The sequence below is a fragment of the Phacochoerus africanus genome, chromosome 5 (genome assembly GCF_016906955.1).
Source record: "Phacochoerus africanus isolate WHEZ1 chromosome 5, ROS_Pafr_v1, whole genome shotgun sequence".
Classification (NCBI taxonomy): Eukaryota; Metazoa; Chordata; class Mammalia; order Artiodactyla; family Suidae; genus Phacochoerus; species Phacochoerus africanus.
In genome coordinates, this window is record NC_062548.1 from 56,438,814 (window position 1) to 56,727,171 (window position 288,358).

At 45.5% G+C, this 288,358-nt stretch overlaps 1 protein-coding gene across 50 annotated transcripts; it reads right to left on the reverse strand.

The window, feature by feature from the left end:
* Nucleotides 1-41,704: 41,704 nt before the first annotated feature.
* Nucleotides 41,705-207,922, reverse strand: MAP4K4 (mitogen-activated protein kinase kinase kinase kinase 4). 50 transcript variants are annotated; one of them, XM_047781359.1, is made up of 33 exons: nt 207,693-207,922; nt 207,268-207,333; nt 130,695-130,751; nt 105,458-105,583; nt 103,927-104,037; nt 99,952-100,042; nt 99,403-99,533; nt 97,927-97,981; nt 96,475-96,553; nt 92,424-92,599; nt 88,904-88,976; nt 87,313-87,523; nt 78,795-78,956; nt 77,394-77,480; nt 76,417-76,533; nt 75,387-75,548; nt 72,855-73,088; nt 71,837-71,943; nt 70,057-70,205; nt 69,113-69,210; nt 68,564-68,572; nt 66,988-67,163; nt 66,072-66,192; nt 64,953-65,144; nt 62,851-62,968; nt 62,373-62,543; nt 57,717-57,860; nt 52,918-53,052; nt 50,744-50,844; nt 49,215-49,364; nt 48,495-48,654; nt 47,594-47,733; nt 41,705-45,354 (listed from the first exon to the last, which is right to left on the reverse strand). In XM_047781359.1, the coding sequence occupies exons 1-33, from the start codon at nt 207,747-207,749 to the stop codon at nt 45,271-45,273; spliced, it is 4,050 nt and encodes a 1,349-aa protein (XP_047637315.1). In that variant the 5' UTR covers nt 207,750-207,922; the 3' UTR covers nt 41,705-45,270. The 50 variants fall into 50 exon arrangements, with proteins under 50 accessions (XP_047637315.1, XP_047637314.1, XP_047637311.1 ...); XM_047781358.1 differs by having other exon boundaries at nt 49,191-49,364; nt 70,057-70,208; XM_047781355.1 differs by having other exon boundaries at nt 76,417-76,626.
* Between the last annotated feature and the right edge of the window lie 80,436 nt (nt 207,923-288,358).

The following is a 288,358-nucleotide window of genomic DNA, read 5'->3' on the forward strand; positions in this document are numbered from 1 at the left end:
CACAGGAGGTGCAGCAACATGGATGGACATGGAGGACATTATGCTAAGTGAAGTAAGGTAGACAGAGAAAGAAATGTTGTATGACATGCTCGCATATGGAATCTTAAAAAAACAAACTAGTAAATATAACAAAAAAGAAACAGACAAAGACATAGAAAACAAACTAGTGATTACCAGTGGAGAGAGGGAAAGAGGAGGGGCACAATACAGGTAGGAGATTAAGAGATACAAACTACTATATATACAATAAATAAGCCACAAGGATCTATTATGCAGTACAGGGAATACAGCCAATATTTTTCATTTTTTGGTTTTGGTTTTTGTTTGTTTGTTTTTTTTTTTTCCTTTTCTAGGTCTGAACCTGTGGCATATGGAGGTTCCCAAGCTAGGGGACTAATTGGAGCTGTAGCCATCAGCCTACACCACAGCCACAGCAATGCAGGATCCAAACTGCATCTGTAACCTACACCATGGTTCCTAGTCAGATTCGTTAACCACTGAGCCATGACGGGAACTCCTTTTTTTTCAATATTTTTTAATAACTCTAAGTGTAGTGTAACCTTTAAAAACTGTGAATCACTGTCATATACTGAAACTTATATAATATTATAAATCAACTGTATCTCAATAAAAAAATTTTAAAAAGCCCTGTTTCTCCAGATATACAGATGGCCAACAGGCACATGAAAAAATGCTCAACATCACTAATTATTACAGAATTGCAAATCAAAGTATAATGAGGTACAACCTCATCCTGGTCAGAATGGCCATCACTAACCAGTCAACAAACAACAAATGCTGGAGAGGTTGTAGGTGCATGGGATTAATTAATTCTGGGATTTCTATCCTATTCCACTGATCTATATTTCTGTCTTTGTGCCAGTACCATACGATTTTGTAGTATAGTCTGAAGTCCAGGAGCCTGATTCCTCCAGCTCCATTTTTCTTTTTCAGGATGTCTTTGGCTATTCTGGGTCTTTTGTGCTTCCAAACAAACTTTAAAATATTTTGTTCAAGTTCTGTGAAGAATGTCCTTGGTAATTCGATAGGGACTGTATTGAATCTATATATTGCCTTAGATAGTATAGTCATTTTGATAATATTAACTCTTCCAATCCACAATCATGGTATATCTTTCCATCTATTTGTGTCATCTTTGATTTATTTCATCAGTGTCTTATAGTTTTCAGAGTACAGGTCTTTTGTCTCTTTACTTAGGTTTACTCCTAGGTATTTTATTGTTTTGGATGCGATGGTAAATGGGATTGCTCCCCTAATTTCTCTTTCTGATCTTTCATTGTTAGTGTACAGAAATGCTGTCAATTTCTGTGTATTAATTTTGCATCCTGCAACTCTGCCAAATTCATGGATGAGCTCTAACAGTTTTTTGGTAGAGTCTTTAGGATTCTCTAGGTATAGTATCATGTCATCTGCAAATAGTGATAGTTTTATTTCTTCCTTTCAGATTTGGATACCTTTTATTTTTTTTACTACTCTGATTGCTGTGGCTAGGACATCCAAAACTATGTTGAACAGTAGTAGCGAGAGGGGACATCCTTATCTTGTTCCTGATCTCAGTGGGAATTATTTCAGCTTTTCACCATTGAGAATGATGTTCGCTGTGGGTTTGTCATATATGGTCTTTATGATGTTGAGGTAGGTTCCCGTTATGCCCACTTTCTGAAGGGCTTTTATCAGAAATGGGTGTTGGATTTTGTCAAAGGCTTTTTATGCATCTATTGAGAGGATCATATGGCTTTTAGTCTTCCGTTTGTTAATGTGGTGTATCACACTGATGGATTTGTGGGTATTGAAGAATCCTTGCTTTCCTGGGATAAATCCCACTTGATCATGATGTACAATTCTTTTGATGTATTGTTGGATGTGGTTTGCTAGTATTTTGTTGAGGATTTTTGCATCAATGTTCATCAGTGAAATTGGCCTGTAGTTTTCTTTTTTTGTGGAATCTTTGGTTTTGGTATCAGGGTGATGGTGGCCTCATAAAAAGAGTTTGGGAATATCCCTTCCTCTGCAATTTTTTGAAATAGTTTCAGAAGGATAGGTGTTAGCTCTTCTCTAAATGTTTGATAGAATTCGCCTGTGAATCCATCTGGTCCTGGACTTTTGTGTGTTGGAAGTTTTTTTTTTTTTTTTTTTTTTGGTCTTTTGTTGTTGTTGTTGTTGCTATTTCTTGGGCCGCTCCCGCGGCATATGGAGGTTCCCAGGCTAGGGGTTGAATCGGAGCTGTAGCCACCGGCCTACGCCAGAACCACAGCAATGCGGGATCTGAGCCGCGTCTGCAACCTACACCACAGCTCACGGCAACGCCGGATCGTTAACCCACTGAGCAAGGGCAGGGACCGAACCCGCAACCTCATGGTTCCTAGTCGGATTCGTTAACCACTGCGCCACGACGGGAACTCTGGAAGTTTTTAATCACAGTTTCAATTTCAGTTCTTGTGATTGGTCCATTCATCTTTTCTATTTCATTTTGGTGTAGTCTTGGAAGATTGTACTTTTCTAAGAATTTGTCCATTTCTTCTAGGTTTTCCATTTTATTGGCATATAGTTGCATATTGTAGTCTCTTATGATCCTTTGTATTTCTGTGATGTCTGTTGTTACTTCTCCTTTTTCATTTCTAATTTTATTGATTTGAGTCCTCTATCTTTTTTTCACTAATCTGTGACAAAGAAGGCAAGAATATACAATAGAGAAAGGGCAGCTTGTTCAATAAGTGGTGCTGAGAAAACTGGACAGCCACATGTAAAAGAATGAAATTAGAACACTCCCTAACACCATACACAAAAAGAAACTCAAAATGGATTAAAGACCTAGATATAAAACCAGACACGATAAAACTCTTAGAGGAAAACATAGGCCAAACACTCTCTGACATAAACAACAGCAACATCTTCTCAGATCCACCTCTTAGAGTATTGACAATAAAAACAAAAATAATCAAGTGGGACCTAATCAAACTTAAAAGTTTCTGCACACCAAAGAAACTCTAAACAAATCGAAGAGACAACCCACAGAATGGGAGAAAACCTTTTCAAATAAATCTACTGACAAGGGATTAATCTCCAAAATTTATAAACACCTTCTGCAGCTCCATACCAAAAAAAAAAACAAACAACCCCATCAAAAAATGGGCAGAAGATCTAAACAGACAGTTCTCCAAAGAAGACATACAGACGGCCAAAAAACACATGAAAAGATGTTCAACATCACTCATTATTAGAGAAATTCAAATCAAAACCACGATGAGGTATCACCTTACACCAACCAGAATGGCCATCATCAAAAAGTCTACAAACAGTACATGCTGGAGAGGATGTGGAGAAAAAGGAACCCTAGTACACTGTTGGTGGGATTGTAAATTGGTGCAACCACTGTGGAAAGCAGTATGGAGATTCCTCAGAAAACTAAACATAGAACTACCATTTGATCCAGCAATCCCACTCCTGGGCATCTATCCAGAGAAAACCTTGACTTGAAAAGACACATGTATTCCAATGTTCATTGCAGAACTATTTGCAATAGCCAAGACATGGAAACAACCTTAATGTCCATTGACATAGGAGTGGCTAAAGAAGATGTGGTACATATATACACAATGGAATATTACTTAGCTATTAAAAGGAACGAAATAATGGCATTTTTAGCAACATGGATGGACCTAGAAATCATCATGCTAAGTGAAGTCAGTCAGACAATGAGACACCAACTTCAAATGCTTTCACTGACATGTGGAATCTGAAAAAAGGATACAATGAACTTCTTTGCAGAACAGATGCTGACTCAAAGACATTGAAAAACTTATGGTCTCCGGAGGAGAAGGTTTGGGGGGTAGGGAGATGTTCTTGGGTTTTGGGATAGAAATCCTGTGAAATTAGACTGTGATGATCATTATACAACTACAGATGTGATAAATTCATTTGAGTAATTAAAAAAAATGCTGGAGAGGGTGTGGAGAAAAGGGTACCCTCCTTCACCATTGGTGGAAATGGAAATTGGTACAACTACTATGGAAAACAGTATGGAGGTACCTCAGAAAACTAAATATAGAACTACCATATGACCCAGCTATCCTACTTCTGGGCATGTATCCAGACAAAACTTTCATTGAAAAAGATACATGCACCCCTATGTTCATTGAAGCACTAGTCACAATAGCCAAGATGTGGAAATGACCTAAATGTTCATCAGCAGATGATTGTGTCAAGAAGATGTGGTATTTATACACAATGGAATACCACCCAGCTTTAAAAAAGAACAAAATAACGCCATTTTCAGCAGCATGGATGGAACTGGAGACCCTCATACTAAGTGAAATCAGAAAGAGAAAGACAAATACTATATGATATCACCTATCTAGAATCTAATATTTGGCACAAATGAACATATCTACAGAAAAGAAACAAACTCGTAGACTTGAGGACAGACTTGTGGTTACCAAGGGGGAAGTGGAGGGAGTGGGATGGATTAGAAGTTTGGGGTTGGTAAGCTTAAACTATTGCATTTGGAGTGGATAAGCAATGAGATCCTACTGTATAGCACAGGGAACTATATCTAGTCACTTGTGATGGAACATGATGGAGGATAATGTGAGAAAAAGAATGTGTATATGTGTGTGTGTGTGTGTGTGTGTGTGTGTGTGTGTGAGAGTGACTGGGCCACTTTGAAGTATAGCAGAAATTGACAGAACATGGCAAATCAATTATAATTTAAAAATTAAATTTAAAAAAAGTTCTGTGAACTAGCCATCTCTAAGGTCCCCATTGTCTCTGAAATGCTAAGGTTCTAATTAACAAATCAAACAATCAATGCTAGGATTATCCAAAGTTGGGTAACGGTGTAACAAGTTGTGAGATTAAATACAGAAGTAAGCCTAAAAAATAAACAAGCAGGAATTCTCTTGTGGCTCAGTGGGTTAAGGATCCACCATTACTGCTGCTGTGGCTCTGGTTACTGCTGTGGCACAGGTTCAATTTCTGGCCTGGGAATTTCCACATGCCAGAGCATAGCATATATATATGAAAAAAATATATATAGGAGAACTTAATAAGAATACTATTATACTACATCCTGGGGACAAGATGGCACATACCCACTTTTCCCTGCTCTTTCCACCCCAGCACAACTAAATTCTCTGGAGACAAATGAACAAACAATCCTAAAAGGGTTCTGCAACATGGAAAGATGGTAGAATGAATAGGGGCCTTGGGACTTTGGGATCACCATCATTGTGAGGTCCCTGAGTTTTCTTTATCTTCCACATACCTTCTGATGGGCAATGGAGGCCTAAAACCCAGATCTGATAAGGCCTAGACAAAATAAAACTAAAATTAGAAAATCCTGTGCTCTCTGCCAAAGAAGCTGGAAAGGGGCAGCCCAGCAGGGGTGTAGTGGGAACACCCATGTGTGGTGGCAGTGGAGTCCGGGAAGGGGACCATCCCCTCCACATGTGACAGGAAGAGGGCCCCTCCACCTGCATCAGTGGCACCAGCAGGCCCAGTGTCTCCCAAACTTCCACCTAGGGGCTGGTAGCATCTTAGACTCCACGGCTCTTGTTCTCCACCCAGTGGTAGAAGGTGGCCCAAGAGAGGTTTCCCTCTCCAGCAGTACTGGCAGAGGTAGAGTGCAAAGCCCACCAATACCAGGTGGACAGAGCAAAGGCCAAGGGCATGTTGTACTCTGTCTTGCAGGTCCAGCATCCCCCTCCCCCACCTAGCAACACCAGGAGGCCCGGGGAAGTGCCTCCCACTCCCTCAGGCAGCACCAGAGGGACATATCAGGAGTTCCAGTAGAGCCAGAGAAATGAAACAAGCCAGAAAAGTACTTACAGATTCAGTAAGTAGTCATCATGGGAAATACAGCCCATAAAATGGACCAGAACCTAAACATGAAACCAAAACATGGTGATTGCCTGTTAAAACAAAAATTTAAGTTGAAGCTAGACTCTGATAACATAATAGGCAGATGTCCAGGATTTAACTGAAAATCACTCATCATACAAAAAACCAGGTAAGCCATAACCTGAAGGGAAAAAGAAAATCAGGATTGAAGCCAATGCTGGGATAGATGAGAGGCTGGATCCATCTGACGAAGATGGAAATCTGCTATCATAAGATTGCTTCAGTAGGTAATAAGTAATTACACATTCATCATAACAAATGAAGAAATATAAAATCTCAGCAAAGAGTTATGAAAATAAGATGGAAATTACGTACATGAAAAATGGGATAAACTGAAATTTAAAACTCTCTGGATTGACTCAATAGTAGAATGGGGTGACAAAAGATAGAATCAGTGAACTTGAGGACAGAGCAAGAGAATTCATTCAGTCTGAACAACTGAAGGAACATAGACTGAAAACAAAAATGAACAAAGCCACAAGGATCTGTGGGATGATAACAAAAGACCTAACATTTGCATGATCAGAATCCCAGAAGGGGAGGAGCAAGAATGTGAGGTTTAAAAAATATTCAAAGAGGGCCTGTTGTACATCACGGGAAATCTACTCAATGTTCAGATAACCTATATGAGAATGGATATGAATATATGTATTATGTGTATACATGAATCACTTTGTACAGCAGAAATTAAGGCAACTTTATAAATCAACTATGCTTCAATTAAAAAAATTTTTAAACGAATGAAAAGAAAAGCAGTTTCCAGAGTTCCCATGGTGACTCAGTGGTTAACGAACATGACTAGTATCAATGAGGAAACAGGTTCGATCCCTGGCCTCGTTCAGTGGGTTAAGGATCCAGCGTTGCCATGAGCTGCAGTGTAGTTCACAGACGCAGCTCTGATCCCAAGTTGCTGTGGCTATGTTGTAGGCCAACAGTTATGGCTCCAATTGGACCCCTAGCCTGGGAACCTCCATGTGCTGCAGGTATAGCCCTAAAAAGACAAAAGACCAAAAAAAAAAAAAAAAAAGGAAGAACAGAAATAGCAGTTTCCACTGTGGCACAATAGGATTGATGGCATCTCTGGAGCTCTGGGACACAGGTTTAATACCCAGCCTGGCACAGTGGTGTTGCCACAACTGTGGCATAGGTTGCAATTGCAGCTCAGATCTGATCCATATGCCATGGGGTAGCCGAAAAAGGAAATTAAGAAGAAAAGAAACAACCCAAAGAAATAATGGCTGAAAAAAGGCCCAGATTTGGTGAAAGACAAATTTCTTAGAGATTTAGGAAGCTGAGGGAATACAAAGTAGGATAAACCTATAGAAATCCATGCCAAGACACATTATAATTACACTTCTGAAAAGTGAAAACAAAGAGCAGTTTTAATGCAACCACAGAAATATAGCACATTACTCTGAGGGAAACAATGATTTGAATGACAGCGGATTTCTGATTGGAAACCTTGGAGGCGAGAAGAAAGGGCATGTTTTGCAAGTGAGTGCTGAAAGTCAACCAAGACCTGTATCTAGCAAAACTATTCTTCAGGAATGAAGGGGAAATAAAGATAACCTCTAACTAAAGAAAAGTAAGATAATTTATTGCTAGCAGAATTACTCTCAAAGAATGACTAAAGGAAGGTATAATGTTGTGGTTTTAATGGAATTTCCCACTGACTAATGACATTTAGCATCTATTTCTGTACTTTTTGAACACTGGTATATCTTCTTTGGAGAAATGTCTATTCATGTCCATTTTGAAATTTTTTTTATCTTTTTGTTGTTGAAATGTAAGAGTTCTTTAGCCTAGATCTTTATTAGTTATATAGCTTACAATGTTGTCTCCCTTTGTGCAGGTTATCTTTTCACATTCTTGATGCACAAAAGCTTTTCATTTTGATGCAGCCTAAATTAACTATTTTTTTTCTTTTGTTGCTTATGCTTTTGTTGTTATATCTCAGAATTTGTTGCCAAATCTAAGGTCATGAAGATTTAACTTCATATTTTCTTATAAGAATTTTATAGTTTTAGCTCTTAAAATTTAAGTCTTCGATCCATTTTGAGTTACTATTTTATATATAGCATGGTATATATTTCATTCTTTTGTAAATGCAAATCCATGTGTCTCAGGACCATTTGTTGAAGGGATTCTTCTTTCCCCACTGAATGGCCTTGGTATCCTTGTCAAAAACATCAAATGATCATAGATCTGTGGGTTTATTTCTAGACTCTCAACTCTATTCCATTTGTCTATATCCTTATGCCATTACCACCGTTACTGTTTTGATCAGTGTAGCTTTGTAATAAGTTTTAAAATCAGGAAGTGTGACTCCTCCAAATTTGTTCATTTTTTCAATATTGTTCTGGCTATTATTGCTTTCCATAGAATCTTAGGGTCAGCTTTTCCATGTCTGGGGAAGAAAAAAGAGGCTGTTAGGATTTTGGAAGGAACTGCATTGAATTCTTAGGTCCCTTTGGGTAGTATTGCCATCTTAACAATATTAAGTCTTCCAAGCCATGACTACAGAATATATTTTCTATTTAAGTCTCCATGAATGTCTTTCAGCAATGGCTTGTCATTTTCAGTGTACAAGTCTTACCCTTCCTTTGGTAAATTTATTCCTAAGTATTTTGTTCTTTTCGATATTATTGTAAATTAATGTCTTATTTGTATCATTTTTTCCTAATATAGAAAAATATGATTGATTTTTGCTTGTTAATCTTATATCCTGCTACTTTGGCAATAATTTTTTTGTGGATTCTTTAGGATTTTCTACACATTATCTATACATCATCTAAAAGCAGGGATAATTTTACTTCTTTCTGTGTAATTTTGATGTCTTAAATATTTCTTTTTCTTATTGGACTGCTCTGGTTATAACTTCCCAGGAAATGCTGAATAGAAATGCCATGAGCAGGCATTTTTGTCTTGTTCCTGTTTTTTAGGGGAGAAACTTTCAATCTTTCACCATTGAGTATGAAGTTAGCTGTGGTTTTTCATAAATGTCCTTTATCATGCCAACTTCCCTTTATTCCTAGTTTGTTGAGTGTTATTAATCATGAAAGTGTATTGAAATTTGTCAAATTCTTTCTTTGTACTAACTGAGATGATCCTGTGGTTTTTCTCCCCTTTTTCTATTAATGTGGTGTATTAAAATGATTAATTTTCATGTGTTGAATCACCTTTGCATTCCTGGAATAAATCCCTCTTAGTTATGGTCTATAATCCTCTTAATATGTTGAGTATTCATTTTGCTAGCAGTTTGTTGAGGATTTTTACCTCTATATTTATAAAGAATATTGATGCCTATAGATTTTTTGTGATGTGTTTATATGGCTTTTGTATCAGAGTAAGGATGGCCTCCCAGAATGCATTTAGAAGTGTTCCTTAGTCTTCTATTTTGGAATTTGATAACGACTGGTGTTAATTCTTAGCTGATCTACAGAATTCACAAAAGAAGACTTCTGGTCCTGGGCTTTCCTTTGTTGGGAGATTTGGGCTACTGATTCTATTTCTTTACTTTTTATGTCTGTTCAGATTTTCTCTTTTTTCTTGAATCAATTTTGGCAGTTTGTGTGTCGCTAGGGATTTGTTCATTTTGTCTAGATTATCTAATTTTTGAAATATAATTGCTCATATTATAGTTGCTCATATTATTGCTTTTATAGTCCTTTTATAAGGTCTAGATTAACACCTCTACTTTCATTTCTGATTTTAGTAATTTGAATCTTTTTTCTTGGTCTATCTAGTTAAAAGATTATAAACTTGATCAATATTTTCAAAAGACAACTTTTGGTTTCATTGATTGTCTTTATTGTTTTTCTATTCTCTATTTGTTCATCTTCACTCTGATCTTTTTTATTTCCTTCCTTCTGCTAATGTTGGGTTTAGCTTGCTCTTCTTTTTCTATTTACTTAAGGTATAAAGTTAGGAAGTTTGTGATCTTCTTTTTTATGTACATGTTTATAGCTATGAATTTCTCTCTGAGCACTGCCTTCACTGCATCCTATAAATTTAGGCATATTGTCTTTTTTTTCCTTTTCATTTGTCTCTATTTTCTAATTTCCCTTGTAATTTCTTTGACCTACTTTTTTAATGTGTGGTTTAATTTCAACACGTGTGAATTTTCCACTTATCTTATTCATTTATAATTTCATTCCATTGTTGTTGGGAGAGATATTTTGTGTGATTTCAATATTTATAAATTTACTGAGATTCATTTTGTGGCCTATCATGTGGTCTATCCTGGAGAATGTCCATATACCCTTGAGAAGGATGTATGTTCTGTTGTTGTTGGGTGGAGAGTCCTGTATATGTTCATTAGGTTAGTAGTACTGTTCAAGTCCTATGTTTCCTTATTAATCCTCTATCTAGGTGTTCTATTCATTATTGAAAGCAGAGTTTTGACATCTCCAGCTGTTGCAGAAATATGTATTTCTCCCTTCAATTCTGTCAGTTTTTGTTTCACAAATTTGGGGGCTCTCTTTTTAGCTTCATTTATGTTTATGATGGTTAAATTTTTTGATGGACTCCTTTATCAATATATAATGGCCTCCCTTGTCCCATAACAATTTTTGAGTCTATATCTGGTGTTATAATAGCCACCTTAGCTCTCTTTTGGTTACTGTTTACATGGAGTATCTTTTTCCATCCTTTCACTTTCAACCTATATGTGCCTTTAGATATAAAGTGAGTCTCTTATAGATACCATATAGTTGAATCATGGTTCTTCATCCATTCTACAAATCTCTGCCTCTATCCACTTACATTTGAAGTAATTACTGGTATGGAAGGATTTACTTCTGCCATTTTTTCTATATGTCATATCATTTTGTTCAATTCTCCACTTACTGCTTTCTTTTGGGATTAATTTTTTTCTAGTGTACAATTTTTTTTTCTGTTCTTTTTTTGTGTATTTTTTTTTCTTATTAGTTACCCTGGGGAATACAATTGACATCTTGCCTTTAAAACAATCAAATCTGAATTAACCCAACTTAGTTTCAATAGCATATAAAAATGCATCTCCATCTACCCCTTTATGTTGTTATTCTTACAAATGGCATCTTTATACACCATGTCCCCATTAATAGGGATTTCTAATTATTGGGTTTTTTTGCATTTTTACAAAATAACAAAGCCGTTAAAACCAAAAATTCGCTAATACTGGTTTTTCTATGTAGCTACCATTGCTGTCCTTTTTTCTTTATAGGGCTTCTAGTTACTGCCTCATACCCTTTTATTTCAGTCTGAAGGACTCTCTTTAGCATTTCTTTCAGGGAAGATCAACTAATGACACGCTATCTCAGTTTTTGTCTATCTTGCAAGGTCTTAACTTGTCCCACACTTTTGAAAGATAGTTTTGCCATATATAGAACATTTCTTAATTTTTTTCTTTCATCATTTTATTTTTATTTTTTATTTTTTTATCTTTTCTCTTTTTAGGGCCACACCTGTGACGTACAGAGGTTCCCAGGTTATGGGTCAAATCAGAGCTACAGCTGCTGGCTGACACCACAGCCACAGAAACTTGGGATCCGAACCATGTCTGTGACCTACACCACAGCTCAGGGCAACACCAGATCCTTAACCCACTGAGTAAGGCCAGGGATTGAACCCACATCCTCATGAATACTAGTCGGGTTTGTTAACCACTGAGCCATGACAAGAACTCCTCTATCATCATTTTAAATATGTCACCCTACTGACTTCTGGCCTCCCTGGTTTCTGAAGAGAAATTTACTGTTAATCTTATTGAAGATGCTTTGTAGATGACAAGTGCTTCAGTCTTCTTACTTTCAAAATTCTTTCTTTGTATCTTAAGAGGGTTTGATTATAATGTGACTGGGTATGTATCTCTGTGAGTTTGTCCTATTTGGAATTTATTGAGATTCTCAGATGTGTAGATTCAGGTCTTTTTATCAAATTTGGGAAGTAATTGTCCATTATTTCTTAGAACATCATTTTTGCCCTTTTCTCTCTCCTCTCCTTCTGAGACTACTATTTTACATTTGTTAATACACTTGGTGGGTCTCCACAAGTCATTTTTTATCTTTCAGCTCCTCAGACTTGATAATCCCAACTGACCTACATTCAAGTCCTCTAAATCTTTCTTCTAATTATTCAGAGATAGGTGAAATAAGACAAACCCTGGCACCAGTCCTTCAGGGAACTACCAATGGTCAAAACACACAATGACAAATCTTGAGAATGGGTGCTCCCTCTGGCACTAGGAACCTGCATTAGGAGTGTAGGCTGCCAATTTCACGGCCACCACTGATCAGATAGTGGGGGAAGGTAGACAGGAAATTTAAATTTAAAGAACAGTGGTGCTCACTTACTACAATAAAGCAACTTCTTTCTTGAGCTTCTTCCTGATTGTAAGGTTTTGACTAGATCCCAGAGTACTGCAAATCTTGACTTTTTAGCTTATTATGTCTATGGAAGGTCAGAGCCCTGAAGGTCTCTACTCCACCATCATTTTCAGTGATAATGCCTTTCTGTGTTCTTTCTTACCATTGCACTTGAATCTATAAGTTAAAATTAAAATATTAATTAAAAAATTTTTAAATAAATCAAAATACCATCATACAGGGAAATTATAAAATACTGCTTAGAAAATGGAATCAAGTTAACGAGTAAGGACATAGAGAAATTTAACAATATAATCAAGAAAGTTAATTAATAGGTGCATATGCAATGTTACATACCTCAACTTTTTCCCATTTGTCCATATAACACTGACAAAATTAAGTTCTTAGGCACACAAAAAGAAAATTTTAAGAAATTTAAAAATTAGGAAATTGATAGGCCATAGATTCTAATAAAAATTTAATAAAATTAGAAACCAATAATAAAAGCATACATATTTCATTATTTACTCAGAAATCATGAAACCCAGAGCTAAACAAACTTTGGATTAATAAAAATGATCCAGGAGTTCCCATCATGGTGCAGCAGAAATGAATCCGACTAGGAACCATGACGTTTCGGGTTCAATCCCTGGCCTCACTCAGTGGGTTAAGGATCCAGCATTGCTGTGAGCTGTGGTGTAGGTCACAGACACGGCTCAGATCCAATTAGACCCATAGCTTAGGAACCTCCATATGCCACAAGTGTGGCCCTAAAAAGACAAAAAGACAAAAAAAAATTCATATGGAAAGTGAAAAAAATCAACAATTCATATTAAAACTCAGGCTTACTCAGAAAAAAAATTCAAGTCTGAAAAATGTTCAATACTGGGAGTTCCCATTGTAGCACAGTGGAAATGAATCCAACTAGTATCCATGAGGATGCCAGTTCAATCCCTGTACTCGCTCAGTGGGTTGGGGATCCAGCATTGCCATGAGCTGTGGTGTAGGTCATAGACGTGGCTTGGATCTGGGGTTGCTATGGCTGTGGTGCAGGCCAGTGGCTATAACTCCGATACCACCCCTAGCCTGGGAACTTCCATATGCTGCAGATGGGGCCCTAAAAAGCAAAAAAGCAAAAAAAAAAAAAAAAACACAAACAAACAAACAACAAAACAACAAAAAAAAAGTTCATTACTGAAGATGAAAAACTAAAAAATAAATAAATAAGAAATAGTATTAGTTTCCTCGGACCACCACACCAAAATACTACAAATTGTGTGACTTAAAATAGCAGAAATTTATCATTTCACAGTTCTGAAGGCCAGACATCTAAAACCAAGGTGTTAGCCAAGCCATCCTTCCTCCAAGGCCTCTTGAGAAAGACTGTTCTTTACCTGTCTTTCAGCTGTTGGTAGATGCAGATGTTCTGTGCCTGTGGCAGCATAGGTGTGCCAGCCTCTGCCTTCATTTTCCACGGTGTTTTCCTTTGTCTCTGCACCTTCACACGCCCATCTTTGTATAAAGACACCAGTCATACTGGATTAGGGCCCAGCGTCACCTTAACTAATGACATCTACAATGGCCCTATTTCCACATGAGGTCACCTAAGTATAGGTGGTCAGGACTTCAACATACCCTTTTGTGGGGACACAATTCCACCCATAGCCGTTCTCATTAAAAAAAAAAAAAATCAGCAACGAAACCAAAAAATCAAACCACAAAGCATTGAAAGAGGAAGTTATTAAAAGATAAGGCTAAAATCTATGTAATAGAAACCAGCACAGCATAAAGGATATATAAATCCAAGAGCGTTTCATTGGAAAGACCAATAAGATAGAAGATCTGTGAGAATGATAAAGACACACACACACACACACACACACACACACAAAACCACAGCAAAAGTATGCACGAGTAGAATGAGGAAATCAGATAATCACAGGACAGGTAAGATTGTTGTAAAAGAGTGCTACGTACAACCCTAAGGCACAAACATGGAAACAGATGGTTTCCTTGCAAAATGTAAAAATTACCAAAATTATACAAAGGAGTGGAATTTTTGTTGTTGTTGTTGTTTTTTAGGGCCCCACCTGCGGTATATGGAGGTTCCCAGGCTAGGGATCCAATCAGAGCTGTAGCTGCCAGCCTACACCACAGCCACAGAAATGCCAGATCCTCACCCCACTGAGCAAGGCCAGGGATAGAAGGAGCATCCTCATGAATACTAGTTAGATTCATTTCCTCTGAGCCACAACAGGAACGCCAGAAGTGGAAATCTGGAATAAAACAGCTACTGTCGGTGAACCTGAAAAGGCAATTAAAAATGAAAAGAGTACCTGGGACCAGATGGTTTTACAATGGAGTTCTAGTTCTCAGTTAATTCTCATGTTATTTAATCTATTTCCAACTACAGAAATGTGGCAATATCCTCAATTTATTTTACAAAGCTAGCATCACTTTAACACAAAACTTTACAACAATAACAGTGATAAAAAGACTAGATCAATGGCCCTTATGAATATACTTGGAAACATTTTAATTAATATTCAAAATATCATCCAAATTACAGGTAAAAGAGGGCACTAGAACAAGTGCTTATCACCTGGGAAAAAAAGAAAGATGAATCCTTATCTTACGCTATATATAAAAATAAACTCCTGATGAATTAAAACTTAAATACAAAAAAGTAAAGTAGGAGTTCCCATCGTGGCTCAGTGGTTAACGAATCTGACTAAGAACCATGAGGTTGTAGGTTTGATCCCTGGCCTTGCTCGGTGGGTTAAGGATCTGGCATTGCCGTGAGCTGTAGTGTAGGTTGCAGACGCAGCTGTGGCCTTGGTATAGGCCGCAGCTACAGCTCCAATTAGACCCCTAGCCTGGGAACCTCCATATGCCACAGGAGTGGCCCTAGAATTGGCAAAAAGACAAAAAAATAAAAAAATAAAGTAATAAAAATCCTTGAAGAATATTCAAAAATTTTTACTTACATGCAAGGGGTTTAGAAAACTCCTTAAGGGAGTCCCGTTGTGGTACAGCAGAAAAGAACCCGACTAGTATCCTTGAAGACGTGGGTTTAATCCCTGGCCTTGCTTGGTGGGTTAAGGATCCAGTGTTTCTGTGAGCTGTGGTGTAGGTCGCAGATGTGGCTTGGATCCCACTTGCTATGGCTGTGCTGTAGGCTGGCATTTGTATCTCCAATTGGATCCCAGCCCAGGAACTTCCATATGCTGCGAGTGTGGCCCTAAAAATCAAAAAAAAGAAACAAAAGAAAAGGAAAAAAGAAAATGCCTTAAGCAAGAACACCTTCCTTCTGAGTTGGCAGCTTGAACCTGACGGAGTCTGACACAGACTAACTACCTGAACCCTAGCCTGGGCACCCACTCATCTGCTTGCTCTATGACCAAGGTCCAGGATGAGTCAGGTAGGTTCTGCCTCTGCAAGATGGTATTGGATTAAGTCTTCCATTTCCTGCTTTGGGGCAGCTGGAGAGGCAGACCTCCTGACAGCCCCCTCAGATGGATTTCTGTCAACTGAACAGTGAGGAAGGGGCTTCCACTGGCCTATCACCCCAGCCCTCTCCTAAGCACTGGTTTGGGGGTTGGCCTCATAATTGAAAGAACATACTTATTTCTCAAATGTGCAGATGACACAAAGCAATAGTCAACTTAGCAGATGACAGGCTTAGAAGCAGGAAAGAGTTTTAAAAGTTAGGATTATGGGAATTAACTAACAAGATAGAATTTATTAACTCCTGCATTTAAGACTGAACAGGCAAAAAGAAAAACTCTTGATATTCAGTCCATATAGAGAGTTACAAAATGTTGATGCCACTAACTGGATGGTCTTTCTGGTAAATATTCATCTAACACAAATTTGAAACAAGAAATAAGGAATATGCCTTAAAGGGATATTACTCAGCCATAAAGAAGAACAAAACAATGCCATTTGCAGTAACATGGATGGAACTAGAGACTTTCATACTAAGTGAAGTTACTCAGAAAAAGACAAATACCATATGATATCACTTATAGGTAAAATCTAAAATATGACAAAAATGAACTTATCTACAAAACAGAAACAGAGACATAGAGAACAGACTCATGGCTGCCAAGGGGAAGGGGCAGGGGAGGGATGGATTGGGAGTTTGGAGTTAGCAGATGCAAACCATTATACATATGATGGATAAAGAGCAAGATCCTACTGCATAGCACAGGGAACCATATTCAATATCCCATAATAAACCACAATGGAAAAGAATATGCAAAAGGATATAGACATACACATAACTGAATCATTTTGCTGTACAGCAGAAATTAAGACAACACTGTAAATCAACTATACTCCAATTAAAAAAGGAACATGCATGAGAATAATTTATTATTTGTATAATCATTCAATAATTTTACTACGAAAAAGGTCTGCATGCATTTAGGTGTTGGAAGGGCAATTATTTATTTCTCTACTTGTTTATGTAGAGGATGGTTAGGTGGCTGGAGGGAAAAACCTTGGGGATTTGGGCCAACTAGGCCTCAGGCAGCTCTCAGTGTGGGCACAGGTGGCATTGCTTGCAGTACAATGTACAGACGGAAGGCAAATGCCCTGGGCCCTTCATTGACCAGAGCATGTGTAGGATGCAGTGAGCAGACCTAGGGCAGCCCAGAATAGCAGGCCAGGGCCCACCCTGGGTGGGCCATGGGCTCCCCAAGGAGACATGCTGCTGCCTTCTCCAGATGGACCACCTACCGGGGCCTGCTGGTCCCCAGCATCAGCTCTTTCCCACCGTAATGCTCCCCTGCCAACCTATGGCCACATGAGCTGGTGTTCTCCCAGAGCATTCAGGCTGACACTCTGCTCCCTAAGCGTGTCATTTAGGATGCCAGACAAGCTGACAAGACTGCAGCTGGGCCACCTGATGTTAGTACACAGGGAAAAGCTCAGAGAGTGAAATTTCATCTGGAGAAAGTGATCCTGGGCCTCTTACCCTCCTCTCAGTGCGTTAAAAATAAATACCCTTCTTTAGAGAAGAAACACAGGAGAAACCTTAACCTCCAGGTAGTAAATGTTTTCCAGGAAGGAAAGCTGGGAGCACCACCTGCTCACTGGCTTTAAAACAGTAGAGCTTTGCTCACTTGCTGGAACTGACAAATCCAGTGGCCAACAGCAGCAAACATTTCAGAAAGAGCTTTTCTCAGATAAGATGCTCTAGAAAATGAGAGACAGGAGTTCCTGTTGTGGCTCAGTGGGTTAAGAACCTGACATAGTGTCTGTGAGGATGAGGGTTCGATTCCTGCCCTTGCTCAATGGGTGAAGGATCCAGTGTTGCCACAAGCAGCAGCATAGGTCACAGATGCAGCTCAGGCCTGCTGTTGCTGTGGCTGTGGTGTAGGCTGCCAACTCTGGCTCTGATTTGACCCCTCACCTGGAACTTCCCTACACGGCATGTGTGGTCCTAAAAAGCAAAACAAACAAACCAACCAAACGATCAGGGATGGAGGAGACAGAAATCCCAGGCTGAACTGGCTGGAACATGAGGATGGGTGTAGGGGCCCCCGCCCGGGTCCCATGATGGCTGATCCTGGGGTCCCCAGCTGTCCCCCTTGAGTGCTGGCTTCACCCAGAGACACAGCAGCAGGTACAGCCTCCCCACTTGCTGCAATGACTTCAAAGGAACAGAACGTGCTGGTCTCTTCTTGCAGCGCTTGCTCAAAAGTGAGGACACTTTTCTCAGAAATGTCCAGAAAGCCTTCCCACAGTCTTGTGGTCAAGGTGAGCCCCACGCCCATTCCTGAAAACCCATCCACAGGCAAGGGGACCCCCAGCCAATAGGCAGATAGCGTGGGGTCACACACTCGAACCAAGCTGGTTCAGTTTGGAAGGAGAAAGGTCAGGTGACCAGAAATGTCCACTACATCACAGACTCTTTCAAGGTTCTTCCTTCCACCTTATAATTCAGTGTATGATGACTGTGGACAATGTGAAAACCACAGAAAAGCACACACCAAAAAAATTCCGCAACAGAGAAAACATCTTTGTACATGTGTATGGTTGTACAAATGCGTAGACTTCTTTCTATAAATATACAGCTAAGAGCTTGCCCTATTCAATCCATCACACAGGGAGCCCCAAAATCTTAGGGCTATTTTGGGCTCTAACAAAGGCAAAAGTATAAATCTACAAATTTACAAAACAGTGTCATTTATTTAAATTTCTCTTGGACTTACTTAGTTTCTTGAATTCAGAGTAATACATTTAACTTTTTTGTTTCAGTATCTCTGACTTAAGATGGCAAATATGAACAAAAATCAAAAATCAAATACTTGTTAATCCAAATTCATGAATGCTCAGAGCTGCATTAAAACTGTTGTTCAAGGAATTCTCAAAGAAGGGCAGACACCAGAAGTAAGAGAGGCTACAACTCGATTGTCACCACACCAAAAACCTTTAAAAATGAAAAGACAGAGAACTATAACTCAGATGAGGGAGAAAGGAAAAATCCCAGAAAATCAGCTAAGTGATGAGGAGATTGTCAGCCTCTAGGAAAAAGACTTTAGATTGTTTATGCTGAAGATGATGCAAGACATTGGAAATAAACTGGAGGCAAAGATGGATAACTTATAGGAAACACTGACCAAAGAGATACAAGATATAAAACTTAAACAAGAAGAGATGCAAAATACAATAACTGAAATAAAAAAATTCACTAGAAGCAGCTAACAGCAGAATACAGGAGGCAGAAGAACAAATAAGCAAGGTGGAGGACAGATTAGTAGAAATTATGGATGCAAACAGAAAAGAGAAAAAAGATTGAAAACAAATGAAGAGAGTCTCAGAACTCTGGGACAACTTGATACGCACCAACATCCATATTATAGGGGTGCCAGAAGGAGAAGAGAGAGAGAAGGGGACAGGAAAAATATTCCAAGAGATGAGAGCCAAAAACTTCCCTAACATGGGAAAGGAATCACTCACTCAAATCCAGGAAGCACGAGTACCATAGAAAATAAACCCAAGGAGGAAAACCCTGAGACACATATTAATCAAACTGACCAAAATTAAAGACAAAGAGAAAATCTTGAAAGCAGCTAGGGAAAAGAAACAAATAACATACAAGGGAACCCCAATAAGGTTATTGGCAGATTTTTCAGTTGAAACTCTGCAGGCCAGAAGGGAGTGGCATGATATACTTAACGTGATGAAAGGAAAAAACCTCCAACCAAGATTACTTTACCCAGCAAGGCTCTCATTCAGATTTGAAGGAGAAATAAAAACCTTCACAGATAAGCAAAAACTGAGAGAATTCAGCAACACTAAACCAGCCTTATGACAAATACTAAAGGAACTTCTATAGGCAGAAAAGAACAAGAGAAGAAGGAAAGAAAAAAGAGCCACAGGAACAAATCCAAAGCAATTAATAAAATGGCAGTAAGAACATAATGTCAATAATTACCTTAAATGTTAATGGACTAAACGCCCCAACCAAAAGACATAGACTGGCCGAATGGATACAAGAACAAGACCCATATATATGCTGTATGCAAGAGACCCACTTCACTTCTAAGGACACATACAAATTGAAAGTGAGAGGAGGGAAGAAAATATTTCATGCAAACAGGGATCAAAAGAAAGCTGGAGTAGCAATACTCATATTAGACAAAACAGACTTTAAAATGAAGAATATTTTAAGGGACAAAGAAGGTCATTACATAATGATTAAAGGATCAATCCAAGAAGATATAACAATTTTAAATATCTATGCACCCAACAGAGGGTCACCACAATATATAAGGCAACTGCTAACAACCTTAAAAAGACAAATCGACAATAACACAATCACAGTGGGGGACTTTAACACCCCACTTACATCAATGGACAGATCAACCAGACAGAAAATCAATAAGGAAACACAGGCCCTGAATGATGCATTAAACCAGATGGACTTAATATATATTTATAGAATATTCTATCCAAAAGCAACAGAATACACATTCTTCTCAAGTGCACATGGAACATTCTCTAAGACTGATCACATCCTGGGCAACAAATCAAGCCTCAGTAACTTTCAGAAAATTGAAATCATATCAAGCATCTTTTCCGACCACAACGCTATATGACTGGAAATCAACAACAAGAAAATAACTGCAAAAAACACAAACATGTGGAGACTCAAAAACATGCTACTAAGCAACCAATGGATCACCAAAGAAATCAAAGAGGAAATTAAAAAATACCTAGAAGCAAATGACAACAAAGATAGGACACTCCAAAACCTATGAGATGCAGCAAAAGCTGTTCTAAGAGGAAAGTTTATAGCAATACAAGCCCACCTCAGGAAACAAGAAAAAGCTCAAATAAACAAGATAACTTTACATCTAAAGCAGCTTGAGAGAAAAGAACAGACAAGACCTAAAGTTAGTAGAAGGAGAGAAATCCTAAAGATCAGAGCAGAAATCAATGAAATAGAAACAAAGAAAACCATAGAAAAGATCAATGAAACGAAAAGCTGGTTCTTTGAAAAGATCAACAAAATTGATAAACCCTTAGCCAGACTTATCAAGCAAAAAAGAGAGAGGACTCAAATCAATAAAATTAGAAATGAAAACAGAGAAGAAACAACGGACATCACAGAAATACAAAGGATCATAAGAGACTACCATATGCAACTATACGCCAACAAAATGGAAAACCTAGAAGAAATGGACAAATTCTTAGAAAAGTACAATCTTCCAAGACAACCAAGATGAGATAGAAAAGACGAATGGACCAATCACAAGAACTGAAATCGAAACTGTGACTAAAAAACTTCCAACACACAAAAGTCCAGGACCAGATGGATTCACAGGTGAATTCTATCAAACATTTAGAGAAAAGCTAACACCTATCCTTCTGAAACTATTTCAAAAATTGCAGAGGAAGGGATACTCCCAAACTCTTTTTATGAGGCCACCATCACCCTGATACCAAAACCAGACAAAGATTCCACAAAAAAAGAAAACTACAGGCCAATTTCACTGATGAACATCAATGCAAAAATCCTCAACAAAATACTAGCAAACCACATCCAACAATACATCAAAAGAATTGTACATCATGATCAAGTGGGATTTATCCCAGGAAAGCAAGGATTCTTCAATACCCACAAATCCATCAGTGTGATACACCACATTAACAAACGGAAGACTAAAAACCATATGATCCTCTCAATAGATGCATAAAAAGCCTTTGACAAAATCCAACACCCATTTCTGATAAAAATCCTTCAGAAAGTGGGCATAGTGGGAACCTATCTCAACATAAAAAAAATGAAAAAAAAAAAAAAAGGAATTCTCTTCTGGCACAGAGGTTAAGGATCTGGTGTTGTCACTGCAGTGGCTTGGGTCACTGCTGTTCCTGGGTTTGATCCCTGGTCTAGAAAATTCCACATGCCTTCGGCATGGCCAAAACAAAAAATGTTGTTCAATAGTTTTATATAATTCAATTCTTTTACTTTCATAATACTCCACCATAATGTATTTAACTAGTATCATATTACACAATGTTGAGGTTTTTCCCCTGATATCCCATGATTTAATGTCGTATGGAAAGTCATTTAAGTATAACTCCATATGAACCCTAGAGAGGGAGCTAATAAAATCTCTAGAAATATGGAGTTCCCTCTGTGGGGCCATGAGATTGGCAGCATCTCTGGAGTGCTGGGAAGCAGGGTTGATCCCCACCCCAACATAGTGGATTAAGGATCTGGTGTTGCTGCAACTGCAGTGTAGGTCAAAACTGGGACTAAGATCTGATCTCTTGCCTGGGAACTCAATATGATGCAGGGTGACCAAAAAAAGAAATCTAGGAATAAACCTACCTAAGGAGGCAGAAGACCTGTACTCTGAAAACTATGCAATGCTGATGAAAGTAACTGAAGGCAACACAAACAGATGGAAAGATACACCATACTCTTGGGTTGGAAAAATGACTATACTACCAAGGCAATCTACAGATTCCATGTAATCCCTGCCAAATTACCAATGACATTTTTTCACAGAATGAGAACAAAAAAATTAAATTTTTTATTGGAAACACAAAGACACCAAATAGCCAAAACCACTGTGAGAAAGAACAGAGCTGGAGGAGTCAGGCTTCCTGACCTCAGACTATACAACAAAGCTAAAGTCATCAAAACAGTGTGGTATTAGCACAGATACAGACACACAGATCAATGAAACAGGATAGAAAGCCCAGCAATAAACTCTTGCAGTTATGATCAACTAATCTGTTGATGTCTGTGACTCAAAGCCTCTGCTCTGAAAGCTCTTCTTCTCTCCTTGTTTTCCTTCCCCCATTTTCCAGGATTGTGCATTGTCACTTCAGAAGCTCACTTGCCTAAGAAGAGCACAGTATGTGTCCTGTGTGTGGTAACAAGTTCAAGAGAAGCCTAGAGAAACAGCATGACCTCCTGCCCAGGATGAATTTGCATTTTGAAATAATCAAGTCTAAACAATTCTCTGAAAGGTAGTCCACATTCCCCCATGAAAACAGAAATGTAAAACTACCACCACTTCCCTGGATTTTTTTTTTCTGTCAAACACTTTACCTGTGCACAAGAACATAGCGTGTAATACTTTCTTACAATGGAAACCCACATAAAAGTTGAAATCTGAGGAACTTGTCACAATGTGTGATTAGGGGATGATGAGTCTATATATGATCTTATGTTTGAGTCTATACATAATCATAAATATGACATTATCCTCTACCAATAAAATGCCATTGTTTGTTCAAGTGGCCTCAATTGTTCCTAAAGTGTGTTTAACTAGGCTTACCGAAGGATGTAGTAACGGGATTAAATAAAATCAAAACAATGAGAACATGGAAAGAGGAAGGAAGTATGTTAATCACAGAGCCTGATATCCTCACGAAGACTAAATATCAAGTTTGACTCAGAGCTTCCTTGAGCAAAAAGGGGAACAAGAATTACACAGCTCTGCTCATCAGAAAGAAAAGAGCACCAGGTCCCACCCATCACTCAGTCATGTTCAAAGATGCTTGTTTTGTGGAGCATTTTGGACAGTATCACAGAGGATTTTTTTTTTCCAGCAGCATTGTGTAACAAATGGAGAAGTGCTTTCCTATGTGTGCTTCTGGTAACACCACCACCACCACCCCCGGAAAGTTCCAGAATCAGATACTGTGGGGAAAGGGCTGTTTAGACCAAGTTAAACAGGTTGGTTCCTGCAAGGCTTTCCTTTTCAGACCCTTCTGTGTTATTCCCAGAACATTTGTCCCTGAAGACCTGCTAACATGTGGCAGGGCTGGTGTCCCAAGGAACAGTTTGGGAAACACACTTTAGAAACTCTTCCTTAAGATGTTTTTTCTCAGCCTGGATTTCTATCAGAGTGGTGAAGCTGCCAGGTGGAGATCCAATTCTCTAAGGAGAACTCAGGGTCTGCTTTTCTATGTGGCTGAAGGCAGAGGGACAGGCAGAGAGAAGAACCAAGGGACTAGGTGACCTGGTGAGCTTCTCTGAAAGTTCTGAAGCCTAACCAAGGTTCTTGCCCTAAAGAGAACTGAGTGAACACAACAGTTTTCCTCGAAGCAGGTTTAGACTCGCTTTACTACCTGGGCAAGTGCTTGGTTATTAAGATTTCACACACTAGAGCTTGCAAACACCAGGATGTCTAAGCTGCATTTCCAGAACATGCAGAACAATCACCAAGTCTACGAGTGGGGAAGGTGACGTGGTTTTCTTCATAAAGGACAGGAGAATTTTTGTTCTCATAATCAGGTTGTTCAAGCTTCCCATAATACCCTCACATCTACATACAACACTGTTTCTAAATATATGTTCCATTTGGATGTGAAGATACTACATCCAAGTCATGTTGGCAAACACTAGGTTAAGCTAGTTAAAGAAAGGGTAAGTTAGAAGGTTCCATTTTAAGAGGGTAGACTGAAAACCTCTGTGCTGGAGTTCTCATCATGGCTCAGCAGGTTATAAACCTGACTAGTATCCATGAGGATGCGGATTTGACCCCTGGCCTAGCTCAGTGGGTTAAGGATCAGACATTGCCGTGAGCTATGGTGTAGGTTCCAGATGCAACTCGGATCCCAAGTGGCTGTGGTGTAGGCCGGCAGCTGCAGCTCCCATTCGACCCCTAACCCAGGAATTTTCATAAGCTACAAGTGCAGCCCTAAAAAGAAAAAAAAAGGGAAACCGGTGTTTCTCCACTTGTTACCATTAAAGAAGCACAATAATAATGAAATAAATAGGAGAAGGTGGCTTCAGTAGGTGAAAGATTTTAACATACTTCTGGGAGAAAAAAAGTAGGTGAAGGTGTTATAGTGAAGGTATTATGAGGAAGCCAGAGGCAAGGCTGTCGGCACTGGGGGCAGAAGGGGGGCAGGGAAGAGATCATTCTGGAAAAACTCAGGTGGCTTTAGACCCAGAGAGGATGAGGTTCCCAGAGTCTGGCAGTCCTGTGTTTACCACCTGGCAAAGAAGCAAGAGAGATTTTCTTTAGGGAAATAGACCTGCTTGGGTGGGAATGGGTAATGGTTAGGAAATCTGAAATTTCGGAGATCCCATGTACCCAGTGCCCCTCATCAGCTTTCCCATTCAGACCTAATGAGGAAACAAACCTACTTACACAATTGCAGAGGAAACTTACATTAGTCACCTAAAAGCAATCTAGTCCTAGGAAAGCTGAGAATCATCAGACATGCATGGACACCAGGAATGTGAAAAAGTAAACAAGCAAAAAAATGAACTTGGCAAATCACAAAGTTAAAAGATTCTAATTTATCTCACCATGAAGAAGCTATGATATCCATAAAATAAGAACAGGGTGCTATGAAAAGGGAACAACATCCATAAAGAGCTCAAGAAAACAATATAATGCTTTTTATATCTTGCTGAAGAAACTTTTAATTGCCTCCTACTTAAAGTTCTTCCATATTATGCTTTAGATGCGTTATTGTTTTACTTTTCACGTGTAGAATAACAATCATATAGAACTGGCTTTGTGTACTGTGTGAGGTGTGGGTGAATATTTTTTCACATGTGAATACAAAAGTGATCCAGTTCTACTTACTGAAAACTCTTTCCCAACTACTCTGCACTCATAAATCTAAGTGTCCACATATGTGTGAGGTGATTTCTGAACTTTTACTTTATTGGTCTATTTGCAGATTCTTGTATGAATGCGACACTGTGTAGTAAGTCTTGATTTCGGGAGTGGAAATACTCCAGCTTTTCTCTCTTCTTCATCATCTTGGATATGTCCACCACTTGCATTTCAATATACATTTTAGAGTCAGTTTGTTATTCCCACAAAAAAAAAAAAAGAAGGAAAAAAAAACTGTTGGGATTTTGAGTGACACTGTATTAAATCCATATAGATTAATTTGGATGAATTGACATCTTTTCCATTCTTTGATCAATAAACAAAGCATATTACTTCATATGTGTCATTTCCTAAAATTCTTTAAAAAGTTTTCTGTGTAGAGGACTTGAATGTTTTTCATTGGAATTACTCTTAGGATTTTAATTTTTTAAGCGGTTGTAGATAGTAAAGTTTTCTCTTAGTTTGGAATTTCTGCTGAATATGATTTATCTTTAAAATCTTTTTATTTTTGAAATAAGTATAGCACGATCAGAACTTTCACAAAAAGTTGCAACAGTAGTACAGATAAGTTCAAAGTACACTTCATGTTAGTTTTTCCTGGTGGTAATGCCATACCTAATTATAATATCAAAACTGGGAGATCCACAGAATCTGTTTAGATTTCAGTTTTCCACAGTCTTACTTACGTGTGTTTTTAGTTCTACGAATTTTATCACATGTTCAGATTCATGTGATCATCACCATAATCAAGATACAACAACTGTGCCATCACCACAGAGATGCGCCCTCATGGTCACGTGAACCCACCTCCCATGTCCCTAAACACTGGCAGCCACTGCTCTGCTATTTCTTTCTTCTTTCCACTCAGTGTAATGCCCTGAGATCCATACAACTTGCCATCCATCAATAATTTCTCCCTTTCCATTGCTGAGTAGCATTCAACGTTATGGATTAATCAGAGTTCAACCATCCATGCAATGAAGGACACTTGTTTCCTGTAATTTTCCTATCGCTTCCTGTTTTTGTCTATTATAAATAAAGCTGCTGTGTTCTCATGTGGGCGCAGCAGCTTAAGAACCCAGCACTGTCACTGCAATGGCTTTGATCAATGCCATGGTGTGGGTTTGATGCCTGACTCACAGACTCCCACATGCCATGGGCATGACCCCAAATAAATGAAGGAATAAATAAAGCAACCATGGACATTTGTGTTCAGGTTTCTTTGTGGACCTAAGTTTTTATTTCCCTGGAATAAGTAAGTGCAAGTACTGGGTCCTATGGTGAATGTATCCTTGTTTTTTAAGAAATGGCCAAATTCTTCTCCAGAGTCGCAGACTTTTTACATTGCTACTAGTCATCTACGAGAGATCCAGTTTCTTCACATTCTCACCAGCATTTGGTGTTGTCATTGTTTTGTATTTTAGTTCTAACAGGTTTATAGTGATCTCTCATTTTTGTTTTGTTTCTTGGTGGCTATTGATGTTGAAAATAATTTCAGGTACTTATTGGCCCTCAACCCTCTTTGATGAAATTCGTCATTTCTTTTACCCAAATTCTAATTGGACAGTATATATTTTCACTCTTGAGAGTTCTTTATGAATTCTAGATATGAGTTCTTTGTCAAAGATAAGGTTTGCAAACATTATCCCTTATCCTGAAGCTTTTATTTTCATCCTCTTAAGAGAGTCTTTTGCAGAGCAAAAGTTGTTAATATTGATGAAATTTACTCGTTTTTTTAAAATTACACTTTTGGTGTTACATCTAAGAACACTTCATTTAGCTCTAAGGCCCAAAGATTGTCTCCTATGTTTTCTTTCAAGTGTTTTATTTATTTTTTAATATTTTACATGGAGGTGCATGGCACGTATTGAGTTAGGTTTTGTATACGCAGTGTGGTTGAGAATCATGATTCTCTCCCTTGCAGTTCCCATTGTGGCTTAGCGGAAATGAATCTGATTAGGAACCATGAGGTTGTGGGTTCAAACCCTGACCTCGCTCACTGGGTTATGGATTCACCATTCCTGTGAGCTGTGGTGTAGGTCACAGATGTAGCTCGGATCCTGCATTGTTGTGCCTGTGCTGTAGGCCGGCAGCTGTAGCTCTGATTTGACCCCTAGCCTGGGAACCTCCATATGCCATAGATGCGGCCCTAAAAAACAATAAATAAATAAATAAATAAATATACACACACACACATATATACAAGATTCTCCTGCTTTCCCTCATCTGTCACTCCAGCAGCTTGGGCCAATGCTGTAGCATGGGATTGATCCTTGGCCCAGACACTTCCACATGCCACAGGCACAGCCAAAAAAAAAAAAAAAAAACCATATATATATAGAGATAGATAGATATAGATATAAAACAAAATTTACCATCTTAATCATTTTTACATGCATAGTTCAGTAGTGTTAAGTACATTCATATTGTTGTGTAGTCATTCTCCAGGACTCTTTTCATCTTGCAAAACAAACTCTGTAGCTATTACATAATAACTCCCTATTACCACCTACCCCCTGCCCCTGTGCCCAGCTCCTGGAAACCACCATTCTACTTTCTGCCTCTCTGAACCTGACTCAGCGAGATACCTCACGTAAGTAAAATCATGTCGTATGTGTCTTTTTGTGACTGGCTTATTTCACTTAGTTTAATGTCCTTAAAAAAGGGTCATCCATGTTGTAAAGCACCAGAACTTCCTTCATGTTTTAAGGCTGAATAATAGTCCACTGGGTGCATAGACTATACCTGCTTATTAATGCATCCATCAATGGACAGGGATGCTTCCACTTTTTGGCTGTTGTGAATTACGTTGCTATGAACATGGGTATACAAGTATCTCGTCAAGACCTTGCTTTCCTTTTTTGGGGATGTACACTCATGAATGGAATTGCTGTATCATATGATAATTCAAGTCTGAATTTTGGAGAGGAACTGTCATACTGTTTTCCATAGCAACTGCATCACTTTCCAGTTCTACCAACAGTGTACGAGGGTTCTAGTTTCTCTACATCATTGCCAACTCTTGTTATTTTGGGAGATTTTTTTTTTTCCAAAAAATTACAGTCATCCTAATAGGTGTGAAGTGGCATCTCCTTGTGGCTTTACCTTCATTTCCCTAATCAATAGTGATATCGACCATCTTTTCACGTGCTTATTGGCCATGTGTTTAGGTTCTTTGGAGAAATAGCTATTCAAGTTTTTTTACCACTTTCTCATGGAGGTTTTAAAAAAAAATTGTTGAGTTACGGTTCTTTATATCTTCCAGATATTAACCCCTTATCAGAAGATTTGCAAATATTTCCTCAATTTCTATAGGTTCTTTTCACATTCATGGAGGGCTTTTTGTTTTTATTTTTTCTTTTTGGCTGCATCTATGGCCTACGGGATTGAATTTGAGCTGCAGCTGCGACCTACGCTACCAACACCAGCTCCTTAACCTGTTGCACCACAGTAGGAATCCCACATGCATGGAGTTTTTAACAGGAGTTTCTGTAATTACTATATTTTTATAATATGATAAAATATATTATTAAAACTTTAATTGATTCTATTTCACTGATTCTAGTTCTTTGCAGAAATATTCAATCTCTTCATCTATTTTATTAAACATGATAATTAAATGATCCAATGTACCTCCAAAGTAACACTGCATCACCTATAGGTTCTTTCTGTAATGCATTTTTTCCCCCTGGTTTGGTTAACGTTTTGCTGTCTCTTGGAATGCATGATAACTTTTTTATTTCATGTTGGACATCTGTGTATAAAAATTATAAATAAAATTTGAGGTTGGCTCATATTCTCCTCTCCCACAGAGAATGTTCTGCTTTCTTGCAGGCAGTTAGAGTAGGAACATATCACCTTATCCTGTCTGGGACTGAGGGATTGAAAGTCAGGATTCAGCCTTTTGGGAAGGCTGGTCTTTTTCTGGTTTGCTCTCAAGCCAAATGTAGCCTTCCCATGGCATCAACAGGAAGACTGCAGTGTTTACCAGGGCTTCTCCTACTTAGTGGGTCATTAACTGAAATTTTTGTCTCCCCAGATTCATAAGACAGTCAAACGCTCTGCTTATTTTCCTTCTTCTTAGGCTCATGCTGTTTAGGAGCCAGCAAATATCTGAAGGGAAGGTGGGACGAAATGGTGATTTCATCTCAATGTGGCTTCTCTCTCTGGGATTTTAGACTCTCAAGTCTTGGCTGCTTCGGTAGCTCTGACTTCTACATTTCATCTCTCCAGTTACTCCGAGATTGACAAAAGGTCAACTCAATATCCCAGCCTCTTAGCTGCTATTTCCTGTTCTTGGATCCATACCAATTTCAAATTAGCAAATTCCTCAGGGGTAGAAGCACAGAAGAACATCAAGCTCACTTGTATGCATCACAGTCCCTAAAGTCCTGTCTGCATTAATAGCTCTCCAAAGGCTTTTAAAAAAGATTTGACTTGAATTTTTTTTATGGCATTTCTAGTTGGCCTCAGTGGTCTGGAATATGGAATCATTATCATTACCTGATATCTTTACCTGCACTTAAAATAACAACATATGATTGCTAAAATGAAAGAAAAAAAATCAGTATTCAGGCTGAAAACCAAAGTCAAGAAAAATTAGTACGCAAGCAGAAAAATACAATGCCAAAAACTCTGATAAGAGGAAAAAAAAAAAAAGGAGACAAAATCAATCCACTAGATAGAACATCCAACTAATAGGGTTCCTGTGATGTCAGAAGCAGTGGAAGTAGGGGAAAAGAGATTTTAAAATGTCTCTGGGTCAAAAAAATTTACCAGATTTCAGATTGAAATGGACCACTAAAGGGGTAATTGGAAAAAAAATCCAATAAATGAAAAAAGACTCATGAGTATTCAGAATACCAAAGATAAAGGAAAAAATGCTACATGCTTCCAGAAGGGGGAAGTTTCAGGTACCAATGAATGAGAATCATACTGAATACAAGTCTTCACATCAGCAACAATTGAATGATATAAGACAATGGGAACAACAGCTTCACAAATCTGAGGGAAATTTATGGTAACATAAAACTGTATTCCCAGGCAAACTATCAACTATGAGAGATGGAACGAACATAGTCATTTTCAGAAAGACAAAGACTTCAAAGTTTTCCTCCCCTGTAACCTTTCTGAGGAAGTTACTCAAGGATGTGCTTCAAGAAAATAAGGAAGGAAAACAAGAAAGAGAAGGAAATGAAATCCAGAAAACAGTATAACCCAGGTAGGAGGAGGGGCAGTGGTCAGAAAAGAGAAGTCCCAGAATGAGAACTGGCCAGCTGTCCTAGACAGCAACTGGCCAAGGCTGGACCAGAAAGCTGGGACAGTCCACAAGGACCATTTCTGAGCAAAGCAGATGGCATTTGGTAGGTGGTGTCATGAACAATAAGGCGAAGACCTCTTTCTTTAAAGGTGCTTCAGGGTTCTAGGGAAATAAGTGTATTTAGGAAAACCATGGTTAAAATATGAAACATGGTTTGCATGATGTACAAAGTATAGAAAAAGATAATCAATTTGATCCAGACACCAGAATTATCTTGTGGTGTCGAGAAGGAAATGGTAAAAGAAAAAATTATAAAGCAAAATTGGAGAGGCAGAAGATAGCAAAGAAGGGGCATGGTAAGGTGTGGGGCTAAGTGCCCTGATCCTACCCCAGGAGGAAGTAACATCCTAAATCTGGTACAACCAGAAGAGTGCTGTTTATATGCTGCTTTTTTTCTTTTGATTGTGCTGGTGGGTAATGGGTATATAATTTTGTCAAAACTCATCAAAATGTACATTATAAATGATTACATCTCATTGTATACAAATTATACCTTAATAAAGTAGATCTTTTAGAATTAAATATTAATTTCAACTTAAAATACAGCCAGTAGAAGAATAAAAATACATAATTCTGAAAAGCTAGGGAGAAGGGTAAGAAATGAGGCACAAATTAAGGCAAAAGCTTATTTTGCTTATCGAGGAGTTAATAAAGAGGCATTTCAACAAATCCTAAAGTCTCTCATTGATGCAGTGTGAGGTTTGTGCAGAAGTAGACTTAATGGAGCCAAACAGAAAATCCACCAATAGCCCCAATTACATATACAAACTGAGTGTATGATAAAGATGTCATCTCGAACCAGGGGAGATAAGCTTGGGTTTTTAATGTGTTATCAAATGTCAAGATAACCATATGGAAAAAGATAAAAAGCAGATTTGTTTCCCACACTGCACATCAGAATAAAACCAGACAAATAAAAAATAATTTTTAAAAAGAAACCATACCAATAGCAGAAGCAAATACGAGCAAATTATTCTATAACCAAGATCAGAGAAGCTTTTCCTGACTCAAAATCCAAGACCCAGGAGCCAAGTAGAAGAGGCTCCTACTGGCCAAAGCAGGACCATTTCAGCATCAACAATTCTGACTTTTAAATAAAAGTATCAGAGTTCCCATGTTGCTCAGAGGATAAAGATCCAGCATTGTCACTGCAGTGGCACAGGTTCAGTTCCTGGCCCAGGAAAATCCACGTGCTGCAGGCTTAGGGAAAAAAAAAAAAATAGCAGACTGGAGTTCCCGCTGTGCTGCAGTGCATTAAGAATCTAACTGCTGTGGCTCAGGTCTCTATAGAGGTGCAGGTTTGATCCCTAGCCCAGCACAGTGGGTTAAAGGATCCAGAGTTGCCACAGCTATGGCATAGGTTGCAGGTTCGGCTCTGATTCAATCCCTGACCCAGGAACTTCCAATGTGGCCATTAAAAAAAAAAAAAAAAATGGAGTTCCCATTGTGGCTCAGCAGGTTAAGAATCTGACTAGTATCCATGAGGATGAGGGTTCCATCCCTGGCCTTGCTCAGTGGGTTAAGGATCCGGGGTTGCTGTGAGGCATGGTGTAGGTCACAGATGCAGCTCAGATCTGGTGTTCCCGTGGCTGTGGTGTAGGCCGTCAGCTGCAGCTCTGATTCGTAGCTTGGGAACTCCCCTATGCTTCGGGTGCAGCCTTAAAAAGCACAATGAAACAAAACAAACCACCTACAATGTGTTAAATAGATCCTGATTCACACACACTGTTAAAAGCCAGAGACAATGAGGAAAATCTGAACATGAATGATATTTGAAGAAATGAAGGAATTTTTAAGAGCATTTTAGGTGTGACAACAGTTTATAGTCAATTTGGAAGTAGATGCTGAAACAGTGAAGGATCAAGTAACACCAAGTCTGAGGACTGCTCCAAAATGATCCACGAGGAAAGTGGGGTAAAAGGCAGATGAAAGAGATGGCCATACAGTGACAACAGGTGAGGGAGCGTAAGGGCTTCTGCCTTTCTACTACTTTCGTATATATTTACACTTTCCCATGATAATGTCTTAAAAAGTGTTATAAGGTTAGCTTATTATTTACGGATACACTGCAGAGTAGATGTGAATTTAGTCGACATCATTGTGCACAAGAAGTGATGCGTTATCTTTAAAAAAAAAAAAAAATCAGATACCCTTGCCTAAGCCTCCGTGGTTACAATGTTGAGAAATTCAAACCAACCGGGTCTGGTGGATGGCTACTCTCCTGGAGGAGAGGACCAGACTCACCAGAGCTCACGTGTTCTCTGAGAACAGGGGCCAGGTCTCCAGTCTTCAGGTCACAGACACTCACTGCTCGGGGCTGTGGCGTCTCATCTGGCCCCCCGGGGACGTTTGGCTTTGTCCCTGTGACCTCCGGGTTTTGCCCTCATTTCCCGAGACACTTCACCTCCTCAGGGAGGTGCAGCTGGAGGAACCTGCACTCGTAGACCCCTTTCAAACCCTTCCCCAGCTTCGGGAAGCTCCCCTCTCCCCTTGGTTGGCTCCTGCTCAAGCTGCCCTAACAAGAGACCACAGACCGAGTCATGTGGCCTCCACAGATTGATTTTCTCCTTGTTCTTGAGGCTGAAGTCCAAGATCTGGGGGTCCTTGGGTTGGGCTGCTTCTGAGACCTTCCCCTAATAGCAGGTAGACAGTCACCTTCTCGCTGTCCTCTCTCTGTGTGTGCACTAGCGATGTCTCCTCCTCTTTTATAAGGACACCTGTCCTATGGGATCACGGCTCCAAGCGCATGGCCTCATTTAACCATAATTACCTCTAAAAACTCCAAATACAGTCACATAGGGGCTTAGAGATCCAATATATGAATCTGGGGGAACACAATCCAGTCCACAACAGACCTGCTTTGCTCCTCCCCAGCAGGCCTGGACTCAAAGAGTTTTCCACAGTGAACTTATCTCCCAAGTCCCGGGCAACTCCTTCTGGCCTCAAGTGCAGACCAATCACTGACCCTGAGGGACGTGGGAGGCAGAGACCCAGCTGCCTTGGGGTGAGAAGAGCCCGTCTAGGGTTCTCCCTGATTTGAGGGCAAAACATTCATGATATCAATAAATGTACTATGCAAATTAAGCCACAGGCATGACAGCTCTGATTCCATCTCATTAAGAAACTTTTTTTTTTTTTTTAAGGGCCACATCAGCAGCACATGGAGGTTCCCAGGCTAGGGGTTGAATCAGAGCTGCGGTTGCCAGCTTACACCACAGCCACAGCAATGCAGGATCTGAGCTGCATCTGCAACCTACATCACAGCCAGCAACGCTGGATCCTTAACCCCCTGAGCAAGGCCAGGGATCGAACATGCTTCTCATGGATCCTAGTCAGATTTGTTTCTGCTGAGCCATGACAGGACCTCCCAGGAACTTTCTAATGAGGCTTAAGAAGTGTGGGCAAGTGACAGCCTCTCTCCCCTCTGGGAGTTATGTGTGCTTCCATCTGACCCTGGAACGTGGCTCAAATGACTGTGCTAACCTTACTTCCCAAGGTCCTTGATGTCCCTGTTTGTACTAACGACTTCTGCAGGAGAGTGCTCCTCGAAACCATTCCAGACCAGCAGCCTCAGTACCACCCAGCCACTGGAGAGGAACGCAAACACTCTGGCCCTTCCTCAGAGCTCTGGAACCAGAAATTCTGGAATTGGGCTTGACAACAAATCCTAACAAGCCTTCTAGGTGATATGGCACAGGCTCAGGGTTTGGAATCACCTATTAGGTGACACAGGTGTCCACAGCTGGAAGGGCCATGCAGCCTCGTGGGTCCTACTTCTGTCCTGAGCCCCAGCCCCACTCTCCTTGGAGGGCCTTGGGGCCAGCAGGTCTTTTCAACTTTTTATAATGAACTTCCTTTTGGAATTGAAGCTACAATTAGATTCTCTTCCTTCGTGTCATCTCAGCAGCACAGGGGCTCATACAAAGTATGGAACTTCATCAATACTGACAGAAAGGATAAACTACTTCTAGCATAAAACTGTAAACACTGTGATGTGTAGATGCTTCATGTTCAGTTTCACGTAGGTTTTTTCATTTTGTTTTTTAGCTTTTTATAGGGCTGCACCCATGGCATATGGAGGTTCCCGGGCTAGGGGTCAAATCAGAGCTACAGCTGCCAGCCTACATCACAGCCACAGCAACACAAGATCCTAGCCACATCTGCAACCTACACCACAGCTCATGGCAACACTGGATCCTTAACCCACTAAGCAAGGCCAGGGATCAAACCTGCGTCCTCACGGATAGTAGTCAGATTCATCTCCACTGTGCCACAATGGGAACTCCAGTTTCATGTAGTTTAAACATATGGTCTTAGAGAGCTGAACTTAACTATCTGAACTTGGGGGACCACTGTCTAAGACAAGAGTTTGGTTCTCTGTAAGAAGCCCTTACTTCCAGCAGATCCCAGGAGTGCCCTCTTAGGCTGCATCCAACTCACAAGAGTGGCTTCAGGATCATCAGTGTGGCGGAAATGCCTGCGTCTGGTTCTGCAGAATTCTCCAGTATAAATTTTTAATTTTAAGCTTTTTTTTTTTTTTTTTTTGCTTTTTAGGGACACATCCGCAGCATATGGAAGTTTCCAGGCTAGGGGTCAAGTCAGAGCTACAGCTGCCAGCCTACACAGCCACAGCCATAGCAATATAGGATCTGAGCCATGTCTGCAACCTACACCACAGCTCACAGCAATACGGGATCCTTAACCCACTGAGCAAGGCCAGGGATCAAACCTGCATCCTCATGACTACTACTCGGATTTGTTTCTGCTGCGCCACAAAGGGAACTTGTGAAAGTGTAAATTGAAAACAAGAGGGTTGTAGTGTAAGATGAGGAAGAGCACGACCCAGACGCTTAGGAGACTGAGACCTGCCCTGCACTTGGGCGACGGCACAGGTGAGCCAGGAGGGGGGGAACGCACACCTCTCATGGGCGCCCGGCTCACACGTGAACATGCCAAACATGTTTCAGGTCGCAGAGCTACCGTGCATTTGTCCGTTTCTGCAGGGATGGGCCCCAGGCTTGTGTGGACAGCACAGCAGCAGGAGTCAGCGTTTGGACACACGGAGGAGTGGGTTTTCTCCACAACTATGACCTCTGACACCCCACCCCCAGGGTCTTGGCTCTCACCACCTGACTCAGAGGTTCTGGCCAAACACGCTCCCGACCTGGGTCAGAGGCTCCTGCCTAAACACCGACCACCAGCTGCACAGATCCACGCGACTTCCAGTGGGGGATGTAAAAAATGGGGGTTGACACCCTTCCTCCTGGCCTGGAGGAAAGGAAGAGCTGGCCCAGGGGGAGGCAGCACCAGAGAGGGCACCACGGCCTCCCCAAGGGAAGAGAGAGATCTCACGCATCTCAGCTGCCAAACTGGCCCCTGGTATGTGCCCTTTACGGGGTCTGCCTACCTTGGACTCTCTCGCATTTTTAATGAAAGTTGAGATGAAAACAATCAACTTCCTAAAATCCAGGTTTCTTGATGAAATGATGAACATGCTAAACAGACCAGGACTGTGACCTCCTGTGCCTCCCCACGACAGGTAACATTCCAGTGGAACTTTGTCTTAAAAAATAGTGTTTTGAAAAACTATTTTATACACTCAGCCATAAAAAAGAACAAAATGATGCCATCTGCAGCAGCATGGATGGAACTAGACACTCTCATACTAAGTGAAATAAGTCAAAAAGAGAAAGACAAATACCGTATGACTTTTTTTTTTTTGCTGTTCCAATCACTTCAAAAAAATTTTTTATATAATGATTTTTATTTTTTTCCATTATAGCTGCTTTACAGTAAGTGTTCTGTTGATTTTCTACTGTACAGCATGGTAACCCAGTTACATATACATATATATTATTTTTTCTCACATTTCATGCTCTATCATAAGTGTCTAGACATAGTTCCCAGTGCTACACAACAGGATCTCATTGCTTATCCATTCCAAAGGCAATCGTTTGCATCTATTAATCCCAAGCTCCCAGTCCATCATATGAGTTTCCATATGATATCCCTTATATCTGGAATCTAATATATGGGCCAAATGAACCTTTTCACAGAAAAGAAACTCATGGACTTGGAGAACAGACTTGGGGTTGCCAAGGAGGAGGGGGAGGGAGTGGGACGGACTAAGTACCTGAGGTTAATAGATGCCAACTATTGCCTTTGGAGTGGATAAGAAATGAGATCCTGCTGTATAACACTGGGAACTCTATCTAGTCATTTGTGATGGAGGATAATGTGAGAAAAGGAATATCTATATATATGTGCGACTGGGTCACTTTGTTGTACAGTAGAAAATTGACAGAACACTGTCAACCAGTTATAGCGGAAAAAATAAAAATAATTATTAAAAAAAACTATTTTAACACACCAACCCCAAGAATGTGCACTAGGTGGAGAAAAACCATAGTCAGACCAGGTCCTGACCTCCCCTCTTGCATTCACCCTGCCTAGGACGACCCCAACAGAGGCCATGTCACTTAAGAGCTTCCATAGCTCCCGCAGAAGATTCTAGAGTGTGTTAGGGTGATAAGGCAGATAAAGCCTCTAGCAATGCACTGTCCAAAACGGTAGCCACCAACTCTAAGGGGTGACAGGGAACTTAAAAAGTGGCTCTGAACAGAGACGGGCTGTTTGAAGTACACAATTTTCAGCCTTAGTGTGAAAAATATATGTCAACTATCCTCCTGTTTAAAGAGTTGATCACACATTGAAATTATATTCTGGAATATACTGAGTTAAGTAAAAAACATATTCAATGGCGCTTACTTAAGTGTATATCTTACAATAGAGATCGACAAAATGATGGTTCGTGTTGCCAGCTTAACTTATTTCCATGCACATCTCTATTTTTTTAATGGCCGCACCCGCAGCATATGGAGGTTCCCAGGCTAGGGGTCGAACTGGAGCTGCTGCTGCCGGCCTACACCACAGCCACAGCAGTACATCTGTGACCTACACCACAGCTCAGGGCAACGCTGGGTCCTTAACCCACTGAGTGAGGCCAGGGATCGAACCAGTATCCTCATGGATACTAGTCGGATTTGTTAACTGCTGAGCCCCGACGGGAACTCCCTTTATGCACATATTAAAAGCTTCTGCTGCTATGTCCTGAGTCATTAAAAAGTATTCTGAGATTGTTGACTTCATACACCTTTGGGGTTCTTTTCTTCTCAGGTTAACTGTTTAAAAACTGCAATCATTCACCTGTCGACATAAGAATTATCACCATACTAGAAAACTAAAAAGGAAAAATAAATGTGAAAGTGACATTAATAGACATTTTCCACAAAGCCCAAGAGCAACGCACTCTCAGTTCTCACTGATGGATCTTTGAAGGATATTATTATAAGTTTGAACTGAACATCCCCAATACCTCTTTGCTTCATACAGCAGCATCCCACTGTTTAAATAAAGCTGGAAGCCAGGCAAGTTGCCTGTTTCCCTCTCCAGACAGTCTGACGGTCCATTTCCGTACTGAGGGTGGAGTCTGTCTGTGGGTTCAACCCTTTTCCTAGATTCACCACCTGGTACCTCAGCAAGCTGCCCCTCCTGCATCTGGGCATCTCTCCAGATAAAGCTGACAAGTGGTACCCTGCCTTCTCCTCCACAAGCTGAGGGGACGTGGAAAAGCCCTTAGTGCGTGCATGGCGGGGGCCGATACACACAAGTCCTTACCGCCGTCGCTGTTGTTAATCACACCAAACTAGGGTGAAGTGACTCCTCGAACAAGCTTCAGAGGTTTATAATTATCTCTCCCAGTTATTTCCATTCCCTGTTCTTTAAGCCAGTCTTCTCGGGAACAGGTCTGGAGCCCTTCCCAGTCGGTCTGCCACCTGTGCTGAGGCTGCGGTTGGTCCAGATTCCTCGATGGCCGTGTCCAACCAAACGGGGTCCGAGCAGACGGGACATCCTTCCCCTCACTTCACAGCTCTTTCCAATGAGTCCCAACTCACACCAGCTCTCCTGGCAGCTGCTATTTTAGCTAAAAAGTGTCCATCTTTGCACACACACTGCTACTGAAGGCTCTGCTGTACCATCCAGAGCAGACAGAGCCGATCCCAGAGCTGCCCTGTACACTGCGGGTTGCGTTCCCCCAGGAGCACCGCTCAGTACACACAGGGGTTGCCCAGCCTGTCAGTCACCCAAGTGCCATCAAGTACTCAGAGGCTGACAGGCGCCCACACTTACTCAATGATGCACCAGGTAGAGGGGGTCAAGGGACAACCACAAGGCCTTCCAAGGAAACGTCCTCGATGCCAGAAGAGACACAAGGCCCCAACAGGACAAGGCCCTTTGCAAAAGGGACAGGTGAACCCGTCTGCCCAGGACAAGAGAGCAGAGGCCCTGAGCCCACCTGGCAGAGGGTCGGCCTGAGAACCTGACTCAGGGCTGGAAAGCTGTCCCTCCGCAAACAGGCCAGTGCTAGGGCTGCAGAGGGCCACGCTTCTGGAAGGCTCCCCAGTCCCACATGCGACCACTGTACCTGAACTGTGAGGTGCCTGACTTGAGCATCAAGAGCTCTGGGGGAAGGAGACTGCCGGATTTCTAAGAGCTCAAACTGCAGCAATCTGTGTTCAGGGCTGGGGCTGCATGGGTGGGGCTAACTGCACCTTTCACTAGAGCCCAGGACCCAGAGGCCATCAGCGAGCAGGTGAGTGACAAAGATTAAGAACCAGGAATGCCAATACAAAGACACAAAAGACAAAGACAGGGATAAACAATAGGATAAACTTTCAGGAGATGCTGCTAAATCAAAGGGCCGGTGACAAAGCACACACAGAGCAGGACTCCACTGACGTGAACCATCCCCATCCAGGAGGCAAAGTCTACACTGTGAGAAAGTAGATGGGGAGCTGCAAAAAGTTTAGGGAGATGGGAGGTGAGGGAGCTAGGGCAAGAGCTAGTGACAAAGGGCTGTGGGCTGCGGGCTGCCTTCTCAAGTGATTACTATGTTTAAGGAAGAACAGTGGGTATGTATGTACAACTCTGGGTAGACTAAAGGCCACTCTGCTTCAGTGGTGAATTTTGCAGTATGGAGTCTCTCAATAAAGCTGTTAAAAGAATCAAGGGAGTAGTAACATCATTTATTGCAGAAAAGCTGTTTAGCACTGGTTTCTAAGGTTTGTGGTTATGTCTGACCTGCAAATACACTGAAGGAGGGAGGGGAGTCTATGTGCTTAAGCTCTATCCACGGGGGGCGGGGGGGGGCATGCTGCCAGGAGCTTACAACTGAGACCAAAAAAAAAGTTATTTTATAGCATTTTGTGCTGGACTGTCACATTTGAACTTTCCAGTAACCAAGCAAACTAGGAGATGATTTGGGCCTGGCGGGCTCCACACTATTTTCGCCTTTTTAGGGCAGCACCTGCAGTATATGGAAGTTCCCAGGCCAGGGGTCGAATCAGAGCTACAGCTGCCAGCCTGCACCACAGCCACAGCAATGAGGGATCCGAGCCACATCTGAGACCTACACCACAGCTCACAGCAACACCAGATCCTTAACCCACTGAGCAAAGCCAGGAATGGGAACCTGCATCCTCATGGGTTCGTTACCACTGAGCCACGACAGAAGCTCCGGCCCCGCGAGGTCCTGACAAGAAGCCAAGTTGTAGTCGCGGGATGGGCAAGTCCTTGGGTCTGGAATGTGACTAGGTGGCCCCATGCCCAGCACAGGTGAGGTTCCCAGCCCCTTGGGTGCCCAGCTACCCCAGTGACTTCCTCACAGGCCCCAGGCAGCACAGGGGGCTGCTTTCATCATTGGATTAACATTAGGGTTTTTATTTCATGCTACAGAAGGAAACACCCAGGCAGCCATCTGGGAGACAGAGCAGTGAGACAGAGCAGTAATAGTTAAACCTAGAACCACCAACCTCAGCCCACGGGCGAGCTCTGCGTTCAGGAAGGAAGAAAGAGTGAGCGGGTAACACGGTGTCACCAGCAGGCAATCAGAGAGAATCAGACTATTAGCACAGGGACGTCGGGCGAGGTGAAGATGCAAGAGTTCCAGGAAGATTCTCAAACAGACACGATGCCATCGGCTGAGAGTGAAGGCAAAATGGACCGGCTCTGAGGGTCTCCCACATAGTACTTCTCCTGCAAGATGTCACAAGTCCTGTTCCCAACTTAATCCCTCAACCATCTTACTTTATAAAACGTGGCACCTATTTCTCCTCAAGTGAAAGTCAAACAAGGGCACCGCTCTGTTTGGTCGTAGAGCAGCCACGTCGCTGTACCCTGGCATGTGACGCGGGAATATCGGGCTGGCGCCAGTGCCAGGGGCTGACTCGCTCTGGTGGCTTCCTGGGAGTGAGATCTCGACCCATGGAGGGTGGGTGGGAGCAGGGGCTACGAGGGATGGGCCTCCAGAAGTTTATTCCTTGTCACTCACCAGCTGCAACAAGTGGGCAAGTAGGAGGGCAAGTAGGAAAAGGACACAAGTACTGTTTGGCGTCTAGGGATTGACATGTTTACTCTCGCCTCAGAGAGAGAACACGTTTCTAGCACGAAGCACAAAGGAGGGCACTGACTATTGCAGTACCTGAGAAGGATGCCCCGTTCAATGAGGACTGTTCCTGCCAGATGAGGGGGGTTGCACCCATGGACTGGCCACCATGACCCTGCACTGAGGGAATCCCAATGCTGAGCAGTATTTACCCATTTGAGGAAAAGCTCCTTTCATCACCCTGTTAGCTATGGAGCAGAGATGGAGCGTTTTACTTCTTAATCCCTTTCAGGATTGTGAAAATAAAACCACGCTTGTCCCTTAAGGATGAGCTCCCTTCTGTTTCTGGCTTCAGGAATGTGGTGCTCAAGAGGTCACCCTCAGTTTCATTCTAAGACCCTTGAACAAACGTTCACACCTCTGATGCCCTGAGCCTGGGTGTTACCCCCTGGGCAACCCATCAGGGATGGCAGGATGTGGGGGCCCTGCCCTGGGAAGAGGGGGTCCTTACAGGAAGGAAACATTCCAAAGGAACAGAATATATTTGAAATCAGGCCGCATAAAATAGGTGTTATCTTTACTTTATTTGAGGACAAAAAAAGGGAGAAGAGGGACAACAGTAATTTTCATAATACAGAGAAAACAAGTTAGCACTGAAAACAGAGAAGGCTGTGTGGACTTGCCACTGGTCTGCTTTGCAGCTCTGATTAGTAAATTTAATGCAGCTTGTCATTTGCATTATTGTTTAGCAAATTTATAATTGGCAAAATTAGGGATTATGAATCACTGTAAATGGACTAGTAAGACAAAAACCTAAATAACCCATAAAAAACCATTTAAAAATAAACCATAAATACGTGATGCACATTAGTGTAACAAAACTGCCCTTTGTAAACATTTTCTTCAACGTAACGTGCATGAGAAAACGTAAAAACAGTGAACTCAATACAGAGTCCAATTTAAATACAGAAAAGTATCATTTATTAAAGCTTTGACTAAACCTAGAGCCATACTGGTATTTTGAAGAGCACTGCTGTCATAGTTCTTAATGTTCTGTATTTAATGTTATCATTGTAATACTATTTTCTCTCTCCCCTTTTTTTTTCCTGCTTTTTAGGGCTGCACCCATGGCATATGGAGGTTCCCTGGCTAGGGGTCCAATCTGACCTATAGCCGCTGGCCTACACCACAGCCACAGCAACTTGGGATCCTTAACTCACTGAGTGAGGCCAGGGATCGAACCCGCCACCTCATGGCTCCTAGTCAGATTAATTTCCGCTGCACCATGATGGGAACTCCCCTATTTTCAACTGTAACTCTGCCATCTTGGCACTTCTGTGACATCACTACCCTGCTAAAGGAAAACGACATTCCCTTTCTCCAGAAGGATGAAACTGCGACAGCTCACCCTCTTCTGTGGAGAAACCCACCAGGCACCTGCTTCATGCTGTAGCAACACAGTCTGGTTCACAAGGCGGCGAGGCCACGAAGGGAAGGAGAGCCAGAAACCACCCCACAGGGACCAGAGGCCGCTGGCCCCAGTCAGCTAAGCCCAGGCACGGACTCTGTCACGTCCACCTCCAACCCCAGAGGGCTGGGCGCTCTGACCTGAGCCGGGACCGACCCCTCACCTCGAAGGGGCGTCTGGTTTCTGACAAGTTCTTGGTACTCAGCGATTCCAAGGAAACACCACTGGCGCCATCTGTGTGGGTCACAGCCCTGGCCTTACAGACACTGAGTGCATGTCAAGTCTGGATTATCAGGACCATGGGGCCTCATCCTTTTTTTTTTTTTTTCACCTCTTCTGTGTCAGTATCAGCAGCTTAGTATTTTTTCAAAGACACCTACCCAACTTTTACCTTTCACCAAAGCCACGCGTGGGGCGACAACTGATACGCCCCTTTCTCCTCCTGGCTCACGTGATCACTATGGTGCATTTCATCTTAGGTCAAGAGCTGGCAGCAACGTGACAATGACAGCAGTCCTCTGGTGACGGAATCTGCCCTTCTCGAGCCCCTCCCAAGTGGGAGGAGCTCCCCAATTTCCTCTACGTTAAGTACGAACCAATGGGAAAGAACGAGCTCTTTCTGCTCTGGACATCGCACTAAGCCAAAGTCACACGCACAGAAAACCCATCTACCCAGCTCGTCCTTTCAAAACAGCCTGTCCTGGTGGGGGCCTGAGGCCAGCTGCTATTTCTGCATCTCTGAGTTTCTGTTCTTTTCACTAGGTTTCTGTAATTCAAAGGAGAGCCTCTGGCAAATATGCTGACCCAGAAGAAAGAGAATGACGAGTCATAGCAGATGCCAAATGGGACACGAATGCCAGGCCGGGCCTCGGCAAACAGGTGCCAGTGATCACTGTATGGTGGAAGGAAAACCTCCATTTTCAGGTTATAAGAGAAAATTCACCACAGATGAGGATTATTCCCATGAAACTCCGAGCTTTAGTTTTGTGAACGCAGCATTCTCATCAGAATTCAAGGAGAGGAAGGGTGGGCAGATGGTAGAGCCACGAGGCCAGGCACTGCCCCTTTACCAAGAGATTAACATCCTCCGAGGAAGTGAGTGACCAGAAGCCAGTGAAACCAATTATTACCCAAGACATTTATTACAAATGTCATGAACATATTCATAAAGAAAAACTTGTTTAAAAAACAGGGAGAGAATGAGAGAGCAAGGGAGAGAACAGGAAGAGCCAGGGCTTCAATATCACACCTTGCAAAACACAGGAAGATGCTTTCTTATGAACGAGCAGTATTAACTACATTCTTAAAATTGTTTTAGTGCATTGCATTTTTAGAAAAGGGACATACCCCTGCCCCAAGGAAAGGTTCTGGCAACACTGTTAACAGTTCATGGGGGTGTCCCCACACGACCACCTGTCTGCAACACCGAGGTGACAACAGTGAGGCCTCTTGTGCCGTGGGCGATGGCCACCCGTCAACCACTACGGCTGAATCTGGTGGAAACGGAGCCATCTGCCTCAGCTCAGAAAGCAGACGCACCAGACAGCATGACAAGCCTTTTGGCTGTTCCCCTTCTTCAAGGACAATTTCTCTTGTGCCTAACTGAGACCTGTGACAAAATAACAGTCAGACTTCAATCAGATAGTTTTGGTATTAAGATTAAATTAAGCATTAATGTTTTCCCTCCAAAAACATATACTAAACCACCTCTTAAATGCATTAAAAACAATGAGGTAGGCAAAAAAAATAAAACACGTGGTTGAAAACAATTTTTCCCCTCCGCAAGTGCAGACGGTGGTGAAACTGCTGTTGCACTTCTAGGTTTAAACAAAAATTAAACCTTTGACTGAGGCAATGCTAATACTGTTACACAACAAGGTTCTGGCCAGGATTCAAATAAATGCACACCCTCTCTTTTTCTTTTTTTTCTTTTTTTTTTTTAAAGAATCACCTGAACATGATTTAGGCAAAACCTGGTACACTGGGGGGAAAAAAAAAAGAAAAGAAAAAAGACTGAGTTCTTGGCCCAGAGGAAGAGAAAAAAAAAAAAAAAGATTCCCAAGAAACCAAATGGGTCCCTAACCCACCCCGCCTCCCAAGCCCCACCCACAAAAAAGTTATCCTAGTGTGTCTTTCACATTTTATAAATATTAACTTCTTAAACCTGCACCTTCTTCTTTGTCCACATATCGTCACATTACAAAAAAAAAGAAATGTCAATTAAATACATTGTTAATGTTACTATATTAAATCTGCTCTCCGCTTCGGCGAACTGCTCGTCAGAGCGCCCTGTACACCCGCGGCCCTCACTTCCACCCCGCCCGCGCGTCCCGTCTCCACCGGCAGACACCACGGGCAGAGTCACTGGGACACGGGATCCTGGAGCGGGAGGGAGGCGTCCGCTCTGCCCGATGCTCGATCCCAAACATTGATAGCACCTGACGGGAGAGTCACAACAGCACCAGCTGCGTGGCAGCCTCGATTTATTTCGGACAGGAAGGGAGGAGAATGGGGGGGCTGGTCAGAGCGGGCGAGAGGGGGCGACCCCGCCCGCGGTGTCCGAGCGCGTCCTGGGCGCCGGGCGCTCCGGGCTCCAGTTGCCAGGAATTCCAAGTTCTCCATCTTGAGGACCCGGGGGGCCGGCCTCGCCACTGCCGCCACGCCTACCAGCTCAGGAGAGAGGTCCTGCCCAGCGTCATGAAGTACACCTGGCTGCTGCCCCCAGAGCGGACCGAGGCAAAGAACACCTGCGGGAGGAGAGGAGAGGGCGGTGGGGTCAGCGGGGCTGCGCACCGGACCCGGCTGCTGCCCGCTCAACGTCTGTGCGGAGAACGTTCATCTCCACCAGGAAGGCTGAGGAATGGGGTGGCCCTGCACCCCGAGAACACACACAAAAAAGGTGATGTTCCCCAAACTGGATCGAGTGTTTTCACCTCCAGTGCTCACACCTTCTTAAATAAGACACATGCGTCTGGCAAACTCTACCAGCAATGGGGAGGCTCCTCAGCAAACCACATTTTTCTCTTTTAAAAAATTACGCTGAGATGTCTTAGTTCTTCCATGGGACTCTACAGTCAAAGTAAAAGAATGTAGTTTTCTGCCTTTTCTTAATAAACTTTGATGGATATGACATCATGAATGATGAACCCAAAAAGCTGCAAAACCCTGGGTAAGGTCTAAGATTGTGTGGATTTTCAAGGTAAAGAGACGTGGGAGATACTGGGGTGGGGGGAGGCCACCTACACTGGTAAACGAGCGAAAGGGCTGCACGAAGAAGAGGGGTGGCAGTGACAGGCTTCTTTTGTGTGGCGTATGAAGTTGGGCAGAGGCCCAGATGCAAGGAGAAGTGATGGCCCTTCTCTGTCAGGTTGAATTCAATCTGAGAAGTCACCCTGAGGTCTGGCTGCTAGGACGTTTAATGCATTTTAACGTGATAGAAGAGGTGGAAATATTTCTAAGGCTGCAGTCAGCTGCCTCAGGTGGTCAGACATATTTTTATCCAGGTGGCAGGGAAGAGAGAAACCTGGGTTTAGAAAAGACCATCTCCACCTTCCCTAAGCAGGCCCAGGTGGGACAACACCCTTGGCCAGCTGTCTGCTCCATTCTGAGGCTGGGAGATTTGGGGAGGGAGGGAGTAGGTCCTGGAGAAGACAAAGAGGTGGCCAGTTGTTGTGTTTAGGGTTTTTTTGTTTGTTTGCTTTTTTAAAGTGAAGTATAGTTCATTCAGTGTAGTGTTAAAGTTTTCTGCAAAGTAATTCAGTTTTATATATTTACAGCTATTCTTTTTTGGATCCTTTCCCATTATGGGTTATTACAGAATGGTGAGTAGAATTCCCTGTGCTATACACAGGGTATATAGGTCCTTGTTGATTATCTATTTTATATAGAATAGTGTGTATCTGTTAACCCCATACTCCTAATTTATCCCCTCCCCCATCCCTGCCCCTCCTTTGGCAAGTATAAGTTTGTTTTCTATGTCTGCCTATTTCTGTTTTTACACAAGTTCATGTATATCATTTGTTTAGATTCCACGTACAAGTGTTATCATATGATTTTTGTCTTTCTCTGTCTGATTACTTCATTTAGTATGATAATCTCCAGGTCCATCCATGTTGTTGCAAATGGCATTATTTCAGCCTTTCATATGGCTGGGTAACATTCCATTGTGTATATGTACCACATCATCTTTATCATTCATCTGTTGACAGACACTTAGGTTGTTTCCATGTCATGGCTATTATAAAAAATGCTACTATGAACACTGGGGTGCATCTATCTTTTTAAATTAGTTTTCTATGGATAAATGCCCAGGAATAGGATTGCAAGATCCTATGTAACTCTATTTTTGGTTTTTTAAGCATCCTCCATACCGTTCTCTGTAAGGATATGGCCAGTTTTGAAACACAAGGTTTTAACTTGGGGCTTTGTTGCCCTGGGGTCTCACCTGCAGAAAGTGCTCTCAATTCTGCACAGAACAATCTATCCTATTGGGCATTTGTGCCATGTAAACTGTGAAGTCATTTCACTACTCAAAAGGCAGACTAACAAGTGGTGTGGTTTTGGTATGTATCAGGGGAGAGGAAACTTCTACTCTATCACCCACATTTCCATGGGGATTCCTTCTAATCACAAAAGAAACCCATCCATATAAACTGGTAGCTTTAACCTTCTCAATCCCTAAACCAAACATAGCCGAGACAGGCTACCTGACAGGTGAGGAGGGGGGTTTGAATGGACCCCCAAAAACTAAACTCAAAAATCCAACATGAGATGATTTCTGCAGAGATAAACATCTCCATCCACTCACAGCGAAAACAAAATAAAATATACCCCAACCTCCATAAACAGGTCTAAAAAGTCACTACTAGAGTTCTATGCCAATTATTGTAGAATCCATCCAAACCCCAAAGAAAGTCTCACTAAGCTCCACAGAGAATAAACCACTGCTAGAATGTGGTAGCGAGTGAAAGGAAAGGGGGTCATTACCTTGTCATTGCGTTCGCATAAGAATTTCAGTCTCTGAGCCCTTTTGTGCATAAACACACCGTCCAAGTGGCCAGTTTCCACAGACCGGATCTCTATGGCCTTCTCTCCCCAGCCCATCGTCTGATTGGATCGAATATATGCTTCAAAGGAAAAAACACATAATGTTAAAGATCAGGAAATCACCGTGAAAAAAAGCTACTTGCCTCTCACACACACCCCCAGCCACAGACAGACAGACACACACACCCAGTGACACCTCGAAATGGCTAGCAATTGGGGATTTTTGTTTCTGAGGAACTCTGCCTGGGCGCCCTTGCGCTTCACCCTGGGAGGCATGTTCCGAATCGACGGCTGAGTCTGCTGACTCCCCAGCGGTGTTCCATGCTTTTCTAGCACATAGACCCCCCTGCCTACAGATTAGCTCACATCTGCATCACATCGGTTAGAGAGACAGGGGAAAAGGCAAATGGACAGAGCCAGTGACCTGAACACAATAAAACCAGAGTGGTCTGGGGATATAAACTGAGGACCCTGAGAGCCCCAGGTGCTGCCTTTGCTCATGAACATATGTGCGAGGTCAGAGGCCACATGTGGACAAGGCTCGGCCACCAGCCGGTGAAAGCGATCCCTGACTTACCCATTTCCCTCACCTTCCATACATCGGTCAACAGCTCCACCTGTCCTACTCTCCCTGGCTCTCTTAAGGATTAAATGGAGGACTGTGAATGACAGGAGTGTTTAAAAATAACTACTTGGGTTTTTGTCCTGACATGAGACTGTTACATGTCTACAGTCTCCCACCACCTGCTGCCAACCCCCTCTGTTCAAGGGCCCAAAGGTCTGAACAACTGGTCAAACCAGTGCCTGGGGGGGTGGCTCTACCTGTCGGGGGGACACGCACCTACAGAGGTTGGCATCTCTCCCCACTGCAGGACCACATCCTTGGTGATCCGCCCGTAGGTATTCACGTAAACCCCTTCGTCTTCGTAGCACACCAGAAGCTCCATTCCGTCCGTATTAGGGAGGATAATGATTGCGTGGGGTTTGATGCTACATTGGATCTAGAGAAGGGGAACAAAACACAGGCACGCACATTTGTGGCTATTTCTGCCCCTGCAGAAGTGCTCAGGAAGACTGACCTGGGGAAGGTACTCATTCAGATTCCTGGTGATACATATAGCAACCGGAAGACATTGAAAAACCCATCTGATGTACATATGTCTGAACGTCTACCTTTTATAGGTCATACATTCTACTGGTTCACATTTTCTGAGGCCCCTGGAACATATTTGGATGGGGGGGCTCCACTTAGGAAATCATGTTCCTCTACCCACTCCCAACCCACGGATGTTCTGACCTGCCAGCAGCTGCCCCAACCCACCCCATGTTAGTGAAAGCCAGGACTAAGAATTCTGAGGAGGGCTTCAGAGCCAGAGAGTGGGTTCCCACTTGTCTCGGAGCAGAGAGCTATTGAACAGGGCACAGCATTTAAATACTCACCCCCACACCAAAGGGGCAGCAAGGAATCCCTGCTTGTGTTAGTTCACTACGCAGAGTAAAGGAAAAAGTCAAAACAAAATGAAGCCAGTCAACCAACCATAGAGTGTGGGTTCTTTCTTACGTGTGTGGGTAGATAAATGTCATAGACTGATCCTGAATCCACATCAACAGCATGGAATCCAGCACAGGACCCATAGATTACTTTCAACCTCTGGCCTTCCTCAACAGTGAGATCCACCAGTAATGGCTTATGCACCAATTCTCCAAATGACTGCAAGGAAGGAACCGCAAGAAAAGCAGTGAGGCGACGCAGAACTTCTTCCTTTTTTTTTTTTTTTTTAAATAATCTTCTTTATACTTTTTCCCCCCTTTTCCAGCTGCACATGCTGCATTCAGAAGTTCTGGCCAGGAATCGAATCCAAACCACATGTGCAACCTATGCCACCAGTGTGCTGGGCCAGGGATCTAACCTGCACCTCCACAGAGATGAGCTGGATCATCCCCCGCTCTGTGCCCCAGAGGGGACTCCCCAGAACTGATTTCTAATAGTTCAAACTAGAGACGCTAGACCCAGACACTCAGTTACTCAAATTACTGAACTACTTGGCAAAAACCATAAGCAAAAATACTCTTTAAGTCTTTATTTTGCTTTTGTCTGTTAATCAGCAACTGGAAGATGCTTGCTCTGCACCAAAACAGCCCCGGGGGCAATTCTTAAGGTTTTGTGTCCAATATCAAAATATTAATACTACTACTAAGTGATTGATAATATCTAATGTCATAGTAGTATCATTTTTAATTAAGAATTTTATAAATTTGTATCTAGTGCAAACTCTAGAATTACAAAAAAAGAAATATAAAAACACCTGCATAAAATAACTGCTAATATTTTTCTACAGTATTTTTCTTTAAACGAAGATGGTATATTATACATATTTTATTTATTTACTTTTTGGTCTTTTATCTTTTTAGGGCCATACCCGCAGCATATGGAGGTTCCCAGGCTGGGGTCTAATTGGAGCCGCAGCTGCCAGCCTATGCCAGAGCCACAGCAATGTGGGATCCGAGCTGCATCTGCAATCTACACCACAGCTCACGGCAACTCTGGATCCCCAACCCACTGAGCAAGGTCAGGGATTGAACCCGCAACCTCATGGTTCCTAGTTGGATTCGTTTCCACTGCGCCACAACAGGAACTCCATATTTTAATACTTTTCTACTTAATGTCCAATATACATTCCTTGTGTCCTTAAGAATTTCTGTACTAAAGTTTTTAACTAGCACTCTATTGAACTGATATACCTTAAGGCTGCCTATTGTTGGATACCTATCAAAAACATAAAGTCTACAGCATTATACACATCTATGACTTTAGGCAGAAGGTCACGGTCTGTTTTTTAAGTGTAGGTGGGGTATTCTGCCTTTCCATCCAGTTTTCTGCCCAACACATAACTCTCCCCCTCTCATGCTCTGAAGACTTAGGAAGCAGACAGCGAGGCAGATTCCATGAGAAACAGCCTCTTGCACGATCAACTTATATACTATATTGGCACATAGCCTTTAACTGATCAGTTTTATCCATTCAGTTTATTCCTGGCTCTTGGTCACAGCGTGAGTGATGTTACTTTTAAGTACTCTTGATGTTGTTACCTTAAAGGCCATAAATTTGTGGTATGGCTTGGGTGCCCACGCATAGACTTCTACTGAACTCTTCAAAGCAATTACCAGAAACTTGATTCTTTCATATTTTACTGAAAGAACAAGAAGAAAATAGGTCAGTATCAACGCGGAGCTCTAAATTCTTTTATCCGTTTTCTGCATCAGTCTATAAATATGGCTTCTATGGATCCATGCAAACCAACAAGAGAAAAATGCTGAGAGAGATCAAGTCCCAGAGTCCCATTTTCCAATCCTTTCGTGTACAAGTCGGGCTGCTCCCAGCTTGCCCGATGTTGCATCAGACAACCCCAACGCTCTGATTACTACCAGCAAGCACGGTAAGTATTAAATAACCGGGGGGCAGCATCAGGTTTCCAGCCCACAGTCTCAAGGGCTCAGGATCACTTCCAAGGGATAATGACGTGATTGACCAGCCGAGAGGCTCTAAAATCCCAGCGAGGGGTTGGATCTTCCACGTGGCTTCTCCTGAGTCCTGCATGGACCCAGAGGGCTATGACGGAGGGACCCAGAGGGACCCAGAGGGCTATGACAAAATATATATCAACTGAGTCTGAAACCTATGTCTGCCTCTAAGGTCAAGTATCACTTCAAACCACTTCCTGAGCTAGAGAGAGAAGAGTAATCGCTAGGATGCTACCTGAAATTCTGTACCCAAAGTAAAGAAAATCTCTCTTTGGCTTTATGTATAGCATACATAAAGGCCTCCTTTACAGCTCATTCAGTTCTCTGAGAGCTGGCAACCCTGCATAAAGCAGCCCTTGGAGGGGCCCTGGCCTCACCTGACGCACAACTCCCTGATGTCTGCATACGCTCTCCACATCACAGCACTATCCCCCACTCTTCCTCTGACCATGAGACATGGCTGGCTGATTAGATAACTTTCCTTGTTAAATTTCATACATCATCACTATTCAAAGAAATCACATCAATATTAAGATGTAAAGGATTATGAGGCTGTCCAAACCAGGGCTTATGGAGAGAATTTTCTGCAATGACGGAAAGATTTTCTATCCACCCTATGAGTATGACAGCCACTAAGTTACATGGGGCCACTGGACACCTGGAAGGTACTAGTGCCACGAGGAACAAAACTTTAGTTTATTTCTTGTTATTTAAATATAAGTTTAAATAGCCCCTTGTTCTTTTTTTTTTTTTTAAAGTCACACCTATGTCATATGGAAGTTCCCAGGCTAGGGGTCGAATGAGAGTTGCAGCTGTTGGCCTACACCACACCCATAGCAATGCCATATGCAAGCCACATCTGCTACCTACACCACAGCTCATGGCAACGCTGGATCCTTAACCCACCAAGCGAGGCCAGGGATTGAACCTGCATCCTCCTGGATACTAGTCAGGTTTGTTAACTGCTGAGCTGCAATGGGAGCTCCCACGTTACGCAGTCTTAAGTATACAAAGAAATCATGTGCCCATCTTCTCAACTTCCTATTTCCAATTCAATTAGAATACATCATCTTGCCCATAAAACAGAAATTTGGCTAAGCCCCATTGTTTCCTCTTTATTTCCAACTTTAGTGTCAGTATTTTGATTTTTTTTCCCCCTCAACGTATAAAAAAAGTTCCTTTTGGTTTTGTTCTTGTGAGATCTCATTTCATGAGAACCATGGCATGAAGGTCAACAAGGAAAGAACAAAACAGCTGCCCTCAAACACTGATAGGCCAGCAAGATTCATTTATTAGTGATAAGCATAACAGTTAATTCAAAAGACCAGCCTCAGCTCTTTGGGCAAACCCCCAAAGGTCCTAACACGCATGCCCAGACCCACAGGCCTCTAAGTGGGAACAAGCCTGCAGCGCAAAGGAGGAGCCCAGATCGGTGGGCCTTCCTCCGGCAGAGCTTCCTTACAGAGAATACTCTGAACCACATCCTTCACAGAAGAAAGCAGACTGAGAGGAAGGTGATAACCATCCAACAAGGGAAAACTGTGTGCTGAGCATGACGGTGGCTGGAGGATGGGGCAGTAGGAGCAGCTGAGTGATAAACAACAGTGCCCTGCAGGCCTTAGGGTTAGAAGGTGCCTCAGAAACAAGTTCATTACTCGAAGTTTCAAAACCGCATGGATTTTAAATGGAAGATCAGTGAAGCCCTGGAGAAACAATACCATTGTGACCGCCTCTGAACTTACCAACTTTGTAGTGAACGCATCCTTCCAGATCCCCCACAGTGGTCCAGCCCTGCTTCTTCTCAACTTCTGGATCATTGTGCAGTATTTTATTTCTTAACCATGACAGATAGTAGACACGTAACTTATCCTTTTTGCCTAGCAAAACAAATAGAAGTACTTTACGCACATATTCAAAACCAAAAGAAATGTCAATAAATATCCCCCCCAGGGAAACATTTTGTATCTGTTTTACTACAAACACAATCCAAGCTATTTAGATGGACTTCTGAAACACTACAGCACTGTCACCAGGTGTAGGCCTGAGTGAGGAGGAAAGATTTTAAAAGAATAAATATATAATAAACATAGGAACTCACGTAGATGGACAGAATCAGTAAATCACAAAGTAATACAGATACCAGCACGATACAGCCAACAGAGCTTATGAAATGCTTTCACATGTATTATGTCATCTCGTTCTCTAAATCCTCTAGAGTTACTATTATTTCCCATCTGACAGCACAAAAGGGTTATTACACCCAATGTGGGGACCTGACTCCAGCAAAAGGTTAAGCCATAAAGTGGAGACGAGCACAACGTACAGAGCTAACAGAAGACTCACGCCCAGAACAAAGAACTCCTGTAAATCAATCAAGAGAGACATAAGTTGACAGAAAAACAAAGCAGCAACTAGAAGAGGCAAAATAAGTTATTTCACAGATTCATAAAAAGGCACCTGATCTCATAGCCAATAGTGAATGCATAATAAGCCCACCCTGAGATACAATTTCATATCCATTAGAGTGTCTAGAATTAACAGAGTGATAACACTGAAGTATAGGAAGGTACAAAGTAACTAGACCCTGGTGTTGCAAACTGTAGGAGCACCTTGAAAAGCTTGACATTACCTACATAAAGGCAGGATGCACGTACACCCTACTTAGGATCCCGAAATTTCCCTCCTGACACAGATGTGTATCTACTGAGCGGCAACAACAAAGTGATGTTGAGCAGAAGAAACTCACATCAACAAGTTAAAGAAAGAAAATCACGTGATTATGTCAACAGATGCAGAAAAAAGCATCTGGCAAAAACCCAACACCCATGATAAAAATTCTCAGCAAATAGGAGTGGAAATGCCTTGATTTGATAAAGAACATCTACAAGAGAATTTATAGTTAACATCATACTTAATGGTGACAAACTAGATTCCTCCCCCTAATATCTTTATCATCCTATTAAACATCATATTGAATGTCCTAGCTGCAAAAGGATAAGGAAATAAAAGGAAAACAGATTGCAAGATAGGAAATAAAACTATCTATTTGCTGAAGACACCACTGTCCAGGTAGAAAATGCCAAAAAGAGGAGTTCCCCTGATGGTTCAGCAGTAATGAAACCAACTAGTACCCATGAGAAGGCGGGTTCAATCCCTGGCCTCACTCAGTGGGTTAAGGATCGATCCAGTATTGCCATGAGCTGGGGTGTAGGTTGCAGATATGGCTAGGATTCTGTGTTGCTGAGGCTGTGGTGGAGGCCGGCAGCTACAGCTCTGACAACTAGAGCATATGCTGCAATTGCATCCCTAAAAAAACAAACCAAAAAAAGCCAAAAAAAATTGGCCAAGAACCTTCTGGAACTAATAAGTGTATGTTATACCAAGGCTGAAAGATGCAATGTTACTATATAAAAGTCAATCACTTTCCTACACACTTGCCACAAGCAATTGGGAATTTGAAATTAAAAATGGGAGCACTGTATTGCAGCAGCACTAGAAAAAAAATGAAAAAGAAATGTTGTAAATCTAACAAAACAGCCCTATACAAAAATCTCTATGAAGAAAACCACATCAAAGGAGATCTAAATCAAGGGAAAGATATTCAATGGTTGTAGATAAGTTTCAATACCACTAAGAAATCAGTTCTGAAGTTCCTGTCGTGGCACAGTGGAAACGAATCCGACTAGGAACCATGAGGTTGCAGATTTGATCCCTGGCCTTGCTCAGTGGGTTAGGATCTGGCGTTGCCGTTGGCTGTGGTGTAGGTCGCAGATGTGGCTCAGATCCCAAGTTGCTGTGGCTCTGGCGTAGGCCGGTGGCTACAGCTCTGATTACACCCCTAGCCGGGGAACCTCCGTATGCCGTGGGAGCGGCCCTAGAAAAAGGTGGGGGGAAAAAAAAAAGTCAGTTCTCCCCAACTTGATGTATAGATTCAATTCAATCTCCACCAAAATCCAGCAAGTTACGTTGCACGCATCAATACACTGATACTGAAATTCATATGGAAAGGCCAGAAGAGACAACATGATTATTAAAAAAGAACAGACTTTCCAATTTCAAGGAAGACTCTCCAACTTCAAGATTTGCTGTAAAGCTACAGTAACCAAGATAGTGTGATACTAGGCAAAAGAACCAACAGATAAATCAATGTAACAAGAGAGAACCTAGAAATAGGTCCCTTTGACCAAACAAAAAACAAAACAAAAAAACTGCACACACAACCAAAAGTCATTCAATGGAGAAAGGAAAATCTTTTCCAAAACATTGCTAGAACTGGACATCCACATGCAAAAGAAAATGAATTTATAGAGACTTTGAAACTCTCACAAAAATCAACTGGAAATGCACCATAGACCTAAAAGTGAAATACAAAGTTATGAAGTTTCTAACAAAGGAGAAAACCTAGATACAGTCTCCTCTGATTTGGCAATGACTTTTTAACACCAAAAGCATGACCCATGAGAGAAAAAACTGATAATGCAGACCTCATTAAAATTAAAAACATCTGTTCTACAAAAGTCACTGTTAAGAGAATGAACAGACAAGCCATAGACTGGGAGAAAATATTTGCAAAAAACACCTACCTGATTAAAGACTTGTAACCTAAACAAAGAACTCTTAAAAACTCAGCAACAGGAAAACAAATAACCCACTTATAAAACAGGCAAGAGACCTTAACAGATACCTCACTAAAGACCCAAGATGGCAAACAAGCATTTGAGAAGATGCCCAATGTCCCGTCATTCAAACAAGAGGCTACTACACTGGCCCCAAATGCCACAACATGAAGGCTGACAAGGAGTGGCAGCAATCTTCACTCACTGCTTGCAGGAATGCAAAATGATCTCTGAAAGACAGGGTAGCCACTTCTTACAAAGCTAAATGCAGTCTTCTGCATTCCAACAATCACACTCTTAAGTATTTAACCAAAGCTGAAAACCTACATCGACATAAAAAACTGCATGCAAATGTCTGCAGCAGCTTTATTCATAATTGCTAAAACCTGGAAGGAACCAAGAGGTCTTTAAATAAGCCAAAGTGAAAAACTGGTACATTCAGCAACAAAAAGAAAGCTGATCCCCATGGAATATCATTCAGCGACAAAAAGAAACAAGCTGATCCCTATGAACCATTGTCAGATCATAAAATGTGAAGATGAACCATGTTTAGTTGTAGATGTGTATGTCTTCCAATTTTAAAACCAACTTTCCATCAACACTCACGTTTTAAATGGTTCTTTTCTCATTTAAGTATGAGAAGGACAGTGAAATGTTTGCATTTCAACAAACATCTTTACTTAAACCAAAAGTCTATTTGAAAACTAAAATAATGGCAAGAAAAACTGTTATACGTAAATAAATACAAGAAAAACTGTTACACGTAAATAAATACAAGTCTGAGGTAGCAGACAATTCAATCAAAAGCACTACTGATTATGACAAGTTAAGTCTTACGATTTTGCATCCTCTTTGACCCCAGCAATAATAGGAATTACTAGGAAATTACAATCCATGCAACATGGATATGTATGCCCAATAGTTTAATGCGCTATAAAAATACTTGTGAAAAATGTGTACATGGGGGGAGGAGAGGAATAAATGGAGAGACAAGAGCAAACAAGTAAGCACATCTTAGCACATCTATGCAGAGAACGTTCTGCAACCATGCAGGATGGCTATAGTGAAAGGATGTTCAGTGACATGCAAAGAGCAGCCCATAAGGTGTGGACCAATGCAATGGACGGGAGGCACCTTAACTTCAGGACAGTGGTCACCGAGGGTGAGCAGGTATGTGAGGAACGCCAGCCAACTGTACGCACAGCCGTGGATTCTCACATCGTTACAACTATCTGTCAATATATGGGTGTCGTAGTCTCTGTGTGTGTGAAACGTTGCGTAACCTTTTTGTTTTGCTTTTTTGTTTTGTTTTGATCTTCATTTTATTTTTTATTTTTTTGTTACTCAAATGAATTTATCACATCTGTAGTTGTATAATGATCATAACAATCTGATTTCACAGGATTTCCATCCCCCAGCCCCCAAACTGTCTCCTCTGGAGACCATAAGTTTTTCAATGTCTGAGAGTCAGCGGTTTTTCCCTCAAGCATGTATTCTGAGTGTGCGTATGCTTAGAGGACTGGAAGTTTAAAAAGCAAAGTTAAAGAAACACTGTTTTGATTTGACATTGAAAAAAAATCCACGACACGATACTGTCACCATCACTGGCAGAGAACAGTTTCTTCTACATGAAAGACCCCCGTGGGAGGAAGCGGAGGCAAACTTCCAGGCTGGCTGGGACAGGTCGAGGCAGCCAGGGGGGCGGGGCGGGGTGGCAGGTGGAGGAAGCGCCGGGCTCTCATGCACCCTAGACGGCAGCGTGGAGCCCCGAGAAGACATTTTCCCTAGCAGGTGGCTGTAAAATTGTGCCACGGTTCTATGTCATTTAGCTATTACTTCAGAAAATGAGTTCACGCCAGCTCCGCGCTGGTCGTCCTACACTTTTAAACCATTTTGTAAGCTTGCTTTCCTGAACACACGCTTACCAGATATTGTCACCAAGACATTCAAGCCTTCCAGGACGTCCATTTGTTGAAATCGTCTTCGGTTAATCAGAGGATACACCTTCCCTTGGCCACTTCTGTCCAGCAGCATCAGGCCACTCTCTGTACCCACCAGCAAGTTCACTCCTATTTCAAGGACATAGAAAGCCCACAGCGTTACACAGTGCTTGGCCAATGGCCTGGTTGTATGGAACGGAGAGCATCACCTACCTGGATAAGGGGGGTTTCCCCAAGTCCCCCATAAAGACATGCTTCCATCAGTCAGAGCTTAGAGTAACCAAAAGGCAACAAATCACAAGAGCGATGGAGAAACATTCACTTACGCAAAAGAATTTAAGGGGGAAACAAGCCCGCCCCATCCCCTGAACTCCTTCACCACCTCTCCAGTTTCCAGTTCTTCCTCAGCTGTCCCAGAACATCCAAGCCTGTGGCCTCCTGCGTTCCAGATTCTCCATCTCCTCCGTCACATCAGACACCTGAACCTTCATCTGCTGCCACAGTCTCCACCTGCTCCCTTCACCTATCTTTTCCCTGGCAGACTTCTGGAATAAGCCACACATGGCCCCTTAATCCTTCAGTCTGTGACTGATCTGGGTCTATCACTTAGTGTAAGGTTTCCTTAAAGGCTGTTCTCCAATACTGAGAAACAAACAGCAGCATCTGGTCCTGAGTGCCTTGGTCTCTTGGGCCCTCCCAGCCAGCTCTGTGCACCGCACCCCACCCCCACCCCCACCGCCCATCTCCCACTTCCATACACCTTCTCTGCTTCTTAAACACCATTTGCTAGAGCAGGACCTCAGAACCAGTAACCCCCAATTCCACAACCACCTCCCCACTCTCGATCCACTCTCAGCTCTCACTGAAACCAGCTTCTTGAACTCTGCTGTTTCTATCAACAGCACCCACACAACTGCTCTATCAAAGGAGCCAAGCTGCCGCCCAACCACAGAAGACACCCCTCCGACCTCTCCTCTGTGTACCCCACTCCAGGCTCTAGCCACCTCACCGCTACAGGTGGAGACCTGAAGTGAGGCTTGTTTCTCAGGACTGCAGAGCTAACAGCCCCCGCACCCACAACGCTCTGTGGCCATGCTGCGCCTTCAGACTGCATGCTCGATGTGAGGTGGTAAAAACCCAGACAGCCTTCAAAGCTCTCTGCCTACAAGCCGGCTCGCTTCACTTACACTTCAATTACACTTGCTTCCTTGGTCAAGAACCCCGGGCCTAAACTGACTGTCACATGCAGCCCAGGGCACCTCACACGCTTACGGGTTGGGCACAAGCATGTTTGCATGATTCCCTAAACTGGGTAATAAACTCACCGAGACGAGGGATAAAGTGTCTGGTGCTTTTACAAAGCAATCACTCACTCGATATTTTTGGGCGGATGGAAGGACAAGGAAGAAGAGCCTATATTTCTTGAACCATCGGATCCATGTTGATTCAACCATACTCTTTTCCAGAATCAAGTGAACAACTAAAAAGGCAACAAGCCAACACCCTCCCGCCCACCCTAGCTGGGTGCCTGGTCGATGCTGGGAGGGAAAGCCCAACACGTGGGGGGTAGGACCGACCCAAGCAAACTTCCTGAGGACACTGGAGACACCTTGGGTCCTGGGGGAAGTGGGGCATGTACACACGTACACACGTCACTGCTACCTCAGCGCCTGAGAGCGCATCAGGCACTCAAGGATGCCAGTTACAAGTACAGCCCAGAGTGCTATAGACGCCCATCTAACTAACGGCACCTGCCCTGGAGTCCTCAAGTATGTGGAACATACAAGGAAATGCAGACAAATTCCAGCGACAGACAGCCACTGTTTCTGACGATAACGTGACCAGATAAAGGTCCACTAATAATGCACCAGGTTTCCACTGCAGGACTCATCTTACAGAGCTTATTACAGAGTAATTAGTAATTTTTACTAATTACTGCCCTGTGCACGCAGCCCTGGGTTCTCCCCCAACAAACACAGGTGCTTTCCTCCAGCATCATTTCAATGAGACAGTTTTAGAGGCAAACATACTACATCACGCATGTAGCTTCAGAAAATACCAGGGAGGCCTCTGGAATTTGGGCCAAAAGGAAAAAACCTGAGTGTGTCTTACCATCTACAGTGCTCTTTAAAAGTGTACAAATTTTCAAGTATGCCCGTTTGTTCAGCATAGGGAAAAAGGTTTATAAATGCACACGGCTTCCTTCATTGCTTGTAATTAAGATTTTGGAACTGTCCAGACCAGCCTGTCCAAAAATACTTTCTACTGTGATGCCCAATGTGAGGCAATGCCCACAGGTGGCTACCAAGCATAAGAAATATGGCCAGTGCAGCTGAGTTATCTGAATTTTCTGTTTTAATTCATTTAAACGTAAGCAGCCACATGAAGTTGGTGGCTGTGACAACAGCCAGTGCTGCTATGGAAGACACTGACGTTTTTTTACTAATCAGGGAGCATCATGCCTTTGAATTAGAGCTCATGGTCTTACACTTTTTCAGGCTTACAACAAACCATTATGTTTTCACAAAAAAGAAGTTCTTCTTTAACAGAAATGTCATGCACATCAGATAATGATTTCATTCCAAGAAAAAAACTGTCCAGTTTGAAAATAGGTTTATCATCAATATTTTAAAAAATTAATGCTTAAGCAATGCTCCATTCATTTTCATACATTTTTACCTTGAAGTTGGCTATTTCGCCATAACTAAGTCCCTTGAAGTTGGCTAGTTTGCCATAACATTATTTTAGTGTTTTTCCCCTTCACAGCCTTAGGTCAGGTAATTCTAAATAGCTTAAAAGTTATTTGCAGCAGCACTGACAAAACACTGATTGATTGATCTGCAGCCAAAGAGTCCATTCCAAAGGTTCCAATTCATATAATATTTCACTATGTTCCTGGTCAATCTTCAAAATCGAGAAGCTAAAAAACCTATGTCAACTACCTAAATGGGTAATAACTACCCAAAATATGAGCCTTGCGAAATTTTCCTATTATTTGTGGTTTCCCAAATAAGCATCATTCAAACATCAGTCAAGATTTTAGAGTAAAAAAGATTAAAGATTCAAAAGAGCTGAAAAGATTTTTTCCATATACATAAAACTTGTAGATATTTTGGCACTTATGCCCAATTTTCTAATTCTCCAGTATATAGCTCCAAGAACTGCATAATTTTGTAAAACACTGAGTATGAGCAGTCAAATCTAGACAGTCACTGGAAAACAGCAACCTTGGAAATTAAAATCCTATGAAAAAATAAGTTGCACACTGCCATAATTTTCTATAAATATACTTTTTTAACCTGAAAACTGTTAGATTTTTTGTTTACATTTTTCTTTTATTTGTATACACTTATGCATATATATGAAACACAGAATTGTAAATCAACTATACTTCAATAAAATAAATTTTTTAAAAAAGAAACACAGAAATTATTATTTTCTTCATTTCAGATCTCTCTCCCAAGACAGACCACAGAAAAGTGAAAAATCCCTCTTTACCTCTTGGTCTCTACAGATTTCATTTTCTAAGTCCAAGCTTTCAGATGACAAATACTGCTTTTTTTTCCCCCTCTTAGTCACCGTAACTTCAGCATATGGAAGTTCCCAGGCAAGGGGTCAAATAGGAGCTGCACAACTATCAGATTAAATCTTATGTTTCTAAGACCAAGGGGACCAAGGGGACAGACCAAGGCCCAGGGGGTGGGTGAGGGCAGGGTGGTCAAGCAGGTAAGGGCCCTTCTTCAAGGACGGGGCAAGGGCCATCTCGAGGTTTAGCAGGTGAGCAAGAGGCCCCGTATAAGCCTCCATCACTGTGGGCCAGGTGAGTGACTCCTGATGGGGTCGCGGGGGTGCAGAGCCACCATGGAGGCTCCGGGGGAACCTGCCAGGAGCGGGTGCCACATCCCCCAGGCTTTACACTGGCAGCCTCAAAGAGTAAGAAACTTCCCTGAGCAGAAGCAGGGTCCCCCTCATTAGAAATAGCCGGTATCAGGATTCAGGGAGGAGACAACAGGTGTGGGGCTGGAAGGCGAGGTCAGGGTAAGAGCGGGTCCCCCTGTAGGGGAGGGGACATATCAGTCAGACATGGGTGACAGCCAGGAGGGGGCAGGGATGTGTGTGTGGCAAACTCCACCAACCCCCTAGTGGCATCTACACAAGCCAGCAGATGTTCCGCAGGTGAGTCAGTTCCCAGCCCTGCCTTCCCTTCCCACAGGTTCTCCGCCAGAGGCAGTCTCCTCCTAAGAGCCTCACTAGATGTCAGGCCTCAATCACAAAAGGCAAGGAGAAATGGTAAAGTGAAACATCTTAAGAAAAGTCATTTCAATTTTTTCATCCTCCCTATGGAACACGGACCAAATCAAACATCTTTCTCATCTTCTTCCTTTTCTCCTTTATATGAAGAAATGGAGATGAGTCATTCTTTCTAATAACCGAGGGCTGAAACAAGGGCAAGCCCGCCCGCACCTGCAGGACTCCATGGCGTGGGTGGGGGTGGGGGGAGACGGGACCATCAGCTTTCTGCTGTTGCACCTGCCAACACCACTTCTCAAACCCCCAAACTATCCAAAGCTGTCCTTCTCCCAAAGACCAGGCCACCCCTCAGAACCAAAAGCAAAGGGTCAGAGTGGCAGCCACACCTACCCCAGAGGGCGGCACACAGAATCTCGGAATTAAACCTCTTCTTGTATTTGCGAATCTCCGGGGTGTCACTCTGTGGCCGAGTGTTGGTGGGATTCACATTGACCACTGAGCCCTTCCGGGTGGGATCTTGCCTTATGGCCTCCGGCCGCATTCCATCACAGGAAAATCCCACTGAAACACAGGACACCTGGTGTTATTTTCTCTCCCCAGGAGCACGGGCTGGGCCTGCTCCCCGCCCCACAGTGGCCCAGAAGACATCCTAGTCACAACCAACTCTTTGCCAAGGAACAGAAATTTGTGGGAAACGTCCATGGAGAGGAAAACTGACTATACAACTCAATGCAAACAAGGCAATGCGAGGGGGGCGGGGTCTGGACAGAGGCCTGTGCCTGAGAAGCACACAGCACCGTGCCCGAGCGGCTTTGGCCAAGGGTGCAGGCCCGCTCGTGGGCTGCTTTCTTGTCACCACTTTACTTACCCACAGAAGTCACTGTTGTCCCACTAGACGGAGAAATCTGTAGTAATCTGGGGTCTATAAAAGGTGTAAAGGAGGAGGAAGATTTGTGTTTCTGGAGGGTGCTACTAGCGGACTGAGTCTGCAAGGAAATTTCAGTCGTATTAACACCATGGCAGTAAAAGGACAAACATAAAACACTTCAATCCACTTCTTCAGCACCCTGCTTCCCAATACAAAGTCCTGCCCATCTAATTCCTCCCCCAATGCTCGGGAGGTGCCTCTGCCTATGCACAAGCAGCCCCCCGCCCCCCAAATAGGCCCTTTAACCAGAGCCACGGAGAGGACAAGACCTCTTTCCTAAAACATCGCTCCTCTGAGATGGAACGTGCCAGCTACCAACAAAATCTACGCTTCACACTCCACAGGCTTTTAATAAATCACTTTAATGAAAACTCTTAAAGGAGGTTTGAAACATCTTGCTCTCAATTCATCAATTTCTGAATTTACTCTCCTGCCCAGAAAAAAAGTTCAATTAATCTATGTTGGAATCCTGGCAAATCTTAATTTTACACTGTTTATTTCGAAGGGAGCCTCTTGCCAGAAAGCTACAGAAGCTTTGGCCATCATTATTTTAGGTGCATCCACATTAAATCCTTATCAAATAGGAGCTCATTAGTGAAAAAAGCTGCAAATGAAGAAGGTGGAAAATCCTTTTGCTCTTGTAGGAACAGGAGCATTTGGGTTAATAATGTAACTTAAGACAAAAAGAGAAAAAAAGCGAAACAAATTGTTAAGTGGAAATGTAATGACAATTAAAAACAAAACAAACAGAAAAAAAAAAAAACTTGCCAGTTTAGTGAGTTAATAAGGGTTATTGTAAAAACCGTACGTTAGCACAAAACAGAGCCAAGTTTCAGTAGAAAGAGGAATGTAAGTGCAGGCGGGTTATAGGTCTGACCAAGTGCTTTTATCCTGTCCCGTTTCACTCCCAGGGCAGCTAAAGTCACGGGTCCTACAGCCCACCCCTCCCACCAGCACAGGTGCCAGGTGGCAGGCACCCCGCCTGGGGCCCCCATCTGTGGCCCATCCAGTCCATGGCAGCCGATCTGATGCTGAGTCTGAGATGACTGACCCTGCCCCTCAAGACGGGAGGACTATTCTGATTCTTTCCAACAAGGGAACCAGAACAGGAGCAGGTGGGCAGGCCAGCAGTTCAACGCTTTTAAGGCTGGCTCAAGCTACGTGTCACCGGCAACCTCCTTTTAGACAAATGCATTTAAGCCAAACCTCCCATGAAATCCATCATCTGTTTCATTAAGGACAGGGTGCTCACAGTGGCCTCTCACTATACTTGGGGCATAACCCTGTTCCAAAGAGCAAGAATCACCCAACCAGCACCCAGACTGAACACAAATATGCCTCTGGAGAACACACCGGACTTCCCGTTCAGAATTTGACAATGAAAGCTCAGACCTCTGACCTTCCTGCGCAACATCCTCATTTTCGAGTTCCCCCCCACAAAGCATGTGGCCTCTTAAACTCTGAGTGACTGTGGATTTCAAGGAGAGAAATCCTTTTAACAGGACTTCCAAAAAATAAATGAGAGTAACCAACCAACAACATCCCCCCACCCCCACCCCAAACAAAACCCAAAAGGTCCAGCCCTCCTTGAAGGAGGTTCCTGTACAGAGCAACGCGTCTGTCCAGAGAAGCCCACATCTGCTTAACCCAATTTTTCTGAATTTTATTTACTGGATAAAAAGAATGAAAAAGGCAAGAGTCCACAAACGACTACCAGAATTTTCATGCCAAATACATAATGGATCAAAAACACAGCAATCGATTTATTTAGACTTTTTGAAAAATAAACTGAATAAGGAAAGCCATGCAACTACACTTATCTAGAGAAAAGTAAACAGGGAACTGGCAAGTCTGTAGGGAAACTGATCTAGGTTAAGGGGTTTGTATGCAGATCTGAACCATGTTACTGGGGGTGGGGAGGAGGGGAGATGACAGAAGGAGACGGGTGGGGGGGTGGGGGCGTGGGAGGGGCGCTGCCAACTAGCTCCTGGGCAGTGCTGATCTAACCCTGGGAGAGCAGCCAGCTGTGGTGCGAGACATACCTCATTAGTAGTGAGCTTGTCCTGGGGTGTCTGTGGGGACATGGTGGGTGTCGGCTGGCTGGAGGATGGGGAGGAGGAGGTGGAGGAAGTGGAGGAGGAATGGCTTTGCTGTAAGAGATCTGGCAAGAGGTGAATGCGACCGGCAAAGCCATTGCTCTCATGATGGCTGGCGCGCTTTTGGTCAACTGCACTCTGCAGAGAAAACAGGCACACTGGTCTCGCTCGAGCGCTGCTGACATTGCCTTCAGCCCTATGATACCTGAATGCTCACGGTGAACCTCTCAAACTCTGTTCTGCCATTGGGAAAGACTGGAGGAATTTAGCCTGAGGGGCTCACACTTCCTCCCCAAAGGCCTGAGCTGAGCAGGGAGAACTCATGGCACCTCCTGTGGGGTCACAGTGGGTGTTTAATATGGTTGATTTGCCACGGTGGCTGCTGTTACCAAAACCCCTGGCTCTTTCTTTTCCCCTTTTCTTTCTAAATCATCCTGTCTAAAGCTCTAGAAAGTATCCTATCACTTCTTTGAATCGTGGTCTTTTCTGGACCAGGCCCTTCCGGCTCTCTGGCCTGCCCTGCAGAGCCCCAGACACACTCAGGGAAAGTAAGAAGTACTAGACAGGAGCCCTGCTCTACTTAACCGAGAAGCCATCACCTTCCTGGCATCTGAGCTAGGAGATGGACAGACAGGCATCAAACTGCTGGCCCAAGTGGAGCACATCCGCGGGGCACCCAAGGGAGGAGACTAAGGGAAGAGGTCCCCCCTTTCGGCTCCAGGAGGCCCATCCGCTCCCTGGTGGCCCCCGCCTGCCTCACTCACAGAGCTGAGCTCTGTGCAGACTGGGGTGGCCTCCTGAGGCAGCTCCGTGTTCAGACACAGCCTGGGGCTCAGCGTGGGGCTAGGGTGGGGCCACGGGACATGCAGAGGAGCAGGGCGGGTGGGCTCTGCCAGCGCCCTGGGGCATGCAGCTCACGCCTGCCTCCCTCGCCCCACTCCTGCCCTGGGTCTTGTTAACGTGAAAACAGGTGATGATGTAGAAACAGCATGAGTGAGTGAATGAGCCAGTGGGTTAATGACCACAGGAGAAGTTCGGCCTCTGACAGGGAGAGGACGCAGGTACCTGGCGCACGATCAGCGTGCCCTCCTTGGACGGGGTCACGGCCGGTTCACTTTCCACATCGTCGTGGACGATCATGGTCTTCACGGACTCCGTTTCCCCGTTGCTCAAATTCAGAGATGACCTGTTGGGACAAAAATCCAGACATGAAGGCCACAACCTGCCAGCCAAAGAGGCGCTACTCAGATTTTTCACCTTCTCAAGTCTTAAGATGAGAAGGTACAAAGGTACAGAGTTTTCCTCAAGGAAGAAGAACTGAAATTTCCCTTTTATCATAACTTTGGAAGGATGGAACACACAGGTACTGGTGAGAGGCAGTGACACACACACACACAGACACACACACAAGTACTGGTGAGAGGCACTGACACACACACAGGTACTGGTTGAGAGGCACTGACACATGCACACAAACACACACAGACGTACTAGTGAGAGGCACCGAACACATTCACACATATACAAACACACGGGTACTGGTGAGAGGCACTGAACACACACACACGGGTATTAGTGAGAGGCACTGACACGGGCACATCAGTACTAGTGAGAGATACTGACACACACGCAAACACAGAGGTACTGATGAGAGGCAGTGACACACACACGCAAGGCAGTGACACACATACGCGTCCATCCACAAACACATGAGAACTGGCGAGGCACTGACACACGTGTACACACACACAGGTACTGGTAAGAGGCACTGATACACACACATACACACGCAAACATGCAAAAACTGGCGAGAGGCACCGCCATGCACATGCACACACACACAGGAGTGGGGAACAGACAGGCCATCTGTTGCCAACTCCATGACAAAGTTTAGCATCATAGGACAGGTTTAGAAAAAAACGGGTCCCCACTGCAAAGAAGGCTCAGGGAGACTCATCCTCCCTAACACAGTGGGACTGACGCGGCTCTGGTGTCCTCGGGTCCAGAGGTGGGCTCCTCGGCCCCCTCCTGCTCCACATCATCGTCCTCCTCGTCCGTCGTTCCCGACTCCTCGCTGGAGGAGGAGTAGTCCGTCACCTTGTGTGGTGGCCGCACATCCTCCACTGCCCGGAGCTCTTTGGCCAGTGCTGTCAGGTCCTGGAGCGGGGACAGAGGACCAGATCAGGGGAGGGCAACAGCACAAGGACTTAACAACTGTACTGCCAGGCTGCCAGAGCGCCTCCTAGGGGCATTTTTGGCATCGGAGGAAGGATAGCACTGCAAGCTTTGGAGAGGAAAGACTGAAAAATCAAAAAGATAAAAAAAAAAAGAATTTTTTTAAGAAGTCAAAGATGGTGTACATCATGCAAACCTCACAGCCACAAAAAACAATAGCCTTGTATGAGAAGCTGAGAACATTTTTTTCCCAAGTACACGATAAAAGTCTAGATCATCGAATGTGTGCAGAAACATCTTGTTTGTTATCAAGATAACCTGCCCCCATAACAAAGCCTTCCTGCAGGGAGATTTTCCAAAAAGCAAGGTTCTACTTCAAGAGGGGTGACTTAAAATATTTATCTGGGGAGTTCCCACTGTGGCTCAGCAGATTAAGAACGTGACACTGTCCGTGTGGATACGGGTTTGATCCCTGGCCTCGCTCAGTGGGTTGAGGTCCCAGTGTCGCTGCGGCCGTGGCGCAGGCCAGAGCTGCAGCTCCAATTCAACCTGGAACCCGAGAATGTCCACATGCCACAGGTGCAGCCATAAAAAGAAAAACAAAGTATTCACCTGATGAGGTTTCTGTTTTAAACTCCAACTTTTATTTTTAAATTTTTCAAAAGAGTGAGCTCAACACACGGCTCACGCCTTGACTCACCAAGTGTCACGACTCGCCACATTCGTGAACAAAGCTTCCGACGTGAGACCTGAGAAAGGTCCCGGTGCATGCGGCTGGGGCTGCAGCCACTGGCAGTGGATGCCCACATTGAGGGAGTGGGAGGGGAGTCCAGAGTAAAAATGATTTTATTCAGAAGGGCTTCAGTCTCTGTACTCTTTTAAGGAGCTGGTTAAAGACTCTGTCAATTATCCTAATATAACTTTCAAGCTTGATTATTATCTTCATTTACACTTTCATATACAAGTCCCAAGGATATTTCTTTCCAATAAAAATGTTTATTTAAAAAGTAATGACTCTGTGGCCATTCTTCCTTCTCCTTCTGGCAGCTCCACAGGGTTTCTTCTTTTCTTTGAGCCTGCACCTCTGAGCTAAGTGAGCAAGTACTGGCCTTGAGTCGTGCCAACCATTTCATGACTATAACTGTGTCCTTTGCAAGTTACTTTAAAAAGTTGTATTGAATAATAATAAAGCATGCATGCATGCATGCAAAAAAAAAAGAATGCATGCAGCAAATTTGGGGTGTTAAAAAAGATGAAGCAAAAGTTTAGTGTTTCTATTAATTCTAAAAAGAACACAAAGGCAAGGTGAGAAAGGAAGAGGAATGCCAACTAAAGGGCAGCCAGCATGCTGCTCTGACACGGAACTGCAGAGGCGAGCTTACCACTTCGCCCTGGAGTCAGCGGTGGTCCAGGGAGCCAGAGAAGCCAGCGAGGATGAGGACACGGCGCAGGAAGCATGGAGGAAGGGCGGGGGGAGCAGAGAAATCAATGCAGGCGGGAAACAAAACTCCAGCAGGCCCAGAACCCCGAGGTGCGCAGTGACAGGTCAGCTACGCGACAAGGACTAAGGACAAGTTCAAGAAACAGGCGCCACTGCCGCGCTCACCAAAGGACAGAATAAAGCTCCATGAGCCGAAGCAGGTGATGCATTTACTCTAAAAGTGGGTACTTTAGAAGCCCAACTCATAGGAACCCACGTAACGGTGGATGCTAAGCAAAGAGAAAGATGGATTTTCTTTCGTTTGTGCTTTCAGATCATTAAAGGGTGGTCGGGTGGGGACGGGAGAGTTTAAGGTTTCCAGTTTATGCCCTTATCAGCCCTCTGATCTGCAGGGCCCTCAGAGGCCCTCGGGCCTTGCAGCTACACGGCTTTAACAGCAAGGCCTCACTCAAGGTGGAAATAAGCAAAACTGACTTTGTGCAATTCTTACAGCAGGCTTGAGAGGTCTCAAAACTTCTTTTTTATCTTCAGGCTTTTTCGCTGCATTTTCCAGGCGCTGAGATGGAGAGCCTTCAGACTTGGATGATGCTGTCAAGTTTGGAGACAAGAATGGCAGACACGTAAACCTCTGACCATGGCCCCGAAGCCGCCCAGCCCACTTGGCCCGCCCTCTCCCCACCCATCAGCCCCTCACAGCAAGGTCTCCACTCTCGGGCCTGAACCCTGGGGCTTCTGACTCCTTACACAGAACCCGCCACCATCCCACAGCACGGTACTGCTCACGGTACCTTGCTGGGCCATGTCAGTGACAGAGGAGATGAAACTGTCTCTAATCTACTATGACGAGTAGGTTAAAACAATGACTATTAAGGACAATCCTGATGGAGTTTATACTGAAAAAGAGTGGGTTCAAAGCTCAGCGTGGACACTGAACCAATCACCTTGGACGAGTGGCCCAATCTCAATGAAGTGCAGTTACTGAATCTGTAAAAGGGACACAATGTACACTTCTCTCTCCTGGGGTTATTATAAGGATTAAATGCGAGAACGCATGAGACGTGCTCGGGTGCTCTCCAAGCTTAACTCTCTATTATGAAAATTATGGTGACGTGCAGGGTCATTAGCAAGCCCACACTGGGTTTGTTATATATGCAGCTATGCAAAACCACAGGGCTTCTCCTCGATTGAAAAGGATTTCCAAAGTACGGTCAACCCTTGAACAACACAAGTGTGACTTCACAAGGTCCACGTTTGCACAGGTATTTTTTTAACTGTAAGTAACTAGCCCTACAGGGTCCACAGGTGGTGGGACCCACGGGTGCAGAGGAAAGAGGCTGACAACACAGGAGGATTTCCAGCTGCCGGGGGAGGGGCCCTAACCCACACTGCTCAAGGGGCCAGGTGGCAGGGAGGGGGAGCAAGAAAGGCCCCTACATCTCACTCTGAAGCGCTCCCCGGAGCCGCTCTGAGACCCAGGGTGGGACCCAGGCTGGGATCCTGAGTTGCTGGACCCCGAGGAGCTGCCACTGCCAGGCCTGGGCACCAGCTTCTCCACTCTCTCCCACAGCAGCCGGGGCTCGATACTGCTGTCAGGGAAGAAGAGGAGAGAACAGCTAAGGCACCGCCCAAGGTGAAGGGTCAAGTGAGGCAGACTTGTGCACGATGTCCTCACATGGAGGAAGGGTGGGAACACCGGCCACCAGCAGCGTGTGTCACCGAACCCACCAGAACTTACAGCCACATTGTCTACCCATCTTATCTCAGGTATCTAAACAAGCCAAAAGAGCTGAAAGACATCCCACCCTGAGAGGAAATGCTACTGTTCGATCTAAAGTGTCACTATTTCTGTCACAGCTACAAACTCAGTTTCTTTTTTTTTTTTTGTCTTTGCACCTGAGGCATATGGAGGTTCCCAGGCTAGGGGTCAAATCGGAGCTGCAGCAGCCGGCCTATGCCACAGCCACAGCAATGTAGGATCTGAGCCGTGTCTGCGACCTACACCACAACTCACGGCAACGCCAGATCCTTAACCCACTGAGCAAGGCCAAGGATCGAACCCGCATCCTCATGGATGCTAGTCGGGTTTGTTAACCACTGAGCCATGACAGGAACTCCCAAACTCAGTTTCTTATTATAAAAAATCCCACTTGGGTAATTGCACAACCCTGATCATCCCCAACACCTGTCACCGCTGCTCTCGAGAACTGACACCATGCGACATCCTGCTTCCTTCCCCACAAGCTGGGCTGGAAATGTGACAGAGCCATGGACACACCACAGCTGTCCTCCGTGGTGGAGGACATGAGTTCTCCAGGTAAGAATTAGGCAAGAACTGACTCAGGTGCATGAGAACACATGGCCTACCCTGGAGAACTCAAGGTCCACCCTAGAGAACCATGGCCCACCCAGCAGAACCCAAAATCCAGCCTGGAGAAGCCACGGCCCAGCCTGGCCACATACAGACTCGGAAGGCTCTCTCTTGGCAGCTGCTGGCCACCACCCGTTCCACTACCTCAGTTACATGAGAGACCCTGTAAAGAAGGCTACCTTCAGAGGCTCAGTGGCAATCAGGGAACACAACATTCAACTGGACCAATTCTTCCTCTGAAACAGATTGGTCAGTGACTGGTCAGTGGAGCTTAACTGAGATGGTGGCCTTCTATGGCTGAGCTGGCTAATTCAGTCACCACAAGGTGACTGTGGTTCCTGAACACCTGGAATGTGGCTGGTGCAGCTCAGGCAGTTAATTTTATTTAATTTGAATTCAGTGAACCTCAAATCAAAGTGGCCTCGTGTGGCTAAGAGCTACTGAAGAATAGAACAGCTCTATGTGGTTAATTCACGAGTTAATGCAGAATGTAAGTCAACCACTGGCTTTTCTTTCATGGCCTGCGTGTGACATCTGTACCACTCCCAAGGCCACCAACACCCTTTGGAGAACCAGCGCTGGATTACAGTTCCCCCTGGACTCCTGTGTGCCTCCCACCTACCCGCCTGACAGGGAGTTTTCACTTTAGAACTGCCACCATCACAATCGGATCTACTCTTCTCTTTTCACCACGGATCAGTCTGTGTTATGCATATCAATGGATTTGATGGTATTTTCTTTTAGAAACTGATTGTGTCTTTGCCCCAGAACCTCCATGTCTCTGAGCACTTTTCTGCAAGCAGACAGTGTAAGACCATAGGAGTCGGTGCAGCGAACTCCTCTTACCTGGTGGAGTTCCTCTGACCTGCTTGGCTATTCTGCTGCCCACCGCCCTGCAGTGGGGAGTCCCGACGGGACAGGACAGGGGACCGGGACGTTGTTCTCACTGGAACCTTGGGGTACAAAATATAGCAGTTACATTGCTGCAAACTCTAGGGGGAGGAGAACAAAGCCTTTCCCACCAAAACATACCCCCCAAGAGGGCCTAAGTACCTTAGCCTTACCCTCACCTGGCCAGCCCCATCCCTCTCTGCCCTCCACTGACACGCCAGAGAGAGAAAATGTAGTCAAAGGCATCGGGACAACCTTTCTGTGCTTCTGTAACATTTAATGAGGGTGGCACTGAAGCTTGGTAGCGGGGGACATACAAGGCATTTTGCTGAGATAATGTGAAAACCAGGAAAATAAGCTCAAAGAAACCAAACAATGGGCTACAAATGGATCAGCAGGAAACAAAGACTGTAGGAAGCAAGAAAATATTCAGAGGAAGCAAATTCCAAGTGGAGGAAAAAATAAATCAAAATGTGCCTTTGTGTTTCATTTCAGCCTTAGTTACCAAACCAAAAATAAAAACAAAATTTAAAAAACCCAAATAAAACCCCAAATCGCTCAATTTAAAAAAAAAAAAAAATCACTTTCTTTGAAACACTTATGTTGATTTTTCTCCCTTACAGGACCCTTCCTGAAAATTTTGGTATCAGTTAACGTGCAAAGTAATTTGTAGCCTCTGTATAAACTTAACAAGGGAGCTGCTAAAACATACTCTATCTGTTCTAGAAGCATACTCTTCAATTATTTTGTTACCAGTTCTTAAGCAGTGAGTTAGCAGCAGTGAAAAGCTAATTGGCCAACGGCTGCACGGGACTGTCTCACTAGGGCATTTTCTCCCACCACTGCAAAAAGTTCATTAGAAAGTTATTGCCCCATAATCCTGGTGATGCCACCACACCCTTAATTGAAATAAATATATATTTTTTTAAATAAGAAAAAAGCAAAAGCACACGCCTGCCCTTCCGCTCCTTACCCTTGGAGGCACCTCGTCACTGTCTGATCTAGACCAAGCCTTTTGGGTGGGGTCAGGTACCTCCGACTTAGGGTCAGAGCTCTGACTCGGCACCTCACTGCGGGAAGGTGGACATGGGTCCTGAGAGCGAAGATGATGGTGTGCAAATTTGGGAGGAGAAGGGTCACTGAAGGAATGGGATCGCGAGACAGGGGAAACACTGTTCTTGAGAGATGCCAGGTGGGACCACTGTACCTTACGAGAAAACAAAACACAAGACATTCAATGCGTTCTGCAGAAACCACGTTTCTGGTCAACACCAAATCCAAAGCAGGCACCGGGCAACGCACACGGGGCGGCACAGTACTAGTCAGCCAAGCGGTGAAACAGTTATGCTGTAAGTGGAGAGGGGGTCTGGGGAACGCAATGCGCGGAGGAGGACAAATGGACATTCGTAAGGAAAACTCTGTGTCCAAACACACGGCACAGAGAGCAGTCAAGGTGAAAAGCGCGTGTCTGAGGCCGTGTGCGGAGCAGCCTGGGCAGGCAGAGGGGAGGAGACCGCAGGCCGGACATTGCCACGCAGGCAGACCTCTCTCCCCAGCCTCACAGGGTCCGGTGGGGCAAGACTTCAGCCCAAGTAACGAGAGAGCAACACATTTACGGTGCAAAGACCAAGCCCTCATGTCTGGACAGATAAGAGTGTAACTTAAAAACAGCCAACTTTTCAAATGCACCAATCATTTTCCTTCTTTCTTCTTCCAAGTCTTAAAACACTCCAATTCTAGATAACAACCCCATATGTCTTTATACTAATTAGGAGGAAAAAAAAAAAAAAACACCAAAAAAAACCCCTCTGATTTCTTTAGAAATAGTTATCACCACGATTCCCTAAAAACTGATGGCTGAGAGGGTATTCTATCCACGTGAAAAATGAAGAAATAGGGCAATTCCTTGTCAGCTGAGTTTATCTGGTCGCTTCTAAATTGGAAACACAATCTCTGAAATAATCTGCATTTTCGCTAAATTATATCTCGTTTTAAAATATTTGTTCAATATTGCATCTTACATAATTACAGCTACATATCTATTACATCATCGCACTTAAGGAAAACTGGAAATACCAAATCAGGATTGCCTCAACCTGGCCAAATGTAATATTCAAAATTAGGTCCAGGTCTACAACTGCTAGGGGAGTGTCCCAGAATTCCAGTTATTGGATAATCTCAGACTTCTAAGATGTTTAAGATTTTTCGGGGGGGGGGAGCATATAACAAGTGATTATCTGTAACTGTAATAAAAAAGGGGTCTTAAAACGAAGTCCTACATGAAAAAGTTTTCCCCAAAGAATGTTTTCCTAAGTGCAGGTTTCAGGCAAAAGCAACCTGAGATGGAAAAAGGAAACTGTTTCCAGGCCCTACATTAATTAATCATTAGTATAAAGGGCAGTCCACAGAATTCAGGAACTTCTCTTTTCAAACTGTTAGAGGCAAGTTCAGGTTTCATGAAACTCATCCTGCCAGGCCCTCCCCTCCCATCCCCCCTCTCCTGCGAGTGTCCCTCTTGACTCCTCAGTCTCTGGAGCCGCCAATGCTTGGGGGGCAGCAATTCCATGAATCAAGACAGTGCTGGGCTCATGTCAATACCTGCCTCCCAACACCTGCCCACCAAGTGCAGCACTGGTTCTTCTTTTATTGCAACACTGCTTTGCACAAGGATATTCTGTTGTCAAGTGTATTCAGATCCTCATCTGGGTTGGTTTTCCAGAGCCCCAGTGCCTACTTCTCCCAAGAAATAGCAACTTCCATCCCCCAGCACATGCCAACATCAGTGATGGATAAACTTGGGCTCAAGAACTTGTCCCCAGTACTCTAGACCACACAGCTGCAGGGAGCAAAATGCCTGGAGGTCAGTTATCTTCGGGGAGCATGGGAACCAGTGAAGGGTCTCTGCCATCTGCTTGCTTCCAGGCGAGGCTGAGCGCCTAGCCAATGTAATGCCTTTACCCTGACCTCTTTCAGGGGAAGCCACACCCCACCACTGGATCGGCACCTCTGCCTGGGTCTGGACCTCTTGAGAATGTGATAAAAAGCTCTTTTCCCAGAACAATAGGTATGTCTGAACAGACTAAAAAATTCTATGTGGAATTGCAGGGCTGTCCACTGGGGATCCCAGGTTACGAAAAGATACAGACTCTCACTCTATGTATTTAAGACACTAACTTTGAGAAAACTGAACTGAAAAGTCTTTGTTATTTGAGTAAAGAGGCACCTGTTTATGAGCATCTGAGTTAGTGAAGGCAAGAAAGTTAGACTAAAAAAAATTACTGAACCCAGATATTCTTAGTAAGTACAAGGACAATCTTTAAAAAGAAAATCCCGTTTTTTCCTATCAACCGAGGCAGCCATGCCCTAAATCTTTAGTCTAAACTCACTTCGGCTCCTCTCTTCTCTTTCTAAACCTGAGGACAAACCAAAGTGAGCATGTCAAGCAGGCTGGCGGCTCAGAGCCTCTGCGGGCGTCTCCTCAACCCCCAGCAAACGGCTGTTCTACCTGTGGCTCGGCGGGCCTCTGCAAGGCGGGGTGCACAGCCTCGGAGTTGCCGTTGGAAAAAGACTCTGATCTGGAAGGCACTGGTGGCTCCAATACTCTGCCTGTCTGCTTAGACTGGGCTTCGGGGGAGCTGTGGTTAGTTTTCCTAAATCTATCTTCCACCTGCATCAGAGAATTAGAGACATGACTCAGGGTTAGTAGGGGAAAAGCACAGCTGCCGAGAGAGCCTCAAAGTGGAAGGACTCTAAAGAGATACACTTCTGTCCTCAACACCAAGATAAGAGAGGAGGCAAGGAGCCCTGGACGAGGATCTGATTCAGAACAAAGAAACCCTCAGGAAGACAAAAAGTAAGAGAAGCAGCCTTGAAAATCTCCCTTTGGCAAGAACTCTAGGATCTCAGGTGATGATAAACTAGAGGAAAAAATTACTTTGTTGCAGACCACTAAACCAACTGATTAAAAGAGTGTCCTGGAGAATCTGAAACACATTCGTTACACCAAAAATAAAGGAACTGCAGAGGCAGCAGGGCACCAGCTCCTAGAATGGGCCCTGGGAGGGCGAGCACAGCTGGAGGGCGCCACCTACAGGCCAGGCTCTGCACATTCTGCACACCTCCCAGCCCCACCTTCCCAGGGCCCCTGCAGGGTGGGTTGCCTGCATTGCCACATCCAGACCCACGGGCTCTGGGTCGCCCAAATGCCCCGATTCAGTAACAAGCCCTGATCATCGAAAAGTCAGTAAACAGGGCCACAGGCAGGCTTCATCCTCACGGCAAACAGATGGCCAAGCCACCTTTCCCCTTGTCGACTGTTCAGAGAGCCATCCCATTGTACTTCTAGCCCCTTTCTGTTTAGTTCAGTGCTTGCACCACTTGAGATTTGTGAAGGAGGCATTCTGGGCCCCATGGAGAAACACCAACCAGAGCAGGAAGAGATGTGGCCCAGGCTCTGGCCTCTGGGAGCCCCCTCTCCCGGCCCCCAGGTCGACCTCGCCGCAGACAGTGCTGTCCCATCCCCAGGGGAGCCATACCTCCCGGGCCCGCTCGGCAGGCTCGTAGTGGGCCTTGGGCTCAGCAGCATGGAGGCTGGGCTTGCTCCTGTCCTGCGGGGGCTGCGGGGGCTGCGGGGGCGGCCGCCGGTGGTCATGCTGTAGAGACAGGAGATAGGCTTGTTCTTGCTGCAGCTGCCTCTGGAGCCGTTCCGCCTGCCGGTGCTCCTCCACCTCCCGCCAGCGGCACTCCTTGGGGGGAGAGGGGACACTCAGTGCAGGGCACGGGGCCCGCTCGCTGCCTCCAGCTCGGACTCCCAAGAGGGCGCTTTTTGACTCTTGCTTTGTGACAAGCAAAACAGCTGGGATTTGTAATGGCAAAGTACCTGCAGAAAAATCTGACAGCTTGTTGCTAACCATAACACCACTGGATAAGAGTAAGAGAGAACTCAATGAAATGCTGGTTTCAAAAGACACTTGGGGAGTTCCCGTTGTGGCACAATGGAAACAAATCCGACTAGGAACCATGAGGTTGTGGGTTTGATGCCTGGCCTCACTCAGTGGGTTGAGGATCTGGCACTGCTGTGAGCTGTGGTGTAGGTCGCAGACGCGGCTCGGATCTGGCGTGGCGTAGGCTGGCAGTTACAGCTCTGATCGGACCCCTAGCCTGGGAACCTCCATATGCCACAGGTGCGGCCATAGGGAAAAAAAAAAAAAAAAGACACTCAGAGTGTTCCAGGTCAGAATCTACGGCACATGCTCTGACCCTTCAGCCTTAGCCCTTGAGCCTGGTCACTGAATGCCAGGCTCTGCTCAAAACCTTGTCAAAACCTTGTCTCTCTACCAAAGGAGAATGATTGACTTAGTGATGGGAAATGCAGAGATGAGTAACTGCCTGAGCAGTCGCAGCCCAGAGGACCAGAGCCTGCAGCCCTGCAGCGCCACCCCCACAGCCCAGCGGCCAGCACCCTGCCCAGCCCAGGGAACCCCACACAGCCCAGGACCCACACAGGCGTTACCAGTAGCATGGCCTGCTCCTGGAGCAGCTGCTGCTGAAGGAGTTCCAAGTGCCGCTGCTCCTCTTCCAGCTGCCGCCTGATATACTCCTGTCACACAGAAACCACCCAGCCATCAATCCACCAGCAGAATGCACCAGAGCACCTGCCACCCCAGGTAACTCACTCAGGGACCAATGGCTACAAAAGCCTAGTGCAAAGGATTTTCCCAAGAACTCCAAACTATGATCTAGAGTCTAATAAATGATGATATGCAATCCTGTGGGAACCACACAGGTGTTGTAAAGTTCTGGGAGTTCCTGTTGTGGCTTAGCGGAAATGAATCTGACTAGCATCCACAAGGACACAGGTTTGATTCCTGGCCTTGCTTAGTGGGTTAAGGATTTGACATTGCCGTGAGCTGTGGTGTAGGTCTCAGACATGGCTTGGATCTGGTGTTGCTGTGGCTGTGGTGTAGGCCGGTGGCTGTAGCTCTGATTTGACCCCTAGCCCGGGAACTTCCATATGCCGTGGGTGTGGCCCTAAAAGGACAAGTAAAGTTCTTCTGTTAGAACACAGATGTTATATATACAAGTGCAGGGGTTTAAAGGACTTTGCTGTTCCTCTTAGGGATGCTAAGTACAGAGCACTCCAAAGCTCAGCTAGGAAACCAGAGTGTTCTTGTTAATAGCTGTCTGCTGACTAACCACTATTTATACCAAGCACAAAGGGCCAATTTTTAAAACCCCAAACTAAAACCTGCTTAATATTAAATAAAACGAATATGAATTGTGTTTTCTGAGAACAAACAAAAGATACCTAGAACAATTACATTCTGCAAGCTCTGGTCTGGGAAATTCTCACAAATGAACCAGCCCAAAGCCCTTGGTGACTGAGAGGGCTGGGCCTCCAAAGGCGGGGCTGGGAGGGACACGGACATGACATGTTTTCAACAAGAAGAGAATGACACATCTCTCTAACACAGAAAACACATAAGAACATCCAAAATACGTGATGAGGAAAAATCCTCTTTAGTCACTGGATACTTCAAATATTTCTCATGGGAAATGTCTTTACATTTGGTTTCAAATTTCATTGGGAAAAAAAAAAAAAAAGGTTCACTATCATCCAGATATTTGAGGTTTGAAGCACTTAAGCCAAACCTGAGAAGATCCTTCAAGCATCAGACTAGTGGAGACCACTCAGCTGGTTTCGAGAGGTTTCTAAAGTGTCATGATTCATATGTATCTGTTTGTAGAGACAAGAGAGTCCACTTACTGACTTGAATGTTTCCAGCTGCGCTTCTGCACGTTCAAAGCTCTGAAGTCCTGATCCCGGGTGGGCTTTCTGCCCCCAACCCCCCAAGTCTGCAAAGTGACAGAGGTCAGGAGTTGTGGCGGGAACATTCTTTGAGGACAAACTAACCTGTTCCCTTTCAACTCTCCTCTTCTCCTCCTCTGCCCGTCTCCTCTCCTCCTCTTCCTTTCGCCTTCTCTCCAGTTCCTCCAGACGCCGCTTCTCCTCCTGCTCGCGTCGCCGCTGCTCACGTTCTTGCTGCCTTCTGGCTTCACGCTCTCTCCTTTGTTGCTATGCGGGGACAGACACAATCAGCAGACTCCCTAGCCTCGGCTTGCAGGGAGACGCTGACGGGGGGACCTCTCGGCCCCACCTCCACCGGTCCACATGGACCAGCTTCCTCCTAAGCACCAGTCAGAGCTTGGTTCCATTCTGCTCTCAGTCATGCCCCATTCTTCACTGAACCACAGCAACGAAGGACAGGGAACCCTCTATCCTCAAATCCCACTAACAAGGTACCTAGGGCCCTTAAGTCAGAAGAAAAAGACGAGAAATGGATACAGGACAATAGATACAGGGCAAAGAAAAATGAGGCAACAAAAGAAACACATGAGGGCAAGAGGAACTGACACCAACACGAATAAGAGACGCAGTGATCTCACCGTGACTGAGGAAACCACCCCGAGCACGTGCGTGCACGCTAAGGACACAGTGGTCTTCCTTCCACCCCTTCACCCACTGGAGTTCCCCTAACAAACCTAGGAAGCAGGTCCTTCCCGCCTACTTCGAAGAGGAGAAAACAGGCTTGGAAAAATGAAGCGACTGCCTGGTGTCGCCGCCCTCTAAGCCCCCAGGTCTGAGGCCACTCTGCCTGTCACTGCATAGCATACGCCATCCTGCATCTCATTACCAAACTCGCCCAGATCCCAGCCCTTCCACCAGCCCCAGAGTAGAGTGTCATAGAAGTGACACTGGGCCCAAGTCTGGGTGCTGAATATAAAATCAACCAACCCCTCCTCCTGTGAATGTGCAGCATGGGCCCTCAGATCCCAGCTGGGGAAGGGCTCACTCAGTACAGCAACCACTGGCCCCTTGCTGTGACCAAGCACCTGCAATGGGACCAGCACGAGGAAGGAGCGGAGTTTTGAATTTTATTTCACTGAAGTTAAACAGTCTACAGCACAGCTCTAGAGAAAGCACAGCCATCCAATTTCTCAAGACACAGGAAGCCAGCATCACAAACTTTAATGTGACACTGAGATTAACTACTAATAAATGAGAAAGTTTGGGGCAAAGCCACTGGAAATATTAGACCAAAATATTCACAATAGGTATACAAAATAGTTATTTATTATAGTTAAAGTACTCCTCCTGAGCCCCACCCCCACCCCAACCCTACCCAGCATTCATTCTGAAGGCAGATGCTTAAAAATGACTTCCTGAGCAACGGGGAGCCGTGTCTCACACAAGGAACACGGGGTCAGCAGCAGGCCCCTGAGGTGATGGCTACATCACCATCATTCTCTAGAGTCAGCTTCTGGCCCCGTCTCCTCTCTTATTCCATACACTTCAAGTTTGGGGGTGCTCCCCCCACTGTCCACTCTTAGATTTCAATGCAAAACGCTCCCCTGTGGGTGAGGTGGGGTTGTAAGAAGAACAGAGAACCAGAACCATCCTGGTGTTAAGAAGCTACAAGTTTAATGGCTAGGACATCTTCGGTCAGGTCTAACACCTACAACTGCCTCCTATAAAGTTGCCTGTTGCTTGCTAGCGTAATGCCTTCACACTTTTTTATAAGACTTATGCACTGACACTATGCTCTTCTGCCGCCACATGGTCTGCAATCAGGTGGAGGGCTTCTGCCTTCTAAAAGCCAGCAAACCACTTCCCCTGCCTCAGGGCTCCAGGAACAACCTCACACAGAAACTGAGAGCCACCTCCCAGCTGTGTTCCTGCGGCCTCTCCTCTTCCAGGCAGACTGAGCTAAAATCTCTTATTCTGGGAAACACAAGTTTCTGTGCTTTAAATAGCAATTACTTAATTTCTTCAGATATTCTTGGTTGGCCAGGTTTTCCAAAGGAAAGCATCTTTTTAGCTTCTTTTGAGTAAAACTACATCAAAAAGATGATGAAACAAAAAGCCCTCTGATAAACCTGGAACTGAAATGCAAAGCGGCAGCTCTCATTCAATCTGGTTTTAAAACTTAAACCATTTGACCTGTTCCGAGCCAACATGGAAACTTCGACGAGGGGGGTTTTGCGGCTCTGCCTTGTCCATGGAGAGCCTTTGAGAAATGATCATGGGCAAAGCTGGTGACAAGCAGGACACAGTGCAAGTAATGAGAGAAATCGCCAGAACCCACTGGAAAGCCAGGTATGAAGGGCCCACAACCACACCCAAGGATGACACGTTGACACGCAACAATCCCCGAAAGTCAGTGAGGAAAGCAGAGGAAAGAAAGACGGCAAAGTGTGTGTGTGTATGTGTCCCTGCCTAAAACTGCCCCCTAGATTTTGAGAATTCAAGTTTCAAGTCAATCAGATGCAAGTGAACAGGTTAGAAGAGGCAAAGGATCTCACACACTGAACTTTACAACTTTCAGGGAATCTAGTCGCCAGGATGAGCCACAGTCTTGTAGCAGTGAAGTGTCAGAGGACCATTTCTCGCCAGAAGGTCTGGGCTTTCCTCCCCTGCCCTCCTCCTGGGGGATGTGCCCGACCTGCGAGATGGTCTGTCAATGTGGGCGGTCTCTACAAGGGAGCATGGGGAAACAGAAAATATCCAGAACTTTTACTAACACAATATTATAAATAAACTATAATTTAAAAAAAAAAATGTTTAAGGTAAAAAGGAGTTCCCACTGTGGCTCAGCAGGTTAAGAACTCAGCATTGTGTCTGTGAGGATGCGGGTTTGATCCCTGGTCTTGCTCAGTGGGTTATGGATCTGGTGTTGCTGTGAGCTGTGGTGTAGGTCACAGACACAGCTCGGACACGGCACTGCTGTGGCTGTGGTGCAGGCTGGTAGCTGTAGCTCTGATTCGTCCCCTAGCCTGGGAACTTCCACATGCCACAAGTGCAGAAAGCAGCCAGGGGAAAAAATAAGTAAAGACATAAATAAAAGACTGAACAAGGAGTCTTCAAGAAAGAGCCAGGTGAGGAGAGAAACTCCAATGAGAGTGCTGGAGGCCGCCAGACTGCAGAGGGAGCACGGCTGGGCACCCACACACTCTGGGAGCCCAGATGCAGTCAAGAGTCCGGCTCACACCAGCCTCAAGGTTCAAACTTCTGCCTCCAGAGAAGACGAGGGAAGATGCAGAGGAAGGGGGGTGAACCAGCATCAGGGCTGGCTTTCCATATGTGGCTGCCCATGGGGCCAAGTCACCTTTCAGCTGCTTGACTTGAATCACTGCCGCCCCAGTCCACACAGGCAGGGCTGTCCCTGGTCCAGCCCACACCTGGGAGACTTCTCATCTCACCTGCTTCCCAGCCCTGCGCTGTGGTCACCCGGGGACCAGGGAACAAGAGGCCCCTGTGCACATCCTCTGGTCTCAGAGGAGATACCCATTCTTCTACCCGGCAGGAAGCTCTAGCTGATGCAACGTGCAGAATCCACCCTGGTTATTTCCAACTGCACGGGGGGCGGGGGGTGATGCAGGGCTCCCAGCCCAGGGGGAAATCTTCACTTCAGCTAACTAAATGCTACTAAGAATCTTAAGTTTAACTTACAGTTTAAGTTAAAGTTGCCCTTCCAGGTAACTTTTTCCATTTCACTTGTGTTTAAAATTTTTAAATTTTTTTAAAATTTCTAAATTATAATTGATTTACAATGCTGTGCCTTTTCAAAAAAAAAATACGTATTTCAATTTTAATCAATCCTTCATCCACATTATGCTCTAATACATGAAGTGGTACACTGGACCAAGAGCAAAAATGTAAATTCCAAACCACTATAGTCAGAACAGGCCCTTAATTGGGGGGTGTGTGTGCAGGGGAGAAATTAAAACTTAAAGAAAGCCCTTAGTAAATACCTTAATAGATTATTCATGTGAAAAGCTGGCCTCTTTTAAGAGAACTTCAAAAGAAAATGGCCAAAAATAAAACGTATATACCACTAGCCATCAATGAAGTAACATCAGTCCACAGTGGATTAACCTATGCCTGGGAATTCAAGCAACAAACCCGAGAAAATTCTAATGAACATGCCTGCTCAGGTTTACCCCATTAAGATTGATAAACGTGATATAATCCTTTGAAGCTTTTTCAAATTGATGTCATTCTTACTTTTTTGAAACAGTCTTTCTTTAAAAACAAAATCAAACTGAAAAACTGCACGATGCCATAAAGTGATTTCCAAATCTCTCAAATATAAAGAGACTTCCTTATTACTTTAAATTTTCCAAGCATGCCTGAATAAATATGTACTTTCCCAACTCTACTGCAATGATCTTTAAGTTCCCTTTCTAGGCTGGTATTTAAAAGCAGGGCTTTCATCTCACAGTCCTAACAACTTTCCTAAAGAGGCCGTGCTGATGACAGTGGGGTCCACTTAACTGACTGGCTTTAGAAAGTAAACATCTTCAATAAACCGGTCTATTCTTCAGGTTCACCCATTTCCAACAACAGCGGGGCCACATGGCTGCTTGCACATACCACCACCCCTGGAGTTTTTTGAGAGCAAGGTCTCAAGGAAGCTTTAATAGATGAACTATTTGCTTTTCCCCAAAGACAACTCCTCTCCATTGTGAGGCAACAAATAACATTTGCTGAATTAACGTAAGTCTTACGAAATTTAACTAGGAGGAAAATTTAAAAAAAAAACCCAAACTAGACTGGGGTGTGCAGAACTGAGGGCTTCTGGGAGAGGAGACCCCTGTCCTCTGACAGAGCATGGCTGCAGTTCAGTATGTAAGAGGCACCCTGGGCTCACACGTGTGATCTGCCCCACGGGGCCTCCATGTGGGCAGGGGGTAAAGACACACACGCAGATGCTGCTTGGGTGAAGGGGTCACCATGCCTTCCTTCCAGGGTCGCACAGCCCAGAGACACACAATAAACATGAGCCACAGTTGGCTCGTCTTTTCCAAGCAACCTCCATGCCTTCCTAGTGTTAGAATTGAACCTCAGGACAAATCCCACTTCACAGAAACAAAGTATTTTCTCTTGTTCTACACTCTGCTTTTGATTTCTTCCAGTTCCACCCACATCTCTAAAACTGAGGTCACTTTGGCATCTGCAGAAATGAGAGAAATGAATGTAACCACGTCCTCTTGGTGGAAGAAGAGCAGAGGCGGGAGCTGCCGGGCACATACCCACTGGGCCCCCACAGCCCAGTGACCACGGCAACTCCAGGGCTGAAGACCTGGACGGATCATAAAGTTAAGGGGCTACTCCTTCAAATACCTGCAGAAAATCTGACAGCGGGAAGTCTTGAACATTTATCAGCAGCTGCAGGACAGAAAGGAGAAGAAAGCAGCTGACAGATGACTTGGCCCCATGGGCAGATGCTCAGCCGCGTCCCCTGTTCAGCATCTACAGAGCACACTGCCACCCTCACAAACGGGTGAGTTCAGGTACACAGGGACCTGGATTTTCCCCTTTTCTGTCTTTTGTTTTTAAGAAAAGTCCTAGCTTCAAAGGACCAGTTTGATTTTGTCTCCATCTATGAAGAAAAAAAAAATGCAGTTATTAAAAAAAAAAAAAAAAGTGCTGCTGTTATCATGGTACCTTTGGTTTCCTAAGAACAAATTTCCCCTATGAAATAAGTTTTTTTATTTTTATTTTTTTTAAACAAAGTAGCACACCAGACCAATGCATCTTGCTTTTACCGATAATCTGACAGTCCCTGTGAGGTCAAAATGAAGAAGTATAGATGAGGAGACAGGAAACTTAAATATGCAACAGGTTCAGAACCACATCTGAAGGACAGCCACTAACGCTGCCCAGCTTGGATGACGGATGGGGTTTTCTCCAGGGCATCTCCTGCAGCCTTTCTACTAAACCTAGACGAGGTGGTCACTTCCGTGGGGATCACAGGAGGAGTACGTGGAAGGTACCAGGGCAAGAGTCAGTGGAAAGAGCCCAAACCACTGGACTCAATGACCAGATGATGAAATAATTTTCATTTTTGCTCCAAAAATTAAAAAATAAAATAAAAAAGGAGAGAAAACTGGGAGAAAAGGCTGGCCAGGGTGAATAATTTTTATGGGGGGGTGGGGGGGGGGAACCAATGCCTGGAGGCAGAGCTCTCCGTGAGCCAAAGCTGTGATGATGCATCGAAGTTGGGAAGGTAACAGGGTAACTGATACTAAAACCTCTTGATGGAGAGAGATCGTTTGTGCTCGGGGCTCTTAATCTGGGTAACACATTTTGAGTGCACTGAGAAAACGCTGAGCGGCGGAGAGGAGGGAAACCACCCGTGTGAACCTGCAGCATGTGCTCAGCCTCCTCACCCACCTCATCCTCCCAGCACCGTCCAAAAGACACAAGCAAAATGGAAAACCAACGGAAACATGATTTCCGGCAAATGGAGACAGACTTGAAAAGATTTGCAAGGACATCCAACATCTCCAGTTCGAGCAAGAGCCGAGAAAGAGAGAGCAGAGAAATGAGGGAGAAAGCACGGGAGCAAATTTCACGGAGCGCCAGAAAGGGCAAGAGGACACAGCAACCACGCAGGTCTCTTACAGACCAGGGGCTGGAGCGGGACACCCCAGCTGCACACAGGGCTCTGAAACAGCAATGGGGGGGGGGGGGCACAGACTCAGCCCAAGCCCCAGGAGACAGAGTTTGCAGCACTTTCAGAGAAAGTAACATCTGTCCTGTTTCCCTACAGCCTTGACCTGGGACCATTTTTTTGCAGCTGTGATAGAGAGCTTTCATCTCCTTTCCATTTTAATCATCATCTGTCTTCTGAGTGAGGTGGACAGTCTTTATCTACTTGATCAGTAACAAAAGGAATCATTATTCCCCAAACCTTGAATGCCAAGAAAGAGCCACAATCATCTATGGCTGAAATACTCCCCGGGATACCTTCTGGGACCTAGCGTGCAGACAATGCTTAATTCCCAGGCTGACGCAGAGGCACTGGGCCACCAAGAACCCAAATCAGTGGGTTCTGCTCTGCTAACACCACCGTTACAGGACCCAGCTCCATCTTTCCTGATTAAGAGGTAAAAGGTGACAGGGAGTCTGAACTTCACTGAGATGCTGAAATTCAAGGGCTCACTGAAGCAGGTCAAGTGCCACGGTCACACACAGCTAGCAACACTGATTCCCTAGCCTCTATTTAGCTACAGAGCAAATGCCTTTAAAACCTCAGTGTCTTTTCTTGAGGCATAGTTGACCTAACCCCATAACCCTCATTCCCTACTTGGTACAGAGCCTGCATAACAGAAACTTAGCTCACTGTCATTTGGCCTGAAAGCAGTTTCCAGGGCCTGTGTTACAACAAGCTCAAGGGGACCAGCCCTCGGTCCTCCGGGTCACAAACCACCAAACTACCCTGTGCCATGGACTCAAGGAAAATTCAACCCAGGGTTAGAATGGACAGTGGCGAGTTCTACATAGAGAAGCACGAGAAACAGCTGGAGGCTCAAACTCAAGTGCATTCAGGTACTAAGTCCAGACGGACAAACCTCAGAACCACTTAGGGTCTCTGCTCTTTTCAAAGTCTTAAAATGTTACAAAAGAGTTTGAAAATAAACCGCAAGTGCCTCCTAAGAGGAAGGTTGTGCCCTGTGTTTTCTTCCACAAGTGCTGTCCAAAAAAACTTCAGTCTCCTTAGTTAGACAAACACTGGTTTTCTAAACTACGGGCAAACAGTGAAGTTTTCAGAATTCAGACTATAAACACACAAAAGGAAACCAAGATTCTTGCCACAAAATGTACCCTAAGTAACCTGGGGAAAAAAACATGTGTTTGTTGTTTAAACTCCACTGCACAGTGTATCAACACCTAGCTTTACTGTTGTTTGGGGTCCTTTTTCTGGCCTGAAAGATAAAGGTGAAACAATAAAATGTATGAAATTAAGTGGAAACGCTATTATGCACGAGAAATTTGGAGCTATGAAATACACAGGAAAAGGGAATAAAGAAAAGAAAAATCAAAAGACTCTTTTGAGCCTGATGTGAAATATAGGGAAATGCATCTATGAATTAAAAATAAAAAAGCTCTGGGTAACCACACTGCCACTGTCAATTATACTGATGAGTTCAAGGGCAGGGAGTACAAAATGCATCCCCCACACAAGTCGGGGGTCCCACTCCAACAGCCAGAGTACAGCACGTGTATTACGCCCAAAAGAATTCTTTCCCCATCCCTTCCTCTTCAATGCACCTCAAGTTGAGGCATTTGCTTTTTAAAAGACTGAAAGTTAAGGCATTTGTAGAAAAATATTTTTCCTGTGAAAAAGTCTGAAGTGCCAAAAAATTATGGGTCCACAAACATGGACCCCAACGCCAAGAGTGGAAGAGAAATGAGGTCAAACCCGAGCTGGCCTCCAGCGGGGGGCCCTTCGGCCCTGGGAACATGGGGTGGGGTGTAACTGAGGCAGGCCCGCCCAGCACCCACGAGCCAGGACGCCCTGACCTGCAGCAGGGGGACCCCCACCAGGGCGCCTGGAGAACTGCCTGCCGCGCTCCACTCCTACCTCCTCCAGCCGCCGCCTCTGCTCCTTCTGCTGCTCGATCCGCTTCTGTCTCTCTGCCAGCAGCTGCCGCTTGTACTCCTCCTGCTCCCGGAGCTGCTGCTCCTGGAGGAGCTGCTGCCGCCTCAGAGCCTCCGACCGCTCCTTGTTCTCCTGCTGCAGCCTCAGGAAGTCCCGCCGCAGTGTCGACTCCCCGGGGACATTGACGATGGAGCTGCAGGGGAAGAGGGCGCTCAGGGGGGGCTCCAGGTCCACAGTGGGCTCCGGGAGCCCCGTCCACCCGGGAGCCCCGTCCACCCTCACCTCACGGCCACCCCAGGAACAGCCAGGCCTAACTTTAAAAGCGTCCACTCTCCACCTGGTTCCTAAACAGCTGAAAACTCAGTCCTGCACGTCTGATAGGACATCTCTACTCAGGAGTCTCCTGTCAACTCAACCTGGGCAGTGAGAGGCGGAAACCACCTCCTCCTCCAGGCACCAGCCCTCTGGGACCACCTTCCCCCAGGTCTGCCAGGTGGAAATACTGGAACCACCTTTAGGACTTTCTGTTCCCTTGTCCCCTCCATCGGGCCCACCAGGTCTGGTCCCGAAGCCCCACCCCCTCCCTTCATTCCCAGGGCCAGCAGCTGAGCCCAAGCAGGTCCCCAGGGAGCCATCACGAGACCAATCAAAGGGCATCACTCCCAGCTGGTCTCCCGCTAAGAGTCAGTGCTCCACTTTCAAAACTCCCAGAGCAACACAGACATATATCCCCCTAATCAGCTCTTCATTACATCACACTCCTAACCCCAAAGAGTGACACTGCTCATGAAGTCGCTTCAGAGTGTCTACAAATTTTAGTCTCAAATAGATTCTCATCTTCTCCTATATAAAAAGACATGGAGTTTTATTCCAGTAAATTCTCTCCTCTCTTGACATGCTCTCTTGAAGTACCCATTCTCAGAACACGGTCCCCACACATCTTTTGGCCTGATGCTCCTTCTGTCGCACTGGTCAGCTCCGTGTGGCTTTGACATGAAGGCAGCCAGCAAGACCATTCCTGGAACCCATCAGTCCTCCCTTCCCTGAGCCACTAGGAGGGTCCTGCTACCAAACCTTCGCCCTCTGCCCAAGTGAGCCAGAGATGACCAAATCAGAGACTCAAAGATAGATTGGGCCTGGAGCGGGCCAGAAGGCACCAGACAGAGGAGGCCACCTGCCAGCACCCTCACTGGGAGGAAGAGCAAAGCAGCCCACCAACGAGTTCTGGGGAGACTGCAGCATTCTCACTGGGGCCCTGCTGGCCCATAAGCAGGGCTGTTTCCCGCGCTACATGGCATTTCCCATCCACGCCTCCTGGAGTAATAAGGGCCGTGGGGAGCCCCCCGGCCACAGGACCAGACAGGACCTGCACTTCCAAACGACTGGGGGGCAGGAAGCAATGCCATCTCAGTAAAGAGCCACTGTGTCAGAGCCCCCCCTCCCTGGGGTGCATTTACAGGAGGCTTTGAAAGCACAGAGGGACGGAAGGTGTTAAGGTGCTGCCAAAGCCATTTATACGCCTTCACACCACAGCAGTCTCTCCACCGAAGCAATGGGCAGGGGGCAGCAGTACCTCGGCTCTCCCTCCTGCTCAGGCACTTCCTCCTCCTCTTCCTCACTCCCGCTGTACTCATACTCAGTTTCATCTACAAAGAAAAGGACAGGATAAGCGGGACAGCTCACAGACCATGACACTGTGTGTGCTGGGCAGCGTTTCCAAGGGCAGGACCACTGAAAATAAAACCTATGTTCTTTGAGGAAATACTAACATGTGTGAAGCATGTGGTTGGAGGAGGCACAGGACACCCACCCACCGAGAGCCGGTCCTCCCCAGGGCCAGCCCCACTTCCCAGGAAGGGCGCCCCCCCATCAAATTCAAGACCATCCCTCCGGGTGCAGGGCCCCTGGCACACAAGAAAAGTATCCAAAAGCATCAGCAAATTCAGAAAGTCCGCTCTGATACCAAAATTTAGAAGAGACTTACCTGCCCAAACTAAGGCAATAAAAGAATCTATTCCGTTATTTTTAGCACATGGGCATCGCCTTAGAGTACAGCAGAGGCAAAAGTTTACTAGACTGAGAAAAAGTGAAGCCTTAAGTAGGTTTTCAGAACAAAAAAAACAAAATCCCATGTTCCCACAAATTATAAAGCTGGATGGACCTAGAGATTATAACACTAAGTGAAGTCAGAAAGACAAAGAACATATGATATTACTTATATGTAGAGTCTAAAATATGATACAAATGAACTAATTTATAAAACAGAAACAGGCTTTATAGACACAGAAAACAGCCTTGCGGTTGCCAAAGGGGAAGTGGAGGGGAGGGATAAACCAGAACTTTGGAATTAGCAGATACAAACTACCATCTATCAAACAGATAAATAACAAAGTCCTACTGCATAGCACAGGGAACGATACTCAATATCCTGTAGTAACCTATAACGGAAAAGAATCTGGGAGTTCCTGTCATGGCGCAGTGGTTAACGAATCCGACTACGAACCATGAGGCTGCAGGTTTGATTCCTGGCCTTGCTCAGTGGGTTAACGATCCGGCGTTGCCGTGAGCTGTGGTGTAGGTTGCAGATGCGGCTCGGATCCCGAGTTGCTGTGGCTCTGGCGTAGGCCAGTGGCTACATCTCCGATTAGACCCCTAGCCTGGGAACCTCCATATGCCGCGGGAGCGGCCCTAGAAAAGTCAAAAAGACAAAAAAAAAAAAGAAAAGAAAAGAAAAGAATCTGAAAAAGAACATACATATCTATATAACTGAATCCCTTTGCTATATGCCAGAAAGTAACACAACATTGTAAATCAACTGCACTTCAATAACAAATAGATGAATAAATGACAACAAAGGCAGAATGATGAAAATAACTGACGAAACGCAACCACACAAGGAAACAAAGGCTGCTCTGAGACCAGATGAAGCAAAAGCTTCAGCACGAAAAACTTTCATTCCACAAGTTTTCTAACACGTTCCCGAAAGACAACTGTCCACCTTATTGGGCCCTGCAGGTCACGTAAGCACCTGATCTTCAGGGAGCACTTTCACTCTAATGTCTTGGTTGTTTTCTAGCAATCAAATCTAGAAAAGTTGGAGGGATTTATAAATTTATAAGCAAAACATTCGTTTCTAACTTTTGTCAGAGATACGTTAAGTTAAAAATCAGTACATGATAAGAAAAACGAGTCAGAGAGCTAAAATACAGCTTGGTCTGTATTATATAGAATTGTCGATGCCTATTATCTATATTTACAAATCCAGTCTACATACATGACCTTACTTCTTTTCTATGCTAGACAACCTAAACTATATCTTAAAGACCTTAAGACTAGCCTAGCTTCCAAGGGAAATGCCAACTTAAATAATCTTGGGAGTCCTTTAAATAGGTAGTGTTCCATTTAAAATTCTGCACTGTGAACTCTTAATTACTGGAGAGAGGCTGAGAGTATCCAGAAGGTGAACAAAGCAGAAAAGCCACTGTGACATGAAGATAAGAATTCAAGGTGGAGGGCACCCTGTCTGTGTCGGCAAATGTGGGTGACAAGGGACATAGGAGGTGCTCCAGGATAAAAACAGAGGCTCATGCCGGCTGGGGCCAGTGCTCCAGGACTGCTAGCTGATATTAAGCAAGTCATGGGGGGAGTCCCCATCGTGGTTCATTGGAAACAAATCTGACTAGTGTCCATGAGGATGCGGGTTTGACTCCTGGCCTCGCTCAGTGGATTAAGGTTCTGATGCTGCCATGAGCTGTGGTGTAGGTCAAGGACGAGGCTCAGATCTGGCATTGCTGTGGCTATGGTGCAGGCCAACAGCAGTAGCTCTGATTCGACCCCTAGCCTGGGAACCTCCATATGCTCCAGGTACAGCTGTTAAAAAAAAAACAAAGAAAGAAAGAAAGCAAACCACAGGGGAGTGATCCCATATGCAAATCTCCTTTTCCCAAAAAAGCTTTATTTTCAAAATTTAGTCCACTTCGTTACAACTGCATACATAGTTTAATACATAAGGCTTATTACTTTTTTTTTTTTTTTGGTCTTTTTGCCTTTTCTAGGGTCACTCCCGTGGCATATGGAGGTCCCCAGGCTAGGGGTCTAATTGGAGCTGTAGCCACAGGCCTATACCAGAGCCACAGCAATAGCAACGCCAGATCTGAGCCGCGTGTGCGACCTACACCACAGCTCACAGCAATGCCGGATTCTTAACCCACTGAGCGAGGCCAGGATTTGAACCCGTAACCTCATGGTTCCTAGTCGGATTCGTTAACCACTGAGCCAGGACGGGAACTCCTATAAAGCTTATTTTTATGAAAAAGTTACTATGACCATGAATGATGGTTAACTCTGAATACCAAACCTGTACCAGTGGGAAATGAATACGTGCAAAGCTCAGTACAGGCCTCCAAAGACACCTCTGACCAACTTCTTCACTGACCTAAACTTACTTTTTTTAAGTTTCTTCTTTGGCCTTAAAATTTGAGTGTTCAAAAACATCCATTAACAGGATGCCAGTTACACAGTGCTATCCTGCAAGTTGCTGTAAGAATCCCCAGAACAGGAAGATCAGTATGAGCCCCGGGCCCCAGAGAAGAAGGTTTGGGGGAAACGGTGGTGAAGCTGGCCTGCACCTTGCTGGGCAGGAGGAAGAGCTAAACCCAACAGGCGGACACAGAACACATCAGGACAGAAAACCCAGACACTGGGGACAGAGGGGAAGCTTAAGTCATCAGAGAAATGTGTGCTCCTTTGTGCGGTAATGCGAGAAAAGTGGTCAGGCTGCACATGAGGCCCAAGTAACCAATGACAGTGACGTTCACAGCCCTGCGTGACGTGGACAGAACTCAAGGGTCACAATGACGTAAAAAGCAGGACAGCGAAGGTTCGGCCCTGAGGAGGAACAAGACAGCACCCGCCGTGCTGACCAGCAGCAATGCCCAGCTCACAAAGCTCTGGTCACCCCTATCAGCGCCCCTCAGCCCGTCCGCAGGTGCTAAGCAGAGACAGGCCAGGGGGGCACAAACTCATAGGTGAGAAAGGTTTGCAAAAACCTAAAAGAATACTTTTTAAGATGAAAATACAAACAAGCTTAATACCTTTCTCTCCTCTCTTCTTTCTGGTCCGGTCGATGTGGTCCTTAAGCTGGATTCTAACTTGCCTTTCGTTCGGCTGATCCCTTATAAAAGGATGTTTCAAAAGCTGCTCTGTGGAAGGCCGCTGCATGTAATTCTTCACTAGGCACCCTTCTATAAAACTAAAAAACTTCTTTGACCTAAAAAGGAAGTTAAAAAAAAGATCATCAAATTTCTACCGCAAAGAGCAAAGCTCCAAAACATCGGTAACTTAACAAGCATGGCAACAGAGGGCTTCAGAATTCACTGTGAGCAACTTTCTGTAAGACTGTAGGAACAAAATGGGAATACAGTAGGTATCACTGGGACGGGAACATCCCTTAAACTGAGCTCAGGGCCTTAAACACGCTCAGGGCCCCAATGTGGCTCGGAGTCACGGCTGCCTATTAATCACATCGAAACTGGGCAGAGGAGGCGGGGAGGAGAGGGAGGTGTTTGCTAACAAGAAAGTGACAGAGGAGAGAGGACTGGGCCCTAGAACACAAGACCAGACACAGGTCAGGAAAGTGACCAAATGCAGGGCTCTTAGACCTCTTAGTATATTTCCATCGGTTTCAAACTCGTTGATGTAGCTGTGCTCTAAGCCTAACGGGCGGAGGCAGAAATGACAGTGCTGAGGGGGGCAGTGACTCTGCTGCCAGTGTTCACCCCATCAGCCGCTTCTGTGTTCCCTGCTACTGCATTTCTGGCTCACAGGAACCCCCTCCCTAGCCTTGGCCGAGACACTCTCACCCACCCTGTCTTCTGAGACTCAGCTCAGACACCCCCTTGGTGGAGAGCCCTTCCCGGCACCACACCACCCCCCAGGGTCCAAGTCAGGAGCCCTTCGGGGGGCGAGGGGGTCTTTGTTTAACACGCTGCACACTTCTCATGGATGTTTGTCTCTTCTGCTGGCTCGCAATGGTACAGGTCAGGACCGGTTCATACTTTTCAGTGTCGGCGATGCCCAGCCCTGGGCATGTAGACTATGATGGGCACATAAGAGGATTTTGTTGAATGGATGAGTTATCCAGTCTTTAAAAACATAATGGAGACAATCAGTTCAGTCCTTTTAGTTCGGTCCTTCCCAATTATTTCACTGCTTTTAAGAATCACTTCTAATGTCTATTTCTATTCAAAATCACTACTTTTGTTCAACAGAAACTGAACTTCCAACAATTTGCGTTTGTTTACACTAGGCTCTTTAAGAGATACATATAGGAGAAAGTGCAGGAAATGTACATGTACACAAGAGCAGGTGTTTAACCTACAGAGGAAGAAAAAAGCAGAACTACCGCCACAGTGGAGCACCTGCCTAATCTGGGACAGAGAAGCCCTCATTCCAGAGTGACAGAACCATACAAACAAGGAAGCAGAGTACTAGGGATTAACCAGGTGTTTCCTGAGGCTACTGCAAAAGGTGGAAAAGAATTTAAAAAATAGGTCAGAGTCAGCTCAGAGAAGGGCCCTCGGCCACTGAAGAGGCTGTGACTTGATCTGCGGTTAAGGAGGAACATGGGTGAATACACCCTCTGGGGTGGCCGCTCTAACACAGCTTCCCAAAGCCTACTGCCCACAAGGATCATTTAGGGAGTTTATTTAAAATACAAATGCCAGCAACTTTGAGGCTGGAGCCCTAAATTTAAAAATTCCAAGGGGAGGAGTTTTCTGGTGTTGTCACTGTAGTGGCTTGTATCTGCTCCCTGACCTGGGAACTTCCACACGCTTCAGGCACATCCCCCCCCCCCCCAAAAAAAAAAAAAATCCTAACATTCCAATCCTAACATACACTGCTGTGTATGCTTATAGATTAGCATTTGAGCAATCAATGATCTACGCTGTATTCTTTAAAATCAACCACCACATTCTGCTGGAAAGAGCTCACTGATCATCTATTAAAAGACACTTCTCCAAAAACAGGTATTAGGAATACCCATCGTGGACACCGTCAAGGAAGAGGCTTTTTGTGTGCCGTGCTCTGACCCTTTAGGACACCCAGGTAGAATGAGACAGTGGTGTCTGCCAATGAGGACACACTAGCCACGCTAACGCAGGGAGTCAGGGGAAGAACACAGGAGAATCTACTGTCACCTACGTCCATCTCTTCACGCACTGCACCACAGGTAGTGCTTAATCCAAATGCAAGTGATGGACAGAATGACCAGAGTGGGGCCAATTGGAAAGACTTACAAACTGTGAAATGCCCCCAAAGATGGAGTTTAAGCTCCCTGTAATAAAATCTGACAAAGAAGAAAAAGGGGAATGAGTGCTGTTTAGTTGAGCACATACCCTGCAGCCCATTCCCTGGTGACATGCACCATCCACAGTGGTTTCTCAGGATGACTGCAGTTATCATGGCTTTTGCTTTTGAAGTTGGAGACCCATTTAATGTGGACCCTCAAGGCCTGGGCAGAGTGGGGAGCCTCCAGAAACTGGTCAGGCAAAAGGGGCAGGGGCAGGCCCACAACTGGCCCAGGCACACCAAGGCCAGCACCAGGAGAGTGGCCTGGGAAGGCAGAACCCCCAGGAGATCCGCAGGCCTAGCCTTGAGAAGGTACCTAAGCCAGGCGGCAAGTGCTCAGGCCAGAACCCAACTGGGGCTCCCCGAGCCTAGGGGTTGGCTTTGCTGGGGCCCCTGAGCTGCTGCTGGAACTCAAGGTGCCTCTGCAGGCTGGACCCCAGCAGCTCTCGGAGGTGCCTGTGGAGGTGCTCATTCTCTCCATGTGTCCAGACGGGAGTTGATTTGGTCCCACATGGAGCTGATGGCAGCGAATTCTGCTTCCTTGAAGCTGCTGTCCTCACCTTCTGCATCTGCCCCAATGCTGTGCCCAGGTACCTGCTGGGGTCTGACAATGCAGGCTCGGGTGCCACTAGGGCCATGTGAGAACAGAACTCAGTGATGCTCACACTGGCAGTTATCATGTTTTGATACAGAAGACCAAGTGGGGCTAAAATCACTGCAACCGTGTGGCCTTAAAGACCCTCCCCAAGGACTAGCCGGTGGAAGCAGACCTCAGCCACCTGGGGCTCAAGGTAGACAAAGACAGGATGAAGGACAGAGGAGACCTGCCAGCAGACAAAGGTGGAGAGAGGATGGCAAGGAGGCTGGGAAAGGACAGCAAGCGGAGAGGAAACAGTGAGCCCGTCCACCCACGGGCGGGACGGAGACTCCAGGTCATCAGAGAAGAAAGAGCGGACAAAACGGCGTGACACTGCGTCCAAGAGAGGAGGAGGAGAAGCTGCAAGGAGTCACCTACATCAGAATTAAGAGCCCGAGGAATCAGCACCTAAGAGGAGACACCAACGAGAAGACTCCCAGGAATAGTTTTGGAAAGAAAAACCTGGGGCAAGCACAATGGACGGCCAAGCCTCGGAGACGGGGAGCAAAGGCAGGAGGAAACACACAAGAGGCAGGAACCCACAGGAAGGGACTCCGAAAAGCTCAGGACGGAACAAGCAGGCAGAGTCCTCATGCAGAAGACAAAGCACTGCCCTCTCCCTTCCGGCACATCCCCTCTGGCGCTTTCGTCCCAGAAGGTGGTCACCAATGCCCCCCTCTGCCCCCATCAATTCTGCTCAGTAGCCCAGAGGGGACCACTCCCTCCACACGCACTGCTGGGCCTGCTGGGACGTCAACATTCAGCCCTAAGGACAGTTCATGCTTCCGTGACGTTTAAAATGCCATTTCAACTGAAGACTTCAAGTACGTCGGCTTTCCTTTTTTATGTTAAGACACGTAGAACTACGTTACATTGAAAGGTGTGTTTCAGTATTAAAGTGGAACCTTCTTCTTTAACCATGTTTGGGTGTTTCATAAGGTCACTTGTCGCTGCTTTATAATTCAACGGCTATTAACCAAAGGAAAAAAAAATTACAAAATAAACCAATACAATTTTTAACTGGTGTCTTACGGCGCTGACTCCTGTGTTCTTTGGGAGTCAGAACGGCCAGACTTTTGCCTTAAGGTAAAACTAAAAGGGAACAACTCTTTTTAAGGGAGAGAACAACCACCACCACGGCAAAGCACACAGCTCACCATTTTTTGGACTTCAGCCGGGGAGGAGGGTTTCTGGGGATGAGGAACAGGGCTCTCATCGGGTGCATGTCGCAGAGAGCTGGGGAGAGGAGATGCAGAGGTCAGTGTCACTCACGTCACCAGGGCTCCCTCACGGCATTGCGTGCTTTGCCCAGTGTGTCACCCCTACCCCTTACGTCAGGCAGTCCAGACCCCGAGTCCCCACTGAGACACAGTAGAGGGTGGGGAGGACAAGAGTAAGAAGAAATACAACTTCAAGAGGCCCCGGGGCAGTCTGCCTAAACCGAAGGTGAATACTGATCCAAGGTCCTAAAGGGGCTGACCGTCTCTAAAATGACAATGAACATCACTTTATGCTCACAGGGTGACTGTGAGGATTAATGTGGATGCTGCCTGGAAGGGCCCTTGCATAATGCCTGGGACACAGTGAGCACTAAGCCCTCCAGAAATGCTCGTTGTTATTGCTAGTGTCACCACGAAAGAGCAAAATGGGAGGGGGGGAGGGGGCACGGGACGCTACAATTGTTCACATCTGTGCAATTACATTTGCACTCCGATCACAATGAAGCACCTGAGGTGCACGTGTGCACACAAATATGTCATGACAGGCATTTCTGTGTGTTGATTCACCTTCATGAGGACCTGACAAGACAGCTGGGAAATGGGGGCCAAAGGAAAAGGAAGTACCATTCCCACTGTGAAGGAAAACTGCATCAAAGGGCCAGGCAGCACTTTCTCAGGGGACACAAGGTGACCAAGACAGACAGCCACTGTTGGAGTGCAAACTGATCCTCAGCTGTGGGATACACCTTTTTTTCATTCATTCAACAAACACTTCTCAGCAGCAACTATCCATTGGACAGTTATACATTCTCTGTGTACACCTTTTTTTAAAGGGGGGTAGGGGAACCAGCAGAAAAGGCCATATTTCCCTTTGTTCTCTGCAATTCTGCCCCATCACTGAATAAAACTCAATTTCATGAAGCTGTCATTGATTTAATCCAAAGCAGAAGCAAAACTTCATAGGTAATCCCCCCCCCCCAAAAAAGAAAATCATTCTACAGATAAAAAGTTATCCCTCTATTTACAAAGTCAAAACATAAGTAATAATGAAATTGCCTGTGTTAGGACCTGTTTCAATAAATATTAAGTTTCAACTGTAAAAAGAAAACTTACTGCCTATTATCTGATGTCAGAATAATTGCAGGTCACACATCTGATTACAACTTAAATAAAACATAATGTAACCGACGAACCTCAGGGAAATCTTCAAAGGGAATAATGCAGGTCAAAAATTCCCTCTACGTCAGAAACTCCACTGGACTTATGATTCCTTCATTTGACCACCCTACCAGGAGCATCTTTATCCATGAAGCCAGCCTTTTAGAAGACTTGAGACTAGGTTTAAGCTACACATAACCACTGGGCTAAAAAGGAACACAGGCTACTTACGGGGAGCGCCTTCTGCCATCTCAATGGCCGTGATGCCGCAAGACCACAAGTCACTCTGCAGAACAAAGCAGGACGTTAGGCCACCATCTCAGCTGTGAGGGCACCAACTCACCCCTGCTGATCATACACACCAATAACATAAATGCCTCCTTTGAGGCATAAACCAAAGGGCAGTTCGCCAGGAAATTAAAAGCACAAACACATCTGGAAGAATACCTTCCAAATGAATGAACCAATGATGCGATAAAGGTAAAGCTGATTGTTAACAGGAACCACTGGTATCTGTGATGGAATTGAGAGGGCCCCCATAACAGCTTCTCTCTCCCTGCCCACTGCAGGCTCCACAGTTCAATGCTGCTTCATTTCTTCACAAGTATTCAATGATTTAGACTTCTAGCCCAGATCGATGTTTGTTCTTATGGTTTCTGATAAGATCTCAAACTTAACTAAGAGGTTAAAGGTTTAAAAGCTAGACAGTACTTTTTATGGAAGGTCCACAGCTGAATTAATAAAAGCCACCCTCACGCACTAAATGGACTTGCATGGCTCCCTCCACACAATCTTTCTGTATTAACTTTAAAACCTGAATTTTAACTTTATTTCCTACTCAATGTAAATTCCATGAGGGCAGGCATTTTTGTCTCTTTTATTCACCTTTGTTTCCCCAGAATTATGACTACCATGTGCTAGGCACTCAATATACACTGGATGAGAGACGAAGTTATATCAGCCAATTTGCTAAAATCCAAACAAGATTTTCTACAATCTAGCTGACAGTTACCCTCATTAGCCTTCTTTGGTTTAGAAGCTATCCTAACAAACAAATTACCTAAAGTTGCTCATTTTAAGAATTTTCCTAAATACACTGGCAAGTGTTAAGATATGAACTTAATTATGAATATCACTAATAAGTACATCAACCACTCTCATTTAATTAAGGCAAGAGAATTTTTTTAAAAGTAGTTTCCATAAACACATTCAACCTGAGTCTGACCAAGAGGGAGTTTACATCAGGACCAAAAGGTGCATTACTGATACCAGTCCCTAGAGGTCACTCTAACAGTTTAAATAGACGGGACCAAGGCAAAGCTGCAATGCTCTTCAACAACAAAGTTCATACAGATGAAGCCATTGCTTTATACTAACAATATCTTTAAAACAATATCTGATTATAATCTACTCTTCAAGATAAAAAGAAGAGCAAACAGGGCAGAAGCATTTAATTTGCTCTGGACAAAAATTTCTACAAACAGCAGAGTGACCCCCACAGCCTGCCCTGCCATCAAAGGAGCATCTCACTTAGTGACAAAACGGAGGTGATGTAGAATGGACCAAAACAAGCTCAAAATACTGTCCCAGCAGATGTGCCCCGGCAGTTCTCACTGATACAGCACAGGGGGCGGGGACCAAAAAGGACACATGCCAAGGCAGAGACCCTCCCCGCCCCCACCCGGAACGGCAGGGCCAGCACCTTACCCTGTAGTCGTAGGTGGCATCAGGGTTCTCGTCACAGGCAATGACCTCGGGGGCCATCCAGTAGGGGGTGCCTATGAACGTGTTCCTCCTCCCCACCGTCCTGTCCAACTGTGCGCTCACGCCAAAGTCCACTGTGGCAGTGAAGGATGGGAAGAGGTGCGCAGTGAACATAAGGAGGAAGCAGGTGGAGAAATGTCAGAACAGGGGCCTTGAGAGTAAACCTGTGTAGACACTCGAGCTTTCCCCCACACGGTGAGGAGCCTCCTCTCCAGAGTAGAGCCAGCAAGTCGCTCCACCAGCCTGGAAGCTTCCGGGAAGCCTGGAAACTGCCACCCCTGCCCCCGGGCTTCCCAACAGCGATCCCCCAGGAGGGACTTCTGGGTGAGCCAGGAGCATGGGGAAGGGGTCTGGCAGCCGGGCCACTCAGGGAACCCAGCTCCCACCTCTTGCTGAAGACAGAAGCACCTTGTGGGGAGCGCCAGCGTTCTCCGCTAACGCTCACCACGCAGAGGCTGCTGGCCGGGACTACGTGGTGAGCCCATCACCTACCAAGTTTCACCTCTGCGTTCTCTGTCAGCAATACATTCTGGCCCTTGATGTCCCGGTGAATCACGTGATGGATGTGGAGATGTGCCAGTCCCTGAGCAAGAAAGACAGATCTGGATTTGGTTCTTTGTCACTCTGAGTATAAATAACTGAATGCACACACAGGCCAAAAGTCTCTGCGAACCGTCCTGAGAAAGTACAATTCAATGTCAGTGCATTTCCAGGAACAATCACCAGTGACGCCGCCAAGCATAGAGAGGCACCCCCATCCCAGTGAGGCGGGGCCTGGGTGGGGGAGGGGTGACCACTTTCCTGCTGCTCCCTGAAGACTGGCTTTTAGATGACGATTTGCAACGTCGCTGCTGTAATTTGGGCTATTTGTGTACAGGGTGGTTCCTTTCCCACTCTGCATGCCTGTCCTGCAGTGGGTGATCAGGAGGCCTATATGAACTACATGTGCTCCGGGAGAAAGCCAAAGGGAAGGTGGGCTTTAAAGTCTAGCCCTTGAACCCTGCCTGGTTTTCCCACCAAAGAGCAAAAAAAACCTGCTAACTACTGATCCACCCCACGTGTAAAACAATTCTGCCATCAAAAGAGCTTTATGTTTAAATAAAGTATCTTTCTTTCCCAAGGATGTAAATCCTACTGGGCATGGAGCACTTTCTGATGCCCCTGTATCTGGAAGGAAGCCCAGAGCATGCCTCTGATGAGAGGTGGTGGGAGTTCACCTCCAAATATGGCCAGAAGACAAAAAGCCGTCATTCTCACAACTCATGTACTGGCTCTGTCTTTAGCTCGAGAAGCCAAATCTATAGTCTGCCTCCTTCAGATACAAGCAGCCTATTAACTCCAAAATGCCACAGTGCAAAAAGGGTTGACCAGAAATAAGAGTTTGATTTTTCCAGTTTAATTTTTTGTGGGGTTTTATTGTTATTATTACTTTGAAGGATATGAATTAAATACAATGGCTGCCCTAGAACACTAATTTCCCTAACACGGAGGGTCTCTAAAATCATTTACTATCTGCTTTGAAATAGAACAGAGCCTACGTGATGGCTCAGTGTCCTTTCCCATCTCCCGGGCTGGGTGGTGTCATACCACAAAGCACCGAAAGCACATGGCAGCTCCGTGCTAGAGTGGGGAAGAAAGTTCCCCCATCCAGCATAATGCGGGGGGGGGGGGGGGGGGGGGGGGGGGCGGACACTGCAGCTTCCCTCATTCCTACTGTATTCCTTCAGTTCACTTTTTATTCTCTTTCACAAACCCCCTTCTTACACTTTTCTAGAATTATCTCAGCAGCAAACATTAAGCAGCCACATCTTCTCAAGTGTGGCCTGCATGTACTCTACTTCCTTTCAAGGAATTTCTGTCCTGAGGCTACCAAGCCGGGGAGTGGATGCTGCCTGTGTCTGACGGCTCTCCCTCCACGTGACCCTGAGCTGTGATCATTGTGAAGGAGGACATGTGCTTCCTGCAAGAAGGACCCAGGAGGATGGGAGTGTGCTCCTCCTTGACAATACGTAAGCCACCACTGCTCCTCCTCAGCAGAGATGAAAATGCAACACACAGTAAGCACCTGCCCAAGAGCAAAGGGATCCATGTTCAAAACCAGGAAACGTTCTCCTATGGCTCCATCATAAGAGGTCATAGAACAAAGAAGCCATCAAAGGCTGTCCTTCAGTGCCAGCTGGGCAAGGCCGCTCGTGCCCTTACTCAGTGTGCACGAGGCTGGTTTCTAGGAAAACTCAAAGCCTCCATGTGCATGCTGAGTGTGGACATGGGCTGGAAGGAACACGTGGTTTTGCTGGTGAGCCTTGGGGTCTAGAGGCCTTGGCGGGCCAGCCCACGAGAGCTACTCTATTGGCATCTGAAGCCTATATGCCAGTGACGATCGACCTTCTAAGAGCTTAACTGAGCAGCACCTGAATCTAATATCCACAAGGGTCAAGGACGTTTTGCCACTAGAGAAGCTCCCTCCCCCGGCAGGTCCCTGGGATGCAGGTGGATTGGCTTCCTTTACCAGGAGAGCTCACCCTCTCACCGCACTGCTCTCTTTACCAAACTGTCTCTGCTAACAGCCAACAAACACACATTAGTGTTTGATACCAACTCTCTTAGACGCTCTTGGTTGAATTTAGTTCATTTGGACTTTTGTCGTAGGAAAAATTTCCATTCTGGACAAAGGGTAGGTGAAGGAAACTCTGGTCTCAGCACCCAATGGGGTGGAAGACATTTGCTGCATCTGGAAGGACGGCCACTGAACTGCTATGTTCATGACCCTCCAAGGCCTCGAACAACCTGGGCTTCTTGCAAATGCTGAGATCACAGTGGTAAAACAGCGAAATATATACCCACATGCTTCGTTAAATGAGTCATGTACACGAAAACTCATTAATTCTCCTAATGACGGCACTTCCCTCCTAGGACTGGGATCTCCATTTTTACAGATGAAGGAAGCCAGGCCTGGAAACTGAGTAATGTGGCCAGGGTCCTATAGAAGGTTTGGAGCAGAGGCAGGACTCAACCCAGAGTCTGACTCCCTCAAGGGTCCACACTCTCAGCCACCGCTCTCTCCTGCCCACCCGGCTAAGAGTTTTCATTATCAGGACAATAGACACATCTGCCCAGTCACTGACCGCCCTAATGGGGGAGTAGGATGGGGTACTCAGCTCCCCACCTGCAGGCTCCCAGAATCATAAAAGAAACCTGATGTTTTTATACTGAAATCTGAACGTGACTGTAAAGAGACAGGTCTTCCACGTCACCCTCTCAATTAGTTTTCTTAAGGCAACTGTCCATCTCCAAGGGCTCCATAAAATACCTAAAAAGAAATTCAAACTATCTCTATGAATTCTAGAGGGCAGGTTTTTCTTTTCATTTTCTGCCCCTTTTAGAGCCACACCTGCAGAATGTTAAAGTTCCCAGGCTAGGGGTTGAATCGGAGCTGCAGCTGAGGCCTACACCACAGCCACAGCCACATCGGGTCAGAGCTGCATCTGCAACCTACACCACAGCTCACGGATCCTTAATCCACTGAGCGAGGCCAGGGATGGAACCTGTGTCCTCATGGACACTATGTCAGGTTCTTAACCCACTGAGCCACAATAGGAACTCAAATGCATTTTTTTTTTAAACCTGCAGTCTTCCAGAAAACTTAAAACATAAAAGGCAGAGTAAATTTATCTACAAAAATAAAGTAACATTTTACATTTGTAGAGTAACACAAGAATTAAGATTTCAGTTCACTTGCATAGCCTTTTACTTTTTAAAATTGTCAGATAAATAGAAATCCACTCGAATAACAGAAGTATGTGATGTAGGGGTAGAGAGAAAATCAGTGATGGACGACCAAAAGGCAAGAGGCCCACTGACGACTCATGTGTACTTTTCAAATACGGACTTTTCAAACACTGCCAGTACTGTCAGGATAGCTCTACTACTGAAAGGGGTCATCTAGAAGCTCCTAAACAGTAGTTTAAGTTCAGAAACTTGCTCTAAAGTCACAAACCAGCTTCCCAATTGGCTGTAAATAACATTAAACATTAGAACTTTTTCTCATAAATACTGCAACAGACTTTAACAGCTGACACCCAAGTCCAAAAGACAATTTTGAAAGCCAGCATTGAGCATCATTACAGTGATTTATAAGTTTAGACAGGGGAGTCCCATAAGCACCAGAGTTAGTTTCTCCTCCCCTCCACTCTTTCTTTTTAATAACTTGAATTCGGAGAAATAGCAAAAAATAAACAAAAAAAAACCACAACCACTACCTATTTAAGTCTCATTTCTTTTAACTATTTGCCAGAATCCAAACTACGATGGAACTTCGGCTCTCAAAGTCAGCTAGGGATGCAGACCCTTGGCTGTCCTGAAAAGAATCATCTGCAAAGCAGCATCTAAAGAGCAGCAACCCAGGGGGCAAGGGAACACGGAGAAGGAAAAACATGCACAGACGCCCTGGCCACGCCCCCTGCTTACCCTCAGGATCTCCCGGGAGATGTAGGCAATCCAGTCCTCCTTGAGCGTGTTGCCCTTGGTGTTCTTCACGAGGTCTGTGATGGACCCGGCCCCGCAGAACTCCATAACAAGCTGGAGGGAGAGCAGACACACTGTGGCCACCACGCCCTGGACTGTGGTCTGCAACTCGCAGATCCCAGCCCGCCAGGGGCCCCTGGCCCCGCCCTCAGTACTTAGCGGTCCCTCGCCGGAGCTCTGGGGAGGCACCCAGTTCATCTTGCCCCTCGACAGATTCTGCAGGGACGGGAACCCAGGAGCCCGGGGTCCCTCGTGTCCCACAGCGCAGCCCTGCAGAGGGGTCCTCCTCCCCCGAGCTCAAGCAGGGGCAGACGGTTTGTTCCTCATCTACGCCCATGATCAGAAATCTGATCCAGATACTTCCTATCCAGCTTTCTCAGTCCCCGGTGTCCAGAATGTTCTATTATCCACACACTGTAATCCCCGAACTATTCTACATTAACTGGGTTTAGTACCAAAGAGAAATGCTGTTTTTAAGCAGCATGTATTTTTTTAAGACCTTATCTAAATGTCTGAACAATACGAATACAAGTTGTATCAAGGGACTTAGAAAATGAACTATTCTAAAATTTTAATTATGTTTGGATATAGGCAATGGATGTAAAGGTAACTGTTTCTCTTTTACTTTCTGAATTTTGCAAATTTTCTCTAATAGCTTTTTTTTTTAATGGTAACACCCAGGGCATATGGATGTTCCCAGGCCAGGAACTGAATCCAAGCTGCAGCAATTATATCGCAGCTGTAGCAATGCTAGATCCTTTAACCCACCACACCAGGCCAGGGATCGAACCCGAGCCTCCTCAGCCGCCTGAGCCACTGCAGTCGGATTCTTAACCCACTGTGTCACAGCAGGAATTCCTCTAATAGCTTTTGTAGAAATTAGAAGGAGCATTAATCTACCTGCTCTTTAAGTCCAGTACCTCTGCCATAACTAATGGGATAACGACAGATCTGACACTATCTCAGTGTCACCATCTTGAATATAAACATGTCCAATAGGAGATAAGGTTTTGACTGTGTCAATTTTATAAATTTCCTGGAAATTCACTGTTCTGAAGTAACTATTATCATTAATGTTATTAATAAATTACTGAGTTTAGTATTATTATTTTCTTGCAATTTGTCTCCTATTCCCATGTAGTAAAGATGCATTTAGTTGAGATTCCATACTGATTAATTTCCATAAAGTTTTTATTATATGGCTTTTATTTTCAAGCTCTTAATTTACTTGCTACTTCGTTACTTTTTTAACGTGCCATTTGATTCGTGAAACACAAAGTTGCCTCTTTTCCATGCAATGTGAAATCAACTTCAAAATAAATATTCAGGACACCTTCTACCCTAAGGCCAAGGAAGATACCATATTTTATCCCTTTTTCTTTGCTCCTCCCCGCCCCCTGAAGGTCCTTAATACCCTTTTAATACAATCGAAGAGGAAATCCACTCCACGGGATGTGAGGAAACATCTGCCTACCCAGAGCTGGTCATCGTGTCCAGGGGGGCTCTTTTTAATAAAAGCACCGTAATATGTTGCAATATTTCTATGATGAGAATATTTCTTCAGCATATTTATCTCCAGTTTGATTTCTTCCTCTTCATCCTTCAGAAAAAACACAAATAAAACATGTGGTTTTTTTAATGACATGCATGATTTTATTTTCTCTGCAGGCAATCAGAGGTTCCCAGATATTAACAATGAGCTTGAATGAAAAAAGAAAATGTCTTTTTTTAAAGCAGAACTTTCAGTTGGACGTAACCGCCTTAGAAACCACATACACATCAATCATCTCACACCAGTGATTCTCACGGCAGTGGCTTCCAGCTTGGCCTGGAGACCTGAGTACTAGAATATAACAGCACAGTGGTGACTGGCAGGGCTGTCATGTGACTCCACAAAGACGGAGCAGAGTCACATGGCCAAGTTCTAGCAATAGTCTGTGTCATAATCCTCAATCAAACACCACATGCATGAACATCACACCAAATGCGTTTCGTTTCAATCTGTGGTTGATACATGGCCACTTTTACGGTGGTAATGAAAAATGAGAGGCTGGATGACTAGGGTAACTATCTTAATTCTAAACAAAGCCCGAGAATCACACACCTCTACTTGGGACCCTTCTTCAAAGGGACCTGATGCTATAAAGCATAAAAGGACAACTTACACTCATGTCAGGCACAAGGCATCGAGCCCCAAGCAGAACTAGGAACAGGAAGCCCACCCACCCACAGCTTTAGCCTGAGCTCACACGTGCACGCCCGGCTGGGAGGGACCACAACTTGCCACAAGGGCCTGTGGAACTGCTCACCCCGACAGTCTCTGGGCTCCTGGGCAGGACACCCCAGTGGGGCTTGAGGAGAGACTGCTCTGCCGGCTCCTAACAGAAATGATCGCGTGGTGTGACCACAGCCTCGCTCCTGCTGCAAAGACAGGCCGTGCCACTCCCTCACTCCCGGAACCTGGGCTCCAGATTAGAAAATGAGCTAAAGGTCTGATTTTTTTTTTCCGCTTTACCCCAAACCAGTAAACCTATAAGGATCTGAGATACAAAGATTACACAAAAAGATCAATACTGAATGAGAATAGGGAAAAAAATCAAAACATGACAGAGTTTAATTTTGTTTCTCTTAAGAGCAGCCCCTCCCTTCCCCGCAGCTTAGCCTTGATGGCTCTGTCCCTAACCCCCCTCCCTCCCTCGACCCTGCCTGGCCACAGTATCCCGAGATGTTCTGCCCTAGGTTGCCCTTCTTGACAGAAAGCAAATGCTCCCTACAGTTCTCCCACGAGAAGCTTCCTGAGCAATAATTAAGGGTCTCGACATATTTTTTTCTCCTAGTGACATAAACCAGTATCTTTCAAGATCTAACTATTCATCACTCTATTTAAGAACAAGCAGAAGTTCCTTGGTGGTGCAGCAGGTTAAGGATCCAGCATAATCACTTTAGCAGCTCAGGCTGCTGCTGTAGCACGGGTTCGATCCCTGGCCTAGGAACTTCCACATGCTGCGGGCAAAGTGCCCCCCCTCAAAAAAACATCAGAAAGAACAACCAAGAGCTTCCACTCCACAGGCACCTGATGTTTTCAGAGCCCACGAGTTAAATCCTCACACACACATTGAAAATTCTTATACGTTTGCATTCACACCTGCTGGTGTGAAAAGCACTTAACACGCACACTGGTGATACCACTGGCAGATCATCGCGGCTGGGTGCATCTCCCCGAATCCGAGATGCTGCTGGACAGACACCCAGTCACTTCACTAATGAAACTGTTACTATCGACCACGGACACACACTGCAACATCTTCGAACCTGGGCTGCGTGTTAGCATCAATGAACTAAGACGTAAGAACAGCTTTAATACAATCATGTTCAGCAAGCTTTTCTAATATGACTGAAACATCCAAATTATTTTCCACAACTATAGGAATCAGATCAACAGGACTTGCCAGAGTTTTCTGGGGTCTTAAGCAGTCAGACCCTGGAAGCAGACAGAAGTGAACTACAGATACTGAGGGAAAGAACAGCATCCTATCCAATCGCTATTTTAGGAGAAGCATTATATGTGCACTTGGAAACATCCCTTCTCTTGCTTCTCTGATTTTAAAATAGACAGCTACTGCACAGTGTAGAAAATAAAAAGGCGCCTGGGACCACTCACTGTCTAATTACAAGGGCCCACCTTGGAGGAAATGTCTCAAAAATGCCAACAGCTTTGAGCCAACTGCACCTGGAATCCTAGTCATGCCTGATACTTACGGTACCATGTTTTACATCTTGTGTCTAATGTAGTGATGAAACAACTTCTAAGTTCAAATCTCCCTTTGGTCACTGGTTAAAAACAAGTTTGATGGCTCATTCCAGCATTTAATTACACACATCACCGCCATGAACAGAGGCCTCACTTCTCCCAAGGCAGAGCAGAAAACAGACTCCAGGCAGGCTAACTGATTTTATAAACAATGACAGATTCCACATTTGAAAAGAAAGCAGAATTGGCAGAGCTCCATGAGAAAGGGAGATCTCCAAGGGTCCTGGCAGAAGCCAAAGGCCTCTACCCTTCACTCTCTTCATGAGGGGGACAGGGTCATGCACAGATGCAAACAAAATTAAGGGTCACTCAGAGAGGAGAGGGGACATCTGGGAGGAAGGCAGGACCCCCACGTGGTGATTTCACACAGCTGACGCCAACTAGCATCCCGGCTTCTCCCCAGTGGGCTCGAACTCCCACAGAAAAGGTCTTTGTAGGCTGGGCCAGGACTGGGGAGTGTTCCCGGGAGGCTAGAGAATGGGTGGGAGCACAGCTGAATCAGGGTAACCTTCAGAAGCGCCTGTGGTTTACGTGTCATGTGACCAGACCTACCCACTCCACACTCTGAGCACAGAGCCATGCCTGGGATTAGTGGGTTGTTTTTAATGATTCCTTAAAATGTCGTTTCAACTCTCTTGTTAGCTAAGTTCTCTCTCCTCCCACTGATGGGAGTAACTCTGTGAAGACAAACTTCAGACACAATGACCCGAAGGATCCAAGAGGGTCGGGGAGGGTTCCAAGCTAATCACCCTCCTTCAAAAACTAAGCCTGCTCCCATCACCAGCTGAATACAATAAGGAAGGGCAGTTCACAGTTCACTCAGGTTTTGCTGGAAGGAGAGAAAACTAATGCATGAGACAGGAGAGATGTGCAAGTCTCTCTGGCAGAGTACACCACCAAAATGTGTAAACGTGTATATGCTTAGAATGAAATTAGCCGTTTAAAAAAAAAAAAAAAAAGTCTGTGGGTCTGTTTCAGTAACTATTATGGAGCCCTTCTCTATGAGACTTTGAACTGACAGAAAAAGGGGAACAGATCACCTTTGGGACTTGGCAAATCCCAGGGACATCTCAGAGTATTTTTCAGTACCACACTGAGCTAAATTAACCAAATTAATTTCTCTGACTCAAGGAGATGCATGCAAAGTTATACAAATTAAATTCACTGACCATTCAGCCAGACAGCAGTGAACACAACTCTGCAGGGAAGCTTCTAGAGCAAAATGGAGGCTGCAGGATAGGGTCAGAGGAAGGAATGGCATGTTCTTTAAAATCAGTCAGCATCCATCTCATGAGGTCAATCACTTCCAAAATAAAAACTCCAACAGAAAAATAACAAAACTGACACAATTACAATGGAAACCAGGCACTCACGACATCTTACTCAAGAAAAAATACTGCTCTGAACACATTTCAGACAAGAAGACAACATGTTGTCTAGTTTTGCTACTGAATTGATGGCCTTCTTCTGGGTCCCCAAGTCTAAGGGTTTTGGCCCTGAGCCCTTTGTTGACAGGCACCAGCATGCAAAACTTGACCTGACTCAGCAAAGTCCTCAAAGACCCTCCAGCTCCCCTCCAAAGTCTCCTGCAAAATCTGTTACATTTCAGTGTCATTGGCTGTATCTCCCAACAGTGTGGTAAGTAAGAGAATTAAAATTCACAGCAGCACCATCCACCTGGTGGACACCGAGGAATGGGTGAAGTGGGGGACCTCAGACTGTGATAAATGGTACAGATGGTGAGAGAAATTCACTCCATTTTCCTCCATATCACTCACCCACCAAAAACCCTGGGAGACTGGTGCTTCCAAGGAGGCCAGGACATACCTCTGGGATGGCTCCTACCCAAATCATACCCACACATGAACACGGCAAAGACGCACCTCTGGGATGGCTCCTACCTGAATCACACCTGCACGTGAACATGGTGAAGACACACCTCTGGGATGACTCCTACCTAAATCACACCTGCACGTGAACGTAGTGAGCACTCCAACAATAAAGTCAAAAAGACACACCACTATTTTCTCCAGGGTCTAAATGAAACTATTAGAACTTTCCAAAGTTCCAAACCCTAATTTATAGACAAAATACCAGGCATACAAGTGGCTTCGATAGGCTAACTTGAATAATTCACATTAGTACTTGATTTTAGAACCCATCCATTTTCCTCCTCCTTTGGAGAACTGGACACACACACATGAACACACATACACACACACACTAGAAGCACCTGTTACTGAGGATCTTTAAGTATACCCCCTAAAGCAGGACATGGAACTGAGACCCCAGCTGAGATAGGAAGCACATCTCCCAGGGGAAGCCCAGAGGGACCAAAATCAAATCCTCCACCAAAACACTGGACTGTAACTAAAGGAAACCAGAATATGCCACCCCAAAACATGCTTCTTTGACCTAAGGATTATTTTATGCTCAAGGCACTTGAAAAATTCCAGGTGCCAAAAGGGTGCTCTCACCGGCTCTTCTTTTTCTGAAAGCAAGAGACAAAACACCCATGTGAAAGATGTCCTTCCTATACCAACTGGAGAAAACGTTATCGCCAGAGCCAGGGGGCTGAGGCTGAGTGAATGCTGTACAAGCAAACCCCTTATCTTCCGCTAGCTGCCCCCTATGCCAAGTTCCTGGTCCACAACTGCCTCTTTGTTCAGTCTGATACAAACACACACTCCTCTTGGAGCCTTCATTTTCCCTGTGTGAAGGCTCCCATGTGTGTATCAGATAGACAAGTCAACAAACTTCTGTTTTCCTCTTGTTAATCTGTCTTTTATTACACGGTTGAAGAACCTGGATGGTAGAACATAAGCTTTTTTTTTTTCCTCCCCTATATAACCAAACTTGCAATCATATTATCAGACCAGAAAGAGTCAATAGTCCAAGATGCTCAGAAGATAAACAAAATATGTTCTTGATGCTAACATTTTGCCATTCACGAGTGTGCAAACATACTTAGGTGACTCCATGCGTGTTTTAATGAATATACAGAAAGAAAATGGAAAGATTTTCTTTGCATTATATTTTCCTCTTTGATTTTCAACAATCAACACATACTATTTTCCTAATTAGGAAAAAGGAAGAGAGTTTAGAATAGAGGAATTAACTCCCCTAAGAATTCAAAATGAGTTTCTTTCTGGCCACTGGCATGTCCCAGCTCCCTCTGCCTCCCCAATGGAGGGTCCCACGTCCCCTTGTGACACTAGAATCAGCTGGCACCAGTGGCCAGCAGCATGGGGAGGAAGCCCTAAAGGGAGTTTGACCAGTCTACTAGTTAACTTGCCTTCGATTGGGTCAGTGTCAGTCTGACCCCTATGGTCATTTCACCTGTTTGCTATGACAGCATCCATCCAGGCCCATACTTCCTGAGATCCGAAATTTCCAAGCCTAAGTTTTTCCTGGAGCAAAGAAGAGGTAACAAGAGGTAACTGAGCCCTGGATCACCCATGGTTCTGGCTTCACCTTCCAGAAATGCCAGAGGGGCCCGTGGGTAAATAGTCTTGCCCCAGTCCATCTGTGCCCTTCCTGAAGCCAGTGACAAACTCTAAAGAGCTCTCAATGGGGCCAGCAGGACGAAAATGCTGGGCACATGGAATAGTCCTCTTTTAACACCCAAAACTCAGGCCCAAGTAAGGGGTGGCAGGAAGGGGCTCAGCTCCAAAGGAGATAAAAGTGTGGGAAGCACCACAGGTGTGTATTCCCAAGCAGACCCATCGTACGCACACAATGCCGAGGAGCTCCTGCTAACACACCTGACCTGGCGAGGCAGAAAAGGATGAAGGATGTCTGCTTCAGGCCAAGAAGAGCATTAAGGGCCAGATTTACTCCCACCTCAATACCTAACACTAGACAAAACCCAGGAAAGAATTTTAGGACCCTGGACAGCAGGGACTGCAGGACAGTGACCTGAGAGACAGGAACACGAGCAAAGCCCTGCAATTGCCCAGCCTGCTGCCCTGGGGGATTCCAGGCCGCAGCCAAGGGGGCCTGGAGGAGGCTGAGCTGAGGACACAGAGCGGAGAGGCCACTGGAGCAGGCAGGCAGAGGCTGGGTCAGAGAGGAGAGCTGCAGAGAGGGTGGGAGCTCCAGAGATCCGAGTAGGACACCCAACACAGCCTTGTGAAGTGGGGGACACCCCAAAGGACTGGGGACCAGTACCCAGTGCTCACAAGGACGGGGAATGATGCCTGCTGCCACTGACCAGACTGGAAAACCTCACCATTCACAGGAATTTGGTAACCACATTCAGGAGGCTCCCGCCTCAAAGGTGGATAAAACCAGCCCTAGACTACATGCTGATCTGACCCCAAGTAACGGATCTTAAAAGGGTCAGGCTGATTCCAAGCAACTAATGCATCCCAGGGCAAAGCTCAAGAATATTGTAAGGATATAAAATATCCAATACCCAACAAGGGAAAAATCACATCTGGCATCCAATCAAAAATTACCAGGCGTGCAAAGCAGCAGGAACAAACACCCATGGGGGTGGGGATGGAGGGAGTCAATCTAAACGAACCCAGATGATGGAATTAGCGGACAAAACAACAAAACACCTACTACCTACACCCCTGTAGCTAGGAACCACTATGCCTTTGGGGCATCTGCCCATGAAGGAATCTAAGACTCAATTTGTTCTATACAGTCTATTAAATTAGAATACAATGCATCTAGAAAGCAACCACTTGGATTGACAGATGCTTTGATTCCTCTACCAGGGTGGAAGGGTCAAGATCCCCATACCCCCTTCACATCATGGAGACTATGTGTTTCCACCTTCCCACCACCAAAAGAACATCAACGTAATTTTTAAAGATTTAAGTCACACAGGAGTTCCCATTGTGGCGCAGTGGTTAACGAATCCGACTAGGAACCATAAGTCTGAGGGTTCGATCCCTGCCCTTGCTCAGTGGGTTAAGGATCCGGCATTGCCATGAGCTGCGGTGTGGGTTGCAGATGCGGCTCGGAATCCGCATTGCTGCGATCTGGTGTAGGCTGGTGCCCACAGCTCCGATTCGACCCCTAGCCTGGGAACCTCCATATGCCATGGGAGCAGCTCAAAAAAACACAAAAAGACAAAAAAAAAATTTAAATCACACATAGGAAAACAACTGAACAAAATCAATGTGTAACACCACCCTGCTTTTGATAAAATCTTTCAAAAAATTTTTTGTTCGATCTCGATTGCTATCAGCCAAGCTTCTTATGTAGTTTATGCTTGAATCAAAAGTGTAGAAACTGCCAAAATTAACCATGTAAGCACTCTAGAGACCATGCTTGCTGTCAGGGCAGGGACGGGATGGGGACAAGGGTGGAGGGTGTCTAACAGCCACTATTTACAAAGCTCGGTGATTTTCCAATCCTGACCTCGAGGATGATAACAGCCGTGCAAAGATTCTGGGCATGTTTCAAGCTCCAGCCTTGATCTTTCCCTCGCTCCTATCCCTCCCCCACCCCCCACCCCCAGGAGCTACCCTAATTCCTGCTCATATCATCTGGCATGTTTCATTAGACACCACACTAGGCATGTGAAAAAGGAAAAAGGAGCAATAAAACTAGGATCACCGAGAGAGAAGTCATAAAATCTCCTTTTGGTGTGCTACCATTCACCTGTTATGGTATTAAGCCAAAATCAGCACTAAGTGCCCCCAACCTGGCTCCTGGTGCTTCCTGGATGATAGAAACTTGCAAGCATGTGCCAATTACTGCAATAAGGAAACGAGACTGCTTTTAAATGTGTTTTGTTACTTTCAAGTAATTCCATTCATTGTGGGTTATCTATGTATCTGCTCTGAAATGACAGGTTCCGTGCAAATGCAACAAAGAGACCTCTGACATATAGTCACAGCCCGGCAAAGTGTCTGGAGGACCTTCAAGAAAACCACACATGAAGAGCCACTCCCTCCCTCCCACCTCTCAGTATTCCAAGATGCCCCCACAAAAGTGACTCTGGGAGACAAGGACCAAGTTCCACACACCTTCAGGGAAAAGAGAGAACACAACCAAGATATGTCAATGCCTGACACACTCCTCCCTCCCTTCTAAGAGATGTCAGGTGACACAATTCAGGCAAGAGCAACATCTGGCAGGACCTGCCCTTCACACCCCACCCCCTCCCATGCTGGGGAAGGTGGGGCTGGCTGGGAAGCAGAGCCCGCAGCAGCCCTTCTCGGGGCTCCCTAAGTGGGCAGGTCTCATGGTGCAGGGAGGAAAGTCACAGGGCAGCATCCAGAGTAACGATTCCAGTATGAACCTCAGCTCCATATTTCCTAACTCCGGCTGGGAAAATATTTTACATTTGCTCCCTCCCGATTTTCCCTGCTCTGAAGAAACATACCATGTGAAAACAATCACAGATGCTTCTGAGCCTCAAATGAAAACCCACTGTTCCTGACCAGCCTACGGGGCTCGGCCTCCACAAGGCCACCTCCCGCTTGAGATCAGACAGGTTAACTGCCCTCCTGTCACTTGATGAAACCCAACAGGAAGTTTTGCTGTGAACCAAACCCTCTATTCAGGTACAGACCACTGGATGCTTCTCCAGAAAAGTCTTGGTGGATGCTTTACACTCTGGCAGAAATGCATCAACATGTGCCTCCTAGCCCCCGCTGCTGGAGACAACCCCCCACCCCAGCCTCCCTCCAGCTCTTCTCCACAGCCACACTGGCTGCAAGTCTCAGGCTCCAGAACCTAAAAAAGACGATGGAAACATCCAGTAGCAGAAAAATCCCACAGTCTGGAGACAGTCTGCTGTCTTTCACAGCACACGCCCCTACAGAAATTCGCTGAAAATCTACCTCCTCTGTGGGAACATAAACTCCAGGAAAATAGATAAACTCCTGTGCATCTCCATGGCTGACAGGGCCTGTCATACTAAATGTGTGCCACTGTATATAGCTGGATGCTGATAAGATAAGTGATCTTTAAATTAAGAAAAATTTTAAAAAAGTAAACCAGGAGTTCCCGTCGTGGCTCAGTGGTTAACGACTAGGAAGCATGAGGTTGCGGGTTCAAACCCTGGCCTCGCTCAGTGGGTTAAGGATCCAGAGTTGTTGTGAGCTGTGGTGTAGGCTACAGACACAGCTCGGATCCCGCGTGGCTGTGGCTGTGGCGTAGCTGGCGGCTACAGCTCTGATTCGACCCATAGCCTGGGAACCTCCATATGCCACTGGAGCGGCCCAAGAAATGGCAAAAAAGATTAAAAAAAAAAAAAGAGTAAATCTCTGCCTGTCAGTTTCCTCATATGCAAGATGAAGAAATGATGATCCATCCTTGACCAGGGAGTCACAACCTGGGGAGGGAAGTGGAGGGAATTAAAAAAAAAAATTAGGTAAAGGAGTTCCCATTGTGGCACAGTAGCTTAAGAATGTGACTGCAGCAGCTCTAGTCACTGGGGAGGAGTGGGTTCAACCCCCGGCCTGGCGCCGTGGGTTAAAGGAACTGTGGCACAGGTGGCAGTTACAGCTTGGATTCGATCCCTGGCCCGGGAACTTCCACACACTATGGGTATGGCCAAAAAAAAGGTAACATACAGAGACCCTCATGGTGCCTGGCACAAAGCAGGTACTCAAATGTGATATTTGGAAAATTAACTATAATTCTCTTTTACTCTATAAACTGAGCATGTAACACAATTCTGAGCACAAAGCCTTCCTGCAACAGCCTGGGCGGGATGAGCCCAGGTAACAGGTACCTCGGCATCCCCTGCCCTCTGGCAGGAAATAGATACACAGGAACCCACAGCGCACACCTGCGAGGTTTACGGCCTCACTGCTGTGACAGCGGAGAGGCCAGACAAGGGTACGGCCACCCCCAAGGCAAGCAGCCAGCCTCCCAAAGGGTCATCTTCTTCCTGCTGCACGGATCCCCTAGCTGTGAAGACTGGTTAGTACTACACAGGCCGTCACCTCTGCTCACGCAGGGACATGGAGAGACAATGCAGGTGCTCCTCTTGGAAAAAATGTGAAAAGATACCGGAAGTGCTGGCAGACAGACACAACCAATTATCTTCAATATGTGATTCAATCAGAAGGCAATTCGCTGCTGAGACCGGTGTTAATCAGCTGTATTCTGAAGCTTTAAGGATGGCACGGCTGATAGGGACAGACTGCCATGGCTACACATCCAGTATTTTCACTCCAAAGAATAGTCTGACCACAACACACATGACTGTTGATATGGAGGACTATTCGTATCTTGCCAGAAGGAAGTTCCCGTTGTGGCTCAGCAGGTTACAAAACTGACTAGTATCCATGAGGACAAGGGTTCAATCTCTGGCCTCACTCAGTGGGTTAAGGATCCGGCGTTGCCATGAGCTGTAGTGGAGGTCACATTTTCGGCTCAGAACTCATGCTGCTGTGGCTGTGGCGCAGGCTGGCAGCTGTAGCTTCAATTGGAGCCCTATCCTGGAACTTCCACATGTTGCAGGGTACGGCCCTAAAGAGCAAAAAAGGAAAGAAAAAGAAAATAATTTTTCTCCTGAATGTTATTTCAAAAGATATACAGGTTATTGTTTAAAGTGTGAATTTTGGAGTTCCCGTCGTGGCGCAGCAGAAACGAATCTGACGAGGAACCATGAGGTTGTGAGTTCAATCCCTGGCCTCGTTCAGTGGGTTAAGGATCCAACATTGCTGTGAGCTATGGTAGAGGTTGCAGACATGGCTTGGATCTGGCGTGGCTGTGGCTGTGGCTGTGGTGTAGGCTGGAGGCTACAGCTCCAATTAGACTCCTAGCCTGGGAACCTACATATACCTCAGGTGTGCTCCTAAAAACACAAAAGACAAAAAATAAAAAAATAAAATAAAATGTGAATTTTATTGCATACAGGTATAAAAAGTGTTTTCCAGAAAACAAATCTTTAATTTTAAAAGTGGAAGGCAATAACACAGAGGTCATCTGATTTAAACAGGTAAACAAAATAGTTTTCACAAATTTTGAGGCGCTAAGTCCAATATACTAACTTAACCTCACTTGTTTTGCCTCAGCAAGTCCCCCCAGTCACCCTGACCAGCAGGACAGCAGCAAAGGAAGCAAAGGAAAGGTATAGAATCTTCTTTTTAATTCACTGGAAAGATAAATGATCAGCAAGCTGTCTGCTAATCATTACTTTCTAAGAACTTCAGGGCAGGGTACAACACACACGGGGCACAAAACTGCAGGAAGTCATGTCAGTCTAAAAATAGCTCATACCTCGAGATCATGCTCCTTGATCCACTTTCCCTCCTTGTATACTCACATAGACACAGACATACACCCACACACTGCAGAGAGTAAGCTGCAGGCTGCAGTCTCAGACAGGGACCTGGAAGGGCAGCCTGAGCCATCGAAGATGCAACCGTCAACCAGGGCCACTTCCTACAGAGCACAGCCCTCCTTCCCGGGCCCCAGCACCCAAGATGCCCAGCGTCTGTGGAGCGGGGCACATGGGGAGAGTATGGGTGGCCCTGGGCACAGGCGACCCTGCGCTACCCTCAGGTAATGGGGCAGGAGGGAAGGAAAAGACAAGTAATCCAGGGCCAGCATCACCCACACACGTGCCAAGTCACTCCTTGATGGCGTCTCCAGCAAAATGCAAACCCGTTGGGTCCATGTTCAAATCAATGTCTCCAGTGAAGACCCTGAAAGGTCACTTGTCAACCCAAACACGGGAACACGAAGAAGGACACCATGGGGTGTACCTGCCACCTCCCACCTGCAGCACAGACCACCAGGCTTACCATCTGCTGGTACCCAAAACACCAGGGCTGAGAGGTGCTGTCACATTTCCTGATGGCCTTTTAACCAGAAGCACATCCCCGCATGAGTTCACTCATGGAACACGGGTGTTCACTCGGCGGGCAAGGGGCCCACTTGTGGACAGAGAGCAGGCAGGACTCAGAGAGGGAGCCTGGTGACAGCAAAGGGTGCAGCTGCCCCCAGGCGGAGGGAGGGAGCTGTGCAGGTGTAGAGAGAGCACTGGGCCTGAACAGTCCGCGTCACAGACCAGGGCCCTACACAGCACCCAGCGAGAGCACTCACAGGACACCAGGCCACTTCCACATCCTCAGAGCCCACACTAAGTCACAACACAATGGGACAACTCTGCAGGAGAGGTCAGAAAAGGGCCTCTTTTCCTGCCGGGCTCACTGCAAGTCGGCAGGCTCACATGTGTGGCCATCCGCTAGCTAGCTCATCGGCACAGCACTAAGCCTGCAGCTACAGCTGGCCTGTCTGCAGGATCCATTAGATTGATTGGTTTATCTAACCAAGCACAGAAACAGGCTGGGGGAAAGACGGAGATTAAATTTTAAGGGTCTCTAAGGCTTACAATATTGAAAAGGAAAACCTTAAAATCAAAGGGAAGAAAAAGAAATGCCTTCAGAGTTAAGAGTCCATAATAAATAAAGGGCTAACTTGGAGCTCTCTACTCAGATCTAAGATCCCCTTAGTGGTTTATTTTACTTAAAACAGTGACATCCTTAATTGAGGTTTAGCGAGGGGGGTGGATCACAAAATCTTAAAGATAAAATAAGTAACCAATTATGAAGACTTATGTGTTTTTAAATGGCATTCTGAATTTTTTCAAATATTATAAAAACAAATGTCAATCCAGGGAAAAGACTTCCTCACAATTACATAATTTTAAATATATGTATATAAAATAGTATGTGTAAATTTATGACATATGACATAAATACAACTAAATGGATACATAGCCATTAAATAGCTATATAAAGAAAGAAACCTGTGGTGGAATCTTCTCTAAAGATTATCTCTAAAACTGTACAGGAGCTGCAGAGAAACACATCTCAGACACGGCAAACCTTTTGAGATCAGAGTCAAACTAAACTCACTGAGTGCCCAGAGTCTTCACTGATGTTTCTGCTGTTTTACCAAAATGACCTTAGGATGAAGAAAATTAGCACACATCCAACAGCACTGGGCTAAGCAATTAACAGGTAAACGGTGAGACAATGACCCTTGAAATTCACCGAAATCTTCAAGTCTGCACAGAAAACCATCTTGGGCTCCTGAATAAGCTGTCTCTTCTCTATCAAGTAAGCACCCTTGGCATGATTCCATTATACACCAAATCACTTCCACAGAGTTGCAGGAGATAAGCACATTCTCGGAGCAGATGTGTCTGCTGTGGGTGCTGCCAAGCACACACGGACACCCCACAGCTGTGCCCATCGATCAGACGTGATGTCACAGGCAGCCTGGAGACAGCCTGGCAGCCAGCACCTCCCTCCAGCACGAAGCAGCAGCTGCTGGAGATGGCAGAGTCACAAACCCTGGGACCGAATCACCCGACTGTGCAGGAGGGTGGACTTAAGCACCAACAGAAACACACAGAACCCCAAAGAGGGTAAAACTGTATGTGCATTTCCAACCACGCACACTGCGCCCCAAGCCTCCACCCTCCAGAAGGGAGGAGGGAGGACCTGCTCCCAGGGCGCAGGGTGAGCAGGAAGCTGGCTGGCCCCCAGGACAGGATGGCAGTCAACAGCGGTGCGACAGTGAGATTCCCCATGGGTGGGCGCTTCATGAAAAGTCTTTGCTGCAGACCCCTAACAGCAGGGAAACTGGACGCCAAGGAGCCTGCGAGTTCTCCAAGTTCCTCATTTCTAATCTGGGGAGTTACACAACTGACCTTTTCAAACAACTCCTGCAGTTAGGCAATAAAATTAAATCAGGAAAGAAATATTTAATAGAGCCCAAAACATTAAGAATTAAGAATTGAAGGTCTGTTTTCCCTGGAGCATCACCTCAGCGCCTCTCATCCCTCAAAGGAGAAGTGCCTACATCGCAGCCAAGGGCAGTTACATGCCGGGTCCTGGGAGGCCTCCTAGGGAGCCGCTAAACCTGAGGATGCTCTTGAAGACCCACTCTTTGCAACATGTTTGCCAGGAATGGAAGCAAGAAGGGAAACACCAAGATTAAAAAAAAAATTTTGCATTTATAACCCCAAAATTAAAAAAAAAAAAAAGCTGGTGGAGAGAGAGGATGAAATTGTTAAAGAATAATGTCCATATTTTTTAAAATAGCAATTTAGGATGTAGGTTATACAAAAATTCCTGGGGTTTGTTGTTGTTGTTGTTAATTCGACTATTTGTTTTTACTAGAAAAATGCCCTCAATTCATGAAGTGAATCTGCCTGGAGCACGCTTGTCCACAATTACGAAGAGCCCTCCTCGCCAGAGATCAAGAATAGCTCCTTCTAGAGCATAATTAATCTTTCTATTCCACCCTAGATCTGAGAACGGTCAGCAGTAAAAAGACTAAGTGTTTAGTAACTGTTTAAACGAATGAATTAGTGCAACTCCGTGAACAGCATTTAAAGAAACAAAAACAAAAGCCTGGAAACCGTGGTAGGCATTCACCATTTCCAGTCCCAACAAACTCGAACTGCATCTGCCCAAAACCATTAGGACTATTTCTCATTTCCATTGAGAATAAACGATAGTTTTCTTTTCTCGTTTCTTTCTTTTCTAATTCACAAAGCAAAAGGAAAAAATACATACATATTAAAATAAGGCTGTCTCCATTACTATAAAAGGCAATCCATACACATTTGTTTAGCCAAGGCTCAAAAACATGTTGGAAATTCTTCTTTAAAACTGCCAGGACATTCTTTACAAGCAGCACCCATGTGCAGGGCTCTGTCACAAGCCTAGAGAGGCGATGAGAGTCTAAGAGTTAGTTCCCCACCCTGTGTAATCTGGCAGAGAACGACACAAGCATACAATGACCATGCAGAAGCTGCTCTCGAGTCGCCTGTGAATCAACAGGACATAGCTCAGAGAGCAGGATGAAAGCGGTCGCCAAGGACTGGACAGTGTGACCACAAGCAGGGGACAAAGCCACCGGAGGCAGGAGCTTGCAGAAGAAGGACACGACGGAGAGGGCCCTGAGAGAACCTGAGCACGACAACTGGTGGGGGGGGGGGGGGGGGGGTGTTAAAAGCCTTCAGCAAAAGTCATGGGTTATGAAGAAAAGGAACAAAGAAGCCCTCCTTTGCCTTGTAAAAACTAGATGCTAGACGCTTCACATCTATTACATAACTTTGATTCTAACAAAGCCCAAGAGGTAGGAACTACTATTCCATTTTACAGATGAGGAAATCCAAGCTTTACTAAATTTACTCTAAGGCCTCGTCTCCCAAAGGATATAAATACTGTCTTGGAGCAAAAGCCAGGACGTGACTATTAAAGAACAGGGCCAACTTTCGATGAGGCTCGTAAACTATAAATTCACCTTGAAAAATATTTATGGGCCTCAATGTTATGTTCATAGGAAAAAGGAGAAAAAAGGATACATCGTTTTAATCAGTTCAGTGACAATTCTAAAAACAAAAGCCAGAAACGAGTACCCCCTCTTTCTAACCGCTAGTAATTTTAAAAGACTCCTTTATTTTCTTTCCTAGAGGGATGAAATTCAAGAGTGAAGAGCAGGTCTCACTGCTACTTATTTATGATTAACACAGCACATCTATGGTTATTTTTAATATTTTTATTTCCAAAAAAAATGAGAAAGCTGTAAAACACGATCGCATCTCAAGAGTCCTCTGTTGCAATGATACATTACTATCATTTTCTTGGACACTGAAACCAATACTGTGTATCTATGACATGTTTCTTCAAGCGCCCATCAAACACAGAACATCCTGCTCAATGCATCAGACTTGAAGACCTGGAACGTAGCGGGCACTGTGGACCAGTTACCTGTGCTACGTTGGATCCCAAGCATAGGACATGCAGCCATGCTCCCAGGAGAACCAGGGGACATGCAGCGTAAGGAAAAAAAGGTGTGGGTGCTGTTCTGGCAGTGAGCGACGGAGCTCTGGGCAATGCCCCCACCTCCCTGGTCACCAAGTGTGGCCGTGAGAAAAACATAAAGCGTCTGCAGGACGCAGCCAACCTAGCCTCAACCTCCTCCACCTATTTACTTATCAAATAGCCAAGAACACAACAGGAGAACGGACAGATGTTGGAAACGCCTCATCTTAAATGAGAATAAATTCATCCAAAACAGAAACATGTCTCACTGTCATCACCACCAGCAGAGGTACCTATTTGTAGAGCAGTTGGGCCTTAACCCTAAGTCAGCTTCCTGTGATGTTTAGGAAAAGGACAGTGGTGTTCAGAAAGAAGAGGGGCGAGCTCACAGTGGCAAAGCGTGGCTGGAAGTCTCAGCCTATGGTCTCCTGTCCAGGTGTGATGGGGGTGGCATGAGCTCCAGCAGCTCCTGTGACGTACTCAGGAGCTTGCCTGGCACAAGCCCTTAAAAGCTATCGGTCACTTCAGCCACTCTACACTGTATCACTGAAGGTTAATTCCCTACCTAGTGGACTTTTTTAAAATAAGAAGTATTAGAAACGGTACGAACCTCACTCTGGCTCTTTGTCAAAGGTCCATGTTTACCTAACTGGCACCAGGTGTTCTCAGGGGGCGGACGTCACCCTCTACAAGGTTGAGGGAGCTGCTTAGTACCTTTATCTATAAAGCGTAAAGACACACGTACATGAACAGATCAACTTAGACTGTAAATTTTTACTGGGGTGATCGCAGAAAAAAATCATAGGGGTCTATTTAGGGAAGTGATGGTAAAAATTAGGGTGTGATCTGGGGGGACACTGGGATGATCCTCAAAATCACTGTCGTATTTTTTAACTGAAATAAATTAATTGGTTTCTAATTGATTTTTTTGAGCTTTTCTTCTGGGATTTGTTGTATAACAATACTAATAATAATGAAGAGGTACACCTCATGACCTTTATCTATAGAAAGGTTGAGTGATGATATCACTTTGCTGTAGAGTAGAAATTGACAGAACACTGTAAAGCAACTATAAAGAATAAAATAAAAATCAATTAAAAAAGAAGAAAAGGAGAAAAGGTACTTTGTTAAGAAAGATAAAAAACAGAAGAAGGAAAGGAAAGAAAGGCACATTTGAAGGAGGGCTCCTGGCCAGTAGCCTCAAGCTGCCAGCTGACACTGGTGCACAGACGGTCCTGGGCGGGAGGGCGAGGAGCCGAGTGGCCAGCTGCCTGACGTGGATGGAGCCAGCACAGAACGGCCAGGCCTGCAGCATCAGACTGGCCTCTGAGCAAGGGCAAGACGAACAATAGGCCACAGTGCAGAGAGCCTGTGTCCCTCCCTTTTGTTCTGAGTCTAGACAAGAACAGCACATTCATGTGATAGCGTGCTCCCTTCCAACTGCGGAACGGAAAGCTGTTGGGCTGCACAGACCTCCCTTTATCCCAGGAGTATGCGTGTTTGCCCCCTCTTGCCAGAGCAAGAATGTGTCTCCCCCTCCAGGACCTCACTCAGATGACGCTCAGACTCGTCCCCCAGGTGTGACACACACGGCCTAGCGCCAGCCTGCTCCTGCGGGCCGGCCTCTCCAGCCCAACCACAGGCAGAGCCTGGTGTTTACACAGCCCGAGGAGCGTGGGGCCAGGGATTCGGAGGGCGCTCACCCAAACCCACTGCACCCCAGCGGGCAACCGGCCCAGCACCTTCGCCCACTGCAAGGAACGCGCTTCAAGTACTGACTGCGACCCCAAGCATACCGGTCATCAGCAGAACCTGCTCTGGCTGATATGACAGCCAGCATCCATCTGTCCTCTGAGGTCCAGATCACAGGAGCGCTCAACGAGCCTCCTGAGAACCCACTGTACTTGCAAAGGTTCCACAGGTGAGAATAGGAGACCCAGGTTCCAGCGCCTGTATTCTAACTGGCAACGGGCTCCTGAGCACGGAGGGTCGGTGTCAGAGCTGCAGCCCTCCACGTGCAGGTGTGAGGGGGTGGCTTCTTTCCTCAGGGGCCATTAAAGCAAGGGTCTTCAAACTTCAAGGTGCACTGGAATCCCTGGAGGGCTTGTTAGAACCCAGACTGCTGGCCCCTCCCTATCCAGAATCTGCAGTCTGGGATGGAGCCAGAGATACGGCATTTCTACCACATTTCCAGGTGCTGCTGCGGGGAGACCACATGCTGAGAACCCACCCCTTTACCTGTACCTGAAGCCAGAGAGCACCACTGGACCACAGGACCAAGTCAGCCAGAAGGCTGGCTGGCACGCAACTCTCCGCTCGATGGTGAGGAGCTGCGTGTGACACCATCCCACTGAGACCACTTCATCTCCACGCAACATGAGACCCTACCTATGGTTTGTCTCTGTCCCCCCGCATCAAGACGACCCCCCAAGACAATCAGCCCTACTCTGCCCACAGCAATTATTAAACACAGATAAGGGTGCTGAACTGCACCGCAGTGTTTGGGCCTAATGTGGTCTGTCATCCAGACATCGCCTAAGTTTTTTAAAATTGTTTTTTAAAATATATACCTCTTACATAGTTTGATTCATGATCCATGTAAACGAGTCACATATTCAAAAATCCAATTAAACTGGGGGAAAAGGAAACCCTATAAATGAATTAAAATAGAAACTGAAGCTTGTGGCTACATACACAAATTGATAAGCCATACAAAGATATTAAGATTTCTAGTAATTTCTGAATACAGCACCCTGTAAACCCTTCACGGATATAGTCTAAGGACAAAAAGACCTTCCGAGAAGCCGAACTTCATTCCACGTCTACTGAGAAGTAGTAAACTTGTTACTGTAATTCTAAAGTGATTTTATATTCATTGATGGATAAAGCCAAGTAAGAAAATGTATTATTTTATTAGGAACCAAGACTTTTTTCAGACTAGGATATAAGATATAAACTAACATAAAAAAAAATGAGGAAAAGCTGATTTTGAAAAATATATTTCCGAGCTCTATCGACTGGAAGGGCCTAGAAGCAGTAACACCCCAGCAGCACACTTAGCGTCCAGATACGGGTTTCTTTTTTTTTGTCTTTTTTGTTGTTGTTGTTGTTGTTGTTGTTGTTGTTGCTATTTCTAGGGCTGGTCCTGTGGCATATGGAGGTTCCCAGGCTAGGGGTTGAATCGGAGCTGTAGCCACCGGCCTACATCAGAGCCACAGCAATGCGGGATCCGAGTCGCGTCTGCAACCTACACCACAGCTCACGGCAACGCCGGATCATTAACCCACTGAGCAAGGGCAGGGACCGAACCCGCAACCTCATGGTTCCTAGTCGGATTCGTTAACCACTGCGCCACGACGGGAACTCCCCAGATACGGGTTTCTAAATGCATTTCTCACCAAAAAGAAATATAGTTCTTTAGAGGAAAGGATCCATATTCTGGAAGATGAGCTTCAAATACCTACTTGTGCCAAAAAGAAGAAGAAGAAGAAGAAGAAAAGTATGAAAAGGAAAATGCTCAAAAATTAATGGGGTCATGTCAAAGGCTACAGAAGGGGCAGCCCTGAAAGAGCTTCCATGGCTCAATTTGGCATGATTTGACTAAATAATAATAATGGCAGCTGTTAGTGATGGAAACTCAATGAATAAATAAAACTGTCCATGTTTACAGCAATACCCTGGAAGAGAGAGAAGACAAGAAAGGGTGGGAGTAGGTAAGATACTTTTCTTTATAGTCCAATGCAACATAGTAAGTATAGAATAGAGAATCCAAAAATCATCACTCTGCGACTCTAACTACTCACACAATATCACCTTGTGATGACTTCCCAGGGCAGAGCTAACAGCGCCCTCTATGGGAGAGACTGTGCAGTCACCTCTTCCATCAAGATGCCCAACTGGCTTCACCAACACTTGAAACCATCAGGGTGGATATGCCCTGAGGTCATGCAACAGCAAGTACCTAAGGCCACCAACGAGGTATTCTTGCTAAAAATACTTTTTCTGTATCTCAGCAGGCCTTAATTTCCAATGTACAAAAAATATAGAAAGATGAACTAGGTCAAGCACAACATGAGGAAAACTAGAATCCAAAGCATGGGGTATTTTACCAAACAACTGGCTGGGCTCTTCCAAAAGACAATTTCTTTAAAAAAAAAAAAAAAAAGAGAGAGAGAGAGAGGGAGGGAGACAGGGAGACAGGAATGATGCACAGGAACTGATTACATTTAAATGACTTGAGAAAAGCCAGCCATTGTATACACATAGTGCATCTTCTTTCATCCATTCAAACACCTGTCAGTGGATACAAACAATGGAATATTACCCAGCCATAAAGAGAATGAAATCATGCCATTTGAAGCAATGTGAATGGACCCAGAAATTATCATACTAAGTAAGTCAGAGAAAGACAAATACCATATGATGCAAATGAACTTATTTACAAGACAAATATATTTACAGACATAGAAAACAAACCTATGGTTACCAAAGAGGTGGAGAGCATAAACTGGAATTTATAACTGATAAATACACACTACTGTATATAAAGTAGATAACCAACAAGGACCTACTGCATAGCACAGGGAACTATACTCAATGTCTTCTAGTAACCTACAATACAAAAGACAAAAAAAAAATAACCAACAATGGAAACAAACCTGGAAAATAGGTATAGATATGTGCATACACACACACACACATATATATGCATAACTGAAACACTGCTGTACACCTGAAACTAACACAACACTGTAAATCAACTATATATATATATATATATATATATTTTTTTTTTTTTTGCTTTTTAGGTCCCCACCTGCAGCATATGAAAGTCCCCAGGCTAGGAGTCTAATCAGAGCTGCAGCTGCCAGCCTATCCCACAGCCACAGCAACGCAAGATCTGAGCCAAGTCTGTGACCTACACCACAGCTCACAACAATGCCGGATCCTTAACCCACTGAGTGAGGCCAAGGATCAAACCCACATCCTCATGGATACTAGATGTTTTTAAAAAGAGATAAGATAACCAACTGTATTGCACAAACCTCCAGCAATCTATGACTGGAAAAAATGGTGGTAAAAATATTCCTGGCACGGTGAAAGCTATCTGAACCGGACAGCATAGGTGACAGTCTGGAATTACTAATCCTCCAGGCAGTATTATGATTATGACCATCTTTATTTTAAGAGATGCATGCTTAAAATTCACGAGTAAGCATCAGCATCACAACAATACACGTGTACCCCACACACAAGTGAAACGTTTACAGCTGCTGAATCCAAGCAAAGAGTTCAGGGTGGTCATTTTCTGAACAGTTCTGTAATTATGAACATTTTCAAAATAAAAAGTTGGGAAGAAAGTATTAGAATGAAAACATAAAAGTTAATTCCCAGAAACCAATCTTACTCAAAGGGCTTATGGACCCCAAGGTAAGAATTACCAATCGAGCTAATTCACTTATTTTACCTTCTAGAGTAGTAATAAAAATAATGGGACACCCCCAATTCCAAGAGGCAAACTATCAGTCCCTTATGTGTAACGGGGACAGTACAAGTCTGACATTAAGATACAAGGACTGAAATGAAGGGGCTATTAAGAATGGAAACAACTAACTCAAGTATCCTTCAAAAGCATCACACCACACCCACCCCCCCCCCCCACACACACACGTGAGCATACAATACACGTCCATGTGGGGAGACCTGAATAAGCTCTGTGGGCTGCAGCAGTGCCATCTGTGCCCGTGCCTACCCTGGCTCTAAGCCACACAGGCAGACCCTGGGGAGTAGTGCAGCCGAATCTGCTAAAATCTAACATCCAAGTCCACGTCAAAGCCTTAGCTTGCTCTGTTTTGTGCACAACTTAAGTTTTGACACTGCACTCTAGTTACACAAGATGTGACCACTGGGGGAACTGGGTGTGGGTACATGAGGCACCCTGTACACTTTTCTGCGAATTCCTGTGAATCTATAATCATCTCGAAAACAAAACAGAGATCCCATGTTATGTCAGGTTTCAACATGTCCTTAAACCCTTCCCACAACCAATCAGATAAGTGACACGCTTTCTTTAAAAAGAACCCTTCAAAACCCTGAAGATAATCAAAGCCTAAAATAGTTCCAGCCCAAGAAGAAACAGAGACATCAGTACACCTGGAGCAAATGGCCGCCTCCCTTCCAGACTCCTCAGTCTCCCAGACGGCCCCTGTCACCTCACTCCAGGGCGCGCTGTAAGTTCCCAGTCTGCTCTGTCTTCCAGGGTCACACCATCAGGCAAAGCAGGTGAAGCGGACCCAGGGCAGCCAGCCTAGAACACATTCATTCAGGGCTGCCAACAGCTGACAGCTGGGAGAAGGCCCGCCCGCCACCTCCCTCCCACACCTGCTACTCCTCTGGCCTGTGTTTGAGGAATAACCGGCAGCCTGGAAAACACCTCTCAATTTCATGTGAGCAGTAGGCTCCAGTGGCAGGACGAATCTGAGATGCTCCTTAGGATGCAGCAGCATCCGCACCTACAGCTCCTGAGATTAACCTGAGTGATGTCAGAAGCCACTTGCAGTCCCACTCTCATCCTCAGAACCCTCCCCAACTTCCCCTCCTGCTGGATCCGAAACCAGAAACATAAGTTGCAGAGTCTTACTCCCGCTCCCAGGTCCCACCCAGGCCAACGCCTGTAACTTCACAAGAGCTGAGCCCCTCAAGGTGGCAGCGGCCCTTCTCTTCATCCACAACTACTCTCGCGCGGGGTGGGGTGCCCCCACCCACAGCGCAGAGGTTGCTCTGCAAGAGAACAGCGCTCGAGGAACATTGCTGAGAGGCCAACAATGGAAACGGCTGAATGGGTTTGTATCTGCTCTGGAGACTCACCATCTGGTTTTCATTTTACCTAAACACACGGGGTTTTGCATAGTTATTTTTAAAGGAGTCTTGAAAACGCATCTGTCCAACACTGCCTGATTTTTTAGGCAAGGAAATGCCTTTTGTACACAACTCACCCAAAGCGTCTCACCAAAAAGTCACGAAAAGGAGCCATGTTTTACAGCTCTGCTCACAGAGGTGGTGGAGAGTAAACGCGCCAGAGCGCCAGCAAGGACTGCTTAAACGAGGCAGGAACTCGGGGGTAACTCGCTGTCTGGCCTTCCTCTAGTCTGCACTCTCCTTTAAACACGACCCCTCACTGCCTGGTACAAAGCCGGCTGAGAGAAAGTGTCCGTGGAGAGGTCGTAACAGGTCAGCTAGGAAGCCAGCAAAGAACCCCAAGTGTCAGGACAGCAAATACCTCACAGACTCCCAAAGATGACATTTTGAGTGGGACGAGTCTGTGTGGCTGCCAAGGAGGAGGGGGCAGGACTGGGAGTTTGGGGGTAAACTATGACAGTTAGAGTGCATCAACAATGAAAGTCCTGCTATACAACACAGGGAACTATATCCAATCTCTTGGGACAGACCATGATGGAAGACAATAAAAAAAGAATGTGTGTGTGTGTGTGTGTGTGTGTGTGTGTGTGTGTGTGTATGTATGAACCACTTTGAGGTACAGCAGAAATTGGTACAACGTTGTAAACCAAATATGTTAATTTTTTAATTTAAAAAATTTAAATTAAAAAAAAAAATGTAACAAGCCTGACAGTACCCAAGTCAGGAAGTGTGCTAGTGACAAAGGACAAAGGTCCCTGTGGCTCCAGCAGCAACCTGCAGGAAGGGCCACGGACCACACTGCATGAACAACCGGCTGCGGTACTGGAACCAGAGTAAAGCAGCATCTGCAGTTCCCTCAGCCCTCTGTGAAGTCATCTTAAAATCAGCATGTCACTGGAAAGACGCCCACTTCCCGAAGAGCTGGAGATCAAGACAGGGTGGCCCAAACACAACAGCGCCATCCTGGACAGTCCAAGAACCTTCTGACCAGCAAGGCCTTGGTGCTTTTCCTTTTTTTCTTCCTCCACCTGCAGCATGCACAAGTTCCCAGGCCAGGGAGCAAATGCATGCCACAGCAATGACAACACCAGATCCTCAGCTGCCACCAGGGAATGACCGCAATGCTGCTTTTTCAGTATAAAAAATGACAAGGAAAAGAGAGCAGTCACCCTATAAAATGTTCCATCTTCGAAACATGTATAAAGTTCTACCAGTTGTCCCCTGGTCCAGCGACAAAGTTTTCTAATTCTTACTTTAAAAATAGGCATGTCACTAGAGGGGGCGGGGCGGGGGGGGGGGGGGGGCAGAGAAGCAGCACTGCCCCCATGACTCAACTGCACACCTGACATCAGCTTGGCCATTTCTCCCTTGACAGACCCCAGGCTCGGGGAGCTTATGGCTTTTTGACATCAAGCTGCCCCACGTCCCTTCTCCTGTGATGTGTGATGTAACTCTTACCTGTAACTGGACACATTAGAAGCAATCACAAGAGGATATGATAAAATTGCAGATGGAAATGATTTAAAATAAGATGGATTCGGTTCAATATAACCTAAGCCTATTTTTTCTTAAACTAAATGTGGGCTCAGGCCTCGCTGGACGTGCACGCACAAAGGCACACACACACTTTTCATCAGAGTTCACATCTCCTCTTTCCCACCTAAAGCTACACAGTAAATCCTCATGTGACCATTTTAAGAGCTATTTTTTGCTGCTAAATTTGGCCAACAATCCGCTCAGCATTCTAACAGATGTTTCTGTTTTCAAACCTCTGGGAACTTGGCTGGATCTGTTTTCTTTCCCCATGTTAAAAATAAAAGAAATGGCCCAAACGTGGCCCTAATGGCCCAGAGAAGCTCTCCCGCCCCCATCTCCCTGTTCACGTGACCTCCGGGAGCCTTCTCCAATCTCTCCTTTTCCATTAGAGAAGATGTTTCCAATTACAACCCATTTCATTGCCAAGAATGACATCACTCAGATGTGGGTTTTTTTTTTTTTTTTTTTTAAGAAAATGCTACTGATTCTTAGTTTCTTAGGGAACATCTGCAACGACTTAAGCCAGCTTGTCTGCTGGACCTTCTGAGCCCAGTGTCACACAAGGGCAATGAGCCCAAGGTGGAGTCTCCAAATAGAACAACTACCCTCAGGGGGTGGGGGGGGCTTGTCTTTTATCGAAGGATTTCACTTACAAACATGTGTGACCCAACCTTACTTACCTCAGTAACATCCATAACTTTGATGGCTGCCAGCTGACCAGTTTTAACATGACGACCCTGAAAAACAGAGAAAAGACAGATAATCAGCACCACTGCTCCACAGTCATCAGAACAGGAAGGCTGAAGGTTCAACAGTCACCTCGATAATACTTTTCCCCCAAAAGAGAAGATGAAACAGCCCCGTGCTCACCAATAGAACAAGATGATTCTCCTCTGGTTGGGAAGACCGGAAAACGGTAATTCACACGCCCAACAATTAGCAGAACGAGTAAGTCTGACGAAGAATCAATTCCTTCTTTCTTTCCCAGGTTTTAATTTACATATCAGTGCCTCTCAATGGGAACAACTGAAATAAGATTTTCTTCTATATATCAGGTCGGCTACGCTTCTCAACATTCCACAGGAAGGATGTGACCAAAAAAAGCAACCAGTCTAGGTATGATTTACCGCCAACCATGGATGACAGTCATTGCCCCTGGGTGTATTCCCAGTACCCAGTGCCTGATTTTACAAGGGTTATACCGAGTCCTGACACTTCCTGTGGTCCCAGTGCGGGGAGGCTGGAGCATAGTCCAAGGGGTGCATGGAGAGAGCACCACCTGCAGCTCTATTGCAGGTCCTGTCAAGGACCTCGACATTTGTTACCCATTTCCAGCACCAGTAACTCAAACAAATCTGAGGTCGCTTTCCTCTACCCAGACGAGGATGGTGGGACTTCACTCCCATCCTGCCCCTGTGTCCCTCTGCAGCAAAGAGTAGCCCATGTGCACCATCTCCTTAAGGAAGCTGTGGAGACTGTCCCTCTGCAGCAAATGTAAAACAGAAAGATTGTCCCCAGCCCGCCTCTCTTGTGGCCTCATGATGAAAAGAGTTATGAACTTTAGGGCCTGAAACCTGAGGAAAGCTCTCCATTTATTCTGGAAAGCTTGGGCAGGAACTCAAATTACAACTCGGGCAAAACAACTCCATGAAAATAACACTGAATTACAACTATGTCTGGGCTCTATGTGGTCATGGCGGGATGGAGTCCAGGAGGTCCCGGCAGTTCACCAGCAGGGCTGGGCCACAGCCCAAAACCAGGAAATCAGGTCCCACAGGCCAGGACCCTTGTTCCAGACTCACTCACCTCCCCAAGGCGGGCCATCACCCTTGTGTGGCCACATCAACCCACCTCAGTCAGACATCTAAAGGATATCCCAGGAGCCCCGCCACCAGCCCCATGTGCTCCTCCAGCTGCCAGGCTTCACCAGCCCACCACCTCATGCCCGGCATCACGCCCCAGCATCCTGCACAGGCGTGGGGGACAGCCTGCACTGCTGCTGCATTCACAGCCGCATGACCCGAAAGAAAACCTTGTCCTCTAGGTCCCCACACAGCAGGCGATGCCATGGGAGCAGTCTGACATGTGCAGCAGCCCCGCCTCCAAGATGGCAGCAATCTGCTCACATGACATGGGTCCATTTCTTCTGCCATTTACCACCTGTCTGTCCAAGACCCAACATCTCTCCATGTGTCCACCTCTGGATCACTCGTGGAAAGTGTCTACCCGTATGTGTTCCTGAGCCTGGCAGCCACAGTGGTGCTCACCCTGCAGGCCCCCCAGATGCAGGACAGGGAGCCCACTCAGGGTACATCTATCCCCTGTAAGTGGGTAACAGCAGTGCCCACACTGCACACAGGGAGCCGACCCTCCCCCCAATCCAGGCAGGGATATGTCCCCGGATAGAGAACAGGGTCCCACTTGGGGTGCCTTCATCCCCCATAAGCAGGTAACAACTATGCCCATCCTGCACATGGGGAGTCAAGGACTCCCCGTCTGGGCGTGGGCAGGTCCCCAGATAGATGACAGGGCCCACACAGGGTGCGTCCATCCCCCTGTAAGTGGGTAACAGCAGTGCCCATCCTGCATATAGGGAGCCAAGGACCCCCTGTCTGGGCGCAGGCAGGTCCCAGAATGCAAGATAGGGGGCTCACTCAGGGGCCTCTGTCCCCCATAAGCAGGTAACAGTATGTGTGGAGAAGAGCCCACCGTGCAGGGTTGAATGCGACCCTGGTCATAAATCGTGGCTGGACATTGTTTTCCTCCATCAATGACAGAAGAGGAATGTATTCGATGATAGAAGGGACTCAAGTGACCAGATGACTGTAACTGAAATCACAATCCTTAAGCCATGTTACAATTTCCTAGAATCTAAGAAGAATAGAAACTTAAATGGTCAAAGTATCCACCCAGCACTTCCCCTGCAAGGAGCACCAAGTTCAGCTCCCCAGCATCCAGCCAGCCTTCACACCTGAACAGTCCCGTTACTCCTCCTGCAGTGGGACCACCTCCAAATTACTACAGCCAACCTCTCACTGGCAGAACCATCATGGGAGAGGGCCAGCGGCCACCCTGTCCCCTCTCTTCCAGAGGGTGGGCAATGAGGTGGCCAGCGGGGCGGAGGGCCTCCGAACATCGGATTCGGGAACGCTTTCAGGTCAGGAAAACTCACAGGCCAAGGAGAAACCCCCAGATGCTTGTGTAACAGAGGGACCTTCCCCTTCCCCTCTTGCCTGAGCTCAAGGCCACAGTGTGTCCTGGAGACTTAGCAGCCCGAGGCTGCGGAAGGGCCACGGAGTTGCTACTTGTTCACGTAGAGTCTCCCTCACGAAGGGCTGGCGGATGAGGGACCTGACAACGATCGTTATTTCTGTGTGGAGAACAGACTGTGCAAAGGCATGGCCTTTCTCAGCACACACGTCTTCCCAAACTGAGTCCAATTCAGATTACATTTAAATCAGGAGACTCAGACTCCAGCCGCCCTCCTCTCTAGGCATCAAGACAAGCACTGGAAGAAATGAATCTGGGACCCGGGAAGGCCTGGGTCTCTGTCCCCTGCAACCACCTCGCACTGTGTTTCCTCAGAAACACTGAACTTCTAGGAGCTTCCTAAGGTGCCTGGGAAATCCAGTGTGCTGAGGGACCTGGGACCCTTCTAGGACAAGGCAGGCTGTAAGTACCTGCGTTGTGGCCACGCCGGCCATCAGCAGGGGCACCTGGAGTCCTCTCCCCAACCCAGGGACCCACACTGATTCCCAGACCTTCGCGACGACCCCGACCCCAGTCAGTGTGGGCCCACTTCCCGTTTTTAAAGACTGACCATACGGGGAGCATGCCAGTCCTGGAAAACAGGTGGGGAGAAAAGGACTCGGCCCCAGGAGGTGCCCACATGTGGGACCCTGGGTGAACAAGGCAAGCACTCTTCATGCATTATCCTCTACTCCTCACCCAGCCCAGCCAGCGCATGTACCACTGTGCCCATTTTACAGATGGAGAAGCTGAAGCTGTGAGAGGGCCAAGTTAACCAGCTCAAAGATTCTCGTGCAGATCTGGTCCCTGGACCAGGCCGTGGGCCTTCAGAGAGAAACGACCACAACTGTCCTATTTAACCGACTTATAAGACCTGCCAAGGGTACTGCTCTGCAGCTTAAGTATGCTAAGTGATAAGGAGCAAACAAGGCATAAAGCAGCCCATCAGAGTAACTTATTTTCACCTTTGGCCTTTTCTCTCCCTTGAGAAATCAGGAAAAGTCAATGAAAGAGCAACCTGAATTCCTTAGAGAATCTGAATGTATGTGAGCACAGGCAGAGCCCCTGGTTTGTGTTTGTTCCTTCATTTATCTAATAAATCTTCTTTCAATAAATATTGGAAATTAGAATGCTTTTGCTCGTTTAAGCTGAAACAAACCTTTACAGATGAACTGCCTAAAGCTGGCTTTCTATGTGCTTAAGAGCCAAGCCCACTGATGCCAACTACAGTGAGCTGCAGGCTGACTGCCTTTTCCCCTTATTTTTTAGTTCAAGTTATTTTTTATTAAAGTACAGTTAGTTTACAATGTTCAGTCAGTGTCAGGAGTACAGTGAAGTAACCCAGTTACATATGCGTTGTGTCTATTTCCTTTTCAGATTCTTTTCCATTACAAGATATTGAACACAGTTCCCTGTACTATACCGTTGGTTCTTGTTTATTTTATACATAGGAGCCTGCATCTGCCAGTCCCAAACTTCCACATCCTTCTCCACACAATTTTCCCCTTTGTTAATCATAAATTTGTTTCTATGTCTTTGAGTCTGTTTCTGCTTTGTAATTAAGTTCCCTTGTATCATAGTTTAGATTCCAGACTCTCTTCAGCGAGTGGTGCTAGGAAAGTTGGGCAGGTGAATGTAGATCCAATGCAGTTATTAGAACACTCCCTCACACCATACACAAAAGTAAACTCAAAATGGTTTGAAGACCTAAACTCAAGACAAGACACCACAAGACTCCTAGAAGAGAACTTAGGCAAACATTCTCGGACATCAACTGCACCAATGTTTTCTTAGGTCAGTCTCCTAAGGCAAGAGAAATAAAAGCAAAAATAAACAAAAGAGACCTAATTGAGCTTACAAACTTGCACAGCAAAGGAAACGATAAACAAAACAAAATGACAATTTATGGACTGGAAGAAAATCTTTGCAAACAATGCAACCAACAAGAGTTTAATTTCCAAAATACACAAACTGCTCCTACAACTCAACAATAACAACGAAAAATCCAATCAAAAAATGGGGACTTCCCGTTGTGGCTCAGCGGTGACAAACCCGACTAGTATCCATCAGGATGAGGGTTTGATCCCCGGCCTTACTCAGTGGTTAAGGATCAAGCACTGCCGTGAGCTGTAGTGTAGGCCACAGACGTGGCTCAGACCCTGCATTGCTGTGGCTGTGGCATAGGCTGGTAGTGGCAGCTCCGATTCAACCCCTAAGCCTGGGAACCTCCATATGCCACAAGTGCAGACCTAAAAAGCAAAAAACAAAACACAAGACAAAACAAAATGGGCAGAAATCCTAAAGAAGACATAAAGAGAACCAACCAGCACATGAAAAGATGCAAAAGTGCTAATTATTAGAGAAATGCAAATCAAAACTACAATGAGACATCACCTCACAGGTAAGTCTACAAATGACAAATATTAGAGAAGGTGTGGAGCAAAGGGAGCACTGTTGGTGGTAATGCAAGCTGGTTGCAGCCACTGTGGAAAACAGTACAGAAGTTCCTCAAAAAACAAGAAACAGAACTACCATATGATCCAGCAATCCCACTCCTGGGCATATAACTTCCAGATATGTGTCCAGAAGACTCTAACTTATAAAGATATATGCACGCCTATCTTCAGAGCAGTATTATTTACAATAGCCAAGACATGGAAACAACCTAAATGCCCATCAACAGAGGGCTGGATAAAGATGTGGGAGGGGTGTTTGTGTGCGTGTGTGTGCGCGCGTGTGTGTGCACACATATATATAATGGAATATTAGTCATTAAAAAAAAAAAGAATGAAATAATGCCATTTGCAAGACTGGCTACATTTAACCAGGAGATGGAACAAGCCTACAACACTGAGGGGTGAACACCTGCCTTCAGGGAGCTTGTTGCTTAGAGGGCTGTAAAACAATTTACAAGAAAGCAGAGAGAGAAACACTGCGCTCTACAGCAGAAACACTTAGGAAACAGGATGGTGTGAAGCCAACTGCACTGGGGACATGAGTGCTTTTAAAGGAGCCATTAGAAGGGACATCACTGGGGGGCCAGCGGTGGGACCCCTGTGGAGGCTGCAGCAAGGCCTCCAAGGATGGCCTGATAGCCTCAAAGATGCCAAAGGTCAGGAGGTGGGTCCCTGGAGGCTTGAGCTGCAAACCATCCTTACAAAATCCCAGCAAGTGATGTGTGTGCAGGGTCAACAGGCCAAGAGAAAGGGGACAACTCGCTGATTCAGAGCTGAACATGAGAATTCCGTTAAGTGAGGTACAGGGCTCCATAACTTTTTAATGCAGTCTCTAGTGATTCTTATGCATTCTGAATTCTGAAAATCACTTCACCAAGCTTGTACGATAAAGCCCAAATTCAATTCCTTATATCTGTTTCTGGACTACAATAAATGTTTCTGGACTTCTGTATTTATTACAGTAGATACACACTCACTGTCTTAGCTGGGGATTCCGTGTGTGTGAAGGTTAGATTTGTAACAAATTCTAACAAATGGCAACTATGTTTGTCCAAAAACAAGCAACTACCTTCTGAAATGTGCAATGCTTTTACATATGAGAAAGTGAACCAGAAGGGTGGGAGACACACCCAGGGGCTCAGCCAAGCCTGGTCTGTCCGTTCTCCCAGGATATCTCACTCATTTCACTCTTAGTTTAACTTAGAAATGCCAACTGGGCAGAGTTCCCATCATGGCTCAGGGGTTAATGAACATGACCAGGATCCATGAGGATGCAGGTTTGACCCCTGGCCTCTATCAGTGGGTTATGGATCCGGCATTGCCGTGAGCTATGTTGCAAGTTGCAAATGCAGTTCGGATGCAGTGGTGCTGTGGCTGTGGTGTAGGCCAGGAGCTGTAGCTGCAATTCGACCCCCCGCCTGGGAACTTCCATAGGCTGTGGTGCAGCCCTAAAAAGCTAAATAAATAAATAAATAAATAATTTAAAAAATTAAATCCAATTGGGGAAGGCAGTGACCAGGCAGAGCACAGAGGATTTTCAGGGCAGGGAAAATACTCTCCAATACTATCATGATGGATTTCTGTCACCATATATTGGTCCCAATTCATAGCGAGCACAGCAAGACACCAAGCAGGGACCCCAAAGTAAAGTGAGTGATTACAATGTGCCAATGCAAGGAATCTCTGCACCTCCTCTCAATTTTGCTGTGAACCCAAAACAGCTCTAAAAAATTTGTCTTTGATTTTTTTTTTAATTCCAATTATAATTCCCTCTTACATTTCCCTATTTTAAAGAGCCTGGCCTTTGTGATGAACAGCCTGAGCTCAGTACTGGGTGAGGTACTGTGCACTCTTTCTATGGTTCCACATTGTTGGGGGAAAGTGACTCTAGCTGGGATCGTCAGTGTCAGAAAGTGAGACACGCAAACAAGGGGAGATCTCCACAAGGCTCTTTACTTCTACAGAAAGGTGCACGTGCTCAAAAAGCGCCGGAAGAAGGAAGACTTCACCCCATTCATCCCTAGCACAGGCGGTGTGCAGGCGGTACATCTGTCCCCTTCCCATTGGTTAGGTCAGGGTGCACATTCTTCTTCTAGTCCAATTTGAAACAAACTGTTACTGGGAGGAGAGGGATGGGGGTGGGGGGTGGAGGACAGTGTCTCAGACCAAGCAGGAACCAAATGGCATAACAAAGACTTCCTTTGAGAGGAAAGACAGGTTAATTCTCACAACATCCATCCACCCCAAAGGCAAAGATCAGTTTAACTGCTTCTGCACTGTAAACCCCCAAACCACAGACCCCACTCGTGAGTATGCTTTTCCAGGAGGTATCTGCAACCAGACAGGAAGAGCGTATCACCCAGATAGCACCCCACGAGCCATCTAAGATAAGGAGCCGTGGAATTAAGTTGGAAGAGGACAGCTCAGAGCACTTGACGGAACAAGTGCGTCTCCTGAACCCCTCCTTACACCAGAGCAAGTGAGGCGACAGGAGCCCATGGCACACACCCCCTCCCAAGCCCAGCCCAGTGTGAATAAGCACCCCATCCTGCTAACTACCCCTCCTTACTGGCCTGTTCCCCCACCTCTCCCTCTGCCCCAGCTCAGTGCTGCGGGTATGCATATAACGGAAAGCACAGGTGATACCAGTGCTATCAGACCCATCAGGATTCCAGATTTAATAAAACAAAGCATCTATTCCCTCGAGTGTTTAAAATTAAAGGCCTCCACAGAGAATTACGCCCTTCTTGGGCTGGTACTGCCTTGCATGCCTCAAAAGCAGAGAACGTGCAGACTTTCGACTTCCACTAATAAGCAGCCAAAACCGAAGGCTACCCGGCGCCCACCCCCAAGGAAGGCACAGGCCTGCAGAGCGGGGTGAGCAGCAGCAAAAGGAAACCATTCATGCACCAAATCTCTTTCCTTTAAGAGACCAATCTGGCTGGAAATCTCTCTAAAGCCTAAAATCTTGAGTACATTAAAGATGCTTTTCTTAATGGCTCTGGGAAATCATTATGAACATCAATTACTATTCTGTCCTTGCAATTAAGTGACAGCCTCAGGGAATATTACGTCAGGCACTAATATTCTGACCCCAGCAAAGAAAGGGCCCAGTCACTTGGGCTCTGCATGCTTCTTTGGTCATTTTCAACTGGGTTCTAAAACAGACAGACCTGGGGGGCAGGGGGGCACTGGCCAGACAGCAAGCTAAGCTCCAGTTAGCTGACTTATCTCTATAGCCAACATCCCCTTTACACTACCAAGTGGAGACTCGTGTGTGTGTGTGTGTGTGTGTGTGTGTGTGTGTGTGTGTGTCTGCATAGTGGACTGGGTGGGAAGAGAGGGCAGCTGTTTTATAAGGACATCTGGTGAAGCTGCATTAAAAGGGACAGTGCCCCTTCCACGTGGCGCAGCAGACAGGGTCTGGACTCCAGCACCACGTGTGAGGAGTTATGCTGTAAGAGGGAAGCAGGAAATTAAAAAGCACCAATAGTAAAGAGCCCATAAAATATAAGTTAGGACAAAAACTTGGCCTGTCCATTCTTACATCAATAGTTAAGAGACAAGGCACGGGCCAGTCTGTAAAGCAAAGCATCTAAAACAACGGAGATATGGGATTCCGCAAGCAGTTATGGCCAACCTTTCGTACATATTCCCCTCAGCTGAAAATCCAACTGACCCCAGATCGAGCAATTTTAGTTTAAGATAACAAAAGAAAGTTTAACAGCAGGAAAAAAAAAAAAAAAAAACCCAAATCCTTTACCAGGGGCAAACCTGGGGAGAAGCTCTTCTTCCACCGAAGCCTCTAGGAGGAAGCCATTACATTGAGTAGCTAAGCGGTGAAATCCAGTAATGCTAGACCTGAAATCCCACCATCTGACTGCGACAAGAATCAAGCACTACCCTCCTGAAGGTAAAGTGATTCAGAAAACTGACCCAAGGGAGACACAGAGGATGCAGAAAACACACCCTTCTTGTGGGCTCTCACAGCAAGAGTTGCACAGAAAATTCAGATTTTCATATTTGCTGACTGTCTGAACCTACTAAAAATAAAGAGTTCACCTTTCTCTACTTTTCTATATTATCAATGTTTTCATGATTAAAATTTCAGTTAATATTTTTTTGGCACACCTGTGTAAGTCCCCAGGCCAGGGGCTGAACCCATGCCACAGGAGCAACCTGAGCCACTGCAGTAACAACACGAGATCCTTAACCCGCTGAGCCACCAGAGAACTCCTCTGTTTTTGTTTTTGGTTTTTTTATCTTTTTGGGGCCTCACCCGCAGCATTTGGAGGTTCCCAGGCCAAGGGTCCAATCAGAGCTGTAGCCACTGGCCTACGCCACAGCCACAGCCAACTTGGAATCTGAGCCACATCTTCAGCCTACACCACAACTCACAGCAACGCCAGATCCTTAACCCACTGAGTGAGGCCAGGGATTAAACCCTCGTCCTCACAGACGCTAGTCAGGTTTGTTGACTGCCGAGCCACAACAGGAACTCCTATTCATGTTTTTAAAGGAGGAAAAGGATGACACTATTTTTTTATTAGTTCCTTTAATTCACATATGAAGATATTTAAATACTGTGCAATGGTGCCCAAATGGGGCTCAGGAGTCAGGGGCCAGGAGAGAAGAAGCCCCACTCCGCCTAGCACTGGGGGCGACCTCAGGCCAGTTCCTCAATCTTTTCCAGACATTGTTTTTTTCCTCTGCAAAATGAGGGCAAAAACAACCCTCTGCAACAGGGCCTGTTAACTATAAAAAATGAACACCTAGGCAGCTGGTTCTGGTGGAGAGCATCATGACTGGACTGGAGGGGGTGCAGTGGGACCACAGAATAACATTTACTCAGACTTCAAACAAAATGTGTAACCAGAATTATTCTCTTGAGACCCAGACTAATTAATAGCACCTGTAACTACAATTAGGTACTGATATATGTTCTTAAAACCAAATCATATATCCCGTTTGGTTATTTTAATTATTGCAAGGTTAATGACCCATGTTTACCTACAATATAATTCTCAGCCTGAATTCCTCTCTTCAATCTTCCCTTGGCAAAATGTAGGGGAACTAATGGTCCCTGACTTCAAAGTAGAGAATCCTCTATCTTACAGTTTTCACTTCTGAATTTCTCCACTGAGCTGAGACAGAATTAGGGAAGGACTGGCTGGGGAACCAAGTGTTCCACCACAACATAACCAAGAGGGGCTAAACTACATGAAGCACGGTGAAGCCGGGGCTGACACAGCACTGGACTCCAGGTGGCATCGTGCACCAGACGGTGAATTTTATAAGTCGCTCATTATAACAGCTGATCATTTACTCAGAACAAAGGATGCAACACAGAATTCTGCATGTTCCCGTCTTACTCCTCACATCACAAGTCCCCCCCCCCGCCCCAAGTGTTCCTACACTTCTCCTGTGTCTTCACAGTTCATGCCAACTTTAGAGTTATACCCACAGGATACACACAATACTGAAATATCACTTGAGGCTTCACTAAAGCCCTCAGGCTGCGCTTTCTCATTGGCTTGGAGGAAAAAGTTAAACGTTTCAGACACAAAGCAAAAGTCAAGAGGTTTAGTGAGGCAAGGGTCCTGCTCCCTTCTGGGCTCCTGATCCGCCCACGGTCCTTCCCACGCATCACCAACCCAGCCTGCAATTAGGGTTTTCAAATTGCTCCTTACTGTTTCCCAGCCCTATAAGAAGCTGACTCTAAAATAACACTGCCCTTAAACCTGGAAATATTTACAGTATTGATATCAAGGCAGACTCTACGCAGCTTTGTTTCTCACTACAACTCTAATCTACTTTCTGAACCTGAATCAGTTCTGCTGCCATGTCCTCAGCTCTGGCACAGAGGGCATAAGTCTTCATGCGCATGTGGTCTCCAAGGGCAGGGCTTGTTTTCCTTCTGGTTTTCCAAGTCTGTATACAATTACTAATTTGCCTGTGTTGAATATGCACTACCTATTTCATTCATTATTCATAATCCCTCGACGTCTCCTTTAAAAAGAGGTGGAAGAGAAAACCCACTTTTAGAAAGTCTCCCTTTGAGGTTCCACTGGACACTATTCCTCACCAAAATGATGCAGTCAGGCCATCAACTCCAGAACCCCTCTTTCTTCCCAGGGATGCAGAGCTCTGCCTGTGGTTCAGCCCAAACCCCCTTCCCTTTCATCAACCCCCCAAGAAGACAAATGTGTCAAAGGACTTGCTGCCCCAGGGAAGTTTCCCTCTTCAACTTATAGCCACAAGCATCCAAAATTAACCTACAGAACTGAAAAGGAACACTGAATTGAAACTCTTCAGGTCACAAATACACCAAGTCTTGCTTTCCTAAGATAAACCCATAATGTTAAAAATAAAAAAATTCTGATCATCTAAGTCAACGGCTCACTTGGTCACTAAACAGATGTATGACCCTGAAGAGTCCCCTAAATTCTCAGAAGCATGGCCAGCTCACCAGGAAATGTCGATGGCTCTGAGCTATTCCCCAGGTCAGCACTGTGCCTCACGGGGCACCGGTCCACACACCCGAGATGCACCTCGAACCACACAGGTGGGTCTCTGCTCCCATCCTGTAAGGGGACACTAGCCATACACAAGAGAATCTGCTGATAACTGAGAGAAAGAAAGGAAGGAAGGCAAATATAGAGAGAAGGAAAAAAGTAAGAGGGGAGGGAGGGCAGGGGAAGAGCGGGAGTGCCAGGGTGGGGGCAGTGGCTATGTCACGCCGGGTGGTCAGGGAGGCCTCTCGGGTAACATGCCATTTGGGCAGAAGCGGGGAAGGTGATGGATGGCTTGCCCAGCAGGACCTCAAGAGCCAGCACTAACCCACACACGCCGAGAACCACACAGGCGGGCCACCAGCCCTCCCTCAGCCAGGGTGGCATTCCATGCCAGCCTCTACAGTGGTAACATGCTCTGTCCCCTCCTGTCAACAGCAGACACAGTGCCTCAAGGCCATCCCAGTGCAGCATGTCTCACCCAGCACTTGGGAGGGCAGAAGCCAATCTGTGGGCAAACCTAGCCATTCCCAGCACTACCCACTATCTCCTGCAAAGCTCTAGCCTCGGTGACAGGCAGAGGGCGGCAGAGGCAGGACCAGAGGCTCGAGCCAAAAGAAGGTTGAAGATTTCTCCACTGACCACCTGACCACACCACTTCTCTTCAGCAAAACTCATCCCAGAGGCTGAGGTCTGAGGCTTCTATTGACAGAGTCTGGCTATGAATTTTCCACCCACGCCCTGAAAGCAACATCTCCTTTCTTTCTCTAAGGACAGCAGTCAGAGGAGAAAAGATGTTTCTGATTGAAAAATAAATCCCTAAAGTTAGGGTGGAGTTGCTGCACATTAATATCTGCTATGCCCGTTACTCAGGCTTTGAGTTTACAAAATCCACTTACCAAATAGTAACAAAAGCCGACTAACAGCCATGTTAAAAACAGTCTGAGTGTCCGCTGCACTCTGACCTCTTCAGATTGCCCTGGTATCTTATTAAGGCGATTCTTTTGACGTGTAAGCCGGAAACTGCTCTCTAGATGCTAAGAGCAGGTTTTCCGAGGTAAATCACTGGCTAAAATGGACCTCACATTTCCTTTGGTGGGTTTAGGGGGGGTGGGAGGGGGTTGGAGATGGTTTTTTTTTTTTTTTAATTGAACATTTCAAAAATCAAGAGCCTGCACATTTCTAAAGCTTCTCTTGAAAATCAGATTTGTTAAAGCTAGGTTAAAACGAAGTGCAGAGCTCAGCGGAGCCAAGGCTGCCCTCCTGGGCCAGTGGGAGGTCCCCAGCCACCCCCAGCCCACTTCTGGGCACTCGTGTGCATGGATCCTGTGTCCTCGAGCAGAGGCGACAGCAGTGCTCCTGCAACCCTGGCTGACAAGCAGTCACTGGGAGAGTTTTGGTGCTGTTGCTGGGTGTTTTTTGTCTTGTTTGTAATTATACATGCCTGGGCCCCACCCAGACCTTCTGGATCAAACCTCTAAGGAGGAGGCCTGGGCACCCGGATCTTGTAATCTCCCCTAAATAACTCGGAATAACTGCGACCAAGGCGCCCTGAGGAAGAAGGTCGCACAGACTCCAGCGTGCACCACCAAAGCCCTTCCTCAACAGAAAATGCAAAGGCCACAGAAGACCACCACCCTGGATCCCACGCTGTAACAGCTCCAGCTTCGTGCTGCAGCTAATAAATGCATGGCTGTTACCTCCTGGGCATGGGAGACAAACACGTGCGCCCGGTGGCTGGGAGAAGTCCAACAGAAACACCCCAGAGCAACTGCCCAATCCCCTCTTCAGGGGCCACGGCTAACTTTAGCACTGACATGGTCCTGAAAGAGGAATGAGCCTGGGAGGCAGGTGTGAACCAGGCTGGCCTTGGGCCAGCAGATGGTCTGCTTACCCTCCCCTCTCTGAGCTTCCAAAGTTTCTGTTTCAAGGGGGAAAATGGCCACCCATGGTAACTCCCTAGTGACCAGACTGTGGGTGAGGAGCCGAAAGCGAGACCCCAGCACCTGGCCCAGGGCCAGCACCGCGGGCCCCCAGTAAAGGGTTTTCAACAAATGCTCAGGAGGCCAATGAAGACTTGTGGCCACAGGTGCACGTGTGACGGTCCCTCGGTGGCTGCAGACAACCCTTACTGCCACCTCCACGGGGGCTACAGCCTCCCAGGTCCCCAGCAGACCCACCAGGGACAAAGTGTGAGCTCCAACCTTTCACAGGAAACACAATCGGGGAGAGCCCAAACAGACCCCAGCTGACTCACTGTGGGGCCTCTGGGTGTGCACTCAGGGCGCGTCCTTTCCAGGGCAGGGGGGCAGCCACAGCACGTGGTGGTCCTGAAGGGACAGGCCAGTTCCCCCAGGAACCTCCCCTCATAGCCTGCACCGACGGGGGCCCTGGAAAGCCACTCACATGCGGACAGCTCCAGGGCTAAAACTAAGGGGGAGAGGTGCTGGCAACCCCTGTGTGCAGACAACCTGCAAACTTAGATGAAAACCAGGACACCTCAGTCCATCAGAATGATAAGCACAACTCAAGAAGGACCAAGCAGCAGTGAGAATGGAGGAACACACACAGCATCAGGACCTCTGGGAGAGGCCTGGGTCTGCCTGAGACATCTGTCTGGGGGCAGCCGCATTCCCCACTCTGTGCCTGGCACACTTGCCCCCCCCCCACACCAAAGGAAAAGTCATTTTTATGCTTAAGTCATGTTTTTGAAATAAAATTTAAATCCTAAAGGGAAGCAGGAATGATTCAAACCCAGGACCCCTCTGGGACCTTGGGCCTCTTTCCTGTTTGCCCAGGGGGCCCTTCCCCCACAGGCAATCAGGCAGCCAGACAGAAGGACACATCCGCTGAGAGGCTGAGGGGTCTGCTCTTAGCACTGTCTTCCCTCCCTCCCCCTTCCCAGCCCTCACTCTTCCTACCCGCTCCCAACCCCAGGAGGAAGTGCTGGCAGCACTTACAAAGCACCGCCCTGCCCCACCCCAGGTCCTCCACGTCATGAAAACCCAGGGCAGAGGCTGACTGCTGTCAACCAGATGGGCGCCACAACTGCAAAGGACATGCGTGGAGAGCCCAGCACTGGCCAAGATCCAGGACCCCTCACACTGTGGCTGCATACCCTAACTCTTGACACCGAAACTGATGAAATACTTTGCACCACAAATGCCAGCCAGGCCTCCACCCGTGTGCCCCTGCACGGCTATTCCCATGGAGTGCTAGGTCTCCAGACTCAGGGTAACTGAGCAGCAACTCCTCTTTCTCATCCTTTCTTGGACAAAACCATCTCATCCAGCCTTCAGAAAGGGAGTCACCACAACCCACAACTTCCAAGAACAAAATTCACACAGAGAGAAACACCTAAATACTTTTAGAGTTACAACTCTTCTCAGGAGGTACAATCCCTTAAGTGGGGACTTGTACTAAAGAACTGTTTGCAGATTTCCCAACAACAACAAAAAAAGCCAAGTCACAAAACACCAATTAAGACGCAGCGAATTCTAGGTATTTCCAAGAAGCCATACATCAAACTCAGGCACAAGACTCATAATCACAAGATTTTCATCTAAAATTACGAAACAGGCACATAACCAATAAAATCCCAGATTCTTCTCCTGCCAGCTCTACAACCAAACACCACAACAGTCTTAAACTGGAAGGGCCTAGGCAAGCCAACACCAATTGTGCATGACACCAACACTCTGTGCCCATTAAGAACTGGCATTTTTCACCAGAACAAACAAAAGGCTTTTGTGCCTTCTGCTGAGGACACTGACAGGCCACAAGAGGGTGTTTTCTTGTCAGACACGAACTGAGCAGCTCCAGAAACCCTCCGTGTAGACAGTCCAGCAGCACGAGCACTGAGCCAACCTGCCTGTGGAGGAGCCAGAGGAAGGGCGCACAGACCTGTCACAGCAGCAAAATCCAGCCCATGGGCTTTGGAGAAACACTGACATTCAGGAAAAGCAGGCAGAATCTACACTGTAGGCCTTTACCCAAAAGCACGATGGCTGGGCCAAAACTTGGCCACTGAAGACCGCATGTCAGAACCACATGAAGCACATTTTGGCCCCTGAGAAGCTAACTTCATCCTTTTTTGTTTGTTTGCTTTTTTAGGGCAGCACCCAAGGCATATGGAGGTTCCAAGGCTAGGGGTCTAACGGGTGCTACAACTTCCCGCCTACACCACAGCCATAGCAATGCCAGATCTGCATTGCATTTTCGACCTACACCACAGCTCACAGCAATGCCGGATCCTTAACCCATTGAGTGAGGCCAGGGATTGAACCCGCAACCTCATGGTTACTAGTCAGATTCGTTTTGGCTGCGCCATGATGGGAACTCCTAACTTTGTCTTTTCTAATCCAACACTTGATTCTTTGGTAAAAAGCAGTTACAACTATTAAAAGAAAAGCTGTGCCTATTAAACACAGTCATATGTTCTAGCTTCTAAGCCCACAGGTCAATTAGAGGAAATAGACCAATCTTTCTGAAAAGGACAAAGTAGACCACCCTAATTGAATGTAGAAATACAAACTGTAACTCGAGTGCCCCCCCAAATCATTACGATATTAAGATATTACCATGATTATGATGTAAGATAATCATATACTTAGAGAGGCAGCTTAAGTAATTGCAGTAATAAGCCACATGTAAAGACGAAGCATACAAATAAGTAACAATTAAGGAAAAACACAAAGAAAATCTGTTTCAATTAGCTAGTCCAAAAATGTCTGAAACCCAATCTTTTATTGGAACAACAGTACCGCTTCACAGTAAGCCACCAAATCCAAAAGCCAGTTTTATTTGTGGGAAAGTAAGAAAAGGAAAAAAAAAATAACAGGTCTAAGTACAAGCAATAGAATATTACAGCGTGTTCTAAACCAGTTATTAGTAAGCCAAGCTGTCACAGCAACTATTAAAGCCAATTTCCTGCCTAATGAGAGGCCAGGACAACGTGCCATACACCCCACGTACAGGGAGGGCCACTTAGAGGCGGCAGCCCAGTCTGGGAGATGAGTCTGGAGCCATAGCCCAAGAACTGGGCCCGGGAAGGCCTCTAGTCTGGATACAAACAGGCAGAAGCATCTTCCCCAAGGTGAGAAGTTCGTTCACACCACATGCTGAATGTTGGTGTTCTTTCCTGGGGCTTCAGAGTTCAAGGAAAGGCCATCCTGGAGATGACAGATTTCAGCATGACCAAAGCCAAAGAAAGACACGCCAAGGAAGCCGCCATGAGGAGCGCCTTCCCAAACTCCAGACTGAGGAGCTGAAAGGCCGTACTTGTGGGAGAAGAGAGAAACTCTTACACAGCGACACTGTTGTACATTTCTAGTGAAAAGCAGGGGATATTATAGAGCCTCTCCTCCCAACCTCCAGCGAGGATGTGTGGCTGCTGGTTTACTCTTCCTAAAGGAGGGTCCCTACCAAGTCCCTGAGGTTTTCCTTGCCAGACTGGGCCCCAAGCCAGAAGGCCAAATTTGAAAGAATTGTCTCCTAGCACAGGAAGCAGAAAGGGAAATCCTGAAGATCCTGAAGCCAGAAACACGTTTGGGAAAAAACACGCAAAGTTTAATTTTTAAGAAAACTTGAAAATGAAAAAAAAAAAAAAAAAAGGACACCCAACTCTTACACACTAAAGCTCTAAATCTGATTATGGCTGGCAATCAGAGGCTTAGGATTTAATCTCCTTCAAAACTACCCAATCAATTCAACCTGGTGTTTGCTTATACTGCTGACAAGTAACTTTCAAGAGACCTGGGTGACCCCATGAAGACAGCACCAGGATCTGCGGGGGCCTTCAGAGGCTCGCAGGCCCACCTTGAAGACCCCGGGGGCGGGGCGGGGGTTGGGAGGGGAGTAAGCTCACTGGAACATAAAAATCCCATCAGTTTACCCAATTCACAGACACAACCTTGTTCCCACCGCGCCTGCATGACCACCACCAGCTTCCCTTCCACCCAGACCCCTCATGCAAAAAAAGCAGGAATAGCCTCGTTTTTTCTGTAATTTCAAAGACTCTGACAGCTAGAGGCTCACATGCATTTACTTTATGGGGTAAGGGAGAAAGTTCTCCCAACAGCAGTGGAAGATAAGAACAGTCCTTGGCCTGGGAAATAGGGCAGTGGAGGGGGTGCTTCAAGAGCACCCCCAGCCACACACACCTTGGAGCAGGGGTGCAGACCTCACTGTGAAAGATTAAGCAAGCAAGCTGAAGAGAGGCCAAAAGTCAGTGTGTCGAAGAAAAGAATTCATAGGAGTCCAAACTGTAAAACACAACCTGTAGAGTAACTGCCTCAAAAGTGGATATATTATCTTTTAATTGTGAAATTTCTTAACAGAAAGAGGAAGGAAAGCTTCTACATACAGAGAATACCTACTTATTTAATACCCAGAATAACCATTCATTAGCATTTTGAACAGTTACCTATTTCTCTTAAGAAGATAGATTTCCCCATCAAAACGAATATTCAGAATAAGTTGTCAACATCAAGAGACCTCAATTCCAAATACAGGTAAGAGGATCTCTTGCTAGCATCACACACCGTTAACCAGAGCTAAGAAAACCAGCAGTCCCGTATTACCCAACACTTACTTGGTCCACATTCCAACGTCCCTGACGCCCCCCGCCCCCACCTTGTTTAGCTTATTTCCATGACAACCGCTGTAGTACCATTGAGGCCGAAGCTCTGTGAAAAAACTGGGCCAGCTGCCTCATAGATGGGCTCATATATTGGATTTATCCGACTATTCCTTTATATTACTTGTTTCTCTAGCCCGATTTCACCTTAGATTTCAGCTAACATTTTAGAACAGCTAACATTTTAGAATAGTACCTCAGGGACTACACTTCTTATTTCTATAGCATGGCCAGGGCTGTCCCACTACCAGAGATCCTAAATTTCATCATTTATGTAGTAAAATAAACGTATCATCCTAAAAGTATTTCACTTACGAGCACTTAGGATTTCTAGGATGTTTATTATCAAGAGAGAAGGCAGGAGAAAGGGGACCAATTAATGAAAATAAGGTTAGAAATAAGGGAGGTTAAGTGAACCAGACTAGGGCAGAAGGCAGGATCCTACTTTACTGCTACTCAATAAGCCTAAGTCATGGGCAACAAGGGTGACGAGAAAGATGGTTGGAACATCCAGGTACACTTGGCCTCAGAAAAACCTCAGGGCTTCAGCACAGACACACCTATGAGGTGGTTATGAATACCTAGAAACCATCCATAACTCGTCCCTCAAGGGGATGTAGCACATGTAAGACCCCCTCTGTGCGGCACAGCGTCTTCTAAGTCATCACATACTTGCCAGACCTCCTTTTCCATGAGGACATGCATGCAACTGATCACCCCAACAACCTCGGGGGCCAAGCAGGGCAAGAGTGTCCTCCCCCTCCCCCGACAGGTGGGGACCGGAGCCGGAAGCCAGACACAGCCAGACACAGCGTCAAAAGAAGGTTAGACTCCATCCAAATCACCTGACACATGGTATAACGACCTTTCTAACAAACTATGTCAGGACTTAATGGCAAGGTTCCAGGTGGGTACAACTCTCCAGAAAGCCCATCGCGTTGGACACCCCAGCGCAATGCTCGACAGGCATCCAGATTTCACTCCCGTGGAGTGTGGTTTTGTGCACACGCATATATAACACGTGCGACATGCAGTTCTTTTAACCTCAGGGTCCCTTTATTTGAGCAAACAGTTCCTTCAGTAGGTTAAATAAACACTCCTTCAAGAACCTCAGTCCCATGCAGACTTCCCCTAAGCCCAAGCACCACCACCACCATCTGGGATGCACCTGTCCACACCCCTCCAGCCCCTCCCCCCGCGGTCTTGGGTGGGCACACCGACTGTCCCTGGACCGATTTCTTCAAGTCGACTTGTGTTTTATTAAACACACCAGGACAATTCTTTTTAAGTTACATGGGGTTTTCAGAATCAGAAGATAACCCTATTTTACCGAAACATCCAAATTCTCTTCATTCCTCTCCTCTGCTTCCCAAAGACACTTTGAAGAGAGGGTTTCCCAATTACTCATCTCACGGAGCTGCTGAGGAGTGGAGGCCACTTCCTTGCAAGACGATGGGTGGGTTTAACACCGTCTGAAAATCTACTTCCCTCCTGGTTTCTTTAGCGAGAGGATGCAAAGAAGACTGGTGCACTTTTCCGCCATCCTCGAAACAAGAGTCATTCTTCACTCGTGGAGAAATTAATAGAAATTTTCTTTTCTAAGCCCACCCACCTGGCCACCAAAACCCTAGGAAAATCACAACCACCAAGAGCAGGTCAAGAGACAACGATACAAACACAGCATCTGAAGTCATCCAACCTGGTCAAGGCTTGAAAGAAGACGAATAACCGGGTGGTGCAGAATGGTTCTGATGGCAATCAGTTCCTGTCACCCCCCACCCCAAACCCCCCAAATGCCCAAGGGCAGAGCCTCCAGTCCCTGGCGGAGGAAGAACGGGGGGCGGGGGGGGGGGAGGAGGGATCGCCAAGGGCCTGCTCCTGCAGCTCCCTGGACAGGCAGAGAAGGTGGCCCAAACTGCTCCCTGCACTGCGGGGCCCCAGGTACACACCCAGCCAGCCGTGGGGCTCCGCCACCACCTATTCTGGTTGGCAAACCCAGGGGCTACCCATTAGGTGCAGCTGGGAAGTCACACGTGCACACACGTACCCAAGCCCACCAGCCCAGAACAGCTGCTGGAAACAAGCAGAAAGCAGCCCACTGCTCCCCCTGTGCCCTTCCTTCTCCCGGCTCTAATCCCCACACAGGGAGACCAGGCACTGAGGGGGCGGGGGCCGTCGTCAAGCTCAAGGCCTCCCAGCCCTGCCAGTCCCCGTGGACAACAGAGAGGCTTTGTGCGCTGGGGGTTTCTCTGGCGCGGCTTGGAATGAGGAGACGCCGTTGGCTGCCAGACGCTTGTTAAAGAGCCCCAGTTAGATGGCCATGTCCTTCATAATCTTCCCCTGTGCCACTTTAGCCATTCTACCTCCACAAGAGCTGACAACTCAGCAGATGGTATCAAAAGTACTTCTGTCCTCAGGCCTGCCCGGGAGTGTGAGGGCCGCGCCGGACAGAGCTTCTATTCACAAGGACCTCCTCTGAAAACGCCTCTGGATTCTCAGTTCCAGCCCCTCAAGCCACCGCCCGGGAAGGCCTGCACTGCCCAGAGGGGACTCAGCCAGGGCTGGACAAGGGTTACCATCACGGTGAAGCCCGGGTAGACTGGCTTCTGTCAAGGTGGGCAGCTCCCCAGGTTCCATCTTCTCTCCGTGAGGATTTCTTCCAGATTTTCAAAACGGAAATCTTTCAGACTTCCGAATGTGGGGTACACGAGGCCTGATGCCCAAGGCGTTGCCTGAATCACACCACCATCACAGAACGCGCTGAACTCCAAGTTCACTTGCCTGTACTTTCCTTTTTTGCGGTTAACGATACTCGTTTTATTTAAAATATTGTATCATGACTCAAACTATTTTTATAAAACAGGGATTTAAAAAAAAAATCTTACTGAAATACAGTTGCTTTACAACGTCGTGTTAGGGTCAGATGTACAGCCAAGTGACTCAGTTTCACATATGTTCTTTCCATATGCATATTCTTATCCGTTACGGTTTATCACAGGATACTGAATATAGCTCCCTGTGCTGTGCAGTAGGACTTCGTTGTCTATTAATCCTATACGTAACTGTTCGCCTCTGCTGACCCCCAACTCCCCATCCATCCCTTCCCCCCCCCCCCCGCCCCGTAACCACAAGTCTGTTTTCTGAGTCTGTTTCTGCTTTGTAGATGGGTTCATTTGTGTTTTATTCTAGGTTCCACACAGAAGTGCTCTCATAGGGCATTTGTCTTTCTCTTTCTAACTGACTTCACTTACTATGAGAATCTCTAGCTCCATATACTTTATAATTCTAAAAACAATCCTGCCTGGCAGGGACCTCCAGCCCCTTATTTTCAGACAAGGAGAGAGACTGAAAAAGGTTAATTAACCCGAGTTCATAGAGCCCCTGAGAATCCGCCCAGGTGCTCCATCACCTACCCTTACATCTGTACAGGTGCTGCCTGTAACTGAGGGACAGGGAAGTGATGGCTAAAAAGAATCCCCTTCTCCAGGCTCCCATTCTCGCTGTAAGTGAACTACCTGCCTGGAGAGTAAGAACATCTCAGAGGGAAGGGATGACGCTCCCACTCATTCCTAGGTCCCTGACGCCCAGCATGACAGCCACACAAAGACACTGCAGCAAAGGTGGCTGGATGACACGACCCTAAGCATAATCTCTGGCAATTACTGGACAAGGTCAAGCATTGATGTCTCCATAACCTCCACAACCATTAAAAAAAAGGTATGAAAAAGAAAAATGTCTAATGAGAGCAAACCCCCAAAACCTTATTTTAAATAATCTTAAAGTACCTCCCTGACACCAAAACCAAGAGGAAAAAAAACCACCTGGCCACAACAGAGCATCATCTTCTAGAGCAAGTTCATAAAACGCAAATGCTTCACTTTAAAACTCTAGTTACAAACAAAACAAAACACACAAACTCTAGTTACTATTGTTGAAACATTACTTTGTCCCCAGAGTTCCTACAATTCCAAAGATATAAAAACTCGGTTCTTTGGATTCAATCTCGTTTTTATTTATCTAAGTGCCAACAAGTTAAAAGACTCGGTTTTGAGCTGAAATTACAAAAAATCCATATTATTATAACAAACACTATTTGACCACTGCCTTCTTTTTTAGGCAGAACAGCTTCTGTGGTCTGTGTACAGACGTCTCAGTGTCTGGGATCAGTTCTTTCAGAACCTAAATGGCATGAAAACCCAGAAATATTTTAAAGACTTAAGTGAAATGGAGTCTGAATTTTTTTTGAAAGGAATTAAAGAAAAGGCTTGGTGAATTTTCCCGTCTCACAGCTCCCCTCACAAGCAACCTCCCCCCACCCCACCCCCGTTTGGAGAATTCTGGAGAGGAAATGCCTAGGAGGTGGAGTCATGCAGACCTCCCTCTGGAAAAGGGAACTGGATGCGACCTCTTTCTAGGAGAAAAATGCCCAAGGAAAGGGAAGAAGCCAAACTTGATTCTAACTGCAAAGTCTAGCCTAACTTCAGTGAGTTTCTGCAGGCTCATGAGAACTAAAGAAAAACTCTAAAACACCTAAAGAGAAAACAGCAGTCCTTTTTCCCAGTGTCAAACTGCCACGAGGGATCAATTTAAGGGGCGAGACCTTGACCGCTGAGGTCAGTGTGACGATCCCTAACGCCTGCATTCTCGACCTCTGCCAAGGTTCTCAGGTGTTTTCTCTCCTTCCTCAGACCCCACATCTCTCCTAAGAGGATGAGCACGTCCGCCAAAGCTACTGTGTCAGGCGGGGGTGAAGGTTATCACGGAAGAGTGGCTGGAAAACCTAAGCCCTGGGAGAATTTCAGAAAATGATGAACTTTACTGCCCTCGATATTGACCTGACCTGAGTCATAAATAAAAGCAGTTCAGGACACCCCTATACCAAGCAGTGTGCCTCCAAACTCCCCCGCAGTACCCCTTTGCAGTTAACAGATGTAAAACAACTACTGTTACAATTCTGACACATGGATACACAGGGATACCTCTGATTTATCATCTTCCGACCTCTGCTTTACCATCTTCCAAGAATAAAGAGCTCCATGATTATCTCCACTACTCTAAGAACTATTTAAATAGTTTTGTCTTTCCATGGAATCTGTATTAAATGACCTATTACTACTACGTTCATCAAAAAAAAGAATTTGGACTGCTTATTCAAGTCTTGGTTTTCTCTTTTGTGTGTGTGTGCGCGTGTGTGTGTGTGTGTGTCTTTTTTTAGGCCGCACCCGCAGCATATGGAGGTTCCCAGGCTAGGGGCTGAACCACAGCTGCAGCTGCCAGCCTACCCCACAGCCACAGCAACGCCAGTTTGGAGCCACGTCTGCAACCTACCCCACAGCTCACAGCAAAGCCAGATCCTAACCCACTGAGCAAGGCCAAGGATCGAACCTACAACTTCATGGTTCCCAGTCGGATTCATTTCCACTGCACCACAAACGGGAACTCCAAGTCTTGGTTTTCACCACTTGCAAGCTACAGACAACTTTTTTATAGATCCAATCTAGTCACTATTATTATTAACCAGGAAAGTGTTCTCGAATTTTACTGAAAGAAAAAGGCAGAGATAGAAACAGACATTCTACAAGTATTTTTAAAAACCTGTTCAAAGCATTCTGAGGTTACCAACAGAGGATGATTTTAAAAAATAGTTATTACAGCACCATTTCCAAAAGCACTTGTCAAACTGTAATTATTTCAATGAGTTTCTAATGACACTGTAATTGTATCAAGCAAAGTCCCAAGGCTTTTTAACCCACTAAGCTTTCCACATGAAAGAAGTTCGCCTCCTGTTGTCCCTTACTGCAAATGGACACACAAATACTTCTTTAAAATTTCAGCAAACTCACTGCACTCTGTGTGAAGGCAAAGGTAAGAATAAAATAGCAATAGCAAAAAGGATCTTAGCCCAAAACAACCCACCAAGTCAGTGCCAAGGGGAAGGTGTTCAGAGCAGAGTAGGATCATCTATCTGCAAGTGAGGGAGGCCATGGCAGGTACAGGTCACACCCCAGTCCGTCGCCACCAACCTGTTTACCACTGACTCTCAACAGAATCTCACAAGTACTCACTCGTCACCTGCTCGGGAGCAGGTGCTGGAGTTCCCAGCTGCAAAACAAGCAGAGGTGGGCCAGGTGGCATCTACTCAGCTTCCAGATTCCCTCTTAGCTTAATTCGATTTTACCGAGGCTCACACTACCACCTTGCAGGATGTTTAAGAAGCCGTATGTGGGATCCCCATGAGTTCATGGCAGTCAAGCTGTCTTCATTCGCGACCTCCTGAACCAAGCTGACCCAGAGAGAGGCAAAGGTGAGCCATATGATTTGGCCTTTAACTTAAAGGGAAACGTGAGCAGGCCTTTCTACTCAGGATTATCCACTGTAGTGAGCTTGCTTTAAACCTCATCACACAACGAAAGTACCTGTCCTCACCCCAACCCAACCCAACCCAAGATAAATTACACCAAGTCTCCAAGGCGAGCAGAGCCCAGGAAATTGCTCTTATGCGCCCGGAAAGCCTGGGCATGAAACCCAGCTCGGCAAACCTCAGCCACCGTCTCTGTGAGCAGGTCCCGCACTGAAACCAAGAGGGCCCATGACTCCATGCACCCTTGCAAGGCAGGGGGAAAGCAGCTCCTCGGGAAGGCTCAGGCCCACCCCGGCTGGCAAGCTAAGCAGAGGGGCCACCAGCTGCCACCTCTCGCCTGGGCCTCCCACCCAAAGCCCAATGTGTTCGTAAGGACAGATTCCTTTCCCCTCCAGCAAAAAGTGCTGAGAGTTCTCTTAACGCCTCATTCCTCCTGCAGAAGAGGGGCCTCAGTGAGAATGTGCTGCCATCACACCCTTCTCTAAGGACAAGGCTCAGAGGTCCACTACGGGATCTGAGGTGTGCAGTGAAGTCTTCCCATGAAACTTCTCATGATAAACTGAAAGAGTGCCCGTCAAAAAATGCCAACTGCTCCACAGCAAGATCTGAATTAGAAATAAACACTGGGTTTCTTATTTAGAAGTGAGCACCTTAAAGCTGTTGAGAAGGACAAGTGGAAGGATGCTGCAGAGAATTCCTAAGCTGAAAATTTCTGGTCCCAGAGCAGCACTTTGCTCATCTACAACTCGACAGACTGATCAGAAGAAGGACCGACAGAAAACCTTTAAAGAGAGAACCATACTATGAATAAAGCTTCCCTGCCAGGCACAGAACCAAAACGAATGTTCCTACAGAGATCCACGTGTGATGTCACCAAGGGGAGGAGAAGGCAGGGGAACTGCCCTGCCAGCAACCCTAGGAGCCCGAGACCAGGCCTTGGTGGGCTCCCCCTTCAAGGAAGAAGCCCCCTTTGCCGTACTCTGCACCAAAACAGGGTCTTCTCTAATAGGCAGGTGCCTCTGTTTAACTAAGTAAGGTTAAGGAGTCGGGAAAGAAAGGATTTAAAAAAAAAAAAATGTGGGCACCAGGGAGAGAAAAACAGAGATCAAAATCTTGTCATCTGTGCAGACACATAGACGACACCAAAGCATCATCTTCTGGAATTTCCGTTCCTTCGACAGCTGTCCCCGGCACCCACTCTGAGTAAAGCTTTTCTTCCAGAAGCGTTTCCCCTAGGAATGGGGACAAGGGGAGATGTGCCCCGGGTGCAGGGTGGGGGTAAACAAGGATGAGAGGAGCAGAAGCTGGGCCAGCCTCTCGATCCCGCCTCTGAGGGTTATTTATTCCCAGCGCCGGTCATGTGAACCAGCCTGCCTGGCACACAAAGGGCCTTTACTAGGAGTCCACAAGGGAACCTTTAAGAATTTAGCCTAGAATTGAAATTTTTTCACTCCACTTAAAAAAAAAAAAAAGAAAGAAAGAAAGAAAGAAAAACCAAAACAGCAAATTCAATTTTTTAAAAGTGTTTGACAAACTTTGTCGCTCCCTTACTCATTAGTGAGTCCCAAATCTAGCCAATAAAGTCAACGCCCCACTAGGTTTTCTTAGTTAACAATAGTCCGAAAGGAGCAGCCGCTCACGCCTGTAGGTGTTTCACCACCTCAGCAGGGTCACTGGACAACGCCTGGAGCAGAGCATAAACAAGCCAAACCACACGCCTGTGGCCACGCAGTTTCTGCAGCCCTGACACATGCCCTCCTGGCCCCCGCCCTGGGGGCCACAGCCCCCCCATCTCCAAACCCTCCCCTCACGACACTCCTGAACCAACAGCCACCAGGCTCGCCCTTCCTAACAAGGGGCTTCAAAGGACGGCCAGGATGAGGCTGCCTTTGGGACCAGCCTAGAGTCCATCTCACATTGGAGGGCTCAGCCGGTGGAAGCTGAGATCAACAATGCTTTCTCCCAACTCAGAGCCGCCACTGTGACAAAAACAAGTCATGACCCACATGTGAAAGTGCCTTCCCAGAGGATCAACAGTGCCTGAATCTGAGACGACCTGCAGATTCTCTCTGCCCTCGAAAGCATTTCAGGTTCACAGGGTCAGAGGCAAATCCCACCCTGGAAAACAAAAGCCATCCCTTCTCTGATTGTTTTGTGTTAACTGGAAGGGCTCAAAGTCCCACACACCACTGGCTAGTCGATCATCCCTCCCCCTCTTCATCTCCCCAAAGACAGGAACTAATAACCACAGAGCCACCCTGACCCCGCTGCTGTCCCCCTTCTGGGGCTGGGCTTCGGTGCCTCTGGCAAGGCCCACAGAGAATTCCCGGGAGGCAGGAGCTAAGATGCCCACAAGCCCTTTGCCTCAACCTTTTGCTCTTTAAAGAGTTAAACCATCTTGGTATGAATGGCCCTTAACCCTTTTTTTTTCCTCTCTTTTTAGGGCCCCACCTGAGGCATATGGAAGGGTTCCAGGCTAGGGATCGAACTGGAGCTACAGCTGCCAGCCTACACCACAGCCACAACAACGCCAGATTTGAGCCATGTCTGAGACCTATATCACAGCTCACAGCAATGCCAGATCCTCAACCCACTAAGCGACCTCATGGTTACTAGTTGGATTCATTTCCTCTGTGCCACGACGGGAACTCTAGCCCTTAACTCTTTAAACCATAGAAGGTTGAGGTAAAAAAGTCTAAAAGGTGCATAACTGATTAAATCCAAAGCAATCTCCTAATTCCCTTAGTGTGTTGGCAATTTCTATGAGTATTGCTTGAAACAAATGGATTACTTTTTTTTTTTTTTTTTAACAGCCACAGCTGCAGCACGTAGGAGTTCCTGGGCCAAGGGTTCAATCAGCACTGCAGCTGCGACCTACACCACAGCCACGGCAACATCGGATCCAAGCCTCATCTGCAGCTTGTGGTAGTGGCATATCCTTAACCCACTGAGCAAGGCCGGCAATCAAACTTGCATCCTCACAGAAACAGCTCTGGGTACCCGACCCGCTGAGCCATAGCAGGAACTCCCTGGATTACCTTTTAGACTGGACCATGGAAGCATCTTCACTGGATGTCCTACAGTCCTGTGTCTGGAATCAATAAAACCCAGCAGATCCTCACAGACAAAACCATCTGGAAGGACTGATCAGAGATGCTGAAGGTGGGGCACTGTGTTCAAGTCCACACCCCTGCTTCATAAACCCCAGGAAGCCAACGACCTGACTTCTCAGACCCTGGGGCCTCAACAAGAAAGGTGGAGAGCTACCCTACTTTGTTAAATCCCAGGGAACGTGTTTCCAGCCTCCTAAGAACAGCACAATGAGAATGTTTAGGTTAAAAATGCCAAAGGCACATTTCAAAACTTTCATTTCAAAAAAAGACATTCTTTGAAAAAGATGGGCCACCAGGGAGTGTGCACTGCAGAAACTGACTGAACTGTTCTCATCAAAGGCAGTTAAGCTGAACAAGAAGTCAAATCAAAAACTGACCAGCTCTACACAACCTCACCAAGTTATAAGAACATCTCTAAACCCCCGTTTCATCATGTGAAAAACAGAGGTGCTCGCCTCCTGGCATTAACCAAAAGGATCCAATGAGATGGCCTATGAATGAGGAAGCTCCACTTCCGGGCAGGCATGCAGTAAGTGCCTACCACTGGGACCAGCACCATGAACTTGGCAACAGGCACAGAGTTGGCAGAGTCCCAGCGTCAGCTGCCACCCTGCAATGCCAGGACCCTGGTTCAAGGCTGAGGATGCACCCAGCAGTAGAGCCTGGCACCCGCAGAGAGAGGACTGGGTCTCTTGAGACTGACATGGTTTCACAGTCGGACATAGGACAACGGTAACAATGCAGACACGGCAGGTAAAACTTGGGGTGCAGTTTAGGGGATGAACTTGAATTCCAGCTCCGAGCCTCCAAGTTCCTTGACCACAACCAGGGACCTTTTAAACCTTGATAAGCCTCCGGTCTTCTCTTGGGTAAACAGGACCATGACATCACCTACGCCACTCCTCAGAGGTGACAGCACCACACAGGGCCTGGCTGGGCACACCTTGAATATCCTTTCTTTCCCGGCTCCTCCCCGGCACTTCCTAAAGCTAAGTGCCTCTGGCACAGGGCGGGAGCTTGTAAACCTTGGTATCCAAACAGCTGGGTGTTCCGTGAAGAGGACCTGGGAAAAACAGGTGGATGCAGGGTGTGGCCTCCCCTCCTGAGCCAGGAATGGACCCACACCAGCTGGACTGGTGAAATAAAGCTCCTTTCTGATAAGAGCGTGAATTGCTATGTGCTAACTGTTCAGTCAGTCCTAGATGAGCTGGGCGCTGTGAGCACCGCCTGAGACTTGAACCCCATGTGGCCATGGGCTCCCAGGCTGTTTCATTCTTACTGATGCTCAGGTCATCTCCCAGTCACAGGCCAGGTTTTCAGGGCCTCAGGTGACCTCACTGACCTCTGCACATATCATAAAGTGTTCAACAGAAAATTAGTGTTGATTCATTTAACAACCTGGGGAAGAAGGGCGGTTCAAAAGGAAAAGTTGACAGAAAACAAACGGGGACAGAAACCATGAGCTGGGCAAGTGCCACTCACGGGCTGGCCTTCCTGGGAGGAGCAGGAGGTGGCACTAAGCCAGCAGCCTGGTCAGGAGAGCTGACACTGCCCCGCCGGCCCCTCTGGGACCACAAGGAGGCTAACTCCAGGGCATAGGGAGGCACAGGGGATGCAGACACTGAGGGGGTCAAGGGTCAAATGCTCTGGGCACAAAAGGCAGTTGGAAGGGTATTTGTTGCATCAGTTATACGTGTGTGCCCCCTTCGCTCCACTCTCCCTCATCACTGCTCAAATTTCACCCCAATTCCCCCCAATGCATTTCGTGCCTATTCCACTGACCATGTCCCCCATGTGCTCCAGGCAGGGACATGAGAGGGAGGATCATCGCCCTGAAGACCACCCGTCACAGCAGAACTGGGCCAGGGAACGGGCTGCAGAGGCCAGCACTTCTGCTGTGTCCTGAACACAGTCCACACAGGCCTGACACACGGTATCCACCCCCAGCCTGCCAAGCCATGGCTTACTCCCCAGAAAGAGGCTTGGGGTCCCCGCAATTTAAAGACTCACAAGAATACACCCCAGAAGTGGAACTGCTGGCCTCTGAGGACCAGAGCTGGCAGCACAAGGCTGTGCTTTGGTGACAATGAGAAGAGTGGCTACACCACCAGCTGGACACTGGGACACCCAGATGGCAAAGATGCTTCTCACACAGGTCCTCCTCGTGACAGGCCACAGGTCAAGTACTTTCCTCTTCACTGTGTCCAACTCGGAAACAGAGACTCATCAGGAAGTGACTTCCCAAAGGCACCCAAGACGAGCCTCGGCCTACGAACACCAAGCGGGCCCTGACCCACTGCCCACCCACCACCCGCACACACACTTCACAGCACGGTCTGTAGATGTGGTTTTTTGGGGTTTTTTTGTTTGTTTGTTTGTTTGCTGTTTTAGGGCTGCACCCACAGCATATGGAGGTTCCCAGGCTAGGGGTCGAATCAGAGCTGCAGCTGCCAGTCTACACCACAGCCACAGCAATGCCAGATCTGAGTTGCATCTTCGACCTACACCACAGCTCATGGCAACACCAGATCCTTAACCCACTAAGCAAGGCCAGGGATTGAACCTGCATCCTCATGGATCCTAGTTGGGTTTATTAACTGCTGAACCACGAAGGGAACTCCCTGCAGACATGTTTTAACCCACGTGCATGTGGAAACAGCACTATTTTCACTGCAAAGCAAATTTCAACACAAGCACCTCCACTTTATGACCTCCAGACAATTCTCTCCGGCTGGGAATATCCTTCAAGTCATTGAATGTTCTTCCCCAAGCGGCATACTAAGCCTCAAATTAAAAAAAAAAAAAGAAAGAAAAGAAAGAGAAACCCTCTATCAGCTAAAAACTAGCAGGGCATTGAGGAAAAGAGGAATCTTCCAAAGCGACAGGCTGACCGGGTCTGACCAACCCTGAGAATTCCACCAGTACCTCTGTGTGGCAGCAATTCACACACAGGCCAGATGCAGGCAAGCCCCAGGCACCCGCCAGGATCGTACACATTCCAGTGGAACCCTGCTCCTCAAACCCAGACCTGCTCCTGCTCGGCTCCACCTGCAGCTGCCTAAGGTCAGGCCCCTCCCTCTTGCAGGACAGCCAGTCCAGGGGCAGCTCTAGGACCCCACAGCAGCCCCTCACGACACATCACATCACCACTGTCTAATCCCATTTTGCAATACCTGCTCCTTCAATCTGAACACCCAGAGATGTGGTCCCTCACTCAGCAGGTACCCAATGAATCCCAGCTAAATGATGGAAGGGACTTATTGCCCAGGCTGGTCTTTCATCTGAGTCCTGTCCTGCAGAAAGACAGACTTGGACTGAACCATTAGCTTTCAGGATCACCAGGCTGGGCCTGGGAAGCAGCAAAGGGAAGATGGAGAGATCGAGGCCCCAGTCTGAGAATCTGCCCTCAGTGTATTTATGATAATAAGGGGGCAGCGAGGGCCCTCCTACAAAGCTGGGGTTTGTTAATATATTCTCCTGAAAGCTGACCTATTTCTGAAGTCTGTTCTCTCCTTTTCTAGCTGACTTTATGCTCCTGTACCTGATAAGAATGTGACTGTGTACCAGTGGAAGGCTGAGCTCCCTGGAGAAACGCTAATTCACAACGAAAAGCTGTTATTAAAACCCCACCATACTTCCCAACACACTAGCAGGGGGTGGAAGCGGCGGCACACCAACTGAACAAGAAAGGCCACCTCCCTACTGGGAGCAGGTTGCAGGTGGCTGGGAGCTGTCCCAAGCAGAGGGCCTTGGGGAAATGATCTTGAGGGCAGGTTCACGGGCAGGGGGCTGCCAGCAGATCCCTCTGCTTTGTGAGGTTATCCTGCTGACCCGGACAAGACGTCTCACTCCTTATTTCAAAAGCCGTCTCCAAGTTCAGCATCAAGAAATGATAGACATAAATTAAGTGGGCATGGGAAGCTCTTCCATAAATCCATCATCTGATAGTAAACAACAATCCCAAAGCCAAACAGTGACACCTGTTTCTTAATGTTCTGCTTTTTTGCTTGCTTGCTTTTAAAAGGCAAACCCCAGCACACCTGCTACTCCCCTGCACATACAGACAAGATTCTGAGGTATGCAAATGTAAATCTCTCCACAGACTTCCCCGCTTTGAACAGCTTCACTTAGCAGACTCTAGCCTCTTCTTCAGAAGCTGAAATGCAAGACATGTGAATTATTTACATACAGTACCACCAACTTTCTCTGGAAAACCCCATAAAACACTAAGACACCCGCTTCACACCAAAGACTCAGGTTGTGGTTGCTGCTTTGAAGTATATGATCTAAAAAACACACTACAACATACCCAACCTATCAATGTGCTAAAAAGACATCAAAAGTCCCTCCGTTCCTCCAAAGGAAGTAACCCCACCCTGAGCTGCAGCCGAGCTATGACTCACTCTCAGGCTCCCAGGTGCCTCTGATGCGTGGCCCTCTAGCATCAGAAGGTGAGGGGCCGCCAGGCAAGCAAGTCACCTCCTGAGTGTTTCCAGTCAGCTCCAAAGGCAGCTGCAAAGATTGAGCAAGCCCACTTCTTGCAGCAAATGGGACACCACTGGTATTGAAATGACATTTGGGAACTTTATTGGTCGGCCAGGTGACTCACTTCCTTAGACAACTTTTCTAACCCCTTATCACAGCTGGGAAGGAAAACAAACCCTGGAAGCAAGATGAGATGGACAGGGCCGCTGAGATTCAGCATCCAATCTTCTGTGTGACTCTGTGGTCCCCTGTGGTGCAGAACTTCTCCAATCAGTAGGCGGGAGGATCTATTCCTGGAAGGTTTTTCATGAGGCCACCCTTGAAATGCCCACTCCTGCGACAGACACCTAAGCCCTCACTCTCCCTTCTCAATCCCAGCAGAAGCGCAGGCCAATCTCACTCCTGGGTGTGTGCACGGAGCAGCCCCAGGACACGCCTGCAGAGCTCCCTGCTGGCTTCACCCGAAGCTCTCATTAGAACTCTATCTTCGGGAGTTCCCATCGTGGCTCAGTGGTTAGTGAATCCGACTAGGAACCATGAGGTTTCGAGTTCAATCCCTGGCCTTGCTCAGTGGGTTAAGGATCTGGCGTTGCCGTGGGCTGTGGTGTAGGTTGCAGACGCGGTTCGGATCCAGCATTGCTGTGGCTCTGGTGTGGCCCGGCGGCTACAGCTCCGATTCGACTCCTAGCCTGGGAATCTCTGTGTGCCGCAGGAGCAGCCTAAGAAATGGCAAAAAAGACCAAAAAAAAAAAAAAAAGAAAAAGAAAAAACTCTACCTTCGGACACCAGCCCCAAAATGCATCTGAGAAAGGGGTGAGATGTTTAGGTACAAAGGTAACTGATGCTGATAACCCTTTGAATAAAGCCCGGGTTCTTCAATATTGCCTATGTTTTAGCAACAATACATCCTATGCCAGAATTTTCAACTTTCTATAAAGAACTGGGGAAAGGAAAAAATTAAAAACAGGATAGGATGGATCTAAAAATCTAAACTACCTAAGTTAAGAGCGGGGCGGGAGGGGGTGTTAAGAGGTCCATATTTGGCCTAAAAAAATTTTTCACTGTTCTCAGAAGTGAAATGCAATTTAGTTTTAACTTTAAATTTCCTTAAATAAACATTTATAGTTAAAGCCATAGTCTGAAATGTAGAAGATCCTAAAAATGGCATTTGTACAGCAAGGTCTCATCTTGCAATAAGAAATGTTATCCCACAAAATTAAATTCCAGAGGATGGGAGGTAGAAACCAGCTCCTTGCCTATGATTTGGTCATGAGAAGCAGTCAATTCTCCTGAATATAATATACATTATTGTGGCAGATCAACGAATCAAGCCACAAATAAAGCCACTTCTTATACTTAGAAAATATGAAATGAGTTTCTCACAAGTGCGCTGAAACGATGAAAACTAAATTCAATCATACCAACAGTAAAAATATCAGCATTCACTTTTATTTAAAAAAAAAAAAGAAAAATCAAAGGACAAGGAACAAGTGATCTGGTCTGAGTGAAGATGCCAAGCAGCCAACACCAAGCAGCCAACAGCAGGGAATCCAACATCTGGGGGGGGGGGTCTGGGGAGCAAAGAGGAGACCCCCCCCTCAGAAGGAAAAAAGCAGACAACAAAGCAGAAGCTGGCAGGGCTGTACGTGTGCCCGAAGGCTCTGCTTCCCCAGCTAACGGCTCCAGAATCCATCTGGCAGCTCCAACCACCCTCACACAGGGGCATTCAGCTGCCCCCAGGCTGTGGATGCCTAGGGGTCTGCACATCCACCCCATGCTCATACCTGCAATCCACCTCAGAGCAAAGTGCTAAAGCCCCAGGGTGGGTATGTGTGTGTGTGTGTGAGATTTCTAATTCAGACACATCGGAGAGCTACAGACACTATGGCCCAGTGGTGGCTGGGGGACACAGCAGCAATTCAGAATTCATAGTCAGATACAGGTTCTATTCAGTCTTTATGTGGAGACAAAGGACACCAAGCTGAACATAGTGTGTGAGAAGCCAGAAGCTGTGCAGAGCTCTGTTCTACGTCAGCCGCACTGCTGGGGGGGCGGTGGGGGGGGGGGAGCGGTATTATTGGGGGGAGGGGGATATATTGCCACAGTTTTCCATCCTTTCCTATTCCTCTGATTCAACCTATTCTATAACGTGAAACCTTATGTTACAAGAAGTCTTGTGACATCTAGTCTGGAACCACATAGCTTTATAGGCTCCAAGTGCTACATCTCTCATGCTTGGAAAATATGCAAATCAACTGAAGGAACAGATCAAACACTTTTTCCAAAAATTAAGTTCCAACTTGGTTTTACACTCTTTAAATCTGCTATACTAGGTACTCACCTGGTGAAACAATATTTTAAAAGTAGTGTTACTGTAGCAATAAAGTGAAATTAAAATTTTCTAGCCCATTCTAGCCCATTAGAGATGACAGAAGAACCTAGAACTCTTCCTACCATAAAAGTTACTTAATAAACCTCTGCTCTGCTCTGGGAAACCAACCACTCAGAATAACTCATTTCCTGTCTTTCTCGAATAACAGAGGTTTCAGAGATTCCAAACCACATGCTCACTGCACCAAACTTTAAAGCCACCCCACACGGTGCTTAGGAACAAGAGATCAGCAAAGAGCCGCTGTCAGACATCACCATGTGTCCTGTGTCCTAAGGAGAGGCCACAGCCCATGGGCCACGCTGGGCCTTGACAAGCGCCAGGGCCCAAAGGGAAGGCCGCAGGCAGCCAGGCCTCCTTAGCACCTCACAGAAAGCAGGGGCGTGAGAACCCTATGCTGCTCAAATGCGAGGCTCAGCTAACATCGACAAGGCAGGAAGCTAAGAAAAAGAAAACTGACCACCACTAAGAATAAAAAGAACAAATTCTCCAGGTCTGTTTTCGGGGGGGGGGGGGGGGGGGTTCTCCCTGAAAGAGGTGGGGGGGCGGAGGGAAGAGGAGGGGAGGGGGAGCAGCACCTTATCAGCTCTCCCTGCCACCTGTCACAGCAGGGCAGACAGCACACCCACCCAAGGGTCTGAGAACTGACCCACCCAGCTGTCCCCTATCACACACCACTTCCTAAGACAAGGTTCCTGGCTCTCCTGTGAAGAACCCTGTCGTGTTACTGTCCCCTTGTCAGGAACACTGCTGACCAAATGTAAACCCTAAAAAGGCCTCTCGGGAAGAGTACTACACACCTTTTACAAGCATGTGACATACAGCCCTGAGAAGTCATGGCTGCCTCCCCTTCATGAGTGTCCCCCTGGCACCTGAGATTCATTCAGAGCTCACCCTCCACACCCACAGGAGCCCTGCTCCAATAAAACCTCTTCTGAAAAAGTGGGGGTGGGTATTGGGCCAGATGAAAGCATTTCACTTCATTTTAGATAGAAAGTCTGGAGAGAAATGGACTTGTTCTCTCAGGCTTCTAAGTCAGGGAGTCATAGTGAGGCTGTCCGTGTCCCCCCCACACACACCCATGGGGGCAGCCATGAGTCACCAGGCCCCTCCCACCATCAGTACCCCTCACCCACCAGCCCGAACCTTGGCGGGGATGGGGGGTGTGCTGAGCAACAGCATATAAGAGGGGGGAGTGGGGGACTGGAAGGCGGGGTAGCCGATCTTCACCCACTCCACTCAGACCAGGCTGGTGCTCAGGAGGGAGCAGGCGGACAGACAGAGGAGCAGAGCCCGGGGAGGGAAAGAAGCCCTTTACTCCAAAGGCTGCAGGAGAAGTCAGAATGGGCAGTGGCCCTCCATCCGCCCAGACCCCTGGAGGCTGGGATGCACGGGTGCCGGCTGGGGTCCTGGAAACACATCCTGGTGCTGATGCTGAAGACAAGAGTGCAGGCTCCAGGGGGCGGGGGGCTTCCCCTTCAGCCAATAGCTGGAGCTGCGAACCAATGTGAGAAGGCCCTTCACCACCCTACCCCAGCCACCCTGAGGCCAGGCCCCACCCAGGCTCGAGGCCACGCCCTCTTTCCAGCCAGGGACCAGCACAAAGCACTCTCCCCTGGGAGCCATACCCACACACACATTCCCTGCCTGTCTCAGAACCCAGTAACCCCCCAAGAGAGACGCCCACCTGCAATGCCCCCCACCCCAGGCACAGCAGGGGTATCTGGGAGCCCAGCCCTGCAACACACCAGCAGGCACCGCTTCATGGAATCCTGCAGCCTCATCAGCTACTATCCTCCTACCCTCGGCCATCTTTCAACTTAGGACACAGAGGCAGGAAAATCACTTTCACAACAGCTGTTGCCCAGGGTGTAAGGAGGTGGGGGCGGCAAGTAAGTGTGGACCCCAAAGCCTACACTTAACCCCGATGCCAATGGTTCTCTCCTTTCAGTCTCAGACTTCCTTCCACTCAAAAAAAATGTAGAACTCCCAAGAGCTTGTGTTAGGTGAGTTACATCATTATTCACCATTTACCACATGAGAAATCTAAAAAGAGCAATTAAAGGGGATGGGACAGAGTAAAACTCCCTTGATAAGGAAGCCCTTCCAACTTGGAGTCTGTGAAGACTATCACCCCCACCTCCTACATAAAATCAAAGGGTCAAAACTGCAAAGTTTACACTCAAAGAGTGTCAAGAGTCCTGGGGCATCTCAAAGTTGGATTTTGTGTGTGTGTGTCTTTTTAGGGCTGCATCCTTGGCCCATGGAGGTTCCCAGGTTTAGGGGTCAAATCAGAGCTGCAGCTGCCGGCCTACACCACAGCCACAGCCACGCCAGATCCAAGTCGAGTCTGTGACCTACACCACAGCTCACAGCAATGCCAGATCTTTAACCCACTGAGCCAAGGCCAGGGATCGAACCCACACCTCATGGATCCTAGATGGGTTCATTAACTGCTGAGCCACAACGGGAACTCCACAAAGTTGGATGTGATTCTCAGATCTTTCCTTTTTTCCCTTAAAATCTTTATGGCCTCAGGTGAGAGCAAGACCCAGTGCAGGCCTTGGTCCTCAGTCTCCTCCTCTGTACCACAGGGGCAACAGCTAATGGGGCATTTCCAGGGAGAACCCACAGTACAGGGTCTGGCTCCTAAACCCTCAACTGCTGATGTAATCCCTGCTATTATTATCAGTCTAGGAAGGAAGAGAGGACAGGAGACAATTTTCCACTTCCACAAAACAACAAGGTTTTCTGAACAGACATGCTTCCTTCCCTTACTCTAAAAATAAGGTTCTTCTCAAAGTGACGAAGGGCCAGGGTTTTGCTTATGCTGACAGCGCAAACTGAGACACTAACTCCAATCTGCAAATATGTATTTTCCCACTTGAGCTCCTTTCTGTCTCTGCACCAAGCCTGAAAAGAACCCTTATGGCAGACATTAGGAGCACTGCCTCACTGGTTCTGCTGGAGACAGCACCTGACCTTAACTGTGTGCAGCTCCAATTTAAGTCACAAATTGAACAATAAAGGTTCAAGACAATAAAGTAGGCTTTCAATTAGAGTGGCTGGGGAGGAAATAAACCAAGGTGATATAAATCCAAAGTCAAGAGAGACACTCCGTTAAAGCCCCAACAGTCAGGACACCGGGGGCCCTGGGGCTGGGATCTCCACGCACAAGGAGGCCCAGGTCTCAGACCAGGGCGAGAGAAGATCCCTGCTAACAAAGACTCACCGGGCCTCTTCACTTACAGGTTAAAAGGCAGAAAGAAGCCACTGTGAGGGTCCCCAGGCTGGTTCCCGAACACTTCTACAGCTGACTCCTCAGGTAAAGCTGGGCAAACAAAGAAGTAACTGGCAACCTCATCTAGCTGAGTGAGTTGTAAATTCATTTCTGGAGTTTAATTTAGAGACTCCCTGGAAATTCTCCTATCTGCCATGTCCTAAAGGAAACAAGTTTTCAGAGTCAGGTTTGTTTGGTTATTTTTTTAACCTTTAGTTAATAGAGCTTATGAGAAGTAAATCTAGAAAATAAACCCAAATTCAATAAGGCACACACTATTCAGAGAAAATAGTTGGCACCCGCCAAGGAACTTAAATTACACCTGCTAAGGCCTCGAAGCATAGGGCATCAACTATTACAGAAGTATCCTCTGCTTGACAGTTCTTAAGTTGTGGTAAATCATTACAAAAGTAGTAGCAAAAACAGCAAAAACCCAAAAACAACAACAACAACAAAAATCATTTGGAATCAAATGATACTTCGGGCAAAAAACTTCAGGACTCTCATCCAGGAAAAAGAAACAAGTTTTTACTTACAGCCTACATAAAATGTCTTCGTCAGTGTGCTTCCTGCTAGTCATCCTGCTGTAGCTGAGGGTGACAGAAGGACACCTTCCCACAGGGCCACAGGGCAGAGGCTGGGGGCTGGAGGGCACCCAGGGCCGGGCCCGGGGCCACACAGAAATCTATATCCTCCCGGAGTCCTACTGACCCAACTGAACGCGTCTGTTTGTTTACTGAACATCAACCACGTGCAGGGAAGGAACCGCTGTGCCCACGGTAGGCTGTACTCAAGAGCCAACTGCACAGACATCGGCCAAACCATCCCAGGGCTGCCAGAGCGGCTCCACCTCCTGGGCCCTCCAGGCCTTGAACACCCCCAAGCCCAGAGTCTGCTCCCTGCCCCCAGGAGTCGGAGCGCACCTGGACACAAGCGTGATGAAAGCACAAGGAGGCAGATGTTCCTGCAGACTCGACCGCCAGCAACATGACAGAGTGTCACATCTCCCCTTGACCCCTGGACCAGGCTACAGCCAGGCTCCTCCAGGCCTCCTCTCAATCAGGCCAGAAGGCCGGCCCCATAGTGACCTGAACAACCCCCCAGAGTTTCTACCAGCCTGAGGAACCATCCTAGGAGGACCCCAGTCCCCTAAAAGCACCTGCCTGAGAAAACTCCAGCTGCCAAAAGAACGGTCTGTCCAGCCAACTGGCTGGAGTTGGGCCCATCTCAGTAGTGTGAGAGCCAAGTTCAGATGTGCTGGCTAGCACCCCCACCCAGTCTCACATGGACGCCCCCGCCCCCGCCCCCGCCTCTGACTCCACAGTCCTGCTCACCCCCACCCTAAGCCCTCATTCTCCCTGTAAAACACCAGGCGCCTCTGTACAAACTCAAGTTCCATCCGCACTAGACACACTGCTGGTGGCTGCAACTGTCACCACAGTCAGTCCTGACCACCGCAGGGTCCACTCTGTCCATCTTCCACAACCCTCACCGCCTACTGTGGAATTGCCACCACTGTGATGAACCCTAATTCACAGCTGGAAGATGGGCCCTTCTGTTCTGTCCCCTGCCCATGGTCACTGCCTCTTTGGTGGCAGTGATCCAGGCAGTGACCTTTCCACCACTGGTCCTTGAAACCACACCAGCCCAAAGACAGGACAAACCGGGAAGCAAGGCACAGCGACAGGGGCCGAGATAGGAAAGGAAGGTCATTAGAGGTTGGAAAAGGCATCAGATGCAGGGCCTAGGTCCCTAGTGCCCCCACATGCACAAGAGGACGTGGGGATAGGCAGATTCAAGATGTCTAGAAAAAGATCACTGAGCTGAAAAAGCCTCCTGCAGATCACTGTCCTGCTGCTTTCACTTCACAGACCTCAGAGCACTCAATCGCCTCCCAGAGGCAACTGGGATCAATTTTGTTCAACTGAAACTGACTTTAATTGCCCTGAATAAAAAAAGACACCCTGCTGCTTTTTTAAAATCTGCATGTAAGTTACAGGAGCCCCGACTAAAGGCATTTCCCTCTCAGTGCCTGTGCCTAGGAGATCTCAGTCCCTTAGGCTGCCCTGTGTGCGTATCAGGAGTCTAGGCCAGTTTCTGGTCAGATGCTGACGTCCTAATGTCTTTGGTTCCATGGATTAAGAGAGGATCAATTTTAAGCAGATATTCTTTGTTGTTTGACGAATCTGAGTCTTTCTCTAGGAATGTATTTTAGGTACTGTGGAGAAAAAGCAGTAAAAAGGAGCAGGGCAGGCAGTGGTCTCTGTGACTTTTAAGTGGATCTCCCCTGGTGAGAAGCAGGCAGTAGAGGCACCCAGTCCAGAGGTAAGCTCTGAGCCAAGCCCAGTGCAGCTGAGCTCACTCTGCCAAACACAAGCTGCATGACCCTGGCTCGGTGGGTAACCCCTCTCAGAGCCTGCCACAGAGCAGAGATCTACAACTATTAATTCATGGCATTCCTGTACATTTCTGTTCACTTCCAGCAAGCTTTAAAATCACGTAGAAAAGGTCAGAAGAGACAGGAATCTAACAGAAGGAGTGAGGAGGGGAGAGAAAAGGCGAAATTTGGGCCTGAAGGACAGTGAGTAACCAGAAAATGACAGCTTCTTTCCTTTTCAAACTTTCTTTCACCTGAGTCACCTGTTCCAGACACGGCTCCCTCCCGGCCTTAAGTAATCTCAAAGGAGTGGCAGAGAAAAGAAACGCCCTCAGCGTGCACACTCATCAGCCGGCTTCACGGGACAGTGAGCAGCCCTACCTGCAGGCTCCTTCTGAACATCGCCCCATTTCCAGTCAGACCAGCAGAGACTTATTAGTAACAGGAAATTCAGAAAATATTAGTAATGGGGGAGGGGCGCATTCACATAAGCGAAGTCGTAACTTAAATAATTTGGATCCCTAAGTTCTTTGGAGCCAGGGAACCAACTTTATTTAATCTAAGAATTAAAAAGAGGACCTGGGTCACCACCCCAGCCAGGGCAACGGCTTATCACTGCTAGAAACAAAGCCCAGCCCGGCCAACTCCCCACGGCCGGGAACAGACCCTCCACGACCGAGAGAAACACACACACACCCCTGACCAAACGAAAAGGCACCGAGTATCTTCCAGGTGACACGTAATTTCACAAGATTAAATTTTATGAGTGGCTTTATCATCTGTGTTTCATGGGTTTGTCATAATGACTAACTTCTCAGAATCAAAACTCCAAATTGCCCAATAAGCCCCCTTTTCCTGTGTGTGGACAGCTCATGACAGCACAGCCAAGCACGCAGAGCTGTGAGAGTAAAAATAAGTTGTCTTGAGAGAGGAAGGGAGGAAGAGAGGGTAGGGAAGAAGAGGGGAGGGGGAGAGGGAGGGAGAGGAAAGGGGGAGGAGGGAGGGGAAGGGAGGGGGAAGAAGGAAGGGAAGAGAGGGGGAAGGGGGAGGGGGAAGAGGAGGGGAGGGGTAAGGAAGGCATGATGGGGGAGGAGGGGGACTGGCGGAGGAGGGGGAGAGGAGGGGGGAGAGGAGAAGATGGCAGGGGAGTGGGGGAAAAGAGGGGAAGAGGAGGAAAGGAGATGAACCATTTTGGTGCCAGAGCTCTCCTCGATTTTACTTTAATGGATGTCTTTCTAAAGTGTTCTTTCAGTCCACAAACCCTTGCTAACAACTCACCAAGGCCCAAGTCCTTTGCACCCAGCACCTACTCTGAGGCCTCAGGTGTGAGGAGGGGGGCAGAGGAAGGACCAGGCACTGGGACACACCACACAAGAGCTTCAATCAGCAAGAACACACTTAGTGCCAGCTTTCCGAACGGCTGTGGGTCTGCAATGAACAGTAAGCTATTCAGATGTGCTAGAGGTGAAGTCTAAACACCCAAGGGCCAGTCCCATGATGGGCACTTGGATAAGCAAAGGGCCACACAGGGCAGTGACCCCTCTCTAACATAAATCAATGACCACAGGAATGAACAAACGTGCAAATGCAACTGGGCCAAGTGCTGTGACAGCAAAAAGGCAGCACTCAAAATGCCAGGGTCTGTGCCCCAGGCCCAGCAGAGGACATCGGGAAGAACTGCAGGAGTCCTAAGTGCCTGGCAGTCAGTGCCAGGAAGGTCACTTTAGCCAGGTCAGTGCGGGGGTAGCGCAAGGATGGAGGGGCCTGAACTGGCCTGGCCACGAGTCCCATTTGAGTTTCGCTGTAATCCCATGAGCGATGGGCAACCACCAAAGGGGAATCTGGGATCGGGATCTTGTTCTGAACAGACCCCTGAGCTGAGCTGCAGGGAACAGACGATGCAGAGCAGAAGGCAGGATGAAGGCCACCGTGCGGACCGTGTGAAAACAAAAGGGAGGGAATTCTGACCTGGTCAGCGGCAGTGGCTCTAGAATTTTTAGCCTTGAAAGTATTTGATATCAACTTGCCTTTGGTGGAATCAAACACCTGCAAGTAGGAGACTTCCAGAAAGCACAGCATTAGCAAGCAGAATGTTGAAGAAGTTATCTCCTCTCCTGCAGAAAAAGGATCACTCATCCCCAGAGTGTCTGTGAGTGACCATCAAAGCCCTTCTGAGAACTCAGTCTCACTCTTACAATGTGACCTGTCAGCCAGAACTCACCCGCTGTACTCAAACAATTTACACCCCTCCAGCCACCTCCATCTCTATTTCATGACTGGTCCCCTTGCACTCGGCCAGTCTGCTTCATGCCACCCCCACACAACCCCCACTGATGGAGGCTCCTTCCAAGTACAAACCTGACGGTCTATCTCCCCACCCCTTCTCTCTCTCTCTCTCTCTTATGCTTCACGCCCTCCTCATCCCAGAACTTCAGGATGAAGCCTGAATCCCCTGGCTTGACACACAAGACCTCCCATGGACCACCTGGCCTCTGGTTGCCTTTCTGCCCTGGCCCTGCCCCACCCCAAGCAAATAACCAAGAAGAGTAACTTAGGGAATTCTGAGAAGTGCTCACTCCAAAACCTACAGCTCTTTCCCTCTTCAGCAGGAAACCCTAGTATAACCATAAGGCAGGTGATGCCTGGTGGGTGCCATGGCCCAGCTGTCCAAGAGGCCCCTGCTCAGCCACTGGCCGATAAATAAAGACCTCTGCCCTCTGACCAGCCCCCCAGTGCAGGGGGAGAGGAAGATCAGCAGAGCTAGCCTTGGCAAAAACAACTGTCTGGAAGTTTGTCACTGGTGACCCCATTTGTCCCTACAAGACCACCCCCACAGCCTCCCTACACCCCCTTTCTGCCCTAGAACAGTCCTGCCTACCAGCCTGACATGTTCTTGCCATCTTAACAGGATCTCATTTATACGGAATAGAATGGAAATTCTGCCATTGCATCGTTCATTTACATGGTAGGCCTTTGACTGCACACAAAGGAAAACAGAGGGCTCTGGGGCTGAACAAACAAAGTCAGGTTCTGGCCGGTGAGCGAGGGGTGGCGTTTTAGTCTGGTGCCTTCTCTTGTCTCTAAACAACACTCTGGCCGCAAACACAAGTTAAAAATCTAAACCAACTGGGCCTGGCTCCTTCTGACCTCCCATCCCTTTCCTGCAGGTCCACAGATACCCAGCTCTCTCAGTGGTAATACTCTTGAGCCTGAGATGCTGAACCCACATCTCAGGAGCCTGCTCTTCCACACAACGCCCCCCAGGCTTCATTCAGCTCCAGCCAGACACGTACGGGGACTGTGCAGTTCCCCGGACGGAGTGAGGCGTGCACAAACCCAGAACCTCTCCCTAAGCAGCCCCGGAAGGCTGGCAGGGTGGCAGGGAAGAAGGCCGACCCTCTGCAGGCGAGGCCACAGGAGCACAGGGAGGTCAGGCCAGTGCTGAGAGCAACCCCAGGTCCCCAAGGCCCCCACACCCTGTGTATCTGGCTGAACGGGTGCAGGATTACAGATGCAATAGAATGGAAAGGGGAAGAAAAGATATATGTATATATTTGTAATTTTGCTTTGCTGTGTAATGAGGCTAATTACAATGTTCTAAGTAAACTACCTGATAGTCATATGAAATTACCACTCAGCACAATAGCCATCATATGGATAATTATGTGCCTCAGATTGATCTTGTGAGTTTTCTGGTAATTTTTTTTTAATACAACAGTAAACTCTGTACATGTCACAATCAGCGGCTACAACATTAAAGAAAAAGGGGTGGGGCAGGCAGAGCATTTACCAGTCAATGTTTTCTTTCTATTTTCATAATACTTGACTGTACAGATTCTCGGACAAAAATAATTCCACAACATCAATCAGAAGATTATGATTAAGTTTCACTACTTAGAAAAAAGCGAGAACCCTTTGCAGATGATCCCGGGGGCGGGTTCTAGAGGTTTCACCTGATGACCGTTTACCTGGATTTTTTTTTTAAACAAGAAAACTTAAAAAAAAAAATTTCTTTTGACCACTCCCCAAAAAAATGTGGAAGTTTCCAGGCCAGGGATCGATCTCGAGCCACAGCCTCAACCGGAGCTGCAGCAGTGACAACATTGGGTCCTTAATCCGCTGAGCCACAGAGGCACTCCCCCCCGCCCCCCCCCCCCCGCATAAAATTTGTATTGCAGTGTAGTTAGTTCACAATGTTGGTGCATTTGGGGTGCAGAGCAAAGTGACTCGGTTACACACATACATAGACCCCCTTTTCAGAGTCCTTTCTCTTAGAGGTGATCAGAGAATACTGAGTAGAGTTCCCTGCGCTGCAGGCTATCTACTTTATCTCCCTTCTCCCACTAACTTTAAAATTAGTAACAAATTATATTAAAATTTGCACCTACTCCTTTGATGTTGGCTTTACTTACATGGTGACACAGAAACTTGGAGAACCAGCTTCCCCTGGCCAATTCTGAGGACTAATTCAAAATGAAGGGGAGGACTCGCCATACTGGTAATTCCACACCAGATTACGGGACTTTTAATAATTTCCCTAGTCATTTCTGGAACATGGGAAGAAAGGTAAAATCTGCCAACAGGAACCAAAACTTCACTTCAAAGGAATCTCGAGTAAATGAAAAAACAGGAACAGGGTCCAAGGTCAAGTTCACACTCAAAATCATCTCCTTCCCTGGGTCTCACACATCATTTTATTTGTAAAAGAGATGATTTCCTGCTCTTTGTAATTTTTAAAACTGTACTGTCCCATTCAAATCAATGTAAATGTGTTCTTCCATGTACTACTGAGTTGATGGGACCAAGGGGAGTTAAATGTTTCAAGTTGTGATGCCCTCAAGGAAAAAAGTACCCTCGACCACGCTAAAACCAGTTCACTTCATTCTGGACGTTACTGGAACCGCCTCTGCACGTCCAGAACTCACAGGCATCCGTCCCACCAGAGCCCTGGAGTCGGTGACCTGCCGGCTGGGACCACGGGGCCAAGCCAGCAGAACCTGCTCTTCCCACCCAACCTGCTCAGGCGCTCTGCAGTTGTACCCACGCGCCTGGAGCGTAGCCTCAGCTGTCTCTGCTGTAACCAACACATGGTCTGAAAGACTGTCCCCAACCCCATCAAAAAGGGGCGCATGAGAAGGGCGGGCCTTCAGTCACTGGGGGTGGGCACAAATCCAGGCACACGCACCCCTCCAACCCAACTCACACCCCTCCACTGGTCTCTCAGGAAGGCTATGACATCCATGTGGGCCCTTCCGGAAGGCATAGGGCTGTGGGAGGAGAAACTGGAATGCAGTGCTGAGGGCTGTGCCGAGGGCTGCAGGGAACGCCTTCCACACTGGGGAGGACAATCGTCGGCCTGGAAACACCTTGGGTTTCAAGAGCATGGGGCTGGGAGGAGGTGACGCAGGACCACAGGAGCATCCTAGGGTGGCCCCACTCCCGGAGTGTGGGTGACAGGGACTATCTTGGTAGATGTCCTCACAGCCAAGCCCTAGGCCAGAGGGGACAAAACAAAACAAGGACCACGGTGCAGAGAACCATGGGCTATGTGCCCGGTTTGATTTCAAAAGCAATGTTCACTCGGTTATAAAAGTGGATTCCTTTTCATCACTCCTCCCTTTTGCTCAAAGAAAATAAGCATCTTTCAGTTCATTTGCCTTCAAACTATCTTGACTGTAACCAGTAATAAAAAATACATTTCAAACTACCACCCAGTATCAACGTGATACACATTTTTCACCAATAAACTGTTTCTGAAAGTTCCACAAAACACTTACCTGAGGACATCCAATACACTTTCTTTTCTATCCAGATGATGGTTTTGACCAACTAGCTGGTTACACTACCTGCTAATGGACTGTACCCCAAACCAGAGAAACACAGTCCTACATTGTCATCTTAGGCGAAAGAAAACTGAAGACAAGAGATATAAGCCTATACTAAACAAAATATGCTTTCTGATTACAACGTCTCCAGCACTGTCAAACAGATTGTTTACAGAGGAGATTCTAGAGAAAAAAGAACAGGGAGGAAAGGCCACAACACACAAGCAAACAACCGCTTTCTGAGCCAAAACTCTTGGTTGCTTCTGCCTGCATCTGTTGCTTCATTTTTAGCACCTTCACAGATTTCTGGAAACTTGAACATTTGTGCAACACTTACCAGTTGTTCATGTCACAGGTTGATTTCTTAATTTTGCCGCATTTCCAAACATAAATCAATTTCTTTCACATACTACAAGAAATAGAACAATCCAGAGCAGTGGTCTCCACACACAGCTGCACCAATATTTGGGGGATTTGCCTGTAAATATACCATCCTGGGCCCCATCCCAGATTAATCAACTGGAGACACCAAGTTTTTAAAGGCTCCCAGTTGTGATGGCGATGCTCTACATTTTGATAGGGAGGCTGGTTAAACCACTGTTTGCATTGTCTTCTACGAACTCAAAACTCATTAATACTTATGCATTTCATCAGGAAAAAAAAAAAACATAAATAAATAATGTACTCCATGTCATAATACACAAGCTCAAACGTTTCAGAGTAAAGCTACTGATTTCAGCAACTTATTTTGAAATGCCTTTAAAAAAAATAGTTCATACTGTAAGGGGTTCCAACTGTGTGACATTCTAGAAAAGGCAAAGCCTTAGAAAAGGAGAGAGATCAGTGGCGTCAGGAGTTGGGGTGGGGAGAAGAGAATCATAGGGCACAGAAGACTTTTCCGGGCAGTAACTCTGCAGGGTACTCTTAACGGTGGACGTGTGTCTTCTACCATCCTCCAAGCCCACAACAGCAAGAGCGAACCCTAACGGCAACTCTAGACTCTGGGCAATAATAACATCAATGCAGGTCCCTGAGTTGTAAACAAAGGTACCATCTGGTGCAGGAGGTTGATAACAGGGGAGGCTATGGATTGGGGGGCAGAGAGAAATATTCGGGAATCTGCACTTTGTTCTAATTTCACTGTGAATCTGAAACTGCTCCAAGAAAAGTAAGTCTCAGAAAAAAAGAACAAAAGAACAGACTGATGGTGAACAGGTAAATAACTGAGAAAAAAGCTGATTATAAAATAGAGGAAGTAGGCAGGTATAGGTATTCATTTTAGAGTTAACGTTTCTGTAGGTTTTAATTTTTTTCTTAATAAAATGTTGGCAGGAAAGCTCCCCAGATGAGTCTCTAAGACACTTCCTCCTCTTAGTCCCCAGACCAGCAGCTTCCAGGACACCCAGGAACTTGTTGAAAACGCAGATTCTCAGTCCCACTCCCGAACAAGTGGACATGGGGCCCAGCCGTGTCCACAAGCACCAGGGGGAGGAGGGTGGGTGGGGACAGTGGCCACGCCACAGAGCCCGGTCTCCGCCAAAACCCCAGTAGTGTCTACACGGGGAAATCAGGAGATTATCTGGGCTGTAATCTCAAAGTTACCAACTCTGGGTGTTTCCTCAGTTACTTCATGAGAGTAAGTGGAACCTGATAATCTCTAGCTCTTTGGTTCACGTGTTCCCTGCCTGAGTCCCAGGTGCACCCCTTTGTGGGCTCAGCACGGTCCTCTTTACAGCTTTTAATACAAGAGCTCACTGCCAGAGCAACAAACAAGTAAGCACTTCTTATTTCTCTTTCATTTTAGATTAATCTGTCCTTGCAAAAAAGAGTTTATAGAACCTACAACAGAAGCCATTTATTTGGTCATCAGCTATGTCTGACAAAAAATAGTTTTTATTTCAAATAAAATAAAATTGGCTTTCCCTTAAGAAGTTCTGTAATTACCACCAAAAGGCAATCTCATGGACTATACCAGGTTCTTTATACTTCTGGGTAGTTTGAGATAATAGTGTTTGCTGAAATAATATTTTTTTCCTAAGCTTTCACAGGACCTTGAAATTACATTCCACTGAGCTTTACAGAAATAAATCCTTTCCTTTTTGAAAAGGGCAGTTTCATGAGTAAATGCTAACTGCTGTCAGCGTTTCTATAGGCTAGAAAAGCGTTTATCACTAGAAAGCTATGAGAGGGTGGAGCTGAACTCCTCTATCTCATGTAAAACAATCAGCCAGAATCTTAAGAAGTCTGCTCTTTCCTATCTGGTTTGAGGACTATGTTCTATAACCCTGTCCACGAAGGCCCTTTAATTACAAAATAAAGATATTTATGTTAGAACATAAAACCTGAAGCCTTAACAGCAGCAAATCAAAGTATCAGGCAGGCCAACTGCAGAGGAGAAAACTGAACAGAAGACTACTGACCAATAACCATTAAAAGCCCATAATTAACTCCAGGACTAATCAGCTAATATGCACTGATATTTAACTAAAGTTAATGGATTTTTAGTGAACATAAATCAAAACTAAATGCTAAAGAGGGAGTTCCGTGGTGGCCTAGTGGGTTAAGGATCCAGCACTGTCACTGCTCTGGCGCAGGTTCAATCCCTGGTCTGGGAACTTCCCCATGCCAAGGATGCAGCCAAAAAAAAAAACAATGCGCAAGAGGAGTGGCTCGTCAATTAGCTAGCGACTAGCAGTTCTCTGTGGCACAGCCCATGTCTATACCTCCCTACTCATCACAAACCGCCTGACCTGTGACACAGAGTGACGGTCATGGCATGTTTCAAAATTACTCTAACTCAAAGGCCATTTTCACGACAGTTCCTCCAAAGTCCTTGAATCAAACACAAGCCCCAAAGGCCCTTTATAACTCTGAATCCTCACTCAAGAGATTAAAAAAAGCTGTTTCACAACACCTGCAATGCTCTAACATATAAATCGATCTTCTTGACCTATCTCGGCAGTCTAAGCGTAAAACAAAGGGCTTTGCAAGTTACCCCCAGCCAGGGTCCAAGCGAAATTCCAGCGGCAACACCCACACCCGAGGTGGCTGTGAAGCTAAGAGCAGGGCAAGGAGTCCCTGAGGGGGCCACGGGACATGCAGGGACTCATGAAGGCCCTGAGCCTTTCTCCAGACTTCCACCACTAGAACCGTGAGGGGACCACCAAGAAACGGGTGCTAAGGAGCAGAAAGGTCTGAAAGAGATGAATCCACAATATAAACTACAGAGCTAAATCCCATACGCCCCACAGGTTATTGCCATGTGACCACATGTATCCTGGCTCCTCCCCAAATTAGCAACCACAAAAGCCACGGACCCATTTTCCGTCCACACCCAACAGTGTGGCAATGCTGACTCTGGCACAGGAGCCCCATGTGAGAGGATGCCTCTGTTTGTTATCCTGGAGACCTGAGACCAATACGGTGATGGGCTTACCCGCCTCATCAGAGACCACAGGTCCCGTGCATACATGCAGAGGCGGAGGGATGGACCTGGACCCACAGCCTCTGAACCAAGTCAGCCTCAGGTGAGACAAGCCCGGTGCCCACTTTACCATTCACCTTCCGTGACCTCACAATAAACACAACAGGCAAGAGTATGTGGTGTCAAAAAGTAAAACTTTTTTTCTTGGCTTACCTTTTCATCTGAGAAACTTCAAACACACCACAAAGAGAGAGTGTAGCAGAATAAAGCTGGCATGTCCACCCCCAGCCTTAATAATTACCAACACGCAGCCATGCCTGCTTCCTCTTCACCCCCTCCCCCGGTACTGGGCTATCCTGATCCCACACATACATCATTTCATCTGCAATTTATAAGGGGCAAGGATTTCCCACACCTGGCTGTGCAGTCATTTACAGAGCTTTAGTAAAAATACCCATCTAGGCCTCATCTCATGAGCAGATCTAGTGGGGATACTAGAACTGCCCTGTGGAGTTCCCGTCGTGGCTCAGTGGTTGACGAATCTGACTAGAAACCATGAGGTTGCGGGTTTGATCTCTGGCCTTGCTCAGTGGGTTAAGGATCCAGCATTGCCGTGAGCTCCCACATTACTGTGGCTCTTATGGAGGCGGGCAGCTATAGCTCCAACTGGACCCCTAGCCTGAGAATCTCCACATGCCATGGGTGCAGCCATAGAAAAGAAAAAAAAAAGACACACACACTAGAACTGCTCTGTAAGCTCTCAGGGTCAATCTCCCATGGGGGGGTCGGGGGGGAACCTAGGCCTTAAGTTTTAGGCCCAGCACTAACTTTTGTTCCATTCCCCCCAAAGAGAGAGAGAATCCTTGAAATGCAGAAAATGTGGCAAAAACATCAACCCAAAAGGAATTCCTGCTGTGACTCAGCATGGTGGTCACAGTTGCGGCTCAGATTCAATCCCTGGCATGGGAGTTTCAATATATGCCGTGGCAGTGGCCAAAAAAAAAAAAAAATACATATATACACATAAATGTATTTTATGTATTTATATACATACATATATACACACACATACGTATACACACACCCCCCAAACCAAGAAACCAATTTAGACCTAAAACACTTTTGGGAGACCACGTGCAAGTGGAACCACATGCCCTGAATCCCAATCACCTGCTAATGAATCCCAGTACTAGAATATCACCAGGATTTACCCAAAAAGGGCTCCTTCTAGAAAGCTCTCCAAATTGAAGAGATCAACAGGCCCACAATGGTCCACTGCCTCCTTTCCTAGAAAAGGAATCTGAGGCCTGAAGAGATAAATGACCAGCTGGACACCTGATCCCATCCTGCAGCCCTGCAGGAAGTCCCTCGCACCCCTGAGGCTCTCTTACTTGGGACCTCATGGCTTTGCCTGGTACCCAAGTTCTCCGGGGCTGTTGTGGCGTCCAGAACCTGGCCAGCAGTTAATCCCGCACACTCACACATACGCTCGCATGCACGTGCGCAAACACACACACTCACAAGGAAGCGGCAACACTGATTTCCTAAGCACCACCATTGTCACCATCAACTGGAACATACCAGAAGTTTCATCTCAAATACAAGGGACATGTCCAACATACAACGGACAGGGAACAGCTGAAGGCCAAGGGAACAGGAGCCAAGCCTCCATCGCCTGGCTGTCATCACCCACTAGGGCAGAAGTTGCTGAGAAGAATGTCTGCCATCATCTCAGTTACAAGAGTGATGGAAATGACGGTGGCCAGGCACTCCAAACACTGAGTTGACAAGGACAAGGCAAAGGACCAGCCGAAGACACCTTGCTAGGCGAGGGCTGCCTGAACTCGATAGGTTAAAGCCCAGACTAGCTAACCTCCCAGCTCCTCCTCCAATTCCCCTGCCAAGGGCTCATCTGACTCCAATAAGTCAATTCTGGTATCTTTTCAACAAAGGAGAGAGAACAAAAGAAAGCTGACAACAAAGAATTTAATAGTAAGCAGTTAATGCTGTGAACCCTGAAAGAGCACTTCTGATTTTTTTTTTTTTGTCTTTTTAGGGTTGTACCCTTGGCATATGAAGGTTCCTAGGCTAGGGGTCCAATCAGAGCGGCTGCTGCTGGCTTCCACCACAGCCACAGCAACACCGGGTCCGAGCCGCATCTGTTACCTACAGCACTCAAGGCAACACCGGATCCCTTAACCCCTTAACCAGGGATTGAACCCCGCGTCTTCATGGATACTAGTCGGGCTCGTTAACCACTGAGCCACAACAGGAACTCCATTTCTAATTTTCTTAATGTGAAGCCTAAAGCCTCTACTCACCAGTTGGCACACAGGGTACACCAGCTCCATGGGGCAAGGGTCTTGAGAGGTTGTGCAAAAAAAAAAGATCATCATCTGCTTTACCCAAGTTTAGTAAATAAAAAAAATCCAAAAGCATATTTTTCTTATCTTTGCTCTATACAACCAAGCATCTTCAGTAATTTTCTCCTATGTTTACTGCAAGTATTCACAAGGAAACGCTACCAGTGCAATGGTTTATAAGGATGTCTGTATTGCATGCAAAGCCTGTGGGAAATAAGTTCCGACGAGGTGTAGACTGCCACCACAGAGTCAACATACATACACGCCAGGCACACGCCAGGTCAACTTAGCAGTGTGGGCTTCTGCAGATCAAGGAGGCTTTATCTTGAGCCTCCATGGCCTCTTCATCCAAAACCAGTACAGGTATCCTCTGGGAAATACCTTCCAATTAAGTTACAGATAAAGTCACACCTATGGGAAGTCTATACAAGCCACAAAAATTAATAAGAAACTCCCAAAGGAAAAAACTCCAGTGTAACACAGAGTTGCAAACTCAGGAAGGACAGAAACCCAAAATAATTCATGACCTTTCCATTTAAGAAACTGGAGGGAGGAGGTATCATAAGGGGAAAGAAAAAAAAAAAAGCAGACTTCTATGTACCTTCTTCTCTCAAATATCAAACTGGCTAAGGAGCAAGTGTGCACAATCAGCTGAACCTGTGCTCCTCACAACTGAGTTATCATCAATGAAGCTCAGTAAAGGGAACAAAAGCAAGGGGAAGAAGAGATGCCAAGGACTTCCCAATCCACCAGCCAGCAGGGCGACTCAGGGCGGGGACTGCCCGATAGATGCCAGCAGCCAGTGTAACCGAGCCGGCAGCCTGGAACATGGGACGCCTCAGGATAACCTGGGAGCTCCTACCCAGGCAGTGCCCCCAGGGCTCCAGAGTCGCTGGGGAGTCGGCACAGTTCTGGGGTGGCGTCTGCGACATGCAGGCCAGAACTCGCTGGTTCAAGAGCTCCCGGAGGGTAAGAACCCCACACTATCCTTCACATTTCCCTCTGCTGTGAACCATGGTTGGGGTTCAAGGCCACCAGAAGGTCTCGGCAGGCCCTGCTTACCAGGCACAGCCGGGGTCAGCTGGGGAATAAGAGAGCCAGCAAAGTTGCCATTACCTGGCAGCAGATCTACTGTCTTGGTGGCTTTTACTGGGTTTGAGGGAAGAAGAGGCGGGGGGAGGAGAGCCCTGGCCTGGTCGACACCTGCAGGGAAAGTATCACCCACCTTTAGGACAACTCCATTTCTAGAGGAAATGCCACAAAACCAAAACCACCCCCATCCTTAACCCACCACTCAAGCCCCTTCAACACACAGCATTCCCAGCTTCACAAAGTCTGGGAAACCTCCCGGAAAAAGCCTTTAACCGGAACCACAGGAAACCCCACCCCTCTCCAAGGGGAAGCAGGATTCACATTCTTGAGCCTGCTTCAGGGGTTACCTTTCTACCAATGGCACCCATGAAGTTGTGACAAGCTCCAGGTTTTACTCTTTGTTTGAACCTCAGAGCTTACTGGCATCGTCCATAGTAAAAATTAAGTTTCAAAGCCACATTTGTAAAAAAGTGCCATTTCTACACTTTGGGAATGGCTTAGCACTGAATCCATGCTAGGAAGGCTCCCACAATTAGTGCTAAAGGCAATCCAGCTAGAGTATACAGCTTTCAAAGGATGAAATTTTAAATAACGGCTTTTATTCATGTGGCTCATAGAAAAATCAAGTATATTCTCTCAGAGTGCCCGTCGTGACACAGCGATAACAAATTCGACTAGCAACCATGAGGTTGCGGGTTTGAACCCTGGCCTCGCTCAGTGGGTTAAGGATCTGGCGTTGCTGTGAGCTGTGGTGTAGGTCACAGACATGGCTCGGATCCTGAGTTGCTGTGAGCTGTAGCTCTGATTAGACCCCTAGCCTGGGAACCTCCATATGCCGTGGGTGCGGCCCTAAAAAGACAAAAGACAAAAAAAAAGTTCTCTCAAGACCAGCCCGATGCAACAAACTACAAAATATATTAATTTTCCCAAAACCAGAAATTCTGCAAGAATTCCACTTGCTTTCCAAATTAAAGCTTAAAACAGACAAACCTAGTAATTATTCTTATATTAAGAAGACTGTAACAAAAGATGACTGAATTAATTAGTTTGAACATCTGAATTTTCAGGGAGCACACTCTCACAGTCCAAGGCAAATGGCGAAAAGAACCGTGTGTGTCACCGGGCCTGCACGTAGCCAGCATCGTCGGCAACAGCGCATTTTCTAGTGAGTAAGATGAGAGGAAGTGAGAGTGGAAGTCATTTCAAGCAAATAGGTACATCTCCTGCACAACTGGTGCACCTCCACCCCTCCGGGTCGTCCGACTGTCTTCTGGGTGAACTAGAGGGTGTCCCATTCTTTCCAGAACCACCATTCTACATATGAGATATCAACATAGACCCAAGACCCCCACAAGGTACACACTCAGGGACGGCTGTGCCACACGGCTCTCTGCGCACACCAGCCACTTCCCTGTCTTTCTCCCACAGCACCTCCAGCCTCCGCCCACCTGCCATGCCTACGCTCACAACCAGGCCTGTGAGATTCCCAATTCCAACAATGTCCGCAGTTGTTTTCCGGTCTGTGAGACAGCATGTAATCCAGAACCAAAAAGCATGTCCCAAGTCCTTCCTGAGTCCCACCTTGACGATCGCTCTCTACAGCTGCCCACCCCGCCCCAACCCAAAGCCCAGCTGCCCTGGGACAGGTCTGAGCTGGGGCTCTTCCCACAGCACCACGCTGGCCTCTATTTTGGCTAGAAACTCGCTCCAGGGCTCAGTTACTGGCCTCAGCCCCTGGTCGCTCTGTAACCACCTCATCCAGAAACTTGGCCCTGCCTTTATTCATTCACTCTCTGCAACACTGACTTTTGGGCTGTTTCCTAGTCTGACTTTTATCATGACCATCACCACCACGGTGGCGGGGGGAGGGCGGGGGGGCAGGCCTCACTGCACCACCTGCAACACCCAAAGGGGAGGGCAGGGAGACCCCAGCTCTCCAGGACCCCAGTCCTGACCATGCCCCAAGGCCCCCCACTGCTGCCCTGTCACTTGGGGCTCGGGCTAACTAGTGGTCTCTAGCGGCCTTCCCTAGAGGCACATTCTGGGATGCTCAGAGCTGAGGACCCCCAAGGGTGAGCTATGGTCCCTCCACAACATCATCACACAAGACACCTGACACCACACAGACCAGACAGAGTCCCAGCCCAGTGAACCCCCCCACCCCCCAACAGCTGTGCTCCAGTGCAACGTCTCAAGCCGCACTTCCTCCTGGAACTTCTTAGCAGGTGCTCAGTCCTCAAAGGGTGAAACTGCTGTAGCATCCCCTGGAAGCCCGGAAGCATATGAGAAATGTAGACTCTCAGACCCCATCCCAGTCCTGACAGAAGAGCTGCATGTCAACAAGCTCCTCAGCTGATTCAAGCGCACGTTAAAGGTTGAGGCACACCAGACAAGGCACAGAAAACTGGGGGGAAAGGAAACCCAGTTTCTGCCCTCCAACCCCACGGACGGCCACCCACCCGGCCCTCTTCCCATCGTCACCCAGGGACCCAAGCCTTCCTGCCCACTCCTATCTGGCCTACGGACCCCACTTGCCCACACCCTGGGAAGCAGGGTGGATAAATGCTAAAGTTAAGAAAGAAAGGCCTTAAAGCCTTGTTTCTCCACAGCCTGCTAGCTCTGTGACTACAGGCAAATTACTCGCCCTTACAAATTACTCTCATATGTGACAGGAGGATAAAAATAGGGGAAAAGATACACACAAGATCTCACGGAGTAAGTGCTCACGACAGCTATCACATGTTGAACACACTGTCAAGACTCTCCCTTTACTGAGTCAAATCATGTCCGTTCCAACAGTCCCACAAGTCCGCCCGGCCCCAATGTCCAGAGGTTTTCTGTGGTGCATCTCCACCTGCCCCATGCCATTAATTTACACCAGCACGTCACCGCACCCAAGGCTAATGCGTCCTCCCTGAGCATAGCACATCCTGATTCTTTCCTACCACCAAATTCACAGTCAACTCTCAAACACTGCAGATGGTGCACCCCAGACACTCCCCACAGAAATGAAAAGCCGATTCACATGAATCAGAAACCAGCATCATCCTAAGAGGGCCTTAACCTCGGCACTTAGGGGGTACCGCTGGTTTTATCCTGCCCAAGAACCGGAAGTCATCTTTCAACTTCATCTCCTGACATGTACACATCGGACACAATCTGGCCAGTTTACCCGTGGATAAATCTCATTTCCGCTTCATAATCAGCATTTTGGGGAAGGAAATAAACTTACTTACTCTCCTCAACAGCCAACGAGAAGCCTGCCCGCGACAAGCTGGGGACTCATGGCCTCCTCCGGGCCGACTCTCATTTCCTGTTGAGCTAAGAAAAGCAGGCCCAGTGCCACCACACCAAGGCACACACGGAGGCACCTGAGCGCCTAAAACCAAAGCCATACAGGGCTGGCTTATCCCTTCCATTATCTTCCCATCCAAACACACAGGTGAAAAGTCCCAGCTCCCAGCAGTAAACCAGGACACCTGGAAACACTACAATTAATGGCTGATTAGACTTTTTTGTAAAACAAAGAGGTTAAAAAAGGTCCGAGTTCGGGATTCCCATCGTCATGGCGCAGTGGAAATCAATCTGACTAGTATCCATGAGGAATCAGGTTCAATCCCTGGCCTCGCTCAGTGGATCAGGGATCCGGTGTTGCCATGTGCTGTGGTGTAGGTCGCAGGCGCGGCTTGGACCTGGCGTTGCAATGGCTATGGTGTAGGCTGGCAGCTGCAGCTTTGATTCAATCCCCAGCCTGGGAACTTCCATATGCCATGCGTGCAGCCCTAAAGAGCAAAAACAAACAAACAAGAGGTCCATGTTCTAGCACAGTCTCAATGCCAAAATAATGGAATCTTCCGAAACATCCAAAACATTTGAATATTCCTTAGTGAAGGACAAAAGGAAGAGAAAGAGAATGGAGATGAGACAGAGGGAATGACAGGATGTTTTCTTTAAGAAGTTTGCCAGCCTGCATCTCACGCTCTGCAGCCCCCAGTGAGCTGAACTGGGAGACCAGCAGAAAAGCCACCTGTGCAGAGCCTGGCCCCAGCCCAAAGTGATGACCTTGGCACATAATGATGGTGTGTTTTAAGCCATGAAGTTTCAGGCATGGCCTGTTACCTAGTGAAGGCCAAGTGAAAGAGGCATTTTCTACCATCTGATAGATTTCCTGTCTGTCTTAAACTGGGTCCATGTGTCCATGATCTAGAATAGAGTCTGTGGTAATCTGGGGTTGGATAAACATGCTATGTATCTGAACAGAAGACCTTCTGTATTTCTTAGTTTTAAAAAATGTAATTCCTTGATTTATTAGTTAATACTTTAGATCACAAAGTTACTTACTGTGACTTTGCCATGAAAACCACTTCATGATATTTTATAACAGATGGAACTACTTTGCCACAAAAACACTTCATGATATTTTATAACAGATGGAACTGTGCTGTTTCGCCGACTCCCTAACCCCCACCCCTGAAAATGGACACAGGAGCAGGTTAAAATGAGGCTGCTGGAACTGACTGGGGTCCTTATAAAAGGAGGAAATTTCAGCCCATAAAGTCACCAGGAGTGCACCACACAGAGAAAAGGCCTTGTGAGGGCAGAGAGCAACCAAACAGCAGGAACCAATTCTGCCCACACCATGATTTTGGACTTCTGGTTGCGAGAACCCATGGGAAAAGAAACAAACGCCTGCTGTCTAAGCCACCTAGTCCAGCCTTTTCAAATGGGACCCCAAGCAAACCAGAACACGTACGGAGTTCACTTCCATTTCTCCTTATTGCTCTTGAGGCTTCATATTGTCATCACAATCTCTGAAAAATGAACAGAATTACTGAGGAACTCCTAGAAGAAACGCTGGGTGGCAAGTCATGTTTTTGAATTGATTTTTAATGAGGAGGAGGTGCTCTGGTCCCATCTCTGTGACTGATGAGCCTTGTGACTTTGGAAAGTGCCTGGAGCCTCTTCAGAACCATTCTTTTAAATCCATTCTCTTCAGAACCATCTCTTGATCCATTCTTTTACTAAATAAAGTTTGAACTAGATCCTCCTCGTCCTAACATTCAATGAGCATGTGTGGAAACAATTATCAGAAAAACACCTGCAAATGGTTTTAAAAGAAGGTGCAATTTCCATTCTTATTCAGGGTTGGTTGGTATCAGTGATGAATTTCCTAAAAAGGACAGTTTTCCCATAGTTTGTAGATGAAAGGAGAATCCTTATGATTAGTTACAGGAGACAGCTGTGGAATATATTTCTTACACTTTTTTGGGGGGAAAAGGGGCTTCGTTGATGCTTCCTTCAAAGAAGCCCTTCTGAAACGTAAGATAATTATGTTTCTTAAGTATAAACTTCAGAGAGATGGCATAATTTTCTCAGAGTTAAAGCTCATTTCTCAACAGTTTCTTCATGAGGAAACAGATTTTAGCAAAAGCTTCCGTCCCTGTAATTTAATCTGAACAGGTTGCTCAGATGAAATCCGTGTTCTGGGTAGTTCCTCTTTTGCTAATATTTATCATCAAACAGTTTAAAAAGATAAATAAAAACTATGTTATGAGAGCAATAAATAAACCTGATAAGACCATTATTTTAGCGTTTCTGTAGCACCATCAAATTTCCGAAGTGCCTCAAAGTCACTAACGTTTCTTAAAGCAGCACACTGGTTTTGGAGTTGAGATTTATCTATATCATTACGAGTAAGGCTCTGAAAGACACTCAACAACTTGCTCCGTCACGAAGCCAGCTGAGTTTCGGGACTGTAATTGCAATAGAAAGCTCCTTGGATATTTGTTACTTTTGGTGATGGGCATTAGGAACTTTTTCATTCATCACTGTCAAACTGAAATACTGAGTTAGCAATGCACATTTTTCTCTTAGGAGAAATATTTTAAGCATACCAAAGATTTTCATTTAACAGAAATTTTTGATTTATCAGCCCTTATCAAGGCAAACTATTTCTTAGCGATTCAGGGCCAATGTCTGTGATCTTCCTTAAGAAACTATTTCTGAACCCTTTTCTGATAATGAAGGGTATGTTATGTAGGTATGTTATTTGTACATATTCTGGAGTAGACATTTTACAGTGAGATTGTTCTAAGAAATGATCAAATAATCTAGGAAGAAGTATTCCCTATCTAGATATCTCAGCTTGGTTCCATTTTTAGAGCTTTTATTTTTTCTTCTTCTGTGCTACCTGGCACTTAATTTACAGGGTCACCAAGATTCTGAAAGAATCGGTGACATTATCAAATTACCCCTAAATTCATCTATAGGAGGAGGAGGAATTGAGACTATCTTGAGATGCTCTCCCACAACTACGGGGTGGGGAAAGATGGTCCACTATCTATGGGATACAGACATATTATGAATACACATCAGTCTGCAAAATCGTAGACCTTTCATCATGAGAGGATTAGTCCCAATGTGCTAAACTCTTGTCAACTGCCAAAAAAGTTTCTTGAGAGTATGTGCTCTAGTCAGTCATTAGTAAAAAGATGAGCAAAATCAGTAGATCCTCTTGAAGAACAAATTTGGAGGACTCACTCTCCCTAATTTCAAAATTTCCCTCAAAGGTACAGTAATCAAAACCACATGCTAGTGGCACAGGATAAAAGAGAGATCAATGGAATAGAATTAAGAGTCTAGAAATTTTTAAAAAGGAAAAACTGAAAAAAAGAGTTCAGGAACTCTCACATTTAAGGTCAGCTGGTTTTCGACAGGTGTGCCAAAACAACTGAGTGAGAAAACAACAGTCTTTCAACAGATGGTGCTGGGCAACTGACATCCACATGGGCAAGCTGCACCCCAGCTTCACACTCTGTACAAAATTCATTCCAAGTGGATCAAAGAACTACACACAATAGTTCAAACCATAAAATTCCAAAGAAAAGCACAGGTGTCAACCTTCAGAATCTTGGCTTAGGCAACAGTTTCTTAGCTATGACACCAAGAGCACAAAGAGAAACTGGATTTTCATGAGCATTAAAAACTTCTACGCGGGAGTTCCCGTTGTGGCGCAGTGGTTAACGAATCCGACTAGGAACCATGAGGTTGCGGGTTCGGTCCCTGCCCTTGCTCAGTGGGTTAACGATCCGGCGTTGCCATGAGCTGTGGAGTAGGTCGCAGACGCGGCTCGGACCCTGCGTTGCTGTGGCTCTGGCGTAGGCCGGAGGCTACAGCTCCGATTCGACCCCTAGCATGGGAACCTCCATATGCTGCGGGAGCGGCCCAAGAAATAGCAAAAAAGACAAAAAAAAAAACAAAAAACTTCTGCGCTTCAAACTGCACTATCAAGAGAGTGAGCAGACACAACGCTGTAAATCAACCCCTTCAATAAAACTTTTAAAAATGAGGGAAACATCAACTCAAAGAATGTGAGAACATTTGCGCAAGACATGTATGTGGCAAAGGACTTGTATCTAGACTACATTACAAACTCTGATCACTCAAAAACCTCAAAAAACAAATGACACCATTAAAAGAAACAGGCAAAGGACCTGAATTTCATTTCTCCAAAGATTTCAATAGACCAAAAAGCCTATGAAAAGATACTCAACATCATCCAGTCATCAGAGAAAAGCAATCAAAACCACCAAGATGAAAGACCACTAGGGTGGCTGTAATCAAAAAGACAGATAATTACAAGTCCTGGCAAGGAGGGAGATAAACTGCAACCTTCACATGCTGCTGGTGGGAATGAATGTAAAATGGTCCAATTGCTTTGGAAAACAGTTTAGCAGTTCCTCAAAAGGTTAGAGTTATCCTAAGACAGTAGAAGCAATTCTACTCCTAGATATGCATTCAAGAGAAATGAAAACCCAGTCTATACACAAACCTGTACACAAACATTCAGAGCAGCTTTATTCCTAATAGCCCCGAAGCTGAAACAATCCACAGGCTCATCAACTGAGTAGTAACCTGTGAAACTGGTATATCCATACAATGGAACATTATTCAACAACAGAAAGTACCAATACATACATACTGAAACACACATGAACCCTGAAACATGCTAAGTGAAGTAAACCAGTTACAAAACACACATGGTTTGAGTCTATTTAAAGTTAAGGTCCAGAGCAGGTACATCCAAGAGACAGTAGATTAGTAACAGCTGAGGGTTGCAGTGGGTGGGAAGGGAGGGAGGTACCCATAGGAGGCCCGGGATACAGGGTTCCCCGCTGGAGTGATGACTCGGTTCCACCGTGTGGCTCTGACTGCATAACTCTGTGAATGCACCAAAAGCCACTGAGTTGTACACTTTAAATGGGTGAATAGCAGGTGTCTGAATTACATCTCAATAAAGAAATGTTAAGAGTGGTCTTAAAATACAAGGCAGTTCTCCTCCTACGCCCCATCATAGCAGTGGGGAAGGGTGGTTTTCAGTCTGTCATGTTGCCAAGGCCTGCTAATGAATGAATAGCAAATAAGGAGACAGAAGGGACCTATCACTGAACTTCTACTTCTGACCAAGATGGTGTTAACAGAGGCTGGATTTACTTCTCCACTTGAAACAACCAAAACAAACCCATATAAAATTTAGGAAACAAAGGTTTTCAAGAAACTGGACATGACACAAGGAAGAAGGGTGATCCCCAGGAGATAGGAAACAAATGAGGTGAGCCACACATCTGCCGGGACTTACTCCCTTTACAAGTTTTTGGGCATGGCACGTGGGGAGGAAACCCCAGCAGAGCTCTCAGCCTAGGAAGAGCTAAGAGTCCAGGCAGGCCAAGGCAGCTACAGTGCCAGTAAGAATACCAGAAATAAGTGCTACACACAGAGAAGAACCCCCCAGCTCTGCAAAGGGTTCCCAGCGAATTCCTCCAAGTAATGAGCAGCACATGCATGAAAGGAACCACCCAAGGCTGGGGGAAAACTATGCAAAAGGATGGAAGGAAAAGCACGAGTGCTCACACAGGGATGGAAATCGTGCCTGTTCCCACCAAACCAATGGAAAAACTCATAAATCATGGGGAATTGAGAACTCAAAGAGGTCTTGCCTAGCACTGGGGTATAACTAGCTCAGGACTGAGAACAGTCCCAGACCTCCCTAACAAAAACCATAAGAACAAGACACAAAAGGATCAAATTGTTTCTGTTAATTTAGCCACACCCTAGAACAGAGCTCAAGGATACTTACAGAGATTAAAAAAAAAAAAAAAAAAAAACAACCCAGCACCCAAGAAGGTAAAATTCATGTCTCACATCCACTCAAAGATTATCAGACAGGAAAACAAAACCACTACTGAGAACAATCCACTGAAACCAACTCAATACCAGCACAGATATTAAAAATATAGGCATGGACACTAAAATAGCTATTATGATGAAATTTGATTGTTCAAAGTGTAGAGACCTAGGGAAGATATTTTGAAAACATCTTCCAGCAATGCAAAATACAAGGTGGGAGGTGAAAAATACATGAAATGGACTAATGGTAGAGTCAATAATGAAAAAGAAAAGTTAACATTAAGGCACAGCAAAACTATTCAAAATGAAGCCCAAGGGGGTGGAGGAATATATCAGTGAACTGTGAGACAACTTCAAGCAGCCTAATTAAAATGAAATTGGAATTCCCCAAGCATAAGAGGAAAGAGAAATGAGGGGAAATAAAAAAAGAATTGAAGAAATAGTGGCCAAAAGTTATCCAAAGTTGATGAAACTTTTAAATGCATAGTTCCAAGAAGCTGCCAAACCCCAAGCAGAAGAAACATGAACAGAAGTACAGCTGTGGCACAGCAGAAATGAATCAGACCAGTATCCATGAGGATGCAGATTTGATCCCTGGCCTTGCTCAGGGGGTGGGTGATCTGTCATTGCCATGAGCTGTGGTGTAGGTCACAGACACGGCTCAGATCCTGCATTGCTGTGGCTGTGGTGCAGGCTGGCAGCTGCAGCAATTCGACCCCTAGCCTGGGAACTTTCATATGCTGCAAGTGCAGCCCTAAAAAAAGCAAAACAAAAAACAAAAACAAAAAAACAGAGAAATTTACCAGGACACATTGTCATCACCATCAAACTGCTCAAAACCTGGAATAAAGGGAAAACCTTAAAAGCAGTCAGAAAAAAAGACAGGTACTAAATAAGGACAGATTTCTCAGGAGAAACAATGCAAGTGAGATGACAGTGAAGTAACACCTCTAAAATAGTGAAAGAAAGAAAGAAAAAAAAACTAGCAACCTGGAATTCTATACTCAACAAAACTATCTTTCCAAAATGAAAGCACAAAAACTTTTCAGACGTAGAAAAAGAATTCATCTCCAGCAGGTCTGTACTACCAAAAATGCTAACGTTAAGTCCTTCAGGCAGAAGGAAAATGATATCAGAGAGAAATAATGGATCTATAGCAAGAGTGAAAAGCACCAGAAATGCTAGCCATGAGGGGATATGCATTGGTTTTTGGGTTTTTTTGGTTTTTTTTTCCTACTACTATTTATGTCTTTTTAAAAGGCAGTTGAGGGGTGTTCCCATCGTGGCTCAGTAAAAAACAAATCTGACTAGTATCCATAAGGATACAGGTTTGATCCCTGCCCTTGCTCAGTGCATTCAGGATCCGGCATTGCCATGAGCTGTGGTGTAGGTCACAGATGTGGCTCAGATCTGGCATGGCTGTGGCATAGGCCAGCAGCTACAGCTCTGATTTGACCCCTAGTCTGGGAACCTGATACGCCGTGGGTTCGGCCCCAAGAAAAAAAAAAGACCAAAAAAAAAAATCAGTTGACTATTTTAAAAAAATAGCACCAATGTACTCCTAGATTTATAACATATATAAGAGTAAAATGTATAGTAACAAAAATACTGCAAAAGGCCAGGTAGGGAGAGATGGAAGGGATACCACTGTAATGTTCTTAAATCACAAAGGAAATATTTATTTGAAGGTAAACTACGATAGGCTAAAAGTGTGTACTATAAACCCTAAAGTAACTTTAAAACCCTAAAGTAACAGCAGTAGTTAGTAAGCCAGAAAACACAATCACAAAAACCCTCAATCATTAAATTCAAAGCAAAGAAAAAAGGAAAAAAGAAACTACCGACAACTTTCTACTGGTTCCACAGTAGAAAGAACCAGAAAGAAATAAGAATAAAAGGTTAAGGAAAAAAACCAACATCCTACGTAAAATTTAGCATGAATAAATCATTTTTTTCATATAAGAAGTAAAAAGGAGAATATACATATATAATTCAACTAATTCAGTAGCAAACTAATGAAATGTCTAATTCAATTCTGGAGTTGATGAATGACAGAGGCTTTTTTTAAACAAAATAAAAGTTTTTCACATTTTGATGGTTAGTATTAGCAATTAAAGTCTTTTCCAGTGCAATAAAAGTTAGAAATATTTCACTTGATGTTAATTTTTTTCACAAAGGCCTACAAGACTATTTTCAAAAAAGAAAATTCTTTTGTCTATGTTATCAAAAAACAAATACAAAGCACTTGAAAAGAAAATGCTAAATTTCATCTTTTAAATCATTTCCTTATATAACCTGAACTCCAGAAACTTACTACACATCACAAAGCTGTAGACCAGAGCTCCCATTTCACAGAGGTTGCTACCGGCCCTAAGGTTAGGGGGCTGACAGGTGACGCTGCCATATGGGTAGTGCAGGCACAGGACAGCCCACTCTGGGCAGGCCAGTCCCAAACATGAGCATCCAATGCTGCTCCCAGACCCCTGAAGGCTGAAGAGAGCCGCCCTCCCAGAGGATGCTGAGGGCACTCGGCTACCACCTAACAGATGCAGGAGACCGTGGACAGTCAGGCCCCCAGGGCAGCAGCAGGTACTCCAGACAAACTAAAAGGCGCTGGTGAGCTGGCAAGTACCAGACTCAATGGAACCACACCTGTCCTATCTCTGCTCAGAGTTCCAGCAACTGAGATAAAAGCCATCAGCCTGATTGTTGGCTTTAACTGCAAACTGACAGTTCAGGAATCCTCACCCAAGGACTCCGAATTTAGATCTCAAAGCCTCACTGGGTGCCACCATGTCTGCTGTACCAGGTCCAGCTTAGACACAGGCTCCCAGGGCTCCTCTCTGCCTCATATGTAATGCCATCTCTTCAAAGGGCCTGCTCTGGACCTGCCCTTCTTATCCCTGTCACCAGCAAGGAGCCTGAGGCACACCACATCCCCCGTATGTACTGGGAATACCAGATGATGGAAAGGAAAACACCTCACACACAGACAAACACCAAAGGGATACGAAGCCCTCAAGTAAAGAGTAAAGAGCTGAACATTCACAAGTTTTTTCTGGAAACAAAGGGGAGAAGCAAGGAGAAGGGACCAGGAGCACGCGGTACATGAGAGAAGAGATGCTCTCATACACCACGTTCAAACTGGAAAAGCCCTGGAATGGCTGGCATGAGCCAGCAGGTGGTGAAGATATGAAGTGAACCATGCACCACCTGATGGCACATCCTCTGCCCCGGGCCGTTCTCAGGGCCTGAATGGGGGCCCCAAGAACTCATGTGGCCCTTGGATGCACAGACCTGAGTCAGGTAACATTGTCTTTGACTTGAGATCCCCAAACTGAAGTCATAAAACAACATTGCAATTATATTCAGAGGGTCCCCAAAAAGCTGATGGGCTAAGGCTTCTGGCTGTCAACAGTACTCTGCACATACCAAAGGCAGGTAAGGAAGTCCCCCTGTGGCCTGGGGACTTCCACATGCCTCAGGCATGGCAGGGGTGGGGTGGGAGGGGAGGGGAGGGAGGAATAAGTAAGCAGTTAAGAATGAAAGCTTTAAAAGAATTTTCAAAAACTATACTAGTATTAAATGTACTTAGATTTGATCTGAATGCAAGGAAGTTCCTAATAGAAGATATCATAAAGTACGCTAGAAAGATGAAAAAAAATACTCTAAAAGGTCCACGTCAAGAAAACCAAACGAGTTAACTGCCTTCCCTCATTTAGCTCAACAAATCATTTATTTAACGTATTAGTTTAACATTGATTTAACATCCTTCTGACCAAAGATAATAGATTTGGGGTTTGTTTTTTTTTTTAAATCCTGGTGAGTCAATAGATTCTGAGATCAAGGGTAACTCCGGTCCTTAGCATCACATGGCAAATCACCGGCTATTGACAATGGAATCCCCCAATAAAACATCAGAAGGAAAAACCAGTTTGGTCTAGTTCCTGATTCCTCACTGATAGTGAACAGTTTGCCTTTACAGCGATAAGGTGTTTTCATGTTTAAAGAAATGACCTAAACCCACAGTGATGACTAATAATGAGAGCGGGGTGGTAAGGGTTTCAGGGAAGCAGAGGCAGGCAGGCCGGTCACACTGAGACCCAGAGGGGGAGACCCGGCATCGTCCCCTCTCTGCTCCCTCTCCACGAGGCCCCAAGGTTCAGGTCCCTCTCACAGCTCTCGTCAGAGTCTGGGGTGGCAGCCCCAACCCCCTCCGAACGCATCACTCCCAATGTCCAAAGAGGAACAACTGCCACGTGCCGCCATGGTGACCCGGTAGACTAAACCCAGCACAGCCACACCCTGGAATAGCATCGAGCAAGAAAAAGGACCAAACTACCAACTCGGCAGCAAGGATGAGCCTCAGAGACACTATGCAAAGTGAAAGGAACCAGACACCAGAGACCACACGTGGCATGACTTTATTTATACGAAATGTTCAAAAAAAAAGGCAAATTTATAGAGACAGAAAATAGATTAGCGGTTGTCTGGGGTTCTGGGCTGGAATAGGGATTAACTGTAAAAGGGTAGGAGGGGATCCTGGGAGGGCGAGGAAACTGTTTTAACACTGATTTGTGATGACGGTTGCACTACTCTAAATTTACTAAAAAATGACTGAAATGCAAGCTTGAGACGGGTGAATTCTATGATGCATGAAATATAACTCAAGAAAGCTGTTACAAACAGCTTGTTGAACAAACTTCTCTGCCTCTGGGAGGCCTGTGTGAGCAGCCTGGTGATAACCATCGCCTGCTCTGCAGCCAGCCTGGCTCCCTCCTCCCCGGGCCCTGCACGCCCATCTCCCACACTGAGTATCAGCCATAAGGCCCTGCTGGATTCCAGCTTTTGTTTTTGCTGTTGGCGTTGATGTTTTTGTCATCACTGCTCTGGATGAAAAGTAGCCAATGCCCGAACAAAACCACAGGTTTAAAATCAGCAAGATCACGCCTAGTTAACTTCCACTGGGTGGGCTGATCGCATAGTCACGGGGTTAAATTGCCATAAAAATGGCTATGAGGTGAACAGAAGAGGAAAGATAAAGGGGAAGAGATGATGGCACTGATCGTTTCTAGCCGGTTTCAGCAGCTAAAAAATCTACGGAGCAGCAATGCACTGGATAAAGGGAAAAAGTCACACTCCAAGTGCCTCCTGAGGGGACACGAAAAGGAAGGCACAGCACTCAGAGGAGATGGCCACCTAGAAGCCGCTGCTACCATGTGACTGCAAGGCTAGAATCAGGAGGTGCCGCTTGGTGACCAGGTACCCCAGGGTCCCCTTTCTCTACCTCACGGTCTGGTAACCCTCCCACATCACTCCATACCACTGAGAACCCCTGCAGAGACTGAAGGTGAGGACAGGAGGCAAAGTGGCAGGTGGGACCCGAAGCTCAGGTGTGAGAGTGTGTATAGATCACCAGGCTCTTCCCTCCACCTGGAGCCCAGGACACCAGTAAACAGATGGACAGCCACCAGGCAGGAAAAGCCTTTGCACGTTCTTCTTCAAAAAACCCCAAAGAAAAGCTCTTCAGGGACTCAGCCTCGGGCTCCCCATCCATGAGAACGTACTGGTCCCAGCTGCACACCCTACAGCGACCTGCCAGCAGTCGGCTGCCTCCAATTCACTGCGAGGGCCTTGCTCTTAAATACGAGTAGAGCCATGCATCACCGAGCATTTAAGGAAAATCTTCAGTATTAAAGACAAAGACCCAAATAAACAAATAGGAAAAATGAAATCTGGAGGAAAGGGGGGGGAAACGCAGGAGCACAAGAAAACCAACCAAACAAAAATGCCTACACCCAATTTCCTCAGAGTGCTAAGAGACAAATCCACCAAAGAATGTACGCATTTTTTTTAGGTGTGAGAGAGGGCTTTCTTATAAATTCAAAATATGACAAAGTTAAAAAGTTAATAGAAATACTGAAATGTAAAGTCAAAGACATCTCAAAATAGCAGAACGAAAAGACAAAAAGATACATAACAGTAGAGGAAAAGATAAGAAAACAAATCCAAGATGCGCCTAATAAGACTTTCCTAAAGAGAAGGCAGGGAATTTGGAGGGGAAGAAACACAACTTTCCCAGAAAAAAGGGGGGGGGGGCAGCTTTTGATAAAAAGAATTAATCAAGCACTTAGAACAGTGAATGACAACATAAGACATTCAGAAAATCTGAGGACACCAGAAATAAACAGAATATCCAGACGCTTCCCCAAAGAAGTTCAAACAGGTCAGACTCAAATAAAAGAGCAAAGTCTTCAAAATTCCAAGAGAAAAAAGGACATCTAACCTAGAATATTTTCCACCAGCTAACATCTAAATCCCACATAAATAACAAAGGCATCTTCGGCCACCCAAAGACTTAAAGCCCTTCACACCCCCGGCACCCTTTCCTATAAAGCGACTAGAAGATGCACTTCAGGAAAGTAAGGCAGTAAAACCACACCCACACCCACACCCACCCTGGGGGAAAAAAAAAAATAGACTGCAGCATCCTAACAGAGATTCCAGGACAAGAGCTATGCGCCCAGCATACCTGGCCAGCTCTGAAGTACCTCCAGGGAGAAGAGTGGAATCTACAGGTTATCTGCAGCAATAACTCATTTGACGTATTAAAGTGTTTAGAAAAGCTGCTGATAAAGACTTAACTCTGCTAGACATTTGATATATCTTTCAGGGCATGGGAAGAGGAAAGTAATGACAGGTACAGAGAAAACTAAACAAATGAAAAAGCCAATGCAAGGGAAAACGAGTGTTTAACAAAGAAAATATAGGAGTTCCCAGGTGGCCTAGTGGTTAAGCATCTGGCGATGTCGCTGCTATGGCTCTGGTCACTGCTATGGCCTGGGATTTGACCCCTGGCCCAGAAACTTCCGCATGCCATGGCTGCAGCCAAAAAAAAAAAAAAAAAAAAGAAAAGAAAGTAATCATATTAGACTGCCTGGCCTAGAGATAAGGGTACAATACAAAAAACTGTCATTTTAAGCCGAAACTGACAGACTCAGGCCAGGGGTAGGCATAACAGCTAATTCTTCAACCACAGGACTACACTAACAGCTCAACAACTGTAACCACTGTCACAAGATGTCAATGAATGTATAAAACTGATAAATCAAGAACAAAGCCGTATAGGCATATAATTGAGAAATACAGCAGTCAATTGCAGACATAGTTAACTAGAAGCACTGAAGCAGGTGCCTCTGGGGAATAGGACAGCTCCGAGTTTTGATAGAACTTCAGTTTGTTACTCAACTGTAACCAAGTGCAGCCCAAAATGGCTAAGTGTCCAAAAACCTTAAGTGTCATTTGATGAAAAGAACGTTTCAAGTCATAAAAATGGAGGCTTTTCCCTTTATAAAAATTTACTAATTATTGAAATATTACAAACTGGAGAGGAAAACCTATCAACACTTGGCCGCACTGGAGATACCTGCAGTGCCCAGGGGACAGATAGCCAATCTGCCAGAAAGCCTGGCCTCTCCTCCTCCAGGACATGACCCCCAACTCTCCTAATGCAACACGGGTCGCAAAGCAGCCCAGCAGCGTGGACCCTGCCAGCTCGGGGCTGCTCCAGTGTGTCCTGCCCAATGAGGGTACAACAAGGTAATTTCAGAAATCGACAAGAATGGTGGAAAATCTCAGCAAGCAGACAGGGTGACAGGGAGGGTGTCCTGAGATCCTGATAAGAAAACGATTCAGGCTATTTTCTGTGTCTCCGTACTCATCTCACTTTTCTAGCCACATGTCTGTACTTTATTTCATGACCCAGAAGAGCTCTGCAGAAAAGCTCGTCGGGGCTGGGCGCTTGCGCTGTGTCCACACCAAGGGGCTGGGAGGAGGCCCGGGGCGACATAGCCACTTTGGGGTTTAGAGCTGATGTCTCCTGTTCGGCCTGCTGTGTTCCCGGGCTCCTTGGGGGTAAGTGCACTATCTGCTGCCCTCACCGCATGTGCACCGACCACGCAGGCAGGGGCCAGCAAGGCAGCAGGGCAGCAGCAGAGCTAGGGCCCTCAACAGCAGGACAGCCCTGTACAGTTAACTTGTCTCCCCAAATCAGTTCTCAGCTCCTCATAATGCTATACAGATGTCAGAGCTCCCAAGATCCCGGTTTTTAAAACTTGAGAAGTCCTAAATTTACCATTCTGTTTTTCCTTTTGAAGTTCTTACAGAAAACAAGTGCTTCCCAACTCAGTCCCTGCAAACACGTCACTTCTCTTCTGAAAGATGCCAGTGGACTTTTATGACTGAACCAGCCTCATAACAGAATATCATTAAGAACCAAAGACCATGTAACTGCCAAGCTGGTCGTTGGTAAGAGAACCTCACCCTGGTCTCCATTCTCTTCCTGGCCACCCCTCCCTAAGCCTCCCCCAAAATGTATCTGATTCACTTCTAATGTTATCATATTATTAGAGCAAAATAACTTGTCAACCAAATCTTCCCAAAGCACTTGGAAATCTCTGTCACCTGATAATCATGTAACTGGTCCCAAATTAAGTATTAAGCATATCTTAGTATCTTAACACTGGTAATTCATCAGAACAGTATTAAAACCAACCTGAATGTATGAGAAATCTGTTTGAAGTAAATATTCAAAGCGATGACCTGCAAGCACTTTACAGGATGACCCTCGATGGATACGCTAGCTACTTGCAGGAGAAACAAAGCGTTTTTTAAAACACTGGTTTTTAAAAGAGAAGGTGTGTCAACCCTTCCAAGTATCACAAATTCCAAAAAGGTGGTGTCTGACTGTGAGAACTTACTGAGGATCAAGTCCTTGATGCCAGTAGGGTCAATGGCTACACAGTCTGCACTTCTGCACATTCACTTCCTAAGATGAGGAGTGAACTTTGCCTGAGAGGCGTAAACCTCCCAGGTTCTCACAGATTGGCACCGCCCAGTTCTGCCAGGGTACCAGGACCACCCAGGTCTGAAAGCAGAGCGCTTGTGCATTACTGTCACTGCTGTCTGCCAATTTAAATCATTAGAACAGAGAAAACTGAAAGCACTGTGACGCAGGAGCACAGGCCTCATAAACTTCATGCCACTGAGAGACAGAAAACATCTGCGCTCTGAGGGGAGGCGAGCACTCGGCTGGAGCAGTTATTCACAATCAGGTGAAAGTATTCATTCATAAAGAAATGAGAGAAACAAAAGAACACCTCTGAAACGGAGGTGTCAAAGCACCCTTCTCTAGGTTAAAATGTTATTTGGTTCCTAAGATGTGTTCGTTCCTTGGAAATGAAACTCCTTCGATTATTCCTTGGCTTGGCACACGTGTTTGGGGATTCGTTTTCAAAGGTAGGATATATAAATTTTTTTTGCAAAAAAAAGTCTGCTTTTCCAGAATCAGTCCACAAAAATCTATGAAGACACACACACAAATATACAATACCAAAAGTGCCCCAGGTGATATTTTTGGATAATGTCATTATGTACAAATAGCCATATATTCAAAAGTGGTTAAGAAAGACAAAACACGTTTGCAGCTATGCAATTAAGCACTAAATTACAAAGTTTCCAGCAATAAGGAATTAAACAACTCTCATGGGCAGGGTTTGACCTGATGGTTGCTTTTTCCGCAAGGCTTTTGATGTTTCTGATTGAGTTTTAGTTCCCAAACAGTTTTTGGAAGCTGGGGGTTGACATTTTTTAAGAGCGCCACACACCAACGCCTGTGTGTTCCACAGGGCTGGCTTCCCCTCCCCAACCCAGCCGGGAGTCCGTGCAGCAGGAAGCAGCTGTCTCAGAACAAGTCCGTTCATGCCCCTCAGGCAGGTCAGCCCTCCTCCTGAAGAATACCTACTTCGACAAAATTCATCCCCTCCCAGTGAATGTCTTTACCTCCAATTAAGAACAAGAGGTACCATCCTGGGGAGGTCACAGTTACAGATCCCCCTCAAACACTGAAGTGCTTGCTTCCCAAAGGTTCCACTGGTGATTCATAGAAGCTGCACAATTTACATGGCCCTTCCTTGCTGAGCAGTTGAAAGCAATTTTAAATTTTAGCACAGGCACAAATCCCAAGGCTCCTCCTAAGGCAGCCGACCAGCGGACCCTTTAAAGGGCCACACCACAGCCTGCAGGGTTAGAGGGAATTTCAGCAGGTGAAGTTCAGCAAGGAGGAGGGCCCAAGAATTTGCCCCAACCTTGCTCTTTCGGCCTCCCCTCCTCTCCCGGACCACCGCCCTAGGCCAAGCATCAGCTGATCCTTCCCAAACCTCCTCTGACCAAGGCCCCCACTTGTAGGGACCACCTCCCCCCATCCCAAAAAAACTTTCAATGGCACTTCAATGCCTCCTAAACTCCTGCTCCAATAACCTGAATAAATAATCCTCAGATGCCCTCAACCCCTCGGATGCCCTCAACCCCTCAACCTCCTGCCATTCCCAAAGGTCACCCTCAGCCCTTCCACCACACATCCCCCCCTTCAATAAAAGAGGGGGAGAGAGTCAGCACAGCACCTAACGAGTGGCAAACTCTCAGGTGAGCCCTGCTGACCGTCTTTGGGCCTAAAGTAGCTTCCTTCTCAACTTTCAAGGCCTCCAGCCCACCCTTCCTCCAAAGGCAGGGTCAGACAGGGTCAAGACACTCGTGAGTCCCCTGTGAGTAAGCCCTGACTCCAGGCACAGAGCCTGCTGGATTCTCAACTCCCTAACTCACCTCTCTCCCCCTACCCCCCTCTCTCTCCCTACCCCCAGGCCTTTCCAGAAGTCGGATTTTCCTGCCTTTAGCCAAGACATTTTGGAACACCAGCCACTGAATGCTCACAAAATGCAAAATAACAGTGGCTACCCCAAGGAAAAAAATGGCCAAATGAATATTCAAAATAATAAAACCCAATAACAAAAATAAACTATCATTTCTGGTTTGGACTTTTTTTTTTTCTCAAGGCCACACTTATGGCACATGGAAGTTCCCAAGCTAGGGGTCTAATTGGAGCGTAGCTGCCGGCCTACGCCACACCAACACCAGAGTTGTGTGTGCAACCTACACCACAACTCACGGCAACGCAAAATCCTTAACCCACTGAGTGAGGCCAGGGATCAGACTCACATCCTTATGGATACTAGATGGGTTCCTTACTGCTGAGTCAGGAACTCCTGGTTTGACTTTTCACATTATCATTGCCCCCTTTTGATGAAAAGAATTAAAATTCACTATATCTACTCAACATGCACAAGATCATCTTATAGACACTGCTATAAATATATGGTACTGTGAATGAAACACTGTGAACAGAAATTCACAATTTTCTTCACATTTTATGAGTATTCTTCCTTATGATCCCTCAAAAACCTGAAGCAAAAAAATAAATCTCTCTAAATAGAATATAACCTGGGTCTCAACCCCTTTTTAAAATACAAAGGGATATACTGTTCAACGATATCCAGACTATTTACCATTTTTGGCAGAGATAGAGAAAATTATAAACTATCCCCGAGAAAGCCATTTTCACAGAACAGATCAAAACTCAGAAAACTACTCATTCACTCCACATAAATACAATCTTCTAAAAATAAGCAACCAATGTCACCAAAAAAGTTCATAGAAAAAACAAAAAATAGAAACTATGACAAGAAAATAAGTTAGGACTACAGGTTGCTCGGCTTACAAGTGTTTTACCTGAAATTATGTTTCAAAAAAAACCTTATCAATAACAAATTAAAAACAAGTATTTTCCAAACTCTGATGCTAGTCACACTAATGGATGTTCAGGAACAGGAAACAATTGCTGGTGTTAATAAACGAAGCCCCAAACTACTATATGCAGATCATGCCAACGAAAATCCTAACCAAACTCCCAAGCATGGGTCAAACAGTTCCAGAAATCACACATCTAAAGGGAGGAGAAAAGGGAGATGTTAACGGTCTCTGCTATTTCCACCATCTCTAAAACTAAGCTGCCCAGAACCAGTCCATTAAAGTGAAGGCACTTCCCAGGATAGTAAGTAAACATGGATGAGATCATCAGGAAAATGTTAACACGGAACCTTTCTTTGATAGGAAGGAATTCATGGGGGGGGGAGGTAAGAACAGCATTGTGACTATCTAAAAAACAAAAAAAGGCACATCCTGAAGTATCTTTGGGTGAAACAGTATCTGGGCTTTAAGATAATGGGAGGAGAGGGGAGGCAGACAAAACCAGATTAATCACGTGCTGGTAACTGTTAAACTGGTGCTCTCTCTTTGGCATCAGTTTCAAACTCTCCGTAATAATAAAATAACGGCAGGGCAGGCGAGAAAAAAACCTCAGGCACTCTTGCTCCGATTGCATGCCACTGATGCACAGATTTCTTAATTCCTCAGGTTTGCATAATATGAGAGTTTCTCCTTAGCTACACTGACTGTAGTGACACTGTGCCACTGCCAGCGTACCCAACACCTCCCAAAGGTCGTGCTCAGCAAATGTACCTCAAAAGCCTGGGGAAAAGGGGAACCACAAGAGAGAAAGAAGTACGAGGGGAAACCCTTGGCTATGAACCTGCCCCAACTGCCCCCATAAAGAATTCCTAACTCTTGGGAGTTCCCGTCGTGGCGCAGTGGTTAACGAATCCGACTAGGAACCACGAGGTTGCGGGTTCAATCCCTGCCCTAACTCAGTGGGTTAAGGATCCAGCGTTGCCCTGAGCTGTGGTGTAGGTTGCAGACGCGGCTCGGATCCTGCGTTGCTATGGCTCCAATTTGACCCCTAACCTGGGAACCTCCATATGCTGCGGGAGTGGCCCAAGAAATGGCAAAAAGACAAAAAAAAAAAAAAAGAATTCCTAACTCTTAAATCAATGAGGACACATTCAGGTCTCATTCTTTATTCTAACGATTAAAAAAAAAAAAAAAGGACAGTCAGCTTCTAATTTACTTCACCAGCACTCACACCCACCTTGACCCAAGAAGACGCAAACAATCCAACTACTGTGTAACCAGGTCAAAACAAGTTCTGGCTAACTCACTTGGAAGACAACACTCAACACTCAGATTAAGCCAGAAAAACTGGGTTAGAAAAAAACTACTGGTGCTTAAACAAACACTGGGGCTCCGGAAAATGTTTTTAAGCCAGTGAGCAGACCACTCGGGGAGTTGCAACACAATCTTTTCCATAATTTTCCAAAGGCTTCCAAATTCAGTTGAGCCCAGCGGGCTGCGTTAACAGGGCTCCCTTTCAAATTCAAAAATCTGGCTGAGGCCCCAACTGTTAACCAACAAAACACATGCTAATTCACTAGAGATCACCTAAGAATACAGACTCAAGTTCAGGCCACAGGCCAGTACACAACCCAGGCCAGTACACAGCCCAGGCCAAGGGAAGCTAGGGCTGGGGAGAGGCCTTGGAGGAGCAGATAAGCCCTATTCACAAAGCAGAAAAGAGACAATAGGATCCACACTTAATTTGGCCTAAGAAAACGGTCTACAGTCAGCTTCCAAACCCCCCCCACACACACACACCCTCCCCCCGTCCATTTTTAATGAGACAATGACAATTCTTCACAGCCAACCACAAAGCCCTGCTTCATAAGATATTTTTTTTCTGTCCCAACCTTGTACCCAGCTACAACACTCTAACAGGCTACAAAACACCCCCAGTGCAGATAACTTTGAGAAAGCTGTTCAGTAATAAGAAACAAATCAGGACTGGGGAGAATTTCACATTGTTTCAAATTCTCAAGGCTTCCCCTCAATTACCTACAGCTAACCCTCATTTCCAGAACAGCAGGGCTAGTCATATCAGGTGTCCAGGAAGTCTTCAGATTTGTTAGTTTCATTTACTGTTGGGGGCAAGTGGGAGGAGGGGGTGCTGTTAGAGAAAGACCTGGGGTGGGTGAGAAATCTGGGCATCCTCTTTGCTCAGAGGCTCTGCCTCTTTTCTGCTTCAATTACACACCTGTCAAACAGGTTACTCCTGGAATTTAGAGTGCATAATCCTCACACTGTAATTCTTCCTGCTCCTATTGCCCAAACACACATCCCTCCCCGACTCCCCAGAATATGTACCCATCAGTAGAATGTATGGTAGTTATGGAGTAGTCCCAGGTAACACCACCAAACTCTGCTCCTCATTGAGCTCCTGGCCAGGATTCAAACGAGGAAACACGAAGACGATTCTCAAGGAGGCCAAAGCAGTGGTTTAGGATAATCACAGGCGAGGCCTGCCTATCCAGAATTTTAATTAACACACAAATTCAGAAGGCCAGATTTGGGAGAGACAAGGAAAAAAAATGTAAATTGATGCAAAAATGCTTTCCCATTTCCTTGAAAAAAAAAAGAAAAAGAAAAAAAAAGGTGCATGCCTAAGAGTGGAGCTTATTTCCTTATCTGAGAGCCAAGAAATGAGGTCTTTTAAGGCCAGTCTGAATATAAACTCTGCTGAAAACAGCGGGACGGCGAGACCGGACCCCTCTTCCAACTTCGGCTGAGCCTCCGGGCGGCGGCGTGTCCATCACCCTCCCCGTCGTCCCCGGATCAGAAGTTTCAACCCGTCCCCGGGAAACAAAGGAGGCGCCTGCACCGACCTTATAGACTTGTCCATAGGTGCCATTTCCCACCACTTCCACCAGCTCGAAAATCCCAGCCGGATCCTAAGGAAGAGAGGAGGATGGGTGAGCGTTGGAAAGCAGCACCACAATGAATAAAAGAAGCGGGGCAGCGGGAGAGAAAGGGCGGTGACCGAGGAGGTGGGCTTCGCCCAGCGCGCGGTGGCCGGCAACTGGGGGCCGCGATCGGGGCCCGGGGCGCGCGGGGTCGGGGTCCGGGCGGCGGCGCAGGCGGAGGGTCACGCCCCGGGCCCCGCACACGCCGACTCGGGCAGACAAAGGGGCCGCCGCGCCCGCGGATCTGCCCACGGCGGCGCCCGAGCGCCCGGCCGGCCAGGGCGCGGCCCCGCTCCCGGCTCCCAGCGCCCCGCTCCCGGCCCCCCGGCCCCGCGGCGGCCACTCACCCGAAGGGAGGACAGGTCTATGTCCACCAGACTTTTCGCGGGGGAATCGTTCGCCATTTTCCCTTCTCGTCACCCCCAAATCGACCACAATCAATTCGTCTCTGGTGTGTCTCTCGGAGTCGCAGGCCCGGCCGGGTGGCGCGGGCCCGCGGGCGCGGCCGGGGGCGGCAGGCGGGAGCGAGCTCGGGCGCCGGGCGGCGGGCGGCGGCGGCGCTCACTCCATGGCCGGGGCGGCCGGCAGGCCCCCGGGCGTCGCCCGCGCCTCAGGCCCCGGCCCCGCGCCCCGCCGCGCGCCTGCACGAGCGGCCCGGAACAGGGGCCGCGGCGCCGCCGAGAGTGGAGCCCGGAGCGCGAGGCCGCCAGACAAAGATGACCAGGAGGCGGAGGCGGAGGCGGGCGCGAGGCGGGGGGCGGGGGGCGGTGGCGGCGGGGAGGAGGAGAAACGGGACACCGAAAAGAGATTCCGAGGAGAGCCAACAGCTCCCCCTTTCCTCCTCCGGCAGGAAAAGCGGGCGGAAGCGCGCTCGCGCCTGGAGCCGGGCCGGGCGGGGGGGGGGGGGGGTCCGCGGCGCGGCGTGAATATTCAACAGGGGTGGGGCCCGCACAAAGGCCGCGCAGGAGCCGGGGTCTCGGGGCGGCGCGGGGGAGGGGGAGCACGCCCTTCCCGCACCCGCGACAAAGGCAAAGCGACCCGGACCCCCGAGCGCAGGGCCGGCCGACTCCTCCCTCCCGGAGCCCCGCCCCGCCGCGCCCGGCTCCGCCGCGATCCCAGCGGAGGAGGGTCCTCCAGGCGCCCTCGCCCCCGCTCTTCCCATCCCCTCCCCCACCCCCGGGTTCTGGTCGCTTAAGACCCTCATTTCCGGTTCCCCTACCTGGTTTCCTTGTCCTTTCTCTCCTTTTCCAGGCTGCACCGAGGACCTGGTTAGGTTCGGGATTCACGGAGCATCATTTGTTTTGGCTGCCCGGTCCAGAGACTTTCGCTGGAAACTGAATCTCATACAGCTCCTCTAATTGCCTTGTGCTGAGTACCTCGCTCAGTAAAGGTGAGCACCGTATTGGGAGCCAGAAGTGTTAACCCAAGTTTAGTGCCTAGAGATCACTGAGGATCCATCAAAGCTGGCTGCTTCCGGCAGCTTTGGCAGCCAGGCAGCAGTTAGGCAGTTTCATCCTATTAAACAAGAATATATGGTCTGCCCAACGGTCATTTGTGTCACATCACTCCACTGACAGAAACTTTCCGTGGCTTCCTATTACCTGCCAGACGGTGAATACAAGTTCTCAAACGTGAGTGCACCTTTGGAAAAACACTGACCGCCGACCCCACCTCCGGAGTCTGCAACGGATCACACTTTGAGAACTGGAGCCGCACTGGATGAAAACCCAAGGCCCTTCCAGAAAGGCTTCACAAACACGACCATCATTAACTACCAGTTCTTGGTTTACATGTAGTATCAATTTAATCTCTCCTTTAGCCCTAGGATGATGTTATCCTCATTTTAGAGAAGAGGAAACTCAAGTACTGAAAGAGAAGGAATTTTTCTAAATTCCTTAAAGGCATTTAAGCCTGGAAGTGGCGCGGGGATTCTCACTAGCCTATCCTCAAAATCCAAATCTCTGACTCAGCCAAATTAGTCTTCTACCCAGAATGTTTAGCACTCTCCTGCCTCCCAACAGTTTGGTTTCCAAGATTTTCCACTATGAGAATTTCTCGACAGGCTAAAATATCTTCAGGGAGTCCTAGAATCCATTGGTTAGGAGAATCGTAGTAACCAAAGTCTCCCTATGAATTTAATAGTGCTTTTATTTATTTATTTTTTTTTTTTTTTGTCTTTTTAGTTATTTCTTGGGCCGCTCCCGTGGCATATGGTGGTTCCCAGGCTTGGGGTCGAATCGGAGCTGTAGCCTCCGGCCTACACCAGAGCCACAGCAACGCAGGATCCGAGCCACGTCTGCGACCTACTCCACAGCTCACGGCAACGCCGGATCCTTAACCCACTGAGCAAGGGCAGGGACCGAACCCGCGACCTCATGGTTCCTAGTCGGATTCGTTAACCACTGCGCCACGACGGGAACTCCGAGTGCTTTTAAATTATGTTGTTTTTTAATCTACTAACAGCAATGGAATTATCTATGAGTATAAAGTAAATAATTTACACAGAGTTGGATTGGTGCACATATGACCTTTCAGACCATAGTACTAGTAATAAGATTTTAGGAGTTCCCACTGTGGCACAGTGGGTTAAGAATCCAACTGCAGCAGCTCCGGTCACTGTGGAGGTGCAGGTTCGATTCTTGGCTCCACTGGGTTAAAGGATCCAGCAGCATTGCCGCAGCTGTAGCTTAGGTCACAGCTGCAGCTCAGATTCAATCCCTGGCCTGGGAATTTCCATATGCCATGGGTTGGGCTATAAAAATAATAATAATAATTTAGTCATATTTACTATTAATAATAGGTAACACATATGGGGACCAAACAATGTGCTAAATCCATTACATATACTATTTGATTATTTTTCACATTAGTCCCAAATGGTAGATACTCTTACTTTTCCCACTTTACACATTAGGAAACCAGCGTCCAAAGAAATCAATTGACTTGCTTAGTATTCACAGCTGAACCTAATGCAGAAACATACAGGCCCCCCAAGCCAGCCTCTGTCCATGGGTTCCAGCCTCAATCCTAACCTCATGACACTGAGGCCCACCTCACACCACGCCCTTTGCCTAACCAAGTTCTCTTCATCACCTCAAGATCAATTCAGAAACCATCTCTTCCTTTTTCTTTTTTTCTTTTCAGTCATGCCCACACGGACATTCCAGGACCAGGAACTGAACCCTCGCCACAGAAGTAACCAGCGCCCCTTCAGTGAAAACACTGGATCCTTAACCCACTGCACCACCAGGGAACTCCAGAAACCATCTCTACAAGCTTTCTCTAAATCTCTCTCCCAAGCTGCTGTTTCCCATATCACCATTGTGATGGTTATTTCCCACTTTCAGTTCAGTACCTTTTCTTAAGTTCTTGCCCCAGTGCAAGGCACTGACTTAGCCACTGCCCAAGATATAGGAAAGATCAGGACAGCCTACCTTCAGACAGCTTATAATCTGCTAATGGGTGTAAGACTGTTTCATAAAAGCTATAGTTAAAGGAAGAACAGGATAAGTTTTTTCTAGGGAGTTCCTGTTGTGGTGTTGCCATGAGCTCTGGTGTAGGTCGCAGATGCAGCTCAGATCCCAAGTTGCTGTGGCTACCCTGGAAACCTCCATATGCCTCGGGTACAGCCCTAAAAAGACAAAAATAAATAAATAAATAATTTTTTCTAGATGGAAAGAACACTAAACAGGCCTACTGGAAAGCATACCAGACTAGGGGCAAAACTAAACTGGGTTGGAACCTACTTCTATAATTTATCAGTTATGCAAGCTGGCACATGTTCCTTAACTTCTGAGCATCCATCATTTCCTCTTCCAGACACTAGATAAATATAGGGTGAACACAGTTAAGAGGCCATCTCCAGAGCACAGGCCAGGGCACTAAGGCCTGGAGAAAGGAGATAGAATAAGTGTTGGGCTAGGAGACGCTCTAAAGACTTGGCATCTAATGGTGTGTCTAGACAGAGGTAAAAGATACGCTTGTGGTCCAGAGCCTTGTTCACAGTTAGGAGGATGCTGTCACAAACAGGAGAAAAGATGGGGGTTCCTGAATGGTGGTGGCAAAGGAAGGTTTGGTTTTTGACCCTGCAGAGTTAGTGAATGTTTCATGCAGAAGCAGCGTACACCTGCCCAGCTTTGAGGTTGGGGGCCATGTTCTCAGTCAACAGCCACGGATTAGCTCTGGTCTCCATAACAAAATAGCACAGGCTGGGTGGCTTATTAAAAGAATTTTCAGAAATTTCTGAGGGCTAGAAGTCCAAGATCAAGGTAACTAGCTGGTTTAATTCCTGCAGAAGGCCCTCTTCCTCCCTTGCAGATAGCTGCTTCCTCATTGTTCTCATTCCCTAGTGCTAGTGTTACAGAAAGAACAAGCTCTCTGGCTTTTCCTTTTTTTTTGGCTTTTTCGGGCTGCACTTGTGGCACATGGAGGTTCCCTGAGCTGCGGATAAAATCAGAGCTGCCACTGCCAGCCTACACCACAGCCACAGCTACAGCAACACAGGATCCGAGCCTTGTCTGTGACCTACACCACAGCTCACAGCAACATGGGACCCCTAATGAAATGAGTGAGGCCAAGGATCAAACCTGCGTCCTCATGGATCCTAGTCAGGTTCATTACCGATGAGCCAAGTGGTAACTCCCTGGTATCTCTTCTTATAAGGACACTTATCCTATCAGATCAGGGCCCCATCCTACAGCCTTATGAATTTAGTCTTAATGATTTCCTTAGAGGTGCCATCTCCAAATAGAGCCACACTGGGGGGGTTAGGGTTTCAACATACTGGGGGGTGGGGATACACAGCCATTCAGTCCATACCAAGCCACATGCAGTCCGTGATCGGGGATACAAACTGAAGTCAAGGCCTTGTCCTCCTGCATCTAATTAAGAATGCACATAAAGTCGCCCCAAAAAGATCATTAAGATCATAATTTGGAAAATAAATACTAAGTTGGCATTTGAGGATGGAGGGAAAAACAGCTTGCTTGGACACACCGACAATTCTCTCCCCTCCAGTCAAGGAAATTCTAGGGGGAGCTTAATTCTGCAAGAGGGCATCACTGACAGTCCCCTGGACCTCACTTCCCAGTGTTTCCTGTGTTGCAAAAATCTTGGTAGCAATTGATTTTCAAGCTCAGAATTGGGGCAGGAGAAGGAGGGCAACAGAGCTGTGAACCTGGACTGAATGAATTCAAAGATTCAGGGACACTGAAGATTGAGATCAACTGGAAGTAAATGATGGAAGGAGTGATAAGCAAGGGGAACTGAGTCTAAGAAAGACACGATGGTGGAATGTGTTCAGAAATGCAGGAAGGGAAAAGCATCTGAGTTCTCATTTTTCTCTGATGCACAAAGGGTGGCGATTACCCACCCGCCCACCCCTTAGTTTTCTAACACATAGGATTGGATGGAAGTGATTGAAAGGTCCTCTTGAGGCTTTATAGACTCGGATTTTGAAAATCATGGACATGGAGAACAGACTTATGGCTGCCAAGGGGGAGGGGAAGGGAGTGGGATGGACTGGGAATTTGGAGTTAATAGATGCAAACTATTGCCTTTGGAATGGATAAGCAATGAGATCCTGCTATATAGCACTGGGAACTATATCTAGTCACTTATGATGGAGCAGGATGGAGGATAATGTGAGAAAAAGAATATATGTATATATATGTGACTGCGTCACTTTGCTGTACAGTAGAAAATTGACAGAACACTGTCAACCAGCCATAATGGAAAAAAAAAAATCATTGTAAAATTTAAAAAAAGAGAGACAGATTTCTATAACCCTGGCCTCAACGCCATAGCAGTTCACACCTCCTAGCTGAGTGGAAGAGGGTTGACAGGACCAGTGGAAGTTAATAGAACACACAGACTCCTGTAGATTCAGCAGCAAAGCCAAAGCTCAGTCCTTAAAAGGCCACCTTTGAGCCTTCAGAGGGAGACAATCTGTTTTCACTGGTCTATCAGTCAAATTAGAAGGAAGCAACGCCTCTAGTGCACAGGATGGAAGGCATGAGATACAGAAGCAGATCAAAGGGTAAGAAAAGAAGAAGCAGACCAGAGGCAGGACAGCCCTCACACCCTGGCTGCCAGCGCTGTGCGGCCACCACTTCCCTGATGAGGAAGTTGTGTGGACTCAGCTCCGTCCCAAAAGCAGATCCAGAGACCAGGGTTTGGGTGCCAGTAGTTAGTTTGGGAAATGATCCAGGAAGCAAAAGTGAAGTAAAAGGGAAAAGGAAATGGGCTGCAGATGCGCCAAGAAGGAGGATGCTTCTAAGCAGGTTGTCACTGGGCACCTGGGCTGGGTGTACCTACCTGGTTGGAAAATGAGAAGATGCAGATTGACCTTACTTTATGTAGACTGGTAATCAAAGAAAAGATTATCATAAACACTTTTTTAAAAATACTGGTTTAAATGCAGAGGAACTTGCTATTTAGAGAAGACCTATTTGACTGAAGGTTTTTTTTGGTTTGTTTTTGTTTTGTTTTGTTTTGTTTTGCTTTGTTTTGCCATGCCTGAGGCGCATGGAAGTTCCCAGACCAGGGATGGAACCCATGCTATAGCAGTGACCCAAGCTGCTGCGATGACATCAGACCCTTAACCTGCTGCACCACAAGAGAACTCCTTAAAGTCTTTTGAAAGAGAATCATTGCACCTTAATTTATCCTTTTTGTGAATTTATATTTTCTTTTTTTTTTCTTTTTTCTTTTTAGGGCCATACCACGGTGTATGGAGGTTTCCAGGCTGGGGGGTCGAATGGGAGCTGTAGCCACCAGCCTACGCCAGAGCCACAGCAACTCAGGATCTGAGCCGTGTCTGTGACCTACACCACAGCTCAGGGCAACGGCGGATCCTTAACCCACTGAGCAAAGCCAGGGATCAAATCCTCAACCTCATGGTTACTAGTCGGGTTCGTTAACCACTGAGCCACAACAGGAACTCTGAAATGTGTATTTTCTATATCAGGATTGCTTAAATCAAGTTCAGCTTTGAAAAGTCCCTTACCTGAAGAAACTTGAAGGGCCTCAAAAATGAGGTGAGAAGTAGCCCTAGCTTTAAAAATCAAGATGGGAGGAGTTCCCGTCGTGGCGCAGTGGTTAACGAATCTGACTAGGAACCATGGGGTTTCAGATTCGATCCCTGCCCTTGCTCAGTGGGTTAACGATCCGGCGTTGCCGTGAGCTGTGGTGTAGGTTGCAGACGCGGCTCGGATCCCATGTTGCTGTGGCTCTGGTGTAGGCCAGTGGCTACAGCTCCAGTTGGACCCCTAGGCTGGGAACCTCCATATGCTGTGGGAGCAGCCCAAGAAATGGCAAAAAGACAAAAAAATAAAATAAAATAAAATAAAATAAAAATCAACTACAGGAAGTAGTTGAGAGAATCCAGAGGGGATCATAAACAGCTGTCAGTTTTGTCTGGTGTTGCTTAATGTTTGGGCAACAGGAATCGGGGTGCTGCCCAGGGAAGGCCAAGCTAGGCCTGCTAGCTGAAGAGACAACAGGCTTATTTATACTGGATCCCATATTTATGGCCTAAGCCTCCTCTGCTAAATCTCAGAAAGTGATCAGACCAGTGGACTTCTCTTATGCTTAGCCATTTAATATGTCACAACTGAAATAGGTTCTTGAGTTTGAATATGATGCATCAGATTCTGGCCAGTGTGTATCAGAACCGCTGCTGGAGAGGAGTTCGATCATAATCAAGTTTATCCCTTTAAAAATGAATGAACCACAAGGCTCCATTAGTGATCCTGCAAGCTGGCCCATCCTATTGATTTGTTGTTCTCAGTTAATTACAGTGACTTTAGTCTCAAAATCTTCTAATACATGCCCTAGGATGAAAGATTAAGTGGTGATATACCAATGATAAACTATGAGCTGTAAATGTCATTTACTACTTAAAAATTTTGAGGCCTTTCCTGTTCTCTTAAATAAACATACTTATCTTCTTCGTCTTTTCCTGATCTGTATTCTATGATACCTATTGTTTTTTTTTTTTTTTTTTTAGAGCCGCACCCAAGGCATATGGAGGTTCCCAGGCTAGGGATCTAATCAGAGCTATAGCTGCCAGCCACAGCCACAGCAACATCAGATCTGAGCTGCATCTGCAACCTACACCACAGCTCACAGCAACACAGGATCCTTAACCCACTGAGTGAGGCCAGGGATCGAACCCCTAACCTCATGGTTACTAGTCAGATTCATTTCCACTGCACCACGACAGGAACTCCCCGATCTATATTCTATATTCGGATGGGCAGCTAGTTTAGAAAATGTAGTCAGGACAGGTCAGAAGGCCAGCCATGACTTACTGGCACAGATTACCTGGATTTATCCAAATTATTGGCTACAGCTCCTTGAGGTTAGTTGGGAGTTGACGAGTGGGGGAGGGGAAAAGTTGGACAAGAAAGTATGTCTGGGTTAGCATAGAGGCTTGACCTCTCCTCAAGGTCACAAAAACCTCAGGGTCACAAAAACAGAAAGACCATTTATTCTCCCAGAATTGCATCTTTTTTATTGCTTTGTAACTTTTATTCGCTGCCTTGCTTGTCGAAAAAAAAAATGTATTCAGAGTTAAAGTAGTACTCGTGGAGAAGTGCTACACAAAAATGGCCTTTCACATCACAGCTTAGCTCTTTAGCACAACAGAAAGGAGAAAATGCAGAGGAGGTGGGACGCCAGGAGTTGGCAAAAAGAATTCGAAAGGCAAGGATCTAGATATGGACTCAACACACACCCACTTGTACATGTCACTCCCATTTGGAAATTTCCGGGAACTGGGAACGAGGTAGTCACCGGGAAGAGAGAACCAGTGGCCTTGGAAAAACTGAAAAGCAATGTTTGATAGCTATTAATTCTTTCCTCACACTGGACCTTAAGAAAGTCCCTTTCTGTGTGGCCACTGCACACAGAGTAGATCGAGAACTGGGCTATTGTGTATGTGTTCTTTCCTACAGTGTCCCCAGGGGCTCCAGCATTCCCCAGGGGTGGTGAGGGGCTCCCTGGATTTCCCACCGGAGATGGAGGGAGTTGGTAAGGGGACTGCTGAGCTCGCTGCTGGCCCTCCCTCCTTCCACCACACAAGTTCTGCTTTTCTGTGTTTTATACACTGGGAACATGAGTAATCGGTTTATTAAGACAAGATTTCCACTGCTAGGAAAAGTTTGTAAATCACAAGCTAAAGTAGACTTGAACCAAGATTTCCATGATCAACATGGCAGATAGCTATGAGCCCTATTTCTGCAGAATTCAAAACTAAGCACTCGAGGCACTTTTGTAACCATAGCCATGACCAGGGTAGAGAAGTAGAGAAGATACAGGTGTAGGAATTGGGACTCTAGGCCCTGGGTTCAGTTCTACCAGGATCTCCACCATCACAATGGTTAGATGACCCAGCGTGGTGTCACAGGACCAAGTCCACGCTAACTGCTGCTTCATTAATTAGCAAAAGCTTCACTCTCATAGTAGGGCCCCATACATAGACCTGACAATTCAAGTGCAACCATGGCCTTTTAGGATCTATTTGTTGGCCTGGGTTTTTTTGTTTGTTTGTTTTGAGTGTGTGTGCATTTTCATTTGTATGTTGGTTGGGTTTTGGGTTGTTTTTTTTTTTTTTTAACAAAATAACCTACCTCCTGTTTCTTATATATCACACTTTAGAGAGAGTTGATGTGACGACCAAAAAAACTCTTTAGCGCCAAAAGACTGAAATAATGAAAATAGTGGAATTATAAAACAGAGTTACACAACAATAATCTGGGCAACATTGCTCATATTGAAAAACCTAAGGAGGAGTTCCCGTTGTGATGCAGTGGTTAACGAATCTGACTGGGAACCATGAGGTTGCGGGTTTGATCCCCAGCCTTGCTCAGTGGCTTAACGATCCGGCGTTGCCGTGAGCTGTGGTGTAGGTTGCAGACGCAGCTTGGATCCTGCGTTGCTGTGGCTCTGGAATAGGCTACAGCTCCAATTGGACCCCTAGCCTGGGAACCTCCTTATGCTGTGGGAGCAGCCCTGGAAAAGGCAAAAAGACAAAAAAAAAAAAAAAAAACCTAAGGAAAAAACTTAGGAAAGGTTTGTAATGATAGAGACATCTATGTTGTGTTGACCACAAACATCACCATACAAAACGGGTATGAGATTGTAGTCATAACTACACAGAATTTTCAAATTATGCATAGGAAAAATTGGGGCAAAATAATTAAATTTTAGCAATTTTTGACTGATAGAAACTGGGAGTGATATTTTTCCCCCTTCTCTCAGGACATGTGATTCTACAAATTTCATCCATGAGCATGTCTTATTTTTTTGAATTTGTTTAAAAAAATTTTTGTCTTTTTAGGGCCACACCCATAGCTTATGGAGGTTCCCAGGCTAGGGGTCAAATCAGACCTGTAGCCGCCGGCCTACACCACAGCCATAGCAATATCAGATCCAAGCCATGTCTGTGACCTACACCACAGCTCACGGCAATGCCAGATTCTTAACTCACTGAGAAAGGCCAGGGATTAAACCTGCGTCCTCATGGATGCTGGTCAAGTTTGTTAACCACTGAGCCATGACGGGAACTCCGAATTTTTTAAATAAGCTTTATGCCTGCACTGTCAGCATACGGAATTTCCCAGATTGGGTATCAAACGCCCATTTCTGCAGCAACCCCAACCACAGCAGTCAGATTCTAAACCTGCTGTGCCACAACGGGAACTCTGAGCATGTCTTATTTTATGACACAAAGGATATAAACATAAATTTTAAAATAAAATGAAACAATTACATTAGTTTCCTAGGACCGACCTAACAAAGTACCACAATCTGGGTAGATTAAAACAACAGAAATGTATTGTCCCACAGTTCTGGAGTCCAGAGTCTGAAGTCAAGGTGCTGGCAGGGCCACGCTCTGAAACCTGAAGGGAGGTCAAGCCACTCTTGCCCCCTAAGGCTAATTGAAGGTGGGCCTTGGCTGATAGTGGCCTATCTCTAGTCACACAGGCTTCTGCTTGTGTGTCAGAGTCTCTGTGGCCATCTTTTGATAAGCACCCCAGTCACACTGGATTAAGGACCTAGCCAACTTTGGAGTTCCCATCGGGCCTCAGCAGAAACGAATCCGACTAGTAATCTATGAGGTTGCAGGTTTGACCCCTGGCCTCGCTCAGTGGGTTAAGGATCCGGCATTGCCATGAGCTGTGGTGAGCTCTGATATGGCTCAGATCCTGAGTTGCTGTGGCTGTGGTGTAGGCTGGCAGCTATAGCTCTGATTCGACCCCTAGCCTGGGAACCTCCATATTCTGTGGGTGTGGCCTTGAAAAAGCAAAAAAAACCAAAGTACCCAGCTGACTCCATGCTAGCTATACTTAACTAATTACATCTGCAATGACCTTAGTGCCAAATAAAGAAAATAAGGATACACTCCGATATAATGGGGGTTAGGAATTCAAACACCTTTTTGGGGGTGGGGGACAAAATTCAATCTATAACAGTAACTTAATTTTGATGTTTCTGCAGAGATTGAAGACGACTATTCTTTCTTATTCGGATGTAGCGGTTTCCACACGGATAAGATTAGGAAAGTGATCACTTTGATAGTTTTCTAAGACTTCCTCACCTTCTCTCCTGCTACCCTCTCATTTTCTAACATGTATTTATTAGGCACATATTGAGTTCATAGGGAGTTCCCTGGTGGCCTCGTGGTTAAGGATTCAGCGTTTTCACTCCTATGCCTTGGGTTCCATCTCTGGCCTGGGAATTTTACATGCTGTGGGTGTGAGCCAAAAAAAAAAAAAGTTGAGTTCAAAATTAAAAATTAAAAAAAAAACACAAAAAACTTTCTTCTAACCATTAGCTACAAGTTACTTTCATTTATACTGTAATTTTCAAAAGGACTGACTTTATAATGAATGACATCAGTCTTCAAATCACTACAAAGAAGTATCTTTAAATTAGATTGTAAAAAAATTTCTTAGACCTTACAAATAGGTAACAGATGGTAAAGGGGGAAAAAAGGAACAAAACTAAAGTAGAAATAAGTCTAAATAGAAATAAGACATAATTTCGTTTATAAAGGCAGAAAGAATATTTTTTCAACACTGAGTAATCTTGTGTTGGGCTATTTAGAAATTAGCTAATTATTTGTTTGTGTTTTTGTTTTTGTTTGCTTTTTAGGGCCGCATCTGTGGCATATGGAGGTTCCCAGGCTTGGGGTCGAATCAGAGCTACAGCTGCCAGCCTACACCACAGGCACAGCAACATGGGATCCAAGCCATGTCTGCAGCCCATACACAGCTCAAGGCAACACTGGATCCTTAACCCCCTGAGGGAGGCCAGGGATCGAACTCACCACCTCATGGTCACTAGAGGATTCGTTTCTGCTGTGCCACAACGGGAACTCTAGCTAAATGTTTTTATAGTGTCTTACTGACTTTGAACTATTCTTTGGACTTTTACCCCCAGCATAACTGGAAATATTTTCATTTTTTCAAGTCGAAATTTAAGCATGTTTATTTAATTTTTTAAAGAAAGCTGTCTTTTTCTAAGTTTGGCAAACTTGCTTGACATTAAAATATAAATAAGAGGAATTCCCTGGTGGCACAGTGTGTTAAGGCTCTGGTATTGTCACTGTTGTGGCTCGAGCTGCAGCTGTGGCTGGGGTTTATTTTTTTTTATTTTACTTTTTTATTTTTATTTTTTTGTCTTTTTGCTATTTCTTGGGCTGCTCCCACAGCATATGGAGTTTCCCAGGCTAGGGGTCCAATCGGAGCTGTAGCCACCGGCCTACGCCAGAGCCACAGCAACTCGGGATCCAAGCCGCGTCTGCAACCTACACCACAGCTCAGGGCAACGCCGGATCGTTAAGCCACTGAGCAAGGGCAGGGATCGAACCCGCAACCTCACGGTTCCTACTCGGATTCATTAACCACTGCGCCACAATGGGAACTCCTGTGGCTGGGGTTTAATCCCTGGCCTGGGAAATTCTTCATGCCACGCTTATGGCCAAATATATATAGTAGACCACAGCATGGCATGGATAAAGCAAGCATGACTTTATATTTTCTAAATACAATTACATTGCTGCTGCAAAAATTGGAAGCAAAAATATTTATTTCACTTGTTACACACACATTTATAGAATGAGCATTATGAGCTTCTCAGTGACATCTTTAGATCAGCATGTGTATCCCATTGTGAGGTTATTCTGTTTTATTTCCATCTTCTTGTGGGGAATGTTTTGTGTCTAAAAAGCTACAGAAATTAAATACAAACGTGTGTCAGGACAATGAAACTTGACTACACACAAGTTGGAAATTAGGATTTGTTTTTCTCCCAGCAGCCGGTGTTGGACTACTCAGAAAAGTTAGTGTAGGACAGTTTTCCTTGCAGGAATTCTGTTGGGATTCAAAAAATATGACTTTGCTCCCCTCCGTTCACAGGACTGTGGACTGGGAGGGCTGCACCACCAGGCATGTGCTCCTGGGCCCTTGGTCTCCTCACCTCCAAATCCTCTCCTCTGCTCTGCAAGAAGGTGCTGCAGTTAGGATGACAAACTACCTGTGTGCCGTTGGGACAAGGGTGGCTTTCCCAGCACCACCACCACCATTACATCACCTGCCTTATTTTATTTAAGCCTCACACACTGCAGCCAGTGCTCCTGTTATTCCAATTGCAGAGCCCAGAAAACCAGCACCTAGAGACTCTAAGTTTTCTGGCCATGACTGCACCTTTAGAAAGCAGCAAATCCAGGACTAAAAATCAGATTCATGTGGACAATTCCTGCTTCTCACCAGTACGGTTGAGGTAACTTATGCATTTTAACCAAGTCTTGGGAGATCCAATTTCCTAACACAATAGAGAAACTTTTCTTTTAAATTACATTCTTCCAATTTTAAGTATAACACATACTCGTTGAACAAAAGACAGAGAAGGAGTTCCCCGTGGTGCAGTGGTTAACGAATCTGACTAGGAACCATGAGGTTTCGGGTTCAATCACTGGCCTTGTTCAGTGGGTTAAGGATCCCGCATTGCTGTGGCTGTGGCATAGGCCGGCAGCTATGGCTCTGATTAGACCCCTAGCCTGGGAACCTCCATATACTGTGGGAAGTGGCCCTAGAAAAGGGAAAAAGACAGAAAAAAAAAAGAATGAAAAAAAAGAGATGTATTTTCAAAAAGGACGGAGTATAAGGAAAATACAGAAAAGAATTAAAAAATTCGCCTTACCAACAATCATTAATATATTTCCTCTGCCTTTTTTCGTAAGCCTGTGTGTGTGTGTTTAATGTAATCAGAATGGTATGGTTACGTCCTTCTTTTCACTTCATGTATTACAAACATTTCCACGTCATTAAATACCCTGTTACCAGCTAATTTTTAATGACTACATTGACAATAATGCAATTTTTTAAACCAATCTTATGGTATTGGGTAGTTAGGTTGTTTCTAATCAGTCACTGTTTTAAGTACCACATGTGATAGTAATTTCCTTATGAAAAATTCCTACAAGTGGAATCACAACATCAGAGACTATGAGCATTTATAAGGTTCTTGGTCTATTTTGTCAACCCCTGCCCCCACACACACAGGCAGCCAAAAGGTTCTGCCAAAGTATGAGAAGGGGAGGTTTAAAAGGTGTGTATTTCAAGTTCTAGTACAGGCTCTGAAGGGAGATATCATTGTAACTGAGAAGAACAAATGTGACTCCATATTAGATCTGTTTCTTTTACAGATCATTTGTATTCTATTGCTTTGAGCTCAGAATGTTGCCAGTAGCCTGAAATATACAGGAGAGCCCATTCTCCAGGTGCTGACATTTAAAAGTATAAAGCTTTTCCATTCACATAGAGATAAAATGTTGCAGGACAGGAAATAACATGTTTTGTTGGAGGTTTATAGAAACATGGTCACCTGACCTTAGCTTCCACACCAAGACGTTTGCAAAAACCAACTACCCCTTTCCCCTTTCAGCTGAATTCTAACTTGAGCGAAGTGGTTCTCTAGGACATTAGTCCACCAACTTCTTGGACTCTGGGCTTTCCAAATCAAGTCATTATTCCTTGCCCCAACACCTCGTCTCCAATTAATTGGCCGGTCATGCATTGAGCAGCATGAGTTTAGACCTTATGGGCAGCCCCTGATGTCTCCCACTGGGGCCCTAGATGGTCCCTTGGTCCAGCTGAGAAAGGCTGGAACAGAGGGTGTTACACCAGGGCTCTGCACTGCCTGCCTAACTCACACTTGTGAGTTCAGAGGTTCTTGGAAAGCCTGGGATCCTCATCAAGTGAGGCAGGAGTGAAGACAGTGGTGGGATATTTAGTAGCTTAAGGGATTTCCTGCCCCATTTCCACTGATCCTCATCACAGCCCCAGAATGATGCCGCTTTATGACCACTGGCATTTTGCAGAGAATGGTGGTCAGATTTAGGCAAGGGGCATGACTTGCTTAAGATCCTACCTCTCTATAAGTCGGAGAAAGACAAATATCATATGATATCACATATATATGGAATCTAAAAAAATGATGCAAGCAAATTTATTTAAAAAATAGAAATAGACTTATCAACATAGAAACCACACTTATGGTGACCAAAGGGGAAAGGGCAGGGGGGAGGCATACATTAGGAACCTGGGATTAACAAACCACTACATATAGAATAGGTAAAAAACATGGACCTGCTGTATAGCACAGGAAACTATAGTCAGTATCTTGTAGTAACCGATAATGAAAAAAATCTGAAAAAGAATATATTTTTTCAGATGTGCACACACACGCATATATATATCTCACTGTATAACTTTGCTGTGCCCCTGAAACGCTGTAAATCAACAATGCTTCAATAAAATAATAAAACTTAAAAAGAAGGTCCTACCTCTCCAGCCAGAGGAGCCCAGACCATATCTCACTCGTCCCGATCTATTCCATCAAGCTGCCTTTCCTCAAGAAGCAAGCTTCTATGTCTGAGATTCTGTCATTTGACAAGAGGACATATTTGGCATTATATTAAGGAAGACTTGAACTTGCTCTGCCAGTAATTATCGTTATTTTTCAACATTTGCTGAATTCCAGACACATAATAGGTGCCGTACTAGATACAGATGGTCCTGGGCCTTTGGGCTCGCAAGCTTGAGAAGCCAACAAGCCTGGCAAACATGAGAAATGAGGAGAATGCACTTAGTTAAAATGCTGTCTGAAAAGGGGGCACTTTGGGTAATTACACGTCTGGTTACACATTCTTGACAACTATTTAGAGCTCTGAAGGACTGTGCAAAGACAATACCCAGTTTGTTGGTCTGAACAAAGGCAAACAGGCTCGACTCCAAGCGTGATTCTGCTTTTCGTTTTGGAAGGTCAGGGATCACTGGGTGTGATGTGGACTTAAATGCACTAAAGATAAAGAAAAAAAAACCTTCGAGAATGTTCCCAGATTTGCCTGCTCACTTCAGATGTATATAATACGTTATACAGACACAGACACACACACACACACACGCAATCTAAATTTTACCATATACCTACTTCCCTTACACAGTATCAAAGTACAAGAGACAGGCATTCCCATTGTGGCTCAGCAGATTAAGAACCCAATGTTGTCCTGTTGTATAGCCCTGGGAACTGTATCTAGTCACTTGTGATGGAGCATGATAATGTGAGAAAAAGAATGTGTATATCTATGTGTGACTAGGTCATCTCGCTGTACAGTAGAAAATTGACAGAACACTGTAAACCAGCTATAATGGAAAAAATAAAAATCATTAAAATAAAAAAAGAAAAAAAAGAACCCAACATTGTCTCTGTGAAGATGTGGGTTCAATCACTGGCCTTGCTCAGTGGGTTAAGGATCCCACGTGGTGGCAAGCCGGGGCATAGTGCACAGATGCGGCTTGGATCTGGCCTTGCTGTGGCTATGGTGTAGGCCAGCAGCTGCAGCTCTGATTCGGCTTCTAGCCTGAGAACTTCCATATGCTGTAGGTATGGCCCTAAAAAGAAAAAAATAAAAGTGTAAGAGACAGTGCATGAAAGAAGTGAGTTGTAGCTGTAGCAGGGACTTGGCTGCCTCTGAAGTAACCGTGGTTGGCCCCTAGGACGGGAGAAGAACATGCTCACCTCGAACTCTGATGGGCTGGGGGTAAGTAACAAAGAGTGGCTAACATACGGTTTTTTTTTTTTTTTTGCTTTTTTTGCCTTTTTAAGAGCTGCTCCCGAGGCATATAGAGGCTCCCAGGCTAGGAGGCGAATTGGAGCCATAGCCACCAGACTACACCAGAGCCACAGCAATGCCAGATCCGAGCCGCATCTGCGACCTACACCACAGCTCACAGCAACGCTGGATCCTTAACCCACTGAGCAAGGCCAGGGATTGAACCCGCCACCTCAAGGTTCCTAGTCAGATTCATCACCCACTGAGCCACAACAGGAACTCCCTGGTTTCTGTTTTAATTTACATAAAATCAAACATGTTAAACTGACATTAAAAATATTATTGCCATGGGGTTCCTGCATAGATGGCTCCAGAAAGATCATGCAAAGTTAGTAATGCTATACCAAGTCTTGTTTGTTTTTTTTTTTCTTGACCTTTCTAATTCTAAACCATGGTGGAATTCTGCCATTTTCTTTCATTTCACATCACGTGATACTCCAGCAGTATGCTTACTCATTCTAAACTTAATAACAGTAAAACCATTAGGTTACAGCCTGTCATGGCTCATGTTCCTAACTTGATCTGTCTGGTGGGGTTGTAAACAACTAAAAATTCCTCCTTGTGTACACTTTATGGAAATCCTGTGAAATTGGACTGTGATGATCATTATACAACTATAGATGTGATAAATTCATTTGAGTAATAAAAAAATTAAAAAATTAAAAATTAAAAATAGATAAATGAATTAAAAAAAGATTAATGCCTAGTAGTGTGTTATAGCTCAATTAAAAACAAACACTGCTGGGAGTTCCCTTCGTGGCTCAGTGGTTAACGAACCCGACTAGGAACCATGAGGATCAGTGGGTTAAGGATCCGGCATTGCCGTGAGCTGTGGTGTAGGTTGCAGATGCCGCTTGGATCTGGCCTTGCTGTGGCTGTGGTGTAGGCCAGAAGCAATAGCTCCTTTACACCCCTAGCCTGAGAATCTCCATATGCCTCGGGTGCAGCCCTCAAAAGATGCAAAAAAAGGTAAAGTCAAGGCGTTCCCTTGCAGTGCAGTGGGTTAAGGATCTGGCGTTGTCACAGCAGCAGCTTGGGTTGCTGTTGTGACTCGGGTTCGATCCCTACATGCCATGGGTGCACCCCACAAAAAGGTAGAAAGAACCTTGAATTAGAGGAGGATACATCAGAGTTCACCAGAGTAATTAAGTGAAAAGTGAAAATGAAGGGCATTGTTGAAAACCCAAAAATGGCAGGCAGGGTATGGAATCAGGACAAGATGTTAAGGCACTTGCCGCCCAACACAATGGGGACTGGATGATTGGGGAGAATTATCAGAAAATACTGACCCAGTCCATGTGCGTAGCCCAGTGAGTCAAGGCTGCCTGCCAGATCGGCCCTTCAGTGTGAATAAAGCCTCCCATCCACACGTGTACAGGATGACATCATCTGCTTCCAGGAAAACTCCTACAACAACGCAGCACAAAGCAGGGAATGGGGATTTGTGTCAGTTCTGGACGAAGGTCAGAAGAAATTGAAGTAAAAATGAAATCCTCACCCACCTACCATGCCCTCCACTCTCCCAAAGGTGTCCCTTTATAACTACCTTATAGGCCACCCCAACACGTTTCTTGACTTTTGGCTAAAACAGTATTAGTTTGGAGTTCCTATTGTAGCTTAGCAGGTTAAGAACCCAAAACGGTGTCCGTGAGGATTCAGGTTTGATCCCTGGCATCACTTAGTGAGTTAAGGATCCAGTGTTGCTCTGGCTGTAATGTAGATCACAGCTCCGATATGGCCCCTAGCCTGGGAATGTCCATATGCCACAGGTGTAGCCCCAAGAAAAAAAATAGTAAAGGGGAGTTCCTGTTGTGGCTCAGTGGAAACGAATCTGACTAGCATCCATGAGCACGCAGGTTCGATCCCTGGCCTTGCTCTGTGGGTTAAGGATCTGGCTTTGTGGGAGCTGTGGTTGTAGGCCAGCAGCTATAACTCCATTTTGACCCCTAGCCTGGGAACCTCCACATGCCATGGGTACAGCCCTAGAAAGACAAAAAAAATAAGCATAAAAACAAAATAGTAAATAGTTAAGCATTATAACCTCTGACCACAAAGGACTCAAGAGAGAAAATAAAAGACCATCAGCAGTTTGCGTGGCAGACTTGATCAGAGCTTCTGGGGGATTCCATTTGTAGAAGGCAGGGCTATCTTATGAACAGGCAAAGTGGCCATGGCCTGAAAATTGTGCACTGATGATCTCGTCCTCTGAAAATGCTCAAGGGTCATTATTATTATTTACTCTTGTCGCAGCTCAGCTGCTATAATCAAATACTCATAGGCCAGATAGGTTATTACCAGCAGAAATTTATTCCTTACAGTGCTGGAGGCTGGAAGTCAGATCAAGTTTCTCATGAAGTCCTCCTCCTAGGCTGCAGAATACTGACTACTTGTGTCCTGGAGGCAGATAGAACAGAAACAAGGTTTTGTTTTTTTGTTTTTTTTTCCCAATTAGGGCACTAATCCCATTCATGGGGCTCCATTCTTGTGACCTAGTCACCTTCCAGAGGTCCCACCTCCTAATACCAACACACTGACATTAGGACTTCCATGTTGACTTTTGAGGGGCACAAACAGTCCATAGACACCCCTTAGGGTGAGCATTGCTTTCCTTCTTTCCTCATTTTCAAAATACGTATATTACTGGTAGGGAAAATAAATTAAATTCCTGACATTTTAGTGCAAACTAGTGTCTTGGATGATCTTCAATATAGGAAAAGGCCATTTGACAACTCTGACTATTGAAGTTAAGTGAAAAGTGGGTTGAGGGAGGAGAGCAAGTGAAAAGTTCAAACTAAAAGGGAGAGTCTCCTAAGAGATCAAAAAGCCAGTTAACTGGTTTGACCAAGCATCAGAGTCTCTGCTGGGTGTGGGCTATGAGATTGGTGATAAGGGGCCCTCCAGTTAAGTCTATTAGGAGTGGCTGCAAGGAAGCAATTTACCCACAAATATACCCTTTTTCCTTTTCCATCCTTACTTTGTTTCAGAGACAAAGAATATATTTTAGAAATGAAATAGAGAGTACTGAATCAAGTTGGCTAACTGAAGAACAGAAGACATGTTTTATCCCTCTCTCTATTACAAAAATAAATAACACAGAACAACAACACAAAAACATAAGAAAGACATTTCCACAGTCCAGAAGTTTTAGGAATTCCTAGAAGACAAAGAGTGAAAAGGACTGCATTGGTGGCAAAACAGGAATAGGAAAATCCTGTTTAAAATTCAGGGCTACAAAAGCACTTCTAATATTTCTCCATACTCAGCGTTAATGATTACAAAGAACAGGCCTGGACTCTCCAGCAATTGGCAGGGCAATTAGTTAAATAAATTTAATTGGAGCAATCCTTTCCCTTCCCTTTCCTTCACTGTGCATATCCAGGGGTGACAGCAGCATGTCTCCCCAGGTTAAAGACCTTAGAAATGGTTTCAAAAGAGAAGTAATTATTATGTTGGGATTAAGTAAAGAAAGATACAGGTGGACTCTGATATTATTCCAGATCTTCATAGGGACACTGGAGGACAAAATAATGACATGGGAAGTGCTAACTTAGTATTTGTTTCCAAAATCCAAGAGTAGTTCTCCTAAGTGTGAAGTTTGGCGCAGGAGACTCAAATAGGTAATGGGGCTAAGGATCCAGAGAATTAGCAAACTATAGGAGGGAGGGAGACCCAGAAAACAAGCTTCCCATACCCACCAAATCCCAAATCCAGATCCTTCTCCACATTCAGAAGGAGACAGATTATCCTAATCAAAACACTCAGTGACAGAGTTCCCATTGTGGCTCAGTGGTTAACAAATCTAAATAGGAACCATGAGGTTGCACGTTCAATCCCTGGCCTTGCTCAGTGTGTTTAGGACTGGGTGTTGCCGTAGGTCGCAGATGTGGCTCAGATCCCACATGGCTGTGGCTCTGGCATAGGCCGGCAGCTGCAGCTCCGATTAGACCCCTAGCCTGGGAACCTCCATATGCCACGGGAGCAGCCCTAGAAAAGGCAAAAAGACAAAAAGACAGAAAAAAAAAACAAAAACCAAAAAACAAACAAACAAAAACACTTAATGACAAGGGAAGAGGGAACCTCAAATATGAACACTCTTGTGGAAAAGCAATACTGAGAAAGAAATGCATCACCAGACTGAAAAAAAATAAACCCTGAGTGAATAGTCTCAATAAAGGAAGGAAAAAAAATCTTTATAAATTATATCCTCAGAGAAATCTTAAAGGTTTTCATGTCCTTAAGTCAAGATAGTAAAAGTACATTCATACATACCAATTATTCCAATAAATGTAGGTGGGTTAAAATGTCTTTATTAGAGACAAAGACTCTAATTGGGCTAAAGAAAAAAGTCTTTATACCATTTACTGGTAGTACAGTAATTAACAGCACAGGCTCTGGATTTGAATCCTGGCTCCAATATCTATTAATGATTTATGAAATAAAACTTAAATAAATAGGCTAAATCAAAGTATGGATTCAGCTGCAAGTATGTGATCAACCCAAGAAATTCTCCCTCCATATAGTGATAAACGGTAAAGTAATGATAATTACCAACTATAAAATTGAAAATACGAAACATGGAAGAGAGAATTGAACATTTTTCCTACAGGAATTCTAAAATAAGAGAGAGGAAAGAAGGGAAGAAATATTCAAATATATTGAAGAAAATTTCCCATAACTGATGGAAAACATGAATTTTCAGTTTAAAGTCCACTCATAGTGTTGAGCAAGAAAAAAGTGGGGAAAAAATTTAGAAATGTAATCTTAAATTTTTAAAGCTCCAAGTATAAAGAGAAATTCCTAAAATTTCTAGAAGACTAAAACAGGTTATCTAAAAAGGAATGATACTCAGGTTGGCATTAATAGAAACAGAGATGGGGTGTCCATCATGGTGCAGAGGAAAAGAATTCATCTAGTAATCATGAGGTTGCGGGTTTGATCTCTGGCCTCACTCAGTGGGTTAAGGATCCATCGTTGCTGTGGCTGTGGTGTAGGCCAGCAGCTGTAGCTCTGATTGGACCCCTAGCCTGGGAACCTCCGTACACTGAGACTGTGGACCTAAAAAGCAAAAAAAAAGAGAGAGAGAGAAAACAGAGATGAAAGGGGGAAAAAAAAAGAAAAAAATAACTTCAAATTCAAAGTGAAAATTACTTCAAATTTCAATTTTTATAAACCAGCCAAATGAACATTCAAATGGGAAGTAAAAAATAAAGACATTTTTAGACATTCACAGATTTCAAAAGTTTACATCCCATAGGACCTCTTGGAAAGATAATATCCAAGAGTTTACTTCAGCAGAAGAAAAGTTTTTTATAGAAATTGCCTGAGATGATGTATCAAACAATTCAAAAAGTTCAGTAGCTTATGACAGAAAATATTTATTTCCAGCTCACATTGCATTATGGCCATGAATTGGCTATGGATCTACTTCAGGTTGTGGGGCTCTTCCTATGTTTTCTTACTCTGGGACCTACAATGAAGAAACAATCTTACCCGAGACATACCTGTGTTCATGGCAGAGAGGAAAGGAGAGAGATGCAACCTACATTCATTTACCTAAAACAAAGACATACCTAAATCCCACATCAGAGGGGTACTGAAGTATAACCATCTCTCAGATGGAAAAGAGAGAGAATATTTACTAGTAATGATATAACTCACCACAGATAGTAAGAATACACTCATACAATTTATCTCAGTTAATGTGATGGGTTGAAATATCTCTATTAAAGGACAAAGATGGATGAATTTAAAAAAAATCCAGGTGCCATTCCTACAGTGACTAGGACAGTGATACACACTCTGGGGTTCCATCTTGGGTACACGACTGCTTATTAGATGTACATAAAATAAGCATAAGAATAGTATGTAGGGGAGTTCCTGTTGTGGCTCAGCAGTAACGAACCCAACTAGTATCCACGAGGACTTGGGTTCCATCCCTGGCCTTGCTCAGTTGGGTTAAGGGTCTGGCAATGCCAAGAGCTGCAGTGTAGGTCACAGACGTGGCTCAGATCCCAAGTGGCTGTGGCTGCGGTGTAGGCCAGCAGCTGCAGTTCTGATTAGACCTCTAGCCTGGGAACTTCCAGATAAATATGATCACACATGTACAGTATGATACATGTAAAGTACCTAGCAAAATAGAGACAATAAATGTCAGTGCTTGTTACTGTAAAAGACACCTGAAACAGAGTGACAGGTTTAAAGTCTGAGGATACAGGAATAAGCAAAGTAAGCTAATACTAATGAAAATAAACAGGGAACACTTAGTTAAGTATGGATTGAATGTACCCCTATACCCATTCCCAAACCCACTAAAGATACAGTAAGGGGAATGTTTTCGTATAGGAATTGACCCATAAGGACCAAGAGATGCATGACATCTTGGGGAAAGGAAAACAGTTAGATACCCAATAGGTAAATGATTGAGAAAAAAAAAAAATGCTGACATCTATCTGGCAGTGGGGAACAAAGAAATAGGCAGTTTTGGGCACAAACCACCAGAAATGCTCATGAGTAGGAAGCAACACTCTGAGTATGGACATCAGTGAATATGTGAGGCTAAAGATGGGATTATTGATTGAAGTCCATATGTGATGCATTTTTTTTTTTTTTAGGGCTGTACCTGTGGCATATGGAAGTTCCCAGGCTAGGGGTCGAATTGGAGCTGCAGCCACTAGCCTACACCACAGCCACAACAATGCCAGATTCAAGCTGTCGTCTGTGACCTACACCACAGGTCATGGCAATGCTGGATCCTTAACCCACTGAGTGAGGCTAGGGATTGAACCTGCATCCTCATGGATAAGTTGAGTCGGGTTCTCAACCCTCTGAGCCACAAGGGAAACTCCCATATGATGCAACTGATCTCCAACTGTCCTTCTCACCTCCACAGAAACTAGAGAGAGGATAAGCTAGTGACCCTGGACTCAAGGCTTAGGTGAGGAATGAGGGACCATACTGTACACAGCAGTGTCAAAGAAAATGCCACATGGTAATAAATGTAAAACACCTTGTCTCTCTCCTCCATTTTGCTCCAAGAATGGTGGTTTGCACATCTACCCCCAGGCACTGGAGACATAGCTCAGGAATCTGACTAACTTAAGTGAAAAGACCTTCAAATATTGGTGACTGGGGTCTTCTAGCTACACTGACCAGCGACATGTGCTTAGAGTGGACCCACCAGGAAAAAAGACACACCCACTCAGCTTCCAGTAAGCTTTTAATGACTCCTTTCTGATCTTGAAAGACGGTCTAAGGACCACCGGATATTTGAAGAAAGCTTCCACATAGAAGTAGAAAATGGAGTTACCCCAGTGGTACAGCAGGTTGTGGATCCATTGTTGCCACAGCTGTAGTGTAGGTCGTAGCTGCAGCTCAGATTCAATCCCTGGCCCAGGAACCTCCATATGCTGCAGGTGCGGCCATTAAAAAAATAATAAAATAAATTAAAACAAATAAAAGCAGGAAAATAAAAACTCAACAGAAGACAAAAATAAAATTTGGGGAGCAGAAACAATGCAAACATACAAGCAACTTAAAGTCAAACAAAGTAATAATTTCAGAGAAGAAGGATTCAGAGATCATTGTTTCTTTGAAGAAAACAGACCAGACCACAAACTAAGGAATATTCAAAAGTTGCCTTGGCAATTAAAAACAATAGCACATATGACAAATTCAATGAAGTGATAAAAAGTTAAATTAGAGAAAGTCTCCCCAAAAGCAAGAAATGAAGAGCCCAAGAGAGTGAAAATGGACTGGATAGAAATAACAGAGAATCAGTGCCATCTGTCTAGCAGGCTCATTATCCTGAGAAATTGTGGAGTTCTAGAGAGAAAAAGAACAAAAAGAAAATATTGAGTCATCAACTAAAGAGAAATTCCAGAAATAAAAGGCATGAGTTTCTAGATGGACAGCACTCCCTTGTGCTTAGCTCTGTGGATGAAAAGACGTCCAGGCCAGAGCAACTCCCTGTGAACTTTCACAGCATTCTGGACAAAGATCCTGAACGTTTTCAGGAAAGAAACAGGCCACAGATGAAGGAGCGGGAATGAGACTGGCATTATGTCTCAGCAGCACGACTGGAAACCAGTGATGCCTTCAATAGCCCAGGGGCAAAGATCTCCCACTGAACATCAGCCCCAAACTATCTAGCCAATGTAAGAGTCTTTTAGGGCAGGCCACCTCGTGTATCCGGTCCAAGGAAACTTTGGATAGAGTTCACCATGGGCTCAGGGAATAACATCTGGGAGTCTGATGATGGGAATGCCTGGGGTGAGGACACAGAGGGTCTGAGGAGGCCAGCAATGTGCAGGCCTTGAGACCAACCCATGTCAAAAGAGGGCAGAGGAAAGACTGTGTGATGCAGACTGGAAGTTAAACTTCTGCTGGAAAACTGAGGATGAAATCATGATAGATACTTAAACAACCAAGCAACGGGGGAAATGAATGAACTCCAAGGAAAATCAAAAGTTATCCCTAAAAGGACATATAATCAAAATACACTAAAGACCTTGGCTGGTGCTGTGGCTGTGGTGTAGGTCAGCAGCTGTAGCTCCAATTCAACCTCTAGTCTGAGAACCTACATATGCCACAGGTACGGCCCTAAAAAGACCAAAAAAAAAAAAAAAAAGAACTTGGCTGTGAACCCTATTTTCATAAAAATAGTAATAAATATTTAATATTGACCTAACCACAAATAACTATTTTGGGGAGGCATAATAGGATCAGTGGTGTCTTGGGAGAAATGGGACCTGGGTTTGATCCCTGGCTGGGCACAGTGGATTAAGGATCTGGTGTTGCCACAGCTGCAGTTTAGGTTGCAATGATGACTCAGATCAAGAAAAAAAAAAAGATAATTTTGGGAGGAGGTGGGGAATGTGGTAGAGTCGAATAAAGGAGCTAAATAATAATGTTCTACAACAGGAAATGGATAAAAAATCTGAAAAATCAAGAGGTAGCAGCTAGAAGGTTATTCCTTAGAAATGTGGAAGCAATTATCAGAGGAAACAGTGAAAATGGTAGTAAGTGGTTGTCTCTAGGGAGAGAATATTAGAGTACAAGGGGTGCGGCAAGAAGTTAATTTTGTTATACATCTTAAAAATTATTTTATTTTTTACATCCCGATAAATTAAAATTAATGGAGATTAAATATAATTTAAAGAGGTAAGTTAGGCAATATTAATGTCAGACAAAATCAGATTTGAGACTAAAATACTAGATAGAATGAGAAGACATTTCATAATGGTAAAAGCCACTATCCATCATGAAACACATTGTCATGAACTATGGCCCTTTGAACAGCATAGCTTCAACATGTATGTAAATACACCAAAAAATGACTATCAAAAATCTTATGGGATATTACTTAGCACATAGTGCATTGAGTTGCTTTTTTTTTGTTTATTCATTTCACAACTATTAAATGACATTTACGTTGCTAAATACTGTGCTAGGTTCCAGACAGGACGACTCCAGCCTTTATTCTGTTTTAATAAAGTACTATGAAAAAAAAAAAAAAATCTTAAACGGGAGATCTCCCTGTGGCTCAGTGAGTTAAGAATCCCACTGTGGGAGTTCCCATCATGGCTCAGTAGTTAGTGAAACCAACTAGTATCCATGAGGACACGGGTTCGATCTCAGGCCTTGCTCAGTGTGTTAAGGATCTGGCACTGCTGTGAGCTGTGGGGTAGGTTGCAGATGTGGCTCAGATTCCACAATGCTGTAACTGTGGTATAGGCCAGCAGCTGCAGCTGAGTCAACCTCTAGCCTGAGAACCTCCATATGCCAAGGGTACAGCCTTAAAAAGAACAAAACAAAACAAAACAAAAAAATAAAATCATATAATCAGGATACATTCTCTGGCCACAAGGCAATAAAATTAGAAATGAGCAACAACAAAAAGGTAGGAAAAAAAAAAAAGAAATCCATCTGGCTTGTAAATCTTTTAAAATATATAACATAGGGTAAAAAAAAAGAAATTTTAACTAAAATTGTGAGTTATTTTGAAATAAATGACAGTGAGGGGACTAAAAGACAATGAAGCAACTTCTAAAAAAGAAATTTATAAAGATAATAGGAAAAATTAATTGAAAAGAAAAAAAAAGCATATTTTCAGCAAGAAAACCAAAAGCTATTTCCTGGGGGGTAAAAAAAAAATCAATGTAATAAAGCTCTTGGCGAGCCTGAACAACAAAAAAGAAAGACACATAAGCAAATGAAATTAAGGAAACAGACAAAAGTATAAATTCATACCAATACATTTAAACCTCTAGAGGAAATGGAAGATATTCTAGGAAAATATAAATTACCAAAAATAAATTTTTTCCCTCTACATGTTCAATGTCTAATAGAGTGTATGACCTTGACACACATTCTTTCTTCCTCTCTTTGTCCATTTCTTTGTAATATATATGTCTATGTGTGTCTGTATGTATGTTTATATTAGCTTTTTTTTTTTTTCTTTTTAGAGCCACACTCATGGCATATGGAGGTTACCAGGCTAGGGGTCGAATCGGAGCTGCAGCTGCTGGTCTACACCACAGCCAGAGCAACACAGGATCCAAGCTGCACCTGCAACCTACACCACAGCTCATGGCAACACTGGATCCTTAACCCACTGAGCGAGGCCAGGGGTCAAAACTGTGTCCTCATAGTTTCTAGTCAGATTCGTTTTCACTAAGCCACGGTGGGAACTCCCCAAAATAACTTTTTTAAACAAAAAGCACTTTATGTGGGTTAAAATGTTTTTATTGTGATATATATGACATGAAATGTCATTTTAACCATTTTCAGTAAAAGTCAGTGTGTTAATTACATTCACACTGCTGTGTAACCACTGCTGCTCTACCTCCAAATCCTCCCCATTACCCCCAGAGAAATCCTATAACCACAAGAATAATATCCCTCACGCCCCCTCTTCTCCTAGCCCCTGGTAACCTCTACTCTACTCTCTGTCTCCATGAATTTGCCTACTCCAGGCACTTTTCCCCCCCTTTTCTTTTTAGGGCCATGCCTGCATCATATGTAAGTTCCCAGGCTAGGGGTCAAATTGGAGTTGCAGCTGCCAGCCTGCACCACAGCCACAGCAATGTGGAATCTGAGCTGTGTCTGCGACCTACACCACGGCTCACAGCAACATTGGACCCTTAGCCCACTGACTGAGGCCAGGGATCAAACCTTCGTCCTTCTGGATGTTAGTCAGGTTCTTAACCCCCTGAGCTACAACGGGAACTCCTCTAGATATTTCATGTAAGTAGAATCATACAATATGTCTTTTTGTAACTGGCTTATCTGACCCAGTATAGCTCATCCATGTCACACAATGTATCACAAATTTGTTCCTTTTTACGGTGAACAATATCCCATTGTATGTATAGACCATACGTTTTGTTTATCCATTCACTTGTTGATGGATGCTTGAGCTATTTCCACATTTTGGCTACTGGGAATAACAGTACAATGAACATGAGAGTCAGTGATTTTAAAGAGGTAGGAAAACAGAATAGACCATTCACTATAAAAGTTAAACTGGTAAGAGCTTTACCTTTAAAAAGCTTTTTGAGGAGTTCCCGTTGTGGCTCGGGGGTTAATGAATCCGACTAGGAACCATGGGGTTGCGGGTTCGATCCCTGGCCTTGAGGATTGGGCATTGCCATGAGCTGTGGTGTAGATTGCAGACAAGGCTTGGATCTAGCATTGCTGTGGCTCTGGTGTAGGCTGGTGGCTACAGGTCCAAATTAGACCCCTAGCCTAGGAACCTCCATATGCCGCAGGGGAGCGGCCCTAGAAAAGGCAAAAAGACGGGAAAAAAAAAAAAAAAAGCTATTCGTGTCCGACAATTACAGCAACATTCTCCCAGACTTTTAGGACATGTAAAGGTTCTAGAGGCTAGAAAAAGATGGAGAGTTCCCCAAATCATTCTACAAGGCTGACGTAAACCTGACAGGACAAAACTCAAAGAAATTTATCAGTGTATTGAAAGGTTAATTCTAATGTGATTGGCCAAATAGGTTTTATTCCAGAAATATAAGGTTAGCTCAATATTAAGAAAGCTGTTATTTTAACATTTATAATTTTAGAAGAAAAACAATATAAGGAGGTACAAATGATTGGATATAAGATAGACTCGATGCATTTTACAGCATAAGGAATATAGCTAGCTTTAAGATTATTATTATTTTTGCCTTTTGTCTTTTTAGGGCTGCCCTCTTGGCATATGGAGGTTGCCAGACTCAGGGTCAAACCAGAGCTGTAGCTGCTGGCCTACACCACAGCCTCAGCAACGCAGGATCTGAGCCGAGTCTATGACCTATACCACAGCTCCCGGCAATGCCAGACCCTTAACCCACTGAGCAAGGCCAGGGATCAAATCCATGTCCTCATGGATACTAGTCAGGTTTATTAACCACTTAGCCACAATGGGGAACTCTAAGATTATTTTTTTTTTACTTTGTTTTTTGTTTTTTTTGGGGTTTTTTTTTTTTGGCTGCACCCTTGGCCTGCGGAAGTTCCTGGGGCCAGGCATTGAACCCACACTGTAGCTGTAACCAGAGCCACAGCAGTGACAATGCCAGATCGATCCTTAACATGCTGAGCCATGAGGGAATTCTGCCAATATTTTGTAGTAACTGTATATGGAAAGTAATCTTTAGAAACTGTGTTAAAAAGTTTAAAAATAAAATAAATTTAAAAATAAAGAAGAAAACAATATTATCATCTCAAATGTAAAACTATATTTTGGTTAAATTTCAACATCTCTTTCTGAGCAAATTAGAAAAGGAAAGAAGAGTGCCCATTGTAGTTCAGTGGGTTAAGAACCCGACATAGTGTTTGTGAAGATGTGGGTTCAATCCCTGGCCTTGCTCAGTGGGTTAAGGATCTGGCGTTGACATAAACTGCAGAGTAGGTCTCAGATGGCAACTTAGATCCAGTAGTTCCGTGGCTGTGGCATAGGCCCCAGCTGCAGCTCTGATTTGACTCCTGGCCTGGAACTTCCCTGTGCCACAGGTGTGGCCATAAAAAGCAAGAAAAAAAGAAAAAGAAATTTTATTCACTAAATATTACACCTAATGGTGACATAATAGAAATATTCCAATTAGAAAGCCTGGAAACTACAAGGATACTAACTTGCTGTTAACCACTGCTATTTCACAGCATGTTGGATATTCCAGTGAGTTAGGCCAAGAAAAGGAAGTAAGAGATAAAGATACCAGAGATGAAAGAGGAATAATTGTCTTGGCTTGTAGATGGTATGGTGGTCTATCTAGATAATCTCAGAGAATCAACATAAAAACTATTAAAATAAAGAGTTCAGTAAGAGAGCCATACAAAAATTAGCCATTTCCTAAATATTAACATAAAGCAGTTTAAAGCCCCACGGGGAAAATAAAACCCTTTCATATTAGCAACAACAAACACCTTATTATTTCTTATTATTGCATTGTAAGTTGACTTAACAATGCATGAAGACACAGAGGAATCCTTAAAGAAGTACAAAATTAAACACCTAAATAAGCAAACAACAAATCTTGTTGTTAAATCAAGAGACTAAATGTTTCTAGGTCATCAATGATCTCATCAGTCCAAATCCAAAGTAATTCTAAAAAAATATCAACTGAATACTTAGATGAAACTTGGCAAACTGATTCCTCTTCCTCAAGAAGAGGAAACAACAAGAACAAATAAAATGTTGAAGAACAAGGACAATGAGAGGGAATTGCCCTGTTAGGTGGCAAAATAAAACTGCAAAGCTATAGCAAGTAAAGCAGGATGGTAGCCATGCTGGGGTAGAGAAACAGAAAAACATCTATTTATACCTGAGGATTTATTATGCAACCAAAGTGGCATTTCCAATTGTGGGGGAAAGACATTTGTTATCCATGACAGAAAATGACTTAGATCACTATCTCATATTGTACACAAAAGCAAATTTCAGATGAATTTAAGAAAGTTTTAAAGTAAAAAAGTGAGGCTAGGTTGTGGGCGGGAGCAGACACAGCCAGAGAGGCTGGGCAGCCTCAGGGGATGGCCTGTGTCCTCTCCATGGCACCTCTTGCAGGTCCTATGGTCCTGAGCTGCCCAGGGATAGGGAACAGCATGTCCCGCTGCTACCAGGAATGAGGTGTCTGTTGGGAAAGAGAGATGGTCTCACCAGCATGGTGAATCCATCAAGACCAGAGGCCCCAGACTTCCAGCTGAAGTGTGATGGCTCCTCACTGGATGGAAGGAGCACCTGAGGCCCTGACTGGACCCTGTCTTCTCTCAACAACTTCTCTGTCACAGAACATCCCTTGATGAAGACCAAGAGACTGGGCCCAACACCTTTGTCCCATGCTGCCTGCAGTGGACACAGTCATTGAGAGGACCTTCTACTTGGCCTCTCCACACAGAGGTGTGGGGAATTGATCCAGTTAAACTGAATTTAAGAATGAGTATTTTGGAGAGAGAAAATGAATCAGGATGATGGGACTAGCATTCCTGAGAGGAAGCTGTGAAAATGAAAAGGAACCCACACCCTGGGAAGCCACGTAACTGACGGGGAGACCAGCCAAGATGGAGGGACCTCAAAGTTGCTGAGAAAAGCACAGGAGCAGGACTGAGGAGGGCAAAGCAGAGTGAGAGCTACGCAGATCATCTGCACCACTGCCCTAGACACCAGAGCCTAAGATGCTCGGATGGGGTCAGGGTGCTGAGACTCAGGCTCCAGAGGCAGCAGGGACAAACCACAGCAGTCATCTCAGAAGCCAAAGGGAGGCATGGCCCACCACCACCAGGGGTCTATGAAGAGCTTCCACCTGTGGGCCCAGTCACCACAGAGCTCGGCAAAAAAGTGGGCACTTCAACCAAGCACCACCTGTTGTTGCTCTCACTCCTCTGGGAACACACCCACCCTTCTGCTGCCACTGCCAAACCCACACATGCTTGATCACTGTCACTTCCCAGGACTCTGCAACTAGGAGCAGCCTGTGAAGCACCTCCTGCATGGGCTAAGTAGGATGGGGTGCTTCTTGTGTGGACTACAGGTGGTGGGGGCAAACCACCACAGTTATCTCTGACTTCAGAGGTGAGTGTGGCCTGCCACCACTAGGGGTCCATGAATAGGCACCATTTGTAGCCCCAGTCACCTCAGAGGGCATGACAGAGGAGGGCATTGTGACCAAACACCACCTGTTGTTGCTCTCAATCCCCTGGGAACTCACCCACCCTGCCATTGCCAAATGCTCTGGGCATTGCCTAAATCTGCCTGAGGCTCATTACCACTTCCCAGGGCCCTGCAACTAGGAGTAGCCTGCACCACCTTCCTGAAGGTCCTTTCTACTGTCAAGAGCCCAGCAACCAGGCACTGACTACTGGCCGTACCCATTGCCTCCTTATCCCTGAAAATACACTCAGCACCCTGGGGATAATAGTCTGCTCACATCAAAGAAAGAGACAGCAAATATCCAAACTCCCACAGCAAAAATAAATAGTAATGCCCCACAAAATACGAAGGGGTGTTCTTGCATAGACTACAGTTTGGTTTCCCTAAACTCACAGAAAAAGAAAAATATAAGCAAAATGAAGAAGCTCAGGCACCATTCCCAGTTAAAAGAATAGGAGAATTCACCTGAAGCAGCAAACAATGAAGCAGACCACTGCAGTATGACAGACACTGAGTTCAAAAGGGAGATAATGAAAATACTGAAGGAATTAAGGGTGAATATGAAGGAATTAAAAGTGGATCTAAAGAGTAATGCCGATTCCTTTAGAAAGGAACTAGAAAATACAAGAAGGAACCAAGAAAAATTATAAAATTCATTTGCAGAGATGCAAACTAAGCTAAAGGCACCAAAGAGCAGAATGAATAATGCAGACGAACAAATTAGTGACATGGGAGATAGAATAAAGGAAATCACCCAATCAGGACAGCAAACAGAAAACCAAATGAAAAAACATGAAAGCAGTATAAGAGATCTATGGGATAACATACAGTGAGCCAGTCTACACATAATAGGAATTCCAGAAGGAGAAGAAAAAGAAAAGGGGATTGAAAATATATTTGAAGAAATTATGTCTGAAAACTTTCCAAATCTAAAGAAAACAAGATATGGGAAGCACAGAGGGCCCCAAACGAGTTGAACCCAAACATACCCACACCAAGACATATTATAATAAAAATGGCAAAACTTAAAGAGAGGATTCTTTATCTTTAAAGGCAGCAAGAGAAACACACAATGTTAATTATAAGGGAACCCCCATAAGGCTATCAGGTGCTTTCTCTACAGAAACACTACAAGCCAGAAGGGAGTGAAAGGTATATTCAAAGTTCTAAAAGGAAAAATTTGCAGCCTAGAATACTCTACTCAACAAGAATATCATTTGAAATATGAGAAATAAAGAATTTCTCCAAGAAGCAAAAGCTAAAAGAGTACAGCAATACTAAATCCATTCTAAAAGAAATACTGAAAAAGCTTCTCTAAACAAAAAAGAAATAAGAAGAAATAGGATGGAGGAAATCACAATTGGAAAGTTATAACTTAAATAAGCCAGTATACAGATCTAAAAGAGGAAAAAAAACCAAAAACCCTACTGTAAATGTGATGATAAACACAAGGAACAGCAAAAAGCAAACATGAAGATGTTAAAAAAAAAAAAAGTACTTTGAAATCATAGAATGTGGGGAAGGAAAGTAAGAAAATCTAGACTTTTTTTTTTTTTTTTAATAATGTGTTTGAACCTAAATGACTATCAGGCAAGTGGATATAGGAAGGGGCTAACATACTTAAAAAAACGGGAACCACAAATCAAATCCACACATTACATTACAAAAACTAAAAAGAAAAGCACACGAGCATAAAATAAATGGAAATCATCCAACCAAAAAAAGAAGGGAACAAAGGAGAAAAACTTTCCTTGAAAAAGACACATGCACTCGCATGTTCACTGCAGCACTATTCACAATAGGCAAGACATGGGAACAACCTAAATGTCCATCAATGAATGCATGGGTTAGGAAGATGTGGTATATATATACACCATGGAATACTACTCAGCCATGAAAAAGAACACAATAATGCTATTCACAGCAACATGGCTGGAACTATAGACTCTCATAATAAGTGAAGTAAGTCAGAAAAAGAAAGACAAACACCATATGATATCACTTATCTGGAATCTAATATATGGCACAAATGAAACTTTCTACAGAAAAGAAACACATGGATTTGGAGAACAGACTTGTGGTTGCTAAGGGAGGGGGAGGCAGTGGGGTGGACTGGGAATCTGGGGTTAATAGATGCAAACTATTGATTTGGAATGGGTAAGGAATGAGACACTGCTGTGTAGCACTGGGAATTATATCTAATCACTTGTGATGGAGCATGATGGAGGATAATGAGAAAAAGAATGAGTGTGTGTGTGTGTGTGTGTGTGTGCACAGGTGTATGTGTGTGTGCACACAGGTGTGTGTGTGTGTGCACAGGTGTGTGAGACTGGGTCACTGCTGTACGGTAGAAAATTGACAGAACACAGTAAACCAGCTATAATGGAAAAAATAAAAATCATTAAAAAAATACAATAATACTTCTCAGCTTATTAGAAGAGTGAAGAAGGTATCTACCATCTAACCAGGAGAACAGACTTTCTAATCAATTTGAAAAACCAGATGTGCTCCCTGGGGTCAGGTGGCAGGACTCTGGTCAAGCCACAGCATTGAGGGATGCTCGGAAGGGACAACCTCGCTCTGTTCAAGATCCCGCCCCTGCAACAATGGGGGTAGGCAGATGGAGGGGGTGGGCTTTCCAGCATTCAGGGACATGTACTCACCCAGGTGTGCCCACTCAGCCACTTCTAAGCCCCGTTTGCACAGCCTGGAAGGTCCCACACGAGACTTTTACCACTTATCCATAGCCCACTGGGGAAAGGTAAAACTAGATTGATTAAAGGGTTCACCGACGTAAAAACTAGAGGTGTACAGCATACAATTATAACTAGCACTGTCCCCTAGAACTTGCCCTGGTGATGGAATTCTTCTGTATCTTTACTTTCCAGTAGCCACTAGCCACATGCAGCCGTTATACACTTTAAAATGTGGCTAGTATAACAGAGGAACTCAATGTTTTATTTTCTTGTAATTAAGTTAAATTTAAATGTAAGGCAGTTCCTGTCGTGGCTCAGTGGAAACAAATCTGATTATTATCCATGAGGACTCAGGTTTGATCCCTGGCCTCGCTCAGTAGGTTGAATATCTGGTGTTGCCATGAGCTGTGGCATAGGTCGAAGACATGACTTGGATCTACCATTGCTGTGGCTGTGGTAGAGGCTGGCTCCAATTTGACCCCTAGCCTGGGAACCTCCATATGCAGCCCTAAAAAGACAGAAAAAAAAAAATATATATATATATAAGTAGCCACCTGTGATGAGCGGTTAAAATCTTGGACCAAGCAGGTTTGAGCCTGCTGGGACCTCACTAAGGGCCTGCAGAGAGATGAGCACAGGCCAGGATTATTAGCGCTGGAACCAGGAAAGCCTGCAGAGGTTGTATTAGTTTCCTAATTGAAGCCAAAACAAATTACCGCAAATTTAGTGGCCTAAAGCCACACAGGATTATTATCTTACAGTTCTGGAAGTCAGAAGTCCAATTCAGTCCTATGAGGTGTAGGCAGGACTGGTTCCTTCTAGAAGTCCTAGAGGAGAACCGGTTCCTTGCCTTCTCCAGCTTGTAGAGGCTGCCTCCATTCTTTGGTTCATGGTCCCTTCATCACCAAAGCCAACAGTTTAGCATCTTCAAAATTTCTGTTTCTCTCTGACCTCTGCCTTTGCCATCCCATCACCTTCCCTGACTCTGACCCGTCTGACTCCCTCTTAGAAAGACATGTGTGATTACATTCGGTCCACCTGGGATATCCCAGGATCTACTCTTCCTAAGATTCTTAATCACACCTGCAATGTCTCTGGCCATAACGTATTCACAGGTTCCAGGAATTGGGACGTAGACATCTTTGGGAGGCCATGACTGAGAGTACCACTGAGGGTGACCAACAGTCTCCATCACATCAGATCTGGGATAATGGCTTCATCCCTGGAAGCTGACTTGGACACAGAAGCCTCTGTACTGGAGGCATCCTTGCCTTCATGCGGATTCAGCACGTTGGATTCCATTCACAGAACGGGGAGTAACATCCACACTTGGTGGGGAGAAGGCTGACGGGCCCGGCAGATGGAATCAGGGTCCCTGCCAAATGCCCTGAGGTTGAAGACAGAACTCCACCCAGTTCTTGGGGAGCTCCAGCCTGGGAGAGGGGAGGGGTTCATACTGGGGGGCAGAGTGGGCAAGTGGGGGTGTCAGTGAGTAGAAGCCTGCACATTATCTTCTGGACACTGGGGGGTATTGACTGTTTTTTGAGCTGGGGAGTTATGTACACAGAGCAATGTTTAAAGAAGATTAAGCAGGCAGTTGTGTGCAAGTGGGGCTCAGGGGTGGGGGTGGTGAGTTAACAGGAGTGTAATGATTTGTTTCAGAGGGAGCAGTAGGAAAGGGGGGTGGGAGCAGAAATTATGTGCAAGAAACATCCTGTTAAACAGAAAATGCACTAAAAATACCACCACGGCTGAGTGAAATCAAAAATGGCAGCAACATCTTAAATCATTTTGAAAACGAATTGTGCTGGTTTTTACAGTTTTCTATTCTCAAATAATTTGTATAATTGTAGTCTGTTAAACGGTTTTACTAATGCCTACAGCTGTCACCATACAATATATGTCTAGCAAATATAAATTGAGACCTTACTATATTCACTAGTTTTTTAAAAAATAGTTAATCATTCAGTTATCTGTAAGAGCAAAACGTGACATTTAAGTTAGCATATATAGAATGTGCGGCCCAGGATGGCTCCTCCAATAGTAGCAACAGATCAATGCATTTTCCCCATTAGAAGTTTTGCATTTACTACTTTTCACCTTTAAAAAAATGAGCCCTCCTGGAACTTAGCAGATGGCCCCTCTCTATGGCTTGCCTGCCATCTGGAATTTGTTTTGATAAATCCAGACATTAGGGAGATGTTATCTTCCCAGCTAAATATAACATTTAGTTGATTTGCTGGCAACCTATGCATTTCTTTCTCATGCGAAAAAGGACAGTACTGTAGATTTTACTATGCCAATCATGAATGTAGCTCAATTCTTATAAATCTCCCAAAATGTAAACTGTCCCTCAATATGCTCGAATAGAGTGGGTCACTACCTATTTCATTTTTTCCCCATTGGGGCCAGCCCTTCTGCCACCCTTGGTCCTGTCTCAGGGTGCACTGCAGTGCGCCAGGCTGCAGCTCCACCGTGGCCAGAGGGTAGCCCCGACGGTCAGGGCGAGGTTGTCCATCCCTCTCACCTGGGGCACAGTTCCTATTCCTGGATCCCAGCTTTGCCTCTTCTTGAGTCACTCTCTGATTTGGGTAGAGCACAGTCTTCCTTTAGGAAAAAACATGCGAGGTGACAGGTGAGGTTAAGTTTCAGAAATTTCCTTCTTCCCTCACTCTCTGCTGATGTTTGGCAGAATTTTGGCTTTGAAATCATTTCCCCTAGAATCCTGAAGGTGTATATCATTGTCTTCTAGTTTTGAATGTCGCTTAGAAGGAGTGTGATCTACACTGATTTCCACTCTTTTCCAACTTTTTTTTTTGTCTTTTTATGGCCACACCCACGGCATATGGAGGTTCCCAGGCTAGGGGTCTAATCGGAGCTGTAGCTGCCAGCCTACACCACAGCCACAGCAATGCCAAATCTGAGCCTCATCTGCGACCTACACCAGAGCTCATGGCGAGGTCAGGGATTGAACCCGGATCCTCATGTATACTGGTCAGATTTGCTTCCACTGAGCCATGATGGGAACTTCTCCACTCTTTCCCTAAGGCTTTGATTTTGTCCTTTTTTTTTTCCTTTCTTCCTTTTTCATCCTGAAATTTCAAGTGGCCTGTGCGTTGCTGTCCCTCCTCTGCTCCAGGCACTCAGTGAACCCTCTCCATCTACAAATGCACATCTTTCCAGACCAGGACATTGTTGTGTATGATTGTTTGGTTTATTTCCTTGTTCTTGATTTCCTCTGTGCATTCATTCTTTTTTTTAAAAAAAAAAAATTTATTTAGGGAGTTCCCATCATGGCGTAGCAGAAACAAATCTGACTGGTAACCGTGAGGTTGCAGGTTTGATCCCTGGCCTTGCTCAATGGATTAAGGATCCGGTGTTGCTGTGAGCTGTGGTGTAGGTTGTAGATGCAGCTCAGATCTGACGTTGCTGTGACTCTGGCATAAGCTGGCAGCTGTAGCTTCCATTAGACCCCTACCCTGGGAACCTCCATATGCTGCATATGAGGCCTTAAAAAGCAAATAAATAAATAAACAAATTTATTTAAAAGAATTTTTTTTGGAAGGGCCAGGGCTGGACTCTGAGCCACAGCTGCAATCCATGCCACAGCTGCAGCAATGCTGGGTCCTTAACCCACTGTGCCACAGTGGGAACTCACGCTGGTTTATTCTTGAAATCCCCCACAGATACTGGACTATCTGGACTTATTCACCAATATTTAAAAAATCATTTTCCAACTTTTTCTTCCCTTTCTCTCTCTGTTCTATGCCTAGGATATTTCCTAACTTTATTTTCTAACCCTTTTATTGAATTCTACATATCTGCTCTCTCATCATTAATTCCTAAATGCCCCTCTCTTGAAAATTTCTTTAAATGCCTTGTTCTTGTCTCTTGGATGCAATATCTTATCTCTTTAAAAATCTCATTTTTTTTTCCTGTTCTGTGTCTATTTCTCCCTCACCCCACCCAAGTTCCTTTGGCTTTTACCCTTGTTCGTGGCCTGGTGATCCATTTACAATTAAGAGTGGACATTTTGTGAGCAGGTGAAAAAGTGGGTGGACTTCCATTGCTTCACTGGCTGAGCTGTTCCACTGGGAAATCCCCAAATGTAAATAGCAGGTGTTTTCTCTCAGGTGCGTTATTCCTGTGAGGACGAGAAATCCCCTTTCTCCTCCCGGGAGACACAGGCATGGCTGTCTGTGTCTTTGGAGTCAAACTGGAGAAGGGTTAAAGGATGTCCATCTTCAAAATGTTGACTTTCCCTTGGCCCCCTCTTTTCAGGATGGGGACACCACTCTCCAACTTCCTGCCATCCTTTGGGCAGAGTCTCTCAAATTCCTTCTCTCCAGAGGGTGAACCTCTGGTCTTGACCCCCCCCTGGCCTGGGACTGGTCTGGTTGCTTAGGGCAGATGGGCAAATTCAAGTATAACTGGTTCTTTTTTTTAATAATGATATTTATTTTTTCTATTACAGATGGTTTACAGTGTTCTGTCATTTTTTTTTTACTGTACAGCAAGATGACCCAGTTACACATGCACGCATGCATTCTTTTTTCTCACATTATCATGCTCCATTATAAGTGACCAGTTATAGTTCCCAGTGCTATATAGCAGGATCTCATTGCTTATCCACTCCAAAGGCAATAGTTTGCATCTATTAACCCTGATTCCCAGTCCATCCCACTCCCTCCCCCTCCCCCTTGGCAACCACAAGTCTGTTCTCCATGATTTTCTTTTCTGTGGAGAGGTTCATTTGTGCCCTATATTAGATTCCATATATAAGTGATATCATATGGTATTTGTCTTTCTCTTTCTGACTTACTTCACTGAGTATAAGAGCTTCTAGTTCTATCCAGGTTGCTACAAATAATAACTGGTTCTTATGACCTTTAACCATATATACCTGTTTTTCAGTCTCACTTGTTCTCCCACTTTTTTTCTCGAGTCCTTCCTCCTCCTGCAAAACTCAGCCTCTGAGTTTCTTCCTCTGTCAGGTTAGTTTTCAGCTTTCTCAAGGGTGCTATGTCTGTTAGCACAAGCACATACAATTTCCAGGCTCCAAAATTCTGTGGCTGGCATTTCCTCTCTTGCTCTGTATCCTTCTCTTTTGACTTTCATGTCTACTATTCTAGTGAAAGTTCTGGAGGGTGTGGAGGCCAAACAAGACTCAATCTACCATCTTTAACTGGATATCCCTCTAGAGGGATCAGAGTTTCTGGTAATGAGAGAGGTCTGCAAACACGACTCTCCTTCAAAGTGGCAGGAAAAGTCACTCTGGGTGTGAGTGATGGAGGGGTGGGAGGATGGTCACATCAGGAAGGTGGACGGCTACAGCATCTATAGAGCCCATGGGGGCTGAGTTGGGATGGAGAAGAAAGACTGAAGTTTGTAGAGAAAGCGTACTCAGTCTGGGTTGGATGTTTTTTTGTTACCTGCTAGTTTCTTCTTTTATTATTATTATTATTATTTTTAGGGCCACACCCATGGTATATGGAGGTTCCCAGGCTAGGGCTCAAATCAGAACTGCAGCTGCTGGCCTACACCACAGCCACAGCAACACGGGATCCAAGCCTTGTCTGCAATCTACACCATGGCTCATGGCAACACCGGATCCTTAACCCACTGAGCGAGGCCAGGAATAGAACCCTCGCCCTCATGGATCCTAGTCAGATGTGTTATCACTGAGCCAAACAGGAACTCCTAGTTTCTTCCTTCACTGACTCTTGTTGCAAATGGAAGACCAAAAAAGAGGAATGTAATTTCCATCTTTTTTTTTTCTTAACCTCCTTCATCCTTTAACAGCATGGGTTCACAGATGGGACATCTTCTGTAGGGAGGACAGAGATTACCATAACACTGCTCAGGAAGAAGCAGACCAGTTAAATGGGGTAGGGGAATGAGCAGCTAAAAACTTCCTTGGGTTGCAAACTGTAATTATTTCCAAAACTTCTTTTAAATATATATATTTTTCTTTTTAGGGCTGCACACGTGGGCATGAGGAAGTGCCCAGGCTGAATCAGAGCTGTAGCTGCCGGCCTACACCATAGCCACAGCAACGCGGGATCCAAGCCAAGTCTTTGACCTACACCACAGCTCATGGCAATGCCTGATCCTTAACCCACTGAGCAAGGCCTCGTGGATACCAGTTTGGTTCATTACCACTGAGCCACAATGGGAACTCCATTTCTTGCAAATAATTTTATCCAAATTCATCAAAACTCATAATACAGCATATATAAATTATTGATGCTTCTTATTTTATACAGATAGGTCAGCACATAAAGGCTTTCGTGGGTGTAATTAACAGGGAAGGGGCTTCAGCTCCAGGTCTTTTGGTGCCCATGGCAGGATGTCATCTGAACTCTCAGAAAGTAGACAAAGGAGGGAGGAGTTCCCGCTGTAGTGTAGCAGGTTAAGAACCTGACTGCAGTGGCTCCAGTCCTGTGTTGGCCTGGGTTGGATCCCTGGCCTGGCGCAGTGGGTTAAAGTATCCCGGTGTTGCTGCTGCTGTGGTGTAGGTCTCAGGGACTAGGATTCAATCCCTGGCCAGAGAACTTTCATATGCCAGTAGGGGGAGGGGAAAGAGAGAAAAAGAAGAATCTAAAAAACAGATTTTAAAATGATATTAGGGGAGGAATTGCCATGTGATTCAGAGGGTTAAAGATTCAGCATTGTCACTGCAGTGGCTCAGGTCACTTCTGTGGCATGGGTTTGATCCCTGGCCTGGGAACTTCTGTATGCTGTGGGTGTGGCCGAAAAAAATATATATATATAGGGGGAAAACAACCATGCTCATAGCAATATCATTCACAGTAGCCCCAAACTGAAAACAACCTAAATTTCCATCACCAGAAAGAATAATGAAAAGCAAATCATCCATACAAAGGAATACTCAGAAATACAAAGAAATGAACTGCTAATACATGCAACCACATGAACTAATCTCAAAAGCACTGTGCCGCACAAAAGAAGTCAGACAAAATAATACAGATGATATGATTCTGGTCATTTAAGTTTTAATCTATGGATAGAAAAATCAGGACAATGGTTGCCTGCTGGTGGTGGGAGGGTAGTGGGGATTGACTGAGAAGGGTAGGTAGGAACTTTCTAGGGTAACACAAATGTTCTATATTTTGACTGGAATGATGATTATACAAGTATATCTATTTTGATCAGAATCACTGAATTTAGGACTTCCTGTTGTGGCTCCGCTGTAACAAACCCAACTAGTACCTATGAGGATGCGGGTTCAATCCCTGGCCCTGCTCAGTGGGTTAAGGATCTGGTGTTGCCATGAGCTGTGGTGTAGGTCATAGATGTGGCTTGGATCCTGTGTTGCTAGGGCTGTGGTGTAGGCTGGTAGCTATAGCTCTGATTCGACCCCTAGCCTGGGAACCTGCATATGCTGTGGGTGTGGCCCTAAAAAGTCCAAAAAAAAAAATCATTGAATTTATACCTAAGACATACATTTTGCTCTATGTAAATTATACCTTGATAGTTTTTTTTAAACTGGAAAAAAAAAAGAAAATTAGAAATACTTTCAAAATGTCTTCAGAATGCTCATTATATACATATACATATATATACACACACAAGCATACATATATATATTCTCTTCCATATTCTTTTCTGTTATGGTTTACTATAGGATATTGAATATAGTTCCCTGTGCTGTACAGTAGGGCCTTGTTGTTTATCCATCCTACTCATAAGAGTTTGTATCTGCTAATCCCCAACTCCCAATCCAGGAAATGATGATTTTCATTGGGGACTTAAATTGAAACATCTGATTGGGTTAATGATTTTAGTACCAGGACCATCCAGAGTCTTGCCTCTCGCCTTTGCTTCTTTGCTGTCACTGTGGCCTAGGGCAGCATGCCTGGCTGGGAGGAACATTTTGAAACCAAGCCTAACTGGATTTAAACCTGGGCTCTGCCTCTCACCAGCTGTGTGACCTCGGGCAAATTACCTAACTTTTCTAAGCATCAGTTTATAGGGCCATCGTGTTACTGAGTCACTGTGCAGACGGGAGGTTATATAGACAACAGCACCACACGAGACACAAGGAGGGCCCTGAATAAATAGTAGCTATAACACAATAATAATTTCCACTGTTTTAATGGGGATGACAAGAGCAAAGCAATTGTTAGTGGCCCCTACGCACATCCTGCGCCCGGGGAAGCCCCAGAGAATGCAAAGGTACCTCACCGTGACATGAGGAATCTACTCATCTTCTGATACTGTACAGAGGTAGGTAAGGGTTAAATTTACATTTTCATCGTGGAACCAAGTTTGGTACAGCTTGAGGGAGAAATCTGTGTCCTGTTGGTTCTAGTCTGGTTCTCACACCTGAGGAGGTTGCCTCTTTTAACTCTTATCTTTGAGGTCAGAATCCTTTCCTGGAGGGATACTGAAGAAGCCTTTAGAATAAGATGAGCCTGCCCTCTGCCCCCTGCCCCAGACGCAGGCTCAGCTGCTGATTGTCCCCTTGCTCTTTGATGGAGCTCCTTTTCCTAGGTCCCTTGAGTTGGCGCCCACCCCTGGGACCTTGGATAAGTCGCCTCACCTTCCCTGGTCTGTTTCCTCGTCCTTAAATGTCATGGTTGGGGTGGCTAGGTGATCCCAAGGTGAGCAAGCTGAGAAGCACTGTGAACTTGAACTCTCTGACCCCAGGGCCAGGTTTGCTGTAGCAGGAGATACTGTTACAGAAAGAAGAACCTGCCCATGGCACTAGGCAGTGGCTCCCAGTGGCTCCCTCTCGACACAGTTGGAATGAAATCACATTTTCTCATTTTGTCAGCAAGCTTCCTGATCCATGATTATCCATCTTCACCCATAACACATTTCCCCTTGTGATTTACCTGTCAGCCCAATCTTGGGCATCATGAATTTGATGCTGGAAATTCTATTCCTAACATACTCTTGTCTGGTTTCTCCTCTTTCCACAAACTCTCCTATGCCTGTTATCTTATTTGATCCACAACAACTCTACGTGGTAAGACGCTTTCCTGCAACTGACAGATGTAGAAACTGGGGTTTGGGCAAGAATCTAAAGCTCCGTGGCCAAGAGGTGACTGGACCTAGATTAAAACTGGCATCATCTGACACCGCTGCTTTAAAAAAACTCACATTCCCATGTTGTGGCAACACACTAGAGTCAAGGACACCCTCCCCACTCCCCCATGTGGAACGAGATGCTTAGGATTTAGGATATTTCTCTCCATGTGTAAAGTTGGATTACTGCAATAAACAGAGCTCCTCAAACAGGGGTAAAGGGGTGGGAAAAATCATTTGCTTCTCAAAATGCTGACTGGAGCTCGTGGATGTTGAAAACAGGGAGGGACCTGGGAAATCAGTCATGGAGTCCAATGCTGACCATTGTACAAGTGAGTCAGCAAGATTCTACAGGAAGTGTGTCTTGCCCAATGTCACAGATCAATGTCAATCACTACCAGCAGGGAGGGCTTTTGGGATCCCGGGAAAAGGTAACTAAACCTTTGGAGCAGTGCACGTCTGACCAGCCCATGGGCCCACTCCCTTGTACTGGAGACCCTGGCTTATGCACAGACACTGTGCCCTGTGTGGTGGGACGAGATTCTGACAAGTCCCTCCTGGGGGACCACTGTTCTCTCTTCTGTGTTCCTTGCCCCCCTTGCCCCTGCTGTCCTCCTGAACATTCGGGATGGCTGACTGAGGTGGGGGGCAACCAAAGGGAAGAACATTCTTAGACGAAACAAGACAGAGCTACTACTTAGCCATAAAAAAGAATGAAATAATGCCGTTTGCAGCAGCAGGGACAGACCTGGAGATTCTTGCACTAAGTGAAGTAAGTCAGACAGAGAAAGACAAAAATACCATATGACATTGCTTACATGTGGAGTCTAAAATGGGATGCAAATGAACTTATCTATGAAACAGAGACAGACTCACAGACATGGAGAACAGACTTGTGGTTGCCAAGGGGGAGGGGGGGGGATGGGTGGAGGAGGGGTGGATGGGAGTGTGGGGTTAGCAGGTGTGAACTAGTATATGTAGGATTGATAGACAACAAGGTCCTACTACATAGCAGAGGGAACACTATTCAATATCCTGTGATAAACCATAATGGAAAAGAATATGAAATAGGATATATATGTATATAACGGAGTCACTCTGCATAGAGCTGAAATTAACACAGCATTGTATGTCAACTATACTTCAATTAAAAAAAAAAAAAAGACAGAGCTCAAGGCATCTCCACTCTGGAAGTAGGGCCCTTGTGTGTTTCCTGGTCATGAGCGGGGTCCTTTTTCTTCAGGCTCTGTCCCTGTAGACATCCCTGGTCTCAGGGCTGCTTGCCCACCCGTCCACCTCCTAGGACAGTCCTGTCTGTGTTATGAGAACCTCCAGCCTCTGTGCGCTGTTCTTTGCTCCTCACTGTGGGCCTTGGGGGCCCTTTCAGCTCACCTAAGGGATGCATCCCACCCCAGCCTCTACTCAGCACTCCTGTGTTCTGCTCACTTTCCCTGTGCTCCCCGAGCCCTCTGCTTCTTCATCTCTGGAAAGAATCTAGCCAAACCTACTTTGCAGGATTGCAGAGTACGACTAAAACCATACTGGCAGAGTGCGTGCGGCCCAGAGGAGACCCCAAATAAGGGCAGATTTGCCACACCTCCTCCAGCAGACTGAGGATGCCTAGAGGTTAAGGACCAGGGCAATCATTTTTGTGTCCCCTGTGATGGGACAGGTCCACAGCTTAATAAATGTCTACAGAACAGGATGGAAGAGAAGGTTAACTGTGAGCACTTGTGTTGACAGTCTCAGTGGTTCCTAAAATATTTGCTAGAATGTTTTACTCAATGCAAGGCACCAGCCACATGACTTGGCTCCTCCTGGTTATCAGAAGAGCAAGGGGTGACCTTTCACACAGGCTCTCCTTAAACCGTGGTGAGAACAAAATAAAAAAGGAGAAAATGAGCAACTTTATCAAGGGACATTCTAGAATGTTGAAATAGGGGTTTAGGAGGAAATTGTTAAAGCTGCTGTTTCACACAGTGGCCTTTGCTCAAGGGTCTGGTTCCCTGATGCATGGCAGAGGTGGCTGCCCACGCCACTGGCACTGCTGGTGTCAGGGCCCCAGTGAACTTGAGTGGCCTCCTAGTGCAGGTGGAGTGTGGGTTTCACACACACATGACTTTTGACTCGGTTCAGAGATCAGATATTGCTGGGAGGTTTCCAGTTACAGAAAGGTCTATTCAAGCACTGCTTTTATAGGGTGTGCGGTGGTAATCCTGAACAAGCACCCCCAGGCCTCAGCCCCAGCTCCTAAGGCCCACCCCTGGCTGGGTCTCACTCCTGTGGGGAGGGGAGTGTAGACCACCAGGGCACTGAGTCCACGTGCTCCTACTTCAATTAACAACACAGAGGAGAGGGTGTGTACAGGAGGGTAAGTTTAGTCATTGGAAATAAACACAACAGCCTGTGAGCTCAGCGCTTGCTGTAAGTACTCTGCATTTCTCAATTCCTTTCTAAATTTGGAAAGTGATGTTTACTTTTGCAAATCCCACCGCTCCCTCACACCCAGGGCCAGCACCCCCTTTCACAAAGCCTTGCCATCCTCTTTGCTTCTCTGGAATCGTTCATCTGTTCATCTCCTTGGGTACTTATCATCATTTTCTGTCTTGCATTCTTATTCTTTTTTTTTTTATCTTTTTTTTTCTTTTAAGGCCACACCCTTGGCATATGTTGGTTCCCAGGCTAGGGGTCAAAAGGGAGCTGTAGCCTCCAGCCTAAACCACAGCCACAGCAATGCAGGATCTGAGCCGCATCTGAGACCTACACCACAGCTCATGGCTTAACCCACTGATTGATCCTTAACCCACTGATTGAGGCCAGGGATCAAACCTGCGTCCTCATGGATGCTAGTCAGATTTGTTTCCGCTGAGCCATGACAGGAACTCCTTGCATTATTATTCTTTGTACAAATCTCTGTGTTTCCCATCAAGACTCCTCAAGTTTAGAAGAAGAAATCCCTTGATTCCACAATAGCACCCAGTACAGTACCTTGATTGTACTTGGCTGTTGGGTGTATCATAAATATTTCCTGAATGAACAAAGGAAAAAGTGAAGTAAAGTATATCTGGAGACTTCAAAAGCTACAGAAGCTTAAAAATAGTGGCAGGAATGTCTCGTGTAATCACTTAAAAATAAAATTTACAAAGTGATTTGGAAAAACGAGTTAATTATTTTGGAAGGTCAGGAAGTGCTCTTTAAATGTGCCTGGCTAATGTGTAAATCCCTCAAGGAAATGGATCATGTTTTAGTATTATTTCAAATCCTCACTGCCTAGTGCATCTTTGGTCTAATTTTTTTCTCCTTCATTTTTTTAAAAGATGAAAACATCTATCTTTACTTGTTTTGCTTATCCAAAAGTGGCATATGCTCGATGCAAAATTTTAACATAGAAACAAAAAGTAAAAAGTGAAAGGCCTGGAGTTCCCTGGTGGCTCAGGGGGTTAAGGATCTGGCATTGTCACTGCAGTAGCTCAGGATGCTGCTGTGGTGCAGGATGGATCCCTGACCTGGGAATTTCCATACATCCAGGGCATGGCCAGAAAAAAAAAAACAACCAAAAAACCCTATTGGGCTTACCTATACTTTAAGTCTTTCCTGGGCATTTGTTGGAATACTTGCAGCCAACATTTCTTTCCTTTTCTTTTCTTTTCTATTCTATTCTATTCTATTCTATTCTATTCTATTCTATTCTATTCTATTCTATTCTATTCTATTCTATTCTATTCTATTCTATTCTATTCTATCCTATTCTATCCTATCCTATCCTATCCTATCCTATCCTATCCTATCCTATCCTATCCTCTTTTTAGGCCCACACCTGTGGCATGTGGAAGTTCCCAGGCTAGAGTCAAATAGGAGTTGTAGCTGCCATCTTATTCCACAGCCACAGCAATGCTGGACCCTTAACCCACTGAGTGGGGCCAGAGGTGGAACTGTGTCCTCATGGGTACTAGTCGGGTTTATTGCCACCAAGCCACATAGGGAACTCTGCAGCCAACATGAGTATAAAATGGTTCCTACGTGCACAAAGCACTCTACACGTTTCCAGGTGTTTCTACTTGGAATCTGTATTCTTCTGTGACCTTCACATGCTGCATGTAGGAAAGACCGGGTTCCCTTCTTATTCCTATTTTAGTACCTCAGCCCAAAAGACTGGCCCCAGGTTTCACTTCGAGTCAGTGGCCTGCCAGAAGCAGAGGCCTGGAACTCTTTTTCTGCTTCTCTTTCCACGCTGGAAGCTGCAGCTATGAGAGGCTGGGAGGGCATGGTTGCAAGGTGAGATGCCACTGAGGATTTGGCAAGTGCTGAATTTATGCCAATGTGGAGAGACTGACCAGATTGGGGTGTTCGATATCTTAGCTGAAATAAGTCCTCCTTTCTGGGCAAGCCTAGTGGAGGAGGGAGGGGCAGACACTGAGGAAGCTCTGGGAGTAGGAGTGGTGGGGAAGGAATCATCTTCTGCCATGTCATTCTCAGAAGCACCCAATTTAGACTGGAGAGAGGTGGCCCAGGGAGTCCTTGCTGCTTTCTGCTTCCCTTACTTAAGGGTCTTGATATTTTTTTACAGTGTAATTCACTGATCCTTGGCAAAGAAAGAAAATAGCACTCATGGGTGCTGTCGTTAAACAGAAATTTTCACCTGATGTGGGGAGAGGAGCTTTGGCAGTCCCGGCTACCTTACTTCTACACAGTAGCTTAGGCAGGAAAGTTACTTTACATTGAAGTCAGAAGGGAAGGATCCATATCCTAACACAGGCTGGCAGACAAGGGAAGGTGGCAATCTTTGGAAGGGACATTCCTTTTTTTTTTTTTTGGTCTTTTTATGGCCGTATCCGTGGCATATAGAGATTCCCAGGCTAGGGGTGAAATAGGAGCTGTAGCCTTTGGCCTACGCCATAGCCACAGCAACGTGGGATCTGAGCCGCATCTGCCACCTATACGACAGCTCATGGCAACACTGGATCCTTAACCCAATGAGCGAGGCCAGGGATCCAACCTGCATCCTCATGGATCATAGTCAGGTTTGTTAACTGCTGAGCCATGAAGGGAACTCCTGAAAGGGCCATCCTTACCGCATGAATGTCTAGACGGACAAGACATATGCTGCTTGATATTGTAGCCTCTGGTTCCTTTGGCTATTGAACATTTAAAAGGTGCCCATTAGGACTAAAGAACTGAATTTTTCTTTTTTGTTTTTATTTTATGGCATACAGAAGTTCCTGGGTCAGGGATTGAATCTGAGCTATAGCTGTAGTAACGCCAGATCCTCCAACCCACTGCACTGGGCCAGGATCATACCTGCACTTCTGCCATGAGCTGAGCCTCTGCAGTCAGACTCTTAACCCACTGCACCAAGGCAGGAAATCCTGAATTTTTGTTTTTATTTAATTTTAATATTTAAATTAAAAAACTGACAATTTAGTTATTAAAAAACTTTGAAGTAAGTTTCAAACAACTTGAGTACGGGAAAATATTTTTCAGTGGTGAATATTATAAAATCCAGAAACCAATCAAGCATTTCTGATGAAAATTAAGCATCTGAACTGAGATATACTAAGGCTTAGGAAGATAAAAGAATGTAAAATGTCTCCATGATTTCTTTATGTTGTGAAGTGATCATATGTTGGAAATTTAAATATAATATTAAAATTAAGTTCATGTGCTTTTACATTTTTTTTTCTTTTCTTTTTTTTGGCCACCCCGAAGCACATGAAGTTCCTGGGCCAGGGGGTCAGCTCTGAGTCATAGTTGCAACCTGCACTGTAGCTGTGGCAACGATAGATTGGTTAACCCATTGTACTGGGCTAGACATCGAACCTGTGTCCTGGTGCTGCAGAGATGCCGCTGATTCCTTGTGCCACAGTGGGAACTCCATGTTTTTACATATTTTAATGTGGTTACTAGAAAATGGGAATTTTCTTGGGCATTCACCCATTCATTCATTCATCAAGCATGTATTGAGCATTTAATAATATGCTAAGTCGAAGAAAGCAAAACCACTACAGCAACAGAAAAAGAGCACATTATCAATTTGCTGTACATTGTATGAAAAGAATATATATATACGTAATCCAATTGAAATGTAACATTCCTTACGATAAATACTAAATTCACCATTATTTTTTCCTAGCTTTGTGAGGTTAACTCCCAGCTTATTAATTTAGTAGTTTTTGTTTTCTAATACACATATTTAAGGCTCCAATTTTCCCCGTAATTGCTTCTTTAGGTGCCTTACCAAAAAAGTTGTATGTTGAATTTTTACAACTCTTGGTATTGTTTATTTGTTTGTTCAAGCTGTACCCATAGCATGTGGAAGTTCCTGGACCAGGGGTTGAACTTAAGCCATAGCCATGACAGCACCAAATCCCCAACTGCTAGACCATCAGGGAACTCCTAGTTTTATACGTTTTATAGTTCCCCTTGAATTTTATCTTGAAATCATCAACTTTTTAGAAGTGTACCACTTGGTTTCAAAACATATGGGAGAAATGGTTTGGCTATCTTTTTATTGGTGATTTCTAATAATCGCTAATATTATATTGCTTTCAGAGAACAAGGCCTTTATGATATTGATCATTAGGGGAGTTCCCGTCGTGGCTCAGTGGTTAATGAACCTGACTAGTATCCATGAGGATGTGGGTTCGATCTGTGGCCTTGCTCAGTGGGTCAGCAATCTGGCATTGCTGTGAACTGTGGTGTAGGCTGACGGCTATAGCTCTGATTTGACCCCAGCCTTGGAACCTCTATATGCCGTGGGTGAGGCCCAAAAAGATAAAAGCCAAAAAAAAAAAAAGATATTGATCATGAAAATTTATTGAGACTTCCTGAGTGATCAAGTTGTGAAAATGTTCCTAATTGTGCCTGAAAAAAAAAGTGTTGTCTGTTTGACAGTACAGGAGCCTATATGCTATCTTACTATTAAAGTGAGCTTGTTTTAAAATTTTTTTCAAATTGGGAGGAGGGCTTAATTTCCTATAATATTTGGTCTACTTTATCTGTCAGTTTCTGAGAGATATGCCTTAAAATCTCCTACCATGATTGTAGATCTGTTAATTTTTTCACATAAATCTATCACTTTCAGCTGTGCTTAAGATTATATCATTAGGTAGATATAATTTCATGATTTTTATATCTTCTCAGTGTGTTGGCCTCTTCATTTACATTCAAACTTTTTGCCTTAAATTCTCTCATGTTTGATATTAATATTACAAGTGAAGCCTTCCTTTGGTTAGTATTTACCTGCTTCATCATCTTCTGGTTATTTCCCACCTATCAGTATCTTTACTCTGGAGGTTTATCTCCTTTAACTGGAAATTGTGGTCATTTGTCTTTTTGTTTTTTTCAATCTGAGAGTCTGTTTAATCTATTTACTTTTATTATGATTAACAAAATATTTGGATTTATTTCTAGCATCTGTTTTGGTTTGTTCTTAGCTACTACAGTTTCTCTCTACTTCTCTTTTCCTGTCAGGCTGGATATTCTCGATTTGCCTTTCAGATTCACTGTCCACCCAGCTCTTATGCCCAGGGACTAACCTTAGTGGACAGAGCCTGCCCTCCTCTGGCTTTTGGTTGGGTGCAGCCAATGGAAGCCCCGGCAGGGTACCAGAGGGCAGATGGGGGCGGGGGAGGAGTCAAGTCTGTGTTCCTTTGATGGAGAGGGTGGTCCTGAGACAGGCACAGCTCCTGCTGGCTCCTAGCCACTCCTTCTTTCCTTTGCTCCTTCAGGGCTAGCAGAACCAAAGCTCCCCATCACAACCCAGAGTATTTTATGTTCCTTTTTGGTTTCTCCCTACCCTTTGTAAATAAAAAGCCCCTCCATTTTTTTTTTTTTTTTTTTTGGCCACACCTGAGGCATGTGGAAGTTCTGGGCTAGAGATCCAACCCTAGCCCCAGCAGTGACAACGATGAACCACTAGGCCACCAGGGAACTCCCCAAAACCCCTTGAACAAACTCTTTTTCAGTTACCTCTTTTGGGTATGCCATCTGTTTCTGGCCAAGCTCCTGACCCCACACCTACTTTTCACTGGGTAGATCTCATTGTCTTAACTCTCTTTTGTGGAAAGGACTCTGCCCATTGGTCATACAAGTCTTACTCCATTAGGACTGGTTGGCAGAGACATTCCCTCAAACATGTTATTTTCGTGTTATTTTTCCCTTGGTGTAGTAAAACAATGGAACAACACCAATACAATTCTTTATATATGGATGAAATAAAAAGCAGTAATACTTATCTCTAATTTCTTGGAGCTATCAAGGTATATATCTAAACCCTTCCGTAACACAGACCTTAGGGCCACCTCTCTGAGATATACAGGTAAGATTCAGGGAGGAAGAAGTTCCCATGTGGTACAGCCAGTTAAGGATCTGGCATTGCTGCAGCTGTGGTGGGGGTTCAATCCCTGGTCCATGAACTTCTACATGCTGCGGGTATAGCAAAAAAAAACAAAAAAAAGACTTGGGGAGGAAGGGAGGGTAAATCACCATTTGTCAATCAACAAACACTGATTGAACATTTGCTACATGGAAGGCCCTGCCCTAAGTACTGGGAAAGATGGCAAGGTGTTAAATATTCAGGAAATAACTACGTTACCAGAACTCTTACATGTGTCTCATTTCATCTTTCCACCATCCTGAGAGGTAGAGATGACTGTGGCCTAATGGACAGAGGAGATAACCAAGCCTGGAAGCAGTTCCAGCAACTTACCCAGGGTCTGAAAACTTCTTCTAGGTGAGCCAGGCATTTGCCATCATCTCAGTGCCGAGACCAGTGCGTTTTGCTGCATCCAGGAATTGCTTTCAATCTTCCGAGAGCTTATGTCTGGGAGGAGATAAGATATAAAGGGATGGACAGTGAGCTCATTATATCAGTGCTGGCAGGGGCAGCTTTTGCCAGCTGACTTGGGCTGGGAGGGCTTTGTGCAGAAGGAGGGGACAGAGCAAGTGGGGGGAAGGGCTGCCCAGGCCGAATGAGGGGCAGGCACAGACCTGGCAGGCCTTGGTTCCCAAGGGGCCATCAGGGACAAGTAGGATACAGTGTCCATCTCTTCAAATGCCCTGGGCTTGATTTCATTGTGTTCCTGCTTTATTTGAAGCAGGGGGTGTGGAGTGGGGGAATGGGGTGTTCTTTGAAGTACTCTTCCTCTGGTCCCCTAGGCTGGGTTTCCAGCACAGGGAGGGAGAAGGTAGGGGGCAGGGAGAGATCTCTGTCTCAGCAGAGGCGTGGATCAGGGCGGTGAGGATCAGGGCGGCGCTCAGCAGTATGACGATCTGGTCACACAGCAGCATATCTGGAATGCCAGTGTGCTGGCTCTGGGTGGGCAGAGAATAAATAGGTCAGGAGCAGGGCAGCTGATGGACTTTTGCAATAGAGGAGCATGTGGGCCAGGGAATAAGTTTCCGCTGTGGCAATGGGACTGCTGAGTCTGTGCAGCATCACAACACAGGTTCCATTCCCAGCCGGCACAGTGGGTTAAAGGATCTGGCCTTGCCGCTCCTGCAGCCTAGGTCACAACTGCAGCTCTGATCCCTAGCCTGGGAACCCTGTATGCATGGGCAGTCAAAAAAAAAGAGGGCCAGGGAGGGGGGCCTTGGCCGGCAGGGCAGAGGAGCCCCTCTGAGCCATTGCTCCCTGTCCTACCTCCCCTGGTCCCAGGAAGGGACCAGCAGGGAGCCCTGGGCTGAAACCCAGCCCCAAGGGTGGCAAAGTCAACCCCAGCAAGCAGAGCACTGCGGTGGCAACACCAGACGGTGAATCAGGACAGCACTGCTCAATTCCCTTTTCCTTTGGGCCTGTCATGCCCTTGCAGGTCACATCACATCAGCACCTCAGCCCTGGAATTCCCGCCGAGAGGGGAAGTGGTGCGTCCCTGACTAAGCTCCTGGCCCCAAAGGCAGTCACATGCCTGCAGACCACAGGGAAGAGCCGTAGGTGGCACCGAGTTCCTCCTGCTTCTCCTGACACAGCATCCAGAGGGGAGCTGTGTGAGGTGAGGAGAGGCCCCCAGAGGAGGAAGCTGCGTGTCAGATGCAGATTTGCTGGTAAGCTTCTGACTCAGTGCAAAACACCCATGTACCAAAGTACTGCCCCTTAAGTGTAGGAAATTTAATCTTAAATTTAAGGTTTGGGATTAGCAGATACAAACTATTGCATATAGAATGGATAAACAACAAGGTTCAGCATTCCTGTGTGGCGCAGTGGAAACGAATCCAACAAGGAGACATGAGGTTGCAGGTTCGATCCCTGGCCTCGCTCAGTGGGTTAAGGATCCAGCGTTGCCATGAGCTTTGGTGTAGGTCGCAGATGCGGCTCGGATTTGGCGATGCTGTGGCTGTGGCACAGGATGGCAGCTGTAGCTCTGATTAGACCTCTGGCCTGGGAACCTCTATATGATGTGGGTGCAGCCCTAAAAAGCAAAAAAATAAAATAAAAATTAAAAAAACCCAAGGTCCTACTGTATAGCACAGGGAACTACATTCCATATCCTGAGATAAACCATAATAGAAGAGAATATTAGAAAGAACGCATATATGCCTATAATTGAATCACTTTGCTGTATAGACGTTAACCCAACATTGTAAATCAACTATCCTTCAAAAGACAATTTCACCCCAAATTTGCTACCCAGATACTGAAACCATTTTGGTGAATATCTTTGGAAAGTTTGTCTTTCTTTTTACAATGAGTATTTTCTCCAACATGTATGAGTGAAATATAATACATGTATGTTTACTTAAATATAAAACTAGCAGAATGAGATTCTATTACACATCCTGCCCTGGAATCCATTTTTTCCTTCACTCAGTCATAGATGGTGAACACTCTGCACGTCGTTCAACATTGTTTTATGATACATTCATAGTGGCACATCCCCTAACTCTGTGGACCATGGGCCCCTATGTCTAACCCCCTCAGCTTTCACTAGCTACATCACTAGTTCTAGGGCAGGAAAGGCATTATGCAACAGAGACAAGAACCACTGCCATCTGGGCCTCACAGAGGTTCTGGAAGAAGCTGGCTATTCCTCCTTTCCCCTTCCCCCATTCCCTCTCTCACTGTGCCAGTGAGAAGTAAGAAAATACCAGAAGACTAAGAAATCTGGTTTTCTCCTTTACTGTTGAGAACCTAGCCTGGGGTGAGAGGGAGTTTGAAGTGAAGACAGCGCGGGTAACACCAAACCCAACAAAAGGGTAAGTGGGGAGCCAGCCCACCTCCCTCCCATTAGAGACCTACTGCCCCCCCCCCCGGGGGGGGTTCCCAGGGGTGGGGGTGGGGCCTCTCATTTGGATGGAAAGAAGGCAACCAGCTCAGAGCTGAATCTACCAATTCATAAGTCAGGTGTGATGGATGAACTCATAGTCCATAAATGGTCACCAAAGGACATTGCTTTTGAAAGGGGCTGTTGTCAGGCCCAAGAGTCCTTAATTGGCTGCATTTTCGGAAATGTAAAGTAAGGTATTTTGTCACTGCGTCTTCCTGGGCGAACCCAGTGTTTCAAAACATCCTGCTGTATCACAGAAAGAATATGGGCTGAATACAGAGACAAAGAAAGTGCCTCAAGGAAAACGAAGATGAAAAAGCTCTATTTGCTTCAAAGGGCTCATTGTCTAGTGTGGGTTCAGGAGAAATGCCGGGGTACCAGCTACACAAGGCAGGAGACAGGCCCGACCTCTGAGACAGACTTCTGGGGTGGAGCCCTGGGCCACCACTTGCCTATGCAAGTGAGCTTGGGCAAGGCAGCCAGCCCCGCCAAGCCCCAGGGCACAGAGAGAGCTGGCCCTGGGGGTGTGGGAGGCATACAGGCTGAAAGCTCACAAGCCCTTGCAGGATGTGTGGGGCTGACCGGAAAGAAGCCCTCAGACCCCGGTGGGAGGCAAGGAAACACATGGAAGAGGGAGGCCTTGGCCTTTGGAGAGGTTCCACTGCCACGGATGCAGAGGGTAGGGTTTCAGAGAGATGAGGCTTGGGGGACAAGCCACGTGGAGGACAATCAGGGGAGAGCATCCAGAACATTCACCTCAAGCTTCATGTCCAGTTGAGGCGTGAGTAGGAGTCCAGCCAGGAAATTGAGGCCTAAAGTGCTGTCCTGAAGAGGCTGTGCCCAGTTGGGGAGGAAGGGAGGACCTGCCAGAGGCTTTGAGTAGAGGATACCAGGTGCAAATGCCATGCAAGGAGGTGACAGGCAGGAGGTGGGAGGGAAGGAGGACAGATGCGGGGTCATAGGAGGCCAAGGCGGAAACCCAGGACAGACAGGGGGGTGGGTGCAGGGGACCTGGGAGGGGTAATGAGGATGGGGCTGGTCTGCTTAAGAGCTGTTGACTGTCTCTAAAGGGCCCTGGGCTTGGTTTCAGCTACTACTCAGCTATAAAAAAAGAATGATACGATGTTATTTGCGGCACCATGGCTAGACCTGGAGATTCTCATACTAAATGAAGTCAGAAAAAGACAAATACCATATGATATGACTTACATGTGGAATCTAAACAAATGGTACAAACAAACTTATTTACAAAATAGAAACAGACTCACAGATGTAGAAAACAGAGTTACCAAAGGGGAAAGGGTGGGGAGGGATAAATTAGGAGTTTGGGATGAGCAGATACACACGATTATATAGCAAATAGGTAAGCCACAAGGTCCTATTATATAGCACAGGAAATTATATGTAATATCCTGTAATAATCTATGATGGAAAAGAATCTGAAAAAGAATATATATATCAACTATATTTCAATTTAAAAAAATGCTCTGTTGGGAGTTCCCATTGGGGCTCGGCGGAAACAAATCTGACTTGTAACCATGAGGATGCAGGTTTGATCCCTGGCCTCACTCAGTGGGTTAAGGATCCAGCATTGCCGTGAGCTGTGGCATAGGTTGCAGATATGGTTCAGACATTGCTGTGGCTGTGGGGTAGGTGGGCAGCTGTAGCTCCGATTCAACCCCTAGCCTGGGAACTTCCATGGATTTAGCCCTTAAAAAAAAAAAAAAAAAAAGGAAGAAGTGGAGACTAGGAGACAGTCACACATGGTAAGGACCATGTGAAGACACAGGGAGAAGACGGCCGTCTACACGCCAAGGAAGCAGGCCTCTGGAGTAACCCACCTGCTGGCATAGTGACCTCAGACTTCCAGCTTCCAAGACTGAGAATAAACTTCTGTTGTTTAACCCCCTACACCTACACCCTGTGGTCCCTGGTCCAGCAGCCCTATCATACACAGCTGTCTTTCTCAAGAATGAGAGGTAGAAAAGTCCTTGGTCACTGGCCAGAAGTGGTCAGAGAGGTGGAGGTGGAAGCAGGAGGTCAAGTCCCAAAAGCATGGAGCGTCTCCAGCAGGGGGGTGGCTGCCGTTGTCTATGAGGATGCGGGCTTTCAGAAAGCTGCTGGGCTTAACACCAGGAAGTCACTGGTGAACTTTGAGAATGATGTCACTGGTGCAGCAGGGGAAGACCAGGGGGTGGGGATGCGAGCTGATGGTTAGGGCCAGAGAATCCTTATTTTCAAGAAGTTTCAGTTTGAAGGGCAGGGACGAGATAGGATGGGGGGAACCCGGAACCAAGAGTAGTATTTAGGGGCAAGCACAGCTGTGGAAACCCCAGAGAAAGGTCCAAGTCTCCATTTGTTAAAGGAGGAAGAAGGAAACTCCCTGGGACCCCGGGTGAAGGGCACCAAGCCCGGGTGGACAGCTGACCCACAGCACCGGCCCAGCATGACATCCAGAAGGAGCAGGAAGGGAGCTTTGTGCTGCCGCCAAGGTCTGGTGCCCCCCTCCCCCATTCAGCTCCACCAGTTCCTATGAAGAGGCTGAGACCCCGCATCGCCTCACCCCCATCCCTTGGGAACTCCCCCTGCAGATGTGGAGGGATGGGACTGTCCTCCCAGCCGGCAGCTTGTGGGCTGGGAATACCTCTTCCTCCATTACTTCCCCTCCAGCAGGGCAGATGCTGCTATGAGGCAGGCAGTGACCTACAGACCTTGAGCTTAGGGGTGCTAGAGGAGGTCAGAGAGGGGCCCCTACAGGGATGCAGAGCAGCTCTCCCTGCTTCCCCATTCCTTGGTGGAACCCTGACCAGTGCTTCCCAGTTCCCGCAGCTCTTCCATTGCCCTCCCCTCCCAGCCTCCGGGCAGTTGCCTCATTTTCTTGGGAACTGAATGTTGAATCGCTGGGCAGCCTCAGCCCTGGGCACCCTGCTTCCTCTGGGCCCGTGGTTTCCAAACGTTTAAAGAAATGGCTAAGCCCACCTTTCAAACAACGTCTTAGAGAAATTCCTCAAATATCAAGGGGCTAATGGTACCTTTTATGGGGCTACATTTCCATTCTAACTTGAGACCTGTGGCACTCGCACATTGTGAAACCAGCCAGTGAGAATGACATGCTGCTTTAATAAGTGGGGAAAAATAGAAACCGTGGTTATGGGAAACCACTGCAATCTGATGCCAGCCTCGGGGTCTAGTTTATTTCTGCCGTTTGCTTTGGTCATACTGTAATAAAAAATTCCTAATGCACACAGATAAAAGGCTGTAAGCTGTAACAGTTAAAACAAAAAACTGAAAAACAACCAGACTTATAACCTGGGGATTTAAGGAATCAGAGAATGATAGATGTACTCAGAGCCTACAAAAATAATTTTTCTTTACAACATATTTAGCTTGCAGATCTGCAGGGTGTCACATGTTTGTCGAAAACATATTTAAACCATTCAATATGCAGGTGTTCCCGTTGTGGCTCAGCAGTAACAAAACTGACTAGTATCCCTGAGGACACAGCTTTGATCCCTGGCCTCGCTCAGTGGGTTAAGTATCCAGCATTGCTGTGAGCTATAGTGTGGTTTGCAGACGCGGCTCAGATCTGGCCTTGTTGTGGCTGTGGCTGTGGAGTAAGCCGGGAGGTGCAGCTCCGATTTGACCCCTAGCCTGGGAACTTCCATATGCCGCAGGTGTGGCCCCCAAAAAGACAAAATAATAATAAAAAACCACTACAATACACAGAATAACTTAACAATCTTTTAAAAATGAAATCTGGGAGTTACCGTTGTGGCTCAGCAGTAATACACCTGATTAGTATTCATGAGGATGCTGGTTCCATCTCTGGCCTCATCAGTGGGTTAAGGATACGGTGTTGCCACAAGCTGTGGTGTAGGCTGCAGACTCGGCTCAGATCTGATATGACTGTGACCCTGGCATAGGCCGACAGCCGTAGCTCTGATTCGACCCCTAGCCTGGGAACTTACATATGCCACAGTGTGGCCCTAAAAAAAAGCAAAAAGCAAAAGAAGAGACGTCTGAATCTAATATTTGTGGAAACCTAAATGGAGGTTTCTATGGGATGCAGATGGAATCCAGTACCCTAAGAACCACCTTGAATCTCACCAAGGAACAAGCATGCAGTGAACACCTGCTTTGTGACAGATAATGTCTTGGAGATACAGGAAAAGAACCCATGGCTTGTTTTTATCCACAAGGATGTCAGCCTGAAAGATGAGGTAGATCCAGAGAGAAAGTCCATCAAGTGTAGGCTGTCTGGGGCGCTCGGGAGACACCCTCAGGGAGCCTGGAGGAGCGAGTAGGGGCGGGGTGGGGTGAGGGGTAAGGACCTAGCGTAGGTTTCTAGGGGCCGTAAACTCTGTTGTGCTGGGATAACCAGGAACCCCGTGAAAAGGACCAGAAGATGAGACAGGCCGGGAGCGGGGATCTGGGACCCTTTGCTGCAGGGCTTACACCTAGACAAAGATCTCCTCAAGCAACAAAATACAAAGAAACTAGAAGGGACTAAAAATAACTGGGAGCATGCATGGGGCAAGTTATAGACAAGATATAAAAAGACCAAATAAAGGAGTTCCTGTTGTGGCTCAGTGGTAACAAACCAGACTAGTATCCATGAGGGCTCGGGTTTGATCCCTGGCCTTGCTCAGTGGGTTAAGGATCTGGCGTTGCTGTGAGCTGTGGTGTAGGCTGGCAGCTGTGGCTCGGGTGTGACCCGTGGCCTGGGAACTTCCATATACAATGGGTGCGGCCCTAAAAAAAAAAAAAGACCAAAAAAACCCCAATGTCACTTCTGAAGAGCCGGAACCAAAATCAGGGTATTAGTGCACCCCTGCCCACAACAGCACTAAAGGGATGGGCATTCCTCTAGCCCCACCCCTGGACTTGCCCCTACCCTTAGCCCATATAAGGAAGCTGCTCCACCCCATTGGGCAGTGAGCAGGGGAACCTCTGGTTTGTTTTTGCTCCCCCTGCTACAGCAGGGGCCCCAATAAAGTCTTGCCTGGATTTCTTGCCTGACTTCTTATCAACTTCCATTGATTGAGCCAAGTACGTATGCTGGGCAGTAACAAGGTGATGCCCAGAGGCGGGCAGGGATAAGTGCCTTAGCTCACTGTGGGTGAGAGGCTTCAGCTGCCCAGGATGGTGGGAGTTGGGGGAAGCAGGCCTGGGAAGGCAGGCAGAGCCAGGTCTCCTCATGGGGGGCCTCTGTTGTAACCTACACGTGATGGACAGCCTTAAGGGGTATCAAGCAGGAGGGGACTACAGTCAAGTTTGCATTTTAAAGGAGCCCTTATATGGATTGACCCCACATGTGGAGGCAAGGAGGCTACTTGGGAGAGGAGGCTCTGGGTGATGGAGGCTGAGCCAGAGTGTGGTGGTGGGCTTGGAAAGAAGTGGGGGGAGTTGAGTGGTATTCAAGAGGCAGAGTGGATGAGACTTGGGGACTGATTGGCTATGGGGGGCAAAGGGGGACAAGAGGTCATGGAAGACACTCCACGAAAGTTTCTGGCTTAGATGGTTGGTGGTATAGCAGGAATTTGCACCCAGGTCCTCTGCTTCCACAGCCCCTTCAGATACTCAGAGAGGAAGGACCAGGAAATCAGACTTGTAGTTGAGAATCACCAGAATGAACATCAATCCAGAGAAAGGGTCAGCAGCCAGACTGAGCCCAGGTGAGACCTCAGAGAAGTTTTGCAAGCTTTGCTTACAATTTGTTGCTGAGAGTGAATGAGCAGAGTAAGCAACGTGGGATTAATTGTTTGGTGAGATGAGTCAATCCAACCAAAGGCCAGATTTCTACAAAGAATACAGTTGCAAAACCCAGTTGCTTTCTTTTTAAACTACGCAAGTCACAGAATCATGGCATCAATGCAAAGGCAAACACGTTTCCCTCTGGGTTCTGGTCATGGGGCAGGTACCTTTTCCAGACAAATGCTGACTGCCATGAGCCGAAGGGTGGAAACAGTGAATGGGTAACCTTAAGAGCGGAGAAAAAGAACCAGAGCCACTCTGCTTTGATGGGACTGCATTCCACCGCATTTTGCAGAGCTCAGAAATGTTTGATGGAAAGCGTCAGTAGAAGTGGCACAGAAAAATACTACGTAAGCAGACCGCCTAAGTGTTGGAAGGGGAACGGGTGGGGAATTTATGTGGTTTTTCAAAAGGGGAAGTTCTTCCCCAAAGCGTGTCATTTCTGAAGTGAAGGCCCTTCCAATAGGCTATTAGAGGAGCCTGCACAATTACAATTTGATGTTTTCAACACATTTATATTTCATGATAATAAACATATGGCTGTGCACCAAATCACACAGGGTTATTTGGATACAAAGGGAATAAAATATCCCCAGTCCTGGGATTTGATGAAGCCAAAGAGAAACTCCTGTTTAGTCTGGTGGAAGACAAGATTGGTTGCATATATCAAGGTTTTTTTTTCCCTCATTTAAAATGCAGGTTTTCAGACTTTTAAAGAGACTCTGAAATTGTGAGGGGCATAGCAGCAGAGAGGTTGGTCATCAAAGTTGAAGCGTTTTTTTTGTTTTTGTTTTTTTCTTTCATGGCTGCCCCATAGAATCTGGGCCAGGGATCAGATCTGAGCCTTAACTGCAACCTACACTGCAGCCACAGCAATGCAGGATCCTTTAACCCACTGCTCCGGGCCAGGGATTGAACTCACATCCTGGCACTGCAGAGATGCCACTAATCCCAATGGGGAACAGTGGGAACCCCAATGTTAGAGTGGTTGAAGGGTGCTTAAGGATAGCTTTTTTGTTTGTTTGTTTTTATGTTTTTAGGGCCACACCCATGACATATGGAGGTTCCCAGGCTAGGGGTCAAATCAGAGCTGTAGCTGCTGGTGTACACCACAGCCACAGCAACACAGGATTCGAGCTGTGTCCCAAGACCTACAGCTCACAGCAATGCCTGATCCTTAACCCAGTGAGTGAGGCCAGGGATTGAACCCGCAACCTCATGGTTCCTAGTCGTATTCGTTTCTGCTGTGCCACAACAGGAACTCCAGGACAGCTTGTTAAGAGTTGTCAAGGTCATACCAAAAATCATTGAGATGCTCCCAATGTTAGCGCCTTCTTGCTTAGGTCATGCTGAAACTAGTTCAAATGAGGCAGGTCAGGAAGCCCAGCTGCTCCGTGGATCTGGCCCTAGTCTTCCTGCCACCACTGGGGAGAGAGAGAAGGACCCGAGTGACCCAGGGGTCTCTGGGCAGAGACCGTGAATTCAGGAGGTTCTTCAAAGCTTCCCAGAGCTTGGGAATGATCCCAGAGGTGACAAAGCAATTAAAAAAAAAAAAAAAAGAAAAAGAAAAGAACCAAGATTGCATCACTGTCTTAACCAAAGGCTCGAGGAGATTGGCTCATACCTCCTGTTTGCAGTCGGAGCTGTTTTTATTACTAAAGATGAAGTTTGGCAATTGCAAACTGTCTGATGCTGGATCTGTCCAGTCTAAAGGGGAGCCTGCAAAAAGTGGGCTGAATCCTGAGACCTCTACTTGTTGGCCGGTGACCAGAGAGAGTCCCTGACCCTCTGGGTGCCTTGGTTTCCTCCTCTGAAGATGGGGAAAGTAGTGCACAATGTCCTGTGAGGCCTTAGTAAGTCAGCGCTCATAAAGGGGGTTGCCCATCACCTAGAAGGCCCCAGCGTCCCATTGTCAGGGCTGGAGGTGAGGGAGGTGACCCTCCAGACAGGTCTATCTCAGGAGTCCCGAAAATTCACACACACCTCAACACACTATTCTGTCTTCTGACACTGTCTGCTTTTCCTCCTCCACCCCTGACTCCTTTTCAAGGCCCCCAACGTCTCCCTCTTCCCTCCTTACTCGGCTCATTGTCCACACCCACTGAGCCCACCACCAGCCACACAGTGACTCCCACCATCACACCTCCAGCCCCCTGCTCTCTGATGAGATCCAGGCCCAGGACCCTGGATGCCGCAAACACTACAAACTCAGTAGGTGAAAAATCCGACTCAGACTCTTTCTACTTTCCCCTGGCCCTCGGCTGGGGCAACCCAGATGAGCAACTGGTGCCACATCAACCTGGACGGTTGCCCCAGACTCCTCCCACACATGTCCCTAATGCATCCGCCCATTTCTGTCTCTACCAGGATGACCCTGGGCCAGTTCTCTTGCTCAGCTGTTGCCTTCTAATGCTGAACATAAAACATAGTTGGCAAATGAATCTGGCTACAAAGCAGGAACTGACCCAGAGACACAGAACAGCCTGTCCAGGGAACTAGACCTATAGCCTTAGGCTCTTCCTACACTAGCCAAGCCTTTACAGTCTCTGGGTTTTCCTGAGATGCTTTGCAAAATGGGGATAACGATATGCATTTTATCTCTTTCATGTTGGGACAAAATAAGCAGGTTTGAGGGTCAGAAAACATCACATCCATGAGCAAGTGTGAAATATTGTTATGACTGGGGCTGGGATTCCAACCTTGGGCTCACTTAAGGTGGGGAAGCCGGCTGAGCTGGAGTGACTGGCCCACCTGATTCCAGAGTGAATGCTTCCTCTGTTTGCTGTAGCCTCATAGGCTGGGGCTGCTGATAGGCTGCAAAACCCAACAAGGCATCTCCAAGCCTGGTGTGTGGGAACTGGCACTGGGTAGGAGCTGTGACAGAGATGCTTTATCAAATTATCATTGTCCTGCCCGCCATTTATCTCCAAAGCTGACACTGCCATCTGCGTGAAACCCAAACTTGTCATCATTTCTGCAGCAGAAATGAAGGCCCACCTAAGGACCCACAGAGGAGAGCCTCTGGGGAGGAGCCACCTCAATCCTGAGAACTCAGACCTCATCCTGCTAACCTGGCCAGGTGGTCCAGGGCCTAAGATGGTGGCTTTGTCCGGACAAGTGAGGCTTTCCAAGATGCAAGCCCTAGAGGCTTTTCTCTTGGCAGCCAGACTCTAATGGGCAGAGAGTGAAGGCAGAACAGACAGGCAGACAGATCCAAGCATAGCCCTCTTCCGGCCCTGCCCCACCGGCTCTCAGCTACCATTTGCTCTCTTCAAGTTCCCCCATCTCCTTCCACCACCCCCCTTCTTCTCCAGGCTGGCACCCATGCAGACTCTCTTGTATTTTCTTTTTTTTGCCTTCTTTTTCTTTTTTGGCCACTTTGGCATATGGAAGTCCCCTGGCCAGGGATCAAATCTGAGCCAGAGCTGTGACCTACACCACAGCTGCAGCAATGTCAGATCCTTAACCCACCGTGCCGGGCTGGGGATTGAACCAGCACCTCCACAGAGACAAGCCAGACCACTACCCATTGTACCACAGCAGGAACTCCAGCTTTTGCATTTTCAAAAGGAACAAGCAGTCGATTGCCTGGCTTCCCTCCAGTACCTGCATTAAGCCCATTGAAGCATATGGGTGCCTGGTTCTGGCTCCTCTCTACTCCATGCAGATTATGGCCTTGGAGGCTGCGGGGACACAGTATTTGATCAGCCTCTATTCAGCGTTCCCCATACTTCTACCTTTGGCACTCCTTTGACCTGAAAGCCCAGCAAGGGTGTGACTATCATACCCCACCCCTTTATTTTTTCATTTTTGGCCACCCCAAGGCATATGGAGCTCCTGGACCAGGGATCAGAGCCAAGCCATAGTCACGACTTAAACCTCAGATGCTGCAATGTTGGATCCTTAACTCACTGTGTCGGGCCAGGGATCAAGCCTGCTATCCAGCATTTCCAAGATGCCACTGACCCCGTTGTGCCACAGCAGGAACTCCTATCACCCCTCCCCTCCTTTTTGCAGATGAAAAGTAGAACTTTAGGAAAAGTTTGAGCAGCAGTCCCTGAGTGGCCCCAGGTGGCGGTGGGCAGGAACCTGCTCTCTCAGGAAAGAATTAAGCTTGTCATACCGCTATGAAGAATCTTGGCTTTCTGCCTGCATTTTAAACCCGTAACCTGTTGAAATGGTTCAGTTAAGTTTTTCGGCAGTGTTGCCCCTCCCAGCCTGTATTATAGTCCCCTTCCCTGGGCAAGTCCCAGTCCTTGTTCAAGAACTGTTAGGCTGTCTCCTGTTTCAATAAGATACCTTATTATCTCCGGTCCCTGCGGCCAGCTGCTCCAGTCTCTAGGATAATGCAAACAACACTCACTTCTGTTCTCAGATGCAGATCTCTTTTAAAAGCTTTATGCATGAAAACAGGAGGCGGTTTTCACAGGTGGAGAGCTGCGGCCTTTCTCTTCTAAGGTCTGCATCTGCCAGCAGAAGGGCCCGGCCAGCCGGCCGACAATACATCCGGAGCTCAGGGGCTGACGCTGTTGCAAACAGCTCCATGAAGCATTTCCTTGAGGAGGGGTCCTGGGCACCAGCACACTGCAACCCATGTAAAAACTCATGCAGCTGGCCCTTTACAAGAGCTCCAAATTGGAAGCCGCCCAAACGTCCATCAGCTGTAGAATGGAGAAAGAAATTGCAGTGTATTCACACCACGAATACCCGCCAACAAAGAGTCAACCGTCTCTAAGCACATGGAGGAATCTATCAGACGTGACATGTAAAAGAAGGCAGGCCCGCAACAGAACATGCTGCATGATTCCATTCACAGAAAGCACAAACAGATCAATGGTGTTAGAATTTGGGTGCTGGTACCCCTGGAGGCGGGAGGATGCTGAGGCTTCAAGTGATTTTGTTTCTTTAATTGGAGCACTTGTTAAACAAGAGTGTTCAGTTATCAGACGGGCATTCTTCTATATGTATATCATCTGCAATGAAAAAAAAAAAAAAAAACTTCTCAAGGCCAAAACTGATGGACTTGACTTTGTCCAGGTGTGTTCTGATGCCTCTGTTTCTTAGTTCTTTTTAACCTGTGGAGATGCATAGCCATTTCTTCTAGGCAGAGTAATCCCTGGAGAAAGAACCTGTGATTAATTTTACTTTTTTTAAAATCTTTAAAATGTTAGACTAAGAAATTACATCTTGGAATTTTCATTGTGGCTCAGTAGGTTAAGAACCCAACTTAGTCTCCGTGAGGAAGTTGATTCAATCCCTAGCCTCGTTCAATGGGTTAAGGATCTGGCATTGCCGCAAGCTGTGGTATAGGTCACAGATGCAGTTTGGATCCAGCATTGCCGTGTTGTAGGCTGGCAGCTGTGGCTTCAATTTGACCCCTAGCCTGAGAACTTCCATATGCCACAGCTGTAGCCTTAAAAAGAAAGAAAAAGAAAGAAAGAAAGAAAGAAAGAAAGAAAGAAAGAAAGAAAGAAATCACATCTTAATCACACTTGTGAATGTTACCTGACAGTTTTTATTTTATTTTATTTTTTGCTTTTTAGAGCCACACCTGCAGCATATGGAGGTTCCGTATGGAGGCTAGGGGTTGAATCAGAGCTGGAGCCACCGGTCTACACAACAGCCACAGAAATGCAGGATCTGAGCCCCATCTGTGACCCATACCACAGCTCACAGTAATGCCGGATCCTTAACCCACTGAGCAAGGCCCAGGATTGAACCCTCAACTTCATGGCTACTAGTCAGATTTGTTTCCGCTGCACCATGACAGGGACTCCTACCTGACGGTTTTGTCCTTCAATTGAACTAACCTTAGCAACTCAAAAGACACTTATATCTATTTGCCTGATTGCTGGTACCACCAGAGCTACCTTAGGTGCCTCTATCTTGTGACTAGATTTTGAATTATAGAAATGCATCCCCCCACCCCGCCCTGGGAAAATGAGAGGAAAAAAAAGATGGCGGTCTCATGGTAAAGTCTCCTTCAAATATTCATAATAATTCTTTACAAAATGTGGGGTTTTTTTTTTCCTTCTTCAAAACAGAAACAGACCTTTAATTGTCCTCCAGGAGCTGTTTATTGGCAGCAGCTCTGAGGGGAGAACAAAGCAGAAGGCGTCATAAAAACCCACTCACCCCATTACCAGCTCTGACTGTACCATGCAGCTCTCTGAAAGGCAATTTCACTCCTCCTGGGTAGCATGAGCCATCCAGGTGACCGAATGGAAGTCAAATCCTCGAATCTGTAACTTTAAAATAAATTTTCCTGAATTAGAACTCTTATTTGAGACATACAGGATGAGCCACTGCCACTGTGGCAAGAAACTTGAATCTCATTGTAACTCTAGCATTGATGTGATTACATTGAGTTGATATATTCCAATAATGTGTCTGCAAAATTTTCCCTAACACAGTACTGGGTTATTTTCTCCTCAGAACCCACCCACTAAGGCCACCCAGCTCCTATTGACAGGAGGAGAGTTTCAAATGTCTCTTGTTAGAACCCAAACTCACTTGGCCTTTTATCAACATTCAAGTCTCCAAGCTGGTGAGCCTGAGTGAAGGCCTGCCCGCACCTCCATTCCTTCCTTCCTTCCTCCCTCCCTCTCTCACTTTTTAGGGCCCACTTTCAGCACGTGGAAGCTCCCAGGCAAGGGGTTGAATCAGAGCTGCAGCCTCGAGCCTACATCACAGCCACGGCAACGTGGGATCCTTAACCCACTGAGTGACGCCAGGAATCGAACCCTCACCTTCATGGATCCTAGCTGGGTTTGTGAATCACTGAGCCGCGAAGGGAACTCCTGAAGTGATGTGTTTGAAGAGTCCAACTGGTCGTAATCCTGCAGCCACAAAGGGTAAAGGACCCTACATGTACTGGGGCCAGAGGCTCCATGGGCAGGGCTCAGGCATGGAGGGAGGGGCCCCGGCAGACCTGAGCCCCCTCCTCTGCCCCCACCTAACTGAAAGCCTCCTTCCTGTGCCCTTGAGGAAAAGGCTGGACTGGGGCCACTTGAGTTTGAATATGGAGGCTGTCTTGCTTGCTCTGTTCTGCTCAAGCTCCCTACGTAAAAGAATCTAATAGAAACCCAAAGTGTGCTGAGACCTGAAGGCAGCCCAAGTCACTTCCTCTCTGTTTGCAATGTGAGCAAGTGCTGACTTTCCCCGAGTGCCAAGGCAGCCGTCCCAGCTTTTACCATGAGTTCTCATTGTGTAACTACTGACAGACCCCAGCAATCCTTAAGTAAATAGCATGGCCTTTGATTATGGATTCTTTTATTATTTACTCCAGAAAGCTTGTGGGTTTTTTTTTTTTTTTTTTTTGCCTTTTCGTCCTTTTAGGGCTGCACCCGTGGCATGTGGAGTTTCCCAGGCTAGGGGTCTAATCAGAGCTGTTGATACTGGCCTACGATAGAGCCACAGCAACGCCAGATCCAAACCATGTCTGCGACCCACACCACAGCTAACGGCAACGCTGGATCCTTAATCCACTGAGTGAGGCCTGGGATCGAACACGCGACTTCATGGTTCCTAGTCAGGTTTGTTTCTGCTGTGCCACGACGGGAACTCCTCAGAATACTTGTGTTTTTTTTAACTGCCAAGTGAAACAATGACCTGTCTTTGTTGCAAAACCCAGGATCTGGCATGTAGTAGGTGCTAAATAAATATGTGCTTGGCAAGCAAAAAGATAAATGAAAACAAGAAAAAAGTCTGCTATCTTTGTGAAACCTCTTTTTTTTTTTCCTCCTGATATTTCTTTAGGTTTGCACTGAAATCAATATTTTGAAAAGGCAGGGAAAAGGCAAAAGCTTAGGAAAGCTAGGTTGCTTGTTCTGAAAACCCAGAAGGATGATGGGGCTGTGCCAGGGGCCTGGCTTACCTGATGCAGCGACCACAGCACCCAGAGGGGTGGGAGCTGGAAAGGGTCCGTGGTGATGCTGGCTCAGGAGCTGTGTTCCTTTTTAATGCATGGCCATAATGTAAGCTCTTGACATCTCAAGTGGGGAGATGTGAATCTGGGATCCTCTGCCAGCCACTCTTGGCTCAATGTCTCATTAGACCTGCCTGCTGCCATCTGGACCCCATCGACCTTGATCCCAAGCTGGCAGGAGGGAGCAGGTGAGCGGAGGGAGGTGAATGATGCTCTGGAAAGAACCAGGCCTGCCTGCACCCACGTGACCAAAGCGGGTAAGAGCTTGGCTTTAAATTAAACGACCTGGGCTCTACTACTTACCGTGTCATTTTTGGCAAGTTAATCTCTCCGTATCCAGGGTTTCTCATTTAAATTTATTAAATAAGTTCATGAGAACTCATTTCAAGATTGGCTGTGAGGATGAAATGGGGCCAGGGATGCCAGCCCTGGGACCTGGTACCCAGGAGGGCCTCAGCAAATACTAACTTAAACATCCTGAAACCTCAATGCTGCCCGCTCTGCTCCCTCTGGGCTGCACCTTCCTCACTGCTTCAGTGTTTTCTAGTGTGGAATCAAGCAGTTGGGGCATCATCAGAGCTTGGGGTTGGAAGAGGTCCATGATCAATCTGTCTCCCAACGCACCTGACTTTGAACCCCTGCTTCTCCCTCACTGGTGGATGGTCATTCATCCCCATTGGGCTCATCTAGAAACGGGGAGCCCACCACTTCGTGGGCACCCATTTTTACTGCCCTCATTTCTAGAAGGGTTTTTCCATGGGAGGGATGGATTGGGAGTTTGGGATTAGTAGATGCAAGCTGTCATACATAGGATTGATAAACAACAAGAGTCCTCTTGTGTAGCACAGGGAACCATATTCAATATCCTATAACGAACCATAACAGAAAAGAATACGAAAAAGAATACATGTATGTAGAACAGAGCCACACAATTATAGAGCTGAAATTAACACTGTAAATCAGCTATATTTCAATAAAATACATTTTAAAAAATAAATAAATTAGAAGGTTTCGGTTTCTTTTTCCTGGCAATGGGCAGAAATCTGCCTCTCCAAATACTTCTCTGTGTGGTTTTGAGCCTTGTCCTCTTTCTAGTCCGCGCTCTCTTCCACGCGGCAGTCTTCCAGTTTTCTGAAACAGTTCTTTTCCCTTTTTTTTAAAATTAATTTGTCACTTAAGAACCTGATATAAGCACTAGATGAATGTTTATGGGTTTATTTTTTCTCTTCTTGGCACTTTTCCAAGGAACTAACCCTCCAAAGTCTCAATGGCTTAAATGGGGCCAAGTGTTCCCACTCCACTTCTCAGTCCCAGAGGTGGACATGTGGCCTGGAGTTCTTCCATCCTGGCTGCAATGATTGGTCTAGAAATCGTTCTAGCAGGTGACCCAAGCTGGACCAAGCAGGGGCCTCCCCTAGAATTTTACTGTAATTCTGGAAAAAGAGACATGTTCTTTTCTTTGGGATCACTATCTCTATGCCTAATAAATCTGTGTCATCTTTGCTAACACATCAGTGGTTCTTGTCTAAGAACAGATCCCGACATAGAGAGGCAGAGTCTCCAGTTAGATAGAGATGGACAGCTTCCTGAATGCAGAATTTGAACCTGGATCAAACTGTACCTGACACCATCATGTCTTGAACATCCACAATTACATAGGCCTAAATCTACCTCCCCTTTTTTTCTGTTGTAAGTTACTTTGAGTTGTTTTTCTGTCTCTTACAACCCAAAATATCTGGACTTACCCAAGTAGGAAGTTTCCCCAACAGGGCCCGTGCAGCCAAACTAGGTGTTCCCTGCGCACCCCAGCTGCGGTCCTCTTGTGGACCCCAGCACTCTGTCCTTGTCACATACAGAAGGGCTGTTCATTCTTCAAGGCAAAGCCCCCCTCCCTCCGCCCCCAGCACCTCCTGAACACTTTTTTGGCCTCAGTATGCAACAGCTTGATGTGGGATCTCAGTGCCCAGACCAGGGTTGGAACCTGGGCTGCAGCAGCGAAAGCACTGAATCCTAACCACTAGGCCACCAGAGAACTCCCTACACCTCCTGAACTTTTCTTCCAAACTAAATGGGCTAATCTGGTTAGGCTATATTTCAGCCAAATGTGAAACACAAAGCAGAAGCAACAACCCAGAAATGCTCTGTCTGCTGACCAGGCCAGATGGTAGAACAGATGTCAAAGGATGGTGCTGTTTGTCTTAGGGCTAAAGAGACAGGCACCGTAAGCTGTAGCAGAGGCATAAGAACCCCATTGCCCCAGGGAGGCGAGGCCTGGGAGGGGAGTTCCTCCCCCTAACTTTGCCCTACAGCTTTCTTCCTGAACCAACACCTTCAAGATATACTCAGAGAAGTGGCCTGGTTTTCTTAATTTCTTTTCCTTTGTTTAAAAAAAACCCATATTTTACTGAAGTATAGTTGATTTACAATGTTGTGTTACTGTCTGGTGCACAGCAAAGTGATTCAGTTATGCATATGTATATAGATTCTTTTCCATATTTTTCCTACTATGGTTTATTACAGGACATTAAATATAGTTTCCTGTGCTGTTCAGTAGGACCTTGTATTTCTTAATTTTTATTTTATAAGGGAAAAAATTTACAGCAAGGAATGAAAGAGACAAAATTTCTGTAAAAATCTGAGAGACAAACACTCACTATATTGATTTGCTATGGCTGCCATAACAAGTAACACAGACCAGACGGCTTAAATGACAGTAATGTGTTTCTTACAGTCCTGGAGGCTGGAAGTCCAGGATCAAGGTGTCAGCTGGGTTGGTTTCTTCTGAGGCCTCTCTCCTTGGTGTGCAGATGGCTGTCATCCTACTGCATCTTCACGTGGTCTTACCTCTGTGAGCACCTGTGTCCTAATCTCTTCTTATAAGGACCCCAGTCATCCTGGACTAGGCCCTTCCCACTGACCTCATTTAACCTCAAAGGTCCTCTCTCCAAATAGAGTCACACTCCAAGGTCCCCAAGGGCGAGGACTTCAACGTATGGATTAAGGAGTATACCGTTCAGCCCATTACACTCACCAAGAGTAAATTTCTAGAAGAAATTTCCGCCATCCATTGCACCATGTTTAGGAAATTCCCAGTGCTTGCTAGATGACCCCGACTTCTTTTAGGAATGAGACAAACAGGCTCTCTTTATCAATCATGCAGAACATCCACTGCTTCATCAGAACAGATCAAAGCAAAGGCACTTAATGAAGACTGTGCTGCAGAGGCAGCCCAGGTGTATTTGCTGAGGGCAGAGAGGAGACAGGCCAGGCTCACCTGGAAGCCTGGACCTCGTCCTTTCCCAGCTTGGCACTCCTGCACCCTCAGGGTGGAACAAGGGGCTCTAACAAGAACAAGAGGGTCACCCAGATCACTTTTTCTTCATAAATGCCCCTTTCCAGAGGCCTGTTAGGTAAGTTCAGTTCGAGGCACATTTGTATTTGGGAAGCAGAGGGTGGAAGAGTAAGATAAGAAAAGGCATGGATCAGTCTTTGATCTCTTGCCATAACTTGCAGATTTGACAAATGGCCCAGGTTTTTATTTTTTGCTTTTTAGGGCCGCACCTATGGCATATGGAAGGTCCCAGGCCAGGGGTCTAATTGGAACTGTAGCTGCTAGCCTACACCACATCCACAGCAATGCCAGATCTGAGCTTTGTCTTCGACCTACACCACAGGTCACAGCGATGCTGGATCCTTAACCCATTGAGCGAGGCCAGAATCAAACCTGATCCTCATGGATACTAGTCGGGTTTGTTACCACTGAGCCACAACGGGAACACCATGATTTTTAAAATATAATTAAAAGATATACACAGAGTTCCCACTGTGGCACAATAGATTAAGGATCTGGCATTGCTGCAGCTGTGGCATAGGTTGCAGCTCTGGCTCAGATTCAACCCCTGGCCTAGGAACTTCTGCTTGCTGCCAGGGCAGACCAAAAAAAAAAAAAAAAAAAGCTATTCAACACTGGTGTACATTGCATAGAACACAATAGATTATTATTATTATTATTATTATTTGTCTTTTGTCATTTTAAGGCCTCACCCAAGGCATATGGAGGTTCCCAGGCTAAGGGTCAAATCAGAGCTGCAGATGCCAGCCTACACCACAGCCATAGCAATGCTGGATCCTTAACCCACTGAGGAAGGCCAGGGATTGAACTTCACAGTTCTAGTCAAATTCTTTTCCACTGTGCCATGAAGGGAACTCCACAATAGATTATTCTTATTTGAAAAATTACCATTGAAAATGGCAATGAAGTGAAGAGCAATTGAAATCATTTTGAATGCCTCATAGGAGGAGCCGTTTAATCTTATACGGGATTCCTACATTTTAAGTCACCTGCCACTATTTTGTTTTTTGTGTTTTTTTCACTCTTTTTTATCGCTCAATAAATTTATCACATTTATAGTTGTACAATGATCACCACAACCCAATTTTATAGCATTTCCATCCCAAATGCCCAGCGGATCCCACAACCCCCCAACCTGTTTCATTTGGAAACCATAAGCTTTTCAAAGCCTGTGAGTCAGTATCTGTTCTGCAAAGAAGTTCAGTCTGTCCTTTTTTCAGATTCCACATGTAAGTGATAGCATTAGATGTTGGTGTCTCATTGTGTGACTGACTTCACTTAGCATGACAATTTCTAGGTCCATCCATGTTGTTGCAAAGGCCGTTATTTCTTTCCTTGTAATGGCTAAGTAATATTCCATTGTGTATATGTAGCATCTCTTCCTTATCCACTCCTCTGTTGATTGACATTTAGGTTGTTTCCATGTCTTGGCTATTGCATATAGTGCTGCAATGAACATTGGAGTACATGTGTCTTTTCGAGTCATGGTTTTCTTTGGATAAGAGTGGGATTGCTGGATCAAATGGTAATTCTATTTTTAGGTTTCTGAGGAATCTCCATACTGTTTTCCACAGTGGTTGCACAAATTTACAATCCCACCAACAGTGTACTAGGGTTCCTTTTTCTCCACATCCTCTCCAGCACTTATTTTTTATAGACTTTTTGATGATGGCCATTCTGGCTGGTGTAAGGAGGTATCTCATAGTGGTTTTGATTTGCATTTCTCTGATGATCAGTGATATTGAACATCTTTTCATGCGTTTTTTTGGCCATCTGTATGTCTTCTTTGGAGAATTGTCTATTTAGATCTTCTGCCCATTTTTTGATGGGGTTGTTTGTTTTTTTGGCATTGAATGGTATGAGGTGTTTATAAATTTTTGAGATGAATCCCTTGTCAGTTGATTCACTTGCAAAGATTTTCTCCCATTCTGTGTGTTGTTGTTTTGTTTTGTTTAGGGTTTCCTTTGCTGTGCAGAAACTTTTAAGTTAAGTCCCATTTGTTTATTTTTTGTTTTTATTGTCATTACTCTAAGGGGTGGATCTGAGAAGATGTTGCTGTCGTTTATGTCAGAGAGTGTTTGGCCTATGTTTTCCTCTAAGAGTTTTATTGTATCTGGTCTTATATCTAGCTCTTTAATCCATTTTGAGTTTATCTTTGTGTATGGTGTTAGGGAGTGTTCTAATTTCATTCTTTTCCATGTGGCTGTCCAGTTTTCCCAGCACCACTTATTGAAGGGGCTGTCTTTCCTCCATTGTATATGCTTGCCTCCTTTGTCTGTAGGTGCGTGGGTTTAATTCTGGGCTTTCCGTCCTGTTCCATTGATCTATATTTCTGTCTTTGTGCCAGTGCCATATGATTTTGATGACTTTGCTTTGTAGTATAGTCTAAAGTCAGGGAGCCTGATTCCTCTGGCTCCATTTTTCTTTTTCAGGATATCTTTGGTTATTCTGGGTCTTTTGTGCTTCCAAATAAATTTTAAAATATTTTGTTCGAGTTCTGTGAAAAATGTCCTTGGTAATTTGATAGGGATTGCATTGAATCTATAAATTGCCTTGGGTAGTATAGTCATTTTGATAATATTGACTCTTCCAATCCAAGAGCATGGTATGTCTTTCCATATATTTGTGTCATCTTTGATTCCTTTCATCAGTGTCATAATTTTCAGAGTACAGGTCTTTTGTCTCTTTAGGTAGGTTTACTCCTAGGTATTTTACTATTTTGGATGTGATGATAAATGGGATTGCTTCCCTAATTTCTCTTTCTGATCTTTCATTATTGGTATATATGCTGTCGATTTCTGTGTATTAATTTTGTATCCTGCGACTTTACCAAATTCATGGATGAGCTCTAACTGTTTTCTGGCAGAGTCTTTAGGATTCTCTAGGCATAGTATCATATCATTTGCAAATAGTGATAGTTTTACTTCTTCCTTTCCAATTTGGATTCCTTTTATTTCTTTTTCTTCTCTTATTGCTGTGGCTAGGACATCCAAAACTATGTTGAAGAGTAGTGGCGAGAAGGGACATCCTTGTCTTGTTCCTGATCTCCGCAGGAATTCTTTCAGCTTTTCCCCATTGAGAATGATGTTCGCTGTGGGTTTGTCATATATGGTCTTTATTATGTCAAGGTAGTTTCTGTCTATGCCCATTTTCTGAAGGGTTTTTATCAGAAATGGGTGTTTGATTTTGTCAAAGGCTTTTTCCGTGTCTATTGAGAGGATCATATGGTTTTTATTCTTCAGTTTGTTAATGTGGTATATCACTCTGATTGATTTGCAGATATTGAAGAATGCTTGCATCCCTGGGATAAATCCCACTTGATCATGATGTACAATCCTTTTAATGTATTGTCAGATTCAGATTGCTAGTATTTTGTTGAGGATTTTTGCATCTATGTTCATCAGTGAAATTGGCCTGTAGTTTTCTTTTTTGTGGAATCTTTGTCTCGTTTTGGTATCAGGGTGATGGTGGCCTCATAGAATGAGTTTGGGAGTGTCCCTTCTGTGATTTTTTGGAATAGTTTCATAAGGATAGTGTTAACTCTTCTCTAAATGTTTGATAGAATTCACCTGTGAAGCCATCTGGGACTGGACTTCTGTTTGTCGCAAGTTTTTTAATTGCAGCTTCAGTTTTGGTACTTGTGATTGGTCCATTCATCTTTTCTATTTCATCTTGGGTTAGTCTAGGAAGATTGTACTTTTCTAAGAATTTGTCCATTTCTTCTGGGTTTTCCATTTTATTGGCATATAGTTGCATATAGTAGTCTCTTATGATCCTTTGTACTTCTGTGATGTCCATTGTTTTTTCTCCCTTTTCATTTCTAATTTTATTGATTTGAGTCCTCTCTCTTTTTTTCTTGATAAGTCTGGCTAAGGGTTTATCAATTTTGTTGATCTTTTCAAAGAACCAGCTTTTTGTTTCACTGATCTTTTCTATAGTTTTCTTCTTTTCTACTTCATTGACTTCTGCACGGATCTTTATGGTTTCTTTCCTTCTGCTAACTTTAGGTCTTGTCTGTTCTTCTCTATTTAGCTGCTTGAGATGTAAAGTGAGCTTGTTTATTTGAGCTTTTGCTTGTTTCCCGAGGTAGGCTTGTATTGCTATAAACTTTCCTCTTAGAACAGCTTTTGCTGCATCCCATAGGTTTTGGAGTGTCGTATCTTTGTTGTCATTTGCTTCTAGGTATATTTTAATTTCCTCTTTGATTTCTTCAGTGATCCATTGGTTGCTTAGTAGCATGTTTTTGAGTCTCCACATGTTTGTGTTTTTTGCAGTTATTTTCTTGTTGTTGATTTCCAGTCATATAGCGTTGTGGTTGGAAAAGATGCTTGATATGATTTCAATTTTCTGAAAGTTACTGAGGCTTGATTTGTTGCCCAGGATGTGATCAGTCTTAGAGAATGTTCCATGTGCACTTGAGAAGAATGTGTATTCTGTTGCTTTTAGATGGAATGTCCTATAAATATCTATTAACTCCATCTAGTCTAATGCTTCATTTAGGGCCTGTGTTTCCTTATTGATTTTCTGTTTGGATGATCTGTCCATTGCTGTAAGTGGGGTGTTAAAGTCCCCTACTATTATTGTGTTATTGTTGATTTATCATTTTAATGTTGTTAGCAGTTGCTTTATATGTTGTGGTGACCCTATGTTGGGTGCATAAATATTTAAAATTGTTATATTTTCTTCTTGGATTGATCCTTTGATCATTATGTAGTAACCTTCCTTGTCTCTTAAAATATTCACTTTAAAGTCTGTTTTGGACAATAGCCAAGACATGGAAACAACCCAAATGTCCATCGACAGATGATTGGATTCGGAAGAGGTGGTATATATACACAATGGAATACTACTCAGCCATAAAAAAGAATGACATAATGCCATTTGCAGCAACATGGATGGAGCTAGAGAATCTCATACTGAGTGAAATGAGCCAGAAAGACAAAGACAAATACCATATGATATCACTTATAACTGGAATCTAATATCCAGCACAAATGAACATCTCCTCAGAAAAGAAAATCATGGACTTGGAGAAGAGACTTGTGGCTGCCTGATGGGAGGGGGAGGGAGTGGGAGGGATCGGGAGCTTGGGCTTATCAGACACAACTTAGAATAGATTTAGAAGGAGATCCTGCTGAATAGCATTGAGAACTTTGTCTAGATACTCATGTTGCAACAGAAGAAAGGCTGGGGGAAAAATGTAATTGTAATGTATACATGTAAGGATAACCTGACCCCCTTGTTGTACAGTGGGAAAATAAAAAATAAAAAAAAAATTTTTTTAAAGAAAAAAAAAATAAATAAAATAAAGTCTGTTTTGGAGTTCCCATCATGGTGCAGTGGCTAATGAATCCAACTAGGAACCATGGGGTTGCTCAGTGGGTTAATGATCCGGCATCATCATGAGCTGTGGTGTAGGTCAAGATGTGGCTCAGATCCCCCATTGCTGTGGCTCTGGTGTAGGCCAGTGGCTACAGCTCTGATTCGACCCCTAGACTGGGAACTCCATATGCAGTGGGAGCAGCCTTAGAAAAGGCGAAAAGATGAAAAAAAAACTCTGTTTTGTCTGATATGAATATTGCTACTCCACCTTTCTTTTGATTCCTGCTTGCATGGAGTATTTTCTTCCATACTCTCATTTTCAATTTGTATGTGTCCCTAGAATTGAAATGGGTCTCTTGAAGACAGCATACATATGGATCTTGGTTTTGTATCCATTCAGCCAGTCTATGTCTTTTGGTTGGGGCATTTAGTCCATTAACATTTAAGGTAATTATTGATATGTATGTTCTTATTGCCATATTATTACTTGCTTTGGATTCGTTTTTCTTCCCTTGTTCTCTCCTCTTGTGGTTTGATGACTATCTGTAGTATTGTATTTGAGTTGATTTTTCTTATTTGTGTGTGTATCAATTGTAGATTTTTGGTTTGCAATTACTCTGAAGTTTCGATATAAGAGTCTATATATATATAAGATTGTTTTAAGTTGTTGGTCTCCTAATTGCAAGTGCATCTCCAGTGTCCTGCATTTGTATTCTCCTTTTCTCACAATTTCTGATTTTGGTGGCATAATTGTGTGTGGATGATTTCGTATCTTTACTGTATATATACCTTTAATGGTGAGCCTTGTCATTTGTCATATTTTTGTTTCTAGTTGTAGCCTTTTCTTTCCCACCTAGAGAAGTTCCTTTAGTATTTTTTGTAAAGCTGGCTTAGTGTTGCTGAATTCTCTTAGCTTTTGCTTATCTGTGAAGGTGTTGGTTTCTCCTTCAAATCTGAATGAGAGACTTGCTGGGTAGAGTAATCTTGGTTGGAGTTTTTTTCCTTTCATCATGTTAAGTATATCATACCCCTCCCTTCCGGCCTACAGAGTTTCTGCTGAAAAATCTGCTGATAACATTATTGTGGTTCCCTTGTTTGTTGCTTTTTTTTCCCTAGCTGCTTTCAATATTTTCTTTGTCTTTAATTTTCATTAGTTTGATTAATATGTGTCTCAGGGTGTTCCTCCTTGGGTTTATTTTATATGGTACTCATTGCATTTCCTGGATTTGAGTGAGTGGTTCCTTTCCCATGTTAGGGAAGTTTTTGGCTATTACTTCTTCGAATATTTTTTCTGTCCCCTTCTCTCTCTCTTTTCTTCTGATGCCCCTACAATACAGATGTTGGTGTGTTTAACATTGTCCCAGAGTTCTCTGAGACTCTCTTCATTTGTTTTCAATCTTTTTTCTCTCTTCTGTTCTGCATCAGTGATTTCCACTAATCTGTCCTCCACCTTGCTTATTCATTCTTCTGACTCCTGTATTCTGCTGTTGGCTACTTCTAATGAATTTTTTTTTATTTCAGTTATTGCATTTTGCACCTCTTCCTGCTTAAGTTTTATATCTTGTATTTCTTTTCTTGGTGTTTCCTGTAAATTATCCATCTTTGCCTCCAGTTTATTTCTAATGTCTTGCATCATCTTCAGCATCAACCATCTAAAGTCTTTTTCCTGGAGGCTGAGAAGCTCCTGATCACTTAGCTGTTTTTCTGGGGTTTTGTCTTTCTCCCTTATCTGAGTTATAGTTCTCTGTCTTTTCATTTTTATAGGTTTTTGGTGTGGTGACCTTTTTACAGACAAAAGAGTTGTAATCTCTCTTACATCTGGTGTCTGCCCTCCTTGTGGCTGAAGTTGCTATGGGGGCTTACTGTAGGATTCTTGATGGGAGCAACTGATGCCTGCCCACTGGTAGGTGGAGCTGATTCATATCCCTCTGGTGGGTGGGGCTTTGTCTCTGGATGAGATTAGAGGCAGCTGTGTGTCTGGGGGGTCTTTAGGCAGCCTGTTTACTGATGGGCAGAGCTGTGATCCCACCTGGATTGTTTTTTGGCCTGAGGTTTCTCAGCACTGATGGGTGAGGCCAGATTTTCCTAAAATGGCCACCTCCAGAGAAACAGATGCTGATGAATATTCCCAAGAGCTTTTCTTCTAATGTCCTTCTCCCAAAACAAGCCATATTCACCCCCTGTTTTCCCAGGATGTCCTCCAAGAACTGCAGTCAGGTTTGACCCAGATTCCTATGGAGACTTTGCTTTGCCCTGGGACCCAGTGCATGTGAAAGTCTGTGTGCACATTTTAAGGATGGGGTCTCCATTTCCCCAGTCCTGTGGAGCTCCTGTGCACAAGCCTCACTGACCTTCAATGCCAGATGCTCTGGGGGCTCGTTCTTCCAATGCCAATTCCCCAGGCATGGGGACTCAATGTGGGGCTCAGAACTCTCACTCCTGTAGGTGAGGCTCTGTGATACAGTTACTTTCCAGTCTGTGGGGCTTCCCACCCGGAAGGTATGGGGTTGCTTATATCGCATAATCACCCCTCCTACCTCTTGATGTGGCTTCCTCTTTGTCTTCTGGAGTAGGATATCTTTTTGAAATTTTCTGGCCCATTTGGTTGAAGATTACTCAGCATTTGGTTGTAATTTGTTGTTTTTAGGAGAGAAGTTGAGCTCTAGTCCTTCTATTCTGCCATCTTAATCCCCTAACTGCCACTATTTTGTTGGTTAAAGATGGTCTGGTTTTCATGTTAAAACAACAGAGCCCAGTCGAGCAGGAGAAAGAGAAATGACAGAGCTGTGCTGGGTCTTCGATGGCCCTCATCTGTCTTTCTTCTTTCCCTCATCAACTCCCCACAGATTCTGCTTCTGTCCCTCTAATGGCCAAGGTCATTTCCACCATAAGGACTGTATACTTCCTGGACCTTCTGTCTGGCATCCTTCTTTCTCAGATCTCGTTTTAACCTCTCAGACCACAGCTCAGAAGCACACATACCTGGAGAGGCTTCCTCAGTCCCCACTCTGACCCGAGTGACTCCCTAAGCCATGGATGCCCCAAGTGTGGCCCACACCAGCACAGCAGGGAGCTTGTTAGAAATACAGGCACCCCAGTGTTCATTGCAGCACTATTCACAATAGCCACGACATGCAAGCAATCTAAATGTCCATCTACAGAGGAATGGATTAAGAAGATGTAGTACATATATACAATGGAATATTACTCAACCATAAAGAAGAATAAAATAATGTCATTTGCACCAAATGGGTGCAACTAGAAACTATCATTTTAAGTGAAGTTAGGCAGTGAAAGACAAACATCATATGATATCACCTATATGCGGA

What these genes read in the sequence shown, in the direction of transcription:
- MAP4K4 (XM_047781351.1), bottom strand. Translation starts at nt 207,749, where the DNA reads ATGGCGAACGATTCCCCCGCGAAAAGTCTGGTGGACATAGACCTGTCC. An exon ending in TCTCCCGGGAGATCCTGAGG is followed by an intron (nt 100,043 to 103,926) that starts GTAAGCAGGGGG and finishes TTTCTTGCTCAG; the next exon opens with GGACTGGCACATCTCCACAT. An exon ending in AGAGATGCCAACCTCTGTAG is followed by an intron (nt 47,734 to 48,494) that starts GTGCGTGTCCCC and finishes TTTCCTTTGAAG; the next exon opens with CATATATTCGATCCAATCAG.